This window comes from Balaenoptera borealis (genome assembly GCF_965194805.1).
Source record: "Balaenoptera borealis genome assembly, chromosome: 10".
Lineage (NCBI taxonomy): Eukaryota > Metazoa > Chordata > Mammalia > Artiodactyla > Balaenopteridae > Balaenoptera > Balaenoptera borealis.
Window position 1 is genome coordinate 70,847,400 of NC_138874.1, and position 288,358 is coordinate 71,135,757.

General features: G+C 46.8%; 2 protein-coding genes, 1 long non-coding RNA gene and 1 pseudogene across 13 annotated transcripts in view; 1 reads left to right on the plus strand and 3 right to left on the minus strand.

Annotated features, from left to right (window-relative positions):
• Positions 1 to 10,604: 10,604 nt before the first annotated feature.
• Positions 10,605 to 214,533, minus strand: ARHGAP22 (Rho GTPase activating protein 22). 10 transcript variants are annotated; one of them, XM_082407132.1, is made up of 10 exons: positions 205,793 to 207,285; positions 144,954 to 145,153; positions 115,738 to 115,825; positions 50,475 to 50,603; positions 26,810 to 27,017; positions 21,367 to 21,499; positions 20,404 to 20,477; positions 19,687 to 19,808; positions 16,872 to 17,775; positions 10,605 to 11,147 (listed from the first exon to the last, which is right to left on the minus strand). In XM_082407132.1, the coding sequence occupies exons 1-10, from the start codon at positions 205,842 to 205,844 to the stop codon at positions 10,919 to 10,921; spliced, it is 2,139 nt and encodes a 712-aa protein (XP_082263258.1). In that variant the 5' UTR covers positions 205,845 to 207,285; the 3' UTR covers positions 10,605 to 10,918. The 10 variants fall into 10 exon arrangements, 7 of the variants coding, with proteins under 7 accessions (XP_082263258.1, XP_082263256.1, XP_082263259.1 ...); XM_082407130.1 differs by lacking the exon at positions 205,793 to 207,285 and adding an exon at positions 167,642 to 168,054 and having other exon boundaries at positions 50,427 to 50,603; XM_082407133.1 differs by lacking the exon at positions 205,793 to 207,285 and adding an exon at positions 167,642 to 168,053.
• LOC309604743 (atlastin-2 pseudogene) lies at positions 188,462 to 196,788 on the minus strand (annotated as a pseudogene). The gene is made up of 3 exons: positions 196,770 to 196,788; positions 196,598 to 196,686; positions 188,462 to 193,726 (listed from the first exon to the last, which is right to left on the minus strand). The product of its transcript is annotated as an atlastin-2 pseudogene (transcript).
• A 35,178-nt stretch (positions 214,534 to 249,711) lies between the features above and the next one.
• The window catches only part of WDFY4 (WDFY family member 4), a 260,133-nt gene continuing 221,486 nt past the window's right edge, over positions 249,712 to 288,358 (plus strand). Inside the window, exons 1-11 of the mRNA XM_082407126.1 lie at positions 249,712 to 255,952; positions 265,106 to 265,220; positions 265,997 to 266,109; positions 268,227 to 268,361; positions 269,998 to 270,187; positions 272,545 to 272,734; positions 273,653 to 273,810; positions 275,417 to 275,869; positions 276,775 to 276,879; positions 278,313 to 278,503; positions 285,190 to 285,770. Of these exons, the coding sequence (XP_082263252.1) occupies positions 255,719 to 255,952; positions 265,106 to 265,220; positions 265,997 to 266,109; positions 268,227 to 268,361; positions 269,998 to 270,187; positions 272,545 to 272,734; positions 273,653 to 273,810; positions 275,417 to 275,869; positions 276,775 to 276,879; positions 278,313 to 278,503; positions 285,190 to 285,770 (2,465 nt within the window). The 5' untranslated portion in view covers positions 249,712 to 255,718. The remainder of the gene's footprint in view (positions 255,953 to 265,105; positions 265,221 to 265,996; positions 266,110 to 268,226; positions 268,362 to 269,997; positions 270,188 to 272,544; positions 272,735 to 273,652; positions 273,811 to 275,416; positions 275,870 to 276,774; positions 276,880 to 278,312; positions 278,504 to 285,189; positions 285,771 to 288,358) is intronic.
• On the minus strand, positions 268,223 to 285,197 carry LOC309635651. Its single transcript, XR_014248944.1, has 3 exons — positions 285,036 to 285,197; positions 273,771 to 273,892; positions 268,223 to 268,304 (listed from the first exon to the last, which is right to left on the minus strand). It is a non-coding gene; the product is annotated as an uncharacterized lncRNA (long non-coding RNA).

A 288,358-nucleotide genomic window follows, 5' to 3' on the forward strand; every position in this document is an offset into this window, starting at 1 on the left:
AGTTTGTCTTTGATGGTTTAAAGTGATGATTTCTAGCCTCTTGAAGTTGGCAGCCTTTTTATTAATCCCTTTTCTACTGATATGACAGGGTGCATTAATTAGGCAAATTAAAGTTTTAAGACTATAACACCTCTTGAATTGTAGAAACAGGATTGGATTTACAGTTTCAGAAGAAATTTGAGCATGAGTGTGTTCCTAGTTTTTATTAGTTTGACAGTTAACTAGCTTTATTTCTATAGGATAGATTATTTCACTATTGCACTTTAACAACTGACATGCTCTCAGAAGATTCCCTTATTTTCTGTTTCCTCGCTGATAAGCCATCTCTTGATACAGATTTTGGTTAAGCAAGGAAAACCAAGTGTTGTTACAGTATTGTTTGTTGTAAATGCCAGCTCCCACTTGCCAACCAGCATGTTTCAGTTGATCAGAGAAAATCAACTCTTACTAGTCATGTAGACTAAAATACTTGTTATATCCTGAAAACAAAGTCTAAGTGTTGCATGTCCTGGGTTTTTTAAAATGCAATAGCTAAATACAACCTTCCCTCTTCTCTTGACTGTATTAAATTAAAAATGTGCTAGTTCTTTTTATTTTACTTTTGAACCTTTAAAACATCTTAAACTTTTTTTTTTTAAGAAATTACAAATAAGATTTCTGTCAAGCAGTACTTATGTAAAGCCACTTTGCTTATCTTATAACTTTGTTTTTTCAACTTTGTATACTTAATATACCCATGGTCTTACTGTCAGAAAATTACTTTGACCAAGATATATTATTTAACTTTATAGGTTAGGAAAGAGACAGTAATTCTTTCTACATATTTCTTCCTGGTTACTGTTTACCCTCTAATATAAATTGACCATTTGTTAAATGATTGTGTTGTTGGGATTGCTTAATTATAATAGACATAAACAGAGCATCTCAACTCTTTCATACTGTTTGCTGAACAGTTCTCATTTTGTTACACACCCTCGGCTGCTGATTGTTTCTGGTATGCACTCTTCCAGGTTGGTAAAGGTACAGTGCATTCACACCAGACTTCCTAAGAGAAATGCCAGCCTCTTAAGTGAAAGGCTACCATACAAACCCCTTAACAATATCAAGAAGCTTGATTATATGTAAAGCAGCAGACTTTCCCGTAAGCCCTTTCATTATTTTGTTCCATGCTAATCCTGCTGTGTTGTCTAAAAAGGTAAAGGTGAAGAGGACATGGATGATCTGATAGTGAAATCAGCAGCAGGCAAGTGAAGCCGTTTGGGGTTACAGATAAGACTTGGTATACACTATCGGCCAGTATGTGCTACACTATGAAGATGTAACTACTCATTGTTGCCTAGGCACAAGCCTGTACAACATTTTGAGGTAAAAACATAGTCTATTTTCAAAAATACTGTTGTAGTTTGTTTGTGAGTGTTGTTCATTAGTCACACATTAGCTGTAGAGTGAATGCATGACGCCCCATGACCCCAGTAAACTCTTACCGGTAGAAAAACCAAACACTACTGTTCTGTCATTAGCAGCCCTCTTAAATGTTGCCTCCGGATCCTTTACATTTTAGTATACATTGTGTTTCTACTGATCTCTCTTAGGTTTTTCCCGAATCAGAGGAAACTAATTTTTCCCTAATAGCAAGAAAGATGAAGATGTATAAGGGCATTGAAGCCGAAGTGTGTAGTTTGGGGTACAATTAGAAAACTGGTAAGGAAAACAAAAGTCCTAATTAATTTCAAACTAACTGCTCTTAGTTAAGTGCTCTTAAGGAGAGTCTAGTAAGAGTAACATATTCTGGCCATTTCTAATTTAGATTCTCTTTGTTACTGAAACTTCTGAGAAATACTACCTGTGGATTAGTTTTGCACAATGTTCTTTTCTCACAATAACTTACAAATTAAACTAGGTTTTTATTGAACTACCTCACACTAATTTTCTATGCTTTCCCAAGTAAGCGGTTGCCCTTACTGTTAGATCTTCACTGAGTGAATTATAAATGTGTGTTAAATACTTTATAGCCAGTGTCGACACAATACCAGTAAGTATGTAAAATATATACCTTGCATCGGTAAGAGAGACTCACCTGTAAAATCTTTCACTGTGTATCTTGGAGTATGGTGTTAGATGTGCTCGTTGGACATAATTACTGTCTGTTTTTGTAAGTAGAAACCTGCTCGTGATATCAGTCCATTCTTTACATTTTACAAAAGGAATAAATCTTAGTAAATTTTACGAAGAAATAAATTACTTTTGTAGGCCCGATATTTGGTATATTTTTGAGAAGCTCTTAATCTTTTAGCCGAATGATGAAGTTAAACTGAACTAGCTGTCTACCTGGACTGTGACATCTGTTTTCTCATTATAGTTTATCCTGTTCAACAGGTTTTGAAACCTGAAACCCAAATATGATAATTGACATTTGCTTTTCTCCCTGTATGATGCCATTCCTTCTTCATTTCCTCTCCCTTCCCTGTGTTCCATTCCCTCCCCTCTCCCCTCCTCTAGACAAAACAAATGGGGCACTTTGTAGGGAATGCTGAGATAATTATTGTGGTTTTTAATCATTCATGCCCTAGTCATTAAACATGCACCATTGGAATGTAAACAATGTTATCTAGTATGTTAATTGGTTATAATATTTTAAATAAAAAAGAAAAAAGTGATATGAAAATTATGAAATTAAGAGTTTTTCATTGAAAAAATATAAATTTTTGATAAAAAGTTTTTCTGGGCAATTTGAAGATTTCCTATGGATTGGGATCAAAGGGGTACTAGGGCAGGTCTCTTAGATTTGGATTTTATACAAACTGTGAAGAGGCTAAACTATCACCCTGGTTTTCTCGTTTACCTACTCTTGCTTTTCTGGTGTTTGAACTTGCTAGAGAAACATTACTTTAAAAAGGGAATTTGCTTCAATGCCCTTAACCTAGTTCTTGGTAACCATGTGAGAGAGCAGCCATCATGGCCACTTGGCAAGAATAAGTATTTTAAAAGGATCTGTTTCAAAACAAACCAGGGATTTCAGCTCTGAGTGCATTTCCAGCTTTGCCATGCAGGTGTTCTCTTTGCCTACACTGGGCAGGCTGCTATGTGGGTGCCAGGGTCTCTCGCTGCATATGCCCAGTCTCTATATGGTGACACTCCTCCATCTTGCTCAACTCTTGCTGCAGATAACGCTCATATCCATGAGGGTCACACCCCCCTCGCCTGCATTCACGCTTCCCTGCTCTGAGGAAAGGATGGCCTGGGCCAAGTTTCTACCTGACCACTGCTGCTCCAGCTGATGTGATTGCCAACCTGGTGCTCTCTGCCTCATCACAGTCAAGGAAGAGGCCTCCAGTGATAGACTGGGTGGCAAGAGCAGACATCCGTGTTGAGTTAATTTAATTTCCACCCAGCCATAATACCCTAGTGACACCAAATAAAATGGAGTAAGTAATGCATTCTTGTTAATTGAGGTACTACATTTATTTTACTATTGCTTCTCAAAAGGTCCATTGACTTTATGTGAATGAAAATTGATTTGTACTGATTTTGTGGTTTGAAATTTTTTTTTTACCTTTTATAGCTAATACACCAATATGTCTTGGGACTTCATTTGAAACTAAAAGATACTTCAAATATGCTCTGTAAAGTTAGACTTCTAACATATTTCATTTACAACATCCTGTTGTCTCTTTCCCTGCTTTGGTAGTTAGTAATATATTTCATTTAATTCCGTCAATTAATGTGTGCATATATGTCTAAGACCCTATGTTAGAAGCTGGAAGTGAGGAGTGATCTAAAATGGATGACAGAGTCTAGTCAGCCTGATTGAAGTAAGTATCGTGTGAGGAGCGAAGACCATGCTGAAGGGACACAGGGAAGGACTGATTAGAGGAAATGAGGATTTCGCAGAGGAGGCATATTTTTAAAGGCATTTTTGGAGAGGAAGGGTATTCCCAGGTAAAGGGAAAGGCAAGGAGTGAGGAATGGCCTGGCGGGGTGTGAATGTAAAGAGAGAATGTGATGGGAGATAAGACTGAAAAGTTGAAGATCAGAATTGAAACGTTTTGAAGGAATTGTCATTTTAAAGGCAGTAGGAACTACTAGTTTGTGAGAAAGAGGAGTTCATATGATCAGACCTTTGTTTTACGAGGGTCACTGACAGTGGAAGCAGGTCTGGTTCGACGAGGCATGGAGATTGGTGACTGGGAAGCCAAAGATACTTTGTGCATATTGAGAATGGAAAACTGGGGACTCAGATTGCCACAACATAAGTGAAGTTGCCAAGATTAGCATTTGGGGACAGTTGGTCAGCACACAAGAGGTTGTGCAGGGAAAATATATTCAGTGTATTTTACAGTTTGTACATCACAGTTCATGACAGAACACACTTCAGGTATGGCATCAGCTTGCCACTTAGTATTTCAGGAGTGGAAGGAAAGGAAAGATTGCTCCCTAACTGCCTGTAGACCTCTCCAGTCTTGTAGTCCCTTCCCTTGTGAGGTCTGCGTCATCCCCTTGTGTGGTCTGTGCACCATTTTCACTAGTGTCAATTTTGTGGACAGAGGGAAAACATAGGGGATTCCTGTTGGATGTAACGTAAGTAAGACTGTTAGAGTTACCCGGACAGGTGGGGGCATAGTTGTGATTGCTAAGGATTGAGTGAGTAGTGAAGCAATAGTAAAAAATGTACTTTGAAAAAGTTGGCAGGAAATATAAAGAATCATGACAATGTCTTGAGAGAACAGGGTTAGGGGTAGACTGAGGGGTCAGAACACGTTAAAAGGGAGAATTTAAAAGCACATGTGCCTTGATGAGACAAGGTCCTGGAGAGGGTGGGAACTACTGAATCCTATGGATCCAGACTAGCCTGAGTTCCAGATGGGGAGGGTGGGTAACCTTGGACAAGTTTCAGCTTTGCTGAGCCTGGTGCTGCTTCATCTGTCTCAGGATGGGAGAGAGTCTGTCACAGGGCTGCTGAAATGATTGACTTCGTGTACTTTTATCAACATAATTAGTGTAAAGCAAATATAATTGTTGACTTTAGCCTTGGAAAGGAATAGAAATGGTTTAAGATAATGGAGAAATGTTGCAGAGAAAGGGAGGAGTTTTGTGTGGTCCCCCATCTGAGAACTTATATACATGCTGACCCTCAAGTCATCCTGTTCATCCCTAGTAGTCCCAGTTTTCATGTGGTTGGTAAGAATAATTCTCACTTGAGAGACATGCCTCAAAATCAGTATTGAGGGTTGTTGCTGTTGTTTTTTCTGAGAAGTAGAATTAAACATTGTTTTGATTCTTTTTCATATATCATTCCCGCCATTCAGCTCATTCCAGCTGAAACTCCTCCATGGCATATACTTTACATCTTTGTGCACATTACTCCCGCCATTTGCCCATTTGAAATCCTCATTGCTGAAGGCCCACGTTTGATAATTTCTCCTCTGATAAACTTTCTCTGCAAGGACTTTTTCTTTCATGTCCCCATTTCATGTTTCCTTTAATTTATTCGTTCATGCACTCCCCGTTTTGTTCCACAGAGAATGCAAGACAACAACGTGCTGTATGTCTTTTCCTGTTGTTCTGTGAGGGCATCCTGTGTGCTAATCTTCTACTGATGCTTCGCCTTGGAATCCCTTGGATGGAAGAGCCTGTCTTACTCCTAGATCACGATGACTGGGAAGTAGGCATTCAATCAATATTGGTCTGGGTAAGCTAATGACTAGGACCAACTTCTATACTGTTTCTGTCCTCTGAAATCCAGTATTCACTGCCTTCAAAATCTGGCATAAGGAAACTGCATACAGCACTATGAAATTACTGTGGTAATGTGAGCATGTGCTCTGACACCAGATACCTAAAGTAGAATCCTGGCTTCACACTAGTTGCCTCACCTACAGCAAGTTGCCTAAACTCTTTATGGCTCTGTTCTCTCAGAAGGCGTTAGAGGGAGAAGGTGATTCTGATATAGAAATAGAACTATGAGGGGGATGGTTGTTGTACAGGCTTCCCAAGATGATTCTTATCTGGCCTGTCCATTCGTTACCAGCTGCCTTGGAGAACTAAATACCAAATCCTCCACCAGGAGCAGTGACGAATGGGAGACGGTGCAGCAAAGAATGAGGTAGGTCATGCTCCAGGGTGTCATTAAGAAGGGAACTGGGAAGGTACCAGGAGACTGCTGATGGAGCCCAGAAAGGGATGAGGAAGTGGAAGAGGGGCAGACCATGCTGCCAAAGTGGTTATCATGCCCCCGCCCTCCCTAAAACCCTTCAAGGACTCAATACCTAGCAGTGATGCCCCAAGTTTGTTGCACTGAACACTAGTTCTGTATTGAATTAGTAGCAGTATTCTTGGAGAGCTTACTCTATGCCAGGCACTTAAGTGCTTTGACTGTATGAGCTCACAGAGTTTTTACAACAACTTTATGAGGTAAGAACTGTTACTCTCCCCTCCTGTTATATGATCAAACTGAGGCACAGAGATGCTGAGTAACTTGCTCAGGGCTACACAGCCAACAATGCAGTGGGGCTGGGATCTGAATCTGGGTAGTCTGCCTCCATTTTCACTCTAACCACTGTGCTCTACTGCCTGAGAAATCTTATGTGAATAAAGCGTTTTGTGTTCAAATAAATTTGGGGCTGCTACCTAAAGGTAAGCATGTTCATCATTTTTCAGGACTTCTCAAAGAGTTTGATATGCATTCCCATAAACCTACCTCAACTGTGTCCCCGTCCTCCATCTTCCTATCTCTCTCCGAAGCCAACCCCTCCACTTTCATTGTCTTTTTTCAGACTTGCCTCTCCTCGTTATTGCCTTCTTTTCTTCCTCACCAGTCTCTCCCTCTCTGCTGGATCATTCTTGGCAGCATACAACCATGCTCTAGTAATCCCCTTCTTTAAAAGCTCTCCCTTGCCCCCTCCACTTTACCACCCTATTTTTCTGCTCCCATTCACATCTGCACTTCTGGGAAGACTGATCTGGGCACAGTGTCTTCCCTTCACCTCTCATTCAGTCTTCAGTCCATTACTGTCTAGCTTCTGGCCTGTCACGCTACTCCACTTGGCCTGGACCACACCAGTAGTTCCCTGACTAAATTCCCTGCTGCTACTCCCTCCCGCCCCCAAATTCATCCACTGTCCACCAGGGGCCAAAGGAGTCTTGTTGAATGCAAGCCAATTCATGTCTGTTTATTTAAAGCACTTGAATGCTTTCCTATATCCCTTCAAATAAAAATAACTCTACCATGGGAGTCAGGGCCCTACACGGTCTGGCCCCTGCCTGATTGTAGCCCCGTCCATCTCCCACCATGCCAGCAAGGATGTTGGCACTCATGTAACTTTTATAGCTCTTCCCCTTCTGCCTGCGGCTGTCTGGTTGCATGACTGCCCCTTCCTGTCCTTCAGTCTCAGTTCTGTCACAAAGGGACAGTGTCTCATATGTGAGACGGCTCCCAGCTAAGTAGATAGATGACAGTTACTCCACCACTGCTGCTGCCACGTCTTGCTGTCCCTTTGTGATGGAACTACGTAGGATACTGGGAGAACTCTCCAGGGGGCTGGGGCCCTGCATCAAAAGAGGGGGATATTGTCACTGACTCCATTTATTGCCCACAGATCGCGGAGCCTGGTTACATGGACTCCATTCTGAAGCCCATGTACTGTGTGGAGTGAACACGGTTCATGCCTGGTCTGTTATTCCACCAGCCAGGTAAAACAAAGAATCTCTCTCCCTCTGTTTTTCTGTCTCTGCCTCTGTCTCTTTCATACACACACATCCCTAAAACTGTATTCTAACTTCTTAAAAAAGGGACATTTGCCAGTCTTTTAAAATAAGCCAACTCCCTTTTTTTCAGTATGAGACTTAAAATTTGCAGTTTTTCTTTAGAGTCAAACACAAATTTTAAAACACTTTTGAAGTAATTTGGGAGCAGAATCCTAGATTTTCAGTTTTCCACTATTGCATGGTTGATTCATCCATAATTTGACAATTTTTTTTAGTAAGTTGCCTTTACTGAGAGCATTCATGTAGGTTTTCAAAAAATTGATTCCGTCTTTTCATATTTATAATTCATTGGTTTACTTATTATTTTCAAATTTAAGGATTTATTGTTATTAACCCCTTAATCTCTAAACTCTGATTACAGAATTTAGTGACAGGCTTCAAGAGGTCTTTGAAAGCTGAATTTTTAGTATATGTGGTTATTTTTCTTCTTCAGAGGGTCCATAGGCTTCGTCAGATTCTCAAATGTATTTTTTTAATTGAAGTACAATGTTATTTTAATTACTGCTGTACAGCAAAGTGAGTCAGTTGTGTGTGTGTATATATATATATATATATATATATATATATATATACATACACATTCTTTTTTTATATTCTTTCCCATTATGGTTTATCATAGGATATTGAATATAGTTCCCTGTGCTATACAGTAGGACCTTGTTGTTTATCTATCCTATATATAAAAGCTTACATCTGCTAACCCCAACCTCCCACTCCATCCCTCCCCCAACCCCCTCCCCCTTGGCAACCACCAGTCTGTTCTCTATGTCCGTGATTCTGTTTCTGTTTCATAGATAGGTTCATTCATGTCATATTTTAGATTCCACATGTGATATCATATAGTTGTCTCTTTCTGACTTACTTCACTTAGTATGATAATCTCTAGTTGCATCGGCTTACTAAATATTAAATGATGTCATTACAATAGGTACAACTTGAATCCACAGGTTTGGGAACAGGTTCTGTAAATGCAACTCAGCTGGAGAGAATGAAGCGGATGAGGACAGGGTACTGGGCTAGAGCCCCTCAGTCTCAGTGCTCAGCGTGCTTTACAGGCAGAAGTCAGTACGTTTTACAGATAGAATGGAGGGTGCTGGTTAAATGGAAATTGGAGGGCAGAACATCTACTGAATATTGCCAGCTAATTTTCAGAGAAAAATCACATTTGCAGGTCTTAGTTTTGCCAGCAGGTGGCAGATGCGGCTCATGAGCTGGTTTTGGGCAAGGACTTGGCCAGAAGCTGAGCCTTTGCCACTATTAATGGCTAAGAGAAGACAGCCTCCCTTTCATCATGTGAAACCCCTTTGGTCTTTTCTGCTCTTTTGATAGCCTGGCAGCATTTTCTCTCTAGGTCAAAGTCAGCAGAATTTCAGGGCTCTGGTGAGGGAACTCAGGACCATAACATACACTGGTGTTCCCACCAATCATCTCCTAACCTCAGTTTCTCCTCTGAATGGGAAGCATGCAGCTAATTCCTTTGTTACTGAGTTGTTGTGAGGAATCAGTCACTTCGTATTATTTTCCTTCTCCTTGAACAGAGGAAGGCAATATTTCACCTTCTGGGAAAGCTAGTCACCCAGACTGACTGCTGTGATGGCACTGGTCCTGGGAGCAGATGCAGGTAGTGCTCTCCACTCATCCCACCCCTCAGAGCTCTGCAAGAGAACTCTGACTGCTGATGATGCTGAGGGCCCTCGGCAGCCACTTGTCCTCTTGGCTGGTGAGGCCACAAGTGACCCAGCAGCAGACCAGTCATGGGCCTGCCTCACCACTGTGAGAGTTACCAGTTGGCCGGGGCCTGTAGGCTTGCACCTTATAGTGTAGAGCCAGCACTTCTGGGAGCACTGAGACCCTGGCATTTAGAGCACTGCTATCACATGATAGTTTATACCTGACTCCAGGTAGATGGGTGGTTGGGCCTGAATGACTTCTCCAGAGACGATAGTCAGAAATTGGGGCACTTTGTTGACCCCACTCCCCTCAAAACCACTGCAGTTTATGCTGGGGGTAGTGAGAGGTGATAGGTAAGGATACCATGAGCAGGAGCAAGTAATGCTGGCGCCAGCACTGCCTGTGCCCCGGAGGCCAGTCCCCTCTGCTCAGAGGTGGCTTCTTTGGTGCCCCTGAAGGCCCATCCTGTGGATCTCTGGCCCAGGCCTGGGCTGTGTGTGGTGGCAGCCACGGAAAGGCTTTCTTGAAGGATTTACCCCCGTGGAGCCTTGAAGTCTGAGGATGAACTGGAGGACGAAGGTAAGCAGGCAGGGAAGGGAGAGGGATTAGCACCAGCTCGAGGGGAATTTGCAAGGGAGATGGGCATAGTCTGAGGCGTCTGCACCTGGAGGACAGAGAACAGGCACTACCCACCACCTTGGCTCACCTTTCCTTTAGAGGCACACCTTGTCACCCTGCACACTCCCGGGGTGCAGAAGCAGGGAAGTGCAGCACCCTTGCTGAGCTCTGACTCACAGGCTCTGGCTTTGGAGCAGAGCTAGAGTCAAGGGAAGGAAAGCAGGTTACAGGGGAAGGCCTGAGAGGAATTCCAGGACAGACACAAGCTGCAGAGGCCCAGGTGGCTCAGAGAGGGAGCAAGCAGTGAGGAAAGCCATCCTGCCCAGAGCACAGAAGATGGAGCTGAGAGCACAGAGATGTGCCTAAGTCCAGCTTCAATGACCATGGCAACACTGGGTGCTCCTCTGGGACCTTTGCACCCCACTTCTGAAGGCCCCATGCCATTCCACCCATGGGACACCTTGAGGACTCCCAACCCTGCGAGAAACAGGAGAGGTCACTTGGTACCCTCACTTTGCATGCCCATAAAGGAGTCAGGCATCCAGGCATCATGCTTTCAGGGCAAATTTAATAAAGAATGCAAAAAGGTCCCGGTGAGCTACTCAGATCCCAGGTGCCACCTGTTTGGGCAGCCACGGGACTGTCCCCTCTGACGCCTGCCACACCCTACTCAGAGCAGCATCCAGATCCAGAGCAGGGCTCGGGCTCCCGACAAGGGGTGTGAGGACTGCTCTCTCCAGCTGGCACCAGATCTCCTGGCACCACTGAGGCACAGGTCCAAGCTGCAGAGGCTCTGCTTCCTCCCGAGGCTGCAGGAGGTTAGGGAGGGCAAGCTGAGCAGCAGCAGCGAACTCCCCCCATTCCTTTACTTCGGTGCTCTGGCACCTTTTGCCCCAGCAGTCAGGCTTCCCAGGGTTGAAAAAAACTCCTCCATCTCCTTCTGCAGCAGCTGGTTCCTCTTCTCTGCATCCTCCCGTGCCCGCTCCGAGTTCCTCAGCTTTATTTCCAGCATTGTGTACTTTTTCTTTTCCTGGTCTAGTTCTTCTTCTAGCCGTGACATTCGTTTCCTCAGGTCAGCACTACCTTCTTCGAGTCTTAAAATTCAAGAAGAAAGACATCATTTTAGACTTGGGCCTGCTGGGTTTGCCAAGAAAACTCCATTGTCATCAGACTCTTGATGGGGCGAAGGAGCTGGTCGGGCCTGGGACCAGGGGAAGGACGTGTGCGGGCTCAGACCCAGTGCTGGGTGAGGCTGCACGGACTGCATCTCTTCACAAGACCCTGGGGCTTTCCCCCAAGCCAGCGGGGCCTCATCCCCGAGACCCTCCCCTCAGCCTTTGGCACTAGAGGCCAGGGGCCTCCCTGAGTCCTCACTCAAATACGAAGACCACTAACCCTCCCCGCCCAGCCAACTGTCCTGCTGAGGAGGGATGGACTGCCAGCTGGCAGAGAACAGGACTGAGCCCTGCACCGAGAGGGGAGCAGGAAACTGTCCTCACATTTGCTCTTCTACGAGACCCCTTGAGCTTCAGGCAGAGACAGCAACTCACAGGAAACCCCACTCGGGTTGTCACTTCATCTTCCGTTCCCTCTCAGCCTTCACACCCGAGCCCAAATGTCTCAGCCTCTGGGAAGCCTTCACACCCGAGCCCAAATGTCTCAGCCTCTGGGAAGCTTCTCTTGATCCTCCCCAGCATGTCACCCACATTACTGCTCCTTTTTGCTACCACAGAGCTACACTTCAGGCCTCTGTAGAGGTTAGCACATCTATCTTTTCAACCAGATGACCCACTCCTGTGAGGCATGAGGGACTTGCTGCGCCTGGCTCCCAGGAACCGACCTGACTACAAGACACATGACTGTGGGCAGGGCTCAAACTGCACTGAGCCTTGGTGTCTCACCCTGAAAATGCAGGGGACGGCCTTCCACCTACACACTATAGCTACGATGGACCGAGGAGACCACGTGTGCACAGCACGCCACCTGGCACATGGTGTACATGAAGCAAATATCCATTCCCTGCCCCATCCAGGATGAGGCCTGGGCCTTCACCCTCAACCACTGAACACAGAGCATGGAGAAGGGCTAAAGTCTGGAAGAGGAGGATGCCTACTTTCACTACTTCGATATAGTACTGCAAGTCCTAGACACAGCAATCAGACAAGGAAAAGAAATAAAAGGTATTCAAATTGGTAGGGAGGAGGTAAAGTTGTTATTATTTGCAGATGACATGATACTATATATAGAAAACCCTAAAGAGTCCACACAAAAACTATTAGAACTGATAAACGAATTCAGCAAGGTAGCAGGATACAAGATTAACATATAGAAATTGGTTGCATTTCTTTATACTAACAAACAATGAAACAAACAATCCCCTTTAAAATTGCATCCAAAAAAACAAAAAAAAAACCTTACGAGTAAATCTCACCAAGGTGGTGAAAGACTTATATGCTGAGAACTACGAAACATTAATAAAGGAAATTGAAGGTGATTCAAAGAAATGGAAAGATATCCCATGCTCTTGGATTGGAAGAATTAATATTGTTAAAATGGTCATACTACCCAAAGCAATCTACAGATTTGATGCAATCCCTGTCAAATTACCCATGACATTTTTCACAGAACTAGAACAAATAATCCTAAAATTTATATGGAACTGTGAAAGGCCCAGAATTGCCAAAGCAGTCCTGAGGAAAAAGAACAAAGCAGGAGGCATAACACTCCCAGACTTAAGGCAATATTACAAAGCTAGAGTAATCAAAATAGCATGGTATTGGCACAAAAACAGACATATGAATCAATGGAACATAATAAAGAGCCCAGAAGTAAACCCACACACTATGGCCAAATAATCCACGACAGAGGAGGCAAGAATATACGATGGGGAAAGGACAGTTTCTTTAGCAAGTGGTGTTGGGAAAGTTGGACAGCCTCATGCAAATCAGTGAAGTTAGAACACACCCTCACACTACACACAAAAATAAACTCAAAATGGCTTAAAGACCTAAGACATGACACCATAAAACTCCTAGAAAAGAACATAGGCAAAACGTTCTCTGACATAAGTCATGACAACGTTTTCTTAGGTCAGTCTCCCAAGGCAACAGAAATAAAAGCAAAAATAAACAAATGCAACCTAATCAAACTTATAAGCTTTTGCACAGCAAAGGGAACCACAAACAAAATGGAAAGACAACCTATGGAATGGGAGAAAATACTTGCAAATGATGTGACCGACAAGGGCTTAATTTCTAAAACATACAAACAGCTCATACAATTCAGTAACAAAAAAGCAAACAACCCAATTGAAAAATGGGCAGAAGACCTAAATAGACATTTCTCCAAAGAAGACATACAGGTGGCCAGAAGGCACATGAAAAGATACTCATCATCACTAATTCTTAGAGAAATGCAAATCAGAACTACAATGAGGTACCACCTCACACTGGTCAGAATGGCCATCACTAAAAGGTCTAAAAATAACATGTTGAAGAGGGTGTGGAGAAAAGGGAACCCTCTAACACTGTTGGTGGGAATGTTAAGTTGGTGCAGCCAACTATGGAGAACAGTATGGAGGTTCCTCAAAAAACTAGAGTTGCCATATGATCCAGCAATCCCACTCCTGGGCATATACCCAGACAAAACTCTAATTCAAAAATATACATGCATTCCTATGTTCATAGCAGCACTATTTACAATAGCCAAGACATGGAAACAATCTAAATGTCCATCGACAGATGAATGGATAAAGAAGATGTGGTATATATATATACAATGGAATATTACTCAGCCATAAAAAATGAAATCATGCCATTTGCAGCAACATGGATGGACCTAGAGATTATCATACTAAGCGAAGTGAATCAGAGAAAGACAAATATCATATCACTTATATGTGGAATCTAAAATATGACATAAATGAACTTATCTATGAAACAGACTCATAGACATAGAGAAAGGACTTGTGGTTGCCAAGGGGGAGGGGTGATGGTGGGGAGAGGGATGGATTCGGAGTTCAGGATTAGCAGATGCAAACTAATATATATATAGGATGGGTAAACAACAAGGTCCTATTGTATAGCACAGGGAACTATATTCAATATCCTGGGATAAACCATAATGGAAAATAATATGAAAAAGAATATATGTATATGTATAACAATCACTTTGCTGTACAGAAGAAATTAACACAATGTTGTAAAACAACTATACTTCAATTAAAAAAAAAAAGCATGGAGAAGGGAGAAAGCCTCCCTTCACCCCAGCCTCCCATCTGGGGAGCACGGGGCATAATGTCAGAAGACCCACCCCCCACCAAGGCAGAGGCAGCAGGCCCCCATCAGCCCTCTCACTGCTTCTCCTCCTGTCCAGGCCCCTCCTTTGTCAGGTCCTCCCTGCCCCCTGGTGCTCCTGAGCACAGCCTCCATGCCACTCCTTGAGGGACCTTGTCCAGCCTCAGACTTGAAGCACTTAAAGCACTCAATGTGCTGACAACCCTCAATCTTTATCTCCCTCAAGTCCACTCAGAAACGTAATAATAAGTATCTCCAACTTAACAGACCCACAGCTGAGCTCCTGCCCTCCTTCCCCAAGTCACCCTCCTATAGCCCCAGTCTCCCCAGCTCAGTGACCACCTTCTTCCAGTTGCTCGGCCAAAACAAAAATGGTGTCTCTCAAGTCGTTCTTTTTCTCACCACCACACCCGATCAACTGGAAAAACGCAAACATATTCAGAATCTGGCTGCTTCTTCCACCTTGACTGCTGCCCTGTAGGTCCATGCCAGCCACAGGTCTGACCTAGATGGCCATGGCCTCCTAACTGGTCTTTGTCTGCCTCATCAAGCGCTCCTGAGCACAGCAGTCAGTGCACCTCATCAAAGTGATCAAAGTCCTCCAGGTCTTCCAGCAGCTTCACATCTCACTGGCAATAAAATCAAAGCATCACTCCTGCTAAACGCCTTGCCGCCTGCCCCACCCCGACTCCACCACGCTTTCAGAGCTTGCCCAGACACTCCGCCAGTACACAGTGGGGCAGGGACTCGAACCCATAGCCTGCCAGGCAGCAATACTGCATTTCCCCTGAGAACCCCAGCCTCCAAGAAGGTGAAAGATCTAGAAGCTCAAGTCAGCTCCACAAACAGCCAAGAAAGTGAGATGTTGATTCTGACCCCCTCTAAGGCTGCCCTCAGACAGTGTCCGCTGAGTAACACTTCCTGTACACTCTGAGCTCATCTTCAGCAGTAAACACCTTCCAGTGAATCTGCAGATAGCTCCTGCTATTACCTCTGCCTGGTAAATTCCAACCCAGTGCTTACATTGTGGGTTTTCTCCACAATTTTAAACCCCGGGGTTTTACTCATACTGTGTCCTTTCTCCTCCTTGCTCAGCTCAGTCCTGTCGGTCCTTCAAGTCCTGGCTCTGATATTGCCTGCTGTGACCCCCGCCCCCCGACTTCCCCCATGGCAGGGGCTGCTGCCCTCATAGCCCCTTTCCTGCCATCTTCCTGCCGTGAACACAGACTGCACACACCTGACACTCCCCAGGTGCCCAGGAGACAGCTGCCAGCAGAACAAAAGGGTCAAATGCTACCATTCCAGCTCCTTGTGGGAATCCCAGGCTCAGAAATAGAAGCATGAATCCCTTCCACCTCCACTGTCTGATGGAAAAAGGAAGCACTCAGAACGCGCTGAAGCCCCCTGCTAGTGGGTGGGACATGGGTTCATAGGTCTGATGCATAGGCTGATGCAAGGCCTGGGGCAAAAGGAGCTAAGGGGGTCTAAGATGCTGATGGAAGCACTGCTCACTGTCCAGTGTAGGCTCTGCTGGTGATTGTAATTGGGGAACTTGGCCTCTCAGAGCTGGAAAATGCCCTCTGCACAGGGAGGCTGGGAGGATGGATCCAGGGCCCATCAGTGAACAAGCCTGCAAGCCTTAAAGGGTGGCACGAGGGACTTCCCTGGTGGCACAGTGATTAAGAATCCACCTGCCAATGCAGGGGACACAGGTTCGAGCCCTCGTCCGGGAAGATCCCACATGCCACGGAACAACTAAGCCCATGTGCCACAACTACTGGGCCTGCGCTCTAGAGCTGGCGAGCCACAACTACTGAGCCTCTGCGCCTAGAGCCTGTGCTCCGCAACAAGAGAAGCCACCGCAATGAGAAGCCCACGCACCGCAATGAAGAATAGCTCCTGCTCACGGCAACTAGAGAAAGCCCGTGGGCAGCAACGAAGACCCAACGCAGCCAAAAATATATAAATAAATAAATTTATATATTAAAAAAAAAGGTGGCACGAGGCGTCCTCTGTGACCCAGCAGAAGGGAGGGCTTGGCTCCCTCCTCAGAGAAAATCGGATTTCGATCCAGAAGTCCTCATTCTACATCAGGTCCAACCACGGTCAGTCAAACAGGCTGGCCTGGGGCCTGCAGTGCACGCGTGCCCTGCCCCAGTCCCAGTTCCTGGGCTATAGGACATACCTTGGGGGCCTGCCTCCTCCCTGACTGAGGGCCCCAGAGGGACCCCCACTCTGAGCCTCTCCATCAAAGGTCTCTGACAGCATGCCAGCCCCTCAGCTCCTGAGCTTTCCCAGACATAGGATCCCCAGCCCTCCACTCCCAGCCCTGTCCTGCGGGCATTGGCCCAGAAAGGCGGCTCCTGGGCACCGGCTGCTCTGAGCCCTGCCAACAGGAGGCTTTCTTTCAGAGCCAGAGGCCAACTGCCCAGACTGGTGCCCAGTGAGCTGGGTGGCTGCGAGGGCCCTGCCTGGCCCGGGGAGCGCCCGCCTCGCACTCGCCCAGCAGCTGCAGCCCTTTACCTTTTCACACTCATCTCGTACTCAGTCCTCTGCCGGCACAGCTCTGACCTGAGCTCCGTGACCAGGCCCTGGAGAGCCTCAGTACGGTGGGCGAGGTCCTGGGTGGGGCTGCCTGGGTCACTGGGCTCACTGCTGCTGATGCAGGCGCCCACCCTGTCCAGGCCGTGGTCCGGGTCTGGGGATCTGCACTCCTCGCTGCTGCTGGGGACAGGGGAGGGCTCGAGGGCCCCCTCAGTGTGGAGGGAGCTGCAGGCAGAGGAGTCACTGGCCCTGCACGCTGTGCAGCTGCTGACCGAGCCCCTGGCTGAGGCCTCGCCGGAGGAGGCCCCAGACCATGGCATGCTGGCCACGCTGGGTGTGCTGGGAAAGGGGCTGGGCAGAGGCACGTTGTCATAGGTGGAGAGTCTCTGCTCGGAGCCTGAGTCCTTGAACCGGTCTCCCGATGAGGCCCGGCGGTGGCCTCGCAGGGAGGATAGCCCGTTCATGAGCCAGTTCCCTCCGGAGGAGATGATGGGCACCTCCAGGGATGAGGTGCCCACCTTCGGGCTCCCCGACCGGGACCCTGACTGCCTGAAGGATGACCTCCAGTTGGGCAGAGTCTGCACCTTCTTCCCAGGGCTGGTGGCAGCAGGGCTGCTTCGGCTACCCAGGCCCGTGGAAGAGGTTCTAGAGAATGCCGCCACGGCAGCCCCATCCAGAGAAGAGGTCCTGTGCGAGGGCAGGCCGGGGGCGCCGGGGCTGCCAGGCTCTGCCCGGCTGTCCCTGGTGACCTCCTCGGAGCCCCATCCCACGGTGCATGGTGGGCTCCCGCGTGGGGAGGCTGGCCCTTCCGTGGTCCTCGAAGTGAAGAGCTGGCTGTGTTTGCGGATCAGGACGGTCATCAGGTGCTGCACCAGAGAAGTGCCTGCCAGGAAGAAGGAACGAGAAAAGCCGGGCTCTGAATGCCTCCAGTCCAGGCTCTCCAGACCAGTCAGGGGAAGCTGCAGCTCGAACCCAGGGTGCCCAGCCCTGATAGTAGCCCCAAACCAGCCTACTTCTCAAGTGAGGACTCAACAAGAGCTGGCCATGTGCCGCCCCAAAGGAAAGGATGGCCACCACCCCCTCAAGTCCAGGCAGGGACAGAAGGACCATACCCAAGAATCTCCGTCCTCCAGTGTGGGCCCTGGAGCACAGAGCGGCACTGTGCCTTCGCACCCACTCCACCCAGCTGGCGGGGGGAGGAGCAGGCACAATGCCTGTTACGGCTGCGGGCGGAGCCAAGGGCAGGCTGGGACTGGAGACCAGGACCTGGACGGCGGGGCCCTCGGCTGCCCCATATGCTGCCCACAGTGGCCGTGCCTGACCGTCCATCCTCTGGGGGGCACAGGGCTCTGGGACACAGAGTAGAGATGTCTTACAGGTACATGTAGGCACACATACACAACCCATACACACAGAGTCATATACACACAACCCCGTGCACAGACAGATGCACACGGCTGCCCCCCAACGTGAACAGCCCCCCACACATGCACACAATCCCTCTTCTCCAGGCCACAGCCCCTGAGATGCAGCCTGTGGCATCTGTGGGTACTCGGTTCCTGAGGCTGTGGGGTGGGGGGAGCGGTCAGTGACAAAGGGAGGCGGTGCAGAGGGACCATGGTATCGATCCTCCTGCCTCGTTCCCTCCTGTTGTCCTCAACCAAGTACCAGAGACTGGGGAGGCTTCTGCGTGATGAGGAGGGTGAAGTACTTGGGTGGACCCTCCCACTAGAAGTAACTGAGAATCGTGGGGAAAACTAAGTAAACAATCTTTAGTCCAGAAAAGTAGGTGAGGCAGGAACTCAGCCAGTCAGTGGGGTGAGCATCTGCCCTCAGACATTTGTGCAACCTGGCAGGCGGGAGCGCTGGGGAGACCTGCCAGTCAGGCCAAGGGCGTGCCAAGCGAGAGCACCACCCCCAACGGTCACACCCTCGGCTGGGGGCGGCAAGGGACAGCTCCACAGCCCACCCCGCCCCTCCCCTAGGTCACGCGCAACAGGAATGGCCACTCTGCCCTCAGCCTGCCTGGCGCTAGGGGCAGCGGGCTCCAGCTGGCGTCGGGTGGGTCCTGTGTGAGTCCCCGCCGGTGGCTGTGCTCAGCCGGGACTGGCTGCGGGTTTCCTGCCTGTGAGCGGCTAGGCTCTCACACTAACCCCGCCGGGACAGTCTTCCATGGGGTCTCCAAGCAGGGCTCTCATTTCCATGCCAGCCTGCACCTGTGCCCTTTGAAAAGTCGGGCTGACAGAGTCACCTTGCCTCTCCTGGCCTGTCTCATCAGTAAAATGGGGGCAGTAACCACAGCGCGGGCTGCTTGTGAAGATTAAAATGCAGTGGCAGAAGTAAAGTACTTAGCGGAGGCCGGGGCATGTTAAAAGCAGCTGCTGTTGCTGCTATTTTTTTAAATCATTATTAGTCTTCATTATAGAACGGAATATCCCTAGCGTTTGCAAAAGCTCTGACATCCAGAAGAAGCCTGTGACAATTACTTAATTGAAAATTACTTTAGTAAAGCAAAAACATCTCTGTGTATTCAAGGGCAAGGGCGCTGACCTTTTCCACACCCGCCCCCCAGCCTCTCCCACCATTCTAACTGCACCTTAAGACCCATCCACAGGGCAAAGCTCCTTTTCCTCTTGTAGCTGCCCCATGGGGGAGGAGGAGCTGGAGGAGGCGGGGTCCAGAGAGGCTGCTGCCAAGTCCCCAGCGCCCTTCCTGCTGGCCTGGCGTTGAGGATGCTGAGGACTTGCCCAGGATCAAGGCGAGCCCAGAGCACCACGCACACCCCCACCATTACCTTCCATGATGGTCACTGGGTCTTCTATCTGTGGCCGAAGTATATTAGGTCCAAAAACAGTTGCCAGGTTCTGGACGCTCATCTTGTTGACATCTGAGTGGGACTGAACTTCATCCAGAAACCTGCAAAGTAAGGAAGAGACAGTTGGCAGAGAAGCAAATCCTGATGCCAGATCTACTGGGAACTGCCTGGCCCCCATGCTCAGCTGCACCCACATTTCCACAGCTGCTAAGCACAGCCAGCTGCCCCTGCCAGGCTTGGAAGAAGGCAGAGCTTCCCCTAAGATCTGAGAGGGCCGTCAGAAGCAAAGGCCACTGGGACAAGGGCCTGTCATGGAAGGGGACACAATTCTCCCACCTGCAGTGGGAGTAGATGCCCAGGAAGGCCCAGATCCCCCCAGACACGGGGCTAGGTGAAGGCCACCCTGCATGTCCTCTCCTGGCACCCTAAGCCTAGGTTGTGGTCAGGAGGCAGACCCATGGGGAGGGGATGGTGAGAGGCACCCAGAGGAGGCAGAAGGAACAAAGGCTGTATCCTTTTCCTTCAGGAATGATGTGCTCAGGACTGTAAGCTCTATGAGCGCAGTGACTGTGTTCTTCTATATTCCCATATTGGCTTGACAGACATGTGAGTGGAAGCATGACCCAGGCCCCCGACCCCCTTGAAGGGCAAGGAGCCAGAGCACAGGGGAGGGAAGCCCCACCCCTAGTCACTTACTTGCAGATATATCTGAGCAGGTTGTAATTGACCAGGGGAAGGCTGCTCACTTGTTTAGCCAACTCCAGAGTTCCCTTGGGATTGAGAGAGAAAAACAGCATTTCAAAGACCAGCAAGGAGGCCCCGGTCCTCTTACTAGAGGGAGTAGGGGGTGAGAATCCGAGTCCAGACCTCCATCCACAGCCCATGGGCCTGGCCCCAGGTGACCAGAGGGCACCACCACTTCCATCTCCCTGGCTTGTGACCTCCGGGGGGAAGCAGATTTACTTTCGAGAAGCCGTTGTGAGGGATGTGCCTCTGCAGGGCCACAGAGGAATGTCAGGGCCAGCTCACTGATTGAGGTACAAATATTTGCCAGATAAAGACCCCTCATCTCCCACACAGTCAGAGGGAGGGCAAACAGTCCTTCCCCAGCCAGAGCCCACCAGGGCTGCAGGCGGCCTCTGCAGGGGTCGGGTGGGAGGCCCTGTCCTGGGAGCAGTCTCGAATTCTTTTGGGAGGTGGCGGGATAGAAACAGATGCAAGGTCTGGTTGTTTCTGAACCCCACAGCCGGCCTGGGTAGCCTGAGTTGGTTGTGGGAGCAGGTGATGGAGCAGGAGTGCCTACTGGGTAGTGGCCCAGCCTGAGCTCCCTGTGCTCAGGGGCACGGCTGGAACACGGCCTGCTTTAGGAAGTACCTGTCCCTCTGAGAGACAGAGGGCCGCACACGGAGGGGATGCTCCAGGCACCTCGCCCCAGGGTGCCCTCGCACACACAGTGGGATGTTCCAGCCCTCCCCAGATTAGGAGCTTCTAGGCCTGTCCCCCACAGAGCAGGCTGCTCCAGGGCACCACCCCCCTGACACACACAGAGCAGGAGGCAGGATCTGTGTGCCATGAAGAGTCACAGAAAGTCCTGTCTCCACATACCCGCCACCAACTAGCAGGCCCACCCCCCAGGATGGGTCCCCATGAGCCACTAACCTCCCCCTCGTCCTTGGTGAGCAGCTGGGCGCAGCTAAGGAAGTCCTCATACCTGGCGAAGGGGACCACAGGCTCGGGGAGCTCCCGCAGGTAGAGCTTCAGCAGGGAGGCCACCGTGTGCACGTCTGTTGTGCTGCAGGCAGAGGGACGAGTGTGAGGCCTGGGCGCCAGGGAACCGCAGGAGTGACCAGTACCCCGCCCCACCCCCACCAGGGGCAGCCTCTGCTCTCACGTCCGTGTGTGCGTGCGTGCGTGTGTGTGTGTGTGTGTGTGTGTGTGTGTGTGAGCGCGCCCGGGCGCGCGCACGCGCTGTGACGACTGGCTGGTGAACAGGTGAGCGTGAAGGGCCCCCTTCCACTGCCCTGCTGCCTGCCCCAGGGTACTGTGGAGGGTGACGTGCAGCTGCTCCACACCGGGGAGGCGGGCAGCCAGGGGCACAGCTGTCCTTCGACCCAAGCCTGAGCTTGCTTCTCTGCCCAGGCTCACCCTCCAACGGAAGCAGGAGGGCTGTGGCAAAGGCGCCCACCACGCAGGGCTGCTGAGCCCCTTGAAAAAGGGCAGCTGTCCCTGGGCACCTGCCACCAGGGGCTGGGCAGGTCAGAGGTCAGGCCCTTTCCCCAGCTTCTGGGCTTCTATTCACACTATGGATGCCCCATTTCCAGTGCCCCAGAGCCCCGTCTATGCACTCCCAGGCATCAGTCTCCTGCTCATAGCTGGGAGCTGCCCAGGCTGAAGTGGGCCCTGTGGAGGGCGGCAGCCCTGGGCCTGTTTGGACTCTGGGTTCAGGTCCTGGACTGCAGTCTTGGCACCTCCTCCAAGTTTGCCTTCCAGGCTGGGCTAGGCCCCAGGTATTTCATCTGCTTTTCTAGGGCCCTGGATTTAAACGCTGGAACCGCATTTCCCTCATGGGAGGTGCTCAGGAAAGATGGGCCTAGGACCAAAAGAACATGGCTGTGCCATTAAGGTGCCACCTGGCCCTGGCTGTCCAAGGCTGGTAGCACTGAGGTAAGCCCTGGGGTCCCTTCCGCCCTGGCATTTGGAATTCTGGGGTTCCACAGGGCTACATGCACCTCAAACTCACGCACCCAGAGCCCCTCCCTGCCTCAGGACTGGAGGCTCTTGGTGGCTCTCGGTCTGGCCAGTGGAGCGGCCCCCATCCCTGCCGCCACCTCCCCTCTCCAGCCAGGCGTGCTGCCGCCCACACCCCGCAGTGCCTTCTCTCAGCCACCTCCTCTGCTGACACATCCATTTCCTGGGCGCTTAGGTCCCCAGTGGGTACCCAGCCTTGAGCCCAATGTCCCCTCTCCCACCTGGGGACCCCATGAGTTCACTGCCAGCCACTGTGTGAGCAGGAGCCCCAGGAGGACGCGGGGAGGGACGGGAAGCCAGGAGGATCAGCTGCTGGCCTTCGGACAAGGGCCAGCCATTATGTCTCCCCCGACGGAGGAGGTGGAAGCATTTCTGATCTGGGCAAGTAGACGCAGAGCGGCCCCTCCATGCTGCAGACCTTGCCTCCGCGTCCCTGCCCAGAGCCCCATCCTGGCAGCTGCTGGCTGCCCGCGGGTTACAGTGCTCCCGCGTCTGGGAGCTTGGCTCAGCCCTGACTGCCTCACCTTCTTTCTCCCTCCCTAGAAATTCACTTCCTCCCTCTCTCCCCACTCCCCACAGTTGACCCAAGGCTTCTTCTGGTCACTTTCTCCCTAAACTCCCCTCAGACCCTCCCCTCCCACACACACCTGCCTGAATCCAGCCCCCAGCTCCAGCACTCAAGGAGAATGTTCGCAGCCCAGAGCACAACGGGTGCCCACCAGCCTGTGAGCCCTTCTGGGGCAGGTGTTGTCACCTGTCCGGCTCCCTCTCCCAGGAGCAGGCGCACAGTGTGCAGTGGAGGGGGGCTGGGCGCACGGGCAAGGAGGGCAACAGCTGGAGACAAGGGCTCGCCCTGGGGTCCACATCAGCTTCTGCCCTCGCTGTTGCACAGCAGGTAACCCGCCGTGAGGCAGATAACCCCCAGCCTCAGTTTCTCCATCTGCAGGATGGATCTGGAAATGCCGCCATTCCCCTGCATCTCTTCATTCCCAAAGACCCCCTCACCCCTGCCGACACCAATGTCCATCCAGAACACAGCTGTGGTCTCCTGCCCCCCACACCTCGCTCCCCTGCAGTCCGCTCTCCAGGCGGCGGCCTGGCCCATCTTTCCCATCCCAGCCCAGTCACCAAGCACTACCTCCCTGGGGGCCGGGCTGCCTGCTCTGTGCTGTGGGCCAGGCCAAGGGGAGCTTGGTGATGGGAACCCGGGCTGGTTCCCTGAGTGCATTTATTTGTCATCTGTCCTGGCCACGTGAGGGCAGGGCCTTGTCTGCTGTCTGTCGTGTTCACGGCCACTCCCCCACACCTACCAAGCGCTCTCCCTCAATGGATGGGTGCAAAGTGATGTAAGAAGAGTTGTTGCGAGAGTCACCAGAGCCACCAAGGTGGGGCATGGGGGAGACCGTCCTCGAGATGCTCGGCAACAGCACGGACAGGGCTGGGAGAGCTGCTATGGGCCAGGGACTAGAGACCAGGGTGGCAGGAAGGGACAGGTGTGGTGACTGCGGCTTCCAGGCCAGGTGGGGCTCTGTATGGAGGAGCGAGTCCAGGACTGGAGGCCGGAGTTCACAGTGCAGAGTGTGTCTACGCGCATGGAGCGAGCCAGCTCAGTCCCGGATGGCCCCTGCCAGCATGTGGGTGAGGGGAGCAGCCCTGGGACAATCCTGTCAGGAAGTGGAGAAGAGGAGCCTTGGGATGCCTGCGTTGGGGGTGGGCACAATGCAGGGCCAGAGGAGATACCAGGAAGTGGGAGAGAATGGGGTCAGATACCCCAGGAGAAGCTTCCAGAAGGGAGAGGCACTCAGAGCCCGGGCCAGCTGTGGCAGTGCAGGGAACACTGTGGAGAAGGGTCCTGGAAAGGTGGGTGGAGGAGCCCTGGTGTTCAGGGGGCTGAGGACGGGCAAGGGTGGGTACGGGAGAGGAGACCCTAGGTGAGAGGCTGTCGGATGACAGGAGGGAGAAACAGGATAGTTCTGGAAGGGTGAGCAGGCTGAGAGAGGAACTTTCCTGGAGGGAGGATGTAGGTGGAGGGCAAGGGGCTCTGGGAAAGAGGCCAGGATCCAGCTGGGCAGAGCCCACCTCTGGGCATCTTGGGTGAGTTACATGGGGTCTCCCAGCCTTGGGTTCTAATCCATAAAATGGACATATGACCATTGAAGAAAAGTCTGTAAACGCACTGAGGGCAGGGCTAGTGTGGGATGCTCCAGATGGAAGCAGGGGGTCAGGTAGGGAGAGGGAGGGTGGGGGAAGAGAGGCTGAGGAGAGGTTGAGGTTGGAAGGTGCAAAGGGGGGCCTGCCCTGCCCCGTCATGCCCCTCACCCTTGCTTCTGCCCCCACCTGGCGCGGGGTTCCCCCTTGGCCACTGGCCCCTAAATCTGGTTGCTGAGCAGAGTCACTGGGGGCTTTTATACATGCAGATTCCCACTCCTCATTCGTGTGTCTGATTCCACAGGAGTGGGGAGGGCGGGGCCTGGAACCTGGACTTTTGGTAGCTCCTGGGGATCCAGATATACTGTCTTACCGCCTGATGCCAACTCGGAAGATATCTGCAAACACGAAATGAGATCTGGCCGCCGCCCTACTCAAACTGTGCCTGGCCTCCTGGGCCTCAGGACCAAACCCAGCTCCCTGGAGTGCCTTCCTCGGCTTTGCCCCTGCTGCACACATGCTCTGTGCAAGCTGCGGTTCCTGAAGGCCTCAGCCTGGATCCTCTCCCCTTCTGGCCCACCTGTTGAACACCCACTGGAGAGGCAGAGCCCCTCAGACACCCCCGCCTTGCAGCCCTGACTCCCGACCTCTCAGCAGTGTGGGGCAGGCCTTCCCTGGGCTCCTGTGTCTCTCTCTGGACACTTCTACTCCTCTTCCTGGGATCACCTCCAACCCATCCTCCAAGATGGGGCTTCTCAGGTTGTCCCCTTTCCTCTCTTCTCCCTCATGCCCTCCCAGGTGCACTCACCTGCTCTCACACCCTATTGTTGCCCTGTTGAAACAGAGGACACCCAACCCCACACCTGCCCCCAGAATCCTCTCCTTGGTTCTGGAACCGAGGGTCCCTCTGGCTACTGATCGCATCACTTCCTTCAGATTTCCCACCAGCACACCACACTCAGCTCCTCAGCACCTTCCCAGTGATGGGGGGAGCAGAGAAAGGAGAGGCCGTGGTCATCCACAGCCAGGGGCGTGCTCAGGGTGTGGGGTCAGTGGCAACCAGGGCCGTGGTCCCTTCTCTAAAAAACCTCAATGTCCAGAGCAAGTTTCCAGGAACCACAGAGAAGCATTATTTGAAGCAATCTCCAACCTTAACCCACAGCCACACAGGCACAGGATGGAAGAGGCTTGGCTGGCAGAGGTTCAGAGTGGACCACAAGCTCACTGAGATAATAAATAATGAACCACAAGCTCAGAGTATCAGATGGAAATTCACGAGGCTCCAGATGAAGGAACCCCTGTGCTCTCCTGGGTAGACCCCCTCTGGGGAGTGGTGATCAGTCCCAGGCTCCACATGTGAAAAAGGAATTGACAGACTCTCCTGGCTGTGGTGATGGGTCTGGGCAGATGCTGGAGGGGCTGGAAGTGTTCTGCCCCGAGAGGAAAAGATCTGAAAACGCCAGGGCTGCCAGCAGAAACCTGTGGACCTATCCTGCAACAGAGGGGCCCTCGTCTGTGAAGGCAGATCTGAGAAGAATGGGCAGAAGCTCCATGGGGGCCAGGGCTGGCTTGATACAGAAAGAATTTCCTATGAAAAACTGCCCCATGATGGAGATACCATCAGAGAGAAGAGGCCCCCAAACAGCTACCTGTCCCCCATTCTTAGCTCCTGGGCTCTAAGTGAGGCTGACTATCCCGGGGTGGAGCCCAGGACTCAGTAAGCCCCAGTGATGGGGTAGGATGGGCACTGGCCCAGGACAGGTGGAGGAGACTTGCTCCTCCACCCCCAAAACCTGTGAGAATGTGGGGATGGAGCCACGCCTCCATCTTGGTACCAAAGGAGGCTGGGGGGCAAGTCATCCCAAGAAAGCAGAGCCAAGAAACAGACCATGCAGAAGGCCTGGAGTCCTGGATGGTGCCAGCAGAGGCCTTTCCCTGCTCCTGCTGGGGTGGGCTGACGGGCATCCACAGTGGATACAGCCCACGTGGAGGTGGCAGGATCCACCCCTAAGGGAGATGCAGGGCTGCTGCAGTGATTCTGTGCCCCGCACTCCACCCATTGGGAGGGCTGGCTGGGCACATGTGCCAGTGTAGGGCGCCATCCCATCCTCCATCCTGCACCCATGCCTCTCAGCTGGCATCCTGAGAGGAGGCTATGCAGGGGAATGGACAGGTGGCCCTATCTGCACCCCTCCCAGGAGCTCACCTGTCAAACAGTGGCTTCTCCCCACAGTCGAAGGAATCCTGCAGGTCCCTCACCAGGTTGGCCTGGCCAGGCATGCGGAAGAGGCCCTCCTCGGTGAGCCCGCGCTCCCGGATGAAGTCCACACACTGCTCCACCAGCAGGGGTGCCAGGCGCGGGCCATACTTCCGCTCATGGTGGACTGTGTCCTCCAGGCGCTGCCCAAAGACCCCTGGGCACAGAGAGGAGCTGGTCACACCCTCAGCTAGCCGGCGCGGCGGTGGGGGAGGGCGCTGGGGACAACAGAGGGCAGGGGGTGCTGTCAGGGCCAAGGGTGGCTCCCCCGTGAGGGAGCAGGTTAGAAACCGGGAGGGCAGGCACCAGGCGGCTGGGACAGGGCAGGAGGGCATAGCGGGCAGGGGCCTGGCCTGGCCTGTGGAGCTTGTTCAAGCCTGAGGACCCTCAGGGAGGGCCCTCAGGGACCATGCATTATGCATTTTATTGATTGGCTTATTTATGCAACACTAACCTCCAAATGGAAGTGGCTTGCATTTAAAAACCCAACACTATGTCCACTGAAAGACGAACTCTAGAATGTTCTTAGTGGCACTCCTTTGCAATCCCTCCAAATGGGAAACTACCTAATGCCCATGAGCGGCAGAATGAGCGGGATTGTCATGGTCTACTCATACCGTGGAGCATGGGACAGCAATGACAACAGCTGGGGCACAGCTCAGGCAAAAAGACAGATGATAGATGATGTGAGAGCAGAATCACAACTCAGCATCACTGATCATGAGCGAAATGCAAATCAAAACCACCTCACACCCATGAGGATGGTTACTATCCAAAAAACAGAAAACGTGTTGGTGAGGATGTCAAGAAATTGGAACCCTTGTGCCCTGTTCATGGGAATGTAAAATGGTGCAGCCGCTGTGGAAAACAGTATGGAGGCACCTCAAAAAATTTAAAACAGAGTTACCATATGATCCAGCAATTCTATATACCCAAAAGAAGTGAAAGCAGAGACTTGAGCAGATATATGTACACCCATGTTCACAGTAGTATTATTCACAACATCCAAATGGCGGAAGCAACCCAAGTGTCCATCAATGGATAGATGGATAAACAAAATGTGATACATACATACAACAGAATATTATTCAGCCATAAGAAGGAAATTCTGACACATGCTATAACATGGACAAACCTTGAGGACATTTTGCCGAGTGAAATAAGCCAGTCCACTAAAACAAGTAAAATACTGTATGATTCCACTTATAGGAGGTACTTAGAATAATCAAATTCATAGAGACGGAAGGTAGAATGGTGGTTGCCAGGGATTGGAGGACAATGGAATGGACAGTTATTGTTTAATGGGTACAGAGTCTGTTTTACAAGATAAAAAGAGTTCTGGAGATGAATGATGGTGATGATTGCACATGACGAATATACTTAATGCCACTGAATTGTACACTTAAAAATGGTTAAAATTTTATGTCAGACCTATTTTTACCAAAATTTTTTAAAATGAAAAAAAAACCCCATAATTGCTAGCAGAAGCCAGACCCAGAGTGTACACTGCATGACTCCATTTATGTAAAGCGCAAAAGCAGGTCAGAACACGGTTCCCTTGGTGGGTCAGTGACTGGAAGGAGCCTGAGGGGATCTGGGGGTGCTGGTAATACTCGGATTCTGGACCTGGGCACTGCTGACCCAGCTTTGTTCACTTTGAGAAAAATCATTAAACTACACACTTGTGACACCTGTGATCTGTTCACCTTTCTGTTTGCTATATTTCAATAACATTTGCAAAAAAAAAAAATTAGGAAGCAAAATATCCAAAACATTTAATACAGGACAAGAAAGCAAATGAGGGACAGAGGCAGAGAGCAAGAAGGTAAAGGAACTTTTGACCCAGAAAACCTGTGACAACTAAATACACAACTGGGCAAAGAGGTTCCTGGCAGCCCAGGCAAAGAGTGGAAGGAGTGGAGATCCATGAAGCTCCCTAACTCACAGTGATAGTGAAGGAGAAACAGACTTCTCCCAGCCCTAAGCTCTACAAGGCCTCTGGAAGGCCCGCCATCTGCCATCTCCCTATCTCTGACTCAGAGACCATCCCCGCAGGGCAGTTGTGGGGTGGGCCAGAGCATGACATCAAAGCTCCATTCTGTCCAGGCAGTTCTGTCCTCCCTGAGGGATGCAGCCCAGGCAGGTGGCCTCCCGAGACCTGAGTGCTGAGCCAACCAGGTGAGAGGGTGGCAGGACGGATGGCTGCCTACTGTAGCTTCCCACACACAATGGCTGTTTTGAAATAAGATACATCAGTCCCTAAGACAGTGCCTGACATAGAGCAGGACTCAGTCAATGTTCCTTCTCATGCTGCTCGACCTAAAGACAAAGTATATAGAACCTGGGGGATGAGATTTCTCCCTTCTAGAAAACATGCCCACAAGGAAGGCACCCAGTGATGCCATCAATGCTTTGGGGAGAAGTGTGTGGATGCATGTATGTGTGAATGTTCATGCATACACATGCATGTGGACTTGTGTGTGCATATGTGTGTGTGTGCATGCATACATATGTGCACAAGGAAAGTGTGCTGAACTGGCCGAGACATGGCACTCATGGTGCCAGGTGATGTTCTAAGCACTTTACATGTATCAACATATTTGATCCTCAGACAGCTGGATAACTTAGGGAATATTACCATTATTGTTATCATCATCACCATCACCATCATTCCCAACTTCCAGATGAACAAACTGAGAGGCAGCGGGCTTCAGAATGTGCCCAAGTTCACTCAGTATGTGGCAGGGTCAAGGTTCAAACCCAGGCAGTCTACATGGAACATTCTCCTGGATAGACCACATCTTGGGCCACAAATCAGTGAATTTAAGAATACTGAAATCACATCAAGCGTCTTTTCTGACCACAATGCTATGAGACTAGAAATCAATTATAGGATAAAAACTGTAAAAAACACAAACACATAGAGGCTAAACAATATGTTACTGAACAACCAAGGGATCACTGAAGAAATCAAAGAAGAAATATAAAAATGCCTAGAGACAAATGACAATGAAAACATGATGGTCCAAAACTCATGGGATGCAGCAAAAGCAGTTCAAAGAGGCAAGTTTATAACAATACAATCTTACCTTGGGAAACAAGAAAAACCTCAAATAACCTAACCTTACACCTAAAGCAACTAGAGAAAGAAGAACAAACAAAACCCAAAGTTAGTAGAAGGAAAGAAATCATAAAGATCAGAGCAGAAATAAGTAGAGACAAAGAAAACAATAGCAAAGATCAATGAAACTAAAAGCTCGTTCTTTGAGAAGATAAACAAAATTGATAAACCTTTAGCCAGACTCATCAAGAAAAAAAGGGAGAGGACTCAAATCAATAAAATTAGAAATGAAAAGGGAGAAATTACAACTGACACCACAGAAATACAAAGGATCATAAGAGACTACTACAAGCAAATATATGCCAATAAAATGGACAACCTAGAAGAAATGGACAAATTCTTAGAAAGGTACAATCTCCCAAGACTGAACCAGGAAGAAATAGAAAATATGAACGGACCAATCACAAGTAATGAAATTGAAACAGTGATTAAAATACTTCCAACAAAAGTCCAGGACCGGGCTTCCCTGGTGGCGCAGTGGTTGAGAATCTGCCTGCCAATGCAGGGGACGTGGGTTCGAGCCCTGGTCTGGGAAGATCCCACATGCCGCGGAGCAACTGGGCCCGTGAGCCACAACTACTGAGCCTGCGCGTCTGGAGCCTGTGCTCCACAACAAGAGAGGCCGCGATAGTGAAGAGGCCCGCGCACCTCGATGAAGAGTGGCCCCCACTTGCCGCAACTAGAGAAAGCCCTTGCACAGAAATGAAGACCCAACACAGCCATAAATAAATAAATAAATTTAAAAAAAAAAAAAAAAAAAAAAAAGTCCAGGACCAGATGGCTTCACAGGCGATTTCTATCAAACATTTCGAGAAAAGTTAACACCTATCCTTCTCAAACTCTTCCAAAAAACTGCAGGGGAAGGAACACTCCCCCAAGTTCTTTATATGAGGCCACCATCACCCTGATACCAAAACCAGACAAAGATACCACAAAAAGAAAATAACAGGCCAGTATCACTGATGAACATAGATGCAAAAATATTCAATAGAATAGTAGCAAACCAAATCCAAAAATATATTAAAAGGATCATACACCATGATCAAGTGGGATTTATCCCAGGAAATGCAAGGATTCTTCAATATCTGCAAATCAATCAGTGTGATACACCACGTTAACAAAGTGAAGAATAAAAACCATATGATCATCTCAATAGATGCAGAAAAGGCTTTTAACAAGATTCAACACGCATTTATGATAAAAGCTCTCCAGAAAGTGTGAACAGAGGGAACTTACCTCAACATAATAAAGGCCATATATGACAAACCCACAGCTAACATCATTCTCAATGGTGAAAAGCTGAAAGCATTCCCTCTAAGATCAGGAACAAGGCAAGAATGTCCACTGTCACAACTTTTGTTCAACATAGTTTTGGAAGTCCAAGAAATAGAAGGAATCCAAATTGGAAAAGAAGAAGTAAAATCATCACTGTTTGCAGATGACACGATATACATAGAAAATCCTAAAGATGCTACCAGAAAACTACTAGAGCTCATCAATAAATTCGGTAAAGTTGCAGGATACAAAATTAACACACAGAAATCTCTTGCATTCATATACACTAAAATGAAATATCACAAAGAGAAATTAAGGAAACAATCCCATTTACCATTGCATCAAAAATAATAAAATACCTAGGAATAAACCTACCTAAGGAGACAAAAGCCTCTACTCTGAAAACTATAATACTCTGATGAAAGAAATTGGAGATGACACAAACAGATGGAAGGATATACCATGTTCTTGGATCAGAGAATCAATATTGTCAAAATGACTATACTACCCAAGGCAATCTACAGATTCAATGCAATCCTTATCAAATTACCACTGGCATTTTTCACAGAACTAGAACAAAAAATCTTAAAATTTATGTGGAAATACAAAAGACCCTGAATAGCCAAAGCAATCCTGAGAAAGAAAAACAGAGCTCGAGGAATCAAACTCCCTGACTTCAGACTATACTACAAAGCTACAGTAATCAAAACAGTATGGTACTGGCACAAAAACAGAAGTATAGATCAATGGAACAGGAGAGAAAGCCCAAAAATAAACTCACGCACCTATGGTCAATTAATCTATGACAACAGAGGCAAGACTGTACAATGGAGAAAAGACAGGCTCTTCAATAAGTGGTGTTGGTCATGCCAGGTAATTTTAGAGTTACACTAATGTTTACTAGAAAATCTAAAATGCCTGAGCACTTCATGCCTGAAACACAGGACTGTAGCTGAGTAAGTCCTTGACCCAAAAATAATGGATTTTCCCTCCAACCTTAGAAAATACTAAGTATCAATACTATGTAATTAGTACATACATAATACATAGTACATACACAATACATATATAATTAGTAAGTACCTAATACTATGTAATTAGTATTAGAATATTTCTATTTTCATTTTCACAATTAGTAAAAAAAAAAATTAAAAGGTAGAGAGAGTATACTCCTGGCATCATTATAAGCTTAATATATGAATTTTGATAACCATTTTTAAAATCCATGTTCTAAGAAAATTAACTGTTTTTAAATATTTAGAAGACCAACTTCAATATCTTGAAGGCAGTGAATTCATTGTCATGTCTAATTATAAGTAAAAACAAAATCTTGAATGTAATTTTGAAGTTTTGGCTGATATCTATTATTGGATGCTCTTCATGCTATCCTGTGCTCGGATGCTGAGCATGCATTTAGGGTAGAAAATAATAGCTTATTGTCACAGTGAATCTTTTATCCATAATATGCATTTTGCCTTACCAAAAAAGCTTACAAAATTGTGCTTATTCCTTATGATTTAGTTGGTGATTTGTTAATGTCTTATTTTAAAGAAAGTGCTGTAAATATTGATCTCTGAAATGGGTTTTTAAATATTGCCTGTCAATATAGCCAATTTTTTTCTTTTAAATGTAAATAAAATAATGCTCTTCCAATAAATTTGCTTTCATTATTTTTAAATCAATAAAATAATGCAAATATCATGCTCAAAAAAAAAAAAAGTGCTGGCAAAACAGGAAAGCTACATGTAAAACAATGAAATTAGAACATTCTCTAACACCATACACAAAAATAAACTCGAAATGGATCAAAGACCTAAATGTAAGGCCGGACACTATAAAACTCTTAGAGGAAAACATGGAACACTCTTTGACATAAATCGCAGCAATATCTTTTATGATCCACCTCCTAGAGTAATGAAAATAAAAACGGAAATAAACAAATTGGACGTAATTAAACTTAAAGGCTTCTGCACAGCAAAGGAGACCATAAACGAAACAAAAAGACAACCCACAGAATGGGAGAAAATATTTGCAAATGAAGCGACTGACAAGGGATTAATCTCCAAAATATATAAACAGTTCACACAGCTCTATGTCAAAAAAAAATAAACAACCCAATCAAAAAATGGGCAGAAGATCTAAATAGACATTTCTCAAAGAAGACATACAGATGGCCAAAAAAGCACATGAAAGATGCTCAATGTCACTAATTACCAGAGAAATGCAAATCAAAACTACAATGCGGTATCGCCGCACACAAGTCAGAATGGCCATCGTCAAAAAGTCTACAAACAGAGCTTCCCTGGTGGCACGGTGGATAAGAATCTGCCTGTCAATGCAGGGGACTCAGGTTCGGTCCCTGGTCCAGGAAGATCCCACATGCCGCAGAGCAACTAAGCCCATGCGCCACAACTACTGAGGCCCACATGCCTAGAGCCCGTGCTCCGCAACAAGAGAAGCCACCGTAATGAGAAGCCTGCGCACCACAACGAAGAGTAGCCCCCACTCGCCGCAATTAGAGAAAGCCCACGCACAGCAACAAAGACCCAATGCAGCCATAAACAAATTAATTAATTAATTAAACTATTATAACAATTTGTGGACTAAACTAGCAGCAAAATTTGTAAAAAAAAAAAAACAAAAAAAAAACTACAAACAATAAATGCTGGAGAGGGTGTGGAGAAAAGGGAACCCTCCTACACTGTTGGTGGGAATGTAAATTGGTACAACCACTATGGAAAACAGTATGAAGCTTCCTTAAAAAGCAAAAAACAGAGCTACCATATGATCCAGCAATCCCACTACTTGGCATATATCTGCAGAAAACCATAATCCAAAAGGATACATACACCCCAATGTTCACTGCTGCACTATTTACAATAGCCAAGACACGGAAGCAACCTAAATGTCCATCATCAGAGGAATGGATAAAGAAGATACCATATATATATATATATATATATATACAATGGAATATTACTCAGTGAAAAAAAGAACAAAATAATGCCATTTGCAGCAACATGGATGGACCTAGAGATTATCATACTAAGTGAAGTGAGACAGAGAAAGACAAATATCAAATGATATCACTCATATGTGGAATCTAATAAAAAAAGATACAAATGAACTTATTTACAAAACAGAAACAGACTTACAGATATCGAGAACAAACTTATGGTTACCAAAGGGGAAACGTGGGGGGTCGATGAACACACACACACAACTACATATAAGATAGATAACCAACAAGGACCTAATGTATAGCACAGGGACCTCTACTCAGTATTCTGTGACAATCTATATGAGAAAAGAATCTAAAAAAGAATGAGTATATGTATAACTGAATCACTTTGCTGTACACCTGAAACTAACACAGCATTGTAAGTCAACTATACTCCAATAAAATAAAAATTAAAAAAACAAAAACAAACAAACAAACAAAACCCAGGCAGTCTGGCACCAGGTCCAGAGAATGTTCTAGGCCACACTGCTGCTCTCCACCCATGCTGGAGCATGGATACCTGTGTGATGCTATCCACGCACCAGCCTCGCTTCCTGTGTTTCTCCTGTCTTTCTTCACCAGTAGCTCCCAAGGATGTGGTCATTTGGGCAACAGGCAGAGGTAAGCAGAGGATAGAATACTGACAAGAAAGGAAAAACTGTCTGCCCTCTGGGATTTGGTGGGAGAGCCAAGCTGCCCTTGCCCACAGAGGTGGGGCCCGATGGGCCAGTCAACGGCCCTGAGCACAGCATCCTGGCCTCTCTGCCCAGCCTGAGAGTGGCCTGGGTTGGTCCAGGGACACAGAGCCACTGTTCCCTCTCACCTCACTTATGCCCAGCAATGAACCACATGGGTCCACATGCTCTTGTTGAGCTAGTAAGATGTTTGAAACATTTTTAAATTATTTAAAATCCAGAGATTTCATATAAAAATCTGGATTCCCAGCTTCTCTTAAAAGAATCCACAGATCTCGTGGCACCTGGCGGAATTCCCAAATGGTTACACTGACGGAGTTCAGTGGCACTTGTGCCCTTTTGATAGCCCATGTATTTGCTAATTCTCCACAGACCCCCCCCCCCACCATTCCCTATTGCCTCACATCCCGTCCACACTTCACTCATGTGGCTTTGCCAGGTACTCACCTCTTTTGCTTCAACCTCCATGACACAGACTTCCCCCCAGGGCCAGGATGAAGTAGGAGACTGGCCCTGACCCACAGAAGGTAGAAATGGGAAACCAGGCCTATCGTGACCAGAGGCATCTGCTAGGACCTCAAATGAGCAGGCAGAGAACATACAGGGGGAACTGCCCATAAGCAGAGGGTCCTCAAGAGGGGAAGGAGCCAGCCTGGCACTGCATCCTTGGTGCCTGCCTCCTGCCTTCCTCCCCACTCAGGCCCCTGCCCTGTCCCTTTCACTTCCGCTTTACCCACTATGCGAGCATCTCGAATACATCTGCTTTCCTGCTGCCTGGCCTGTGCACAGGAGGACTCTTCCCTGTTCAGTCTGTGTAAAATTCCTATTAGCCCTTGGGAACAGCTCAGGTGTCCCCTCCTACGTGAGCTGTCCCAGATACTCCCTTCAGCACAACCACAGTGCTCTTGGGCTCTCTCCCTGGCCCTCTACCACAGACCATGTGAAGACACTCGCCTCTGCCGGGATCCTCACTGGGAACCACCCCCTCTCCCCAGTCCTGAGCCAATGCTGGGCTTGGAACAGAGGTCAAGGAGCACTGAGCGAAGGAGGGTGGACACACAGTCCAGGACAGTCTGTGGTCCCAAATTCATGCACTCAGCTCCCCACCCTCGGCTCACAGTGACTGAAGGCCATAGTCAGGGAAGAGAGACACTGAGGAAAGGAATTCTAAAATTCTCTCTAGAGATTCACAAAGCTTGGGTAATTCCATCCAGCCTCCTCTTGGCCCCAGCCCTTCCTACTCTCCCATTTCCTGTCCCCAGGGCATCTGCTGTCTACCTGTCCATTCGTCCATCCATCCATCCATCCACACTTCCATCACTCTTGCGTTTGTGCCCCACCCTGTTCTAGGTCCTAGAAGGTCTCAGAGCTGCCCAGAGGGCTAGAAACATGTAAATCCTACCACGGGCTCCTCTGCTGAAAACCCCTTGCTGCCTCCCTCCTTCCCCACCCAGGATAAAATCCAAACTTGTTAGGCAGAGAGGCAAGGGCCTGCCGCCCTCCCTCCACCAGCTTCTGGGGCACAGTCTGGGCCAGGCAGAGGGCAGCTGCTGCACGGCCAGCCCTGCTGTTCATGCGGTGCCTGTAGTCAGGCGGCTCCCACATCTCTGAAGCCCTCTCCCAACCTCAGCTCAACCACTGCTTCCCCCTGTGAAGCCTTCCAGACCACTCTTCCAGCCCCCTGAACAGGGCTGTGAGAGCCAGGAAATGGAAGTCCACAGGATCCCGGGTGCTTCCAAACAGAGGCGATTTAGAGGAGGAGGGAACATCAGAACTGGGGTCTAAGAATGAGCAGGAGATAGCCAGGCAGACAGGTGGGGTGCGGGGTGCTGGGGGCGTGCATGAGCAGAGACCCCAAGGCAGACCTGAGCAGGGGGCCGGGGGAGGAGGTCTGACAAGGGCCCCAGGGGTTGGAGGGTGGGTGTGAGAGAGCCTGAATGAAGAGGCTGGGAGCATGGCATCCCCCTGTCCTGACATGCACCATGAGCCCTGGTGAGCACTGACCCCATACATGGCTCAGGGACTCTGGGAAATGATGAGACTCCCCCAGAGGCCCTCCAAGCGCTGAGCCTGGCGAGAGCGCTAAGCTAGGGGTGGGGAATGGGAACACAGGTGGCAGGTGATGGTCAAGGCTGAAGGCCACAGAGACAAAGATTCTGAGCCTGCACCTGCACTGGTCTGGGTGCACATCCTGACTAAGCCACTGAGGAGCAGAGTGGCCTCCTTTCCTAGGTCTCAGTTTCTCCATCTATAAAATGGGGATGATCACACTTGTCTTTAGAGGCTGCCCCGAGGCCCTGCTCCCAGCCACCACCAGGCCCAGGACTGACCCCACATTCCCAGCAAGGCGGCGTGGAGCCTTGCATCCGACCTTGTACAGCCTTCAGGTGTGAGCTGACCCCTCACCACCCTTGGTGGGGAGATGCTCCCGGAGCCCCATGAGAAAGACTCATTCCAGCTCAGCCTCCCAGGGCTCTGCTCCCAGCTTCCTCCTGCTGGAGGCGCCCTGTGCTCAGGCTACAGGTCTGGCCTCCTTCAGCCAGGGGCCTTGCCCACCACTCCCCTCGTCAGGGTCTCTCAGCCAGAGCCTGGCAGGGCCTGGAACGGCTGTGCTGAACTTCCTCAGCCCTCCTGGCACGTCTCAGAGGGGGAGCCTTGCCAAGAACCAGATTCAGTAGGTCTGTCGGATCCCTGGAAACCCAGCCAGTGTGCAGGTTCCTCGAGGGCCCAGCCCACACTCTTCTCCAGTGGCACAGCCGGCGCTTTGTGAGGAAGCTGGCAGAGGCTGCCTTTCCTCTGGATGAACCTGCGGATGGGCTCAGAGCTGGGCCAGGCCTCCTCCCCTGCCAGCTGCTCCCTGGCAAAGCCCGGCCCTCGCTCCCCTCTCCCCAGAATCCCAAGCAGGGGCAGGAAGGGACAGGCCCAGCACTCAGCTGACTCAGATCCCTGTCCTGGGTGACCTTGGGCACCGTCCTCAACCTCTCTGAGCCTTGGTCTCTGCCACTTCATGGGGCCGTCGGCAGCCACGGGAGAGCCTATGGCACCAGGTGCTTGATAAATGTGGCCTTCTCCTGACCCAGGAGGGCCAGCCCAGGATAGGGTGGGCTCTGCCTGCCCCCGGGACCCAGCAGGGAAGGGAGGCAGCTGAGATTCCCTCTGGAGCTGATCCCCGAGGGGAGACCTCAGTCTCCTAGTATGGCTCTGGCCATACTAGGGCTCTCTCCAGTTGGGGGGAGAGGCACAGAGAGAAGAGACACAATGAAGACAATAATTCTTAAATTCTCTCCAGAGATTCACAAACTTCGGGTAAACCCTTCCTGTTCTCTACTCCCCTCCCCAGGACATTTGCCGTCCTCCATGCACGCACCCCACGGTTTGTAAATCCACTTTACATCACTCCCACACTTGTGCCTAAGGGCACTGCCCTCCACTAGGTGCTACAGAGCCTCAGCTCTACTCGCAACAGCTGTAACCAATTGGCTGGGCTGTAGCCAAGTTTCAACAACCAAGAGGCTGAAATCAGCCCAGGGGAGAGAAATACAGCGAGACGCAACGTCTTGGGGGGGGTGTCCTGCCCGAGGCAAGCTGGTCCCCAAGGCAGAAGTGACCCCTACCCTCTGGTGTTAGCCAGTCCCACGCCCAGACACGGGTGCCTTCCTGAGGCCTGGAGAGGCAAACGTGGGCTGACCACTGAACTTGGAGTCGGTAGCCCAGAGCTGGCATCCTGCCTGGTCCCCTCAGTAGTGGTGGTGGTGGTGGGGTGATCCTTTGCAAGTTCCCGTGCCCCGGAAGACTAGGCTCTTCATCCCTGCACGCGGGATGCCCACCACCAGGGCGGGAGGTAGGAGGAGGCGTCCCAGCTCTGCCTCTTCCCCCTACACGCGCGTGCCCGCTCCCCCAGCCCGGCGACCGGTCCCGCTGCTGCCCCCAACCCCTCCCCCCTCCCTCCCCCTTCCCTCCCCCTTCCCTCCCCCTCTCCCCCTGGGCGCCCCGCGACCCGCCGGCGCAGCGCTGTCCTCACCCGCGCGTGGGGCCGGGGCCGAACGCGCTGTCGGCCAGGGACGCCGCTTACGCTCGGCTTCGCGGGGCGCCCGCACCCCCCTCCCGCGGTACCTGGGGCGGCGGCGGTAGCGCAACAGGCTGGCAGGCGGCAGGGCGACCGCGGGCAGGCGCGGCACCCGGAGGAGGCCCGCGCGGCCGGCATCAGGCCCATGGCGCGCCCGGGCGCGGCGGCGCGGCGGCGGCGGCAGGAATGCCCGGCACGCGCGCAGGTAGCGTCTTGCCCGCCGCCCGCCCCAGGCCCGGACCCTGGAGCGAGGGAGGGAGGGCCTGGGCCCGCCGAGTGCCTGAAACGCTGCTCCTGGAGTCGGCCCCCGTGGCGCTCCCCGCTCAGACCTCTGACCCGCTTCTTCCTAACGCTCGGTGTTACAGGCACCGTAGGAATACTAGCAACTCCCAATGACCCGCCCCTTCTTCCTGGTCAAGGGCTCGCTTTAGGAAATTCCTCTCCCCGCAGAATGGGAGGCAGGTGTTCCAGGTGGAGCCCAGGTGATTTCGGTTTGGGTCAAGCAGCGGGGTGAGTGCCGAGCCCAGTCTACAGCTGGGCTGCTGTCTGTGGAACTGGCATTCAGGGCTCCAACCCTCTGCCTTGCCGAGGGGCCAGCGCCCCAGTGCCACGGAGAGTGCTTAGGACTTAACACAAGCGTCTTGTGCAGCTCTGAGCGGTATGAGTATTAATGTCCCGTTTTACAGATGAGGCAGCTGAAGCTCAGAGAGGTTTTGTAATTTTCCCAAGGTCACCCAACTAGTAAGTGACAGATCTTCAGTTCAAACCTATATTATCTTTCTGCAAAGCCTGAGTTCTTCCCAGAGTAGGATTCTATCCCAGAGAAAAAAACCCACAATCCCACACTTCCAGAGGGTGCAAAGGGTGAGGACCGAGATGGGTGCACAGCTTCAGGCATTCACCAGGAGGGCAGGTGGACAGAGAAGCAAAGCTGGGGCCCTGCAACACCAGAAGAAGGGGTGGAGGTCCCCAGGGGTCTGTGGGCAGAATTCTGTAAGGGAAGGGCTTAGGGGAGCCCTGGGGCTGGAAGGGGTGGGAGCTCATCTGAAATCCAGTGTGTAGGGTAGGGTCACTTTTCTTGCTCTTACTAAGCAGGGCCTAGACTAGAATGAGGCAAGTGAATTTTGCACTTCAGGTGCAAGGTTAAAGGGGGTGCCAAAAATTTCAGTAATCAAGAGAAATATTTTTGCGATATTTAAAAAAATACAAATTAATGCCAAAAAAATCCATGATGAACAAAATATCAAAATTTTAAATAAAGACAGGATCTGACCCTGTACTTGCACAGACTTTGAGAGTGAGTGCCTCATTTGCCTCACCCTAATCCCACCCACAGATCCTGTCTTTATTTAAAATTTTGATAGTCTGTTTATCATGGATGTGGTAGGCTAAACAATGCTCCCCTCAAGACGTCCATGTCCTAATCCCTAGAACCTGTGACGTTGCTACTTTACCTAGCAAAAGGGATGTTGTAGATAGGATTGAGGACAAGAGGTTATACTAGATTATCTCAGTGGGCCTTAAAAAATGGAGGTAGAGGGAAATTTGACTACAGAAGAGGAGGCAACATTAGGAGGGAAGCAGAAACCCAAGAACGTGAGCAGCTTCTAGGAAGTGGAAGAGGCAAAGATCCATTCTCCCCTGGAGCTCTCAGAAGGAACCAGCCCTGCCAACACCATGATTTCAGTATCTTCAATATCATAAAAATTCAGTTCTTCCGACTGCCGACTTTTAGAAAGGTGAGCAAATAAATCTGTGTTATTTTAAACTGCTGAATTTGTGACAATTTGTTAAAGCAGCAATCGGGAACTAACACAATGGATTTTTTTGCATTAATTTTCATTCTAAAAAATTAAATAAAATATTCATCCTGATCACTGAGTTTTTTGGTGCTCCCTTAAATTTTGTGCCCCAGGCCAGGGAGGCCCCCTAGTCCTGGTCCTGATGCTAGTGTGCGGGGTGGGGGCTGAAGTCCTCCCGAGTGCTGGGAACGTGGGGAGGGGCTCAGTGCTCTCCCCTCCCAGAGTTCAGGTACACGTGAAGGTGGGAGGGGTGGTTCATGGGGCCAGGGGGCCGTAAGTCAAGGAGTATCTTGCCCTAAACCTGCCGGAAAAGCCTGGAGCCCCCATGGCCCACAGTCCCCAAGGTCTGATCAGCTCTGCCCATGTTAAAGAGAAGGGTCCAAGGGCTCAGGGGAGGCACCTACTCCGGGGGAGGGGGGTCCTCCCAGGTAGGCAGAGAGCTCTGGCAACTGACTTGCTTTCTCTTTTCTGAGCCACGGTTTCCCCACCTGTATGGTCAGAGAGTTAGACTGGCCAATCTCTAGGGAATCCCTCCACCCAACCTCCCGCCCAGATTCCCCGCATGGATGGAGGTCTGCAGCTGCCCCCCATTTAGAAGGCTCTGGACTCTGATGCACACTGCCACAATGAACTCTAGGTTAAACCCTGGCCAGGTCACCACCCACGTCACCTTGTGGAGGTCTTTTTAATCCATGGGGCCTGAGATGGGGGATGGGTATGCAAAGATAGTCATGAAACTTTCCTCTTGGGGTGGGCCAGGGAGCTGAGAGGCTGGGGATCTGTCCTCTCACACTAGCGCCTGGTGACAGGTGATCTCTTGAGCTGGGGTGGCTCTCGTTTCTGGGCTGGGTCCAGGACCTCGGGGACTACCTCTGTCCTCAGTCTTGCCTCCCTTTCCCTGTCCCCACACCACTCTTAAGACAACGCAGATCCAGAGACTATGGTGCCTGGCAACAGAGCATCCTTGGATGGGCTCACCCTGGAGGCAGGCTGCCCCTGCTCCCAACCCTGCTGTGTGCTGTTAGGCAAGTTGCTGAACCTCTCTGGGCCTCTCTGTCCCTCTCTACAATATAATTTTGATACAATGAACCACTGTCAAGAGTAGCAAATGGCAAGCATGAGACCCCTGCCTCTTTCCTCAGACTGATGTGGAGGACCAAGGCTGTCTGGGAAGACACTGAGAGCCAGCGAACCCGACCACAAGGCACCCCGAGGGCTCCCCGCATCCTGCTCTCCGGACCCGGCATCCAGCCCCAGGGCTCTGAGCTCCCGCAGACCTGGGTTAGAATGCTGGCTTCCTGCTTACTTCTTTGGGACCTGGACAGATTACCTGAGCCTCTCTGCTGCTCAGTCTCCTTACCTGTAAAAGGGGCTACAGCAGGACTGATTTCAAAGGGCTATTGTGAGGGTCAACTGGGGTGCAGAGCCCGGCACCGGGACACGCTGAATAAACATTAGCTGCTCTGGAGAGTGGCTACCTCAACCCAACTTCTCCCCTTGTGGTGGGGAGTTACCAGGACATCATGCAGTGTTGCTGGCACACACCCTCCACTGGCCTCATCTTAGCAATGACCATGACAAACTCTTTTCCAGCCCTGGGATCTGAGCTCTTCTTAGCACACACGGAAAGCCAGGCAGGCCCAGTTGCAGGGGCATTTCCACCACATCTGCTGGGAGGGAAGGCAGACAGCGAGCCAGCAAGGTGGGTAAGAGGCAGTTAGTTGAGCAGTTAGCATCCTGAGTTTCACAGGAAGCAGTGGTGAGCAGCCCCCTATAAATCACCCTTGCTGGCTTGCCAGGCTCTCCCAAGATAAGGCAGCTGCTCCTCCACCCTGCTCTCCTGGTAAACGGCCCCGGGCTCCCTGGCCGCCTGTCAGTGGGGTCTGTGGCTGGGGGCTATTTCCCCTGTCCTGGGGATCTAAGCTCGAAGGCTCCTGGATAACTTCAGGGGAGAAGCCTTGAGGGCTGCAGGGGAAGGAGGCCCAAGGGTGCTGTGTACTGACCCATATACTCAGAAGAGGACAGATCTGGCCTCTGTGAGCTTGGGGCTGGATGGGGTCCAAGGCCTGTGGCGGCAATTTCTCCTCCACGTGGCATGTGGTCCCTCAGGGCCCACCAGAATGGGCCCAGGGTACCAGAATCAGACTCAAGTGCCCCTTCTGCTGGCTCAGTGACTGAAGCCCAGCCCAGGTCAGCAACAGTCCTATCTTTCCCCTTTTGGAAAGGCAGCCAGGAAAGACCCAGGCCCACTGGCCTGGTGGGTTAACGTCCAGGGGAAATAGAAATAAGACTTTCTCTTCTTGAATCTCCCAGAAGCGCTGGGATCTGGAGTAAGTAGTGCTGGGGAGAAGTGGTCCACTTAAGATCTCAGGCTCCACCACTGCCAGCCTGGGCTGGGGTCAGTGACCTTTCATCCTGAATGTGACTGTGCCTTGAGGGCTTCCGTTTGGAGATGTCATTCCAGCAAATAATGACCACAACCAGCTGGACTAACAAGGTTGCTTTGTGTACTTCCAAGTTGTCCTGAGGCTGGATTTTCTCCAGGTCAAGTGTCCTGCCCTGTGGCTTCTGGGAGCCGCATTCGTCCCCCTCCTTCCCCCATGATTTCTGAGGAACCTAGGACAGGACTGTCAGCTCTGGGGGGGTCAGGGGAAAGTCTCCAGAGGCCTGTGAGAGCCACACACACATCAGGATGGGGCCTGGCATGGGCAGCGAAGCTCTGATGGCCACTGCAAGGCTGCCGCCTGGCCCCTCGTGCCCCTCCCCGGCGAGAAGCTGTCACTCTGGGCAAGGACACCGTTCCCATACCAGGCTCCTGGCCCCAGGACTGTCACTCTGTGTTGCTGCCTGTAAGGTTGGGACAGTTGCTGGGCTTTGCTCATCAGTGCCACTGGGTAGGGGGGATAGTTACCATGCTACTAGTTACTGAGCGCTAACCCCGACCCCCAGACTCCTGCATCCCACTGCCCACTCAGGATGCCCACTGGTTTAATGACTAACAGGCATCTCAAACTCATACATGCCCAAATGGAGCTGTGGTCTTGCTGCATTGTCCCAAACCTGCTCTAGGCTGTGTCTTCCTCACTCACTTAATGACAGTTCTTTCTGTCTGCTCGATCAGACCCCTGGGCGTCCACCTTCACTGCTCCCTTTCTCTTAAACCCACATCCAAGAGATCTTGTAGGTCCTACTTTCAAAACAGATTTGGAATCTGCTCACTTTCACCACCACCCACCATAGTGTAAGCACCCTTGTCTCTCACCTGAATTACTGCAAACAGGTCCCCCGGCTTCCCCTTTTCCCGCTCTGGTCAGCAGTCAGAGCAGCCCTTTTAACTATCTATCAGATTATGTCCTTCCTCTGCCATCAGGCTCCTTTGCATCTGGCCCCGTCCCTCACTCCCTCATCCCACCTGCCTCCAAGCTGGTCCAAGACCACATCAGATGCTCTCTGTTTTTGCCCAAGCTGTTGCCTGGGTCTGGCACACTTCCACCCGACATCCTCCTGGCTCACTTTCTCACTTCTTCAAGACTTTGGGTGTCACTCTATCATTAGGCCCACACTCACCACTGTATTTTAACTGGCTCTATTTTTTTTTTTTTTTCTTTCAGTAGCACTCACCACCTTCTAACACAGCAGTTCTCGAAATGTGGGTCCCAGACCAGCAGCATCAGTATCACTTGGGAACTTGTTAGAAACACAAATCCTAGTGAGTTGGAAACTCTGGGGGAGGATAAAACAGTCTCCCTTTTCTTCTGGGTGGTTCTGATGAGAACAATTGCTCTGTGCCATGCGATGTACTTTCCTGTTACTCTCTGTCTTGGGGAGTAGAATGGAAGCTCCATCTGATCCCTGCTGTGTGCCCCACCTGCACGTGGCAGACTTCTGTGTTGAATGAATAGAACTACTTAGTTCTGAGAGTGCTGAGCACTTTGCATCCATTTTCTCTCTTAATTCTCATGACAATTCTGCAAAGAAGATATTCTTATTCCAATTTTACAAACAAGGACACAGAGAGGGTAAGTGGCATGCCCAGGGTCGCACAGCAAGCAAGGGGCAGAGCCAGATCACACACAGACCGTAGCCTGATGCCAAAAACCTGTGCTCACTCTGACTCCTCTAATACTTCAACGCAACCGGCTTTGCTAATAAGCACCTTCCTATGCACATAAGACGCACCTTCGAGGGCTTGCTGGCTCTCTCCAGATAACCAGGCAAGGCAAGGACTCACCCATGAGCACCCATCAGATGCCAGGCAGCCCTGGTATCGTGTGACTCCTTTCTCTCCCCTTTCACAGAGAGCTGGCTAGGAGGTGCTGCCCAACAGGGCCTCCCCAGAGGCCGTGTTCCTAGAGTGGGGCATGGAAGTCCAGAGATCCACTGGGCAGTGGAGCTCTCTTCACAATATCAAATCTTCTGATCCATGAACATGGGATGTCTTTCCATTTATTTAGGTCTTTAATTTCAAGAATGTATTGTCATTTTTAGAGTATTAAGTTTTGTACTTCTTTTGTTAAATATATTGGTAAGTATTTTGTTCTTTTGGATGCTATTATAAATGAAGTTTTCTTAATTTCATTTTCAGTTTTCCCAGTGCTACTGTATAGAAATACAATTGATTTGTGTATATTGACCTTGTATCTTGCAATCGTGCTGAATTTTTTTATTAGATCTAATAGATTTCTAGTAGATTTCTTAACACTTTCTAGACACGAAATCATGTCATCTGCAAATAGATTACTTGTTTCTTCCTTTCCAATCTGGATGCATTTTATTTCATTTTCTTGCCTAATCGTTCTGGTTAGAATTGTTCTGGTCTAGTACAATGTTGAATAGAAGTGGTGAAAGCGAGAATCCTTGTCTTGTTCCTGAAAAGCATTCAGTCTTTTTCCATTAAGCATGATGTTATCTGTGGGGTTTTTTGTAGATGCCCTTTAGCAGGTTTAGAAAATTCCTTTCTATCTCTAGACTGTTGAATGTTTTTATCATGAAATGGTGCTGGATTTCGTCAAATGTCTTTTCTGAGTTGATTGAGATGATCATGTGGTTTTTGTCCTTTATTCTATTGATGTATCACATTAATTAATTTTCAGATGTTAAACCACCCTTGCATTCCTGGGATAAATCTCATTTGGTCATGGTTATAATCCTTTTATATATCGCTGGATTCAATTTCTTTGTAGTCTGTTGAGGAATTTCCCATCTATATCCACAAGAGATACTGGTGCTCCAGCAATTCTTTTCTCCCTCACCTGTACCATCATTGCTGTTTTGTCTCCCAACTTAAAAAAATAAACAAACTCCCTCCTCCAGCTACTGGAGGACTGAGCTACTGTCCCATTTCTCTTTTTCCCTTTACAGCAAACTTTTTGAAAGAATTGGCTATGATCACACTCCAATTCCCCTCCTCTTATCCTTTTTCATACCCACTATTATCAGGCTTTACTCCCAGGACTCCACCAAAACCACCCTTGACAAGTCAACCATGGACTGTGCTCACCATCTGTTCTCTCCTGGTTGATCTATTGGCAGTGCACAGATACTTCTTTCTTAGATGCTCTCTTCACTCAGCTCAGGGACCCCACTTGCTCCTGGCTCTCCTCATCCCCTGTGCTGGTTTCTCCTCTGCTCCCTGACTTCCTACCTGGAAGCAGCTCAGGGCTCAGCCCTGATCCTCTGCTGTCCCTCCACTAGCTCCATGGTGTCTCATCCAGCCTCATGGCTTCAAACCCCATCTATGTGTCAATGGCCCCCACATTCTCTCTCCAACCCAGTCTTCTCTCCTGGTCTCTAGACATAAATGTCAAATTGCCTACTTGATACGTTAAACTTGAGCCTCTAACATGTATCCCAGACTAAACCCCAAAGTGAACTCTCCATCTTCCTTCCAAACAACTGCACTTCCTGTGTTCTTTCTCATCTCAGTTAACAGCTAATCCATCCTTCCAGTTGGCTTAGATCAAAACACCTTGGAATTACCCTTGACTTCTCTCATTCTCTTACACCTTTCACCCATTCCAGGAGGGGAAATACTACTGGTTCTACCTTCAAAATATATCAATAACTCAATTATTCCTCATCACCCATGCCATCCTGAGCCAAGCCGCCATCACCTCTCACCTGCACGATTGTGTAACGAGCTCCTAACTGGTCTCCCTGTTTCTGTCCTTGCTTCTTTCATCCATTCTCAACACAGCAGCCAGAGGGATCCTGTTGGAACCTGAGTTAGGCTTGGCCACTGCTCTGTTCAAGACCTGCCAATGACACCACCTCGCTCAGAGGAAAAGCCAGAGTCATCACCGTGACAAAGCCCTACTGATTTACCAGCCCTTACCTCCTCTCTCCCCCTTCACAGACTCTGCTCCAGCCACACTGGCCTCCTTGCTGCTCTTCCAACCCCCACGTCTGCCTCCAAAACGCTCTGCCCAGATATATGTGTAACTCACCCCTTCGTCTCCTTTACTCAAATGTCACTAAACTCCAAACCCCCGTCACTCCCGCTTGCCCTCCCCACCTCATCTGCCTCCACTGCGCTCTCTACCATCTAACCTACACCAGGCTTACTTGCTTGCTGTCTGTCTCCTTTCTTAGAATGTACACCCCATGAGGGCAGGGACCTTGTCTGTCCTACTCACTGCTGTGTCACCAGCCCCCAGAACACATCCTCGAGTGAATGACTAACTGGTTGAATGAATGCCCAGACAAGAGGCCCTCCATCAGGGCCACCCCTGGGCAGGCCATCGGCAGTGACCGGCTCCCCTGCCCTGCTGGCCGGCGTTTTCTCTGTGGGGTGCCCGGGCTCTCCCCTGACTGCAGCAGGCACGCTGCCCATTGGTGCCTGTCAGAGGTGGCCGCTCTCTGCCAGAACAAATATGCTTGAAAGGGCTCACGGGCTCTGTTATTAAACAGTGAAAGAAGGGCTGATCCTCTAAGCCTCCTTTCCAGGGGAACCCAGGCTAATAACAGCTTTGCCAGGAAACCTGCAGAGGCGGATGGAGACCCCCTTCAAGTGCCAAACTTGCCCGGACATGTCTGCCACCGCTAACCCCTGGGATTTCTGCCTTTCCTCTATATTTCTGGTAGAAAGGAGATAAGCGCCTTTGATGGTGGTTCCTGTTTTAATTTTTGTGACTTCTTCGGCACACAGCGCACAGCCTGAGAAGTCTGATAAACGCTGGGGAAAGAGGGCTGGGGGAGGGGCAAATCTGGTTTCTATGTGGGATTCTGCAAATGGTCCCCATTTAGCAAGTACAGAGAGAGACAGACAGAGAGACAGAGAAAAACAGGCAGACAGGCACGTGTGTGGGTCAGGGAGCCAGCACACTGAGTACAGGTAGACCACATGTGACGTGACAGTGCCCTGGATGGGCTGGAACAAAGCACAGCCTTTGGGGTCAGAACATCTGCCTCTGTTTCTCAGCTCTGCTCCTGACTAGCTGTGTCATCTTGGGCAAATTACTTAGCCTCTTTGACCTTTAGTTTCTCTCCTTTCTTTGTTTTATTTAGTTTTTGATTTTTTATGAGTGAAATATGCAGACATTCAAAAAGTATTTAAAGCACATATGCACAGAGATGCAGAGTATTATAAAATGAGCACCTGTGTAAGTAGGCCTGCTATCCTGACTTTTACAGCTTTCATTTCTTTGCTTTTCTTTTTATTTTTGCTGCCTAATTATTTACCCATAAATAACATGGTTTCCTTCTGCCCTATTTTCAACTTTATGTAAATAGAATCACAGCATGTTCTTGGGCTGCCCTAGTCTCACAGTATGTTTTTAGGATTCATGCATGCTGTTGGGTAGAGCTGTAGTTCATTCATTCTCACTGCTGTAGAGTTTTCTGTTGTAAGAATGAATTGTGTTTATTTCTCCATTGTATTGTTGCTAAATACTTGGTGCTTTTTGTAACTCATTTAAAGAGTCTCTTGCTAGCCAAGATCATGGCAATGTTCTCCTTTCCCTGGTGCTCAGGGGTGCTACCTGTCATAAATCCAAGTCCAGAGGCATGGGCGTCTGGGCTCTATTCTGTGCCATTGGGTCACTTTCAACCACCTTGCACCAAAGGAAGCCCGTGGAGGCTGCAGAAGTTCCTGGGTGGGCTTGGGTTTTCCCAGGCCATTAAATTGGGGCTGTGGGTCAAAGGTGCCGTGATCACCAGGGGGCAGGGAGGCCATGGCTAACAGTGTGGAGCCATTTAGGAAGCCCCCAAAGGTGAGCTTCTGCCCCTGCCTGGATGGTGCATCAATCAAACGCTGTGAAACATGGAGAGAGAGGATGTCCATGGTTCATGTGGTCAGAACACAGCTGGCCCAAAGGCCCCTGTCTCCACACTTAGCTGTGGGTTGCTGGCCCCAGCCCAGCTGACATGGTGATCCTTTCTAAAAGCCCTTTTCATGATGACTGCGCAGAGACACCGACCTACAGAGACAGCACCTGCACAGCTGGGCGGCGGCGTTCCTTTCTCCTGCGCCCCGTGTCCAGACCATCAGCAAACCCTGCAGCCCCACCTTCAGAACACGTCTCAGCTGACCGCTCTCCACGGTCTCCTCCACTCCCACATGCGCCCAGGCCCCGCACCCGGGTCCAACAACTGTCCCAGCCTGCTTCGGCCGCTCTTGTCTCTATGACCCACCCCTCACACGGCAGCCAGATGACTCTTCTTATAAATATAAATCAAGTTGTGTCTGTCTCCTGCTCAGAGCCCTCCCTGGTGCCCCATCAATTTAGAACAAGATCTGGAAGCCCCACTATGTCCCCAAGGCCTCAGGTCCTCCATCCTCCTGTCCTCACTCCCGCAGACCCTCTGGCCTTCCGGAAGGTCCTCGTGTTTCCATGGCCCTTTCCCAACCCAGGGCGTTTGCACTCGCTGGTCCCTCTGCCTGCATGCTCTTCCCCCGCATCCCCTGGATCTCCTGGTGACTTCATTAAGTTGGCTTCATGAACAACACCTGACACAGTGCCCCCTCCATCCTCCACTTGGCTCTACTTTGCTCCCTGCGTTTCCCCCTACTAGACATCACGAGTCACCTTCACTTGCCTATCGTTTGTCTCCCCCAGGACAATGGAGGGAGAGGGTAGGGCAGAAGCATCCTCTATTTGGTTTCCCACTGAATTCTTAGCACCTGGAATACCACTCCATACATTTTAGGCACCCAGTAAAAGTGCAGAATAAAGGAGCAGGTGAGTAAATGGCAACCTTTGTTTTCAGGTCAGGGACAGAGAGCAGGTTTGCGGGCCATGCAGGGGCCACAAGCCGCAACAGAGGGAAGGACACGGTACCTCGCCATCCAATATGACCCTGAGTGTCCACTTCTGGCCTAAGTGTAGACCACCCCATACACACCCAGCATTCAGCAGGGATCTGGACACAGGGAGGCAAGTACACACAAGCCACAGGACCATCCAGTCGGCGGAGGGCATGTTTTTGAAAAGTGGCCCAAATCTCCCCTGCAAGGACCTGCTTAGTCCACCGAGGGGTGACCCCTGAGGGCCAGCAGCAGAAGAGGACGACCCTGCCTGTCTGCAGTAGGAAGCGTGGGACTCAGCCAGCACAACCTGAGTGAGAGGGATCTTGCAGGCTCAGAGCAGGGCGGAGGGGCGTGATTACCTGGAGGCAAGGGTTCTAGGGGGTGAGCATGCGTGCTACGGGCCGTACCTCCGCCAAACGGGGCCCAGATGACCCGGCGGATGGCCTGCACCCAGTCCTCCATGTCCCGCTGGGAGCTGGCCATGAGCAGGAGCGCCTCGGGGTTGGCCGGCACCTTCTCCCGCTCCCCGGCACCACCTGCAAGACAGGGAGAACAGGCTTACTGCAGGGACCCCAGTGGACACGGGCTTCCTCCCCGACAGGGCTCTCTCCAGTCCCGACCACAGCTGGCTTTCATTCCCTGGGGTGTGAGAAGGTCGTCTCTCCAAAAACCACTCGGCAACAGCTGTGCTTTTTGGTTCTATATTGTCAGGCCATCCCCTTCCCACATCCCACATCCCACATCTGGCTTTGGGGCCCTCTTGGGTTTCTTTTTCTCCCTTAGTCTTCTTTGTTGTTCTCCACAGCAGTAAAATCATCCTGGGGTACTAGTAGGAAAAAGCATGCAGATTTGACACCAGCTCAGAGAAGTTCAGATGCCAGAGGAGCTTCGCTACGTATTTTATTTAAATCAACTTCACACATCTTAAATGCACAGCTGAATGTCACTATGCGCTATACGTCATTTATGTCACTATAAGCTAACCGGGCTTATCTGCTGGTGGGGTGAGTCGCAGAGATCCGTGTTCCCAAGGGGGTGGGATGACAGTTAGGAGAACTGAGACCCAGGCTGATCCTTGCTGGGGCCCGCAGCCCAGTGACAGAGACCAGACAGGAGTTAAGTGCTTACTGAGCGCTTGGTACCTGCCTTCCAGTGAACTAGAGCGGTGCCTGATTCTTCTAGTTAACAAAGCTGACAGACTCACCTGCCCTCCTAGGATTCTTTCATCTTCACAATGCCTCTGAGCGAGGTACTATTACTATCTGCATTTGACAGACAAGGAAACTGAAGCACAGAGTGACTAAGGAACTTGTCTGAATTCACAGAGCTAATACGTGGCAGAGCCAGGGATTCAAGGTCCCCAGCTCTGGGCTGGGACTGGGAACCCCCCCTGCTCCCACCATTCCCCATGAACGAGGCGACCTGCTGGGGTCAGGCTGACAGTGGTCACAGCAAGGCCGCTGAGGACTGGGGAAACCAAGGGGACGGCTGTGAGGGCTGGAGCACGGGATGAGATGCACCCTTGCTGGGGGAGTGCCACAAGTGAGGCCTGGAAGCTGGGTGGTGGGAAAGCAGGCTGGAGGGGCCCACGGGGCCCAAAGCTCAGGAGAGTGGTGCGCCAGGGCCCTAGGATGCCTTCTGAGCCCCGCAATATACACACACTAGCCCGGCTCCTTTGGGCCCAGGCAGCAACTGGGCAGCAGCGCTGCAGCGGTGGAGAGGTGGAGAGGAAGGGAGCTTGAGACAGCAGAGCCTGAAGCCCAAGAGACAGCAGTGCAGGCCGATGGAAAACAAAGATTGTACCCACAGCTGGGGCAGCTGCGTGGCCATTCACGGGGCAAGGGCACCGCCACTGAGAAGGGGACAGCGGCTCTGCATCTTTAGGGTCCCACTCAACGTGGACTATGAGGGCTGGGGTGGCCGAGTGTTCCACGGGAAGGGAAGCCAGGTGTTGCCAGGAAGCTTTTCCATGTATGCTTTTCTGGAAAAACATCTCCAGATGACTCAGAAGAAAGGGACCTGGAGATGGATGGCTCTAAGAATTTGTTGTGGTTACTTGTTTGTCCTAAATGAATACTCAGGTTTGTATCTAACTGGAATTTCTCATTTTTTTCAATTCTTTTTCCTAAAGAGGGCCACCCACGTCATATAAGCTTCATTTACAAAACCCAGATCCACCTTGCCCAGAGGTTGACAGATGCTCTCATGTCCAGCTGTGCCCCCGCCCAGGGTCCTGCTCTAAGCCTGTGTGTGTTTAGCTTTTCAAGTACTTTTCAGGTATGTATGTTTATTTATGTATATTTGTATATATGTGTATTTAACTTTTTAAGAAACTGCCACACTGTTCTCCAAAGTGACTGCACCACTTAACGTTGCCACCAGCAGAGTGTATGAGGGCTCCAGTTCTTCCAGCTCCTCACCAACACTTGGTGTGGCCGGTCTCTTTACTTTTAGCCATTCTAATGGGTGTGTAGGGGTAGAGCCCTGTGTTTGAATTTGCATTTTCCAAATGACTAATGATGTTGCGCAGCTTTTTATGTATTTAATTGCCATCCATGTGCCTTCTTTGGTGAAATATCTGTTGAAATCTTTTGTCCATTTTTAAAAGAGGTTGCTCATTTTTCATTATTGAGTTTTGAGAGTTCTTTACATCTTCTGGATACAAGTTCTTTATCAGATATATGCTGTGCAAATATCTCTCCCAGTCTGTGTCTTTTCTTTTCATTCTGTGAACAGTGTGTTTCCAAGAGCAGAAGTTTTTAATTTGGATGAAGCTCAACTTATCAATGTTTTCTGGTTTTGTATCTAAACAATCTTTGCTTAACCCAGGTCATAAGTTTTCGCCCAGATTTTCTTCTAGAAGTTTCATGGTTTTAGGGTTTACATTTAGGTCTACGAGTTAGTTTTTGTATATGGTGCAAGGTATGGACTGGAGTTCATCCTTTTATACATGGACATCCAGTTGTTCCAGCACCATTTGTTGAACAGACGATCCTTTCCCCACTGACTTGCCAGCGCACCTACACAGGTGATCGTGCTATCTGCGAATAAAGACAGTTTTACTTCTTCCTTTCCAATCTGGGTGCCTTTTATTTCTGATTCTTGTCAAATCGCGCGACTAGAGCCTCAAATACGATGTTGAATAGAAGTGGTGAGAGTGGACATCCTTATCTTGTTCTTGATCTTATAGCAAAAGCATTCAACTTTTCACCATTAAGTATATCTATTGTAGGTTTTTTGTTGATGTCCTTTCTCAGGTTGAGGAAGTTCTCTTCTATTTCCAGTTTGCTGAGAGTTTTTTTTTTTAATCAGAAATGGATATTGGGGTTTTGTCAAATGCTTTTTTCTGTATCTATTGAAAGATCACATTTTTTTTTTTTAGTTTGCTATTATGATGAATTACACTGACAGATTTTCAAATGTTAAACTAGCTTTTCATTCCTGAAATTCCAATTGGTCATGATGTATTGTCCTTTTTATTATTGTTGGGTTCAATTTACTAAAATTTTGTTTAGAATTTTTCATCTATATTCATGAAGGATATTGGTATGCCATTTTCTTTTCTTATGTCTTTGTCTGATTTTGGTATCAGGGTAATGCTGGCCTCACAGAATAAGCTGGTAAGTAAGTATTCCCTCTTTTTCAATATTTTTGGAAGAGTTTGTGTAGAGTTACTTTTTTAAAAAAAAAATATTTGATAGAATTCACCAATGAAGCCACCTAGACCTGCACTTTTCCTTGTGGGATGGTTTTTTAATAAATTAAATTTCTATAACATATACACCTATTTCTTCTTGAGTGAGCTTTGTAGTTTGTGTCTTGCAAGGAATTTGTCTGTTTCATCTAAGTTGTTGTATCTATTGACATAAAGTTGTTCATAATATTTCCCTTATTAATACCTTTTAGTATTTGGTAGTGTTGTCACCTCTCTCATTTATATTATTGGTGATTTGTGTCTTTTCTTTTTTCCGCTGATCAGTCCTGCTCGAGGCTTACTGATTTTATTAATCTCAAAAAAGAGCTTTTTGTTTTACTGAATTTATGTCTTTTTCTTTGCTTTTCTGATTAGCAAACTTTTAAAGGGCTAGATAGTAAATATGTTAGGTTTTCGGGCCATATGGTCTCTGCCAAAACTACCTACTCTGCTGTTGCAGCTAGAAAGCAGCCATAGATAATACGTAAGTGAAAGAGCCGGGCTGTGTCTGTGCAAAAATTTGTTTACAAACAGAGCGAGCCAGCCCACAGGTTGTAGTTTGCCAACTTGTATCTCATTAATTTACACTCTGATCTTTATTATTTCTCTTCATCTGTTTACTCTGAGTTTAATTTGGTCTTATTTTTCTAGTTTCCTACAGTGTTTAGTGCTATAGTTGCCCCCCTAGGTACTGCTTTAGAGGCATGTACAACATTTGTATATTGTTTTTTCGTTTTTATTCAGCTCAAAATGTCTTACCCTTTGGATTTCGTCTTTGACCTATGGGTTATTTAGAAATGTGTTATTTCCAAGTTTGGGGGATTTTCCAGAAATCTTTCTGTTATTGATTTCTAATTCAATTCCATTGTTTTCAGAGAAGATATGTTGTATGATTTGAATCCTTTTAAATTTATTAAGACTTGTTTTGGGATGAGAATACGGTCTATCTTGCTAAGCATTCTGTTTGCACTGAGAAAAATTACTCTGCTGTGGTTGGGTGGAGTGTTCTATAAATTAGGTCTAGTTGTTGACAGTTTTTTTTTTTTTTAATTTTCCGTATTCTTACTGACTTCCTGTCTACTTGTTCTTACAGGTTTTGTTTCTAAGATTTATTTGGTGGGTCCAGAGTTCTGAGTATCGAGCTAATGACTCCTCACTGCTGAGAGAAAACCCTTCTGTGTACGCTATGCAATGCCCCAGGAGCCCAGTGGAAATAGGCACCATTTCCTGCCCTTTGTCAGAGTGGTCAGTGTTGCCTCTAACCCTTTCCAGTGGTTCTTTCCTCAGCCTCAGGTAATGTCCTCACGTGCGTGTGGTGATGAGCTCCCAAGGGGGTTTTCTCTTTGAGCAGCACTTTCCTCCTTGGTATTCTATCCGGAAAACTCGAAATGCTTTGGTCTCCCCAGCTGTCTCTTTAACTCGGTGGAGTCCACTGGGCTCCACCTGGGTTTCCCCTTCCTACATCACAGCCTGAAAACTTTCTCAAGCCAGTAAGCTAGGGCACGTGTAGGGCTTTCCCATCTCTTGCTGGGGGGGTGGGGGGGGTGGGTGTCACAGTCCTTCACTGCCTAATGTCTAGTACCTTGAAAAACATTGTTTCATATTATTTGTCCTTTTTTGGGGGGTTGTTTTAGGTGGGATAGTAAATCGATCCACCGATCTTATCCAGAAGTGAAAGTCCTGCAACCACTTCTAAGGGCCCACTATATGTAAACCACTGTGCAAGACAGTTAACACGCACAGTCACATTTAATCCTCATAAACACTGTGGGAAGGAGTGCTACTGACTCCATTTTACAGATGAAGAAACTGAGGCTCAGAGAAGTTAAACATTTAGCTCACAAACAAACAAATGGAGGGGCCAGGATTTAAACCCAGGTTTTTTCAACTATAAACTCATTCTTTTTGCAATAGAAAACCTCCTCTATGTTAGTGGAGGGGAATGCAAGGAAGATAAAATAAATAGGTCATCAAAGCCAACATTGGGATTTTCTATAGCATTCAATTGTGTACGCTAACCTTGTCCTCTGTTACTTAGGAAAGATTAGTATTAGCTTTAGTTAAGGAAAAAAAAATTCTAACAGCAAACATTTCAGGAAGAAATGCATCATGAAGGATGAGGGTCTCTTGATACTGTTTCTGGTTTTTCCCTTTTCTTGCATTTCTACCTATCCTGCCATATACCCCTTTGTTTGAGGCCCTCCTGAACAGTGCTGAGAGCCAGACCTGGGTGAATGCTCAGATCCACCAGGTGGGGCGCAGGGACTTAACTTCCCCCAAATGTCAGGCACACACCTGTAAGGTGAAGAAAATGGGGGTGCCTACCTTTTTGGGAGAATGAAATGAGCTATTCCCTTAGCTTAGCACCTGGCAACTAACAAGCACTCTCTAAATGTTCACATTTATTATCACACTCAATTAAATCCAGTATGGAGCAGAGTTTCTCCACCTCAGCACTAATGACATTTGGGGCCAGATAATTCTACACGAGGGTGGCAGCGGCTGACTTGTGCATAGCAGGGTGTTTAGCGGCATCCCTGGCCTCTACCCACTGGATGCCGGTAGCAGCCTCTCCCTCCCTCCCAGGTTTGACAATCAAAAATGTCTCCACATGTTGCCAAATGTTCCTTGGGGGGCAAAGCTGCCCCCAGTTGAGAAGCACTGATAAAGAGCAATGAGATCTATACTTCCTATGAGTCCAAATGACTTTATGATTCTACCGGTGTGGGACATCCCACAGGCACAACATGGCTTGTCTGCAAATCATCACTACCTCACCCATCACACCAGCTTCCTCTTGTGCTCCTATCTTAGTGCTGGGCAACCAGGTGCCCAAAGCAGAAAGTTGGGAGTCACTAGGCCTTTTCCCTCCCCTTGTCCCCATACTGACTCATACTGTGCCCTGGTGAGCTCATCCAGTCTGAGAGCTTTAACTGCCGTCCCTGTGCAGATGACTTCCAGGTTTGCTGCTCCCTGCCCTCCAGATGCCTCTGTGCCCTCACCCAACAGCTCCACTGAGATGTCTCCAGCCATCTCCCACGTACCAACTACAAAATCCATCTCCAGATCTGCCACCCCTTCCCTTCTCGAGTGAGGGCAACTCCACCTTCTAGTTACTCAAGTGGAAACCAGACACATCCTCAGCTCCACTCTGTCTCATATCCATTCCTAGCAGCAAATTCTACTGGCTCTTCCTTCAAAACATATTCAAAATCTGACCATGTTTCACTGGCCCACCTGGTCCGAGCCACCTTCATTTCTCCTCTGGCTTATTGGCATGGTCCCTAGGCTCCCTACCTTGCCCCTGGCTGCCTGTTCTCAATATGGCAGCACAGTGACCCAGTTAAGCCCCAAACTAGCTCACGTACCTCTGCTCAAAATCCCACAGTGGCCCCCCTCTCAGCAAAGTCCGTGCGGTAATCTTCCAGGCCTCTTGACCTCTTGCCGGCTACTCCTCTAGCCTCACTGTTGCTCTCTGCCTTGCTCTTTGTCATTCCGCAGACAGCTGGGCATGCCTCTGCCCCAGGGTCTTTGCACTTGCTTTCCCTTTGCCCTTGTTCTTGCTTGGAAAGCCATTCTTCCAGACACTGCCATGACTTGCTCCCTCACCTCCTTCAGGTCTTACCTCAAGTGTCACCTTCTTGGGGAATCCTTCCTGACCACCCTTATTGAAACCTCAATCCACATCACCCACTGCAACCTGGGCCCCTTCCTGGCCTTAATCTTTCCATAGCACTTATCACAATCCAGTACACATATTTTATGTGTTTATATGACATGATTATTTACACTGTTTATTTTCAGCCTGCCGCCATTCTGTCTGTTTTATAAGCAACGCCAGCACACTGAGCAGTGCCTGGCATGGGGAGGGTGTGTACGGAATCTGTGATGAATGGAAGAATAGCAATAGCAGAACCAAGGTGACTGGCACACACAGAGCACCCACTCTGAGGCAGTCATGATGTTAACAAGCTGATGGGAAGTGCTGTCATTATTCCCATTTAAAGGAAAGGAAACTGAAGTCCAGAGATGTTTAGAAACATGTCCAAGCAGTAAAAGCAGTGAACTAGGACTCCAGGCAGCCTGATTCCTAACCTTGACCCCACTCTGTGCTCACTACTTCAGCCTGTGGCTTGTTTAAGGGGACCAGCCCCTACATGACCCAGCCAGGACCCAGCCCAGCTTTTCTTGTCCCCAGCTGGGCTTTATTCCCCTCTGGGCTCCTGGATTTAAGAACTTTCTTTTGAGTTTCTCTTTCCACCAACACAAGGGATTTGGGGGAGAGGAGGTGACTCCAAAATGCAGCAGATCCTGGCAGGGGTTCCAGGACAAAAACTCCTATCTTTCAACTTTTCTGTATAAGAATTTTCATAATAAAAAGAAAAAAGAATAAATGATATCTGTGAAACCATTTTGTAAACCACTATAGCCCATGGAACTTCTTCTATGACATTCAGGTCAAAAAGTTGTCATTCTGATGTAATTAATCAAATGATACCTAATAAGCCCAGGATTTACGGAAAATGTTTAAAAATCAAAAGAAATCACTGTTTAAAGGTGACAGCAGCTGCAATGTATGATGTGTCACAGGGCCCATCATCATTCTACAGGCTGCCCAGGGGAGCAGGGAGCTCCAGGGAGGCCTCCAACACCTGGATTTCCAGGGGTGAAGGCCAAGCATGGGGATGCAGCTGTCCAGAGCAGCGTAATCCAATGAAAATATAATGCAAGCCACATGGATAATTTCAAATGTTTTAGTAGCTACATTAAAAAAGTAAAAAGAAGCAGGTGAACTTATTTTAAATGATATATTTTGTTTATCACAGTACATCCAAAACAGTATCATTCATTTCAACACATAGTCAGAAACTATTGAGATATTATATTTATATACCTTTTGTACTAAGTCTTCAAAATCTAAGGCGTAGTTTGTACTAAGAATATGTCTGGACTAGCCACATTTCAAGCACTCAGTTGCCATATGTAGCTGGTGGCTGCAGGACTGGACAGCTTTCAGACAGCCTAGACTAGGGCTGGAGGGGAAGGGGAGAGCCCACTATCCCTAGACTTCCTGAGACTGTGTGTGTGTGTGTGTGTGTGTGTGTGTGTGTGTGTGTGTGTGGCCAGCTCTGGGCAATGCCTAGTTGCCAGCTGGGCTTTTCTGCAGTGTCTCCAAGGTTGGCCTTCCCCACCCATGCCTGCCAGGCTGCACCGGGCTGAACCTGAGCAGAGGTCCAAGCTTCCCACGTATCCCTGTTGACTCATCTTCACTCAACTTCTTTTGCTTGGAGCCACCAAATGCCACTTGCCCTTTGAGGGTTAGTCATCCCCCAGTCTGGTGTCCCTACAGCCTGCTCTTGACCCTGGCTGTTCACTTACCCCTGGGCAGCTGCCTGCTCCTCTTCAGATGCCTGGCAGGGCAGAAAGGCATGGTGCAAGAACTGGCGGGGCTGTGGTGGCAGCAGCGGCAGCCAAGCTCACCCAGGCCAGACACAGATGCCGGGCAAATGAGGTGCTGGCAGCTCCAGGTTGCAGCCGCCTCCTGGCTGCCTGTGCGCTCTGCCCGTGGGCTGGGGACCAGACACTTTTTGTCTCTCTGGGGGAACTTTGTCTCTCCGGGGGAACTTCTGTACTTCTCAGTGCCCCAAAGCCGGGACTGACCCGGGCGGGGCGGGGCGAGGCGAGGAGGAACAATGGGTTCCTGCGGGGCCCTCCGGCTGGTGCTGGGGCTGGTGCATGGCCTGCCTGGGTTTCCTACAGTGGAAATCCCAAGGCAGGTCCCAAGCGCCTGCCACCTTGCACACTCCCTCCCCTATATTCTAGGACTGAGAGCACGGGGCTGGACTCCCAGCGCCACCAGCTTTGTGCCTCTGGGTCCTCCTCTCCAAGTGGAGCCTACCTCACCTGGTTGGTGGAGATTAAATGAATACATGGGAGAAGGTTGATAAAATGTAAGGGCTTACTGGCCACATAATGTTTCTACACTTCCATTTCTTCATCAGCAAAATAACTGGACCTAACTTGTGAGATTCTGGTGAGGACTGAATGAGACAAGGAAGCCAGGAGCTGGGCAGGACGCCTGCACATGCTTCCTAAGTGCTGTCATACCCTCTGTAACCATCACCATGCCTGTGTTACGACAGGGCAGCTGGAGCTCCCAGTGGCCCAGGGCCACCCGGCCGGGAAATGGCACAGCAGGATTTGGATTTAGCAGTTTGGGATTCTTTTCATTAAATCAGCTCCACCCTTACGGTGTATCCCTGATCCCAGAGACAAAGAGCCTGAGACAGCCCCCTTGCCCAGCCTGGTTGCTTCTCCTACATCACTCAGTCCTCCCAGGGCACAGTGTCAGGAGCCTGGACCACAGGCAGCCCTGAAGATACCATCCTAAAGGGCTGGGGCAGGCAGCAGGCACCAAACTCTGGTGAGAGAGCACAGGGAGGGAGGCTGCGCTGGTGTTGATGCCACCTGTTTATCTGCCCATCCCTCCCATACATCTATCCATCGGTCCATCGGTCCACCCATCCCTTCAACAAAGAAAAGCAGTCAACTCAGAGCAAAGCACATCTGCTTAAAACTCCTTGGAGGGCCTAATGTTCCTGGAATAAAAATCCAACTCTGATGTGACCCTGGGCGTCCAGGTCCCCTGATCACATCTCCTCCTACTTACCCACCCTTAATGCCATCAGCCATCCTGGGTCCCTTTCTCTTCCTCAAGCTCACCCTCTTCCAACTAGAATCTCTGCACTTTCAGGTTCTTGGAATGTTGTTCCTCCAGCTCCTTGCAGAGTTGGCCCCCTCTCACCTTCAGACCTTACCTCAAACATCACTTAGAGAAAACTTCCCTGGGTGAGAACATTTGTCAAGTAACTGCCCCTCCTGCCCAATGACTCTCCCACTCTGTTCTCTATAGAATATAGCACAGCGGAAAATTAGCTTATTTATTTGTATACTTGTTTATTGTGTCTCTGCTAAAGGCATGTAAGTTTCATGAAAGCAGACCTTGCCTCCCTTGGCCTCCTGGAATCCCCAGGGACTAGTCCAGTGCCTGGAGAGGGACAGGAGTTCAGTGATTGGCAGTGGTCACTGTGGGGACACATGGAGGGCTCTGTGCAAGTGACAGGCAATCTCTCTTAATAAAACACTCAAGTTTTATTGGGTGTTTACCACATGCTTGGTACCGTTTTAAGGGCTTTGCATATCTCAGCTCCATATCCTCAGGACAACCCTATAAGTTGATACGATTACGACACCCATTTTACAGATGCGAAAACAGAGGCTGGGGGAGGCTGAGTAATTTGGCTGAAGTCACACGACTAATTAGAGTGGCACTTCCCAACTGGTCAGCAAGGGGAAATTACTTGCCAACTGGTCTCCAAAAGTGCTGGCCACTGACAACCTGTCTTGGACCTGAACCCAGGCAGTCTGGCTGCAGTCTGTCCTCCTGGCTCCATCCCTCTGCTGGGCAGCCTCCAAGGTGGCCCCCAGTGAACCCTGCTTCCTGGTACTGTATTCACACTCTTGGACAATCACTCCCTTGCACGTGGTCTGGACCTAGTATCTTATTAGAATAGAACAAGGCAAAAAGGGACAGGATGTCATCTGTGTGCCCTCCACTGCCACAGCCCTCAGCCGGGGGTGTGAGGAGGCTGACAACCCACCTCTGCATTTCTGGATGGCTTTTTTTATTGTCATAAATGCAGAGAGAAAAAGGAGAGAAGGGAAGGCGGAGGGGAGAGAGTAAAGAGGCCGCTGGGCAGTCACCTGACACAGGGACTCTAAGAAAGTATGGGAAGGCTTGTCTTGTGGCCTAAATGTCTGCCACAAAATACCTCTGAGCACGTAGGGAAAGAAGGCACCCCAGGGAAAAATGGATATGGAAGAGGACTGCTGGAAACACAGGCACGAAGCCCAGGTCGTCCGGCATCTGCAGTCCACCTGCCCTGCCTGTCAGATGCTCCTGCCAAGGGAACTAAAATCACGGTGCATTTCTGTTGTCATGGCGACTGCAGGGTCCAGAGTCTCATAAATGCTCACCCTCCCCACCCTGCTCCATCCCCAGCACAGCACTGCAGTGGGTGCCCCAGCTCTGTCACTGTCTGTCACTGGGGAGGAGAGATGGCCCGGGAGCTGGGAGACCTGGAGGGCAGAATGTCAGGAGGGGAAGCGACGGGCTGAGAGAAACAGAGACTTCAGGTCCCTATGGTTCCTTTAGCGCTCTCTGGAGTCTGTCCCTTAGGGTTGCTGTACTCTGCCTGGAGGAAAAAGGATGTAAACCCCAGGGCAGGTCCTCAACCTGCGCAAAGCTTCGTGCACATAATACCTACCTGGGCCCCCGGGGCTCTGTTTTCTGAGAAGGAAGACAGGATCTGGTGAAGAAGGGAGAAAGCTCACTCAAGCAGGACCGGACAAGCAGAGACCCCTGTCCCGGCACAGACTGCACCCCACGTCACTACACTGGGGCACGCGAAAACCTTATGGTGGCCTCTCTCTCCCTGGGGCTGAGCTGGCTGAAAAGACTTCTTTTGTCTCAAATAGTGAAACTCCTGAACAGTGTCCTGGGTGCCCGGCTGTCTGCAGGGCCCCTAGATATTCCACATTAAGAGTCTCACTGGCCCCCTCCCCCAGGGCCAGAGCCATCAGGGAAATTGCTGACACCTTGAAAAAGTACACCCAACTCCCCCAGTCTCGGACAGAGAGTTAGAGCCCTCACCCCCAAGCAGTCAGCACGCGGTGGACTCTCTGTAGTCTCCCCATGGCCCCCGCCCTCTCATTTGCAGGGTTCTGGGAACCGACTCTGAGCTTTCAACCACACCTCTTGATGAGCTGGAACCAGAAGTGAAATTCTAATTGGGCCGAGAAAGGCACTGGCCACAGCTGCACCCGGAGTGTTTGGGAGCTCAAAACGCCCCAATGGGCAGGCAACAGCTGAACCCAGTACAACGTCAGAAGCCACGTAATGGCCAAAACAGGGGAATGGCTTAGGAGAGTGCGCACATAAACCAGATGGAATCATATGTAGCCACTAGGAAATGAGCACTTATGAGACATTAAGGAGATTTTTAAAGAAATGAAAAACAGTTATACTTTACAGGCTAAGACCGGAAGATGCAGCCTCTGAGACACAGGGGAGGTCCCTGGAGGGTCTTCTGAGAAAGGCTTCATGACTTCTAAGAAGGACCCCACAAACAGACCCTGCTTCATCAAGGCGGCATATCGTGCCTGTCTCTGGGAATTTTGGTAGTCATCTTGTGACCATGCTGACCAGCCAGCAAAGCTAACAGGCCAAGGAGGGCAGGGGAGGAGGGGGGCCCACGCCCTTGCTAACTTGACTGAGACCCTGAATCGCTGACCCAGGAGCTGCCTACCTCAGGGCTTCTCGGTCTGTGAGAATAACACATCTCCTTTGATTTAAACCTGTTAGGTGGGCTTTTCTGCTTCCTGCTGCGGAAAGCATCCCAGTCCAGAGATGAGAGCCCCCAGGCAGCTGAGAGCTGCACCGGCTCCCCCAGGAGCTGCCAGGGAGGGGCAGGTCTGGGGCTAGCTGAGGTACACTGGTGGACCTGCAGCCCGGGTCCAAGAGAAACCTTGGAAGGCGTGTGACAACATTCAACATCCATTTTGAAATTCTACATTAAGTAGGGATAGATGGATCCTTCCTCAACACGGATGTAGCCGAAGCCAACATTGTGTTTAAATTTTTTTTTTAATTTTTTTTAAATTTATTTTTTATTATTATTATTTTGGGGGCTGCATTGGGTCTTGGTTGCGGCACGCAGGCTTTCTCTAACTATGGCGAGTGGGGGCCACTCTTCGCTGTGGTGCGTGGTTCTCATTGAGGTGGCTTCTCTTGTTGCAGAGCACAGGCTCTAGGTGTGTGGGCCTCAGTAGCTGCAGCATGCGGGCTCAGCAGTTGTGGCTCGTGGGCTCTGGAGCGCAGGATGAGTAGTTGTGGCGCACAGGCCTAGTTGCTCCACGGTATGTGGGATCTTCCCAGACCAGGGCTCGAACCCATGTCCCCTGCATTGGCAGGCGGATTCCCAACCACTGTGCCACCAGGGAAGTCCCAACACTGTGTTTAGTGGAGAGATGCTAGCGGCATTCTCATCAAAACCAATGACAAAACAAGCATGTCCACCATCACCAGTGTTATTTAACATTTTCCTGGAAGTATCTGCCAGTGCGATTAGATTAGAGAGACAACATAAAACTATAAAAGTAGGAGGGGAGGGTGTGGTGGTATTATTATCGCTGTTATTATTTATATGTGTGGAAAACCTAAGTCGACCAACTGAAAAACCATTACAAGCAATAAGACAATTCAGTAAGGTACCAGACGCAAAATTAATATACAGAAATCACAATCTATTTATAAATTAGAAGTAATAGAAATGCGTACCATCCATAGAAGTAGGAAAACTCAGAGATGCAAATTCCCCCTAATTTAGTCCGTAAATTTAACACAATAAAGTATGAATAGCATTTCTTTTTAAATTAGACAAGTTGATTCAAAAGTCATAAGCAAAAATAGCAAATGTATTTTTGTAAAAAAAAAATAAGGAAGTCAGACCAGCCCTACTAATTATTAAAACAGAGTAAATTATACAGCTATAATAATTAAAACAGCATGGTACTGCATAATGTGAACAGATAAGACTCAAAACACATTTGAGAGTCTAAAACAGAATTAAGGAGTTATTTCAAATGGGCAAGTACAAGATGAATTATTAAATAAATGGAATAGGGACAATTGGATAGCCACCTGGAGAAAAATTATCAAGTTGGATCCTTACAGCACATCTTACAACAAAATAAAAAATCATGATGGGGCTTCCCTGGTGGCGCAGTGGTTGAGAGTCTGCCTGCCAATGCAGGGGACACGGGTTCGAGCCCTGGTCTGGGAAGATCCCACATGCCGCAGAGCAGCTAGGCCCGTGAGCCACAATTACTGAGCCTGCACGTCTGGAGCCTGTGCTCCGCAACAAGAGAGGCCGCGATAGTGAGAGGCCCATGCACCGCGATGAAGAGTGGCCCCCGCTCGCCGCAGCTAGAGAAAGCCCTCGCACAGAAACGAAGACCCAACACAGCCATAAATAAATAAATAAATAAATAAATAAATAAATAAATAAATAAAATTTAAAAAAAAAAAAATCATGATGTATCAGTGATTTTAAAGATTAAAAAATGAAACCACAAAAGTACCAGGATCAGTTGTGGGAGAAATTTTGTGTAATCTCAAAGTGGGAAAGGCCTTTTTAATATGACTCCCAAACCAGAGCCCACGAAAGAAAATTTCACTTCAGGAAAGTTAAAAATATTTTCAAGGCAGGATGAATTGGGAGATTGGAATTGACATATATACACCAATATGTATAAAATAGATAACTAAAAAGAACCTGCTGTATAAAAAATAAAATAAAATGCAAAAAAAAAACTTTTCACGGCAAAGAAAAGTGAAAAGACAAATGACAAGGAGAGGAGAGGGATAGACATTCATCAGATGTGATGATCTGCAGATATTAAAAAAAATGAGGATGCACTTTACACCCAGAATGTTCTCTGCTAGATACTGTTAAGTGAAAAAAGTAAAGGGAAGAATAACACGCTATCATTTTTGCAAAGGAAGGGAAGGAGGGAGGAAGGAAGAACAGAAATATACTTGTTTGTGCAAAATATCTCTGGAAGGAGACAAAGACATTGGAGCAGCAGTTCTGGGAGGAAAGGGGATGGCTACAGGAAAAGGGTGTAGGGAGACGGGCACTGGCCTTTAGCTATTTGAACCATGTTACCTATTTTAAAAACTAGATGAAAATAGAATTTAATATAAAGTGGCAAGTGAAAGAAACCTCACATCACATGTGGGCGGTGGGTTGCAGGCTGCGCACAGTGGAAAACGGGGGTGGAGGGCACGCTGGCACCTGAGAGTCGTTCAGAGCCGGGCAACCAGCTCACCAAGGGGCGTGGGGCTCACAGCCGGAGGCACCAGCCCAGGGCGGACGATGAAGCAAGCGGACAGCCCTAGCACGTTGGTAATATAGATTTTCCCACAACCCCTTCGCGCTGCATAATCTGACAACAGAGTAGCGCCCCTCCCCCCATATCCACGAGAGATTTGTGCCAAGCCCCTAGCGGATGCCTGAAACCGCGGGCAGTGCCCAACCCTATAGGGACAATGTTTCTCTATACATACATACCTGCGATAAAGCGTAATTTATAAATGAGGCCCAGTAAGAGATTAACAACAATTAATAATAAAATAGAACAATTATAACAATATACTGTAACAAAAGTTACGTGAATGCGATACCTCGACAGTCTGATAACCGAGTGAGTTGCTAAGTATACGTAGATGCGGGTAGCTGGGTATATGTATATACGGATCCCCTGGACAAAAAGATTAACCTCCCGGTGGGACAGAGCAGGACAGCACAAGATTTCAGCCTGCTGCTCAGAGCGGTGTGCAATCTAAAACTTTTGTATTGTTTATTTCTGGAATTTTCCATTTAATGTATTTTCATACTGCAGTTGACCGCGGGTAACTAAAACCACAGAGAAGGAAACCACGGAAAGCAAAACCACGGATCGGGGGCCACTACCATATCTTGTGGAGCCCCACATCAAGGACACCCTACATCAAGGACACAGGACAAAAACTCCGGAATTAACGGAGCCCCCATAGCAACTGCTGCCATGGGCTCTCCTAATCTAAACGGGACAGCCCCCGACTCCATAGTAGACAAAATAATCACCATGTAGCAACCTTGTAGCACCCTGACCAATCACCTAATGCCATCCTGCCAGCAGGAATTTTCTTTGTCTTGAGGCTATAAATGTTGGCTACTAGCCCACAAAGGGGGTCAGCTCTCCCTGGTCTATCAGGAAGTCGGCCCGCTGTAATTGCAGCGCCCCTCACTAACTCTACTCCTTGTTCTCAATAAACTCACTCTTGTCTAAAATACTTTGTGTCTGGAAATTCTTTTTCCAACCCACGCGTGGACCACGACATATCTATCAAAATTTTAAATGACTCAGCAATCCATTCCTAGGGGATTTATCCTTCAGATAAATTTGCACATGTGCATAAGGAGACAGTGAGAATAACAGGGAACAGCCTAACTGTCCATCAAGTTAAATAAATAATGTGTTGGTTAAATAAACGACGTACATCCAAAAAAAAGAAGGTGGTGGAACTATGTGATATGAGATGATACATTATTATGTGGCAAAAGCAAAATACAGTGTGAAGCACATGCTGCCATTTGTGTGAGAGTGATGTGGACACACGGGGGCAGGTGGTCGGGCCCATTTCTGGAAGGACAAGCAGGACCCAGGGACCCAGGCAAGGGGCCTTCAGGAGAGGAGGCAAGGGGCTCAGGAATATGAGGCTTACCTCCCGCTATAGGCTCTCTGAAGTGCTTGCCTGTTTGTTATTGCCTGTGTGTTCTCTCAGGCACAGATTACTTTCTTGAATAAAGACTGCTGCTTTTCATTGTTAAGAGAAGTGATAGCTCCTGGTTTGGCCCTGGAGCAGTCAGACCTGCCCTGTACTTTGAGTACTTTTAATTTAGGAAAATGTCCCAAATGTCCTCCAATCGGTTGGCACTCCAAGTTCTGCTTTTGCCAGCCCATCCCCACAGAGGAGTTTCATTTCTCAAAACCGGCATCTCCCTGGGAAATCTTCTTTTGTGGTTCCAGGGATGTTTGGGTTTTTAGGGAATCTGTGTTGACCTTGCCTGGGGCAGCACCCTGTGGGAAAACTGGGGCTGTGATTTTTCTCACAGGGACAATTGCAGAAGTGAAGGAAGAGCTGGGGCCAGCTGGGGAATGCTTGGGCCTGGCCAGAGGGTCTGCTCTGAAATACGAGGCAGGTCTCTCCCTTGCCTGGTAAAAATTCCACACCACAGCCTCTCTCCTCTGCCTCCAGGTAATGTCCCCGCTCACTGCTTCCCACTGGGGCTCCTCCGTGATCAGCTGAGGGGACCTCTCCAGCCCAGCCAGCTACTCCCCACCTCACTGGACCCACCAGGCACTCCGTCCTACTTATAGTTCCCGGGATACACCATGTACTTCACGCCTCTCTGTCTTTGCACATGCTGTTCCCACTTCTTGGGATGCCTTTTCATTTTGTCCACCCAGTAAACTCCTACTCATTCATCAAGACCCAGCTCAAATAACCCCACTTCTTCACTTTCCCTAACTCTTCCCCCCTCACCCACTCCCAGTCTTCCTTATCCCATTCCCCCTTCCACAAAATGTGTATTAAAGGTCTACCACGTGCCAGGCACTGTGCCATGTGCTAGAGACACAGCAGTGACAAAACCAAGAGTCCCAGACTGGTTGGGGAGACGGGCTTCAACCATTATCACAAATGCGAACCTGCAACTTCAGCACAGGAGGGATTCCAGAGGGGAGGTCGGGGGTGGGGTGTGGGGTGGCTAGACCGCACTTTGAGAACTGTATCCCCAGGGCCACCTCCCAGGGCCACCAATAGCTCAGCTCGCCTGGCTCTGGGCCTGGCCTGACTTGGCCCCCTCTTGTCTCTGGACCTTCCAGGGAAGCTGAAACAGGACTGGAAAACACCACTGATTGTAAGGGCAATCCATCCCCCCACCCGCGCCCATTTAAAAATAAACTTCTGTGTATAAAAAAAAATAAGCTAAAAATAGCAACATATGAAAATGGAATATGCCAACTGTCAGATGAAGAGCAGGTCCTGAACTGTTCCAGGGTGGGGGGTTATGGGGGAGGAGGGGTGGGCCTGGCACTTTGAGCTGGGGGGAAAAAATGTGATTTATGCTCAGTGACCATTAGCTTAACTCATTATTCTAAGGCAGGAAAAGGGAACTAACATTTATGAAGCACCTGCTCAGCGCTCGCTTCCTTATACACAGTCAGATTCAACGTCTTCCATGAGTGTGTGTTGGGGGGTTAATTTCTACAATGTCACAAACAACATCAGCTGCAGAGACACAACAAGGACGCGCCCCTGCAGCTTTACTAGTACCGCCATCCCCACACTGCTACTACTCGTAAAGAGGGGCACCCCTCCAAGGGACTCTAGGAAGTCAATGTTCTGATCACATTACCACCCCTACTACGTGCAGGAGAAGCTGAGGCCAAGCCCTAGGATCTAGTAAATGATGGACCCTTGATTTGCATCCAAGACTCTCCTCAGTATCCTCCCAGCGCCAGGTTCCCACCCGCCTGGGTCTCCCCTTCAAGCTTTCTTGAGGTCTGCGAGGCACCCCTGCACCTCTCCTAACACCTAACAGAGAACTCTGTCCAGGTAGGCGTGTGGACATTTGTTAAATGAATGACTGCAGCACTGTGGGCTAACAGGAGCTGTCATTAACCACAGGAAACTTCTGTCTTTTGTTACTTCACGTTGCTTCTGAGAATGTTTTCCCCTCACACTGCATGTCTTAGCCTGGGTTCCCCAAAACCAAAGCCAGAGACTAAGGGTTGTGTGCGGGCAGTGGGCTTGGGAAGCAGGGCAGGAAATAAAATGAGGAAGGAGGGACAGCCCACAGGGCTGTGAGATGGTGCTGGCCACCGTCTGGGGACCTGGGGCCTCCATCCTGCTGGCACCGTTAGTGCAGCCTCCTGAAGTGTGGACCAGAGTTGCCAGCCCAGGGACAAAAGGGGAGTAGGGACCCATGCTCCAGTCACCATTGGTCACATGTGGTACCAGGGGCTTTAACATCCCTCTTCCATGCCCCCCTCCCCATACCCCATCTTCTCTGTGGGGCTTGACTGGTGCAGGAGACCTCAGGCAGGCTGGGCCTGGCTTAGCCAGCATGTGTAAAGAGGCCCTTTCTTTCAATGAGGCAACAGATACTCCTCAAGGCCCTACTGTGTGCCTGGCACAGGGGTGGGGTGGAGGGGGCACACAGGTGAAGGGGAGGGCAAGGCACTGCCCTCCTGGAGCTTACTCTCAGGGGGGAGCCAGACAAAGGATGAGAGAGCAAACCAAGGAGGGAGGGAGCACAGACGGGGTGACTGCCGCAAAGATAAGGTGGGCTTGCTACTTAAACAGGGGGTCAGGAAAGGCCCATCGCAAGGGGTCCCTGAGCTGAGAATTAAGTGTACTAGAAGGGCTGGGCCAGGCATAGAGGGTAGGGTGGTGGGCAGCAAGTGCAAAGGCCCCGAGGTGGGAAAAGTCCTGAGGTCCTTTGTGTATCTCAGTGCACCCAGGAGGGCATGAGTGGGTCCAGAGGTGGAAAGGACCTGTTCCCCAGTTCTGGCAGGTGTCCAGGGGGGAGAAGCGGTGACGTGGGTGAAGGGGGGGTGACGAGCACCTGGGTTCAGGATCTGTTTTGGTCTTGGTGGTGATCCAGAGGAAGTTCAAGAACAAGGCTTAGCTTCTGGGGCTCCAAGCCGCCCTACCCCCGGGGGCATAAGTAGAGCCTAGGCAGGTACTGGACCCCTTGCTGGTGGCAGGAGGGGGTGTCCCAAGTCCCATCACACCCTGCTCACTGTCTCCAGAAACTGCACATTTAGACTAAATAAAAATCACTTTGTAATTGTAAGCATCAGTTTTTTTAAATGCCGGTGGCAACCCCTCTCACCCCCCTCCCAATTGATCCCCACCTCGGGCTGAAGCCCAGCTGCTTGAAAAGCACAGACCCAGGATATCTGCCAAGAATCCCTTTTCCTGGTTGTTAGCTCCCTGTGCCCAGGCTCCCCAGCCTGGCATCACGGGGGAAGGCCTGGGGCATGAGGCAGGGGCTGACCTTCATCCAAGGACCGGACTAGATTCTTACCATTGACACCAGGAGGTGGCAGCCAGCCCGTGCCTACATCTCCACTTCTCCCACCACCAGTAGGAAGTTCTTGTTTGTCCCCAGGTGCCCCTCTGGACAGGTGCTTGAGAACCGCTGCCCTGAAGGACATTCTCGGATCCTATCCTGCACAACCTTCCAGATGCCATGCTAGGAACTGGGGACACAAAGATGAAGCCCTGGTCCTCAGGGAGTCAAGGGCAGGCGGGTCAGCCACAGACTGGGAAGCAACCCAAGAAGCCAAATTAGCAACAAGGACATCTGCTCTTTCCTTCAGAGTCTGGGAGGATGTACCGCCTCTCTGCTCTTTATCATGAAGATGCTCGTAAGCCCCTTCCCCAGTTCTGCATCACAAAACCTCCCGGTCACAGGAACTCTTCCTGGTGGGGGAGAAACCTGGCTGGCAGCCTGGGTTACCTCCAGCAGCTTGGAGGAGTGGGGGAGGGGGCATTCCTACAATTTCTGCCTCCCCCAGGGGGGGTTCAACTCCCTCCCTGAGGCCAGGGTGGAGGCTTGAAGGAGTGCCTCGGGCTGAATGAGGAGACTGGGGCTGGGGAAAGTGACATGCCAAATGGCAGTGAAGTGCCTGGGGCCTATGGGACTCCAGGCCCATTACCCACCCAGGATGTTACACTTAGTACAACCTTCCCAGTTCCTTTCTGCCTCTGCTAGCCGGTAATGTGGACGTTTGTTGAGCCACAATATCTATGCTGGGCACACGAGAAATCCCTTACTTTGATATGGACACCATGGATCTCTGTCTGGTGCTCTTTTCCTCTTTGCATGGGTTCCCCAGAATGTAGGCCCACCTCCAGCAGGTGTGTGAGACCTCAGGGCTTTAGCTAATGTTCTCCCCATGCTCTTCTTCAACCAAATTCTTCAGATTCCTTAAAAAACAACATACTATTTTGTAAACTGCCTCCTTCCTGGAGGCCAGTTATAAACAACCAGACAAGCAAGAAGTCATGCTCGTGCCAGGATGGAGGTTTAATAAGTTCCCTGTTAACTGTAGCACCACTCCCCAGCACAACTCCAGGAGGTAGCCATTCACATGGTAGTCTAAGTGCCTGGAACCCTCTGGAGGCAGCCATTCACCTTAGAGTTTGAATGAATGGCACCCCTGGAGGCCAACACTCACACTGTAGTCTAAGTGCTTGCCTACTCCCTTCCCCCAGACAGCCATTCTCATAGTAGTCCAGCAGTCCCCAACCTTTTTGGCACCAGGGACTGGTTTCGTGGAAGACAATTTTTCCACGGACTGGGGATGGGGGATGGTTTGGGGGATGATTCAAGCTCATTACATTTATTGTGCACTTTATTTCTATTATTATTACATTGTAATATATAATGAAATAATTACACAACTCACCATAATGCAGAATCAGTGGGAGCCCTGAGCTTGTTTTCACTTGCTACTCGCTGATAGGGTTTTGATATGAGTCTGCAAGCAATTGATTTATTATGGTCTCTGTGCAGTCAAACCTCTCTGCTGATGATAATCTGTACTTACAGCTGCTCTCCATTGCTAGCAGCACCGCCTCAGCTCCACCTCAGGTTATCAGGCATTAGATTCTCATAAGGAGCACGCAACCTAGATCCCTCGCATGCGCAGTTCACAGTAGGGTTCGTGCTCCTATGAGAATCTAACGCTGCCGCTGATCTGACAGGAGGCGGAGCTCAGGTAGTAATGCAAGTGATGGGGAGCGGCTGTAAATACAGATGAACCTTTGCTCCATTGACTGCCGCTCCCCTCCTGCTGTGTGGCCCGGTTCCTAACAGGCCATGGACCAGTACCAGTCTGTGGCCTGGGGATTGGGGACCCCTGTTGTAGTCTAAATAAATGGCGCCCTCTGGAGGGCCCGTTCACACTGCAGCTTTTGTGAATCCCCCCTCTGCTGGAGTTATGCAACATGGTGGCCTCTATGTTCTCACATTTAAGCCTCAAGACAACCTTGAGAAAGGTTTTACCTTTCCACATTCTACCGAAGAAAACTGCCCCAAACTCCCAGCCAGACAGCCAGAGCAGAGATTTTATGCCTCACCTATCTGTTGTCCAGTGCTTTTCCCTTCAGCAGAGCTGGCAGGCCTGGGGAGCAAAACCTCAGCTCCCCCATCCTCTCAGGGCCTCCTGCCTACCACAGTCCCACAGCAACCCCCAAACTAGGCCTTATGAATCCCACTTCCCTGATGGGGAAACTGAGGCATGGAGATGTGTGTCTCTTGCCTGGAGTCCTGCAGCCAGTGAGTGTCATGGGTCTGCTCGTCTCAGAGAGGGCCCGCTTCCCAGGGCTGCCGTGCCTTCCACCAGGATGGTAGAATCCAGTTCAACTGCCAGGGCTCAAATGCTGGGGTGGCCATCATCTACACTGAGGCAGATGTTGTTCTTTACATGGTGGTGCTTTGAGAACCTCCAAACCATCCCTGAGGTGTCAGTCTCTCACCTGACCCTCATCCCAAACAGATTTACCCTGCCAGGCAGGGCCCTTGTCAAGGGTCACACGCTATGCTAGGTTGTGTGTAATGACCCCACCACTGGTCAGGGGGTGGCCCAGTGTCCTTTGTGAACAGTTATTAACAGGGACTCATAGGAGGCCTGCAGAGGACATTTAAAAACCCACCATGAGGGGCTTCCCTGGTGGTGCAGTGGTTGAGAGTCTGCCTGCCAATGCAGGGGACACGGGTTCGAGCCCTGGTCTGGGAAGATCCCACATGCCACGGAGCAACTGGGCCCGTGAGCCACAACTACTGAGCCTGCGCGTCTGGAGCCTGTGCTCCGCAACAAGAGAGGCCGCGATAGTGAGAGGCCCACGCACCGCGATGAAGAGTGGCCCCCGCTCGCCGCAACTAGAGAAAGCCCTCGCACAGAAACGAAGACCCAACACAGCCAAAAATAAATAAATAAATAAATTAATTAATTAAAAAAACAAAAAAACAAAAAACCCACCATGAGGGCTTGACATCAGTCTGAGCTGGACATCAGTAATGGCTGGCATAGCTGCTCAGAGAGGTAGCTGCCAGTCTGGCTGCCAAGCCTTAACGTGCAGCAAGGGGTCCCTCCAGACACACAGCAAGGCCCACTGCAGGCTCTTAGCCTCAGGCACAGGCTAGGAGAGCTAAGCTGCCTCCTTTTGGAGGACTGTCTGATTTTCTACGCGATACATGGTTAGGTACCAATGGGGGGGAAAAACAAAAACTGGAAAGTCATTAAAACTTTTGAACAGATGGGCACCCCACCTGTGGCTCCAGCCATACCCACATCCTGGAAGGGCCACAGGAAGGTATGGCTAGAACATCACTGCCCAGCCGGCAGCTGTGTGAGGAAGGGCCTGCAAGTTAAGTAGAGGGGACCCGGTGCACGGTCCTTTGGCATGGTGACGGCTCCAAGAGGTCCAAGTGCAAAGAAAATGCTCAACTCTGCTCAGCTCTTCCCAGGTACCACAAAACGCATCGCTAATGGAGACACCTGTTAAGATACGGAGACATCCCGAGAGCAAGTGTTCCTGAGAAGGCGCTGAGGGTACTGCTGAGGTGGGGGAAGAGAAACACAGTTGATGAGACACTGCTGTGACCATCTCATGATGAAACTGAGTACGTACACATAGGGAGCAGAGATGCCAGAGCCTTTGACTCTGGACGCAAAAGGCTACATCTTTATGGGTCTCTCCCTGATGACCCTTTACTGATCTTTGTTCCTGTCCATCCACACAACTGTCCTCGAGCAAGCCCGGGTGCAGCCTAATGACGGGGCGGATTAGACCTGACCTCCCCGGGGAAAGGCCAGGGCAGGATCTCATTTACGGAGGGCCGGATGCCATCCTGTACTCCCTCTGCCGGCCATCCTGGTCCAGGATGCGCTCCAGGCCAGCGTGGGGGACCAGAGTCCATGCCGGGCCCCACGGGGCCTCGCTCGGGAGCACTCAGGACAGGGAGAGCCCCAGCATCCCCGCCCATCACTGGGGCGGCGGGGTGCCCTCCGGCTGAGGCCTGAACGGGATTCCGAGCACAGCAGAGCTTTGTTCCAGCCTCCGCCATCGATCGCCGTGCAGACGCTCCGTGAATGGCACTGTTGTGGTATTTTAAGAAGATTCTACAAATAGCACTAACTCAGAATCGGCCTCAGAGCCAGCTGATGAATTCTGCCTCAGCGAGGGCGGGCCAGCCTGGGAGCTCGAGCCAGGACAATGGGGCCTCACAGGGAAGGCAGAGCAGGATGTTGGGTGACCCGGGCCTTTTCCGGGGCTCCGTGGCCTCATTTCCCCCAGACTCACCCGGCGGCACCACCCCTCCTCTGTCGCCCAGTCCTGGTTGGTGGCCTCCTGGGAGTTTATTGGGAAGGAGTGACTCCCCAGCCTCTCTGAATAAAGGAAGGGGGACCCCGACATCCTTTTGGCGCCTGCATCTCCCGGATTTCCAGGGATTTCCAAGCTCTGCTGATGTCTTGCGGGTCATGGAGGAGGGGGGCACGGGAAGGAAGGATGTCCTTAGGTTTTCATCAGAAATAACTTTATTAGGTAGCCAGAGAAACCTCAAAGACCCACAGTCCTAGCGGCCAAAGACTATTAATTGGAATCTTTCCAGAAGAGTCCATTCTTGAGACTTGAAAGACAGCTTAGGGAAAAGAGAAACAGCCTGGATTTGGGGTCATTCAGAGCTGAGTTTAGACTTAACTTGACCAGCGACACATGGGTGGCCTGGGGCAAATTATTTACTTCTCAGAGTCAGTATGTCTTCATCTCTAAAACCCACAGTATCGGATGCCCCTCGCGGGGAAGGTTGAGAAATCAGAGGCAGAGCATGCGCTGTGCTTGGGACCGTCAGTGGTCAGCAAATGTTGGCCTCTCTTCCCTCTCAGATGAAAGACCGTTTATCTAACGCATGTGCACATTCCATGCATAAAGTGTTTCTGAACTGTAGCGGAGAAACCTGGCAGGCATTAAGGGAACCCCTCTTGACCCTGTGAATCCACAAATACATCCGAGCTGTGGTGTTGATGCAAACGAGCAAAGCAGGACAGTAGAGAGGCCCGCGGCCTGCAGCAAAGTAGAGGCTTAAGCCTAAGCCCGTCTGGTACTTGGAAAACGTTGAGACAATGGAGGAAGGGTCACTTCTGACGGAGCTGCCCTGACCGCCCCCCCACCCCGCCTCAGCACATTCTGAGCAGGGGCTATGGCCAAGGGGCTGGCTGTGGCCATCCAGCTGTCAGAGGTGGTCTGCAGGGGGGCTCCCCACACCCATCAGCTCCCTTTCCCCAGCCCTCACCCTTGCCTTGAATGACTTTTGCATGTTTGGCCCCTTCCCTCTATTACTCCATTTGCAGTAATGAAGGTGTGACACCCGCCCTGTAAGTGGCCTAGCACAGAACTTGCCCTCAATTCATAGGGACTAAACTAGAACGAACTTAGGCAGCCTTATTCAGAACCAAGAGCAGTCTGGGGCCCCCAGACTCAAGGATGAGGTCCCTACTGGGCCACTGACATGGTGGGTGGCCTTAAGTAAGTCATTTTTTCTTTTGGGGGCTTTTAAAACAACTCACCTAGAAAACAAGGTCAGGCTAGGTGGATCTCTGAGGACCTCTCAAGCCTGCCCCCTCTGAGCCCCTACATTACATCTCTAAGTCCCCATGTTTTGATCATTAGCAAGATGAAACTCAGTGTAGACTCTCTCCCTAACCCTCCCCAGGAGGCCTTCACTGGCAAAGAGCTTGCTTGTTCTCCACACCGGATTGGGGCGAGGGAGCTAGTGGTCCATTTGTAGGCAGGTGGCCCTGGACATGGCCTCTGGGGCCGTGCTGAGTCAGAGGTGCAGGTGTCTCCCAGAGGAGCCCAGAGCCTGCTGTCCTGGGGAAGACAGCATTTGGTGCTGGGGGGCACCAGCCCTTTCCCGCCACGCCCTCCAGTGACAGCCCGGTGAGGCGGTGCTCTCCCAGCCAGGTGACACCGAGGCCCCGAGCCCAGGGCGCACAGCCAGAGGCACCACAGGTCAAGGTGGGTGAGTCAGGACTTGGGCCTAGAGCAGCCTGACTCCAAGGCCGTCCATGCTGTCCCCCTGCTCTGCACCCCCTTGGAGGTGACACAGGCTCTCTCAGTCAGCTGTCCTCAACAGTAAACTGAGGAAGTAGAAACTACCTAAGCTCAAAGATCTCTCCTTGCTCCCAAGTTCAGGGCTCTCTGCCTCCAGAAGTGGTTGACGCAGACTGGGTGATATTCAGAATCCTCAAAAATGGCTCTGCAGGGACCAGGATCAACCACAACAAAAGTGGGCCATAAGCCACGTCTGGTCCTAGGTAGCTGGGTCCTAGAGAGCGGGGAGGCTGGGGGCAGTGACGATTCACTAACTGGTTTGGGAACGTTTCAGCAGTTTATAAACCTCCTAGCTGTTCTGGTGAGCTCCCTCTGAATGCCTGTCATGGTTGCAGACCTCCTGGACAGGAAGGTATCTGGGAGCCTGTGGGTGAGGGCCCTCCTGTGGGGAGCGGGTGCAGAGGGCCCGGTGCCAGCTCCTGATACACTTGCACAGACAGTCACACGGCAGGTGGGGCCACTGTGACCTCACTGATTGTGATAGTGGCTGTTATAAAAGACGCACTGAAGCCCTGGGGTGCCCGCATCTTCATGGCCCTAGTGTGTCAAGGTGAGTGCCAAGTTATTAACCATCCCTCCCGCTGATGGTGCTGCCAGCTCCTGGGCATCCGTGTGGAGAGCTGACGGGGGTGGGAGTGAGGGACTGAAGCCAGCAGCGTCTCCCCCGCCAACGAGCCCTCAGTCCATGTGAGAGTCCGAGCAGGCTCAGGGAATGGCTGTGCTCGGGGCAGTGGCCAGCTCCAGGGACGGGCTGCAATCCCCGGCCCAAGAGGAACTCCAATGGCGGGGAAGGTCCTGTGTGTGCCTGATCTCAGAGAGGAACCTGGCCAGGCTCTGTGGCCCAGCTGAAGCCACAAAGCGGAAGTTGCTCGGTTGAGCCTGCCCTTTGACTTTTTCCAAAGTGAATGTGACTCGGGAGTATTCAGTCCTTTTGTTCCAAGTTTCATTAGTAAAGGGCAAATGCTGCTTTTCATTTTACTCTCACTTGAGTGTTCTCCACTGCCAGTCGTCCAAGTGAACACCTGGCTTGGAGGTGTGTGGTATTAAAACCAAACAGTGCAGTTGAGGACTGCAGACTCTGGTGCCAGACAGCCTGGGTCAGAATCCCAGTTCTAAGGGGCCTGGGGGAGGAACTTCTATGCCTCAATTTCCTCATCTCTAAATGAGACTCATAATAGAATCCACTTGAGGTTCATGGTGAGGACTAAATGAATTCCCATGTACAAAGTGCTTAGGACAAGGCTTGGCACATAGTGAGTGTTACATGGGCTATAATTGCTTTTATTTCAACAAAACACCAGCCTCATCATTTTTTAGAGTCTTATCCTACGCCTCAAGACAAATAATAATCATTTCCATGATAGAGCATTTTTCCGTGCGCCAGCAGCCTCATATACAGAGACTAATTTAAATTTTCTCTTGACATAAACTGGTGAGGTTGTGGTAACCCACTTTACAAACAAAGGTATCCCTCTTTGGCTCAGAGAAGCAACTTGTCCCCAAGGTTGCAAAGGAAGAGCCAGAATTCAGCACCAAGTCTGCCCAACTCCCAGCTGCAGGAGCTTACAACATTTCACACTACCCACTTGAGACCAAGCCCTCAGGCACCTTATTCACCTCCAAGTCACCACTTAGCATCTAGGTAAAGGTGAGGTAAGAAGGACAAGGCCTGGGCCAGAGAAGAGCTAAGTACCTACTCACATACCTTGGCATTAATTAGCATCTTAGAAAGTCCCATCCTGGGACACAGTCACAATTTGACCTGTTATGCAGCTCCCTGAAAAAGCCCTATTTACAGAGCATTATCATTATTTGATCTGACTCACTCTGTGGAAAAGACCTATCTCCAGGGCATTTGTCAAAAAAAATCAGTGGTAATTCTTTAATATTACAGCTGCCTAAAACTGTGATACTAATTGGGGCAAATAAGCTCTGGCCAAAAGGAAGTTATGGGGAAGGAGAAATCTACTGGGGACTTTGAAGAGGTCTGACCTATTTCTGGATATCTACACGGCCATGTACATGTATAGAGCCTTGTCAATGAGCAGGAAAGACTTGAGAGGTCTCCAATCTCTGACCTCTGGCTGACTTTGGGTCCTTGCACAAGCAGGAAGTGAAGATTAAGTCACAGTCATAAACTACCTAAGCATTGAAGGTGTGCCCCAACACACACACACACACACACACACACACACACACACACACATTCAGCACAAAGTAGAAGACTTATTGGTTAAAGGCATTTAGTATAACTCTGACAAATCATTAGCTGACCACTAAACGAATCAATGAGAGACTTCAATGGCTATATGCTACAGATTTTATAAATTTTGTCCAGGAAAGTCACTAAACAGCTAAAACAATAACAACAACAAAAGCAGGGAGGTAAGGGAATCTCATTTGCAGAGTTTCCACATTATATTATTTACAGTGTCCACTTTTCAACAAAAGATTATAAGATACATAAAGAAAGAAGTATGGTCCATACACAAGGGAAAAAAAGCAGTCAATAGAAACTATCCTTGACCCAGATATTAGACTCACTAGACAAATATTTCAAATTGGCTATTATAAATATGTTCAAAGAAACCATGTCTAAAGAATTAAAGGTAGGTATGACAATGATGTGTCACCAAATAGAGAATATCAATAAACGGATGGAAATTACAAAAAGAGTCACATAGAAATTCTGGAGTTTAAAAGAATAATGACTAACATGAAAAATTTACTATAGGGATTCAATAGCAGATTTGAGCTGGCAGAAGAAACAATCAGTAAACTCAAAGGTCAACTGAGATTATGCAATATGAGGAGCAAAAAGAAAAAAAAAGGATGAAGAAAAATGAACAGAGCCTCAGAGACCAGTGAGACATCATCAATGTACAAGATACACACAATGGGAGTCTTAGAAGGAAAGGAAAGAAAGGGTTAGACTGAATATTTGAAGGAGTAATGGTTGAAAGCGTCCCAAATCTGTTGAAAAACATTATAAATCCAAGAATCTCAATGAATTCCAAGTATGATAAACTCAAAGAGATTCATACTGAGACATATCATAGTCAACCTGTCTAAAGAGAGAGAATCGTGAAAGAAGCAAAATGATTCATCACATACAAGGGATTCTCAGTAACAGTTAATGTCTTATCAAAAACCACGGAAACCAGAAGGCAGTGGGATGACAATTTCCAAATGCTGAAAGAAAAAAGACTGTCAACCAAGAATTCTATACCCAGCAAAACCATCTTCAAAATGAAGGAGAAATTAAGACATTCCGAGATAAACAAAAACTGAGAGGATTCAGTTCTCTGTCCTAGCAGATCAATACTACAAGTAATTCTAAAGGTGAAATGAAAGGACATTAGATAATCACTTGGATCTACATGAAGAAATAAAGAACACCAATAAAAGGTAACTATTGTTAAATGTAAAAGACAGTATAAATGTATTTTTTGTAGCACTTTTCTTCTATCTGATTCAAGAGATAACTGCATAAAGTAATACTTACAAAACTGTGTTGATGGACTTATAATGCATAAAGATGTAGTAAGTATGACAATAATGACACAATGGAGGGAGAAGGAACAGAGCAATATTGGAGCAAAATTTCCATACACTATTGAAGTTAAGGTAGTACTACTCTGTACTAAATTGTCTTAAATTAAAAGGCTAATTGTAATCCCCAGAACAAACACTAAGAAAATAACTTTTAAAATACTATAAACAATAAAGAAATTAAAGCAGTACATAGAAAATATCTATTTTATGCAAAAAGGAGGCAGTAATGAAGGAATAGAAGAACAAAAAAAGACATGTCACATAAAAATAAATAGCAAAATGGCTGGCATTAATCTACGTTATCAGTAATTACATTAAGTGTAAATGTATTAAATACTCCAACAAAAAGGTAAAGACTGACAGAATGGATTTTAAAAACAAACTATATACTGTCTATAGGAAACACATTTAGATTTTAAAACACAAGTAAATAGAAAGTGAAATGATGGGAAAAGATATACCATACAAGCAATATCCAAAGAGAGCTAAAATGGCTACACAAATATTGAACAAAATAGACTTTAAGACAAAAATGTTACTGGAGAAAAACAAGAAGATTTTATGATGAAAAAAGGGTTGATCCAGCATGAAGATATCATAATTATTAAAAAAAAATGCCCTAACAACAGAGCTCCATAATTCATGAAGTAAAAATAGACAGAATTGAAATGAGATTCAACAATAATAGTTGCAGACTTCAGTACTCCATTTTCAATAATGGATAGAACAACTAGGCAGAAAATCAATAAGGACACTGAATACTGGAACAGCACAAGGAGCCAAGTAGGCCTAACTTATAGGACACTCCACCCAACAAGCACAGAATACACATTCTTCTCAAGTGCACATGTAATGTTTTCTAGGATAGACCATATGCTAGATCATAACGCAAGCCTTAAACACTTAAAAGGGTTGAATGAGACAAAATATGAAAGTATACTCACTGACTATAGAGGAATGATATTATAAATCAATAAAAAAAGGAAATTTAGAGAATTCATAAATATGTGGAAATTAAACAACTCACTCCTAAATAACTAAAGAAGAAATCACCATGGAAATTTAAAAAACATTTTGAGATGAATGGAAATGAAAACACAACATGTCAAAACTTATGGGATGCAGTGTGCTTAGAGAGAAATTTACAGCTATAAATGCTTTCTTATAAAATAAGAAAGTTGTTAAATCAAAAACCTAACCTTACACTTTAATAAACTAGAAAAAGAACAAACTAAACCCAAATCAAACAGGTAGAAGGAAATGATGAAGATTAGAGTGGAAATAAGTAAAACAAAGACTGGAAAAACAACAGAGAAAATCAATAAAAACAAAAGTGTGGTTCTTTGAAAAGATTACCATATATGACAAAATTTAACTAGACTGACCAAGAAAAAAGAGGATAAGACTTAAATTACTAAAATCAGGGATGAAAGAGGGGACATCACTGCCAACCTTACAGAGATAAAAAGGATTATAAGGGAATAATATGAACAACATTATGCCAACAAATTAGATGACTTAGATGTAAAAGAAAAATTCCTAGAAAGACATAAAGTACCAAAACCGAATCAAGAAGAAAGAAAACCTAAATAAACCTTTAACATGAGACTAAGTTAATAATTTAAACATTCCCCCAAATGTTTCACTAATGACTTCTACTAATCATTTAAAGAATTAATATCAGATAGTTTCACTGGTGAATTCTACCAAACATTTAAAATATTAATACCAATTATTCACAAACCCTTCCAAAAAAGTAGAAGAGGAGGGAATGGTTCCCAACTCCTGTGCAGCCAGTATTCCTCTGATAACAAAAACAAAAACACTGCAAAAAAACTACAGACCAACATTCCTTATGAATACAGACACAAAAATCCTCAACAAAATACTAGCCAAATATGATTCAAATGGTCATCATTTGAGGAGTGTATAAACAAAATGTGGCATAATCATACTATGCACTATACACAGCCATAAAAAGGAATGAAGTAGTGATAACATGCTACACCGTGGATGAACCTTGAAAACATTATGCTAAGTTAAAGAAGCCAATTACAAAAGGCCATATATTGTACAAAAGTATGCAGTTTAGTGGTTGCCTGGGGCTGCAGGACAAGGAGGGAGGGTTGTCTCAGGAATGGGAAGTGACTATTAATGGGCATGGGATTTCTTTTGGGGGTAATAAAAATGTTCTAAAATTAGATTATGGTGATGGTTGCATAACTCTAAATATACTAAAAATTACCAAGCTTTACAATCTAAATGAATGGATTCTGTGATATTTGAAATATATCTCAAAAAAGCTGTTTAAAAGAGTCTGGTGATGGGTGTTTAGGGGAAGAGCCCAGCAAAAGATGTAATTCAGGCAGGATATGCATCAGCTACATAGCTGAGTTGGGGCATGTAGGATAAGGAGAACTATTTAGGGGTTCACTTCACTTGGATGCTCCCCATTTGTGGCCCAGGATTCCTGAAGGAGCATCCCTTATGGTGAAAGGACCCACAGACCAAGAAGATGAGAAAACACACATCAGGCGTTTCCTTACCCTCTCCCTCCAGGAGTTCAGGACTCTTGAGCTCTCTGGGAGGCTTGTTGCCTTAATGGCCAAGGTCAGGGACTTCAGGCTCCTCCAGGACTGGCTCCTCTTTGGGGCCATAAGTCCACCCCCCAACCCCAGGGCCATCAGTGTTGACCGTGGCTGTGTGCTGGTTAAACAGACCTGCTCATAAACTCTGTCCACTGACCTATCCTTGCTGTCTCACACCGCCCCCCAGATAAGTGCTGGCTGAGCCCTCTCTGAGCGGGTGGCAAGAGGCATTTGACCTTCTGATGCCCTCCTGCTAGGAGCATAGAGCAATTCTGAGTTTCCTCAAATAATCATCTAAGGTTCAAGCTGACAGGGACATTGGAGATCATCCAGTCTTGCCTGTTTCCCTCTTTACAGATGAGGAAACTGAGGCTCTGAGTGGTAACTCAGCTAGAGAGGGGCGGTACTAGGACTGTTATCTGGCCTTCTGACAACCTGGTGGTTGGCATGCCTGTCCCCATTCATAGATGTGGATGCAGAGGCTCAGAGAGGTAAGAGGTGGCCTGGGGTGCCCTGGCTAGGAAATGGAACCAAATCCTCTGCCTGAGGCTGCTTCCCTTATTGAAAAACCCACAGGACTGCTGCCCCAGGACATTTGAATGGGGAAGAGGTAACAAAGAGGGACACTTCTTGGAAAACAACTGTGACCCCTGCAAGGCCTGAGCTACAGACAAGAGGCCTCTGGGCTCTGGGCCATGAACACAATCTCTGGAGCAGGAGGCTTGAACATTCTGACATATCCTTCCCACCTCACATGTCCTTAAGGCCGAGTCAGACATAAGTGCTCTCACGCCTGGCTTCTGCCAGCCTTCCCAGTGGAGAGAAAAGACAGAGCCTGCCCTGCCTTCAGGGAGCTTCTGGCTCACATGGCGAGGGGACAGGTTTTGCAAACTGACACACATATATGTATTCATTGTGATAGGTGTTTTAAAGCAGGGGTCCTCAACCCCTGGGCCGTGGACCGGTACCCGTCGGCGGCCTGTTAGGAACTGGGCCGCACAGCAGGAGAGTGAGCAGCGGGCAAGCAAGCGGAGCTTCGTCTGCCGCTCCCCATCGTTCGCGTTACTGCCCGAACCATATCTCCCCACCCCCCACCCCGTCCGTGGAAAAATGGTCTTCCACGAAACCGGTCCCTGATGCCAAAAAGGTTGGGGACCGCTGTTTTAAAGGAAAAGTATGGGATGGCACGTGAGCAAATAACAGGGGTCAGGGAAGGCCTCTCAGGAAAGACTGATGTTGAGAGTTCACTGTGGGCACCACTGGAGTCCCTGAGCATTTCTGAGCAAGGAGCAGTGGGCCCCGGGGGCCACTGGAACAGTCACTGGCTACAGCTGGAGGACGGACTGGAGTGGGGGAGGGTCCAAGCAGGAAGACCCGCCGGGAGGCCACCGCAGTGGACGGGAGGCAGGCCGGCGGCTGGACCCGGGGAGCTGGCGCGGATGGAGACAAGCAGAGGGATTCAGGCGCACTTGGGAAATGGAACTGGCAGGACCTGGCAATGGCAAATTGGAGGAGGAGGATGGAATTGAGAGTTCAGGTTTAGCCTGATTAGCTTCGGCCATTCTCTAGACCAGGAGACACCCAATGGAGGCGTCAAGTGGCTCTGGTGCTCAGAGCGAGGCCCGGGCTGGGAAGATCACTGTGGCTCCGAAGAGGCTGCCAGCAAGAGGGCCGAGTGGGTGCGGGCAGAAGTGAGCCCACGGAGGATCTGCTCGTGCAGGACCCCGGGAGCAGCGGCAGAGAAGGGGCGGCTGGGGAGCTGCAGCTCAGGGGAAGCCTCGACCCTGACCGACCTCCGCAGGCCTGGAAAGCCCTTCCCTACTGTCTCTGTTGGGCTGGCTGCTCATCCTATGAGAGCCAGCTCGGGCATCAGCTGGTCTGGGCATCCTCTGAACCAGCCCTTGCAGAGCACCCAGGCTTGCTGTTCTCCCCACATTTCTTCTCGGCCTGCAGCGTCACCATCTGCTTCCTGGGTCTCTGCTCAGCCAGGCTATGAGCACACTGGGGGCGGACGCTGTACCCTCCCCAACTCTTTATCCTCATGCGGGGCACGAGACCTGGAGTAGAGCGGGTGTCCCACAAATGACTGTTAAATGAACCGCCCAAGATTGCTTATTAGCTATCTTGGAAGATTTTGTGAAAAATGGAACCTTCTCAAGAAAGCGGGCTCAGAGGCTATACAAGCGTTTACACAGGAGAACCAGGTCTATCACCCCCACCCCGGGACGGCCACGCCTCCCTCCACGGCAGCGAGGGGCGCCTCTGTCTGCCCAGCTTGCACTGTGCCCAGCAGCAGCGCTCCTGCCTGGCCCACTGGCCTCTGCACCCTGGCCACCAGGCACCCTGACAAGCCTGCTGACCTCAGGAAAGGGACAAGGAGTCCATGTCGACACCTCACTCTATCACTTGGAGCGCTACAACAAGTGAGGCTGGACTCTCCCAAGCGGACTGCCACTGGGACCCCTGGGCATCAGGAGACAGAACAGGTGCAGGTGAGCACAACTGTCTCCCCGTCTCTGCTCCACCCACTGCCTTCCTGCCAGCTTCTCTGTTGAGTACAGTGTCAGATCACAGAGGTGACAAGACGACTGCCACCTGGGGGGGACAGACCCACACCAACCAGGCACTGGAGAGAATGAAATGAACTGGGCCCCCGGGGCCAGGGTTTCAGAGATGGCTCCAGGTGCAGGCCACCTTCCCGGGTCTTGACCCCTCTCAGTCCCGACTGAAGGCACCGTGAGAGGGCGTGGTGTGTGCAGGGGCCAAAGAGGTCCAGGCAGTGTGGTGGGGGGAGGTTGGGAGGGGGCTGGAGAGGGGTGACAGGCAACATCAGCAAGGCTAAGAAGCTGGGCTGTCTTTTGTAGGCACTATGGGGCCAAGATGCAGCTTGAGGAGGGACATAAGGTGACAGGAGCCGTGCATGAGATGCTGGCTTGGGCAGCCGACTAGCAGAGGCAAGGATGAACTTGGGATGACCAGTCGGGAAAGCCAGCGCAGTGGAGATGATGAGGGTCTGCACAGAAACTGCAGTGGCCTTGGGGGCAGGGATGGGGACACGGCCCTGGGCAGGATCTTGGGAGCTGTCAGCCTTTGGTCATGGGAAATGAAGCAGGGGGCAGGCTCTCAGGAAATGAGAGCCAGGAAACTGGGAGAAGGGGCTCCAGCTGGAGTTCTGGATCTGCAGGCTGGAGGTGGGCACTGCGGAGGTGGGGGCAGAGGATTTGGGGGCTTTTTCCTTAGAGGTGCTCACAATCATTGGGGCCCGGGGTGAGATGCCTGGGAGAGACTTATAGACAGAGCTCAGAGGGTGAAACAAAGAGAATTCACAGCCAAACTCGGTGAATGGGTCAGGGAAGAACAGCTGGCCAGGGGAGGCAGGAAGGGCCGGGCAGGTGCAGTCCGGGAGGGGGGGCATGGGGCGGGTTCCCAGGTGCTCAGAACAGCGGGACTGTTCAACAGGTCCAGCACGAGCACGGGGTCAGGGCTAAGTGCAGGAGGAGCATCGGGGGAGGCTGGGACCAGCAGACGGTTACTGGGGGCTCGTGATGGAGGGAAGGAGAGATGGGCTGGGCTTGTGAGGCACATAAGGGCAAGAGACTGCTTTTTTTTTTTTTCAATGTTCTAATGAGAGACTGAAGCAGGTTCGTGGGCTGATAGAAGGAGCCAGTGGAAGGTGCTGGGGACAGAGGACATGACAGGGGGCAAGATCCCGGAAGACAGGAGGGCTCCCAATGCTGAGACCAGCAGGAAACATGAGGGGCAAAGTGGAGCAACAGGGGGCCAGCGGACCTCAAGGGTCTCAGGGGCCCCCGGTCTGCCCTTGACCCTCCCTGGCCTTGAACAAAAGCTGCCTCAGTGCTGCACTCCTGTACCACTTCTTCCTCCAAGTCTTGGCCTTGGGTCACCATGCAAACTTGAAGAGAATGAAATCTGCCACTGAACAGCCCCACCACAGAGCTCTACATAGCAGAAGCATCTGGAAACATTGTCCAGAAACAGTGAAATCAGACAGTGTCCTCAGAGTTCAGAGCAAGCCTGCTCGCCTCTGCTTTTAGGAGGGTGTAATTCTTCTCTGCACGTCAGATCCTGCTCACTGACATTTTGGCTTCTGCAGAAGAACCCGGGACCCAGCACTGCTCCACTGTAACCATCTGTCCTGTGTATGATAGTAAATGTGATTTATATCGCAGCATATCACGCCCCGAAAAGCACCTGCAGCAATCCCTCCTCAGGTCCAGGCTGCCCACCTGCAGCTCCACCACCAACAGGAGAGCAGGTGTCCCCTGGAGAGAGTGCCAGGCTTTGGATTTTAAAGACATCAAGCCTAGATCCACTATGGTGACCCTGGCATGTGATGTATTTTTGCTGCTCTCTTTATGGGATTTATTATTTGAGCTTGCCTGCTTTATCAAGTACACTTTTACACAGGGACATGGTCAAATATCCTGTTGTAAAAGTTTTGATTGAGAAATACCCAAGAATGAAATCGATAACAACAGCTGTTGTCTTGGGGAAATTTATACCAATGACCAATGGATTCTCTTTTGATCTTAAATAAAAAAACACACACTTTTCTAATCTGGAAAGTCAGAAAGCTTCTTCACAGGTAGCTTGTAACAGCTAAACACACACAACATGCACGTGGACACACACACACCCCCCTTGGAAACAGATGTACTGTGGCACTGCTATGACAACTCAATCACAGTCCAAAGCAGCACTTCTTAAAGAGTGTTCAAAGATATGGATGCCATGAGATGCTCTATGAAAGGCAGGTTCCCTGGGCAGAAGTTCGAAGACTGTATCTACCATCCACCTGAATTGGAGATGCACAATTGCACCGATGTGTTGAAAGTTCTGAGAAGTCTTGCAGTGAAAAACCTTCCAACCTTTAATAACTCATGACTTCTAAGGTTATGGCCAAGGGAAACCTGCCCCCCTGTTTATAGCAGAACTCATTTGGAACAATGGTCCAAACTGTCTCCTGCCTAGCCGGACTGGCCACATGGGTTCAAATTTGTTAAATAAGGCAACAACATTTAAATATTTGGAGATTTTACATTAAAAGACCAAATGTCTGCCCTCTTTGACCATCCTTCCTGCCTGCCAGTGGCTGGCTGCCTGCTCTGGACAGGGCAGGTACACTCTGGCACCCCAGTGCTGCCTAGCCCTTCTCGCTCCAGGCTTGGCCAGCTCTGCTACTTTAAATGGGCTTTGGGACTTTGTGGGCCCTTCAGACTGGGTCCCTGCTCCCGGGCTGCTGTGGCCAGCTGTGCCTTAGGGTGGGTTGGGAGGATGGGGGCAAACTGGGTAACACTCCTACAGCAGGCCTGTTCCTCACATGGACAGTGTAGCCTGGGGTCCATAGTCCCCAGAAGACAACCCTAGCAGGAGATGTCCCTGGCTCCCTTCTGGGGCTGCTAGTTGAGTAAGTACCTTCCCTAACCAAGGCCTTGCAAATCCACCCTTGCTTGTGGGACTCAGGCTCCACCTCCCTGCAGGGTTTACTGAGAAACTGTCAGGAAAGACTAAAGCTGCTCCAGCCGTGCCAGGCCCCAGTGAAATCCTTCCTGCTCTGCTCTGGGCTCTGGCCTGACCTCAGCCAGCATGCAGCCAGACCCTGCCCTCTGAATCCTATGGAGGCCCTGGCTACTGCAACAGCCAAGACTTGCTCACCCTCAGTCTCTTCCCTCCAAACGTGAAGACGCACGTGCAAAATTCTTTTTTCTTTTTAAAATCAAAGTTAGGAAAACTGTTGCTCTGGAGCAATGAGAACCATGAAAGTGTTCATATTTCACTTGGGCTGCAAAAAAGCTCAACCACAGATACTATCTTATGGCCAGATTAACTGGGCTCTTCTCTTTGCTCTGTATGACCTGTTCAAATGTAGGGTCCAATTTAGTTTTGCTATATTTAATACTCATGTTATAAGCTACCTCAAACCCTTTGTGAAACAAACCAATACATTTGTGCCATTCTTATCATCACCTGGACAAGAGTCCTTCAAGCTGCTTGACACATTCAAACCTTTCTTTATCAGGATCCAGAATATACTTTTCAAGGAACTGGGACCTGGCGCCCATCCTGGTAAAGCCTCCGCTGACCTTACAGTTTAAAGGAGGCTTCCCAGACTCACCTTGTCTTAACAGTCACTTAGGGAAGTCCTTAAACACACAGCTTCTCAGGCTCTTCCCCAGAACCTATGCAGAAAGAAGGTCAGGATGGGGCCCGGAAATCTGCATGTTTAATAAGCGAGGGACAGGTGGGTTTTAGGTTCCGGCGAGCTTGGGAAGCGCTGCAGTAAAGGGTTGCATCACTACGTTTCTGACAATCAACAGGGATCGTTTCAGTCAGTCAAGGGTTAAGTTAGAAGGGCCACTGCCCAAAGGAGGCCGGACCTCATTAGCAGACAACGTCCTCGGCGAGTTTCTCGGCTTGGAGCCCTCCCCAAGCCCGCTGCATTCCACAAGCAGCTCCCCTCGAGGTTCCGCCGCGACTTTTGGAAAACTCTGAGTCAGGGCCCCTGGGTACAAGTCTGTGACAGAGGCAGGCGAGGAGAATGAATGGCCCTGCTCCGGGGCGGTTAAGCCGCAGAGGCGGCACAGGGCGCAAGCCAGGCTCCCTCTGCAGAGGACCTGCGGGCGGGGCCGGGAGCCAGGGGTTCCGCCGCCCCAGCCCTGGACTTGCAGGACCCGCAGCCGGCGCTCACCGTCCGCTCCGGACCCCACAGAGCGGGCGCTCCCTTCCGCTCGGCTCCCCTCCTAACCCGGGGACGGACCCTAACCCCCAGCCGGGTTCCAGGAGGAGCCCCCGTACGCGCCCTCCAAAGTTCGGAGACTCTGGGGGAGTTACAGCCACCTCTGAGCCCTTTCCAAGGCGGAGGAGGCAGGTGTCGGGTGGCCCAGGGGGATCCCGCGGACAAATCCCCGAGGCGGGACTGGCGGCTCCCAGCGGCGGCTGGAGGGAACCGGCGGCGCGCGGCGCACGTGCGCGCCCGAGAGTTACCTTTGGGCGCTCGCAGGTGTCCCCTCCAGTCTTTGCAGCAGCACAGCCCCATGGCAGCCGCCCGCGCCCGCCGCTCGGCTCCGCTGCCTGGCGCGCCGCCTGCTGCCCGCACCCCCGGGGCGGCTCGACCGACGTCCGGCCGGCGGGCAGTGTCCAGCCCGGCGCGGGGCCACCGGCCGGGCAGCTGCCTCGCCCTCACGCTCCGTACCGGTCCCGCTCCGCGGGTCTCCCGGCCTCCGGGCAGACCCTGCTAATCAATAGGAGAACGCGCAGATCGCGCCGGCCGCGCCGGCCGCCCGCTTTTATCTCCGCGCGCCCGCTCCCTGCCCTCGCAGGCGCCCTCCCCGCAGCCCGTTACTCTCCCGGGGCGCCGAGCTGCGCGCTCGCGAGGGGCCACCAGGGAGCGCTGTGCGAGCCGCCGCGGTCTGTAGCTCCCTCCTCTATCAGTTGGGAGCCGGCTAAGGGTGGGGGTCGATGCTGGCCGACCGCAGACCGGAAGGAAAGGTCCCCTCGCTGTGCAAGGGCGGCGCCGCCCTTCCCCCAGCATCCTCTAAGTAGTCATCTCATGGTGACTTGGGGGGCGTCTACCAGGGCCACCCTGCTCTCAGTTTTCCAGCTCACCTGCACTCCACAACTGTGCAGTTGCCCAGATTACCCCCCAGACCTGTCTGGGTTACCTATGGACTAGTGACGTTGGGTAAGTCACTTCCCCTCTGAGACTGTTCTGAAAAGTGAAGGAAACGACACCGTTTCAGATGTCATTTAGCACAAATGAAAGGTTTGATGGTATCAAGTTACGCAAACACTTTGTACTCAGTTTTCTCATCTATCAGATGGAAAGAATAATAGAACTGCTTCATTGGATCTTTGTGAAGATTAAATGAATATTATTCATTTAATCATTAAAATGTTTTAGGACACAGCCGGCATGTTGCTAAGTGCTTTGTAAGTGTGAACTATCATCATCATCAAGTATTGGTGAGGATTTGGGCAAATGGGTACTTTTGCCAGGAGGGTTTGCTTTGGTGCAATCTCTCTGGAAGGTAACACTCAAGCTGCTTATTAAAACTAAAAATGCTAAGACCCTGGGGCCAAGCAATTGCATTTCTCAGCATGCATTCAGCCCACACCCCCAGGAAAACCCGTACCAGGCTCCTCATTGCAGCCCTGTTTGTAACTGCAAAAAATTGCAACCAAAAAGATGTTCATCAGTAAAGGAATTATCAAACACACTGGTATTTTCATAAAATGAAATACTATCAAAGGAGGGAGATGCAGCTGAATGTTCAAGATCTATGGATTCATAACACTTATGTAAAACACACACCCTCAGAATATGACTCCCCTGTATAGTGCCCACTCTATGCTGGGCACCGCTCTAGGCACTTGGGCCTGGAAAAATACTTGGGAAGAAAACAAAAAATCAAGAGTGGTTCCCTCTAGGGAGAGGGCAAGTGATAAGAATGAATCGAAAGTGGGTGTCAAGGGAATTTAGCCTTCTTATAGTGGTCTAATTTCTTAAAAGGAAGGCATATTTATTTACATATTATTGTGTAATTAAACAAGTAAGAGAAATTATTCCAACTGTCCGGCACAGAGTAGGGTTCTTAATATTAGGTTCTCTCTCACCCATCCAGTTCCTAGGATCTGTTCGTGCCCCTGAAACGGGCTGTGGTCAACCTCTGATGGCCTTGGCTTGACTGGGATTTTCTCCTTCCCTCCCCACCTCCATCCTGCCTTGAGAAAACAGACATGGTCTGGAGGAAAGCAGTGGCAAGGCCAGGCCAGAGGCAGAGGCTGCCTGTGGCATGGAGCAGAAGAGTTAATTGTTGAGGGGGAGGCTGGGGAAGGGAGGAAAGAATGACTTGGAACTGGGAAGAGGTTTTTCCAGGAGTTAAGTCTCATTCAAAGGAGAGATTAACAACAGTGGGACAGATTTCTGCTTCCCTCTCTAACTCTCCAGAAAGACCAGGGTGAGGCTTCTTCAGGGAGAGAGGAGGGTTGCCCCGCACTAGATCCGTAAAGAAAGATGTTTTCATTTCATGACATGAAGGCGGGGGTTACAGAGAGGGAGTAACTGAGAAAAAACAGAGAGACCTGACTTCTGGTTGCTGCCAAGTCATTTTAAACAGTTTTAGCACCAGGCAAGATCACTTAGTCACAGCGGGCTTAATGAGGCCCCAGGAATTCCAAGCTAGAGCTCCCTGCATTCAGGGAGAGCATGTGCGGGGAGTGAGCCCCCGGGTGATTGTCCAACGGCCAAGTCCTACATTTGGAAAGCAAGATTTAAAAGAAAACATCACAGCGGCCATTGTGGGCTGCTTGTTTATCTTTCTAAGAGGAAGTAGCAAAGCAGGATCATTTCAAATGAACCTATTATAGAGGGTCAGCATCCCCATTGAACCGTTCAAATATATTTGGGGATACTCAACTTTTCAAAGTGACTTTAAATATCAACTCCCAGGGCAGTTTACGGGACAGAACGCAAGGCAAGAGCTTATAATATTATTTCCTTGGGTTTCACACACTTTAAGTCCTGATTATATCGATATATTGTCTTTTTATAGTTTTCTAGTTGTGCATCTATTTCTCAAGCGGGGAGGAAAATAACGTTCACTATGTTTCCCACCATGTGCCAGGCAACTCACAAGTGCGATTATCTCAATTAACCACAGGACAACCCCATGAGGCACCATTAGATTAAATTTACAGAGGAAGAAACTAAAGTTCAGGGAGGTGAAGAGGCTTGCCCAAGATCAATGAAATGGTAAGTATCAGAATCAGGATGGATGGATGGATGGGTGGATGGACAGGTGAGTGGGTTGAGTAGGTGAATGAGTGGGTGGATGGGTGGGTGGGTAGATGGATGGGTGGGTGGGTGGGTGGACAGATAGATAGGTGGATGGATGGCATTTACCCCATCACGTGTAGAATCATGGGCTGCAATTGCAAAAGCATAGACTGAGCAAGGAATTCACCTGAAAAATTAAAATCCCTGAACATAGACCCCTGAATTGATCATGACCCCAAACCATCTTGAACTGAGCCAAAACGTCAGGATCACTCACCGCTCCAAGGCCTCAGCTGAGCTCAAGCCACTCTACTCCAGAAAACTGACCAGGGAGGTGGGGGCCCCTGAGACATCTTCCTGAGCTAGAAGGCCAACATCCTACACATCATGGGAAAGCAGAGCCAGAACCAGGGGGCGGGTATCCAGTGAGTACAATGAGCTCTGGGAGGAGGATCGGATGCCAGCTTTGGAGGACAAAGGCTCTGCGGGGCTGGGGCTACACCCACCCATCCAGAGCTCCACCTCCTGCTGCTTTAGTCCATTTCTCTGGGAGACTCAAAGTTTGGTGGTGAGGATATGGGGTTGTCTCTAAGGAGGCTGCTGCTGCTGGGATCTTAGCCCTCTGCAGCCTGAGCCCCTGGTTCCAGACATGCTCCAGGCCATTCAGGGATTTGCTTAGGAGTCTCAGGACCCGGCCTTTATACCCCTCTGCAGGAGTCTGGTTGCTCCTCCCGGCTCATACCCAAGGTACCCCTAGGGTGCCATCTCAAGGTGTGAGCTCAGCCCTAGGCAGCTCAGGGAAGAGTAGAAATGGGGACATGGCATCTTAGTCACAGGTGTAGCTTTGGGGGGCTGTGATGATCATTCATTCATTCTTTCATTCATTTATTCATCCATGTACCAAACGATGACTGAACACAACTGAATACCTGAGAAGAACAGCCCAGGGCTGAGCTCTGGGGAGGCCAGGAGGGCACCTGGGAGCTCTGGGGGGACAATGCCCCAGTCTGCTGAGGGTGGTCAGGAGAGGCTCTCTAGAGGAGAGGTCTCTGAGGTGAGAGCTGAGTGAGACATGAGGAGTCCAGCACCATAGGCGTGGGAATGGTCCTCCAAGGAGCATTGTTGGTATCATGTGAAGGAGCATGGTTCCAGGGTAGGGGGCAACATAGCAGGGCATTTAGAGTATGATGCAGCCTGTGATTCTGACTGATCAGCCTGGTGCTGGAGCGAAGGAGGGACTGGAAGGGGGCAACCGGGAGAAGGGAGGAAGCCTAGAAGGAAAAGGCATAAGGCAGGTGAGAGATGCAGGGCAGAGGAGACGGAGATCGGGCGGGACTGTGTACTAGTGAGGTGGCCCCCAGCGACCCACACCACCCAGGGCCCACGCCCTGTGTGCTCCTATCCCCTTGAATCTGGGCCACCCTGTGACTTGCTTTAACCAACAGAAGGTGACAGAAGTGAAGTGACTCTGGGCCAGCCCTGGGCCTAAATCCTAAGATGGCTTGGTAGCTTCTGCTGTTGTCTTCCAGGGAGAGCCACCCCCTTGTCAGCAGTGGGACTCAGTCCTGAGACCGCCATGCTCCGGGAAGCCCGAGCCAGCCATGCGGAGAACTGAGGTCAAGGCCAGCCACGTGACTGAGGCCGCCCTGGAGGCGGTCCAGCTGATACGTGTAAAGCAGTGACGAGCTATCCCTGCTGAGCCCTGCCCTCATTGCAGAACGAGAGCAAATAAACGTTTCAGTCACTTAGCTTTGGGGTAGTTTGTTATGCACTAACACAACTGAAACATGGGGGGCAGGGGTAATACATCCTCCTAATAGCCAGCACTGCCAGGCTAAGAGTGTGACATTCCATTCGAATTCAGAGCAATCCTACGTGTCCGGTATCCTCATCACTTCCACTTTAAAGAGGACACTGAGGCACAGAGAGGTGAAGTAATTTGCACAGGTAATTCACACAGCCAATTAGTGGCCTAGCTTGGATTAGAACCCAGCCTGCCTTGTTAAGGAGCCTCCACTCTTAACTCTGTGGTAGATAGTTGGAGGGAGAGGGAACAAACTTGGCAATGGATTCATGCTGCATAGGTCTAAGGCATGTCCGTAGGTGAGGCTCGTGGTAAAAAAAGACAGCCCCTGGGAAGTGCTGGACGGGGTCTGGCAGGAAGGCCATGTGAGGCTCACTGCTCACTTAGCTTTTCAGAGTAATGCCTGTTCCCTGGCAGCCCTGACACCTGGTTAGAGGGGGCTGCTTGAAGGTAAAAGCACTTTGTAGACCGCTTATTACAAACCTACCCCATACTGGCACTGGTATCTCACATTTAATTTTCACAGCAGCCTCATGATGGTGACATGTCATAATGCTCATTTTACAGGTGAGAATATGGACATCTGCCCAGGTTATGTGAGCTCTCAAAGTCACAGAGCTGGTAGGTGGGAGAGCCTGTCCTTGAATGTGGGCAGTCTGACCACCACGGGACACCTTCTTAATGATCAGCTCCCTGCCTCCTGCTTCTTAGGCCTGAGTCACCCTCTCTCATCTTCTCCTCCCATCACAGTTCTGATCTGTGTTAGGAGTTTGGCCAAAATTCAGTGTGCATATTATACTGCACGTACAACACTCACAGATATTCTGGAATTGGAAAGGACTTTACATTTTAATACGGCCTTCTCATTTTTCATGGGAAATGCGAAGTCCAGAGAGGCTAGATCCACTCCACATCAGGCATTTCTTGAGGGCCTACTATGTGCCAGGCACTAAAGTTGAGTTGGTGACAAGTTGGGGCTATCTTCAGTCAACTGCAGTTTTTGCTTTGAAACAAATAGATGTAGAGAAATGATAAGCAGAAAAGAGGCCTCACCCACCGTCTCTCAAAATAAGTTTTGTGCACTTTTACCACAGTGCATGGAAGCCAACTGATTTGGATTTAACTATCTGGCTAAACATATTAACTAGCTCCCTCCCATGCCCCCATTATCCCTCATCAACAGCATTGCTATTATTCACTTTACAGACTCATTGCTCTGGGTTCTTTTTTCTAAAATGAAGTATGTCACTTTGGGGAAGGTGGAGTCTATATGAAGCAAGCACACACTGCTTTGTGCTAGAGGAGGCTGTGGATCCCATAAGGAGTGGTATGCTTTTTCCTTTCTTTTAATGAGACATAAGTCTCATTTTCTCTTTTTCCTTTGGCTGCCAGGAAGCTCAGGGAAATTTTAAAGTTTGGCTTTGGCAAGTATGAAGGCACCAAAGTAGGCTTTCACATTTACGTTTTGTTTCCTGATTTTGCGTTTCTACTTTTATTTGCATTTTCTTGGGTCCTTCATTTTTATAATTATTACCATTGTGTTACCTTCATTTTAAGTGTTCTCATTAGAAGCCATTTCAAACCCTCTGTGGAATAACATAGGAGTATAAGTCGGTAAGTGGATGTAATACCTCCTGTTTTAAACGAGGAGTTGGTAAACTTTTTCTGAGGGGCAGATCATAAACATATTTAAGCTTTGCCATATGGTCTCCATAGCAACTACTCAACTCTGCCCTGGTAGCATGAAATCAACCATAGACAATACAGAAATGAATGGGTGTGGCTGTGTTTCAATAAAACTTTATTTACAAAAGCAGGTGGTAAGCCAGATTTGTCCTGTGGGCTTTATGTAGTTTGCAATCCCCTGTCTAGAAGACTTTTAGACCATTAGGAAACTGTTTCCTCTTAAGTTGGGAAGTACTTGGCTTAGAAAAAAAGTGAATTCCCATCTCTAAGAGGTGGGGATTCTGTCCAAGATGTCTAGTTTCCATTTCTGGGTGACAGATTAGGAAAAAGCAACTGCACAAACTGTCTGGACAGTTGGCTCTCGGGAGAGATCCACAGTGCCCGGGAGGGGTCAGTCTCTGATACAGTGGGCTCTGAAGTCTGCCAGCCAGAGCCTATTCTCCTGCACATTTGCTGTGCCCAGTCCTCAGGGAGGGGGGTAATGGGGGCAGGGCCCTAAGGTGCATGGCCAGCGGCTTCCCCAGCTCTGGCCAATGGGCCTTCAGCTGCTGCGGATGTTGTTTGTGGAAGGAATGTGTCTGCAGCTCCAAATTCCCACAGAGAAAGACAAGGGGAATCGTTGGGGAGAAATTCCTGGGCCACATTTTTCTTGCTGTTCATGTGGCCTGAAGCCATTGAACTTGGCCAGACTGCCCAGAGAGGGATTTTACAAAGCCCATTGTCCTTCCTGAAGCCTCACCCACAGCCCTGCTCCCACCTGCTCTTTCTGCCTTTCTTTCTTTCCTCCCCCAGCCCCAGCAGAAATGCAGCATGGGAAAGAGCGGGGGGCCAGGGCCATGGCCCTGAGGGCTTTTGCTCCCTGTCCAGGACTGACCGGCTGCAGCAGCAGCTCCTCGAAGGTAGGCAGGGCACTTCCTGGTGGCTGTGATGGCACCAGAACTTTCCATGCACTACAGGGGCATGGTCTCATCTGCTTGAGCAGGAGTCACCAAGTGGTACACTTGCTTCAGTAATAAGAGCAACACATATTGAGCATCTGCTGTGTGCCAAGCACTGAGCATTCTACATATATTTACTCAAACTCCACAAGAACACTATTACAACCCCCATTTTACTGATGGGGAAACTGAGGCACAGGGCTGCTAAGTGATTTACCTGGGGTCCCACAGCTAGTAAGAGACAGGATTTGAACTGAGGAGCCTGGCTCCAGTGTAGCTCTTACCTCTCCCTTTCAGTACGTGCGATCCCGTCAGCTCAGCATTCCATTACAGATACTGCCCTAATGGCGAGTCTCCACAGTATTAGAAAAATCCAGGTGACAAAGCGTTTGCATAGATAAGACCTGTGCACCTTTGAAGGTTCCCAGCATCCCCACGTGCTACAGAAGATAAGACCCTCTACCATGAGCTAGGCCCATCTGTTGTCTGGTCCGCTTGGCTGAGGGCACAGCACTGTGACCTGGGGGTTAATTAGTCCTCCTTGCGGTTGTCACCATTGCTGCTGCAGCTGCTGACAGTGGAAGGGAGTGACCTCAGTTACCGGGTGAGTCTCTGAGTCTTTGCAATGCACCAGCCTCCAGGATTGGCAATTTGCATACATTATATGTCTTAAGCACAACCACCCTGAGACCGAATGTAGAAAACCCCATGTCACAGATAAGGAAACCGGCACGTTAATCAGGTAATTAATGCCGGTTGCCATAACAAAATAACTGCAAATCTTAGAGCCTTAACCCTATAAACATTCTTTCGTGCTCAGGTCACCATCTCAAGTAGGTCAGCGCGAAAGGGGGGAGGGAGGAAGCTCTGCTCCAGGCGGTCACTCAGGGACTCAGGCTCCTTCTAGGACCTCAGCGTCCTCCCCTGGATCCTTTCCATCAGAGGAGGGAAGAGGGAGCAGGGAGATCTCAGGGAATTTTAGGGGCTGAGAGCAGCCTGCAGTCACACTGCCACCCACATTCCACTGTCCAGCGTTCAGTCATGTGACCCATCTTGCTGCGGGCGAGGCTGGAAAACTGTCTGCATGGACATAGGAAAGGGAAACGGGTTTGGCTGCCACCCTGGGGTTCAGAGAGGTCAGGTGCTGTGAGCGGCAGGTGGGCCATTAGATGCCCAAGCCTGTCTTTGGCCTCTGTACTGCCTTGACTGAAACTGAGTTGAATTCCAACTTCCACAATCTTGAAAGATCTTCTGTCTTTCAGTGGGGCAATGGATGGGGCCGAAGGTGCTGAAGGGCTGTGAGGATTAACTGGGACACTAAGAGAAGTAAGTGCCCAACAGCCTTCCTTTTCATAGTAGAGCTGCAGCCAGAGGTGCTGGGCAGGTGGAGGGGCGGCACTGGGAGAATCTCAGCCCAGAGGAGAGAGGTGGGGATGGCAGAGTCCAGAGAGAGGGGTTCAAGTACCTGTGCTTGCTGCTGCCACCTAGCTGTAGAAGGAGAAAGCACAGGACAAGCCGGCTTCGCGATTCTGGTTCTGGTGGGCAAGTGTCCAGGCCACTTCCATCCCATCCTGATGTCCATTAGGTTTCTTAGCAGAAGCTGGCCTTGGCCATGTGTCTAAAGCACAGATGCTGGGATGGGTGAAGTCCCCGTTCCCCAAGGTTTTGCTGTGGAAGCAGCAACTCTTCCAGGATGTTCTGCTCAGGCCTCAGCATTCCCCTCAGTCTGGAGGACTCCTAGCCTGATAAGGCAGGACCTCTGGGGTATGACTGTGGATGCCCTTGCTGACCACTCCCACAGGGCTGCCCCAGGATGGTGGGCATGGGGTGGGCATGGGGTGGGCCCCTCCCAAGCTGGCCTTGGTGTGTCAATGAAATTACAGGTGTGTGGGAACGGGCTGCTGGGCACCACAGAAATACCCCCGTGGGGAGGGAGAGGGCCACCAGGTCTCTCCAGGGACACACAGCACCTCTGGCACATGACATCTTGCTTGGGGAGAGGGTCCACAAGCTTCTAGTGCTCCACTCTGTCAAATCACACCCAGACACACACAATTTCCAGGGGCGAGTTGGCCTCAGATGACCAGGTCAGATCCAGTTCTAGCATTTGATAACTCCCAAGGACCACCGTTTCTCTTCTCCCTACTCAGTCCTAGGTGGAGCTCACTAACCCATGGCCACAGCACCCTTCCCACAGCCAGGCCTTGGTCCACCCAACAGGTGTCCTGAACACCAAATCCCAAGAAGAGTTTTTCAGACTATGGACTCCAACCCAATAGGGGGGTCATGAAATCAACTCAGTAGGTCTTGGCCAGTCTTTTAAAAAATGAGATAGAATCACAGAGAGTGAAAAATGCCAGTGGGCACTGCATATAGGAACAGTACTGTTCTGTGAAACCCTTGCTTCAGTCTGTGCCTGAGCCCTCAGGTGGGATGTAATGTTTATTTCTTGTCAAAAAAGTGTGAATGGGGCTTCCTTGGTGGCACAGTGGTTGAGAATCTGCCTGCTAATGCAGGGGACACGGGTTCGAGCCCTGGTCTGGGAAGATCCCACATGCCGCGGAGCAGCTGGCCCCGTGAGCCACAGTTACTGGGCCTGCGCGTCTGGAGCCTGTGCTCCGCAACAAGAGAAGCCGTGATAGTGAGAGGTACGCGCACCGCGATGAAGAGTGGCCCCCGCTTGCCACAACTAGAGAAAGCCCTCGCACAGAAACGAAGACCCAACACAGCCATAAATAAATTAAATAAATAAATAAAGCATGACACAAATTAAGCAATGTGAATACCATCAAGCTTTAAAAAAAAAAAAAAAGAGGGGATATATGTATATGTATAGCTAATTCACCTTGCTGTATAGCAGAAAGTAACACAATATTGTAAAGCAACTGTACTCCAATTAAAAATAATAATAATTAAAAAAAAAAAGTGTGAAAACACGGTGGTGATATAGCCATCTCATTCCTTCCAGAAAACTTGGACTCTTTGTGCAAATTAGTCCGCACATTTCTCTTCTTCCCCAATTCTCCCCACAGATCCCCCTCTGCTGCATGCCAAAGGAGGGCACGATCTTTGCCAAGCCACTCAAAAATACAAAATAGAACCCACCACTACCGGCCACAAAAGGTCTCCTTAAGCACAGATCCCAGGATGCTGGGTGCTTACTCGTCTGGGATTTGCATCTCTAAGAGGGCCACTTAAGTGACCCTTCACAGAACAAAGAAGATCAGCTTCTCTCAATTTAAAAGAAAAGAAAAGAAAAGCTTCCGCGCTGCACATCTTTTCAGTGGAGGCTCCAGCGCGGTGGGCTGGTCTGGCAGCACTTTGTTCTGACACATCTGGTGAGTTGTTGTTCCCTCTCCAGCATCATTCCTAAGACAGTTATTTGTGGAGTGCCACTCAGTGCCAGACACGGGAAACCACAGACCAGAGCCCCCTGCCCGACGGCCCTTCTCAGCCCGGCGTGTGTGTGTGTGTGTGTGTGTGTGTGTGTGTTTGTGTGTGTGTGTGTGTGTGTGTGTGTGATGAGGACGGCTGCTCCTCTGCCAGCTCCAGGCCTTTCCTCTCAGAGGAAGGCTCCGCCCATGGCAGGTGTGCAGGTGTGTTCTGGGCCCCACCTGCTCCAGCTCTGCCCCAGAGCCGGTCAGGAAAGGCCTGGCTCTCTAGGATGCTGGGATTCTCGTCATTCCTGCCTGTGGGTGGGAGAGGCCCCTCACATGTCTGAGTGGCTATGATGTACCAGGCACCGCTGCATCCCACATCCCTGCCAAGGCCCATCAGGGTCATTACTGTCACCATCCAATGAGGCTCAGGAGATGAGGTGACTTTCTAAGGCATGCACACAGCCAGGAAGAAGCCAGTTCTTCCCGGGATCTCGGACTCCTGCGGCTCTGTTCTTCCCACTCGACCACAGGCAGCATTTGGAAGTGACCAGGTGGTGGTGCAGGTGGCGCAAATGACGGGCCATAGCTGGGGTAGCAGGCTGCTCAGAGGAAGGGGCTGTGTAAGAGGATGGGGGACCTTCCAGGGAGGAGGGGAGGAAGGTGAGCCAGGTCTTTGAGGTTTGGGGCCTTAAGAGTGTGAGCTGGATTCTCCAGGCCAGTGAAAGTCGGTCCTGCTGCCAGAGGCCCGTTGCTCTGGCCGCTTCACTACTAACTTCATGGCTGTACCAGTTTGCTAGGGCTGCTGTAACCAATCACCACAAACTGGCTGGCTTACAGCAACAGAAATGTGTTCTCTCAGAGTTCTGGAGGCTAGAAGTCTGAAATGGAGGTGCTGGCAGGGCCGTGCTCCTTCTGAAGGCTCTAGGGAAGGCTGTCCATGCCTCTTTACTAGTTCTGGCGTTGCGGGGAATCCTCGGCCTTCCTTGGCTTGTAGCTGCATCACTCCAATCTCTGCCTCCATCCTCACATGACCTCTCCCTTGAGTGTCTGTGTGTCCAAATTTCTTCTCATAAGGACACCAGTCATTAATTTAGGGCCCACCCTATTCCAGATGTCATCTTAACTAATTTTATCGGCAAAGACCCTATTTCCAAATAAGGTTACATTCTGAGACTGCCGGTGGTCGTGAATTTCGGGGGGACAATAACAACCTCCGTCCTTTCCCAGCCACAGCCTCCCCGGCTCTGTTTCCTCCAATGCAAGTCTGCAGAAAAGCATCAGGGACAGCTGTGCCCTCAGAACCCAGGAAAGTATCACTGACCTTGAGGAAATCTTCCAAATCTGGTGTTTTTTTGTTTTTTTTTTAGTGATTGTAGCCCCAGTTTTTAACATTCCGGTATTCCAGAATAATGTGCTTTTAAAACACAACAAACTACAGGTATCTTTGTGATATATTTTTTAAAAATTGGCATCATTTACACCTGGGGATATGCTTCAATAGACGTTTGGATCCGGTAAGGAAAAGTTGTTTAGAAAGTGATATTCTACTCCTCCATAATCCACAGTGGGGAAGTGAACCAAGGTGCCTCTATTGCAACATAAATCCTTATTCTGGTTCCAAGACTTTCCGAACCAGTGGCCTTCAAACACAACTGCTCCTAGCAACCCATCACCAGACCCGTGGGATCACCTACCCAGGAGGATGCTGCAGAAGATGAGACAAACTGGAAATGCTTTTTTTGAGATAAAACTAGAGCTCATGATTCATTAAAAGATGTAGCCCCTGCTAACCACAAAAAAGGAGTTAAAAAAGACCTCTAGCATATTGAATAAGAAAGAAGATTATTTGAAGGTAAAGCACTCAAAGGATAATATTAGATTGAAATTTAGTTTGGAACAATATCCTCAAAAATTTTATAGCAGCTAGAAAAAAGGGGCACCAAAATATGCTCGTGATTCAAAAATAACATCAAATAGTGTGATTTCAAGTGTTCATTATTATTAAAATTTTCTTTGTTTTATGGGGCTTGGTTTGTTATTGTTGAATAATATTTTATTAATTTCATCTGCTAATAATTTTTATTAGGAGGGTAATATTTTCAATGTTTATATTTCATAGGTTTATGTTTTCACTTAATGCTTTTCATATGTATGCAATTTCTATTTGAAATGTGTAAAATATTTAGCTTCACTGAATTTAACAATTTTATGTATTCTGTAGCCTTTTGGTGGAAAATATTGATAATTAATGCTGATATTTTAGAAATGCAGGGAATAAATACCTGCATTCATGTGTGTTATTTTGCTCTGGCAACTGCAATTACTAACATCTTACTTATCAGCTTCTGCTAACTATGTTCCAGGCCTGGGGATTAATGCTCCACATGGAGATGCTCTTATTGAGTCCATTTTACAGATGAAGAGACTGAAGTTTAAAGGGTAATGTGACTCGCTCAGGACCCCAGACCTGGGCAGAGACTGAGCCACAACTGAATCTCAGACAGTGTGACTCAACACCTCGCCCTTAACCACAGCCGCACAAGACAAATAAATGGGGGTGTCAAATGACTCGGCCAATACACAATAACTATCATTTTTCTAGCCATCTTTGATTTTGAGTTTTTAATTGCCTACACTAGAGCTCCCGGACTCAAACCCTTATAGAGAGATGAGACAGGTAAGTTGAACTGAGAAAGCAGGTGTCAGGGGCAGGAGGGGGCCTGGGATGGGGGCAATAGGGAGAGGTGGGGATTCTGGCCAACTGGAGGACACTCAAGCTCTGTCCAAAAGGGGCAGCTGTTACTGAGATCCTGTTAATTGTTTATATGGAGAAAGCAGGCCCAAATTCACCCTTATAGAAATCTACATTATCAATGGGTAAAGCCTTTTGCTTTTAAAAATATTTCATGAGCCAAACAAAATATGTCTTGCGGGCCAGAATCAGCCCATGGGCAATCAGCCCTGGTTTGCAGCTTGGCTTGCAGCCTGAGAACTAGACTCAATTTCTTGTCACTGTTTGCCTCTCTCTACCACCACTTTCAGCTCCCTTCCTGCTTTTGAGTTGCTGCTCTTTCATCGGTTTAATTTATCAAGCATCTTGAAGAGCACGGCACCAGTTTCTGCGCACACAGATGCAAGACCCTCCTCAGAAGCTCATAGTCCAGGGTTGGGTAGCACTGACATTGTTTCGCTTGGGAGCATGGCTTTGCATTCAACATGTACACAAATCGCTCAGGACTTATTGCTATAACCCAGATTCTGTTTCAGTAGTTCTGAGTGGTGCCTGAGAATCTGCATTTCCAACAAGCTCCCAGGTGATGCTGATGCAGCTGGTCCATGGACCACACCTGTGTACGAAGGACCTAGACTAAAGAACAGCCTTGTGTCTAAGTTCCTAAGCTGAAGGCTCCCCGCTGTACCTGGGCTTGGCTTCCCAGAGGTGACCTGGGTCATTCAACCCCCCACCCACTAATCCCCTGCCACATTCCTCCCCACATCCTAATTTATCTAGAGATTTAGTCTAGCTGAGATCACTCGTAAAGAATTTTATCTACATCTTTGTTCTGAGCTGGCACTGAGCATACCTCCTCCTGCACATCACCCTTTCCCATCCGGTATGCATATCTCTAGCTGAGGAATTTCTGTCTGCGCCCCTCTGTGTCTCAGAGCTGTGGTGCCCAGCACCCGCCTCGGCTCCTGTTGGCAGCCTAAGATGGGACCCTGGACGGGGACTCACCTGGATGGACCCCGATCTCCATCTGGTACTAGTCATGTGACTTTGGACAAGTTACCCCTCTGCGCCTCAGTTTCCAAATCTCTACAACAGGAGTGTAAGGTCCCATCACCTGGGAAGACTGAACCAATACACTGTAGGGTGCCCTTCCCACTTCTCTTTCTAAAAAGAAACTCAGCAGATGACTTTAAGAATCTCGTGTTGCTTGTGTCCTGTGGAAAATGTTAACATAGGGAATTTATTCCTATTGCTGTCCCAGGAACATGACCAGTTGCTCTTGAAGGAATCTAGCAGGTTTCCCCTGTGAGTGGTCTTTCATTCCATCAGTCAGCAAACATGTTCCTGTACCTGATCTGGGTCAGGGCGTGTGAGAGGCAGCCATACAGAAGGTGGGCAGACACGTGCACAGTCGCCATAGCTGCAGGAGTGCCACACACAGGTGTCTGCAAAGTCAGGAAATGTCAAGCTGTTAAACAGGGCATTTGCCAATTTTCAAATAATATTCTCAATGTTTTTTCATGTGAAACACCCCTAAGAAACAAGGGGCCCAGTGGTCAATCAATCAATAGACCACAGAATGGCCAGAAAGTCACAAAATTCTGAGAAAGTACTGTATTTGTTATACTTTTTAATATAAATAACTTGACCCATTGCCTTAAGTTTAGAGGCATTTTATCTGAAAAGGTATTTGGAGGTTGAAGAAAAACATATTGAGTATATTATTTGAAAAGGTTACTAACTACTCTTTAAAGATACATTGATCCTTTGTTTCTAGGTTTTGCAGACACCTTACTGTAATACTTTCTAAACTGTATAGAATACTTAACACAGACCAATATTGTCCTAAGATATAGGTGAATCATACCACAAAAACACTATGGGGTATGTACTTAAAAAAAAAGTTTTCTTTTGAAATAATTCTAGATTCACAGGAAGTTGCAAAGAATTGTACAGAGAGGCCCCATACACTCTTCACCCAGCCTCCCCCAATATTAGCATTTTATATAACTACAGCACAACATCAAAACCAGGAAACTGACCTTGTACGATCAATCCACAAAGCTGATTCAGATTCTGCCAGTTATACATGGACTGGGGTGTGTGTGTGTGTGTGTGTGTGTGTGCGTGTGTGCGTGTGTGTGTGTGTAATGAGGCAGGGGAGGGGTCTATGCAGTTTTATCACATGTGTAGCTACATGAAGCTATCACCACCATTAAGTTACTTAACTATATCATCAGAATAAGGCTCCCTCTGCTCCCCCTTTAGAGTCACATCCAACCCCTTCACCCCCATCCCTAACCCAAGATATAGATATACCCAAGGTATAGGTATACTTTAATTATTCTCATTTTATATATGAGGAAACTGAGGCACAGTGAAGTTAGCAATTGACCAAGGTCACGTAGCTAGTAAGTTCTGGGTCTGGTTTTTGAACTCTATCATTAAAAAGACTCATCGTAGGGAGGGGTTTGTGGGGAGCATGTGGGAGCGGAGTCTGGAAGGGCTTCCTAGATCACTGATCTTTGTCTTGAATAGAGAAAGAGCATCACGTTCAATGGGGGAGGGCTGGAACATCGGACCCCGTGGGAGTGGAACTGAGGGCTTGACAAGCCCTGCTCCCTGCAAAACTGAATCCAGGTTGTCACAGCTGCTAGCCTGGGCTTCCGTGACCCTGCAATGACCCAGTCATCTTCATCCCCAAACTTCTTCTCCCTGTCTGTCCTTTTTTATTTGCCCAGCAGCCTGGCAGTCATTTTGGACTCCACCTCCAGCACCCTGTCCCTCACCGGGTCTGGCCTTTCTGCCTCCCAGCCCTCCCCCATCCTCCCAGCCACTGCTTGGTTCCAACTTGTCAGTACCCAGTGCCTGTTGCTCTATTAAAGCAGCCCGCCCAACTGGTTTCGGGTCTCCCTTGTTACCGCCCACCCCAGTCCGGTCTTCTCATTGTTGCTAAATACGATCATAACTTTCCCCTGTTTAAGAACCTTCAGTGGCTCCTCATTGTCTATAAGACTGTCCAAATGCCAAGGCTCTTTGGGATCTAACTCACGGCGAATGGCTCAGAGTTAGCCAAGCTCCCTCATGCCCCAGGATACTGGCACAACTGTGCGTGTCTCCTCCCGTGCTCCTCATCTGGGCCAGACACTGAGCACCGGGCTGAAGCTGCAGGTGTGAATCAGACATGGACCCTGCCCCTGAGGAGACCTAAGTCTGATGAGAGAAACGTAACTGCCCCCAAAAGAGAAGAAGGTCAAAAACCAAGAGGTACTTTCAGTCATGCACGAAAGGTGCACAGAAGCAGGTGCGGCTCTGAATGAGGAGCCCTGGGGTGGGAGAAGGTGGGTCACCTGGCTGGGACGAGGATGACAGTGGCAAACCTGGAGTCTGGATCCACGCGCCTCCCCAAGCCAGGGCAGGACACTTCCTGGAGTCCCCGCAGGCCATGCAGGTGGCCCTCACTGTGCTGATCAGAAGGCCGTGGGTCAGGGGGTCAGGCAGAGTGTCACACTTGCCAAGGTGAGGCTGAGCCAGCGCACTGGGGTAAGGGCCGTGTTACGCACTCAGGAAGCCAGGCTGCCCTGGTGGTGGGCAGCCCTGGGTGGGCCGCTAAAGGCAATTTCTGATTGGCCGCTAAAGGCAATTTCTCATTCAAGAGAGGTGTCTTCAGTTTAATTACCTAACGGACCACAGCCTTGATTTGCAAGGATGCAGGCGCTGCCTCTCAGGGCAACATTCCCTGATGCCCTCTGGGGTGCCGGTAGTTCCATTTAAAGGCCCCTCTGCCTTAGCAGATTAGGATGTGGGAGAAGCGGAGACCTCAGCAAATGCAGGAGCATCTCTATTAACAGGCCCAAAGGGAGAAGACAGGGCAGCAGTGGCTTCGGGCCCAGGGCAAGGGATGGACGGGAAGAACACAGGGCTGGGCTACGATGGGTGGGGCACGCTCAGCCCCTGGAGAAGCCACATCCCTTCTGGGTGCCAAGTTTATGAATGGGATAAAGACACTGATAAGATGTGGACTGAATTCATTTATGACTGGAGGCTCTGAGGGCTAGTGAATTTGCAAGAAGAGATCAACAGGGGTGTTAGGCTGAGTTCACAGGCTGGAGTCTAGCGCAAGAGAACAGAAAGTCAGGTCCTGCGTTTACGTCCAGAAGCCCACAGTCAGGGCTGAAGGGCCTGCGACCAGGGCAGGTGCACAGGGCCCCTGCTCAGAAGGACCCTGCGTTAGGAATTCACTGCTCTCTGGTGGCTGTCTTGAGGTTGTCAACAATTTTGCCTTTAAATTTGTGTTTTGTAAGCGAACTCTGATGGGCCAGGGGAGCGTGTGCAAGGCCTTGGAACCTCAATTCTCCGGTGGTCCTGCCGCTGGCAGCCTCCTGCTTCCAGGGATGCTGAGCCACCCGCTGTCTCCTGGTGCCCCAGGCCAACGGCCCCCCTCCCCCCTCCCCCCAGTGACTGCTGCCACCCCCTTCCCCTAGTCTGGCAGAGGGCTGGGGTCAGGGCCACCAACCCAGCACAGTCTCAGGGTGGAGCACGGTGGTGACAGTCCCGGCCCTGGTTGACAGCACCAGTGCACAGGGTGGGGCATCGGGCTGCGGGAAAGGGAGATGCCTGGCTGGACTTCCTCGCCCAGGACGGGGCACAGCGCCGTGGTCCAGTGGCTGCCGAGAGGGAGACCGCAGCTGGTGGGCATGTGCGCTGCACCTCAGGGGACCCTGGGTGCCTGTGAGTGGTCTCCTCTCATCCCACGAGTATCTCTTCCACCCAAGGGATTGAGCCATATAAACAGCAAATAGAAAACCCCGTGCCTGGTCTGTCCCTAGGCTCCCACAAAGAATAGCTACACCTGTTCCCGTGTCACAGTGCTTCATGAGGCCGTCAAGCCCCTTGGTGCCCTCTTCCCACCACAGTGGAGCAGCTCAGCCTCGTTCGCATAAGGCCCTCGTAGCACAGTGCCGGGATCATCACCTCCTTTATTCCAGACTCATGTCTCCATGAACACAGCCTCTGGGCTCCTTGCTCCTGTAGCTGCCCCTCCACTGTACTCAGGACCAAGTACCTAATTTGTGGGGCCCAGTGCAAAATAAAAACGCAGCACTCCGTCTTCAAAAAGCAGGGGAAAAGCACCATCAAAGCCATCAGATATAAAATTTCCCCTTTCTTCCGTGAGCTCCCTTTCAATCTGTCCAAGTGTGGTCCCAGGCCAGCAGCGCAGCGTCACCTGGGAGCGCATGAGAAATGCAGGTCCTCTGGCCCCATCCCAGACCCTGGAATCCGTAACTTTGGGGATGAGCCCAGCATTCTAGGTTTTGACAAGTGCTCCAGGGGATTCTGATACACAGGAAAACTTGAGAACAACTGCTGGAGAGCTGGGATTTGTTTGTTTTGAAAGCCATAAACTAAAGAAATTTGAAATCTTATTTGAAGTTTGCTTGTATACGGTAGATTAAAGAGGAGTTGAAAGAAAGGGAGAGAGGGAGGGAGAGAGAGGAAGAGGAGAGAAGGAGGGAGGGAGAGAGAGAGGAGAGAGGAAGGAGGGAGGGAGGGAGGAAGGGGAGAGAGAGAATGGGCTGGTGGAGAGCAGAGGAGTGCTCTCTGCACGTCCACATATCTTATAGTTCACTTGATGTTCACAGCCTTCTTGCCAAGTAGGTAGTTTTATTTCTATTATCAGATGATGAAAATGAGACTCAGAGAATGTAAGTTATTGGCCCAAGTTCTTGCCATTGGTGAGTGGTGGAACTAAAATGTGAATCTTGGTGTCTGACTTCAAAACCTAGGCTTTTCCCCCAGTTGCTCCTCCTCCTTCCTCCCTCCCCTTCATTTTAGGAGCACCTGTTGAGCACCTATTCTGTGTCAGGCATTGCACCCAGTCGCCTCCTCATCCGCGCCTGCGCTGTGCAGTACGGCTCCACCACACGCATGTGGCTGCTGAGAACTTGAAATGCAGCTGGTGTAACTGGGCAAGGGGATTGTCAATTTCATTACAAGCGCGGCTCACTTTATATTTCTATTGAACAGGGCGGCTCTAGAACATGATTTTGGCCAAAGGAATGAACTGCAACCTCCTCTTCAAGGGCATCTACTTCCAGAGACATCAGTGGGAGTTTCCTGTACCTGGTCCTGTGTTTTGTTAAGAAAAGTGAGGTTAAGACGGTAGGGCCAGACCACAAAGCAGGGAAGTTCCAGAAACCACTCCTGTATTTGCTGATTCTCCCACCCTCAGGGGTGGGGAGCGCTTGTGAACTGCTCATCTAATTTCATTTCTAGTCATTACCCATCGTCTGGCGCTCTGCAGGCAAACTCAGCAGGGCCACCCGGGGTCAGGCTGATAGGCTGGCTGGCTGGTACCAGGTGCCGAGATAGGCTGAGATCGGCATCCTGCTCAGGAGGCGGCTAATGAGATGAGCGATGCGCTGGGGATGTCAGGAGCACCGTATCAGTCTACTTCCACAGAGTAATCTGTGTGTGCTGGCTTCGCTTCAAGGTCAGGCCTCACAGATAGCAGGCAGCAGTTCTCCTATCTGCTTCAAGCTGCAGGCAGATAAGGACAGGCAGCTGTAAGCTCAATGCCCGAGAGAGGCTTCAAAGATCCAGTGTAGCCATAAGAAACTGCTGGAACCCGTTCTCGCAGGGGAAGCTTGGTTATGGAAGGCCATTCTACTAGAGCAGGTGGACACCTCGGAGGCCCTCTTATCCTGCAGTTGGAGAAACCAAGGAAATCTGATCTGGTTTCCCCAGCAAGTTAGAGATTGAGCTGGGTCTGGGACCCACTTAGACCCCAAAAGCATATGCATGATCAGGGCCCCCTTGCCAAAAACTTGGTGCATGAGCTTGGAACTGCACAGGAGGAATCAGAGCTCCGCTTTAAGTGGCCTGGCTTCTGAGTTGCCTCCCCGACGGTGAGCGCTTTGGCAGGGCAGGGTGGTCTCCTCTGTGGACGTTGGCTGGGGCGAGGGTCAGGGCAGAGCATGGCCAGTGGTAACGAGGAGTGGCAGCTTACCTCCTCATCTCCTGCCGGGTCCTTGCAATCCCCCCATCATTACATTAGTGGTTTTCCTAACACACAGTTCTGGTTTTAACCATCCCTCCTGCCTGCTGAAGAAGTGCAGTGGCTAAAGTCCAAGCCTCTTTGTCCAGCACCCAAGGCCCTTCGTGACCTGGCCCCCGCCCACCTTTCCTCCTTGGTCCTCTACACCACGAGTCTCCCCCACAGAATCCTTCTCCAGGCCTCTGTGCCTTTGTGTACTCTATCCCCCCATCATTTGGGGATGACCTTCTCTTGTTTGCTCAGCTGGGTCATTTTCACTTCCCTGTCAAGGTTTAGCTTGGGTGAACTCTTCCCTAACCACCCAGGCGAGCCATCCTCACCCTCTGCTCTGGGCTCTCAGCCCAGGGGACACCCCTTTTGGGGCACTCATCACACAGTATGAGGACTGATAACTTACAGGTGATAGCTAAGCGGGAACTGTGTTGCTGTTATTAATAATAATGATAAACAGACAGACTGCAGAGAGGAGGGAAGAATAGAAAAATATTGGCATCTACACTGAGCCAGGCACTAGGCTCCCCCTGCAACCTCACCAAACCCAAGGCACTTGGCTTTATTATCTCCAAATTAGAAGTGATGAGACAGAGGCACGGGGACATTGAGTGACTTGTCCAAAGCCAAGCAGGCCCTGGGTGGCAGGGTTGGGCTCTTGTCCAGTCCTCCCTGACTTTGGAGAGGACAGTCTGGAACACTGGTCAGAGCTAGCTGCTGCACGGTCACACGTGCCCTGCTGGAAGAGGGCAGAAAACAGGCGCAAACAGGGACATGGCACGTGCGCTCAGCCTCCCCACTCTCTCCCCTGGAACCTTCCTTTCTGCGTGCAGATGTCTGCCCCTAGGGAACAGCGGCATCGCTGGCAAGCCTGGGTACACTCCACTGTCTCCCCAACTTCCATGGAGTGCCATTGCTCGCTTTGCTCGTACCAATGCCTGGCTGGAGCTGAAAACCCAAGGCCTCAAAGCCATCCCTGCCCAGGCCTATTGCCCGCAAGATGCCCACCTGGTGTCTGGGGAGTGGGTGGGGATCCCAAGCAACACGGTAGAAGGAGGCAGCAGGGGGCTCTGTGGGAGAGCAGGGCACCTGCCAGACCTTCTAAACTGGGCAGTTTCCCCACCAGAGCCTCCAGCACTTTATCTTGAGAAACGTGGTCTGCGGGGCCCAAAGCAGACAGGCGCTCTGCGATGGGAACTGGGTCCAGATGTCAGAGCCTCCGTGATACCCTCCGTGTCCTCCTCCTGCTCCAGAAGACAGCACTTTCCCGCTCTGAGATTCCGGGCGGCCATTCGTGTTTCACCCAGGTTATCCTCAGCCCCACACGCTGGGGCCCTCGCACTCCAGGAGGAAATGCTACCGGGAAAGGCACTCGGACCTGGGACTCCGGTGTGGATTTGCAGAAAGAGCCACGGTCAGTGTGGACACTTGGTCCCTAAAGAAACAGCCATGGACTGTGTCTGATGCAGGGCACCTCCTCTCCCTTCCCTGGAAGCACCTGAGTTCCTCTGGGGGGTCCTTGTGCCTACTATGTGAACCTTTGTGGGCGGGCCTGTCCAGGCACTGGAGTGGACAGGCCTTTCCTCACCACCCCAGTGTCACCAGTGGCGGGCACATGGCTCAAACACAGCCACCTCAGACCCTGAGCCATCGACGCAGCCGGGACTGAAGAGCCTGTGGGATTCGGCCTTCCCCGCACAGAGCACCTACCACTCTCTCTGTTCCTGGCTCGGGGTCCCTGAGCAGCCCCGCCGCCTGCCCCTTCCACACGCATCTCTCCAGCTTCCCATGGGCTGATTCTGTGTGGCCCCATAGCCTCTGGTCATTTCCCCCTTTGTCTGCATTTGCCAGAGCTGGCTTCTGCCACCTGCAATCGGGGACTCTGGAAAGACATGCCCAGCAATGGAGAAGCCGTGATGGACCAGCCGTCACTCGCCAGCACGACTTAGGGCTCCCGTCTGAATGCCTGTAGTCAGTGGACCTGCCTCCCTGTGGTAGCATCATGGCAATACTAGAATAAGGATGTTAGCAAAATGACTTATATGGATCACCTAACTTGACCCACCAAATATAAGCACAAGTTGTGGGTTTAGCAACTTTTTGTCCAGGGCGCCAAAGCAGGCCTCTCCACCCCTTACCCCATCCTTGTAGATTCGGAGGAAGGCCTAAGCTTGCCTGTGCCCAGATGCCTGCAGTGCCAAGCAGTGATGGTCTGGGAGGCCAAGAGGATCAAGTCTGCAAGGGGCAGACAGCTTTCAAAGGGCCGGGAGGGGCGGGGTTTGTCAGGCAACTGCCAGGCTAGAGAAGAGGCCCAAGTGGGAAGGAGACCGAGGGTCCTCGAATCCCAGCCCCTTCTGGGGCCTGGCTCCTTCCGGCCTGACCCAGGAACCAGCCTCAGACTATTGGTGGATGCGGGGCTCTGAGGCTAGAACTGGCTCAAGCCGCAGCCCCACTATTTAGTGACCATTGGAGCCCATCAAGAATCAGAGGTATAGGGCTTTCCTGGTGGCACAGTGGTTGAGAATCTGCCTGCCAATGCAGGGGACACGGGTTCGAGCCCTGGTCTGGGAAGATCCCACATGCTGCGGAGCAACTGGGCCTGTGAGCCACAATTACTGAGCCTGCGCGTCTGGAGCCTGTGCTCCGCAACAAGAGAGGCCGCGATAGTGAGAGGCCCACGCACCGCAATGAAGAGTGGCCCCCGCTTGCCACAACTACAGAAAGCCCTCGCACAGAAACAAAGACCCAACACAGCCATAAATAAATAAATAAATAAATTTTAAAATGCTCCACATCAAAAAAAAAAAAATCTTAAAAAAAATAAAGAATCAGAGGTATGGCCGGGCTGAGATGGTTGCGGGCTGGCTGGAGGACACGCGTGGCCTGTCATGGAATTGGCATATCTCTCCACTAGATGGCACTCACAGTATAATTTTCCTCATATTTTAAATTCTATCTTGATGAAAAATTGTGATTTTTTTTATACTGTTGAAGAGCACGAATAGAACTATAACTTAAAATTCATGTAACTGATCTCATGCATTATCATTCTTGGGTTTCTATCACATGTCCAAGAGTTGTCAAGTTTCCCTCCCTCTGAGGTATTGGGTGTGGCAGACATGCACTGCAGCTTGGCTTTCCTGGGCCAGAAAGATGCATCCAATGGAGGCGATTGAGTCCTTCCTTTCAGCACTTCCTAAAGGCTGCCTGGGGCTCCGCACCGCCTACCACCTGACCTGCTTTCCCTGAGTGGTCTCACAGCTCCCCTCCACCCCCGCCCCCGGCATTCAGGAGCAGCTGCACATTCAAAGGCAAGAGGGCGGCGCTTGGAACCTGCATACATTTGGTGCTTCGACACTGCTGTGCTTGGGAAAAAGGGGTGTGAGGAGCCTTTCCTTCTATAACTGTGTCCTGAGACCTCTCGGGCCCATGTAAGAAAAATGCCCAAAAAAAAAAAAAAAAAAAAAAAATGCCAGACCTGTACCAGGTGCCTGTGTTGAAGGGCAGCATAAGTGTGTGGCTTTGGAAGTCAGACTGCCCAGGTACAAGCCCTGACCCTACTGCCATTCAGCTGTGTGTCCTTGGGCAAGTCACCAATCCTTTCTAACCCCCAGTGTCCTTTTTTATAAAATAGGCATGGAAGTACCCCTTACCTTAGAGGGATGTTTTGAGTACTGTGGTAGCAGAATAATGGCCCCACAAAGATGTCCACGTCCTAAGCCCTGGAACCTGTGAATATGTTACCTTATGTGGCAAATCGGTCTTCCCCACAGTCAAAGAAATTCCTGTAAATAGCTCTGACCCAGATAAAGAGCACGCGCACTGGTGATCATTCCCATCCGATCCCTGGGGGCACATGTCCTGTGCCTTTCGGACTTCATGGTGGTGCGTGCTGACCTCCACCTTTTGGCTCTGGCCTCACCTCGCTCCTCCCCAACTCCCAGGCCCAGGTCCCCGGTCCCTCCCCCAGCCTTCCTTCCATGTGTCCAGCTCCCCCTCCCCTACATGGCAGGGCCCTGCCTACCTCACTCCCCTCCTTCATTTCTTCTCTACCTTCTTGGCAGAAACCTTTACTCCTGTTCCATAATCAACCAAGCCTCTATTTTCCACTCCATACCCTGGGATCCCTCTGTTGCCACCTTCTAATGTGTCCTTTCAGCATCAAGATTCTTGCAGTAGATGAAATACCCAAATGAAACCACGGTACTTGAATTCTGCATATGCGGCAGGCAGTTGGGAGGGTCTCCCTGCACTTCACCTGCAGCCTGTACCTCCTGGAGTTCCCAGTATGGACAGAGCAAAGATGAACACACCCTGCCCCAGGCTTGGATTCGCTCACTCCTGCTCCCAGTGGGCCATAGCTTGCTGGCCTGAGCCTGGGCTGATGCGTCCCATGGTGTACAGCCCATAGCCAGGTCACTTCGTCAGAGGGGTTGGGTGGCTCTGCCGCTCTGAGACTGTAAACTTACTGGCTCACAGACCCCACTGAGGCCCTAGCACACTCGGTCCACAGCCACCACTTCCCAGAAGGAAGTCTAAATTCGGAAGGCACATGATAGGGTGTGATGACTAGCTGCCTGTAGCCTCTGCTCTTGGTGCCCTTCCCAGACCCCTGGGCACTCACCGTTCCCATCCACACTGGCAGCCTCTTTCCTCAAGCACCTGCGACTCTGCCTGAAGGCCTTCTCTGAAGGTAGGGAGCTTGGCCAAGCGCAGGGCAGGCCAGAAATGCCACAGTCAGTCTCCCAGGGAGCAGCTCTCAGTTAATGGCCGGTGGGAGTTGGTGGGTAAACACCCAGCCCCCTCACTCCTTGGGTGAGACACTTCTGAGTCGGTTCATTGGAACTGAGCCCCGGGTACCCACAGTGGCACCAGCTTATCCTGCTGGCTCTCCTCCCTTCCTGCTCCCTTCCTCGTGCTTTTTGGGGATCACCTCAGGATAAACTGCTCAGATCCTTGCCTGAGGCTCTGCATCAAGGGGAGTTCAAGCTTAGTAAAATACCACCTCACCAGCCAGCCCTTCTGTAAACAGACTGACTCATTTGCAAGACACATTTACTTAGTTCAATAAGAATCACATTTTAAAACTGGGAACTTTAAAAACCTGTTTTGTAACTGCTAACATGATGGCGGTTCTTTGAGTTAAATTATTTCCCTTCCTCCCACCACATTGCAATGCTTTGTTCTGGGATTCATGATAGAGTTTATTTTAATGCTCTGAACCTGTGCTAGTGGTTTTCCCTGGACTTATTTGCATGTGACCCAGATACTGTGTTTGGACCTTCACTCTAAGGTGTCCCCATGGATTGGTTACCTCCCTTGTTTTATTTTGAATTTAAAAATCCACACTTTCCTCTCACCAGAAGCTAATTACCTAGATAATTGATTGGATTTTCTAAATTCCCCCCAAATGTGCAATATCCTCTAGATTTGGCCCAAATTTCTGAATTGTGCTTGGAGACAGTGCTGGCGTTCCCACAGAGAGGAGTGTTGCAAAGGTGGCCCTTCCCAGGCCAGAGGTGCAGTGACACCGCCAGCGGGGCCACCAGGGCCAGCGCCAGCACAGAGCTGAAGGGTGCTCAGGCCTACCTGGGCTGATCTCAAAGAGGTGCTTTCCCGGGTCCTCAGGGCCAGGAAGAAGTTCAGTCACCTGGGTCCCTTGTAGAGAAATAAAGCCCTAAATAGAGAGACAAACACAAACACGAGAGCATGAGATGGCTGGGAAAGGGCTTCTGTGGTCAGGGCTCTGGGAAGCAGAAGGTGGAGCCGCGGGTCAGAGTCCCAGCCCTCCAGGACCTGGATGTGCAGGCTGGGTGCCGGGAGGAGCGCAGGCCTCCTCTCCATGGCAGGGACTGAGCACAGATGAGGCCTTGCGTGGGGTCCCCGCTCCAGTGGGGCGACACTACCTTCTGACACCTTTGGAGGAGCTCTGCCCACAGAGGACTGCCCAGGGTTGTCATTCTCCTGGTTAAGGCACGGTAAGCCCAAGTCAGGAGCAGGGAGGAAGGCTCCATTATGTGGCGGGGGTTGGGGGGAATGTGCCCATCTGCAGGCTTTCTGGGGCAGGAGAGTCAGGGAGAGGAAGGTTTCTTGTACGTAACTGTCCAGGCGGTGACATGGGGGAAAGGATGCACAGATCTGTGTGAGCCCAGTTTTGCCCCCTCCTGGCTGGGTGGGATTTCATCTCTTTACCTGTTACGTGGGAGTCAGCTACCACGAAGAAGGTAGCATACCTACGGTCTAACTGCCTGGGTTCAAATCCTGGCTCACCTACTTACTGCCTGTGTGACCTCAGGCAAAGTATTTAACCTCTCTGTGCAACTTCCCAATTTCCTTATCTGTGAAATAGGAATAATAATAGTCCTTTGTGGGGCTGTTGTGAGCATTAAGTGAATTAGTACTTGGGAAGCCCTCAGAGCAGTACCTGGCATAGTGAAAGCTGTTTATTTGCTAAATAAACCCCAGCTATTACTGTATGTCAGGGCTCCACACTGGGTGGGGGAACAGCATCCCTGCGTCTGCACTTGCCCAGGTGACTGGCGCGGTCACCTGCTGTATCCACATGGTAGCCTCCAGTTCCCACCCCCATGTGTACTCATGGAGCGCTATTCTTTCCACTCCCATCTTTTCCAGGCAATTCCTGGCTTTCAAGGGGACTGGAGGCTCCACGTGGCTGCTGGAGCCTTGTGCTGCACGGACACATGGAGATGCCTTTTCTCATTTAAGCACCGTAAAGGCAGAACGGTGTCTTTACCTACGGATGCTTGCTTTAGAGAAATTATAGCAATAAACCAGAGAACCAGATGGTAATCGGTGTAACTGAACTAACGGTTTCTTTCTAGGGAACCTAGGGCTAGCGGGAATCAATCAGGGCTGCAACCCCAGGATGGGGAAACGTGTTCGTTACGGGATGTGGATGAGATCCATCACCGGCTAACGGGAAGGGTCTCTGGTGTTTGCTGTTTCAGTAACTGTCTCTGAGTACTTCTGAGCACTTTGGGTTTTTTTTCCCTCTATGCCTCAATATCTGTCATCCATAAAATGGGAGTAACAATATTGACACTGACATTACTTTCTACTCCAGCTAAATGGAAGAGCAGTAATAACCCTTATTTACAGAACTTGTACTATATTCCTGGCTCTTTGTCTAAACTATTGGATCTAATCTTTCTAGAGGCCCCACAGGGGCGAGTACTACTATTCCTATCGTCTTGGACAAGCAGATGAAGGTCAGAGAGGTGAAGCAACCAGCCTCCTTGCCCCACTGCTGGCAAGGGCAAGCTGGGATGTGCACTACGGGGGTGTCTGATGATGGAGCACTTTCCCTCCTATATTTGTGACAGAAGCTGCCGGCTGACTTTGTGTGCAAGAAGCTGCCCTGGAGAGCCAGGCTGTGCCTTTGGGACCCACTGCTCATCACTCACTCAGAAGAATCCCAGTGTGGCCCCCATTACTGCAAGGGGCCCTCAGAACTGGCTTTTGGTCGCCCAGATCCCTCCTGCTTCCCAAGGGTTAAGAGCACGGCTTTGATCCCAGCATTTTGCTCAGGCACTTGGGGGTGGAGGGCTGGGAGCGGGGAAGAAAAGGGGAGGGGAGAGGAAGGGGCAGGAGAGCAGAGGGAGTCTGCTTTCCCATTTCCGGTATGTCATTTGTTAAGGCTGTGATGAAAGACACGTAGGAGTCAGTATGAAGCCTCCAGCTGAAACCCTCGGGCTAGGTCTCAACCTTGAGAGGGCATGAGAGTCACCCCAGGGCTTGTTAAAACAGGGTACCGTGGATGGAGTTAGAGTCTGTCATACAGAGTGAAGTAAGTCAGAAAGAGAAAAACAAATACCATATGCTAACACATATATATGGAATCTAAGGAAAAAAAAAAAAGGTCATGAAGAACCTAGTGGCAAGACGGGAATAAAGACACAGACCTACTAGAGAATGGACTTGAGGATACGGGGAGGGGGAGGGGTGAGATGTGACAGGGTGAGAGAGTGGCATGGACATATATACACTACCAAATGTAAAATAGATAGCTAGTGGGAAGCAGCCACATAGCACAGGGAGATCAGCTTGGTGCTTTGTGACCACCTAGAGGGGTGGGATAGGGAGGGTGGGAGGGAGGGAGATGCAAGAGGGAAGAGATATGGGAACATATGTATATGTATAACTGATTCACTTTGTTATAAAGCAGAAACTAACACACCATTGTAAAGCAATTATACTCCAATGAAGATGTTTTAAAAAAAAAAAAAAAACAACACAGAGTACCAAGTTTGGTGGTCTTGCAGTAAATGTTTAACAACAGGCTCTCCAAAAAAAATAAGGCAAGCTGATTTGTAGTGTTTGCCAACTTCTGTGATATAAATACCCTCCATGGCTGATTTCATGTCATCATTGAATGTGGCACTGGGAAGAAATGCACCGCAGTGTTCCTGCCACATGGATACCATAGGGGTCAACAGGCTCTAGAACATAGATAGTAGTAAATGAAATCAAACAATTAGGGGGTGATACATTTTGAGGACTGATTATCTTTATTTTTTTTTAATGTATTTTATTGAAGTATAGTTGATTTACAATATTGTGTTAGTTTCAGGTGTTCAGCAAAGTGATTCAGTTATATATATGTGTGTGTGTTTATATACATATTCTTTTTCGTATTATTTTCCATTATGGTTTATGACAAGATATTGAATATAGTTCCCTGTGCTATACAGTAGGACCTTGTTTATCCATTAATTACCTTTGTTTTTAATATAATTTATTTAATTGTAGGTCTGTATGATTTAATTTCTAATAATGGAAATGTTTAGCAACTGGCTGGTAAGCATAGCACTAATAGAACTACCCCTGGGGTTTCTGACTCAGTAAGTCTGGAGAAAGAAGAAGAATCTGGGGATTTCTCTGCCGGTCCAATGGTTAGGACTCGGCACTTTCACTGCCGTGGCCCGGGTTCAATCCCTGGTTGGGGAACTAAGATCCCACAAGCCGAGCAATGTGGCCGAAAAAAAAAAAAGGAGAAACAAAAAAGGAGAATCTGCATTTCTAACCAGCTTTCTGATGCTGCTGGCCCCCAGGGATACACTTTGACAACCATTCTCTAAGGGCACTTAGAGTAAGTAGCCAAAGGAAGGTGCCTTTTCCATAAGCTTACTCAGCACATGTTTCCTCAAGTGTAAAATAAGGATAATAACAGTATCTACCTCATGAGGCTGTTGTGAGGGTTAAAATGATCCGATATTTTCCTGCTGGCCTTGGAGAGCCAGGTTTTGGTTGAGCTGCTGTGCCTTGGACACATGCAGTTCCGAAGGACAAGGAGTACCTCCAGCCACTCAGATAGTGCCCTGGACTAGAGGGGTCCGGGATTTCCCTGAGGAGCCCAAAGTGAGTGTTAGCGCTTTGGAGGGGGCGGCTGGTCTCCTTCCTGCAGGGCCTGGGAAGGGATCAGACACACCATTTGCACCTACAACTGCACAGATGGGCAGCTGGGTGCAGAAAGAGATCGTGCAAACTCCAGTCACACGACAGCTTCCCACAAAGTTTAGTCCCCTCTCCCCCTCCCACTGTGTCTGAGCTTATGTGCTCTGTTTTGCTATTTACTCAGGCTGCATATCCAGGTTTGTCCTGAGAGGCTGCCAATGACTTCATTCATCTCTAGCTTCACACCAGTGCAAGTCCACTGGTGTAAGGGAGTAATGGTCAAAGGATGTGCTATTCTGTCCGTGTGTAACCGGGCTCCACTCCAGGCCTGCTGCTGGCTCACCATAGCTCCCTCTCCAACCCTTGTGAATGTACCAGCTTGAGAGGGTCTGTAGGTAGCCAGTGGAGGCCCCAGACAAAAACTCCAGAAACTCCTTCTCTCAGAGAGCAACCTCTGGGAAAAGGATAAGGCACATGCAACAGAAGGGCCTTTGGGAGAGAGTATATTTCTTATATTAGTGTCAGCTTAGATGGTTTATTCAAAATCCATCATTTCTACAGCATAATAAATACAAACTCCAGGAACACTGCAGGTGGAGGGGAAGCAGCCCGGTGATTAGCCTTGCTCCCTCTCATTTGTCTAAACCCAGCAATGGGGCACCTAGGATGTGGTACAACCTTCAGGGACTGGTGAAGATGCTCAGAATTCAGAAAGCTTCCCATGTCAGATTCTGAATGTCTTAGTTATCTATTGCGACATAAAAAATTACCCTAAAACTTGGTAGCTAAAAACAACAATAAACCTTTATTCTCTTACACTGTTTCTGTAGACCAGGAAATTTGGAGTGGCTTAGCTGGGTGTTTCTAGCTTGGGGTCTTTTATGAAATGACAGTCAAGGTGTTGGGTGGAACTATAGACATCTGAAAATCTGACTGAGGCCAGAGGATATGGTGACTCCCTCAATGGCGGATGTAAAAAAAAAGTCTCAAATCTACATTCTAGAGATGAAAAGTACAATGTGCAAATAAAAAATACAATGAATGGGATTAACAGCAGATTCAATGTTGCAGATGAAAAGACTAGAGAACTTGAAAATATAGTCATAGAAACTACTCAAAATGAAACAAAGAGAAAAGAGAAGTAAAAAGAATGAACAGAGCATCAGTGAGATGTGGGATAACTTCAAGCAGTGTAATTTACATGTAATTCGAGTCTCTGGAAAAGGAAGGGGGAACTGAAAAATATTTGTGAAGAAATTATAGCTGAAACTTTTCCAAATTTATGAACAGTATAAACTCACAGATCCAAGAAGTGCAATGAGCCCCAAGCATAAGAAATATAAAGAAAAGTAAGTATATGAAGGCATAATCAAATGGCTCAAACCCAGTCATGAAAAGAAACTCTTAAAAGCAGCCAGAGGTAAATGATACAATATGTACAGAGGCGCAAACGTGAGGACGACAGCAAATTCTTATCAGAAACAATGTAAGTTAAGAAATCAGTGGAACAACATCTTTAAAGGTATTGAAAGGAAAATCTGTCAACCTCTTATTCTGAATCCAGTGAAAGTATTCCTCAAAAATAAAGGCTAAGTAAAGACCTTTTAAGATACACAAAACAAATAGGAAATAATGCATCATTAGCAGACTCATACTACAAGAATTGTTAAAGACAATTAGGCAGAAAGAAAATGATATTAGACAGAAAAAAGGAAAGGAATGAAGATTAATGGAGCAATAGAAAGTAGATGATTATAGTAAAAAAAAGTTCATTATCTATTTATCAATAATTGAGAAAACAAGTAGACAAAAAAATCAGTAAGGATATAAATGACCTGAAAAAACACTATCAACCAATTTGACCTAATTGCTGCCTTCCTCAACAGTAGAATATACATCTTTTCAAATGTCCATGAAACTTTTACTAAGATGGCCATAAACGTCTTAAAAAAATGGAAAAAAATTCAAATACAACATATGTTCTCTGACCACAATGGAATTAAGTTAGAAATCAATAACAGAAAAATTTCTGGAAAAATTTCTGGAAAATCCCCAAATATTTGGAAACCAATTAATGCATTTCTAAATAACCCATACATCAAAGAAAAAAATCAAAAAGGAAAATTAGAAAGTGCTTTGAACTGGATAAAAATGAAAACACAACATATAAAATACAGAGGAGTAGTTAGGGGGTAAATTATAGCACTAAATGTTGATATCAGAAAAGAAGAAAGGTTTCAATCAATGACCTCAGCTTCTACCTTAAGAAATGACACAAAGAAGAGCAAATTAAACCCAATGTAAAAGAATGAAAAAATAAAGATCAGAGTGGCTATAAATAAAATGAAAAATAAAAAAAATAATAAAGCCAATGAAACTAAAAGCTAGTTCTTTGAGAAGATCAATAAAATTGATAAGTCTCTAGCAAGATTAATCAGGATAAAGAGAGAAGATAAATTGTCAATATCTGGAATGAGAGAGGTGACCTCACTACAGATTCTTCAGATATTAAAAAGATAATAAGGTAATGTTAAGAAAAATATTATGTTAATAAATTTGGAAATTTAGATGATATGGATAAAAGAAGACAAACTACTGAAGCTCAGTCAAGAAGAAATAGTTAAATAGCCCTATATCTAGTAAAGAAATGGAATTTGTAGCTAAAAACCTTCCTACAAGGAAAACTCCAAACTCAGATGATTTCACTGGTGAATTTTACCAAATATTTAAGGAAGAAATAACACCAATACTACACAAACTCTTTTTGAAAACTGAAAAAAAGGCATGGTTTCCAGTGCATTTTATGAGGCCAACATTACTGTGATATAGAACAGCCAAAGACATTATAAGAAAAGGACACTGTAAACCAATATTGCTCAGGAACAAAAATTCTCAGCAAAATTTTAGCAAATCAAATTCAACAGTATATAGAAAGGAAAATAATGACCAACTAGGGTTTATCCCAAGTATGCAAAGTTGGTTTAACAAACCAAAATCAATCAATGTAATTCACCATATTTATAAACTAGAAAAGAGAAAAGATCATCTCGATAAATGCAAAAAAAAAGCATTTGACAAAATTCAACATCCATTCCTGATAAAAGTTCTCAACAAACTAGAATAAAAGAGAACTTCCTCAACCTGATAAAGGGTATCTCTGAAAAACGAAAAGCTAATATCATACTAAAAGCTTTTCCCCTAAGACCAAGATAAAGACAATGATGTTTATTCTTATTATTTCTATTAAATATTGTACAAGAGTCCTAGCTGTGGTTATAAGGTGAGAAAAAGAAATAAAATTTGTCCAAATTGGAAAGGAAGAAGTGAAAGTGTTTCCACAAACAACATAATTGTCTATGTAGAAAATCTGATGAAACTTTACAAAAAAAAAAAAGCTACTAGAATTAATAAATGAGTTTGGCAAGGTTTCAGGATATAAGACAAATACACAAAATTAAATAGTATCTCTCTCTATTAGCAATGAACAATTGGAAATTGAAAATCAAAACCATTTTACTTGCACCCCAAAATATGAAATACTTGGGGACAAATATGATGAAAGATCTTCAAGATCTGTGCACTGAGAACTATAAATCATTGCTGGGAGAATTGAAAGAAGATATAACTAACTGGAGAGATATACTGTGTTCACTGGCCAGAGGACTTACTATTGTTAAGATGTCAATTCTCCCCAAATTGGCCTAAAGATGCAAAGCAATCCCAATCAGAATCCCAGTAGTGTTTTATAGAATGTGACCAGCTGATTCTAAAATTCATATAGAAATATAAAGGACCTACAACAGTCAGACAACTTTGAAACAGAATAACAAAGTTGGAGATCTGATACTTCTGGATTTCAGGACTTATTATAAAGCTATAGTAATCAAAACATTGTAATACTGGCATTAAGATAGACAAAGAATTTAATAAAACAGAATAGAAGGTTCAGTAACAAACAAACAAACAAACAAATGGATTTTTGACAAAGGTTCAAAGGCAATTCAGTGGAGTATGGATAGCAGGATGGTATTTTCAGTAAATGGTGGTGGAACAATTTTATATTCTTGTGTAAAAAAATGAACTTTGATCCATGTCCAACATCACATATAAAAATATACTCAAAATAAATCATATACCTAAAAGTAAAATCATAAGATGATAAAACTTCTGGTAGAAAACCTTTATGACTTTGGTTAGGCAAAGATTTCTTAAATACAACATCAGAAGCACAATTAATTAATAATTTGACCTATTTAAATTAAAAAACCCTGCTCTTTGAAAGATATGATTAAGAGAAAATATGAGTTATACACTAGAAGAAAATATCTGAAAATCATATATCTGGTAAAGGACTTGTACCCCAAATATACAAAGCACTCTCAAAATATAATAATAAGGAAACAAACAACCCAATTTAAAAAATAGGCAAAAGATTTGAACAGATACTTTATTATATCTGTAATATAGACAGTTGTAGGAATGGCAAATAAGCTCATGGAAAGATCCTCCACATCATCAGTCATTAGGGGAATGCAAATTAAAACCACAGTGTGGGGCTTCCCAGGTGGTGCAGTGGTTGAGAATCTGCCTGCCAATGCAGGGGACACAGGTTCGAGCCCTGGTCTGGGAAGATCCCACATGCCGCGGAGCAACTAGACCCGTGAGCCACAACTACTGAGCCTGCGCGTCTGGAGCCTGTGCTCTGCAACAAGAGAAGCCGCAATAGTGAGAGGCCCGCGCGTCGCGATGAGGAGTGGCCCCCACTTGCCGCAACTAGAGAAAGCCCTCGCACAGAAACGAAGACCCAACACAGCCAAAAATAAATAATTAATAAATAAATTAAAAAAAAAAAAAACCACAGTGTGGCATCACTACATATCTACTAGAATAGATAAGATTTAAGATTGACCATAGCAAGTGTTGGTGTGAGTATGGAGGACCTAGAACTCCCATACACTCCTGGTAGGAATGTAAAATGGTACAAACAATTTAGAAAACAGTTTAGCAGTCTCTAAAACTGTTAAAATATACCTAGGATTTGACCCAGCCATTCCTTTTCTAGGTATTTACCTAAGAGAAATGAAAGCATATGTGCATACAGAGATTTGGACTTCATTTTTAATATCCCCAAACTGGACGCAACCCAAATGGCCATCAACAAGCGAACGGATAAACAAACTGTGGCACAGCCATACAGTGGGATACTACTCAGCAATAAGAATGAATACAAATACATGCTACAACATGGGTGAATCTCTAAATCATTATACTAAGTGAAAGAAACCAGAGTATATTCTGTATTACTCTGTTTACATAGAATTCCAGAAAATGCATACTAAACACACTGGTGATTGCCTGGGGTCAGGGGTTAGGAGGGGCAGAAGATGGAGGAGGGATTACAAAAGGATACAAGGGAACTTCTGGGGGTAATAGATACATCTTGACTGTGGTTATGGTTGCACAGGTGTACACATGTATTTATCAAATTGTACATGTTAAATATGTGGAGTTTATTGATGATAATTATACCTCAATAAAGCTGTTATGAAACACTGACACTTGATTCAGTTATTGGAAAAGTTTTTAGTACATGTATTAGTTTCCTAACAGAGCACCACAAATTTAGTGGCTTAAAACAACAAAAACTTATTTTTTTTACAGTTCTGGAGGTCAGAAGTCTGAAATGGGCCTTACCAGGCTACAACCCTCTGGAGGCTCCAGGGGAGGATCTGTTTCCCTGCTTTTTGCAGCTTCTAGGGGGTGCCTGCATTCTTTGGCTCTTGGCCCCTTCCTCCATCTTCCCAGCAGCAATGCATCTTGAAATTGCTCTCAGACTCTGACCTCCTCTCCTGTCTCCTTTTCCACTATAAAAGACCCTTGTGATTACCCTGGACCCACATGGGTAATCCAGGATAAATTTTTATGTTAAGGTCAGCTGATTAGCAGCCTTGATCCCATCTTCAACCTTAATTCCTCCTTGCCACATAACATTCACATCTTTGGGGAGACATTCTGCCTACCACAGGATATTTGGAACAATGTGGGTATGTGACTCTACTTCTTCAAATGTAAATTTCATGAAATCTCAATATAGACCAAGTATTTCTGATGAAAGCTTAGTGTCCAAATTGAGATATGCTCTAAGTGGATTCCAAAGACATCATGTAAAAAAAGAATGTAAAATACCCCATTAATAATTTTATGTTGCTTACATATTGAAATGATAATTTTTGGATATGTTGGTTAAGTAAAATGTATTAGGAAAATAAAAGACAAAGAACCCAGTACAAAAATGGGTAAAGGGTATTAACAAGAAATTAATAGAAGAAATACAAATGGTCAATAAACGTCATAAGATTCTTAATTTAAAATGACTACTGGGGAGGAGGGACAAACTAAGAGTATGGGATTAACAGATACACACTACTATACATAAAATAGATAAGCAACAAGGATTTATTGTTTAGCACAGGGAATTATATTCAGTATCTGGTAATAATCTATAATGGAATATAATCTATAAAAAAAAAACTGAATCACTTGCTGTACACCTGAAACTAATTCAATATATTATAAATCAACTATATGTCAATAAAAAGTAATAAAATAAAATGACTGCTAATATCTAATATTGGGGAAAACAAGAGAAATGGGCATTCTCAGACATTTTTGATGGGATAGTAATTTGATAAAGTCTTTTTGAAAGCAACTTTGTAATGTCTGAGATAATTTGAAAATGAAATATCCTTTAACCTAGTATTGAATTTTGAGAATTTGTTCCAAAGAAAGACAAACACACAAGGATGTATGTATAATGATGCTCACTGTAGCATTTTCCCTACCACAAAAAGTGGAAACAACTTACTTGTCCATCAATGGGGGAGTGGTTAAATAATTTCTGGTACAGCCATATCAGAATGAGGTAAATAAAAAAGGCTTCTAAGTGAAATTGTTAAATTTAAAAAAAAGAAGTGCTAGAAAAATAATTTAGTATTTTCCCATCTCAATTTCTGTTTCTGCCCTCTCTCAAGAACCCACGAGTAACATGTAAATATACAGAAGTGGCACAGAAAACTTACACTTTGGGAGGGAGTGCTGGGAATGGTGAGGCAGCTTTTATGTTTCGCCCTGTAATGTTTGCATCAAAATAAGAAAATTTAATGTAAAAGTACAGAAGAAAAAATAAAAGAGTAGTCAGATAATTCATGGGGTGCAGTCCATGCCTGAGTAATGGGCTGTTGTCATCTTTCCACTGTCACTCCCTGGGTGAATGCTCCCCCATGTAATGTGTCAAGGGCCAGGCCAGCCTGCCCAGCTTCTCTGCAGCCTGGAACGTCCATCTATTATTCCCAGGCAAAGGACAGTGATTTCCCCTCTCTCTCCTTTCTGCAAACATCTGGAGTGGCAGGCCTCTCAACTTCCCTTGGACTAAAATCTAGTGACAATTCCTCTCCAAGTCCTCTAACCAGAGCACACAAGCCCCTGCCCACCCCAGGAGGCTGCCATAGCTTGTTTGGCAAAGAATGATCTCTCTTGGGAACAGTTCCCAGGGCACCGGATTGTCTGGGGACCTCAGCTCGGTCCAGGGGAACGAATGACAGTAACAACAGCAACAATGACAAAGATTTCTTTTCACCTGTCTCTATTCAGTTGTCTCATGCCCAGAGCTTACCCTAGTCATGAAAAGATAAACATCAATTACACTTTAAATCTGAGATGATGTGGGACAGTTATGGACACCTTACAGGTGTTAGCTTCAGACAGATCTGGTTTCATCCTGACACTACTGCTTATTGACAGTAAGTGCTTGGATGGGTTCACTTCTCCTAGCGTCAGTTTCCCTCTCTGTTCAATGGGGTTCTCTGGGAACCAAACGGGATAGTGAGCAGAGGGCCTGGAATGGAGCTGGGCTGTAGCAGGCACCGAAGAAGGCAGCATGGTGGAGGCGTCACTAGTGAAAGCTTACAACTACGGCTCAGAATGGGCCTCCAATGCCTGTGCGACAAGGCAAGCTTCAATTTCCTCCTCTATAATGTGATGTGTTTTGAGGCTTTCGTGATCCAATGCCTCCACAGCACCGGGTTGGGTGCCTGGCGAGAGTAGTGCTATTGTTGTGATTTGTGAGTTATTACATAGCCAAGGAATAGAGTCTGCTTATAACCATTTTACAGGAGTTGGAACACATATAAACATTTAAAAATAATTATAGGGGTTTGTAATTATTGTGACATTGACACTTAATGTGGGACTCAAGCAGGTCTGGGGCTGATGCCTGGTTTTATTACCTGTACAATGAGGACATTAACCTCTGTCCTTTTTTCCTCACTGGGCTGCCTGAGCTGGTGCTTTGTAAAGCGCTAAAGGCTGAATGAATATGAGTACTTGTCATAATTATTATTTTAAAACCATTTTCGCCGCTATACCTGTTCATTTGGTTTGTCTCTGGGAACAATCCCTCCCCCAATAACACCATCACTTGTGCCACAAAATAAGGTATGGTGTAGATTCAGGAGTCCCAGGATGGTAAAGGACTGGCTTCCTCCTTCATAGTTTGCGGTGACAATTCTGGTGGGACCTCCTGCAGGGGCCGGGGTGTCTGCACTTCTACCACTGGTCTGGGTTTTGGGCTTGCTGATTGTTCTGTGAACTTCACACTCTAATCCAGCTCTTTCTCCTACCTGATCAAATCTGGCTCTCTGGGAAGTCTTCATTTTTCATCTTGTCTAGAGGGAGACTGTCTGAAGAACCAACTTCTGAAACGCTTCTTAACAAGTGGCATGATAAGATTTTCCACTGGCAGCATCTTGGAAAATTGCACACATTTTAAAAAGCAATCACTCAGGGTTCTTTATCTCCTATTATTCTGATTGTGGCCTCAGATCAATCTTAAAAAGCTTTAGCCTCTGACACCCAACCAAGAACTGAATCACTCCAAATTTTAAATAACGCAGATCAGAATGAAGTTCAGTGCCAAGCTGGGAACCATCCTCCTCCTTCCTTATCATACAAGCCTTTAGCCATGGTCCATTACTGTCCAAAATGTAGATATTTTAAAAGGCAACCTAAAAGTTGGAGACAAATTGCTTCTTGGCTGGGGCACCTTCCCTCCCTAAGGAGTTGAGATGAGTCACTTCTCTGGCCTCACTCTTTGCTCAGGACTTCATCCTGAAGATTCTCCCAACCGATTCCAGCCTGGGGCTGCCTCCTGTGCACTCCAAATGCACCTGGTGTGCTCCACGTGTCTCCGCGCCCCGCTTCACCACCATGTCGGGGCTACACCTGGTCTCCCGATAGAATCTGTCAGCCCGTGAGGGGTGCCCCTCGGGGCAGAGTGTTGGAGGGACAGCACTGTGCTTGGCAGAAAGCAGGGGCATTGGGGTCTGAGCACCAGCTCCCTGCACCTTCCTGAACCACCCCAGATGGCCACAGGCCCTGAAGCCCTCACCGGGAAGGCCACCCAGCCTGGGGCCTGAGCCCACACAAAGTCTAGCTGGGATCAAGGGTGAGCCTGGGACCCAGGGCCTGGGGCAGACTTGCGGCACTAAGCCTGGGGTCTGGGGAGAGCCCTCAGCAACACTCCAGCCCCAGCATTACCAGTCTCTCCCAACCTTAGAGGGAATGTCCTCTCCAGGGTGGGTGGGTCTCCCTCCAGTGGTCCTGGTTTTCCCTGCAGTTAGTTCTGTGCCACTCCAGGACTCTGATCTAGGCTCTGGCCCAAATCATGAACGCTTGACTCTCCCTGAGTGATTCCTGAGCCTCCCAGAGGCTATAGGATTGAGGCTGTGCCCATGGTCCCAGCACTGTGAAACCTCGGGCTCCACCCAGGCAAGGGGTCCCAATACAATCACCTCCCAGGCCCTTGTCATTAATGCCTGTGATCATGTTCATGAGAAAAAGATGCATGCCATGTTGCAAAGTGTCTGTGTGAAGCCAGCGCTCACTAGATTTAGTGTCCTAGCCTCTCTGTGTCACTGTGATGGGCCCAGTGCTGGGGTGCCAAGTAGCTTTCTAGGGACACGGTGGAACGAAAGCTTGTGGCCAGTGGACCAGAATGCTTACAAGGGGGGCTTCCTGAACCCTCTAGTGGTGACAGGGCTCTGGCCACTGGGACTAGGCGGTATGACTTCATCTACTTCTGGGCCTGGTCCTTTAGAAATGTAACCTCCATCCTTCTCTCTTCCCTCCCTCACTGTGTCTACCTTAGAGGGCACAGAAACAGATGAAGCTGCCACCTTATCCACAGCAGACTTGCCATAGCAAGAGGTAAACTGTTACTTTGTTTAGGTGCTGGGATTTCAGGAATATTTAGCATTGTTTATTTTAACTAATTAGATGTTATTTTATTTTTTTAATAAATTTATTTATTTTTATTTATTTATTTTTGGCTGTGTTGGGTCTTTGCTGCTGTGCATGGGCTTTCTCTAGTTGCGGCAAGCAGGGGCTACTCTTCATTGCGGTGCGTGGGCTTCTCATTGTGGTGGCTTCTCTTGTTGCGAAGCACAGGCTCTAGGCACGCGGGCTTCAGTAGTTGTGGTGTGTGGGCTCAGTAGTTGTGGCGCACGGGCCCAGTTGCTCCGCGGCATGTGGGATCTTCCCGGACCAGGGCTTGAACCCGTGTCCCCTGCATTGGCAGGCAGATTCTTAACCACTGCGCCACCAGGGAAGCCCTAGATGTTATTTTGAGTAAACACATTTCAGATAATTTTGTCCCAGACTGCTCACCTGGCCCAATAAAAAAGTTTTTAAATCGTAGTACTGGGACTTCCCTGGTGGCACAGTGGTTAAGTGCCAATGCAGGGGACACAGGTTCAGGCCCTGGTCCAGGAAGATCCCACATGCCGCGGAGCAACTAAGCCCATGAGCCACAACTACTGAGCCTGCGCTCTAGAGCCCTCAAGCCACAACTACTGAAGTCTGAGAGCCTAGAGCCCATGCTCCACAACAAGAGAAGCCACTGCAATGAGAAGTCCCTGCACCGCAATGAAGAGTAGACCCCGCTTGCTGCAACTAGAGAAAGCCCGCACGCAGTAACGAAGACCTAACGCACCAAAAATAAATAAATAAATGAATTTATTTTTAAAAATAAATAAAATCATAGTACTATTGAAACACTGTATTTCTATGCAAAGCCATTTAACTAATGATTAGTCTCTTGCTCCTCTGACTGGATGTTGGGAAGGAAAAGCAATGAGAGGGCAGGCCCATCTACTTGTGATACAGCCTTGTGGGGCACAGGCTGATGGGATCTGCCTAGCTCTCATGGTCAGAGCTCTGAGCAGGGCATGGCAGAAGGTCTGGGTTCTGGCCTCCAGCTACGATGGCTGTGGAGAACCCCCTTCCTGCCTGACCCTTTGGACTGGAGCACAAGAAACCCAGCAAGGATACAGGTCACTGTCCAAGAGGGGTCATGGCTCCCACTGTCCCTGGCCAAATGCCCAGTCTGTAAAGGATCTCCGCTGGGCAGTGGGAGGTCCTGGGAGTGTGAAAATGCCCCCCTTCCTCCTTGGCTCAATGGACCTAATGGTAGGTCTCTTTGCCTCCTTAAAATACCTGGTGTTCTAGCTGGAGGAGTTCAGGGAGAACTAAGCCTACTCCCTCTGGTGCCCATTTGGTGGCTGCATCGGTTAACTGCAATCGAGGGCTGATGCATTAAGAAGGGAACCAGCCATCAGAGGCCACGTGCTCTGAGCTTCCTATAGGGGAGTGGGTCTTCACTGGTCAGCCACTTCTATCCAGTACGTTCTCTGACCCAAGACTCAGGCAGATGTTGGCGTCAATTTCTGCCCCACCTAGGTGCTGACTCTGCCCTTGGCTCTTTGGAGCCCACGTGGCGGGTGTGGAAAAGCCTCTGCTTCAGAACTGGGAGCCCTTGGTAGGCAGCGCTGCCTGGCCTCCACCCCATGCTGTGAGGAGTCCGGGGGACACTGCCTCTCCACAGCCCAGGGTCTGCAGCACTGAGCCACAGGGCTATTCTTCCACGCGGCTGTCTCTGCCGTGTTTCTGGGGCTGCACAGCTTCCAGCCTTCTCCCCCCATGATGAACAGTCTGCCCCAGAGGCTGCCCCTGCCACTCAGCTGGCCTGGGCCTTGGAGCACACTCCCCGGGAAGTGTGTTTCTGCTCAGAATATGCACTGTGGGGACATGTTGATGCCGGGCCTGGGGGCTTGCCTTGGATGGTCTTGACTGGAAGTGGTTTGGTCTGTCTTACTGCTCTCCAGGCCCTGCAACTAGTGCTATGCTCTGGGGTATGTGGTGATTTGGGAGAGGACTGCTATGCTGTTTAGTGGAGAGCAAGTTAGTCTGAGAAACGTGGTATAGATTCTTTTGCTTTGATCTGTGCCAGGCTGACCTGCTGAGCTGACTGCCGCCGAGGGGCACGTGCGGCTTTCTGCTGAGGAAGGCACACCCCATCCCGATCCTCTGCAAAGGATCATTCAGGAAGCCTACCCATCACCCTCAGCAGACCAGGCGAGGCAGCAATCCCACAGCAGTACCCCCAGATCACCTCCATTTTGCTGATAAACAGTAACTCAGTACTCGAATCTTGTCCCTGAGTGTTTAGGCAGTATGAATGAGCTAGAATGTCCCAAATGTAATTAAAAGTAAGTTATGCTCATCAAACAATGAATAAGATATGTTTCCCATGCTGCCTCAATGTCATTCGATTCCGTTTTTTGCCTAGTAATTGACAAAATGAGTCATCTACCAACCAGGCTTCCAGCTATTACTGTAAATTAACTGGGTTCAATTGAAAGCCAAAGGATTGATCTATTTTAAGTGGAGGACATTTAAATACTGTAAATGAATATCCGTGGCTGACTTAAATTAGCAGAGCCTGAGAGAAGGTTATTACATTTCCATGAACAGGCAGCCACATTGAAGGAAACATAGAAGCCATTTTTAGAAGATGAAGATCCATTCTGTAGGCAGAGACACTCTGAGTACGAAATAATTCAGGGGCAACCAAGACACTTGGCACTTGTGATTTACATACTCCCAAGCGTGTCATCAGGCTTCTTAGTGACTGGGTTTTCTTTCCCCACGACAGTGGCAAAATCTTGTCATATTATGAGTTGTAGGTACTCATAAGGTATTGTGATGTTGTTATTCCAGCGGTCGCTTTCAGAACCACTGGTATATGGTGCAAGATAAGCTTGAAAACTCATATTTTTGGATGATTACTTCCATCTTATGTTTTTCCTTGACATGTCAGATGCAGGAAAAAATTGCTTTAACTAAATAGTTTAAAAATTGTTTAAAAACGAGTTGGCTGCTGCCGCCAATTTTGAATTTACTAAATACATTTCTGTTTCATTTTAAATAACTATTTGACGAGAATTTTCATTTTGATCTGTTAGTAGAGGGGAGTTACATTTCTCAAATAGCTACAAAAATATAAAGTATCCCTTAAGAAAAAGCCACGCATTCTGACATTTGAACCTAAATAAATGATGACTCTTTTTCTTTTAATAAGACTCCAGTGAGTATTTCTTCACAAAAGCAGCATTTGAAGTCATCCCCAAGGACATTTAAAACAAGAAAACATTTACTGTTTAATTTTTCTTCTGTGGCGCTAATGGCAACGTTAATATCAGTTCCCAGTCAGCTCATGGTTATTTCTACCGCCCTGTGGAGGACGTTTGCTCAATAGCTACTGAGCTATCCTGAGGCGGCGAGCAGGGCTTGTGTGATGCTTCAGTGTCCTTCCCTCTCACCCACGCATGCTCCTCTGAGCACAGCTTGATCAACTGGAATTTGCTGTGCCAAGATCTATGGGAGCAGCTAGGGAGGTAACCAAGCCCTTGTTCTTCTGTGCACATAGATGTGCAGGTGGAAAGTATGAAGAGGGAAGTGAAATCAGGCTCTTCTGGACCTCTCAGGGAGTCAGGGGCAAGTTCACGAGGCTAGATGTGACTGGTGGAGACGCCAGCTGCAAAGGCCCCACTGCACCAAGGTCTGTAGCCATCAGCTCTCTTGCCGCCAATTGTGTCTCTGCAAGATCTTTGCCAGGAGCCACCATTAAGCTTGGCACTAAATGGCCACTAATGACCAGGAGTGGCATCAGCCGCAGGAATTCTGGGAAATCCCCCTGCTCTGGCCAGACCCCCACAGCTTGCCTGCTTCTCTTCCTTACTCATCCAGGATGGAACTTCTGAAAACCTCTATGGTTTGGCTGACTCTAGGCATTGTCCCTCCATTCCTCCTTGCCTTATAAGGTCTCCACTGACCTCCTGGCTTTGAGAGTTGAAAGGGCACTTGGAGATCATCTGTGGCCACCTTCCTACCCAGCGACAGACTCTCCTCCAAGCTGCTTGGTCAAGTGATGGTCTGGCCTCGGCTTGCCCAGCACCAGGGACTGGAGCTCACCCCTGCCCAGTAGACCACTCCACGGGAACAAAGTATCTTTCCTATATGGAGGGCACAGAGACCTCCATGCAATTCTGTTTGTCCGGGCTATAGCTTCTGGAGGTTCACAGAATAAATATAGTCTTGTTCGCATAAGGATGCAGTGCCTGATCTAGCGCCCTTTCCAAGATTTCTCTTCTCCAAATTTCTTATTCAGTTTGTCCCTCATATGGGCAGGAGTTCAGACCCCTCATCCTGGCTGCTGGTGGTTGGAAGGTCCAAGGATGCCCTACTTGTCTGTCTGGGCCATGTGGTCCATCTCCTCATAATTCTGCAGTCCACTCAAGCATCCTTACAGCATGGCAGTGGCTTCCCAGAGCAAAAGCAGAAACGGCTTGGTGTCTCAAGGACCGAGCCTAGAACTTGCATGGCATCACTTCTGCCTCATTCTATTGGTCAAGTAATCACTAGGGCAGCTCAGGTGCAGAAGAGAGGAAGGAGACTCCACTTCTTGTTGGGAGGAGGGGTGTGTGCATAGGCAGGGGAGGGACAGGGACAGCTATCCTTGGAGACTATCTACCACGTGCCTTGTAGAGTTGCTGTGAGAATTAAGTCAATACATGCCAAGCACTTAGGATCGTGCTTGGTTCGTATGCATGTAAGTGTTAGCTTTTATTTAGATTTAAACCCATGAAGTAAGGCAGAGCCAAGATCAGGGCCATGCTGCATGCCACGGGACTTGTCTTGCTTGACTGAGCTGGATGACTGCTAACCCTTTACTGTGTACAGTTCCACCGAGGAGAGAAGGTCAACACTAGGCTGTTTCCAATACGTTTAATCTTACTCTCACAGCAGCCCTATACAGTAGGTGTGGTTATTCCCATCTCACAAAGAGAAATCTGAGGCTCAGAGAGGGAAATACCTTCTCTGGTAACTAGCTAGTAAGCAGTGAAGCCAAAATTCGGAAATCTGTCATTCTCTGTCATGCAGGATTCAGTAAAATGACTTGCTAAGGTCCAGCCTGGACTCTTAATTGGAAAAGGCAACATAGGGTTGCTCTCAGGGAGTCTCATGGGTTCAGGTGATCCCCGCTTCCAGGCTCTGTCACCTGCTTTTCACATGTCATTTTAGAAGCCTTCTTGGAGGACTTCTACCTTAGATCCCATTCTAAGAATTACAGGAATCTTGTCCCTGAGTGTTTAGGCAGCATTGACGCCACCACTGCCGCCAGCTGCCATTTGTCCAACTCTCAGGGCAGCCTCAGAACAACACACCAAATGTGGGAGCAAGAGGGGCTTCAATGATCTACCTAAACCTACAACCTGTAGGTGGTATAAGTGGGATTTGAACCCAGGTTCTGTGATTCCAAATATTATTTTCTTTCCATAGTATGCAAGCTTCCATTCCACCCTTCTGAGCTTCATTTTCCCCACCTATACAATGGAAATGAATTGTATCTGCCCTGTTAAGGTTGCTGTGAGGCTCAATGGAAATTATGAATGTTTATTTAAAAAGGATTTATTGAGCTTCTACTAGGTGTCAGGCACTGTTCTGGACAATCAGGATACAGGGTAAACAAAACAAACAAAATCCCGACCTTGATGAGCTTACATACTAATAAGGGAAGGCAGTCCAATGAGCTCGTTGTCACTTTTCAAGCACTTTACAAAAACAATGAAATATTTTCCCACCAAGGATCTAACACAGGCTGGATCAGTGTTCACTCATTCCGTCAATTTACTCATTTCTTCATTCATTCACTCATTCATTCATTCAATTATTCATGTAAGTATCAATTATTACTGCATATCAGTTATGTGTCAGGCACTGTGCTGGGTGGTGGGAAAAGATAAGTAATAAGATAGACTGAGGCCCTGCCTGAATGAAGTGTACAGACTAGAAGGGAGAAGACATACAACTAAGGAAGTGTTGTAAATTAACAGTAGCAATGTCAACAACAGCAACAATGGTAACAACAACAGTAACAATAATGACCTCTAGGCTGGTTTGAGTAACAGTTTACAACGGAGGAAGGATGCTCAGTTAGTGTTTGCTGAATCAACTCCAGCTGAGTCGAATTTACAAGGTCTCAATGTGAAAGAGCGTCTGACACATGGGCTGCTCTGTGACTTGCTGTGAGCATGGACTGGCTCAGACCAGCCTGACAGCATCTTAATTATGCCCCCAGATAGAGCTGAGATAAGGGCCCTGGTGGGTAGAGTCTTACTAGCCAAAGCTGTGAGGTTCCATGGGCAGACATTAAGCAAAGACTTCAGGCGCTATGGTAACACACCCACTAACCTAGGCCTGATGCCAGCCCTCAAATTCCCTCATCCGGAACATGGAGACAACCCAGGCACCTTCCTCAGGAACCAGGACCCAAGGAGCCAGCTCATGACAGCACCGTTTTTGTCTTCGACATTCACTTGGTAAACAAAGGAAGGAGGAAAGGGGTGATTGGCGGCCTGCTGGAACATTCCCTGTGACCTTCAAGTTCTGGAGTCAGATGTCCTCTCTTTCCTACCCTGAGGTTTCCTCTTTCTTAAAGACTGCTGGTTTCTGACTGCCCCATATTAATGTTCTCTCCTAGAAGTGCATCTGCTTTCCCATCCATCTTGTCTCTCCTCCTCCCAATTCCAACCTTTTACTCTAAATTAAATCAAATTTTAAATCAATCTTCTCTCCCACTCCCATTACTTACGCTCCTGGAAAACAAAACAAAACAAAACCCAGCCTGCTCTCAAAGTGATTTTTAAATCGCCTCTGCTAGAACCTACAGCTGCATCGGCCATATGGGCGTAGATTTGAGACTCTGCCACCCAGGGATGCAGGCGTCAGCTCCCACACTTTGTCCCCTGCTGCTGTCAAGGCACCCCAGCCCCTTGTTCCAGCACCTGGCGGTCTTCTAGGCCACACCGGCTGTCAGGACAACAGCCCCATTTGGATGGTCTTTCTGCCTCCAGCCTGGCACCCTGACATTCCCTGCCTGTGCTGCCGTGGATGACTTTCCTCTCGGAGTGCAGAAGGCTAAGTCTGAGCTCCCAAACCTCACAGCGCCCCCAGTGCTGCCAGGACCCAGCTTCTGAGTGTGGCACCCGAGCTGTCCACATCCAGCTTCTGGTACCACGTGTGCAGTCTGGGTTCCTGACAACACGATGACCCTCACACTTCTGCTTCAGAGGCCCTGAGCTCCGCCCTGGGCATGAGCTGCCTGAAATCGCCCACCTCCACACACGAAGTTACACAATTTCTGAGCACCTCCAGCGTACCAAGGCCAGCTCTGCAGAGACCAGCTGGGCTTGGCGGCTCTGTCTGGAAGAGGGAGCCCTTTGTCTGCTCCCCTTTCTGGTTACCTGAAGAGAACTCTAGGGCTGTGTCCCTGTTGCCTTCCTTTTCTGCTTTTAGTTTTTCTTTCCTTGTTTAACTTAAGATATTTTAAAATATGGACATAAATAAATATAGTCTCATTGTGAGAAATGAAAAGACAATCACCCCTCAGTACTGGCGGGGAAGGGCTCCTATATTGCTCCCCCATGAAGTTACCCAAAACCTCGGATTCCCAAGTCCCTTATATAAAATGCTTGTAATTGCATATAACCTAAGCATATCTTCCCATATACTTTAAAGCATCTCTAGATTACTTATAATACCTAATACAATGTCAATGCTATGTAAAATAGTTGCCGGTGTACAGCAAATTCAAGTATGGCTTTTTGGAACTTTCTGGAAATTTTTTTTTTTTTCTGAATAGTTTTAAGCCCAGTTGAATTCATGGCTGTGGAGCCCACAGATATGAAGGGCCAACTGTAATACAGATAAATCTCAAGTTTTTTGATCATCACCTCATTCTCCATTTTCTCCCCAAAGCCTTACCCTATAGCTTTGATTTGTAGTAGCTATATTCTGAAAATCCCAAAATTAAACTATTTTAGCTTTATTTCACTTTTTTTTTTAGTGAAAGTTATATCTAAACACAGTTTAGAGAATCAAATAGCTCTACAAGGCTTGTTATAAGGCAGCAATTTCTTCCTCTTCTACCATTGCCCAAATCTTAGTCACCACTTTCAGCTCTTTTAGGTGAGGGTTTTTTTTCTTTTCTTATGTTTATTTCTAAATAAGATGCTTACATTACCATGTCTTGATTTAAAATTTTAGGCATTATCTATGGAACTCCCAGCATGGCAGTTTGAGATTTTGCTTTATTTAACTGCCCTCCCCGCCGCTCCTCCCTATGTGACTTCCTGAACCTCCACAGTAACTTTGGTTATATCAGTCAGCATTCACTGTTTATACTCCCATCCTAGCAAATTTAATTTAACTGAATATTTTTTCTAAGGATGACTTTCATCTCTCTTTCTAGAACTTCTTCTCAGACGCTGAGTTGTCTCTCCTCTTTTCCTCTCTGTTGTTCCTCTTTCCGGGAGATTAAGTTCTTCATCCAACCCTTCATTTGAGTTTTTTTTTTTTTATAAATTTATTTATGTATTTGTTTATTTATTTTTGGCTGTGTTGGGTATTCACTGCTGCACGCGGGTTTTCTCTAGTTGCAGCGAGCAGGGGCTACTCTTTGTTGCAGTGAGCGGGCTTCTCATTGCAGTGACTTGTCTTTGTTGTGGAGCACAGGCTCTAGGCGCCCAGGCTTCAGTAGTTGTAGCACGCAGGCTCAGTAGTTGTGGCTCACGGGCTCTAGAGCGCAGGCTCAGTAGTTGTGGTGCATGGACTTAGTTGCTCCGCGGCATGTGGGATCTTCCTGGACCAGGGCTTGTACCTGCGTCCCCTGCATTGGCAGGCGGATTCTTAACCACTGCACCACCAGGGAAGCCCCATTTGAGTTTTTGTTTCTGGTATTTTATTTCTGAATTCTGGGAGCCGGTTTGTGCTCTGACTGTCCATTTTATAGTCTCTCTCTGAGGATGTTAAAGACAGTTTTATATAAAAGCTTTCCCCCCCTGCAGTTTTTATTGCCTCCAAGTTGTTTTTTCCCTCCTTTCCTGTGTTTGTCTGGCCTTCATATACAATTCTTTCCTTAAGTGAAAGAATTCACTTTGGGTGAATTCTTCTAGTCACCTTCTAGTGACCTTCTAGTGACCTTCTAGTCACCTTCCAGTCACCTTCCAGTCACCTTCTAGTGACCTTCTAGTCACCTTCTTAGCCACCTTCTAGCGACCTTCTAGCCACCTTCTAGTCACCTTCCAGTCACCTTCTAGTCACCTTCCAGTCACCTTCCAGTCACCTTCCAGTCACCTTCTAGTCACCTTCTAGTGACCTTCTAGTCACCTTCCAGTCACCTTCTAGTCACCTTCTAGTCACCTTCTAGTCACCTTCTAGTGACCCACAGTTCTTTACTCCCACTAGTTACAGTTCTCTAAGCAGCTGATTGGAAATTGTATGGGGGCGGGCGGTGAATGTTTACAGAGAGAGAGATCTGCCTGGCCTGTTTCATCGGGGACCCCTCCTGTCAGTATATTTTGTGTTTGTCTTCTTGGCCTGTCAGATTCTCCAGTGAAAATTCTTCATTTCCTTCCTGAGGGCTATTCCTGACCACTGGGATCTGGCGGCCAAGTGTGGGATAAAGACTGGGAGGGCTAAGTAACTGATATGCATGCCCACCTCCCTCTAAGCCTCCTGTTCTAGTGTGGTACCCCCCACCCCCCCGCCAATGAGGGAGCCAGCATCCTCAGCTTCCTTCCAAGTGTTATGCCCTAATGAGGGAGGGCAGTCACAGCTTTGCACAAGGTGGTTCGGGAGATCTGGGACCTAACTGCTTTTTTTTTTAATAGATCTTTATTGGAGTATAATTGCTTCATAGTACTGTGTTAGTTTCTGTTGCACAACAAAGTGAATCAGCCAAATGCATACACATGTCCCCATACACCCTCCCTCTTGAGCCTCCCTCCCATCCTCCCAATCCCACTCCTCTAGGTCACCGCAAAGCACGAAGCTGATCTCCCTGTGCTATGCTGCTGCTTCCCACCAGCCAACTATTTTACATTCAGTAGTGTATATATGTCGATGTTACTCTCACTTTGCCGCAGCTTCGCCCTCCCACCCCATGTCCTCAAGTCCATTTTCTATGTCTACCTCTTTATTCCTGCCCTGCAACTATGTACATCAGTACCATTTTTTTTTTTTTTTAGATTCCATATATATGCGTTAGCATAAGGGACTTAATTAAACTTAAAAGCTTTTGCACAGCAAAGGAAACCATAAACAAGAGAAAAAGACAACCCTTAGAATGGGAGAAAATATCTGCAAATGACACAACAGACAAAGGATTAATCTCCAAAATATACAAACAACTCATGGAGCTCAGTATCAAAAAACAAACAATCCAGTTAAAAAATGGGTGGACCACTTAAATAGACATTTCACCAAGGAAGACATACAGATGGCCAAGAGGCACATGAAAAGATGCTCAGCATCACCAATTATTAGAGAAATGCAAATCAAAACTACAATGAGGTATCATCTCACGTCAGTCAGAATGGCCATTATCAAAAAATCTACAAACAATAAATGCTGGAAAGGGTGTGGTGAAAAGGGAACCCTCTTAACTGCTTTTTACACTGACTTTCAATCAGAACTCCTGTCTGAAGCTCTTCTTTTGCCCTCATTTCCAGAGATAACTGGTCCTGCTAATGTCTGAGTCTTTGCTGGGCGGTGAGGGGATTTGCAAACCCGACAGATTTTTGTGCTCTCTGTGGTGCTGGCTTGGAATTTAGCTCTCTGGGGTCGGCTGATCAGCTACCTCCCACCCACCTGCTGTCCAGCATCCAGAATGCGGCTGTCTCGCTCCTGCCCTCTCCATCTAGGTGTGTCCAGACCTTCACAAGCACACCTTTAGTGCTCTTTATTGGAATTTTGGGGTTTTTAACTCTGTCATCCTTGACTAGAAGTTTGAATTTAAGTTTTGATTTTCTTATTAACTTAGGAGGTGTTATGAAGTACGTGTGTGTTTTATTTCCACGTGTATAGATTTCTCTCTCTCTTGCATATATGCCCTCACTCACTGTCATTTTGTTCTTAAACTCTAAGTCTTTTTTTTCTTTTGCACTATTGTCAGTGAATGTGTCTCTATAATTTCATTTTTTAAAAAATGGAGAACAATGAGAATTCTTTTTCTTTGTTTAAGTATCCTTCAAAGCTATGTCATTAAGAACATAAAAGTTCACAGCTGCTCTATTTTCTCAGTAGGTTGTTATTTATATTATAATGAAATGTTTCTCTTTGTTCCCTTTTGTTCCTATCACCTTGAATTCTATTCTATTTGATTTTGATATTCCTAAATCTGTTTTCTTTTTGCTTGCATTTGCTGGCTTCCGTTTTTCCCATTGTTTTGTTTTTCAACCTTTTTCTTTATTACTTTCTCTTTTTTAAGCCAGACTTCCACTTTCTGTCTTTTAAGAGACAGATGAATCTGACCTATTCACATTTATTATGACAACTGAAAGGTTTCTTCCTATTCCTTGCTATCTTATTTATTTACTTTTTTGTTTTCTATTTACCTTTTACTTTTGTTTTTTCCTCCCCTCCATTTTCTGCCCATTTGTTGAAATGATCACATTTAATTTGTTACATTCTTTCCATCTCATGTTTTGGAAGTTGTACTTTCCATTTCTATTCTATTCCATTTCTATTCAAAGCCAAGAAACCCACAGTGAAGGAGTGGGATAACTAGACTTAAAGTGAATCCTCAAACAGTGGAAACAGACCAGGCTGATCAAGAAAGAATGTGGCAGGAGTTTTCATGGTGCAAGAAACATTTCGCAGAAGCTAAAACTATTTAAGAGGAAAAAACCTGGAATCTTTTATTAATAAAACTGTAGGATCTGTCTGCTGGAAACTATTAGGGACATGTGTTGGGAAAAGCTGGAGGGACAGGGCCACACTTTCAGGTTCTGTTTTAAAGCACCTTTGCCTAGTCTTTCTATCTGAGTTTCCATCTGAGCCAATTCTTCCGCCATCTTGAATTTTCCCCATCTCTGTGCTCTATGTCCTCTGCTGACCTTCCTGCCAGTGAGAAGGGGAGAAAGGAAGAGCTAGGGCTTTGGAGAGAGAACAAGAATGTGGCCTGGGAGTGATCCTTATCACGTGTATGTGCTCTGGGCAGCATCAAGGGTAGCTGGACATCCCTCCTCTCCACAATTACATCTGCTGGACAGATGACAGGCCATCTGTTAGGAGGGAGCTCACTGCCTGGGCGCTTCTATCACTGTAAACAGTGAGCAGGGCCTATTTTTCCAGGAACCAGATATTGAGAATTAGTCCATTACATGTAGTTCATGCAATTAAATGGAAATCTGAGGGTTATTCTGCCAGCAGGCATGTAGGTTTGAGATCATACTATAAAGATAAATGAGTCAAATTTGACCAAGAGTCTCCTTGAGATTGGGAACCTGAGCAACAGGGCTGTAAGAGCAGTCAGGCTTTGTTGGGGAGGGGGGATTATGGAAAAAAGAATAATCCCCCATGAGGATCTGGCAGGGTCAGTGAGACCCAGAGAGGCCAAAAGAGGAGCCCTGGGGCATGATGCTGGCATCTGTTGGAGATGCTGGCTCCTTTCAGGGATCCAATGGCTCCCTGGTGACAACTGCGCTGGTTTAGCTTGGGTCGGGCCCCAGGGCTCCTCCTTTGTCCAGGCTGGTGACTGGGGATGTCATTACTTCCATTCAATTAGCTATTTCCACCAGAAGCCATTGAAGTCTGGAGAAGGTGGCAGGTGAGGGAGAAGAATGTCCAGTCTGGGAAATCTGGGGGATGGAGGTTCCTTCTGGAGCTGCAGTGACAGGTGAGGGCCACCTGAGGCTCACCGTGAAGAAGATGTGGGGAAGCCTGGGGCAGGGGTCCACACGTAGCCTGGTGACCTCAGTGTGTTACTTTAGACCACTGGGTTCACCCAACATCATAATGCATTTCTCCCAGGAGATGGTGCTGTGGCCTGGGCCAGAAGAGGGATGACAGTAGGGGCCATAGGCAGGGCTCTGAGGTGCTAGGGACTCCGGCAACTTTGGTCACCATCATCAGAGTGACATGTCACCAATAGGACAGCCAGGAAAGCCAAGATGCCACTGAAGGGCCAAGGCTGGTCTTCAACACAAAACGCAGAAGCCAGAAGGAAAATGGCGGTGGGCAAGCCAGAGGTGTGGTTCCTGATCTGGGGAGCAAGCTGAGGGGCAGGGCTGGGGAGACAGGGAGCAAGGCAAAGGCAGGGCTGAGGGAGCATGAGGGTACCCAGACTTAAGTATCCCAGGTGCTAGGATTTGTACTCCGTTGCATATATGTTCTACAATCTAATTCTTAGGGCATCTCTGTGAGGTAGGTAATAATGTCTCCATTTTAGCAATGATGAAACTGAAAGTAAAAAAAAAAAATTAAGTGACTTATACCAAGTTATTCAGCTAGCATGACTGACCTAATTCAGATCAAATTCAAAGTTCTTGTTTGTTCCACTCCACCTCTCTGGGAGTTCTTTTCCTTCCTTATAAAGCCTGGGAGGCTGGACAAGATCAGAGTTCCCTAAACTTTAGCTTAGATCCACCTTCATGATTTTTGTCATCCTCACCTCTCATCTCTACTGTTATTGGTGTAAAACTTTTCATTAAGCAGTCTCACTTGTTTGTGTGTGTGTTAAAATGTACATAACATGTAATTTACCATTTTAATGATTTTTAAGTGTACAGTTCAGTAGCATTAAGTACACTCACACTGCTGTGCAACACTTTTTGTTTTTAACTTAGATATATTTTAGAAAGGAAAACATGCTATGACTCTCGCGAATGGAAACCAGTATGGCTTTCCGTAAACAAAAGTTAACCACTAGAATAAATACAGTGAAGACAGAAAGTTATTAAGTTGCAGCTGGTGACTAGTGCCACTGAGGTCTCTGAGATGAGGCCTGCTCCTTCCCACCCCCAGAGTCCCATGTCTTTAAGGGAGGGTCCCAAGTATTGGAGAAGTGTTAAAGATAGGACAATTCCTTCTTCATACTCAGAAAATTTGGGAGAGGAGTGACAGGGTCATTTTCTCGCTGTGTTGACGACGTGATACCATGCTGTGCCCAGGTACCTCCTTCCACCTTGCCCATCACAGAGCCCCCTCCCCGCCCCCAGGCCCCTGAGCACACCGTGGAACTGCTGGATGTGCACAGGCTACGGCCCTGCAAAGCTCTGTGACCCTTGACCCCGAACAAGGGGCTCTCTCTTTTCTTTCCAACTTGGATGAATGACTAGGAGCCACCTTCGGAAGAAGTCCTGCAGGTTCCCTTCCCATTTTCCCCAAGAGAAGCGAGGGCAGCTCCCAGACATCTTCTCTCTGTCTGAATCCCATAACAAGGGTTAGCTTGCCCAAGCTCCGCAAGCCCAGCCACCCTGGCCGGCAGCATGCAGAGCACTCGGTTACGATGTCTGCACAGGGCAGCTGTGACCAGGCCGCACCATGGCGCATGAGGCCACCGACTGCTCTGAGTGAGTGAACTTAGTGGAACTGGGTAGAAAGGCAGACGTGTTAAGCGCCTGAGGTGGAGCTTACAGGGCTGGTGGAAAACAGAAGCCTCCCCTGACAGGCAGAGGCCTCTGACACAGGGGTTTCACCACGAGCCAGAATTCAGTATGACATTAGATGTGTCTGGGTGCCCGTTTCCCTGCATAATGGAAGCAATGAAGTGTGTGCACCTGTGTCCTCCTTGGAAGCACTATGAGGCTGAAAAGGACATGAGGAAGAGTTGTTTTTTTTAAGCCATGGAGGGATGTTCTCTATCAACATTATAAGGAAACATTTCCATTACTGAAGCTGTGGATGTGTCACAGTAAAACAAGGTGTGATACCGGGAACGTGGTGGCAGGGGATAAAGCTCACTTTGGAGATCCCAGTGAAATGTCATGCTGAGTGGAGTCAGGGGCTTGGCGCTTGAGGGGTGGAGGTGCTGATGGGAGGGTCACTCTCTGCTTTCTCCCCTCTCCTGGACGTAGTTAAACACGCCCTCCCCCGCCTCCCCCGCCTGGAGCCCCGTTGTGATGCCCGCTGGACACAGGACGCACACTCCTCACCTGGGGCTTGCTCTCATCTTTGTCCTTGTAGTAGAAGAGCTGATCCCCACGCAGCACGAACCAGCGTTGCTGCCAGTTCTTCATGATGCTCCTCTGCTTCTTCAGCCAGCCCGCCTTCAGGACGGGGCCCAGCCTGCGGGGGCAGGGTGTCTGCCCAGGGCTCCGGCTCTGCTCCCCCATCACCAGGCTTTTGGAGCGGGCTGGAAGCCAAGCACACACACAGTGAGCACGAAAGATGGCAGGCCAGCGGTCAGTCCTTGCCCCACCCTGGCATCCCAGCTGCCCGGTGACCAGAGTATGGGAGCTTCGGCCAGCAGGGCATGATCATGCTTGGCCTATCTCCCCCTTGGGTTCAAAGGGGCATGGGTTGGAACCCCTCAACACCACAGCCCAAGGTCATCCACCTGGGGGAGTGCACAGCCTGCCTGATTAGTTTCTGCTATGTCTCTGGGATCCAAGATTCTGCCTTTCCCCAGGGTTGTTCATCCATCCATGCCTCCATGCACCCATCCATCCATCCAGCTTTCCATTTGTTCAATGACTCATTCATTCATTCAGCAACTATTTATTAGTACCTACTATGTGCCAATCACTGTTATAGGTGCTGGGGAAAAAGCAGTAAAATAAGAAACATAAACATCTGGATCCTGCTAGAGCTCACATTCTAGCAGGGTTCCTGTCACTCAGGCCCCAAGGGAGCTGGCCCCAGCAGACTCCGTCCCTGGTACCTGCGTGGCACCTCTCCCCTGGCGGCATCAGATCTCAGCACCATTGCCCAGAAGCCTCATCCCACCTGGCAAACCACCTTGCTACTTCCCTGGGATCATCCTGGCAGCTGGGCCTGCACCACAGGGCCTCTGCTGCAGGTGCTTGCTGTGACTTGCTGACGGCTCCCCGGCAGGGTGAAGGGGCCGCCCCTCCGACCTACAGCCACCGAGTGCCTTGAGCACTCCTGCCCCGCAGAGACCACTGAGCAGCGCTCTGCCAGGGTTGGTACTGCCCTTCACGGTGACTGAGTTCTTGCCCCTCCCATGCCTCCCCTACCCCTTCCCCTCGCTCTCCCCTCTGTCCTGGGGAAAACTTCTCTCCTCTCTCTGGCCAGTATCAAGGATACTGCTGCAGTGGTCACTAGGAGGGGCCATCCTGGACTTTGGAGGAACAACTCTGAGTCCAAACGTAATCACACTTACAATTCTTAGACCACGGATCCTAACTTATGATCGGAACGCATGGTCCCTGCAAGCCACAGTTGTTTCTTCCATCCCTTTCCTACTCGATCCCTGGCTTGGCTGCATGGTGAGCTCCTATTTATCCTTCAAGATCCAACTCCACAGCACCTTCCTTCTGATCTCTTCTAGATAGTCATTCCCTCCTCCACCAGGACATGTGGTCCATGGCTGGTATTTATTAATCTGCGTGGTTGCCTTTCTGCCCCTCTAGACTGAGGGGTAGGGATGGGAGGACATGATGTCTTATCTAGTTCTGCACTTGTGGCTCTCATCACCACACCAGGCAGGTAATGGATGTAAGACATGGTTGTCAAACATCACGGGCTACTTTGGCTTACTCTTTTATTTTAAATTGAAGTATATTTGATTTACAGAATCACCTGTCCTTGGCAGAAGCAGGGCTCCAGTGGAGGAGAGGAGAGGCCAGCCCCTGCTCCCCTCAGCTCACCAGGGAGGCGCTTCCTGCAGATGCCACTTAGGCTGCCCGGCCAGCCCGGGTTGTCCCCCAGCCGATCAATCACACAGATATTACTTATAAGGCCCATAGAGCATCTTGAAAGGAAAATCGTTGTTGTTATGATTTATTAATAACCACTGTTCCTGTCTTCAGCATTTCCTTGAATCAAGCCATGTAAATATTCCAGTTCTGTAAACATTTAAGCCAAGATTTCAACTCAAACAGCTCTGACCTTCTAAGGCTCCAGAACTAAGGGGAGTTTCTGGAGTTTCTGGCCCAGGAGCAGGCCTGCGACCTGGGGAGGAGGAGGGTGCTTTTTGCCCTCCTCAAAGTCAAGTTCTTTGGCTCACAAGCACAATCATTCATTCACTCATTCATTCATCCATGCCTTCCAAGTCTGCGGAGCTCCTCCAGGTATGGGGCAGAACCCCGAGTGGTTGGTGTTCCCCCAGAGCCCCAGGGCTGGCAGGAGAAATAACATAAAGAAGAGCCACACAGAGATGGAAGAGTCACAGGCCACGTGGACAGGCAAAGGCTGCAGACACTTAAATGAAGGTGCACCTTTCCGCTGTAGACATTTGCAGAGCCACCCAGAGGAGCGCCTAGGCTGAGCCTTGAAGGATGACCAGAATTTGGGCCCACCTCAGGGGAGGGGGCACTCCGATTTGCAAGGAAGGAACAGGAGTTGCATTTGCTACCTCTTGGCTCAGATCAACGAGTGTGCCGGCTTGATGCGGTCACCTATTCGCACTGACAAGCATCTCTTGAGAGGATGGACCACACACCCAGTCTCTCCTTCCTCACCCCCCAGTGACTGTCAACCCCAGTCGCTGCCAACCCCTTGCATTTGGAGATTTTGTCCTCTCCTGGAAACTGCTCTGATGAAATCCGACAGTCTGGTTCTGATTCTCAGCCTCTGAGACCCTTTGGTGCTCAGGCACATTGATTACCCTCTTCCTGAAGCTCTTCCTTCCTCCCCCGCTGCAGAGCCCAACTGCCTGGTACACCCACATCTCTTACCACCTGCCCAGCCCGTTCTGGCCTCAGTTCCTCCTGTTCTCCCCGAAAGTCCTGCTGTTGCCCAAGGCTGCCCCACCTGCCTTCCATTCCATCATGAGTCCAAGTCTTTATTTCTGCCCAGATCTTTCTCTGAAACTTCAGGCTCACGTTAAACCATCTCCATGGGGGACATCTCCATAGGGATGGTTCATGATCGCCTGTGCTCATGTTCAAATTCAATGCCTGCTGCCTACTCACATCTCCCAAACCTGCTCCCCATCCCCCTCCTCACCAAGGGCTCGTGACTGGGACCGGCCAATCTTGACAGCTTGGAGTTGTTTTGACAAACCCCTCCCCATCAAGTCCCAATTAGTGTCAAATTCTGGCCAAGTAGCATTGGCCAATTAGTGTCCAAATTCTGAAGATTCTCTCTTTGCACTCTTCTTTCTTTTCATTTCTGTTTTACTGAATCAATTCGAATTCTTATCATCCCTCGCCTGGACGCCTTCCTCTTACTCCCTGCCCTCTGCAGGAGTCTCCAAAAGAGATACGCAGCTGCCGAGGAAATCTTTCTAAACGCAGATATAATCAGCTTTTACTCCTTTTCTCCACAGTAGTTAGGGTATTTATCAATTACGTGCAGAGTAAAATCCAACCCCCAGCCTGGCAGTCACGATCGGTTCATGGGACAGCGCCACCCCAGCTTAACGATGCACCTCCCCATCCGCCCAGGGCTAACGGCTGCCGAAGGTGCCTGCATATTACGCCTACCTGGGACCTTAGGAAATCTGGTCTCCAGGTTTGTTGAAACACAACTTCCAGGGGAAGGACCTGGAATCTGGATTTTGAAGCAGCCCAGGTGATTCCAATAATCGCTGCCCTGGGGTCTAGTCACACTGGACAATTCCCCAGTGTAATGCCCTTTTGCTCATCTTCACTGTCAAAGTCGTACTTTCCACTCAACATTTGGGTCCCGTTGCACCTCCTCCATGTAGCTCTCCAAGAGTCACTCCACTAAAATTAGTCTCTTTCTTTTCACTTCAATTTCACCTTTAGAATAGTATGAATAACAGTCTGGTGTATAGTAGTGTTGTTTGTGCAGTGCATGTATCTACCTCTCCCCAAAACTGAGGGCCATGGAGAGCTAGGGGGCCCAACTCCCTCCTGGGAAAGTCTGTGTGCATGAGTGTGTGTTTTTTTCTAGTATGTAAGTACGTATGTGCATGAGTGTGTAAGAGAATGTGCATGTGTGAGTGTGCATGTGCATGTGTGTGTTTGCAAGCATATGTGCTTATGAATGTGTGTGTGTGTGCATGCTGCAGTGTGCAAGAGTGTGTGCACACATGTGTGTGCCATTGTGAGTGTACAATGAGGGTATGTTTGTAAGTATGTCTGAGAGTGTGGGTGCATGCATATGTGTGAGTGTGTTTGCAAGCTTCTGAGGTGTGTGAGCGCATACCTGTTTGGAGCAATCCTAAATTCGGAATCTGGGGTCTCGGTCCAGGCAGTCAGTTCTGAGCGAGCAGACCCTGAGCCCAGGGCCCGCAGACTCATCCAGGAGCCCTGGAGGCCTGAGATCCTTACTTGGAAGCCAGGCTGTTGGGAAACTGGGAAAGCTGACAGCACAAGCCAGGGGAGGAGAGACAGAGGGTACAGGGTGGGGTGAGTCTCTGGGAGGGTAGAGAGGAGGGGCCACCCTGAGAGACATTTAGGAGGCAGGGCTGATGACTGACGGCATGGAGAGGGGGACAGGCCAGCAGTCAAGGAGGGGCAGCAAGATGGTGCACATGTTAGATTTTGCAGTCTCTCTGACATCCAAGAGGATGTGTCCGGGGAAAATGGGACGCGGGGGAGGGAGCCAGCTCAGGAGAGAGGTGCTGCAGATCAGTGCCCAGCACATAGGAAGCACTCAGTCAGGATCTGCTGAATGACACTGCACTAAAAACCTTCATGAATTGCTCATTTAACCCTTCCAACAAGTGTTCTTCAGCCACCGGGGTTGCACCGTGCATAAGTGGCACAGCCTGTCTGTGAATCCAAATTCTCCCTCCTTCAGGGCCTGCTCGGGTGGTGATGAGGGGTTAGCTTGGAACAGCCGCTGGGTGTTGGTAGACTCGGCCCTCATTGCATTAGCACTGGGCTGGCCTTCCTAGAAATGCTGGCCCAGGAGGGGTGAAAATGGGAGAAAGAAGGAACTCGATGGGTGGACAGGGTGAGGGTAGGGTGGGTGGCAATGGAAGGGACGGACATGCTTAAGTGCCTGCAAGGGCCAGAGTCGGGGGTGGAAGCCCAGCAGCTGACATGAGTAATTTCACTTATTCCTCAGAATAATCCTGAGTTCTCAGATGTTCTGAACTGAGACTCAGAGGAAGAAAGCTGAAGGTTACACTCAAGGTTACACAGCAATGTTGTCATGTGGCGAAGCCAGGATTCAAAGCCCCGTCAGTGCTGATCACCGAGGATGCTACAATCCTTCCCCAGCAAAACCGAGACTGACCGGGGCCCTAAGTGCTTCAGCTCAGAGATGCCAGGAAGGGAGGAGAAAAGCAGCCTGCACAGGAGTGTGCCCAAGTGTCCGCAAGGTGACAGAGGCTGCCAGGGATGACAGCACCAGTCACTCCAACTCAAGAGGTCAGAACCCTGGGTGGAGGAAATGGAATGCAAGGACCCAAAGGTTCATTCATTATCATAGAAGGACAAAGGGCTATGCAGGCAGCATCAAGGTGCAGGGCCAGCCATGATTTTTTTTTTTTTTTGGCCTCATTGTGTGGCTTGCAGGATCTTAGTTCCCCAACCAGGGATTGAACCCAGGCCACAACAGTGAGAGGGCCCAGTCCTAACCACTGGACTGCCAGGGAACTCCCATGCCCTTTTCCTATCAAGGAAGTGTAAAAAAAATTTTTTTAACATCTTTGTTGGAGTATAATTGCTTTACAGTGTTGTGTTAGTTTCTGCTGTATAACAAAGTGAATCAGCTATATGCATACGTATATCCCCATATCCCCTCCCTCTTGTGTCTCCCTCCCACCCTCCTTATCTCACCCCTCTAGGTGGTCACAAAGCACGGAGCTGATCTCCTTGTGCTACGCAGCTGCTTCCCACTAGCTATCTAGTTTACATTCGGTAGTGTATATATGTCAATGCTACTCTCTCACTTCATCCCAGCTTACCCTTCCCCCCTGCCGTGTCCTCAAGTCCATCCTCTACGTCTGCATCTCTATTCCTGTCCTGCCCCTAGGTTCTTCAGAACCATTTTTTTTTTAGATTCCATATATATGTGTTAGCATACAGTATTTGTTTTTCTCTTTCTGACTTACTTCACTCTGTATGACAGACTCTAGGTCCATCCACCTCACTACAAATGACTCAATTGTGTTTCTTTTGCTTTTTTTTGCTTTTCTAATTATAATTGTGCTTCTTTTTATGGCTGAGTAATATTCCATTGTATATATGTGCCACATCTTCTTTATCCATTCATCTGTCGATGGACACTTAGGTTGCTTCCATGTCCTGGCTATTGTAAATAGTGCTGCAATGAACATTGTGGTACATGACTCTTTTTGAATTATGGTTTTCTCAGGGTATATGCCCAGTGGTGGGATTGCTGGGTCGTATGGTAGTTCTATTTTTAGTTTTTTAAGGAACCTCCATACAGTTCTCCATGGTGACTGTATCAATTTACATTCCCACCAACAGTGCAAGAGGGTACCCTTTTCTCTACACCCTCTCCAACATTTATTGTTTGTAGATTTTTTGATGATGGCCATTCTGACCAGTGTGAGGTGATACCTCATTGTAGTTTTGATTTGCATTTCTCTAATGATTAGTGATGTTGAGCATCCTTTCATGTGTTTGTTGGCAATCTGTATATCTTCTTTGGAGAAATGTCTGTTTAGGTCTTCTGCCCATTTTTTTGATTGGGTTGTTTGTTTGTTTTTTTGATATTGAGCTGCATGAGCTGCTTGTATATTTTGGAGATTAATCCTTTGTCAGTTGCTTTGTTTGCAAATATTTTCTCCCATTCTGAGGGTTGCCTTTTCGTCTTTTTTATGGTTTCGTTTGCTGTGCAAAAGCTTTTAAGTTTCATTAGGTCCCATTTGTTTATTTTTGTTTTTATTTCCATTTCTCTAGGAGGTGGGTCAAAAAGGATCTTGCTGTGAGTTATGTCATAGAGTGTTCTGCCTATGTTTTCCTCTAAGAGTTTTATAGTGTCTGGCCTTACATTTAGGTCTTTAATCCATTTTGAGTTTATTTTTGTGTATCGTGTTAGGAAGTGTTCTAATTTCATTCTTTTACATGTAGCTGTCCAGTGTTCCTAGCACCACTTATTGAAAAGGCTGTCTTTTCTCCATTGTATGCTCTTGCCTCCTTTATCAAAATTAAAGTGACCATATGTGTGTAGGTTTATCTCTGGGCTTTCTATCCTTCTCCATTGATCTATATTTCTGTTTTTGTGCCAGTACCATATTGTCTTGATTACTGTAGCTTTGTAGTATAGTCTGAAGTCCGGGAGCCTGATTCCTCCAGCTCTGTTTTTCTTTCTCAAGATTGCTTTGGATATTCGGGGTCCTTTGTGTTTCTATACAAATTGTGAAATTTTTTTGTTCTAGTTCTGTGAAAAATGCCATTGGTAGTTTGTTAGGGATTGCATTGAATCTGTAGATTGCTTTGGGTAGTAGAGTCATTTTCACAATGTTGATTCTTCCAATCCAAGAACATAGTATATCTCTCCACCTGTTTTTATCATCTTTAATTTCTTTCATCAGTGTCATAGTTTTCTGCATACAGGTCTTTTGTCTCCTTAGGTAGGTTTATTCCTAGCTATTTTATTCTTTTTGTTGCAATGGTAAATGGGAGTGTTTCCTTAATTTCTCTTTCAGATTTTTCATCATTAGTATATAGGAATGCAAGAGATTTCTGTGCATTAATTTTGTATCCTGCTACTCTACCAAATTCATTGATTAGCTCTAGTAGTTTTCTGATAGAATCTTTAGGATTCTTTATGTGTAGTATCATGTCATCTGCAAACAGTGACAGTTTTACTTCTTCTTTTCCGATTTAGATTCCTTTTATTTCTTTTTCTTCTCTGATTGGGAAGTGTAAATCTTTTGTTTGTCAGAGTTGAAGAAATTAAAGAAGTGAATGTACAGAAGAGGAAATACAAACAGCCAATAAAGATGTGTAGTGATGCTGGATTTCAGTAGTAATCAGGGGGAAGTACAAATGATAGCTATTATATGATGCAGCACTGTGTACCCTTTAGGCAGGTAAATTTTTAAAATTCAGTAACATCATGTGTTGTGAGTTATTGTAAGCTACTTTATAGAAGGCAATTGGGCTGTGTTTATTAAAATTGAAAACATGCTCACTCTATAACCCAGCAAATTCCGTTTCTTACCTCTTTCCTGCAGAAAGAAACACAAGTGCCTAGGTAGTCACACACAAGGATGCCCTTGGAGCACTCTGAGTGATCCCTAAAAATGGAAAAACCCAAATGCCCAACAATAGGAAAATAGCCAAATAAACTGTGCTGTATTCAAATTATAGGATGCACGGCAGAAGTTAAAAAGAATGAGATGAATGTATATGAGCGAACACGGTTAGCTCCCCTCTTCAACAAACACCTCAGAAGAGGTGTATTCACTCTTTCCAATTCCTCTCCTATTCTCTTTTTTAATTGTAGTAAAATACACTTAACGTAAAGTTGACCATTTTAACCATTTTTAAGTGTACAGTTCACTGTGGCTTTAAGTACATTCACATTGCTATGTAACCATCACCACCATTCATCTCCAGAATTTTTTCATCATCCCTAACTGCTTCCTGTTCTCTTTTGATCCCACCCAGTTAGCCTTCCCCTACCTCTGTACCACCAAAACTGCTCTTATCAAGGCCACCAATGACCCTCATGTTGCTTAATCCAAGGTCAAGTCAGCCCATCCATTCCTTCCCCTTACACCACTTGACCTCAGTTGGTCCTTCCTGCCTCCGTGACCATTTCTACCCTTGGTTTCCAAGACCACTCTCTCCTGCCTCTCCCCTTCTTCACTGGCTACCACTCTCAGTCTCCTCATCATCCCCACCTCTTAAAGTCCAGCACTGGGGGCTAGTCCTTGGACTCCATTTCTGTCCACACTCACTGTCTCAGTGATCTCCTTCCATCTCATGGATTAAAACACCATCGATGTGTGGAAGGCACCTGTGCAGAGCTCAGCCCTGAACCCCAGACCCAGGCGTCCATCACACCATCCACCTCCAGCATCTCATGGCAAAGTTCAACTCCTGGTCTTTCCCCACCCCCAAACCTACTCCTCTCATGGTTTCCCCCATCTCAGTCAATGGAAACACTATCAGACATGCCTATTCCCAGCCGCCATCATTTCTCACTTGAGTTACTGCTACAGCGTCTTCTCCAGTCTGCCATCTGCCATCCCCCCACTGCAGTTTCTTAACAGGGCAGCCAGAGACAGTTTTTAAAGATGGGAGTTAGATCATGTTACTTCCCTATGAAAACCCTGCAGGACTCCCCCTCTCACTCAGAGTAAAAGTAGGAGTCATCACTACAGCCTACAGGGGTCCTTGGGACCTGGTCATGTGGCCTCTCGGACCTCCTTGCACTTCCCTGCTCTTGGCCACACTGGCCTCTGCTGTTCCTCAAACAGGCCAGCCATGCACCGGCCTCCCGACTCTGCACCTGCCATCCCTGGCCCCATAGGGCTTCCTCTCAGCCCCTTTGTTCTTTATTCAAATGCCATTTTCTCAGTGAGGACTTCCTGACCACCCTTAAGAAGATGTATCCCCAACCTTTCCAGCTCCCCTTTTCTGCTTTAATATTTACTTAAGTTCTATTATAGCGGTGGAAGAGAGCAAATAGCAGAAAAATACACAAATTATAAAACTATATAAAAAGGGAAGAAAAACACAACCCCTTAAACAAAAGGTATATTCACAAGGTATATTCAGTGGGTACATGCATTTGCATAGAAGGGACATGTCACACCTGTAACGGTGATTTTGGTCATGAAGGGGAGGACGGGGCTGTAGTATTGCGGTTTTATACAGGAAGGAATGCATGCATAGCTTACATAAATTAAAATAAAAACTTTAAAAGAGAGAGCTCTTTTGGAATGGAGCTAAATCCCCTCAGGAGATCTAAAATAGCAATTAAAATATCACAAGTTTGATAAATGTTTATGCAGATTTATCTGCAACAAGCACTGCGCTGGGCTGTGGACCACAACACAAAGAGATGCCTAGCCTCTGCCTACTCGGAGCTTCCAGGCTGAACAGATGACGCTTCATGCAAGCATGGCCCAGGCCCACCTGTGGACCTTCTATGGGATCAGGTCGGGGGCCCCCTCTCTGTAGGTGAGCCCCTCCACTGGGCCTGGGTCTACTCCAGCCTGTCTGCTCCACCCCATCTCGCATAAGGAGGGGCTCAGCAAGGGTGAGCAGGTCATTCACTCCCCCAGTGTTTCAACGAGAATACCTGGCAGCTGCTGCATCTTGGAAATGGCTGAGAACACATTAAAGATACCTTACACAGTGGAACATGCCAAAGCTCTGCCCAAATTCCCTTGATTCCTTTTTCCTGTCTTTATGCCCCCTTACTTCCAACAGCTTACCCCGGGTGGTTTTTCAGGGCTGCTGGCCCGTTTTGAAGTCTGTCCTTGGGTTATTGGAGCCATTCTGAGCAGGCACTGGGAGAACTGGAAGTGCCCAGGAATTTACATCCCTCCCTCGCCCCACAGCCCTTGGCCAAAGACTCCTGCATATGGGAGCCTGAAAGCCCCTGCAGCCTTGTTTCTAGTTGGACACCACTTGGAGGGATAAAGAGGTGCAATTCACATTCAAAGTTCCCCTGGGGCTCAGGCTGACACCCCTCCTTTATTCGCTTTGCACCCCAGCTTGGCTCTCCCCTTCCTGGTGCTGCTACCCCCCTGCCGCCCCTCACTGGTGTCCCTTGGGAGCACCTGCTTATGAAATTACCACATACACTACTCATCTCAGGGTCTAGTTAGGAGATCCACACATAGCACACCTGATCGTCTTCAGGGCCTTATGACCAGGCTGTGGCAGCATTGGCCTTGGCAGCTGCTGGGGCATCAGCACCCTGTTTTTCCATCTGTAGCTCTGTTAGTGCAGCCCGAGAGCGTGGAGGAGTGGCTGCACTTGAACTAAAACACAATTGATTTATAAAAGTCAATGGGATTTTAAAGCCGGGCTGGGGAAAGAGCAAGATGGCTCTCAGAGCTGAATTGATTTAAAGGGTAAGTATTGAGGCAGAGAGATTAATGGAGAAGAGAGAGGTGAGGTAATGGAAGGGGCACTCTGGAGGGGGCCGGACGAGACGGTTTCATGAAGTTAATGCAATTTGCAGCTAAGGGCAAGGGGGCCTCGCCAGGTTCCTGTGCTGTCCTGGGAGCACTGCATGAGCCTCAGATGATTTATTACAGGATGGTTCCTGAGTGCCCCTTACCTTTAAAAATTTTGTTTTGTTACTTAGCTTCTTTCTGGGCTCCACTTGGTCATCTGTTCTTTGCTAAGTCCCCCATCTGAGGGGTCTAGAGAATCAGCCAGGCCCTCCTAATGGATCTCACTTAGGGGCCTGAAAGGTGAAGGACAAAGGGAAAACCTACCACCCCCCTTAAGTAAAAAGTATTAATTTTAATATAACTCTGAGGGGTTCTAGAAAGTTTGGATTTTTTCCATAATGATTATTTTAATGCTTTCAAAACATCAACATAAAAGATCACTTTCTTTACCATTATTTTTATTGGCTCTTCCTGGGTCTGTTTCCTGACTCAGCTGGTGCTGGTCTTCACCGAGGGGGTGCAGGAGGCAGGGCAACCCCCAAACTGCTTGACCTGCACTTCCATGCAGTGTGAACCCCCAGGTTCAACTGGATCCAGTGTTCTTTTATCCATTCATGGGGCTTATGGGGCCTCCTGGGTGTCCACCCTGTGCAAGCCACTGGGGTATGGAAATGAAAGGCACGTGCCTGCCGTGGTACAAGTAAAGGGAGAACAGAGACATCCAAATACAAGAGTCTGTCATCTCGGCACATATAAAGGGAAATGAGAGTGTGAAGGCAGCAGCAAGGAAGTCAGGCTGGGAGGTTGGGAGTCCAGAAGTGAGGCTGAAGCTGGATGAAAGAATGGAGTAAGCTGTTAAAAGGGATCAGGTTATGCCACCCCCAAATATGCCACTTTGGCATATTGATTATTTTGAGCTGAAGGCAACTGAGAAACAGCACACAGGAAGAGCTCTTTTCCTGCCCCCTTTCTGCTCAAAAGCAGGGCATAAATTTCCCTTTGTAAAGGTGCCTTGCAAGTCCTGTACCAGGAAAAGGAGAATGAGATTCTTATCATCAGGAGACGACTTGAGTCTGCATAATGAACCTTACTAAACAACCCTTATCTACCATACTTTTCCTCATCACCTTCCCACAGTTTACTGACCCTGGGTTTAACTGCCTCTTTTGTATAAAGCACCTGCCCATACACTTAAAACTATCAATAAAATTTATACGTCTTTTCTCCTGTTAATCTTTTAGCAATTTAATTAGCAGGCCTCAGGGACAGAACTTAAGAGGGTAGAGGAAAAGTTTTTCCTCCCCTACACTATGGAAGGCGGGGAGGGAGAAAGGGTGTGCCCAGCAGATGGAACAGGAAGACATGCAGGATGAGAGAGCATGGGGTTAAACCCAGAAAGTCTGGCTCTCAGGCTCTTAACCCTGACTCTCACAGGACCCATGTCCCTGCCCTAGAACAGACCAAACCCTAACCCCTTCCTACCAAGACTAATGAAAAACCCCTTTCTTTGAGAAAGACAAGCCTGATGGACGTCATCTAACCTCTATCCACAGGCTGGACCTCTTGCTGGAACTCCTTTAAAGAGGCTATGCTTTAGCCATTATCGACATGGGTATGAAGTCGGGAAGATGAGAAGGCCTCTGTGAGCCTGTGTGCAGTCAGGTCTCCAGCTTCACTTCCCACTCATACCACACACCCCACTCTTTCCAGATCAACGACTGGTCCCCACAAAGGCCATTTTGTGCCAGACAACTGCACCTCTGTGCTTGCCCGCCTGATGAGCCCTGACACTCTTGAAGTGTTGGTGCAGCCGTTTCCTACTATGTGAAGACTCCTCTAGCAGGTTCCCAAAGCAGGGGCTTGACTGCCATCCATTATGCCACCCCATAGATGGCACACACTTCTGGCCGGACACATGCCTCTCAAATCTCTGTGTTGATTTGTGAGCTTCTCATGGCCAGAGAGGGTGCCCTCCTCATGCTTGATTCCTGGAATGTAGCAGAGAGCCTCTCAAATGCTTGCTGAATGAATGAGTGGACATAAGACAGGAATCCTCAAGTTCAAAGAAGATGGGAAAGATCAAATCCAAGAGACCTTGTGCCTCTACAGATGATCCTCCTGGGCTGGAAGAAATCTGTCAGCAGGATTTCTCCTACCCATGGCCTGTTTCCACATGATGAAAGGTTTAAGGGCACAAGATCACTGATTCTACTCCTGTAATCAGAGGAACGCAAGTAGGAGCAGGAAACAGGGAATGTAGTTTTCCTACTTTTCCTAGTTTGGTGGTGGGAGTGGAGAGGCCAACTGAGGTCATGGAAAGGGCACAGGATTTGTAGGCTCTTTAGCCTCTTGGAGCCCCAGGTTTCCACATAAAATGAGAGCAAAATACAAATCTTATCCACTTCCTAGACCATGGTGAGGAAGAAATGAATGACACTTTGAAAGTGCTTTGTAAACAGAGAAGCGCTGAAAGGATGAACGGTGGTGAGTACTGTTTCTCTTTGCTGCAGGCTGAGGCCTTGGGAGGCCTCTGTTCCCTCTATTGGACCTCGTCTGGGAGCAGCTGGCCCTAGGTTTGCTGCCTCTGCTCCTGTTCAGATTAGCAAGCCATTCACCAGGAGCCAGGGATCAGTGGAGTCGATGTAATTCAATATTGATTATAAATTTCATTTCTGCCTGCCTACCGGCCATTAGCTTAGATCAATACATTCTCCACCCTTGGTTAAGTAATCATGGAGGCTGTTGATGATTTCAGCAGTCAGGCAGGTCCCTGGCTGCCTTGGTTGGGGGAGCCCAAGGCAGCTCACCCAGTCTAGGTCTAACCCAGCTCAGGTCTGTCTTGCAAATAAATCATTTATTCTTGTCTGCAAACGTGAAGGTCACGGACAAGTCTTCAGTTCTCTGGGGCCAAAAGTCCAGCCTGGAGTTCCTGGAGCCCAGCATCTGGAAGTGCCTTATATCCTGAGTGTCTAAGAGTGCTGGGTTATGGACTCTGGGTATCTCCCACGGAAGAACTCAGTTTTCCCATCAGCTGGTATCTGGGAGGAGAGGCAGGAGGAGGGAGGAGGCCTGGGTTCACAGGACACAAACTGCCACCTTCATCTCCTAGTACAAGAGCCTCGGTGGCAGCAGAAGGACTGGTGGTCTGGGGCTGGGGTGTGTCCAGAAGCAGGGGAACCTGCCTGGCAGTGGCTGAATGCTCTCAGTAGATGTGCTCTGACAACGGTCCTGCTGTCCCCTCACGCCCTCTGCAGATGGCAGATAGGAAACACCATCAATCCCACAGCATTTACTGAACATCTATCTCTTTTCTCCCTGCCCTCAGGGTCACTCTCTGGAGACCCACTGCCCACAGTGCAGCCAGCACCATTGTCTAACGCTCTGTCCAGACACATCACTCCCCTGTTGAGAGCCCTACCTGGATGTGGGATGGGTCTGTTCTCCCTGCCGCATCACCTGATCCCTTCACTGCCTTCCTGCGTAGCAGGCTCACGGTTGGCCAAGTGCATGTGCCTCTGGGTCTAAATTCTTCAGAGAATTTAGATTCTCTCTGCATCTCAGGCAAAGCAGATGCCATATCACCTAATTAGGTTACTGGCCCTTTGCTGTCCCACGCTCAGGGCCCTAGCGGTGGTCTGTTTTAGGGAGCCCTCAGAGCACCTGACAAGCCTGGGCGGGGGCAGCATGGGATGACCATGGGCATATTCGGGAAGGCCACACTATTCAGAACCAAGCAATCAGAGGAGGCCTATGAATCCCATGGTCACCCCTTAAGAGCAGAAACTTCCCTCTGAACAATCTTCCAGTGTGAACTGGTATGAGGTCAGGCGACCTCCAGTCTATCACTTCTTGACCACACCTCACATAGCCCTGCAAGCTTTAGGGTGAGACCTGGCAGGTTCCTGCTCTCCCACCCCCTCCCTTCCCCAGCCCCCAGAGGCAGCCACTTCAGTTGGCTCCTTTGGTATTTACCTCTACATTTCTTTTTTTTTTTTTTTATTGCGGTGGCTTCTCTTGTTGCGGAGCATGGGCTCTAGGTGCACGGGCTTCAGTAGTTGCAGCACGGGGGCTTAGTAGTTGTGACACGTGGGCTCTAGAGTGCTCGGGCTTTAGTAGTTGTGGCACACGGGCATGGTTGCCCCGCAGCATGTGGGATCTTCCCGGACCAGGGCTCAAACCCGTGTCCCCTGCACTGGCAGGTGGATTCTTAACCACTGGACCACCAGGGAAGTCCCTACCTCCACATTTCCAAATAGTGTTTATTTATCGCTATTTCTTTCTTTCACTTTTTCTTCATTACCCTCATCTAGTTAATTAACACATGCATCAACTCACATATTTATCTTTTTTGTGTGTGCGAGAACATTTAAGTTCTACTCTCTTAGCACATTTCAATGATACAATACAAGGTTATCAACTATAGTTACCATGTTATACATTAGATCCTCAGATCTTATTCATCTTATAACTGAAAGTTTGTACGCTTTTACCAATTTCTCCCTATTTCTGCCACCTCCCAGCCCCGGCAACCACTTTCTACTTTTTGTTTCTATGTTTGCTTTTTCTGTTTTTGTTATTAGATTCTACATATAAGTAATACTATGCAGTATTTGTCTTTCTTTGTGTGGCTTATTTCACTTAGCATAATGTCCTCAAGGTCCATCCATGTTGTCACAAGTGGCAGGATTTCCTTCTTCCTCATGGCTGGAAACTATTCATATATATATATGTTTTTATATATAACATTTTCTTTATCCATTCATCAGTTGATTGACACTTAGGTTGTTTCCATGTCTTGGCTATTATGGATAATGCTGCAATAAACAAGAGAGTACAGATATCTCTTGAGATCCTGTTTTCATTTCTTTTAGATATATACCCAGAAGTGGAATTGCTGGGTCATATGGCAATTCTATTTTTAATTTTTTGAGGAACCGCCATACTGTTTTTCATAGTGACTGCACGAATTTACAGTGTACAAGAGCTCCCTTTTCTCCACATCCTTGCCAATATTTGTTATCTATTGTCTTTTCGATAGTAGCCATTCCAACAGTTATGATGTGATATCTCGATCTGGTTTTTGATTTGCATTTCCCTGATGATTAGTGACACATTTTCATGTACCTCTTGGATATTTGTGTATCTTCTTTTGCAAAAATGTCTATTCAGTTCTTCTGCCTATTTTTTAATCTGTTTCTTTTTTGCTATTGAGTTGTATGAGTTCTTTGTATATTTTGGATATTAACCCCTTATCGGATATATGATTTGGAGATATTTTCTCCCATTCTGTTTCTTTTCATTTTGTTGGTGGCTCCCTTTGCTATGCAGAAGCTTTTTAGTTTGAGGTAGTCCCACTTGTTTATTTTTGTTTTCCTTTCCTTTGCTTTTTGTGTCTAATCCAAAAAATGATTGCCACCACTGATGTCAGAGACAACCCCATACGTTTTCTTCTAGGAGTTTTGTGGTTTCAGGTCTTATGTTCAAGTCTTTCATCCATTTTGAGTTGATTTTTGTGTATGGTGAAAGATAGGGGTCCAGTTTCATTCTTTTGCTTGTGACTGTCCAGCTTTCCCAACACCATTTATTGAAGAGACTGTCCTTTCCATATACTGTCCGTTGTATATTGCTGGCTCCTTTGTTGTAAATTAATTGACTACATATACATGGGTTTATTTCTGGGCTCTCTATTTTGCTCCATTAATTTATGGTCTGTTTTTATGCTGAATCACTTCTTGATTTTTTCCATTTTAAATGTTATCTATTGATCTCTATGGAAGATGAGGATTTTATTTATTTCACTCTCCTGTCCCCATCACACATAAGCACCCACTCCATCCTCCCAGTGTATTTTTAGTTGGATCAATATGCAGAATTTGCATTATTAGTACTACGTAATTGCTAGTCCCAGCTGAGCTATGTAGTATACTGTAATATTTTGTGCACCACTTTTTGTTTTCCCTGGAGTTCATAACTGGCTTGCCTTTTAATTTGCTTAGTGTTCTACTATGTATCAATAATTCAACCTTAAATATTCCAACAATTGTTCAAATCTAATTTTCATGTATTCACAGGCAGTGGGCATCTTCTTAAAAATCACACTGCATTTTATTACTCAAAGAATTTATAGCTCTCCTGGAGACATGCAGGGCCACCTGCAGTGGTGTTTGGATAGTGTGAATCCCTGTGCTGGGTTAGGGAGAGGGCATAGGCCTCAGCACTGGATAGACATGAATATGAATTCCACCACTTGGTGGCAGGGTACCCACAATTCTCCTTCCACATCTGTTGAAATGGGAATAATGATGCCTCATCATAGTGTAGTCATGAGAATTAAATAAGTACAATGGAAATGTCTGGAGCACGGAGGGCACACAATAAATGTTGGTTTGCTTACTTGTGGGAAAATCAAGAAAAATAAGGCCAGTGAAAGTACTTCATCTCACTCATAGAGCTTTCTCTCTGTATCCCTAGAGTATTGACCAGGCTCTGCACATTCATCAGGGCTTCTAAGACATTGATACTCCTATGAAGGAAAATAGCTCAAGCTACTGGAGCTTTGCTCATCAGGCTAATGATCTCCTTTAAAAGAAGGAGCCTCCTTAATCACAACATCAATTTTATTTTGAAATATTCTAAACAAAGGCAGAAACTCTAAAAGAAAATATTGATAGGTTGATGACATAAAAATTAAAAACTTATATACATCTGGGGGAAAAAAGCCCTTGATATAAAAGTAAAGGGGGCTTCTCTGGTGGCGCAGTGGTTGAGAATCTGCCTGCTAATGCAGGGGACACAGGTTCGAGCCCTGGTCTGGGAAGATCCCACATGCCCCAGAGCAACTAGGCCCGTGAGCCACAACTACTGAGCCCGCGCGTCTGGAGCCTGTGCTCCGCAACAAGAGAGGCCGCGATGGTGAGAGGCCCGCGCACCGCGATGAGGAGTGGCCTCCGCTTGCCGCAACTAGAGAAAGCCCTCGTACAGAAACGAAGACCCAACACAGACAAAAATTTTTTTAAAAATTAATTAATTAAAAAAAAAAAAAAGTAAAGGGCAAGCAACAAATTGGGAAAATATTTGCAACATATAAATCAATCAAGGGAGGGCTGACTTTCCTAAGGACCTGGACCAGTTAGGTCCAGAGACAGTGCTTCAGCGTTCCAGGCTAATGCTTTCTCTGCTATTAAGCCACTCAGTCACTCATTCATTCATTCAACATAAATGTATTGAGTACCTACCAGATGTCTGGCTTTGGGGTATAATGATATTCAAAACCAGAAATGGCCCCTGCTCTCCTGGAGCACACAGTCTAGCGGAGTGACAGTTATTCACCAAATAGTCACACTCAGGAGTGTACAACTACAACCCAAGGTAAGTGCTACAAAGGAAAGGAGAGCACGGAGCAGAGGACCCAGTTTAGACTGGGGTGTGTGGGAGCACTTCCTTGGCTGGCGACACTTGAGCTGAGAACTGGAGGGTGAATAGGAGTTAAGAAGTGTGTGTGTGTGTGAGAGAGAGAGAGACAGACAGACAGACAGACAGACAGAAGGAGGCATTCCAGCTGGGGAATCAGGGTGCCAAAGCCCTGTGGTAGGAGGCCCATGGAACAGTTGAGGAATGGGAAGAAGGCCAGTGTGGCTGGAGCTTGGAGAGTGAGAGGAGGCTGGAGGTTTGGCCAGTGGCTAGACTGTAAGAGGGGCCTTACGGGCCATGGTAAGGACTTAGGATTTTAACCCAAAGAGCGATGGGGAAGCCAACCAAAGGATTCCAAGCTGGGGCTGGAGGAGGAGGCCGGAGGTGGGTACAGGCTGGATTTACGTTTGAAAAGATGGCTCTGGCTTTGGAATGGAGAATGGATGGGAGCGGGTGGGGTGAGGCAGAGTGTTATTGCCACAGGCTAGAAATGATGATGGCTGGGATGATAACATGAGATTGAGTGAGACAGGCAGAGTCAAGAGCTCTTTGGGAGGTAAAACACTTATCCTTGTGGAACAGGGCAAGACCAGATCAATAAACCTTTATTTTGGGCAGTGCTAACGGGCACAGAGGAGGCCTCAATCAAGATTGGGGGAATACACAAATCTTTGAAGAAGCAGACCCTGGGTCAGTGGATTTCAGGAAAGGGAGCAATCCCAGCAGGCTGCGGTAGCATCAGGGTCAAGTATTTTGGGCCTTTGTTCTGACTATGGCCTGGACAGATGGGGATGAACCCGGTTCCCCTCACAGAATCTGGTGATGGGCATGAGCTTATGGCTTGGGGCTCCGCTGCCCTTCCTCACCCTGGATAACTACCCACGTTGCTCCCAGGACAGAGGGTGCCAATCTTATGTTTTTATTTTCTATCTTAAAAAATAAATTGCAATTTTTACAGTGTCACAGAACATGTGCACTTGTGACTTGCTCCACTGTGTGATAAATTCATGGAGTTTTAGTAAATTTATCTTATTTTTCTCCTGGGAAAACTGGCAGGGGTGGGGTGACCTGTCTCTTGCATTCCCACTCTGGAAATATATCAACAATTCTCAGTAGAGTTAGAGTTTGCCAGGCGTGGCATCAGCAAAGGCTCCCTGGACGGGACCCTGGGAGTCAGGCAGGAGCTGAGTGGGGCAGAGCCAACCACACCTGGGTCCAAATGGCCTGGTCTGGCTTCCACAGGCCATGACGAGCTAGGGTGAGTCTGAACTGGTCCTAAGCAGGCAATAGCAAGCTAGAATCACAGTATTAATGGCCAGTGTGAGCTGGTATGAACCAATCTGGACCACTTTCCCAAATCAGTCTAAATTGTGTGATGCACGTAAAAGCAAGCACACTGTTTGAATTTACTGGCCTGTTTTGAGACATTTCCAGCTGGTTTGGGTGCCTCCCTACTTTTTTGAATTATTATTGTCCTCTGCTGTGTGTGTGTGTGTGTGTGTGTGTGTGTGTGTGTACAACACCTGCCTCATCTGCCTCTAACTACTTCTTGGAAGTTGAGCTCAGATTGACCAAACTTAGTTTTATTTGCAGGTAAGCGACAGTAGGGTTTCTCCTGGAAGGTTCTCAATCTTGACATCTCCCCCTCCATGGGACAGCTTTAGGATGATGGTAGGCTTTGCCGGCTCTCTCAGGGCTGGCCTGGATGGGGACCTTCCAGGAAATTAACAGCTAACATGACCCTGGGGAAGAGTCCTTGGGAAACCCCTATCTGCAGAGCAGCAAAGGCTTCTGAGCCAGCTGACAGGGGCTGGTTTTATTAACTATTCCAGAAAGTGACCCCAGGTCTTTTTCACTCAACCCATTGTACCCAGGTGGTGGTGTAGTCTGGAAGTATGTCTGCAATACGTATCGTCTGGAGCAGTCTGGACAAGGCAGTGTGTGGATACCAGGGCCTGTGATCTGTATCCTATAGACAGGCTGGGTTTATGACATGTAGCTTGCCCAACTCCTGAAAGGTGCAGAGGGTGATGAATTTTGAGGAAAGGTCTTCCTTCTACCAGAGCCCAATTTCTTAGAGGCATTCACATATAATTTTGGCCTGTATTCCTCCAGAAATGTCCCTGCGTGATCTGACTCCTGACCTGGTGTCCAGCCCCAGCCTCCTGGCCCTGTGTGCCCCTCCCCTCCCACAGCATCTGCACGTGCCGATCGCTGCCTGAAACGTGGCCTCCTCCCTCCACCACCCTTTGCCTAGGTAGCCCCACCATTCTTCAGCTCACAGCTCAAGCACCACTTGCTTCCTCTGGAAGCTTCATTTGTAGTATACGTTCTTATGCTCTTAGAATACTCCTTGTCATGGTTTATGATCATGTATTTTTATGGGTAAATGATTATCTTATAAATATCTGATATATAGCACCATAAACTTTATCTTTTAACATATCCTACAAGATAATATCATCTACTAGAGGGGTTCTCAACCTTAGCGCTATTGACATTTGGAGCGGGAGAATTCTTTGCTGTGGGAACTGTCCTCTGCATTGCAGGATGTTTAGCAGCAGCCCAGCCTATATCCGCTAGATGCCAGTAGCACTCCTTCGCTGGAACAACCAAAATGTCTCCAGACATCCACAAATGTCCCCCAAGGGGCAAAATAGCTCCCGGTTGAAAACCACTGACCCAGAACAAATGTTTTTAAGAAGTTTGAGATTTCAAAGGCAGGCTTCCTGAGACCCCGTTGCAAAGCACTGGTTTCTTTCTAGACCAGCCCCATCCAACAGAAAGATAATGTGAGCCACGTATGTAATAGTAAATGTTCTAGTAGCTGCATTAGAAGCAAGTAAAAGAAAAAACAGGTGAAATGAATTCTAATCCATATTTTATTTAACCCAATATATCCAAAGTATTGTCACTTCAGCAGGTGACCAATGTAAAATAATCATTGAGATATTTTACGTTCTTTTTTTCCAAGTCATCAAAATCTAGTGTGTATTTTTCTCAGTTTGGATTAATCACACGTCGCGTGCTCAATAGCCAAGTGTGGCCAGCATTTTAGACAGGAGTGGGAGAGGGGACCCAAGCTCTCTTAGAGAGCCTGGCCCAGCCCACCCCTTGCACCGTCACCAGGCGGTACTACTACCCCTGAGCAGAGCCATGCACAGTCCTCCTTTGCCCACTGGGGCCCACAGGTGACAGCCCATTCCGAGCACCCCATGGAGGGGCTCTGACTACACTCTAGAGGGCCAGCCTGCCCAGGAAAGTCATCCAAATGCCTGCAGCGTGCTAATGAGATGGGTGTGTGCCCGTGAGCTCACAAGAGCCTGGAGGGTTCCTGCCTCAAATACACAAACACTTGGGTGAGGCAAGCACTGTTTCCAAGCTCCCCAGGCAGAAGCTCCACCCACCTCCAAACCACCCTCCTCGTGCTCCTTGCTCACAAGGGAGGCTCAGCCCTCCACAAACACTGGCCACATGGAAGGACACATTCTATTTTCTTAAAACAGAGATGCTCTCATCTAAAATGACACTTGCACTGGCCAAGAAGTTACTGTCCAGGGAGATGCTGTCCCTAGCCCCAAGACTTGTCCTGAGGCCCCAGGCCGTTCTGCAGGGCCGCAGCCTGGTTGGGGCGCCAGCCCAGGGCTGCAGGATCACCCCTGCAAGGCTCTCCCGACTCGCATCTCTTACTTATCTCTAGACACCCCCAACACCCACGACTCCAGGCCCTTCTGCTTCCTGGGAGTTCTCCCGGAGAGAGCCCCTGCCTGCCTGAGGGGTTGCTTCCTGCAGCCCAGCTGTGGCAGCTCCTGCAGGCTCTGCAGAGCGGCCTCCCGGTAGCCAGAATGAAGACCTTCACTGGGACCTGGCTGTCTGGAGAAGCCAGGGCATTGCCCTTCCTAGTGAGGGCTACTTTTGTCTTGGCGGCTAGGGCAAATCTTGAGCATTCAGCATTTCCCTTTTAGTAGAAAACTAAACTTTTACCAGAGTTGTCACCCGGTCACTTTGGGCAAGCCAGGGACTCTGTAAAACATGGAATGTGGGGTGAAGCCTGCACACCCACTGGGGCAATAAGCTGGCCATCGCCCTTTGGCAGTCTCAGGTGTGACCCCCCACAGACCCCAGGAGCGTCACTAGAGAGGGCTGTCAGTCATCAAGATGCCTCCAGAACGCCTGCCCCATCTGACCCCAGCGTGGCAGCCAGCTGAGTATCCACGCCCATCGGCCAACAGACGCACGCACACTGTGTCCAGATCCGCCTCAGGAAGTTGGACTTACCCCTCCTGGCTTGCCTCATCTTTGGGCTCAGCATGTTCCTGCCGCCTCCTGGACGGAATCGCTGGGCCGATCATGCTGTCATCCACTTCCCTTTTCTCTTCCTCTGGCCCAGTTGCCCCTCATGCCCCGCTCGGGCCCCCATGGCCGCTGGCGTCACCAGCGAGGCTCCCTCGGCTGCCTTTCCTGGCTCTGGACCGACGGCTTGCCTTGGACTATGTAAACCTCAGTGCATTATTTATCCATCTCAGAATTAATTCCCACCCAAGCGAACCATTAAGAGGCTCAGTAACTGCTGCTGATCAATCACCGGGCCAGGGCGGGAAGGCCTGACTGTCCCTCCGCCTGGCCGGGGCGCACGCGGCACAGCCCATCCCAGAGCGGAGCTGGCCGGCGGGTCGGGGCGGAGGCGAGAGGAGGGCGGGGAGGGAGGAGCCGGGCGGAGCGCGCGGTCCCAGCTGGTCCGATGGTCCCAGAGGGCGGGCGGGCTCCGAGCTCGGATCCGCCCTCTGCACGGGGAGGGCCTGTCGGGGGTGCACGCCACTGGCTGGAGCCACCAAGAGGCTGCAGGAAATGCACGGCCTCTGGCCGCCCGGGGTCCCGCACGCCCTGCCAAGGCCCGGCGGTTGGGCAGCGGGTGGCCGAGGCCCGGGCGGGCCAAGGATCCCTCCAGGGTCCGTCCACTGGGGACCTGCTCTGCCGGATGTTTCCTGCCAGGAGGGCCCAGGAGGCCGTCTATGACAGTTCCAACTGTGGAAAGACAGGTGTGTCTTAGAAGGAGCGTGCAGCTTTGGCATATTCAGAGCCTCAGGGGACTGGTCCAGCAAAGCCGGTTAGGGATGTTCATTTTTTGCCACCTTAATAAGGTGAAAGGAATAAGAATGCGGTGAAGCACTTAGTTCAGGGCTTGCACATAGTAAGTAGGATCTCAAAAACTGTTCACTGGGTAGTGAAATCTCTGCTAACTGCCATGTTTCTGTTTAATACTAGTACAGTTCTAAAGAGTGTACGGTGGGGAATTTTGGGAGGTTCAGACTCAAGATCCTAAAAATTGCCCAAGAAATGCAATCACAGTAACCGTTCTCATTTATTAGGGGCCTACTATGTGCCCTTGAGGTTGGTGCTTTATATTCAGTATCTCATTTAATTTTCAAATTCCCTAAGGCAGGGAAGCCTTTATCATGGCTTTTCAGATGAAGAAAATAAGGCACAGAAATGTTAAATATCTTGCCCAGAGTCACACAATCCTGTCAGGGCTGGGACCTGAACCCAGGCTGTCTCTACATCTTATGCTTCTCTGTGATGCCAGTCTAAGTACCCTGATTCCAACCACTTCCTGCGAACGTTCCCGGCTTGAGAGCCCTCAGTGAACTTGTTAGATGGTGAGGACCAGACTTTGTGCCCCTGAAATCACCCCATGTGCCCTGTCAGGCATTTGTGCCTGGCGCTGGGTTCTTTGGGCCTGGGTACTGTGTGATCCTCTTAATAGGTGGAAGATGAGGGATTTGAACAGGGACCTCTCTGCTTTGAACGGCCATGCTCCCACCCTAATCTTCATAGTGCCGCTATGTCCGCTGGTCCCCAAATGGCGGACTGATGTGTAATCAACTCTAGTAGCTGGAAAGGAAGAGGGTCCAGAGGCTGAGGGGTCCACTGCAGCTGTCCGTGCTGGGAAGGACAGGATCTGGACTATGGAGAGGAGGGGAGGATGGGAGAGGTTAAGGACTTACCAGGATGTGGTAGGTCAAATCGCCAGGGTAAAGGGAGAGAGCAGAATCCCTGGAGACAAAACTGTCTTACTTAGCATCCAGTCACTTACTCTGGCCCTCAGCTACTCCTCAGAAGGGATGAATAAGCATAAGTAAGTTTGCTATAACATTCAAGGCCTTTTATGGTACTGGCCATGGTTTCCTCTGTGACCTCTCTTGCTAATGCTACACACAACCGTATGCATGCACAGCCCCTGCTCCTGTGTGCTCCCAGTTCCTTCTCTCTGGAGTGTGTGTTTCAGCCGCAGAAGTCTGATCATTCTAAGCAAGTCTCCCATGAAACTGTCCTGATTCTACCTCCAGAAGGAGAGCCAGTAAGCACTTCCTCAGGGCTCTTATCTGTGTCCCTCAGACTGCCCAATGCCCCTTCTGCACGCCCAGCCCTGAGCCTCAGGTTGGACTCAGGCCAGGAACCCCACGAGGAATATTGGCTTGATGGGCAGATTCGAGAAACACCACTGAAATGACAGAATCGCCCTCCTGTTTTTTTGGGCCTAGGTAAAGGTCAGATCAGGCTGGAACAGAGGCCATCTAGCAGGAGAGGAGAGATACAGAGCTGGAAAACCTCAAGTCACCTCAGGGTCACAGAGGGAGGTCCCATGGCCACTGACAACATCTTGAGCAATCACGAAGGCCTGTGAGTAATGCAGCCTGGACCACTTCCAAGCCAGAGGCAGGAAAAATACCCTGAAGACTTAGTTTGGGTCCACTCACACTTGTTTTGGTTAAGAAACCACTCCCGGGAGCTTTTTCTGTGCAGCTGTTCCCCTGGATGATATTTAGCTGCTGAGCTTACCCATCTGCTTTTCCGGGGATCAGCATTGGAAATGGGCAAAACCACATTGGCTCTAAGCTCAAGCCCAGAGTGAAGCTGGGAAAAGGGCAGGAGCTAATCTGAACTCTGCACCAGAGAATGGTGGGGGGCATGGGACGGGGGCAAGCTAGCTCTTTCCTTCTCTATGCCCTCAGACCACGTTCCCAGTACTTCTTCGGATGAAGGGATCCATGGGTTCCAGCTGGAAGGGACATTAGCACCCCCTCCTTCCTGAAGTTTACAAACCCTGCACCACAGCACTCTGTTACTTCCAGCTCCCTCTGAGGCCACCAGGAGGGAGGGTGGGGTGAGGACAAGAGCAGAGCAAGGGAATCTGCTGAATATGGTGGCCTCCTGAGTAAGCTTTTATTTGAAGGAACTGCCCCACTCCTCTTACACAGGCAGGAATCCGAAGCCAAGGAGGGGAAATACGGGCCTCAATTAGGAGTAGAGACAGAGAGATGGCCCCCTTTCCCACTGCCCTTACAGCACTCTACCTCCCGGCCGTGGTCCTGGGTCTCCCTTTGCCGGTTCCCTGCCCTGCATAATTTCTGCATTTTCTAAGGGCTCCTCTGGGCCAGGCACCTCTGGGCACTGAAAGACAAGTGGAGAGGATTGGGAGGGCAGAACTGTCCAGAAGGCATTTGCAGAAATGCACACCTCTTGGTGGGATGGTCACCCACCAACATCATTGGCTCAGAGCCAGGATGGCTTCAGATCAGTGGTTCTCAACCTTGGCTGCAAACTAGGGAGCTCTGAAAGCTAACTTCTGTTTCACCCCTGTCAGCTCCAATTTAACTCGTCTGGACATTGGTCCTTGGGAGGTGTAAAAGCTCCTCCAGTGATCCAACGTGCGGCCAGGGTTGAGAACCACTACTTTATTAGATAATTGCATATCCTTGAGCCTGGAGCCACCAGAAGCAGTCTTTGCCTGCTCTTGCCTCGAGGGAGGCTTCTTCTGAGGGAGGTACACGTTTGCCAATCGGTCTCCCAAATAGAAAGTGGAAAGGGGCCTATATCTCAAGGCTCAACATGAAACAGCTCCATGAGAGCTACAGGTACTGTTGTATAGGTTGTGCACTGCACAAAGGCATCCAGTAGGAGGGGGAATAGGGCTGGGTTTGGGCTCTGCTGGCAAAGCCATGTGTTCTAGCATGGTGAGAGGGATCTGCCACCAGAAGGGCAAGCCTTTCTCTAATTTATACAAAGATGTCATACAGATAGCAGAGCCCTGAGTCTGAGACGCCTGCTCAGTGGTCACCAGCACCAATGTCCCCTGACTCCCTGCTTACGGCACTCTCAGTCTCTGTTGCCAGGCAGCTGAAGCTCTAGCTCCCTAGCACACCACTTTTGTCCATCCCACTGGTGTGCTGGACCAGCCAGCTGGTCCCAATAGCCGAGAGCTGATTGTTAAATTTTTAGGAATCTTGTAATTTTAACACAGACATCATTAGAAATTAAATTATGTAAACTTACAATTAAATAAACTATATTAGAAACAAAGGCAATACATACTCAACAGACATGACTTTCTAATTACTTACTACATTTTCCTATTGTCTACATTTTTAGGATTATTTCTCTCTATCCTATCTGTATGGTGCAAATACTATTATGATTGTTGATTTTTATGTCATCTTGACTGGGCCACAGGGTGCCCAGACATTTGGTCAAGTATTATTCTGGGTGTGTCTGTGAGGGTGTTCCTGGACAAAACTAACATTTGAATCAGTAGATGGAATAAAGCACATTGCCCTTCCTGAGGTGGCTCATCCAGTCAGCTGGGGGCCTGATTAGAACAGAAAGGCTGACCCTCCCATGAGTAGAAGGGAACTCCTCCTCCTGAATGCCTTGAGCTGGGACACTGGTTTTTTTCCTGCCTTCGAACTAGAACTACATCGGCTCTCCTGGGTCTCCAGCTTGCTAACTACAGATCTTGGGACTTCTCAGCCTCCCAATTGGCTCACGTATAATTACATGAGCCAATTCCTTGTTATAAATCTCTTGATATATACAGACAGTTCCTGACTTATGATGGTTCAACTTAGGATTTTTTGACTTTATGATAGTGTGAAAGTAATACACTTTCAGTAGAAACTGTACTTCAAATTTTTGAACTTTTATCTTTTCCTGGGCTAGCCACATGCCAGATGATACTCTCTCATGATGTTGGGCAGTGGCAGTGAGCCACAGCTCCCAGTCAGCCAGGCGATCGTGGCCAGGAACTTACAACAGATACACTTACAACCATTCTAGACCCATATAACCATTCTGTTTTTTCACTTTCAGTACAGTGTTCAATAAATTACATGAGATGTTCAACACTTTGTTATAAAAGAGAATTTGTGTCAGACGATTTTTGCCCAACTAATGTACATGTTCTGAGCATGTTTAAGGTAGGCTAGGCTAAGCCAAGATGTTCGGTAGATTAGGTATATTAAATGCATTTTTGACTTAACGATGGGTTTATTGGGACATAACTCCATTGTAAGTTGAGGAAGATCACTGTATATACATATAATCAAGCGATTTATATATCCTTGAGGTACATATATATATATCCTTGATTGGTTCTGTTTCTCTGAAGAACCCTAATTCAACTATATACTGGGCTGCTACTATACATCTCTTCCCAGCTCCTTGTTCACTGATCATGCTGCTATGCTGGTAGTTTGAAGCTGATGGTGGTGGGAATATTTATAATATACCAAGAAAATCAGCAAATGCTATCAATTGTGAAAAGAAAATAAAAAGTGGAGTTGGTATTGCTATGAGAGGTCTCTAAAATGAAGCCTGGAGGCCGTTGAGGAAGTGCGGCTTACGCATGTCTCAGCCCAGATGGAATCTGATCTTTTAACTACATATTGTCCTAACGAAGACATCCAGAACACCTGCTAGAAACTCGAGATACTTATCAGACCCTTACCCTAGAATAATTCATGACAGCCTATTCCTTAAGGACAAATATTTCTTTTCCTGTGTCAGAGTATAGCCTTGTGGCTTTTGCCTTTATAAGCCCCTGACTCTTTCTCTTCCCCAGAACACTCTTTGGAATCTGTCTCCCAAATTGCAATTCATAAGACCCCCAAATAAAGCTCTTTGTTCTTTGCAGCCTCGATATTGATTACAGTTTGACATAACCAGGACTTCAATTTTGTTTCCTTCCAGAAAGCCAGTTGTTAGGCATTTGCCAGCATGCCTCCGGTCATCCCCTATGAGGTTTGCTCTGTGTGCTCCAGTCACTGTCGACTCCCTGCTGTGGGCAGAGGATGTTTGCTCTCCACCCAAATCTGTTCTCCCCGTCCTCCTGGGCACACCTAGATGCTCCACATTTCCTAGCCCCCTTGCAGTTTGGTGTGGCTGGGCCCCGGCATTGTTCATCAGCAGACATGTTGTGGCCACTTCTAGGCATGGCCCACAAAACTCCTCCCCTCAACAATCCTCCATGTTTGCCTCCCTTTCCTGGGGCCACCTTGGAAGCCCCGTGTAAAAGAGGGCAGAGGCCCCGCAGTCTGGGTCCCTGAATGACTGAGTGAGCCCAGGCCCTACTGTCAACCAGAAACATCTCAGATGGTTGCGAGAAGAAGAGCTGTTACCTAGTTGGTCCTCTTTGTTACTACAGCCGACCTTCCCACCAGATATACTCACTGCCTGCCTTTCTTCGCCTCCTTGGATACATCCTTTTGGACCCTGTTTCAGTGTCACCTCCCTGCTCGGAGCCCTAGAGTTAGAGTTTAGCACCTTTAATGTCTCCCTCATCACCCATGCCTGAGGACACACGAACCTTCTAAAAGCCCTCCTGCTAGACCCTAAGACCTTACCCATAACTTAGATATATAAAATTTAAATTACCCATATTTATTACCTATAATTTAAAAATTAACCCATATTTTAAATATTATAGCCTATAATTGAAATATAAACTATAAACAAAACTTATAGTATGCTGACTTTAAAATATTCTTTCTAGATTTTGTTTTTTAAACTTTTTATTTTATATTGGAGTATAGTTGATTAACAATGTTGTGTTAGTTTCAGGTGTACAACAAAGTGATTCAGTTATACATATATACATGTATCTATTCTTTAATTGCAAAATTGTGTCAGATTATCAAAGGTGAACTTTTCTCCCACTTTGGTGGCCTTGCCTTGCTGGTACTCTGAGCATAGCCTTGGTTTCACCTCTGGGCACTTGGGTCCTGCAAGCTGCTGTGTCCCTGAGGGAAGAGGGCAGGGCCTCAGTTCTGTTGCCTTTGGCCTGAAGTCTGTCTCTGTCCTTTGGCTCAATGCCCCCTCCAGATGTGGAGCTTGGCTTTTAATTTCAGTCTTGTCCACACACTGCAGTCTATGGTACACCCTCTTACACATAGCCCAGGCCCCCAGAAGGGGTCTAGAGCCCTGGACTCTTACTTTTCTGGGTCTTTGGTGTCCTGGGATCCTGGGCAGAGAGTCAGAAGGACAAAGATGCAGAACCCAGGGTTGGGCACTGGAAAACCACCAGACACACTGGGCCAGCAAGAGCGTTCAGACCAGAATTCGGAGGCTTTGCTTGGAAAGCCCCATACTTGTGACCTGTAGCCTCAGGCATGTATCCTTGAGTCCTGCAGCCCTGGCCTAGGGGGAGAGGTGGCTTAGGGGTAACTAGGTGAGCTGCTTCAGACACCATAACCTTTGGTTTGAACCTCCACTATACCACTTGTCACCCATCACCTTTCACTTTGCAACAGCTAATGTCCAGACAGCTGATGTCCAGGGGGGCTTAGTGTTGAGTTGATGGATGAGTGGTGTACCGGCTGGGTTCTCCAGTGGCTGATGCGGAGATGAGAGTTTTAGGAGAGATGAACACTTGTTCAGGAAAGGGGAGGATGCAGGAGTGGGGAGGGAGGGGAGTGTCTGAGCCATAAGCAAACCTGACAGTGTCTCTGCCAGCCCACCTGGGAGCTCCGAGGCAGATGGCCCAGAAGAGGGTCTGGCTTTGGGCGGAGGTGGTTAGGTCCACGTACTACCGTCATTGGCTGGGGGCCTTCTCGGAGAGGAGCATGACCTTGGCTACCACTGCCTTGTGTAGTCATTGGCTGGGAGCCACCTAAGAAGAGCATAAAGTTGGCGCAAAAGCTGAGGCTGACCCTAAAAGAGCTAACAGCTGGCGGTGTCAGCTGACCCCACTCCTTGCAGCTGCGCAGCAAGTCCTTTCCTGAAAGGGACGCTGAGCAGCTCAGCTGTGTGTACCTGACAGGTCCTGTGAACCTCGCAGGCCTCATTTTCAGGCCTCTGTAAATCCTGGGTTCAGACTAACTCTACTCACCTAAGACTCTTTGCTCCACCTGGGCAGCTGTCTGGGCTCCCCATTTAATTGGGCAGCTTTCAGATAAAATTTTATTCAGCTGCAAAGTCTCACTGTGGTTTCCTCAGAAGGGAAGCTTCCATTAGAGGGTTGTGTAGAGCCAACAATGGGACAGACCCTGCCCCCCTTTCGCCTGCAGTGGGACAACATGTTCAAAGGGCTCCATGAAAAACTGTCAACCTCAGGGCACTGTGGGAAGTGGCAGGTGGGACCCCAGCCCACCAGGCCTGACACCCTGGGCCAGGCAAGGGTCCCCTGCTAGGTTCCTGCTTCTGGCAGTCAGAGGCTGAGAGGAAAGATGGAAATGATACTTCACTAGTGGGTTTTGGGTCCTGGGAACATGAGGTTCTGAGGTTTCAAGGAGCTGTCACCCTTCCCCTGTGGCAGGAGGTGGGGGACCCAGAGGTGGGGTTACCGCCAGCGTCAGCCTGCCCAGGCTCCAGTGGCAGCCCCTGTCCTCACTCAGGTCCAAGGAGGAAGCAGGTTTGAAATGATTTCCCCCCCCACAACAAGTCGGTTTTTAGAAAATGATGAATCACCACTTTGGTCAGTTTTCATTATTGAAAAACAAGTCTTCTCCCTCGTGAAAACACCTGCTTGTTGTGGAAAGGCAGGGATTGGAACAGATGGAAAGAATGGAAATTTCCCAGTCGCCTTCTCTCCCAACTCACACCTCTCCCCTAAGTCAAGATTCCTCCTCCTCCGCTTGACCAGCCCCTCCCCTCTGGGCACACAACCTTCATCGGCTCTTCCAATCATTTCCCCTCCTTTTGCATCTTTAATCCTGCCCTCCCTCACTGGTTCTCTTCTCCAAGCTGACAAACACACTCAGGTCTCTCTTCTCTCAAAATCACACCTCCCTTTACATCATTTATTATAATGGAATGGGACTCGTTTGGGGGCTGTACAACATCTGGCCCCTTCCTGTTCTGGAGCGACCCCCCGCCACCTCCCTTTTTGGTCTGCTCTGTCCCTGCAGGCAGTTGGTTGTGGCCATGTGATGTACACTCAGGCCATCAGATGCCCCTGCCTGGGTTTGATCTAATCTTGAGCATGTCATGAAAAGACTGAGAGATGGTGAGATGGACTTCCCAGCACCGGCAGCAGTGATGATGTCCTGTTGTGACCTTGATGCCTTCTAACACAGTGGAGGTGTCCTGCAGAGATGTCCTGACCATGCCATTCCTGCAAGAAGATGATCCTGTGATTCTTGCTTTTAGGCCCCCTGAAGCCACCATCATTCTTGGCTGTTTTCCAAGCCTGGTTCTCCAGCTCCCAAAGGATTTTGTAACTCTCTGATATATTTCGAATAAATTCCCTTTTCTGGCTTTAGCTGGCTTGGGTTGCCTTTCTGTGACTTGCAACCCACAGAATTCTAACTGATGCCCATATCATGCCTCTCAGCCCCTGTTTTCACATTCCTCTCCTCTCTCACTTCCTAATTTTCCTAACTCAGCACAGATGGCACTGTCTCCCAGTTGTCTGTTCTCCCACAGATGACATTTCCTTCCTTATTTCCCCAATTATGCCACCAAGCTAATCATTGCATGTCTCAGACTGGAAACCACAGGCCATCCTTCCAGACCATGGCTCTAGTTTTCTACAGCCTATTGTCATATTTCCATGACCGACGGTACTCACAGCTCATCCAGAAGGTGCTGCTGGAGGAGGCCCTCCCACCCTGGCAAACACTTCTTTCCTCCCAACCTTTACTTCATTCTCATCTGTTTCAAATCCAGCTCCTGTCTGGGTGTACACGTCTGACCCTGGTGAGGGTCTGGTGCACACATGCTGCCTTGCTTTCGCCTGCAGTGAGACAACATGCTCAAAGGGTTCCATGAAAAACTGTCAACCCCAAATCAACATCTGGCAAAATTATTCTTCAGGATGAAGGAGCAATTAACAGATTCTCAGATAAACAAAAACTGAGACAGTTAATTGCTAGCAGATGTGCCCTACAAGAAATGTTAAAGGGAGTCTTTCAGGCTGAAATGAAAGGACACTAGACAGTTAACTCAAACCCACATGAAGAAATAAAGAACACCAGTAAAAGTAATGGTATAGGTAAATATTTAAGATGGCATTGATGCATTTTTCTTGTAACTTCTCTTTTTCCTTATCTGATTTAAAAGGTAACTGTAAAAAACTGATAAATCTATGTTGACGAGCACACAATATTTAAAGATATAATGAGTGATGATGAAAATATATAAAAGTTTTTGTTCAGCAGATAAATGGATAAAGAAGATGTGATGTATATATACAATGGAATACTCAGCCATAAAAAGAATAAAATTTTGCCATTTGCAACATGGATGGACTTGGAAGGTATTATGCTAAGTGAAGTAAGTCAGAGAAAAACAAATACTGTATATCACTTATATGTGGAATCTAAAAACTACAACAGACTAGTGAATATGACAAAAAAAGAAGCAGACTCACAGATGTAGAAAACAAACTTGTGGTTACCAATGAGGAGAGGGGGGTGGGGCAGTGGGAGATACAAATTATTGGGTGTAAGATAGGCTCAAAGATGTATTGTGGGACCTCCCTGGTGGCGCAGTGGTTAGGAATCCACCTGCCAATGCAGGGGACACAGGTTCGAGCCCTGGTCCAGGAAGATCCCACATGCTGCGGAGCAACTAAGCCTGTGTGCCACAACTACCAAGCTTGTGCTCTAGAGTCCGTGAGCCACAACTGCTGAGCCTGAGTGCCACAACTACTGAAGCCTGCACACCTAGAGCCCGTGCTCTGTAACAACAGAAACCACCGCAATGAGAAGCCCGCTCACCACAACAAAGAGTAGCCCCCGCTCGCTGCAACTAGAGAAAGCCTGCATGCAGCAACGAAGACCCAATGCAGCCACAAATAAATAAATAAATATAACCTTTAAAATTGTGAATCACTATATATTGCACACCTGTAACTTATATACTATTGTACATCAACTATACTTCAATTAAAAAATAAAATAAAATAAAAAGTTTCTGTATACTGTATTTATTAATCCAAACTAGATTGACACAGATTAAGGTGTAATCCCCAAGGCAACCACTAGGAAAAAAACCCCAAAACTATACAAAGAAACAACAAGGTGATTAAAAGGTTATAACAGACAGTATCCATTTAATACAAAAGAATTCAGTAATTGAGGATGTGAGGAACAAAAAAGATATGACACATAGGAAAAAAATAGCAAAATAGTAGGAGGAAGTCCTTTCTTATCAGTAATTACATTACATGTAAATGAATTGAACTCTCCAAATAAAAGGAAGGTGTAGGTAGAATTGACTTTTAAAAAATTCAGCAATGTACTCTTTAAAAAGTGTTATTTTAGATTCAAAGACACAAATATGTTGAAAGTGAAAGAATTTAAAAAGATATTCCATACGAACAGTAACCAAAAGAGAGCTGGAGTGGCTATACTAAAATCATACAAAATGGACTTCAAGACAAAAATTACTGCAAGAGAGAAAGAAGGATAATATATATTAATAAAAGAGTCAATACATCAAGATATAACAATTATAAACATATATTTGCCTAACAATAGAGCACCAAAGTCCATGAAGCAAAAATAGATAGACTTGAGGAAGAAATGGAGAATGCAACAATCATAATTGGAAACCTCAATATCCCACTTTCAATAATGTATAGAAAAGCAACAAAGAAACCACCTAGACCTAACAGACATCTATAGAACACTCCACCCAAAAACAACAGAATACACATTCATCTAAACTGCACAGGGAACACATCCTTGGATAGACCAAATGTTAGGCCACAAAACAGGTCTCAGCAGATTTAAAAGGATACCTTGTCTTACTAGTCAACATTGTACTGGAAGCTGTAGCCAAGGCAATTAGGCAAGAAAAACTAATAAAGGCAGGACCTGTCACATTTCTGAGCCCATGCCCAGGACTGGGTTTGAGAGAGAGCAGAGAACAAGGGACTATTCAGTGTCCTGTTCTGTCCCTGGGTAAGGCAATACGTGGCAGCTCTGACCTGTACCCGTGGCATCTTGCTCTCTTTCCAAATTTTTTATTTTGAATTTAAGTCTCCACTGATATCCCAAGGGATTTATGAAGATCCCAGAGGTCACTGTCATGCCTGCATTGCAGTCCAACTTCTCCCTATGCTCAGCCCTGCTTCCTGACTCCCCACACCTGTCACTCTTCTATAAACTTACTCCATGCTGACTTCCATCTCAGAGTCAGCTTCCCAGGGGACCTAGTCTTCAATGGAGCTAAAGGCCGATCTCTGGGGTATTTTGAAATGACTAGTGTACAGTCATAAAGTGGACATTGTACAGCTTCAAGAGCTGATTGTTAAACTGTATGCATGTTACAATTCCACTTGTGTCCTTATCAAAAGGAAAGATGCATATATGTGTCAAAACTTTTTGGAGATAACAGTAGTTATTTCTGCAGAGTAGGGAAGGAAGTTTGGAGTCATTTGTTTTCTGCTTTACACTTTTCTATGCTGTTTGAATTCCTTCCCTGAGCATGCGATGATTTCTATAGTGATAATTCTAAGAAAGGATGGATCCAGTAGTTGAAGGGTTGGGGTGCAGTGAAATGTACATAAGCTCAGAGAGAGGAATCTGGGCAGTGGTTGGTCAAGCCCTACTCAGCTGTAGGGTGATCAAAATCCTAGTTTGCTCCAGATTATCCTGGTTTTAGCATTGAAAGTCCTGCATCCTGAGGGACACTTCAGTACTAGAATAGAATCAAGAGTTCAGAAATAAACACTCATATTTATGGTCAACTGATTTTTAACAAGGGTGTGAAGACAATTCAATGGGGAAAAGAATAGTCCTTTCAACAAATGATGCTGGGACAACTTGATATCCCCATGCAAAAGAGTCAAGTTGGACCCCTCCCTCATACCATACACCAAAATTAATTCGAAAATGTATCAAAGACCTAAATATAAGAGCTAAAACTATAAACTCATAGAAGAAAACTAAATAAGAAAAAAAATAGATAAACTGGATGTAATCAAAATGAAAAATTTTGTGCTTCAAAGGACACCATGAAGAAAGTGAAAAGATAATCTGCTGAATAGGAGAAAATTTGTGCATATCTTACATCTATTAAGTCACTTGTATCTAGAATATATTTTTTAAAACTCATACAACTCAAAAAAAAAGTATTTTGCAAATATTTTCCCCCAGTCCATGGCTTCATTCTCTTCAGAGTGACTTTCTCAGAACAGAAGTTTTGAATTTTAATAGTTTTATTTTAATGGAGCACCGTTTTGGTGTTGTATCTAAAAACTCAGTGCTAACCTAAGGTTACCCAGATTTTCTCCTATGTTTTCTTCTATAAATTTTGTATCTTGTGTTTCACATTTAGGTCTATTGTCATTTTGAGTTAATTTTTGCTAAAGGTATAATGTCTGTATCAAGGCTCATGTTTTGTTTTGGTTTTTTTGGTCTGTGGACATACAGCTGTTCCAGCAACAGCTGTTAAAAGTACTATCCTTTCTCCATTAAATTGCTTTTGCTTCTTTGCCAAAGATCAGTTGACTATATTTGCATGGGTCTATTTTTCGGCTTTCTATGTGATTCCATTCATCTATATGTCTATCCTTTTGCCAATACCACACAGTACCTTGGTTACTGTAACTTTAATATAATTAAATTGAATTTGGGTAGTGTGATTCCTCCAACTATGTCATTCTTCTTCAGTTCTGTGTTGGTGGCTTTGGGTCATTTGCCATTCTATGTAAACTTTAGAATCAGTGTGCTGATACCTATAAAATAGCTTGCCAGGATTTTTATTGAGATTGTGTTACATCTATAGATCAAGTTGAGAAGAACTGACACCTGAACTCTTTATTTATTTAGATCCTCTTTGATTTCTTTCATCAGAATCTTGTAGTTTTCTGCATGTAGATTCTCTACATATTTTGTTAGATCTTTATGTATGTATTTAATTTTTCATGCTAATGCAAATGGCATTGTGCTTTTATTTTCAAATTCCACTGCTTCATTTTAAACAAGTATAAAGGAAAGAAACTGAATTTTGTATTTTAACCTTGTGTCCTAACCTTTCTATAATTGCTTTTTAGTTCTAGGAGGTTTTTTGTTTTGGGATTTTTTTTTTGTAGATGCTTTGTGATTTTCTGCATAGATAACTTTATCATCTATGAAGGAAGCCAGTTAAAACTTCCTCCCCAATCTGTATAATTTTTATTTCCTTTTCTTGTCTTATTGCACTAGCTAGAGCTTCCAGTACAATTTTGAATAGGAGTGCTTAAAGGGAACATCCTTCTCTTGTTACCAAAATAGGGAGAAAACATCCAGTTTCTCATCATTATCACGTTAGCTGTAGTTTTTTTGAGATGTTCTTTATCAAGTTGAGGAGATCCTCCTCATTTCACAGTTTGCTGAGAGTTTTTATCATGAATAGGTGTTGGATTTGTCAAATATTTTTCTGTATCAATTCATTTGATCACATGATTTTTCTTCTTTAGCCTATTGATGTGGTGGATTAAATTGATATTTTTTTTGAATGTTCAACCAGTTTTGCACATCTGCAATAAACCCCACTTGGTTGCGTTATATAATTTTTTTTATACATTGTTGGGTTCATTTTCTTTTTCTTTTTTTTAATAAATATTTTTATTTATTTAAAAAAATTTTTGAAGACGTGGACCATTTTTAAAGTCTTTATTGAATTTGCTTCTGTTTTTTGTTTTGGTTTTTTGGCCGCAAGGCATGTGGGATCTTAGCTTCCTGACCAGGGATTGAACCTGCACCCCCTGCATTGGAAGGCAAAGTCTTAACCACTGGACAACCAGGGAAGTCACTGTTGGGTTCATTTTGTTAATATTTTGTTGAGGAATTTTGCACCGATATTCACAGGAGATATTTGTCTGTAGCTTTCCTTTCTTGTCTTTATCTGGTTTGGGTATTAGGGTAATACTGGCTTCATAGAATGAATTAGGAAGTGTTCCTTCTACTTCTATTTTCTGGAAGAGATTGTAGAGAATTTGTATCATTTCTTCCTTAAATGTTTGGTAAAACACACCAGTGAAACCATTTCAGCCTGGTGTTTTCTTTTTTTGGAAATTTATTACTTACTGATTCAATTTCTTTAGTAGTGGTAGGCATATTCCAATTATTTCTTTTTGGCATATTGATTATACTTATTTAAAAAATTTTTGTGGTTGCCCTAGAGTCTGCAATATATATTTACAGCTAATCTAAGTCCACTCTCAAATAACACTGTACTACTGCTTCACAAATAGTGCAGGTTCCTTACACAGAGTATTCCTAATTCCTCCCTTCTGTTCCTTATGACATTGCTGTTACTAGTCTAGCTATCTGTATACCATAATCATGCAAAACACTGTTACAATTGTTACTTTGTGCAGTTATCTATTAGATCAATTAAGAATAAGAAAAAGAAAAGATTTTGTTTTACCTTCATTTATTCCTTCTCTGGATACTCTTTCTTTATGTATATCTCAGTTTCTGACCTATATCATTTTCCTTCTCCCTGAAGAACTTCTTTTAACATTTTGTGCAGAACAGTCTACTAGTGATGAATACACTCAATTTTTGTTTGTCTGATAACGTCTTTATTTAGCCTTCACTTTTTTTTTTTTAAACATCTTTATTGGAGTATAATTGCTTTACAATGGTGTGTTAGTTTCTACTTTATAACAAAGTGAATCAGTTATACATATACATATGTTCCCATATCTCTTCCCTCTTGCATCTCCCTCCCTCCCACCCTCCCTATCCCACCCCTCTAGGTGGTCACAAAGCACCGAGCTGATCTCCCTGTGCTATGCGGCTGCTTCCCACTAGCTATCTATTTTACATTTGGTAGCATATATATGTCTATGCCACTCTCTCACCCTGTCACATCTTACCCCTCCCCCTCCCCATATCCTCAAGTCCATTCTCTAGTAGGTCTGTGTCTTTATTCCCATCTTGCCACTAGGTTCTTCATGACCTTTATTTTCCCTTAGATTCCATATATATGTGTTAGCATACTGTATTTGTTTTTCTCTTTCTGACTTACTTCACTCTGTATGACAGACTCTAACTCCATCCATCTCACTACAAATACCTCCATTTCATTTCTTTTTATGGCTGAGTAATATTCCATTGTATATATGTGCCACATCTTCTTTATCCATTCATCTGATGATGGACACTTAGGTTGCTTCCATGTCCTGGCTATTGTAAATAGAGCTGCAATGAACATTGTGGTACATGACTCCTTTTGAATTATGGTTTTCTCAGGGTATATGCCCAGTAGTGGGATTGCTGGGTCGTATGGTAGTTCTATTTGTAGTTTTTTAAGGAACCTCCATACTGTTCTCCATAGTGGCTGTATCAATTTACATTCCCACCAACAGTGCAAGAGTGTTCCCTTTTCTCCACACCCTCTCCAGCATTTATTGTTTCTAGGTTTTTTGATGATGGCCATTCTGACCGGTGTGAGATGATATCTCATTGTAGTTTTGATTTGCATTTCTCTAATGATTAATGATGTTGAGCATTCTTTCATGTGTCTGTAGGCCATCTGTATATCTTCTTTGGAGAAATGTCTATTTAGGTCTTCTATCCATTTTTGGATTGGGTTGTTTGTTTTTTTTTGTTATTGAGCTGCATGAGCTGCTTGTAAATCTTGGAGATTAATCCTTTGTTAGTTGCTTCATTTGCAAATATTTTCTTCCATTCTGAGGGTTGTCTTTTGGTCTTGTTTATGGTTTCCTTTGCTGTGCAAAAGCTTTTAAGTTTCATTAGGTCCCATTTGTTTATTTGTGTTTTTATTTCCATTTCTCTAGGAGCTGGGTCAAAAAGGATCTTGCTGTGATTTATGTCATAGAGTGTTCTGCCTATGTTTTCCTCTAAGAGTTTGATAGTGTCTGGCCTTACACTTAGGTCTTTAATCCATTTTGAGTTTATTTTTGTGCATGGTGTCAGGGAGTGTTCTAATTTCATACTTTTACATGTACCTGTCCAATTTTCCCAGCACCACTTATTGAAGAGGCTGTCTTTTCTCCACTGTATATGCTTGCCTCCTTTATCAAAGATAAGGTGACCATAGGTGTGTGGGTTTATCTCTGGGCTTTCTATCCTGTTCCATTGATCTATATTTCTGTTTTTGTGCCAGTACCAAACTGTCTTGATTACTGTAGCTTTGTAATATAATCTGAAGTCAGGGAGCCTGATTCCTCCAGCTCCATTTTTCGTTCTCAAGATTGCTTTGGCTATTCGGGGTCTTTTGTGTTTCCATACAAATTGTGAAATTTTTTGTTCTAGTTCTGTGAAAAATGCCAGTGGTAGTTTGATAGGGATTGCATTGAATCTGTAGATTGCTTTGGGTAGTAGAGTCATTTTCACAATGTTGATTCTTCCAATCCAAGAACATGGTATATCTCTCCATCTATTTGTATCATCTTTAATTTCTTTCATCAGTGTCCTATAATTTTCTGCATACAGGTCTTTTGTCTCCTTAGGTAGGTTTATTCCTAGATATTTTATTCTTTTTGTTGCAATGGTAAACGGGAGTGTTTTCTTAATTTCACTTTCAGATTTTTCGTCATTAGTGTATAGAAATGCAAGAGATTTCTGTGCATTAATTTTGTATCCTGCTACTTTACCAAATTCATTGATTAGCTCTAGTAGTTTTCTGGTAGCATCTTTAGGATTCTCTACGTATAGTATCATGTCATCTGCAAACAGTGACAGCTTTACTTCTTCTTTTCCGATTTGGATTCCTTTTATTTCTTTTTCTTCTCTGATTGCTGTGGCTAACACTTCCAAAACTATGTTGAATAATAGTGGTGAGAGTGGGCAACCTTGTCTTGTTCCTGATCTTAGTGGAAATGGTTTCAGTTTTTCATCATTGAGGACAATGTTGGCTGTGGGTTTGTCATATATGGCCTTTATTTTGTTGAGGAAAGTTCCCTCTATGCCTACTTTCTGCAGGGCTTTTATCATAAATGGGTGTTGAATTTTGTCAAAAGCTTTCTCTGCATCTATTGAGATGATCATATGGTTTTTCTCCTTCAATTTGTTAATATGATGTATCACGTTGATTGATTTGCATATATTGAAGAATCCTTGCATTCCTGGAATAGACCCCACTTGATCATGGTGTATGATCCTTTTAATGCGCTGTTGGATTCTGTTTGCTAGTATTTTGTTGAGGATTTTTGCATCTATGTTCATCAGTGATATTGGCCTGTAGTTTTCTTTCTTTGTGACATCTTTGTCTGGTTTTGGTATCAGGGTGATGGTGGCCTCGTAGAATGAGTTTGGGAGTGTTCCTCCGTCTGCAGTATTTTGGAAGAGTTTGAGGATGATAGGTGTTAGCTCTTCTCTAAATGTTTGATAGAATTTGCCTGTGAAGCCATCTGGTCCTGGGCTTTTGTTTGTTGGAAGGTTTTTAATCACAGTTTCAATTTCAGTGCTTGTGATTGGTCTGTTCATATTTTCTATTTCTTCCTGGTTCAGTCTCGGCAGGTTGTGCATTTCTAAGAATCTGTCCATTTCTTCCAGGTTGTCCATTTTATTGGCATAGAGTTGCTTGTAGTAATCTCTCATGATCGTTTGTATTTCTGCAGTGTCAGTGGTTACTTATCCTTTTTCATTTCTAATTCTACTGATTTGAGTCTTCTCCCTTTTTCTCTTGATGAGTCTGGCTAATGGTTTATCAATTTTGTTTATCTTCTCAAAGAACCAGCTTTTAGTTTAATTGATCTTTGCTATTGTCTCTTTCATTTCTTTTTCATTTATTTCTGATCTGATCTTTATGATTTCTTTCCTTCTGCTAGCTTTGGGGTTTTTTTGTTCTTCTTTCTCTAGTTGCTTTAGGTGCAAGGTTAGGTTGTTTATTCGAGATGTTTCCTGTTTCTTGAGGTAGGCTTGTATTGCTATAAACTTCCCTCTTAGCACAGCTTTTGCTGCATCCCATAGGTTTTGGGTCGTCGTGTCTCCATTGTCATTTGTTTCTAGGTATTTTTTGATTTCCTCTTTGATTTCTTCAGTAATCACTTTGTTATTAAGTAGTGTATTGTGTAGCCTCCATGTGTTTGTATTTTTTACAGATCTTTTCCTGTAATTGATATCTAGTCTCACAGCGTTGTGGTCGGAAAAGATACTTGATACGATTTCAATTTTCTTAAATTTACCAAGGCTTGATTTAGCCTTCACTTTTGAAGAATAATTTCAATAGATATAGAATCTTATATTGGTTGGGATTTTTTTTCTACACTTTAAATATTTCACTCCACTCTCTTCTTGCTTGTATGTTTCTGATGAGACGTCTGATGTAATTTTTATCCTTGTTACTCAAAGGGAAGGTGGTTCCCCCTTCTCCCAGCTTCTTTCAAGATTTTCTTTGTCTTTTGTTTTCTGCAATTGCATATGATATGCCTAATATGCACATAATTTTATCCTACTTGGTGTTCTCTGAACTTCCTGGATCTGTGGTTTGTTGACTGTCACTGCCTGGAGTTGGCCAAGGCACAAAGTTTAGAGTCAGCTATCAAGTTTGAGGGCACACAGTTCTCCATAAGGCCAACCTCACTCCTAACATCAACTGCAAGTTTGGGGGTGTTCCCCCAAACCACCCTCCGTTCAGTAATTTGCTAGAAGAACTCATAGAACTCACTGAAAGCTATTATACTCATAGCTGTGGTTTATTACAGGGAAAGAACACAAATTAAAATCAACCAAGGAAATGATGAATAGGGCAGAGTCTGAGAAGGTTCCGAATGCACAGCTTCCATTGTTCTCTCTCATGGAGTCAGGACATATTGCTCAGCCAGCATCAATGTGTGACAATACAGAGTAATGTCAACAGAGAAGCTTGCCAGAGCCTCAGTTTTCAGAGTTTTTATTTGGGCTCTATTGCACAGGCATGATTGATTGTCCACCTGGTTGATCTCAGCCTCAGGGTTGACCGATACCACTTGACCCAAAGCTCCCACCTTAAATCACATGATTGGTCTTTCTAGAATGAGCAGCTTCTACTATCAGGTGTGGTTAGCAATACTCTAAGATCTGGTGTAGCCAACCCTTGCCCTAAATGAAGACATTCCTATCAGGTACAACCAAGGTTACCTCCCAGAAGCCAAGGACAAAGGCTAGCCCTCTTTTTGGGCAAGAATTCTCTACTACACAGTCATTAATTTTGGAAAATTCTTGGCCATTATTACTTTAAATATTTCTTCTGTTCCTTTTTCTCTTCTCCTATTGGCATTCCAACTATGTGCTTATTACACATTTTGAAATTATCTCACCATTCTTGGATATTCTGTCTGATTTTTTGTTCTCTTTTTCCTTTGTATTCAGTTTGAATTTTTTATTGACATATTTTCAAGCTCACTGATTATTTCCTTAGCTGTGTCCAGTCTACTGATGAGCCCATCAAAGGCATTCTTCATTTCTGTTGCACTGTTTTTTATTTCTAGCATTTCTTTTTTATTCTTTCTTAGGGTTTCCATCTCTCTGCTTACATTAACCATCTGTTCCTTTTTTTTTTTTCTTTTCTTTTTTTAATTAATTTTTATTGGAGTATGGTTGCTTTACAATGTTGTGTTAGCCTCCACTGCACAACAAAATGAATCAGCTATACGCATACAGATATCCCCTCCCTTTTGGACTTCCGTCCCGTTTAGGTTACCACAGTGCATTAGGTAGAGTTCCCTCCCAATTTCTCTCTCCCCACCCCTTTCCCCCTTGGTATCCATACATTTGTTCTTTACATCTCTGTCTATATTTCTGCTTTGCAAATAAGATCATCTATACCATTTTTCTAGATTCCACATATAAGCGTTATTATACGATATTTGCTTTTCTCTTTCTGACTTACTTCACTCTGTATGACAGGTTTTTTTTTTAAAGCCTTAGCTAGTCTTTTTTTTTTTTTTAATTTTATTTATTTATTTATTTATGGCTGTGTTGGGTCTTCGTTTCTGTGCGAGGGCTTTCTCTAGTTGCGGCAAGTGGGGTCCACTCTTCACTGCGGTGCACGGGCCTCTCACTATCGCGGCCTCTCTTGTTGCAGAGCACAGGCTCCAGACGCGCAAGCTCAGTAATTGTGGCTCACAGGCCTAGTTGCTCCGTGGCATGTGGGATCCTCCCAGACCAGGGCTCGAACCCGTGTCCCCTGCAGTGGCAGGCAGATTCTCAACCACTGTGCCACCAGGGACGCCCCTGTTGTAGATTTTTTGATGATGGCCATTCTGACCGGTGTGGGGTGATACCTCATTATAGTTTTGATTTGCATGTCTCTAATAATTAGTGATGCCAAGTATCTTTTCATGTGTTTGTTGGTCATCTGTATGTCTTCTTTGGAGAAATGTCTATTTAGGTCTTCTGCCCATTTTTTGATTGGGTTGTTTGTTTTTTTGATATTGAGCTGTATGAGCTGCTTGTATATTTTGGAAATTAATCCTTTGTCAGCCATCTGTTCTTGCACGTTGTCTACTTTGTCTATTAGTGTCCTTAACATACTAGTCATAGTTATTTTAAATTATCTATCTGATAATTCCAAAATCTCTGCCATATCTTGGCTGTTATTTTCTGAATTTCCCTATGTCTCTAGATTTGGGTTAGTGGTTTGCTCTGTGACCTCAATTCTCTGCTGGGTCAAAGAAGTCACTGATTTTAAGTTCGTTTAGTTTTTTCCTTATAGTAAGGGTTGGAGTGATAATTTCTAAGCTTTTTACACACCAAAGATAAAACCAGAAGCCTGGGTCTTTAAATTTTAATAGCTGTTGCATAATGACTATTCTTTTTCAAACAACTCCTACTGCACCTCCCACCTCCCCATTCCTAGAAGATTCCAGAGGCCTGTGACCCACATGGAAGACTTCAGAGAACAACTTCCTTTAGATCCCTCCATTAGATTAATACAAGTAATGAATGTAAGCTCCAGGAAGCAGGGATTTTTATCTGTTTTGTTACCTACTGTATTCCCAGTACCTAGAACAGTTCCGGGCACAACAATGTGTACTGAGTGACTAATTATAAACTTTTCATTAGGGAACCACTGAGTCCACCTTTAATAGCCCCAGCTAGCTCTCAGCTCTATGATGATCTGCCTTCCTCTGGGACACTCAGTTGACTGGTCTTGGATTTGCATTCCTTGAACACTGCAGAAGTAAGGCTGGGGGCCTGGCTCCAAATATAGGGTCCCTGTGTCTGCACACAGAGTCCCAATCAAGTAAAATCCCATTATTCTACTTTCTTCTAAAAAAATTCCCAAAGGCAACAGTTCACAACCTGAGATTAACAGTAGGATCCAATGATTTAACTGAAAGGGAATTTCTATTCATTCAGGAATTACCATGTGCCCTTCCTTGAACTCTCTGTTTTTTATTAGCTATGCAATCCTTATAACAGTTCTGTGAGATATGGCCTATCATGATCTCCCTTTTATAGTGAGGAACCCAAGTGGAGAGATTATATCACTGGAATGAGACCAGAGAGTAAGTAATTGGTGGAACTAAGATCTACACCTAGGCCTGGCTTTCTTTAAGGACTGTTCTTTTCAGAACTGGCAAAACGATGCCAGTGTCAGGGTGGGAGGGTTGACTTTCCCTGTTCACTGGGAAGTTAACAAGGACTGGATCATGACATAGGGCTAAGAAGAGGAGGGAGCAGAGGTCTGGGGAGGGGAGAGAAAACAGTTTCTTTTTGGGGTTGGGGAGGAATAGAATGCTTTTTTTTTTCTGTTTAAGAACAGATGAGTTGGTAGCAGTTTAATACAGATGGAAACAAATACAATCCATATAAAAACAGGGTTTGAAGCAGGAGGGGGATAGATCAACCAAAGCAAATTTAGAGCTTTCAGCCATGCAACTCAACATCTGAGTTCTCTTCACTTATAAGCCAAACTAGATGCTTTAATAGGTGTTCGTAGAGAAGGCTACAAAAGTATTGCAAAATGTTAGCCTTACATACACCACAAAAAAGAGAGAAACAAAATTAATACACCCCCTAGGCTAATCACAACAAGTTTTCCCTAACAGAGACAGACACAGAAAAATAACTTTTTACAAGCTTAGCTTCGAGGTATGAGGTACGATACCTTACAGCTCTCACTTGGGTGTTTCCCACTCATGCTCTTTTCAGTATAAACAAATAGGTTTATGTAATGGAATACATATTTGAAGAATTCCTTAAAAAAAATCACAAGTTCCATTTTATATATACAAATATTTAATTATGTACTGAAAATAAATTACAGGAAAGAACTTTAAAATGCAACAGAGGACAAAGTCACGATAAACATTCCCACTGAATTTCCTTGGCTGGGGGTGTGGTGAGACTGCAGTGCTCAAGAAGATAAATATCACAAATATAACAAAAACTTCAAATTGTCTATGCACTCACACACTGACATGAGCCACAAACATTCCTTCACAGGGACTGTACTCATTAGCCTACCACAGAACCAGATTTTGTCATAAACTACAAAACTTTTAATACAAAATCATATTTATATATTTATAATTCATATACTTGCCCTATCTGTGATTTTAGAAAATAAAAGCTACACACTGTATAGATACTCTTAACTCATAGCTGTAGGCAACATTTTTGGATGGAATTTCTCCCCCAATAAAATTAATGGCATATTTTATGTACATGAAGGCTAAACTGCATCAATACAGTTCAGTTTCCCAGATATGCATCTCCTTTTAGGGCAGGTTTATAAATTTAAAAAGGCAAGACAAATGTACACCTCAGAATCACTTTCTTAGCTACAAGAGTTGTCATATAATTTCTGTGATGTTTCTGATACATGCATTTATGTAATACTGGTATTGAAGGCAGTAAAGCAATATATACTTTTAATGTCGTGGCTCAATAAAGGCTTCATTGTCATTCCAATCTGATTCTTGATAGTGATTCATAACTTCTCTAAAAATTAAAATTTCAATGGGACACTGTGTTAAAGAGACTCTAAATAGATTTCTTAAAATATTTCCCTGAAATATCCTTTACATAAGACAAATTTCACTAACATTAGATTAAGTAAAAAGGGGAAAAAAAGCATTAAACATGGCACAAGTGTGCATGAAAACTAATGCTCCTCAGCCAATCTTCATGTCTTAGGAGCCATGAACAGAATGCTTAAAACCAACAAACAATTTCACACTCTGTGGCAGCCATCTGTGAAGCCAGTTATACTAAACTAATTCTACAGTTGACTGTAAACTTTGGTTTATTTTTGAGTTCTCACTGTACAGCAAGAATGAAAAAAAGATAGAGTGGAGTCCATGAGGAGATGAACTGTCAGTCTGTCCTTAATCTGGCATGATGAGACACCTGGTCAGTCAGGTCTGCTTTGATAGAGTTTGTTACAGACTGCCTTATGTTTTCCTCCATGAAATTATCACCCAGTGGCTTCAATACCTGTCCCCATAGTGTTTAAGCAATCTGATCAATCATTGTTCCAATTTCTCTGAACTCCTCAGAGTATTTAACTCTGCCCAAGTACAAAGAGACGTTCAGGGCTTCCCTGGTGGCGCAGTGGTTGAGAATCTGCCTGCCAATGCAGGGAACACGGGTTCGAGCCTTGGTCTGGGAAGATCCCATATGCCACAGAGCAACTAGGCCCGTGAGCCACAATTACTGAGCCTGCGCGTCTGGAGCCTGTGCTCTGCAACAAGAGAGGCCGCGATAGTGAGAGGCCCGCGCACCGTGATGAAGAGTGGCCCCGCTTGCCGCAACTAGAGAAAGCCCTCGCACAGAAACGAAGACCCAACACAGCCCCAAAAAATTAATAAATAAATAAAAATTAAAAAGGAAAAAAGAGACGTCAGTGCTAACCCCATGACAAGGTTACACAAGACGGCTATAGAGTTTAGGCCAATGAAGCCAGTCAGTCCTGAGATTATATACATAGCAAACATGACTGCAAACAGTGTGGCAGGGGTACGAGCAACATAGAAGATGTTTTTGCCATAATTGTGCTTTATAAAATTTGCATAGGTTTCTTCTATTTCAGCCTCAAACTGGTCCTGATAACGAGGGCAGAATTCATCTCCACCCATTTTTTTTTTACTGAACAAAACTGTTTAATTGCCACTTCCTTGAGATCCAGGTGTTTTTACTCCAGATCTGAAGGTGCAATGTAAGGGTTGTCCCCACTGCCTACCTGCTCCATACTTTTGCAATAGATCTCTCTTGCTCCTGCTACTGCAGCAAGATTGTTAGCTTCAGCTGTTGCCTGAAGCATGGACTTTGGATGTGGAAGTTCCTCTCCTTGATACATTTTAAGGTAAGCCTTAAACTATTCTACAAGATCTCTACAAGTGACTTTAGATCCACTTATCTCTTTTTCTACCAAATTTTCTGGGGCAAGTAGCAATGGAACCAGATTTCGAAGCTCTCATTTAAACTCTTCATCAGTATCTTTCAATCTCCCATCAAAACTAGGATTAGTTGCAACTTTAAGACCAGGATGTGGCAAAAGGAAGCAACCAAGATTTGAGAAACAGTTGTGAATGTGTTTCCTTACATTCTGTAGCTCTTCATGTTGACTTTGTTTTACCTGCAATCTCTTTTCAAGGAATTGTTTTCCACCTTCCAAACCATATGAATGTTCATAAGGATAACTCCAGTCTTGAATCAAAAACATTAATGTCTGAAATGGTTTCTGGTATATTTCTTCCATTGCAAGTCTGCTGTATTCTGTAAATAATTGCAAGTGTTGAAGATCATCTTCTTGAATATTTTGAGACAAATTATATACCTGGACAGAGCTAGTCATAGTGCTCAGAGCAAACACTGTTACACAATCTTTGATAGTTGACTGGCTATCAAAGGCACCCTGGGTATCCCTCAGCAGCACAGCCACTTTTGTTCCATTAGGTCTCTCGATCACAAACACTTCATTCCAGACTTGTATGCCTGTTGTTTCTCTTTTGCAACCAACTCGCCATGTAAAGCCAGTCAATGGTTCATTGTTTCCACCAATCCAACTTTAAGAACCCTTGCTATACATATATCTAAGCATGAAGTCCAGTAGAAATGATTTCCCTTTAGGAAAAGCTCCTGCCACGGATACCACTACTATGTTAAGGTCTCGTATGTGCTCCTGTAGCAATATCTGCTCCAAAGCTTCTTCATCAAGCTCAAAGTTATGGTCATCTTCACGTGCACGAACAATCTATACTTGACATGGTTTCTTCGTAACCTCATCAGAGTTTACTAGGTCATCATCTTCATAATTCTCACCTAGGAGGGTCCTGGACAAGATGTGGTTAACCCCGGTGTTTGGGTCGCTGGTTCGCCTCCGGCACTGCAGCCCCTCGTGTGGCTGCCGCCTCCGCGCTGCCTCGTCCCCCTCCGCATCTTGGATAGATTTAAAATTAACTCCCCCTAGAATGCTATTTTATTTTTTTAAATTTAAGTATAGTTGATTTACAATGTTGTGTTAGTTTCTGGTGTACTAGTTACAATAGCCAGGCATGGAAGCAACCTAAATGTCCATCGACAGATGAATGGATAAAAAAGACACGGTATATACATATATACACACACATGCACACGCACACACGCACACACACACACACACACACACACACACAATGGAATATTACTCAGCCATAAAAAAGAGTGAAAACAGTTTCTCAACTGAACACTGGGCTGAGCTGGTCTTCAGGATGCACTGAGTCTTAGATGGCATTTAGGGCAGGTTTCTGAAAGTCCATGCTATGAGCATCTTTGTCCCCATGTTAATCCTCACTTTCCACCCAGGCCACCAGGATGTTGCTTCTTCCCACCACTGTTGCTATGGTAACTGGCTGGCAGTCTTACATACCAGCCGTCAAACATGCTGAGAGAAGCCCGTTCGTACCACTAACCCAGTCATACTGTGGAAAGCCGGATGGATACACATTCCAGTTGTGGTGGGGGACTTGATGGCTATGGCCAAGGGGTGCAGCCAATGTCCCTGAAGGCAGAGGTGCGGCTGCAAATGAGCAGTAGGGATGGGTCAGCTCAGATCTGGGTTGAGCCTTGCTTCTGCTGCTCAGTAGCAGTGTGCCCTTGGGAGTCAATGAATTTCCTGAATCTCATCTTCCTTATCTGGCCAACAGGGAGAACTGTTCTGCCCCCACAGAGCTGGGGCAGCAGTAAATGAGACCGCAGGGGAGTGCAGAAGAATTGTGAGCCCTCACTGTGGTTTGCCGTTTCGCAACCACTCTCAGGGTCGAGTCATTTCTCCCAGATGTGCAGGAACAGAAATCAGCGTAAGAAACTGGTTCCCTAAGGAAAGCCCCTGACTCAGCCCCTATCTGGTTCAGTTGCTGAGGGTGGGTAAGTGTGGGCTTCCGCTGGCTTCCAGAGGGCAGTGTGTCTGGCAGAGTTTCTGTCTAGACACTGGCTGAGTGCTCTGCCCAGCCTCCCCCTAGCCTCCTTGTTCCTGGGGCACAGATGCCTTACTATTCCTCAGGGCCAACAGCTCAGGATCCAGGAAAGCAAGAGGGCTCTTCCCTGCTGTCATGGGCTGAACTGTGCCCACTCCGCATTCATATGTTGAAGTCCTAACCCCCAGTACCTCAGGATGTGACTGTATTTGGACATGAGGTCTTTAAAGGGGTGATTAAGTTATAATAAGTCATTAACATGGGTCCTAATCCAATATCACTGGTGTCTTTAGAAGAAGAGATTAGGACACAGACATGCACAGAGAAAAGACCATGTGAAAACACAGGGAGAAGATGGCCATCTACAAGCCAAGGAGAGAGGCCTCAGAAGAAACCAAACCTGCTGACACCTTGATCTTAGAACTTAACCTTCCAGAATTATGAGAAAATCAATTGTTGTTGTTTAAGCCACCCAGCCTGTGACACTTTGTTATGGTAGCCTGAGCAGACTAACATGCCTGCCTTTCCTCCTCACTGTAAGTAAGAGAATTCCAGCTCCCATGAGGACCCTTGGAGACAGGGACCCTTCTGGAACCACCATGAAGTGGGACTCTTCATCTTGTTTCCGGTTGCTCTGTCTCTCACTGCTCCCTGGCCCCATCTCTGCACCTCTGCACTGGGGTTCCCAGGACCTCAACTCCATGTCTCCCCAAGTCTGTCCAGCTCACATATTGCCCCAGCTTGGAGAGAGGGACACATTAGGCTGCAGCTTGTAACACAGCTCTGGGTGCCACAAGTCCCATCTCTGTGACCAGTTCTGATTTCAGTCCCAGGTGTGATAAAGAGTCCTTGTGCACTGGTGGTTCCCACTCCAGGCTCTCAGCTGCTGGGGACTTCTCTGAAGCCAAAGGGAACCTACAGACCCTGTGCAAATGAACGAAGGCCAGAAGTGCTGGGCATCCGCATCTCCAGGGGCAGCCTTCAGGTGAGGGAGAAAGGGAGCAGGGTAATTCTCCTGCCTCTGTCCTTCCTGGACCATCTGAGAGGCACTCCATACTCTTCTCAGGGTTCTGCGGAAGTCAGTCTGTTGCTGACAACGCGACCTTGATAATGCCCTTTACACAGGCCTGCCTTCCATGTCTCACTCTCCCCACCCCCTCATTCCCGCTTCCTGGCATCATCTCCCAAATAAACCACCTGCACCCCAGCCCTTGGGCTCTGCTTTTGGGGAAGGCAGATATGGGCATCGCTTTACCACTTTCCAGCTAGGGAGCAGTATGGAAAGATTTCACTTTCCTTATTTGTAAAATGGGGACATGACTATCTCACAGGCTGGTTACAGGAGTTAAATGAGATCACCATGCCGAAGTGAGTTGTAAACTGTGCAAGATGATCTCAAAGCTAATATTTGTTATTATTTTTAGTTTGGTGGTAGCATAGGTCCTTCCTTCACTGTTCTTTCCTTAAAAAAGAAGAAGAAAACCCCACCTCCATCTCATTCCCTAGGGCCCCTGTGCTGCCAGGTACAGGTGAACATCCTTGAGGAGGAATGGGTGCTAAGGGGTTGACACTGCCCCTCCCCTCCCCCTCCTTCCCCAAACAGCATCAGTGTTTATCAGTGGGCTTCTATAAAGACAGCTGGCAGAGAGGACACTGAGTGGAGGAGACACCGGGGTGGCAGGTCTTTCCAGCCCAGCCGGCGTCAGTGCTGTCTGGGTGTCTGGGTGCCACAGGCTGGGCTTGGGGCTTGTGCAGGAGCCTGGGGAGGAGCACGATGGAGGCCTCAGATTGCCTGACACAGCCCTGGCCCTCTTCCAGGAATGCCTGCTGCGGGCTACCTACCTGGCTGCTTCTTGCCCATGCTCCAAAGGCCGACGTGGCTGTTCCCTGCTCTGGGACCCTGCACCAACCCGGGAGCAGCACTGAGACCCTCCTCCTGGTTCCCGCTCTTCTTGCACACCGTCCACCAGACCCCTGTGCTTCTGCAGACCAAGAGCTCCTTGAGAGGAGAGCTGCATATGTGTTCAAGCATCTAGAACAATGACTGTTGGCTAACAGTACAGGCTCGACAAACATTTGTAGACCTACGGCTAAGTTATGCCTGGGGGGACAGTGGGAGGCAAGCAGCGAGTCTTCACTCAAGGTAACTTCCAAGAAGCCAGAAGAGTAGGCAGGCACAGCCAAACTTTGGCTGGCACACAAAGTCCAGTATGCCAGGAGGCAAGTCAGGATGGGTAGGATAAGGGGTGAGGGGACAGAGCTGCTCACAGAGCAGAGACGTGAAGGCAAAAGGCAATGTGCAGGATGGAGTGTGGTTGGGCTGGGGTCTGAGGGGTTTCCTCAGGTTGGCTGGAGCTTTAGCTTAATTCTGAGAGTTCTTCCAGTGTGAAGGGCCAGAGTGGGTAGGTGGGACAGTCAGAGAAGGTGCCCTCCATATACACTTTGCCACCATCCCTACCAGATCAGTCCCCAAGAAGCTGATCCCCCCCAGAAGCCAACCAGATCTCTGGTTGAATGCTGCTGAGTCCCCTGCAGATACAGACAGGCCCCAATGCAGTGTCTATGGTGTTGGGTGCTGGGCAGGGGCAGATGCCATGGATCACTGCTTGTGTGAAGCTGGGCAGTGGGTGTCTCTCTTCACTCACAGAGCTGTTGCCCAGAGCACCCCACAGGGAATGCATGATGGATGGTTGGATGGATGGATGGACGAATGGTGTTGGAGTTGATGAGATGTGATAGTAAGAGAACAGAGAATGCTGGAAGGGTCGGTCAGGAATGGCACCAAGCAGTCCTCCCCACACCTGTCCCTCCTTCTGTGCCACCTCCCAACAATGGCACCTCCTCCCTCCCTCCTTTCCACATGAGCCAGACACCCAGCTCTGTGCATTACATATTCTTAGACTGTTCTGTCTCTACCACCACTATATAGGTCCAACTTCTCATCAGTCCTTCCCTGAACTGTTGAAATGTCTCCCTGCCCTGGCCTCTTCCCCCCTGCCCACCAGCTTCCCCTCCCAGAGCCATCCTGCTGGAATCTTAGAATGGCCTCACATCTTCCATTGGCTTCCCATATCCAAAACCAGAGCATAAGAACCCGTGATGGCTTTCTAATACAACTTGGCAAGGCTGAAGGACACGTCCCAGGCTTCCCTTTCTTGTATGTTTCCCACAGGCTACAGGGAGATTCTTGGGAGATTTGAGAGGCTGAAGGGAAGCAGCAACCATTTTGCAGCACATGGGCATTATTGCTGATAAGCTGATTCATCTCATTGGCATGAAGCAGCAGCTAGACCTGCCATTGTCCTTCCTTCCCACGGAGCCTCTTCAGCTTCTCTGACTCCTGGGCCATGTACGTGTGTCTTTAGCTCTGTGACAAAGGTCTGGAATTCTGCAGAAATACTTTGCAACACCAAAACCAGCTGCGTAGACATCCTCAGTGCCTTCCCTGTCCGGCACTGCCAAGCATTGTCCATCTTTTTTCTCCACCATCTCTTGAACCCACTGTCCCCTTTATATTCTTACTGACTCGGATCCTCAGGAAGGCTACCTGACCTCCATTAGTCTTCTCTCCATGCTATTTGTTCAGTTATTCAACAGTCATTAAGCATATACTGCAGGTCAGACATCATTCTAGGCACTGTGAAAACAGCTCTAACCTTAACTTTCACCCTTCCCTCCTTATTCTAAGTGGTGCTTGAATAGTGACCAAAGGGGTAGTGGCAATAAAGCCTGCAGAATAGAGCCTGTATCTTAGTAGGAGAGGGGAGACAGATAGTAGATGAAATAGGTAAGTAGGAGGCAGGACTTCTAGCTATGTCTGAGTGATGAGGTCAGCAAAACCTCTTCGCCAAATGCAACTATAAATCTGGACAAAACTGACAAAAACAACCATTTCCATACTCTGAAATTGACCAAAGGCATGCAACAATCACTTATGCTTGAAAAACTGCTATACTTTAGTTAAGAACAGTGAGAGTCTGTGGTGTTCTTGCCAAGGGGTGCTTCTATCCCACTTTCCCCATCTCAGTCCTCACAGAGTTTCTGCCAGGGTGGGGCACATCATGGGGACCAGCAACTTTGCTGACGAAGTCAAAAGTGACTTATTCAATTTTGAGCAGTGGGTGATGCCTACACCCAGAGGCATTGTCAGTGGAATAGACAATCTTGGCAGCAAGTGAATGGGGAGAACTAATGCTGTGTCTGAGTTTGTAGTCATTGTTGGGGCAAACATGTTCCTGGCTTAGGGTGCATGCACATGCTGTGGAGACCAGAGAGGGCTCAGGGTACCCATACACTCCTGCCAATCCTAAGACTGTGGGCAAGTGCAGAGGTAATGTGAAGAGTCCAGCAGAAAGTAAAAGCCAGGGCAAACTTGAAGAACTTGAAAACAATCTGAACTTTGACTGCATTTCCCTACCTCACGCAGATCTACTGGCAGAGAATGGAAGTTCTACTAGCTCAAGGTTTGCATGCAACATCTGTCCAATCATTGGCTGATCACTGAATTACACAGAAACAGAGGTGACCCCTAGGAAGCCAGGTTTAAAAATAAAAGGAAGAATAAACAACAAATATAACCAGAGATATTAGTGACTGCATATTGTAGAGGAGACAGATTTAACAGATTTATCCCAGGCAAGTTACCAAACAATTCAACAACAACATTGTTTAGGTGAGTAAATTAGAATTCAGAGTTCCTACAATACATTATCTAAAATACCCAGTTTTTAATTAAAAAATTATAAGTGTACAAAGGAAGAGGAAAGTGTGACCCATACTTAGGAAAAAGGCCAATAGAAACTCTCTGAATATTCCCAGATTTTTGTATTTAGCAGACAAATACTTTTAAAAAACCCTATGTAAATACATTTAAAGAACTAAAGGGAACATGTTTAAAGAATTAAAGGGATGCATGATAATAATGAATCAACACATAGGGAATCTCAATGAGATAGAAAATATAAAAAAACAAATGGAAATTCTTGAGTTGAAAGTCCAATAATTGAAATGAAAAATTCACTAAAGGGGCTCAACAGAAGATCTGAGATGGCAGAAGAAAGAATACGTGAACTTTAGGACAGAGCTATAGAAATAACCCAATCTGAAGAATATAGAGAAACACAGAACAAAACAATTGAAGGAAAAAGAACAGACTTTCAGAGATCTTTGAAGCAACAATAAGTATGCCAACATATGTGTAATGCAAGTCCTAGAAGGAGACAAAAGAGAGTAACAGAAAAATTATTTCAAAAAATATAGTGGCTGAAAACTTCCCAAATTTGATGAAAAATATGTTTCACATGTAACCAACTTTAAAAATCCCAAGCAGTTTTAAAATACAAAGATATTTATAGTTCAACACTTTAGAGTCCAACTTTTGAAAGATAAAGAGGAAATCCTGACAGTGGCAAGAGAAAAACTTGTCCCCCTCATCACATGACTTCTCATCTGAAACAACGGAGGCTAGAAGTGGAAGGCCATATTCAAAGGGTTGAAAGAAAAATAAAAACCATTAACCAGGAATTTTGTATCCAAATAGCTGTCCTACAAAAATGAAGGCAAAATTAACACATTCCCAGATAAAAAACAACTAACAGAATTCCTTGCTGGCAGACCTGCCTCATAAGAAGCACTAAAGGAAGTTCTTCAGGCTGAAAGGAAATGACACCAGGCGGCGACCAGCATCCACAGGAAGAGATGAAGCACACAGGAAATCATAAGTACATGGGTTAATATGAAAGACTCTATAAATATATTTTTTCTCTTTTCTTCTCTTAACATCTTTTAAAGACTTAACTGTGTATAAAGCAATAATTATAATAGTGTCCTTTGGGGCTTATAAGACATAGATGTAATACACATATGACAATACTAAAACAAAGGAGAAGAGAGGAAATGGAACTACCTTGGAGCAAAGTTTTTATGTTTCACTGGAATTAAATATTAATCTGAAGTAGATTAAGATAAAATGCATATTGTAATCCCTAGAGCAAGCACTAAGAAAATGACACAAAAATATAGTAAAAAAAAATCAATAAAAAATTAAAGTGGTATACTAGAAAACATCTAATACAAAGATGATGGTAAAGGAGGAACAGAGGAATAAAAATAGAGGAGACATATAGAAAACAAGTTACAAAATGGAAAATGTAAACCCAATCATATCAATATTTTCATTAAATGTGAGTGGTCTAAATATCCCCATTCAAAGGGCAAAGACTGTCTTCATGAAATAGCAAGATCTAATTATATGCTATCTATAAGAGACACACTGTAGATTCAGTGATACAAACTGGTTGAAAGGAAAAGGATGGAAAAAGGTATGCCATGCAACAGGAACCATAAGACAGCTGGAACTGGCTATGTTAATATAAGATAAAATAGACTTTAAGAAAAGAAACATTACAACAAAGAGGAACATTTTACAATGATAAAAGGGTGAATACATCAGGACGCTATAACAATTATAAACATACACAGACTTAACAAAAGATCCTCAAAATACATGAAGTAAAAAGTGACAGTAGACAGTTGAATAATAAGAGTTGGAGATTTCCCTACACCAATCTCAATAAATGACAGAACAACTAGACAGAATATCAGTAACAATATAGAAGGCTTAGACAACACTATTAATCAATTTGACCTAAGTGATATATATAGGACACTCCTTACAATGACAGCAGAATATACATTATTTTCACGTACATATGGAACATTCTTCAGGATATGCCCTAAAATAATAAATCAACTGGTGAGTGTATAAACAAAATGCACATCCATATATTATTCAGCTAAAAAGGAACAACTACTGATACACATAAGAACATGAATGAACCTCAGAAACTTTATGCTAAATGAAAGAAGCTTGATGCAAAAGACCACATAGTATATGATTCTGCTTACATAAAATGTCCAGAAAGGGCAAATTTATAGAGACAGAAGGCACATCAATGGTTTCTCAGGCTGTGGGGCAGGAGTGGGGATTAATTGCAGATAGTCAGGAGGGAATTTTTCTGGGTGATAGAAATGTCTAAAAACTGGATTATGGTGATGGTTGGATAACTCTATAAATTTACCAAAAATTATTTAATTGTACACTTAGAATGGGTGAATTTTATTCTGTGTAACTACATCTCCATAAACTGTTAAAATATAGAAATATATGAGATAATAACAAATGCTATGAAGAAAAATAAAGCAGAGGATAGGAATGTCAGGGCGGGATTCAACTTGTGCAGTCATTGGTGTGGTTTGCCAACCCTAACCCTAACTCTCCCTTCCAGGCATGTGGTCGGACTGTACTTCCTGGACCCCTCGTGGGTAGTTGGGGCAATGAGCTGTGAGTGGAGTGTGACATGTGACTTCCAGGCTGAGGATTTCACTGCTGCCATGAGACCCTTCTGGAGCTCAATCTCTCCCTTTGCCATCTGGCCTGGCCACCAGCAGCACTTGAGATAATGGTTGTTCCATTAGCCTGGGTCTTTGAGTCACTATGATGGGCAGGTGGCCCGTGACCCAGTTACTGTGTAACTTATCCCATTGTGACACAGACAGGCAGTCAGTGAAAGCCTCAAGAGAAGGTGACATTTGGGCAAAAATCTGAAAGAGGTGAGTTTGTGAGCCATATGGATATCTGAGGGTTAGGGTGCTCTGGAGAGAGGGGAGAGCACATGCAAAGACCTGGCATGTCTGAGGAACAGCAAGGAGGCTGGTGTTGCTGGTGCCAAGCAAGCAGGGTATGTAGGAGATGATGTGATGGGTAATGTTGGGCTGGGTGGAAGCGTGACATGGGGATCCACTGGGGTGTGTTGAGTGAATGACAGATCTAATCTGATTTAGGTTTTTTTTTTTGTTTTGTTTTGTTTTTTTCTGATTTAGGTTTACGAGCCTGTTCCAGTTGCAATATTGAGAAGAGATGAAAAGGCCATGAGTAGAATCAGGAAGACCAGTGAGGAGGCCTTTGTAAGAATCCAGGTGAGAGCTGACTTCATACCCAGCTGCCATGACATTCTTCCTATAAACAGTTCTGATCAGTCCTATTCTTACAACTTTCAATAGCTCCCTATTGCCCATAAGAAAGAGTCCAAGTTTCTCAAAGTGACATCAACCTACCTTTCCTCTTGCATCACCCACCACTCCCCTTCCTATATCTTCAGTTCTCCTCTCTCTGAATCTCCTGTTCTCCCAGGACATACTCGTGCCTGCCTACCTGGGATCACAGCAGGGAGGGGTGAGGGTATGCTCTGGAAGAAGGAAAAGTAAGCAAAGCCACAGAATTGGGAAGGCCTGGAGAAGGGGTGTGATGGAGGTTGCCCATTCCAAGCTGCCCCCTGGCCTTGGTCCTGAAGGTCAGCTTGTGGGCCAGGCAACTGGGGACCTGTAGGAATGGCTTCAGAGCTACCTTCTTCTCTGTGGACTCTCTGGCCGGGTATGGGCAGGAGCCACCATTTTGCTTCCCACTATGAATCTGACGTCCAGTGGCTATTCATGAGGGTCAGCTAACAGGGAGAAGCCACCAGTCCTTGGCAGAGAACCAGGCGGCTCAGTGAGCAGAAGTTTGGGAAGCTGGGAGCAAAGAGACTGCACCTGGTCTGACCAGGCAAGATAGTGGCACAGGAAAACTCACAAGAGGTGGAGCCAAGGGTGGTGCCCATGGCTGGGTAAGAGTTTTAGCACAGCGCCCCTCAGTGAGAGGCCAAGACCTGTAGAAGTTGGCCTCTGACTTCCTGCTACATGGCAGGTCCTCAACTTGGCAAAATTATAGGCAAAGTGGTTAAGTGAAGTACAGAAGCTCAATTTAACTCCAAAGAATCTTCTGTTTGCCCCAATTCCCTGAGAATTTCCGTTAAAAGCAAGCTCAAGTTCCCCAATAATCTCCTCTAGAATATTTGGGGGGAGAGAGAGAGAAGGGAGGGTCAGAGAAAGAGAGACAGACAGACAGATAGACAGAGACAGAGAGAGGGAGAAGAGACAGGGCTGAATTAGAGAGACCAGAGATGGGGCAGAGAACACTTCCCCTGTGTTGGCTGACTCGCCTGTCCTTTCTGAAGCCTTCCGTAGAATGGCATTGCTGCTCCTTTTTTACAAAGCTGCCAAGCTGTTTGTGGGCAGATAATAATTTAAAAATGAATTCAGTCTAAAGGAATAAAGTTCCAATACATGCTATAATGTGGATGAACCTCAAAAACATTACTCCAAGTCAAAGAAGCCAGACACAAAAGGACACACACTGTATGATTCGATTTATAAGAAATATCCAGAATAGGTAAGCCCAGAGAGAGAGAAAGCAGATTAGTGGCTGCCAGGGCTGGGGGAGGTGGGAAGCAACTGCTTCATGGGGATGCGGTTTTTTGGGGGGTGATAAAAATGTTTTGGAACTAAAGAGAGTTGGTGGTTGTGGGACACCTTGAAATTGCCACTGAATTAATTATTCACTTTAAAATGGTTAATTTTATGTGAATTTCACCACAACAAAAATTTAACTCAATCAAATTCTTTAAATTCAGGTATCTCATGCAATAGCTCATTTGTCGTTTTCTCAAACGATTAGCATCTGTACTCTGAAGCCGGGGACATCTGCTACACCATGGAAATCTGGTGGCTGGAACCTTCCACAAAAGTAAGTGACTGTGACTTTTCCTTTCAACTCAGATGATGCCATAAACCCAGATGAGAGAAAAATACTGGATATTTTACATACCACCCCCCACCCGAATGCATTAGGACTGAACAGAGGTAAAGGCTAATCTCAGCTGCTCTCCACCTCCTATTGTAGAAAGGAGGCTCCAGAGAGGTTAAACATGCAAGAAGGGTCCCACAACACGTGTGCAGCCCAGAGTGGGATTCTGGCGACCTGGCTTTGTGGACATAGAGCTTGACTCAGCATCCCTGCGGATACCTGTGCAGACCATAGCAAAGGCTGCTGTGTGGTCTGGGGGCTCTGGGCTCTGTCTGGTGGCTCTTGGGCCTGGCTGCACACTAGGTTCACCTGGGAACCGCTGATGTCCACCCCACACCAATTAAGCCTGATCTCCAGTATTCAAAAATGCCTGGGGAGGGAATTCTCTGGCGATCCAGTGGTTAGGACTCCACGCTTCCACTGCAGGGTGCACGGGTATGATCCCCGGTCGGGGAACTAAGATCCCTCATGCCACGTGGCACGGCCAAAAATAAAAAAATGTCTGGGGATTTTTAAAAGCTCCTGCATGATTCTAACATAAAGCCAGGTTGAGCACCACTGACTGTGTTTCTCCCACTAGTATCTGGGATTTCAATCATCACCTGAAGGCACCCAGGTCCAGAGAACGTGAGATGTCACTGCACAAACACTCAGCCAGCACCTATTTGACTCACCCAGCTAGTCAGCACTTGTATGACCACACAGCGGTTTGTCCCACTTTGTCTAAGTTACCTCCTGGACACTTTACTGAGGACTACTGAACCATCCTCATTGTTTCTGAATTAACTGCTTAGCTGGATTGTTTCCAAGCAAGATACAGGGCAGCCTCAGAATGCACAGCCTTCCCTGTGATGGCCTTTTGCACCCATGGTCTGTGGGCACAGTGATTCTTACAGACTCTGAATGTCATCAGAGCCCTGAGCCACTGGAGCCAGGGTCCCTGACAATCGTGGTCATTATGAAGGCTCTGTTTTTCAGGCAGACATGAACCAGCTCCCGAGTTCAGGGGTGAGGGCTGAGCCATCAATCAGTGCCTGGGCCCTGACCACAGATGCCCCTAGGTGCTCTCAGATTACAAGACCAAGACAGCTTCTTTGGGTGGCCACAAATGACCCCATCCCTCAAGCAAGAAGCCAAGAACCAAGGTAATCATACACCACATAGAATAAAATAAACTTCTTACCGAAATATCTGGTTGCAAACGTTCTTCTTTTGCTGGAAGCTGTCGGCAACATAACGAAGCTGGCAGTCTATGTGCAAATTTATTGTATATCCTTTTTATAAAGAGCCAACCACATCCTCAAGCAGACACGCTAATTCCTGTTTTCCAGTAATAGGAGATCAGCATCTATAGAAGAGAAATATATTTAGAATGCCCTTTATCTGGTGTTTTCTTGGGTTTCCAACAAGAAGCCTCGCTGTGAGGAATTAGTCCCTTTAATGCAAGTGTACCAGGGATCTTGGGATGGCCTTGGGCAAGTCACAGACCTCTGGGTATCAGTTCCTCAAATCTGTAAAATGGGAACAATAATGAACCACCCCTCAGAGTGAACGACGGGTCAACGAGATGGTGGGTATAAAACGGCAAAACCCTCCACACGTCAGATGCTACGTTTGATCTTTCCAATCAGATGGCCTGGATTTAAAAGGAGCTGTGTTTTCCAGAGAGCTTCAAAAACAGCTACAAACAATAACCTGCAAATGTGCAATGTGACTTCCAGGACCCTCACCTGATGTGCACGGCAGTCCTGTTAGTGGAGAGACGGAGGACACGGACCCCACCCCTAGATGGAGAAACAAAGCCCCAGCAGCACCCGTGGCAGACCCTCACCGTGGTACACCGCTGCTAACAGCATGGCTTCTCATTCTATTTCTGGAAATTTAGCATCATTATTGCATAATTTACAGTTGTGGAAAGTGGAAAAGAAAAATCCCGATTAGGAAACAGCCAAGTGACAATTATGAAGCCCTCAACATCATTGACATCGTGGTCTTGGCAATCTAAGGGACAGGCAGCTCCAAGGGGGGGGGTCAGTGTTATCGTGTTTAAATACACATGGAGTTTATATAGTCTGAGAAGCAACTCTTGGGTGGGGACACCCAACAGAATGTTCTCCCAACTACCCTTCTTATCTCCTTTGCTTCCCTGCCTCTGCTGTGTTGAGCTTGTTTCGTGTTTGTGATTACAGAACCAATCACTGTTATGCAGATAAAACAAGCATAGCCAATACTCATTGTTGGCGTGTCCCCTCCACCCTGGGGCTGTGGGCTGCTGGAGAGCACTCAGCAGGCTGTGCTGGGGCAGTGTCACCTTGCTCCATGCCTTGGTGACCAGGCACAGCTCCTGCTGCTGGTGTTCTGAGGGGAGCATTGGGACAATCCAGCGGAGGGGCCAAGCTGTGCTCTGGGGAGTGACCTGGGGCAGCTGGGAGCAGAAGCTGGTGGGTGAGAGCAAAACTGCTTGAAGAGAACAACAAAGCCCCAACCAGAGATGCCGGTGTGCCCTTGGGCCCAAGTGAACGGCGGTTTGGCTTGCAAAGGGAAGCCGGGGTAAAGAGCAGAGTGAGAAGAGTGATGAAGCCCAAAGTACAGAGGCAGCCACAGAGCAGAGCCAAGGAACTAGAGGAGCATCAAGCCTGAGAACCTTGGAATTGGGACAGACCTTAGAGGCCCTTGGGGACAGAGTGACATCTCTCTATATCCTCTAAGCATGCAAGGGTGGGAGGGTGATGGGGGGGGAGTGAGAGGAAGAAGCCCATCCCATGACCCTATTACCTAGTGTAGTAAGGGCTTTAGAATTAAAAAATCTGGGTCCGTGTCCAGGTCTAGGTTGGTTTTTTCTTTTTTCCCCCTAGTAGTGTGAATCTGGATGTGTAGCTGAAATAGGGTTACCAGATTTAGCAATTAAAAATACAGAACGTCAAGTTATATTTTTAGTATGAGTGTGTTACAAATATTTCATGGGACATAACACCTACTATAAAGGTATTCCTGGTTGATATTCATTGTTGATAACTGATCTGAAATTCTGATTTAACTGGGTGCCCTATATTTTAGCTGGCAACCTATATTTTAGCTGGATACTCAGCCTTCTGAGTATCCATTTTAGCTTTGGTCAAAAGATGATGATCAGGTAAGAATCTTTCAGTTGCTGGAAACAAAAAGACAATTAAAATTGGCTTAAAAGATAAGGGGGTATATTTTGGCTTCTTTAGTGTGAAAGTTCTCTTGATATGGACTTCAGGTATGGTTAGATCCAGCAGCTTGACAATGTCAACCAAGTCAGGTTTTTTGGGTTTTTTTTCCCTCCAGTTCTCTTGTTTGCTTCCTGAGGTGTCTGCTTCATCTTCATCAAGGTTGCCTTATTATTAAAAAAAATGCTGGGGGTGGAGATCAAGGTGGTGGAATAGAAGGACCTAGAACTCACCTCCTCCCACAGATACATCAAAAATACATCTACATGTGGGACAATTTTCACAGAATACCCACTGAACACTGGCAGAAGATCTCATATAACCAAAGCTGCAAGAAAGATCACCACATAATTGGGTAGGAAGAAAGAAAAAAAAGGAATTGGGACAGGACCTGTGCCCCTGGAAGGGAGCTGTGGAAGAGGAAATGTTCCCTCACCCTGGGAATGCCCTTCACTGGCTGGGAGATCAGCCAGGACAGATAGGGAGCTTTAGAGGCTCAGAGAAGAATGCAGCAGCCAGCTTGTGGCAGGCAAGGCAGAGAGAGACCAGCACAGATAGTCCTGGCCACCTTGCTGCACGCCCCCCCAGCCTGAGTCATGCACCTGCTGGTGTGCACAGTGGCTGGATGTGGAAACTCGAGCTTCAGTGGACAGACCAGGGGAGAGGACTTGATTTGGCTGCATGGAGACAGCCCAAAGGGCCTGGAGTGTGGCCAGGCTGCAACTGGGGGTGTGTGCAGGACAGAGGCCAGGTCTGCCATAGGAGCCCCATTGTCAGTGCATGTGAAGGGGGAGTGGTTGGTCCCACCACAGCAGCCTCAGCATGCTCAGAGCAGGCGAGGCTCCACCACCAGGAGCTCTGAAAGCACGCAAGCTCTGGCAGTTTGCCCACATGTGGAGGTGGGGCTGAAATCGGAGCCAATTCCCCATGGGTGCACAACTTGGAAAGCGGGGCTGAAATCTGAGCTGATTCCCTGCAGCTGCAAGATTTAGGTGGAGACATGTGAGTGCAGCACCTGCAGGACATCCAAGAGGATTACTGGTGCTCCCCTGGCTGGGCTGGGTCTGACATCAGCAGTGGTGGGTTTTCTGGGTACACACACTCAGAGGCTGACTCCCAGCACTCCCATGGAGGGTCTGGGTGCATGACTACGGTGGGTGCTGGTGGATCTGTGCCAACGGCTTTGTCAGCACAGCGCCTGAGGGACATCCGGGCTGATTGCCTGTGTTCTCACGGCTGAAGTGAGGCTGAGGGCAGTGCCAACAGCAGTGTACTTTGTGAGCACACACAATGGGTGACAGGTGACATCACAGAGCATATGTCACAGTGGACATCTCCTGTGGAGGAATACTCAGTGGCTCTGCCCCCAGCAGGAGCGCTCCAGTCCCACCTACCTCACACTGAAGCTTAGAACCAGATCTGGGGGCTTCTACTCCAACAACTGGGGAGCAGACCCTGCCCCAACAGGGCTGTGACAACCACAGAGCAAAGAGGAGGCCCTGCTCAACATCCAGTTCAGGCTCTGGTCACCACAACACCAATCACATCCCCTATCAAGGGGATAATGGCCAGCACACCCTAAGGAAAGACATGGCAGGCATCCATACCAAAAAGCCCTCGCACCAAAAACATTAGACTCACGCAGGCTATGCAGGGACACTCCCACATAAAAACAACCCTTCAAGACCACAGTAGATAACTGTTTCTCCTAAATTCAGAGTCAGAGAAATAGAAGTAAAATGAAGAAGCAGAGGAACCGCTCCCAATTAAAAGAATAAGAGAATTCTCCTGAAAAAGACAAACAATGAAACAGACCTCTCCAGTCTGCTAGACCCTGAGTTCAAAAAGGAGGTAATAAAAATATTGAAGGGATTAAGAAAGGCTATCAATAGAAATGCAGATCACTGTAACAAGGAACTAGGAGCTATAAAGAGGAGCCAGTCAAAATTAGAAAACTCAATTGCCAAGATGAAAACCAAGCTAAAGGCAATAAATAGTAAACTAAATAATGCAGAAGAATGAATGAGTGATCTAGAAGACAGAATAATGGAATCACCCAATCAGAACAGCAGACAGAAAGACAAATTTTAAAAAATGAAAGCAATATATGAAACCTATGGGATAATATAAAGCATGCCAATCTATGCATAATAGGGATCCCAGAAGGAGAAGAAAGAGAAAAGGGGATCAAAAATGTATTTGAAGAAATTATAGCTGAAAAATTCCCAAACCTAAATAAGGAAACAGATATCCAGGTACAGGAAGCACAGAGGGTCCCAAACAAGATGACCCCAAACAGACCTATACCAAGACATATTATAATTAAAATGGCAAAAGTTAAAGATAAAGAGAGGATTCTAAAAGCAGCAAGAGAAAAACAAAGAGTTAGTTACAAGGGAACCCTGATAAGGCTATAAACTGATTGCTCTACAGAAACATTGCAAGCCAGAAGGGAGTGACAAGATATATTCAAAGTCCTGAAAGAGAAAAACCTGCAATGTAGGATACTCTACCCAGCAAGATTATCATTTAGAATAGAAGAAGAAATTATTTCTCAGACAAGTAAAAACTAAAAGAATACAGCAATACTAAACCTGTTCTAAAAGAAATATTGAAAGGTCTTCTTTAAATAGAAAAGAAATAAGAATCTATAGGAAAGAGAAAATCACAATAGGAAAAGCAAATATATAAAAGGATTGTAGATCACTTAAGTAAACAAGTACACAGATTTTAAAAAGTCAAAAAATTTTGTGAAAGCAATTATAACTATAATGAACAGCAAAAGGATAACACGAAGATGTAAAACAGGACTTCAAAATCATAAAATGTGGGGGAGGGGAGTAAGAAAATGTAGGATTTTTGTAGAAAGTGTTTGAGCTTATATAAACACCAGTGTAAACCAAGTAGCTATAGTAATGGCTTAACATACTTGAAAACCAGGGTCACCACAACTCAGAAACATACAACTGATTCACAAAAACCAAAAAGAAGAGAAAAGCATGATACAAAAGAAAACCATCAAACCACAAAAGGAAAAACAAAAAGATAAAGAAACAAAGAAACAAAGGAATCAACTGGCAAACAAGGTTCAAAATGGCAATAAATACATACCTATCAATAATTACCTTAAATGTTGATGGACTAAATGCTCCAATCAAAAGACACAGAGTAGCAGATTGGATAATAACACAAGTGCCTACAATATGCTGCCTACAAGAGACCTACCTTAGGGCAAAGGACACACATACATTGAAAGTGAGGGGATGGAAAAAGATATTTCATGCAAATGGAAATGACAAGAAAGCAGGGGTAGTAATACTCATACCAGACAAAACAGACTTTAAAACAAAGGCCATAAAGAAACACAAAGAAGGACACTATATAATGATAAAAGGATCAATACAAGAAGAGGATATTATACTCATTAACATATATGTACCCAATAGGAGTACCCAAATACATAAAACAAATACTAACAGAAATAAATGGAGAAACTGATAGGAATACAATAATAGTAGGAGACTTTAACACCCCACTGACATCAATGGACAGATCTTCCAGAAAGAAAATCAATAAGGCAACAGAGATCCTAAATGACACAATAGAATAGTTAGACTTAATTGATATTTTTGGGACATTACATCCAAAAAAAGCAGAATATACTTTCAAGTGCACATGGAACATTCTCTAGGATGGACCACATACTAGGACACAAAACAAGCCTTAACAAATTTAAGAGGATAGAAATTATTTCAAGCATCTTTTCTGACCATAATGGCATGAAACTAGAAATCAACCACATAAAGAGAAAGGAGAAAAAAAACAATTACCTGGAGACAAAACAACATGCTACCAAAAAACCAATGGTAACTGATGAAATCAAAGAGGAAATTAAAAAATACCTTGAGAAAAATGACAATGAAAACACAAACATACAAAATCCATGGGATGCAGCAAAAACAGTACTAAGAGGAAAGTTTATAGTGATACAGGCCTTCCTCAAAAAATAAGAAAAATCTCAAATAAACAACCTAACCTATCACCTAAAAGAATTAGAGAAAAAGAACAAACAAAACCTAAAGTCAGCAGAAGAAGGAAATAATAAAGGTCAGAGAGGAAATAAATAAAACAGAGATTAAAAAAAAAAATAGAAAAAAAATCAATAAAACCAAGAACCATTTTTTTGAAAGGATAAACAAAATAGACAAACCTCTAGGCAAGCTCACCAAGAAGAGGAGAGGACCCAAACAAATAAAATAAGAAATTAAAGAGGAGAAAGAGCAACCAATACTGCAGGAAAAAAAGAGAATATTATGAACAATAATATGCCAACAAATTGGACAACCTAGAAGAAATGTACAAGTTTCTAGAAATATACAGCCCACCAAAACTGAATCAAGAAGAAACAGATGATTTGAACAGACTGATCACTAGAGGTGAAATAGAATCTGTAACAAAAAAACTCCCTGCAAATAAAAGTCCAGAACTGGATGGCTTCACCGGGGAATTCCACCAAAGATACAAAGAGGAACTTATACTGATCCTTTTCAAACTATTCCAAAAGACGGAAGAGGAGGGAACACTCCCAAAATCATTCCATGAAGCCACCATCACCCTGATACCAAAACCAGACAAAGATGCTACAAAAACAGAAAACTACAGGCCAATATCTTTGATGAATCTAGATGCAAGAAATCCTCAACAAAATATTAGTAAACCACATCTAAAAACTCATAAAAAGGATCATACATCATGATCAAGTTGGATTCAACCTAGGGTCACAAGGATGATTCAACATATGCAAATCAATCAATGTGATACACCACATCAACAAAAGAAAAGACAAAAACCACATGATCATCTCAATAGATGCAGAAAAAGCATTTGATAAAATTCAACATCCATTAATGATAAAAATACTCTCACCAAAGAGGGTATAGAGGGAACATATCTCAACATAATAAAAGCTATTTATGACAAACACACAGCCAACATAATACTCAACAGTGAAAAGCTGAAAGCCTTCCTGCTAAAATCTGGAACAAGACAAGGATGCCCACTCTCACCACTTCTATTCAACATAGTATTGGAAGTCCTAGCCACAGCAATCAAACAAGAAAAAGAAACAAAAGGTATCCAAATTGGAAGAGAAGAGGTAAAATTGTCATTATACGCAGATGACATGATATGATATATAGAAAACCCTAAAGACTCCCCACAAAAACAACTAGAATTGATAAATAAATTTAGCAGGATCAAGATTAACATACAGAAATCTTTTGCATTTCTTTACACTAACAATGAAATACAGAAAGAGAAAGTTAAAAAAAAAAATCCCTTTTAAAATTGCATAAAAAAATACTTAGGAATAAACCTGACCAAGGAGATGAAACACTTATATGCCGAGAACTATAAAACATAGATAAAAGAAACTGAAGAGGATTCAAAGAAATGGAAAGATATTCCATTCTCTTGGACTGGAAGAATTAATATTGTTAAAATGGCCATACTACTCATAGCAATCTACAGATTTAATGCAATCCCTATCAAATTATCCGTGACACTTTTCACAGAACTAGAACAAATAATCCTAAAATTTATATGGAACCACAAAATACCCAGAACTGCCAAAGCAATTCTGAGGAAAAAGAACAGAGTTGGAAGCGTAACCCTCCTGGACTTCAGACAATATTACAAAGCTACAGTAATCAAAACAGCATGGTATTGGCACAAAAACAGACATATGGATCAATGGAACAGAATAGAGAGCCCAGAAATAATCCCACACACCTACAGTCAATTAATCTTTGACAAAGGAGGCAAGAATATACAGTGGAGAGAAGAGAGTCTCTTCAATAAGTGATGCTGGGAAAACTAGATCGCTACATGTAAAAGAACGAAATTAGAACATTCTTTAACACCATAAACAAAAATAAACTCAAAATGGATTAAAGACCTAAATGTAAGTGCAGATACTATAAAACTCTTAGAGGAAAACATAGAACAATCTTTGACATAAATTGAGCAATATTTTTTTGGATCCATCTCCTAGAGTAATGGAAATAAAAGTAAAAATAAACAGTTGGGACCTAATGAAACTTAAAAGCTTTTGCACAGCAAAGGAAACAATAAACAAAACAAAAAGACAACCTACAGACTGGGGGAAGATATTTGCAAATGATGTGACCGACAAAGGATTAATTTCCAAAATATACAAACAGCTCATATGGCTCAATATCAAAAAAACAAACAACCCAATCAAAATATGGGCAGAGGACCTAAATAGACATTTCTCCAAAGAAGACATACAGATGGCTAAGAGGCACGTGAAAAGGTGCTCAACATCGCTGATTATTAGAGAAATGCAAATCAGAACTACAGTGAGGTATCACCTTACACTGGTCAGAATTATCAAGAAGTCTATAAATAATAAATGCTGGAGAGGGTATGGAGAAAAGGGAACCCTCCTACACTGTTGTTGGGAATGTAAACAGTCACTATGGAGAACAGTATGGAGGTTCCTTAAAAAACTAAAAATAGAGTAGCATATGATCCAGCAATCCCACTCCTGGGCATGTTTTCTGGAGAAAGCCATGGTTTGAAAGGGTATATGCACCCCAATGGTCACTGTAGCATGGTTTACAATAGCCTAGACATGAGAGCAATGTAAATGTCCATCGACAGATCAATGGATAAAGAAGACGTGGCATATATATATATATATATATATATATATATACATACACATTATATGTGTGTCTGTGTGTGTATATATATATATATATATATATATATATATGATGGACTATTACTCAGTCATAAAAAGAATGAAATAATGCCATTTGTAGCAACATGGATGGACCTAGAGATTATCATACTAAGTGAAGTCTGACAGAGAAAGACAAATATATGATCTCACTTATATGTGGAATCTAAAAAAATGATACAAATGAACTTACATACAAAACAGAAACAGACTCACAGACATAGAAAACAAACTTATGGTTACCAAAGGGGAAAGGGTGAGGGGAGGGATAGATTAGGAATTTGGGATTAACAGATTCACACTACTATATATAAAATAGATAAACAACAAGGTCCTACTGTATAACACAGGGAACTATATTCAATATCTTGTATTAACCTATAATGGAAAAGAATCTGAAGATATATATATATATTAACACAACATTGTAAATCAACTATACTTCAATTAAAAAAAAAAAGGTGTCAAGGTAATTCAGTGGGGAAAGGATAGTCTTTTCCATAAATGACGTTGTAACAAAGAGACACAAGGAAAAGAATGAACACCATGCACAAAGACTAACATGAAATGAAGCATAGACCTAAACATAAGAGCTAAAATTATTAAGCTTCTAAAACAGTGCTACTCAATAGAAGTATAATCTGAACCACAAATCTGAGCCATAGATATAATTTAAAATTTTTTAGTAGCCACATTAAAAAACATAAAAAGTAATGGGTGAAAATAATTTGGATATTTTATTTAAGCTAAAACATTCAAAATACTATAATTTCAGCATGTAAGCAATAAAAAGATTATTGATGAGGGAAAAAAATGCTGAACACCAACTTCAGGAGGTAATACTTCCTCCTGCATGTCTAGAGGTAAGAAAAAACATATCTCCCAGAGTCTCTCTCAGAAGCGCTGGGAAGCTTTCCCTCTCTATTTCTCCAAACAGCTCTTCCCTCACGGCCTTGATTGGGCAAACAATCCACCCCTGAAACAATCCTGATGGTTGGGGAATAAGATGCGTTGATTGCCTAAAGCAACCTGGTCTTATCCCAGGAGCTGGGTGGAGTTGGCTTCCACAAAGCACCTGTGCTGGTACAGGATAGATGTAGATGCTAAAAATAGATGTCAGGGTACTGTGATCAAGGGGAGGGGGGAGGGGCTCGAAAAATACAATGCCCACTGCAGGTTGCCCTAAGGGTAAGATAAATGACACTGACCCCCAGGTGTGTGTGTGTGTGAGTAACAATGTTAGTTCTTCCCCTTGGATGTGTTGATTGCCCTTCCTTTCCTCCCCAACCCCTACCCTTCTCCTGGCTACCCAATCTCAGCTCTGCCATCACACAATAGAGGCCTCCCTGGGAGACAGTGAGTGGGGCCTCTGTCCTGTCTGTGCCACATGTCCTGGGCAAGTCCCTGCCCCTCACTGCCCACCTGCATCATGGGGGGAGTATATATGTGTATGAGTGTGAGTGTGGGAGGCATGATTATACCGGCAGGGCTCTGGTTGGAGGATTGACCTTCACTGACCTCAGCCTGCAGCAGGATGACAAGGCCCTGGGGCGTGGGCATCTGCTTTGGGGAAAACATGGGTGGAAGGGCAGGTACGGTGGGTTCTGCTCTCCAGCTGGGGGAGAGTGACCTCAGGGCAGAGGGGGAGGAGAACCGCTCTCCAATCACCTACCCCAGCCCTTGCCTGCCCCTCACCTACCTTTCTCAGCAGCTGTGCTCCAGTGCAGGCCACAGCCCAGCTTAGCTCAGCACAGTAGGGGCACAGCTCCCAGGCCTGTCAGGCAGTACCGTGAAGGGCAGTCTTGGAGAGCAAGCTGGGGGATGACTCAGCCAGGAGCAGCTCTGGTTGGTACCGGCCACACAGCAAACGGGCTCACCATGGGGGTGGGTGCGGGGAACACCAGGTCTTCCTGAACTCAGGCCAGTGTGCCCTGTACCTGGGCATCACCCCACCCACAGGCATTATTACTGATGACAGCTAGCACTTAGTAGGCACTGACTGTAGACCAAGCACATTAACCTGACAGCACCCAGAGGTGAATATTTCAGTGGAATTGTGAGTCATCCCAAGTCACACAGTTTAACATGGTGAAGATGGGGGGTGTGATTCAAGCCCAGATTGCTCTGGCAGTCACTGCCACCGCATTCTTCACACTTAGACGGACCCTGTTGTCCTGGACCGGCCTAGGTGTTCACCCTATGCTTCCTCATTCACCTCCTACAGGGTGCCCCGCTGCCAGCGTGTGTGAGCACGGGGTAAAGAGCACCCCATCACCGAGTGGGCATCTGGGCCCGGCAGGCAGGGGGAGGCCCAGGCTTCCAGGAAAGCTGCCTGCGTGTTGCCCGGCCAGGGGTCTGCTCACCTGGTACGGGGGAGCCGGACACCTCCGTTTCCGCTGCCCAGAGCCTGCCCGGGGCTCCCTCTTCAAGACACTGCCTGGAGGAAGCGCCCGGGCTCCCTGCCCCCTCTTCTCACCCCGGAGGCCCTGCCATGGCCTTGGCCCTGCCCCCGGCCCCCATGTGACCAGCGGGAGAGGGAGGAGGGCAGGACAAGGAGGAAGCTGCCCAGGCCGAACATCATCAGTCAGATCCAGGCTCCCTGGCTCCTCGGGGCCTCTGGGGATGGTGCGTTTGATGGCCGTCCCTGGTCTGCTAAGAGGCTGCAGCAATCTCGCCTCAGGAAATGTTCCACGGGTGAGGCTGACCTCCGCCAGGAAGGGCTGTGACAGGGCGGCTCTCGGTCTCTGGCCTGGGGTTTGACTTGGTACACAGCGCCCCCTGGTGGGCACCAGCGGCACTGCCTCCCACGCCCCTGGACCCCTCCCTCGCAACCCCATCTCTGCATCCTTCCCTGCCTCTGGACCCGCAAACGTCAACTCGCCCCACCCTCATCTGTAGCCTCACCTTTCTTGGGGCCATGCGCGGCTCTCGCAGGTTGTACGGGATTCCTGGGGCTTCCTATACGGTCTTCCTCCGAGCAGCTGAATTCTGCGCAGCTGATGCAGTCCTGTCCGGAGTACGAGGAGGAAGTTGGGGCTGGAGAAGTCATTAGCAGGGGAGGAGCCCTCAGGTTGTAGAGGGAGGAGCTGAGCCACTTCCCAAAGTTACGGCATCACCCAAATCTCCCCACTCTGGGGACTGGGAAGCAGGTCAGAAAGGTTCAGTCCACTTCCCAAGGTGACAGATTACATCGCTGAGATTTGAAACCAAGGCCAGCTGATTCAAAAGGTTTTGAAAGACAAGGCCAAGGAGGGAAGCAGGCAGATGGCCCTCAGTAACCTGCCTCCCAGTTGGGCTCTGGCGGGCAAAGAGCCCCCTTCTCCAGAGTGCACCGGCCTCCCCCTCACCTGGACTCAGAGTGGCTCCTCACTGTGGTCCTCCCTGACCAAGGCAGGTGGGGAGCTGGCCATGGACAGGTAGCCACGGAAGCCTGATTCGGCATCTGGGCAGAGTGGGGCCTGGGGTGGAGGCTCGGCCAGTTCAGCCTCGGGAAGGTGACGATGGCAGAGGCGGGTGATCACCCATCCTAAGCACTGTGATAACCTCTCGCCAGTCCTTGGAGACTGCTGAGAGTGGGGCAGGGTGGGCCATGGTGGAGAGGAGTTGCTGGCACAGGTAAGGAGGTATACATCCTGCTGCAAGGCCAGAGCTCAGGGGTCCTGAGGAGCAAAGTGTAATGTCCTGCTCTTGGACCTTCCTATCAGGGACTCAGTTGGAAAGCAGCAGACTAGGCCTTCTCTGTGCTTGCACCGCGGAGGGCTAACTCTCTGTTCAGCCCTGCTGGGGGAGGCAGTGGAGCTGGTGTGGAAAGAACGAGCGTGCTGGAGTCAAGCAAAGTTGAATTTGAGTCCTGGCATGGACACTTCTTAGCTGGGTCACTGAGTAAGTTACACTGTTTCTCTCTGCACCCCATTCCCAATCTGTAAAATAAGGATAATAATACAGCTGACCCCAGGGTCTGTTGTGAGGATTAAGGGAAGTAAGTCATGCAAAGAACTCTGCTAAGTGCTTCCCGCTGGTCCTCACAGCCACGATGCACCAGCACTTAACAGGGATCCAGGAAGGGCTCATTTCCTGCATATTCCTCCATCAGCGGCGGCAGCATTAATTAGGGCAGGGTTCGGTTCTTAAAATGGGTTTCCCGCACAGTTTAATAAATTCTGCATTTTAATTTAACACAATAAATTAAAAAGTAAGCCCTTTTTAGAAGGTGGGATTACAACCTGATAATCAAACACTCCCAGGTGATTTTAATGCCTGAGTTTGCACTTGTATTAAAATCAAATTGGCAGCAAGTGACAGAGAACGTGTCTGTCTCTTTAATGTTTAGCACGTTGGGCCCTGGTGAAGTGGGTCCCTGGGGGAGCCAGCAGCCAGACTGTGGCTGCCTCTTGGGAGAGTTTTCTGGGGCCTCCCAGGTGTCTGGGTGGGGACCCACAACCCTCACCAGGAATCAGTCACCATCATTGAGCTAAATGGCTTCCATGAAATTAGGGTTCTGTATAGGGGCTCTGAGGGCTTGGAAGCCCCCAGAAATCAGGGTGGCCACACAAAAACCTCTGGAGGCCTCTGTTCAGTGAGCCATTGAACCCCAGCAGTCACAAATTCAGCCAGAACCACACTGTAAATCACATTTAATTAAGAGTTCCTAGGGGATATTTTGTTTTTACCTAGCAAATTTGTTTTGTTTTTCTAGTTGTTATAAGTTATAAGCATAGGAAGGCTACATATTGTTTTATGAATGTATTGAAGTTGATGCTGGAGCCCAGGGGTTGTTTCGGCCTTCTTTTGAAAAGGCTTCCCATTATTGAGTAGAAGAAGCACAGAACTAATTATAAATGGGTACTGAGCAATCCTGACTGTAATTGGCAACTATGGCCACAAGATGGCGCTCTCAGCACACTGCTTCCGGCATTACTGGGTTTTCCAGCTGCGCATGGCCGCCAGTCTGAGGAGGCCCTTCCCCGGAGGACAGGAGGTATCTGCCTCAGGGGGCTCAGGGGAGTCACCTGCATAGCACACAAAGGAAACACATACTTCTGGGGGGCTCAGGGCTGGGACTAGGGTAAGGCAAGTGAGGCATCTAAGGTGCAAACTTTAAGGAGGCTGTGAGTGCCTCACCCTCGTCCAGGCCCTGGGTCTACTGAGCTGGGATGTGTATGTGAGTAGTGACATGGGCACTGGAGAATGGTCCCCAAGACCTTAGGAGAGAGGAAGGTGCTTTTGCCATAGCTCTGGTCAGGTGGGGCCCTCCTAGCTGGGGCATTAAGGTCCCTTGTCTCCCCAGGAGGGTATGGCCGGGAAAATCAGATGTACTTTCTGGGAGGGAATTAAGAGGAATGGACAAGATGCTCCCCATCCCAGACCCCACTCGAGTCAGAGGCAAGTGTGTGTGGCGAGCAGAGAGGCCAGCAGGGTGTGGCAGCAGAGCAGAGCGCTGGCCTGGAGGCCCCTATCCCGCATGCAGCTCAGGCTTGCCCCAGCCTTTCATGGCTCCCACCGGATAGAGGAGGAACAGCTGTGCTCCAACAGAGGCACGAGACCCTGGCACCTGTGGCAGGTGGGTCTCTGCCCAGGGTCTAGGTCCTCGGTATCACTGGTGACACTGAGAAAAACAATGCAGTGGGCAGTGTGGCCCCTGGAAGCTGGGTGAGGAGAGCTGATTTGTGAAGAAAGCATGGGATGCCAGGTATACAGGTGGATGAAGAAATCAGCAAACATGTTGGGAAGTCTAACTCATCATTACATATAAAAGAAACGAGCGTAATGAATTAAGGTGGGGTGTGAAGAACAGGGTGGAAGTAAAATCACATACGACACAATAGCCAATACTGAACACAGTAACATGCGCAACAAGAGTGGGGAGAATCAGAGCATTCCGACTCCTGGGTACTTGGGGCTTTAGCTCTGGATGAGCACTGTCCAATACAGATATACTGTCGGCCACACATGTAATTAAAACTTTTCTAGCAGCCGCCTTCAAGAAAGAAGCAGAAAGAAACTAAAAAATTAGTTTCATAATATATTTTATTTAATGCAATATATGCAAAGTTTTATAATTTCAACATGTAATCAATATAAATATTATTATTGCAAGATTTTATATTCTTTTTATACTAAGTCTTCCAAAATCTGGTGTGTAGTTTACATTTATAGTGCATCTCAATTTGGATGCTAAATTTCCATTGGAAATAGTTCATCTATATTTAGATTTCATAAAATTTAGAGTTGAAAGAGATGATTCACCTATCCAGATTGCTCCAAACATCTGTAAAAGCTTTTCAATAACTGTACTGTGTATCAATTTTTAAATTAAAATTTAAATTAATTAAAATAAAAATTTAATTGATTGGTTGATCCCATTTCAAGCGCTCAATAGCCACAGGAGGCTAGTAGCCCTACTGTATTGCACGATGCAGCACTAGACATTTTAAAGTCAAGTATGCATGCTAAAATTTTAAGAGTAACAAGTAAAGAACAGAGGTAGAATGTATAACTTCCAAACCAGTAGAGGGAGATAAAGACAAAAAAACAAAACAAAAACAAAACTATTTAATAAATTCAGCAGGAGGAAGAAAGGGAGAAAAAAAACTTAAAAGGAAAATCATGGCAAATGGAAACCCCAAAGAAGAAGGTAAAAAATATGTATAAATCTATCAGTAATCATAGTAAATGTAAACAGATTAAGCTTACATATTAAAAGGTAGAGATACTTGTTTGATTTTAAAAAGATTATAGCGGTATGCCGAGATATACCTAAAACACAAGAACAGAGAAATATTGAAAATAAATGAATTGAAAATGATATACCAGCCAAAGAATAGCTAAAAGAAAACTTTGTAGTAATATTAATATAAGACATTGATACATTAAGGAAAAGGGTTTATTGAGGATAAAGATTGTCAATATAAGATGATAAAAGGAACAAGTCACAGAGATGCGAAGGTCTTGAATCTATAAACACCTAACAATAAAGCTTGAAAGTTAGAAAACAAGCAAACACAAACCTATGACATAATGAGGAGAATTTGACAAATTCACAACCTTAGTGGAAAACCTAGAGGTCATTCTGACCCACTCCATGAGTAAGCCTTACAATTACTTCTACTTCCAAGGTACATGCAAATCCATCCTTTTCTCTCCAACCCCACCATTATCCCCCTAGGCAGGCCACCACCATTTCTTTTTTTCTTTTTTCTTTTTTTTGGTTGCGCCGTGTGGCATGTGGGATCTTAGTTTCCAGACCAGGGATCGAACCCACGCCCCGTGCAGTGGCAGTGCAGAGTCTTAACCACTGGACAGCCAGGGAAGTCCCAGGCCACCACCATTTCTTGTTTGTCCTTATATAGGAATTTCCTCACTGGCTTCCACACATGCCCTGTTATCCCCAGGCTGTTCTTCACACAGCAGTAAAAAGTAAATTGGCAAAATATTTTACCATTAACATGCTTCCCATCATGCAAGTCTCAAGTCCAAACTCCCCTCCAGATCTTAGAAGGGCCCCCCAGAGGGGTCCTTGCCTGTTTCTTCCACTTGTCCCCACACCCTCCACTCCCCACACACCTTGCCAGCATTATGCTCTGGGTGTACTGGCCACTAAACTCCTTTTCTGCCCCAAGCCCTTTGCATCTGCTTCTCCCCCTTTTTGAAATTCTCCACACATAGTCTCTCAATAAACACTTTCAGTTTGTTGAATGAACAAATACATACTAACCTGTTAACATAGGGATTTTAAAAGTCCTTATTTAATAGCTGAGGCCCAGAAGGACTGAGTGTATTTATCAATATAGCATATTTGGCTATAGGGATATAAACCTAGTGGTTCCAGCAAATCACCAGAGATGAGCTCTGGCTGGACCATTGTGGGCTACACGCACGGTCCTGCATGCATCACTGTGTCCAGGGCAGAGAATAATTTTATCTAATGGGCCTTGGTCACATGTCCATCCACTGCCAAAAGGTAAGATCAGCTCCAACCAAACCCATGGAGTGAGAATGCATGAAGAGAGGCTCCCTAAACAGCTATATTTGTAATAGCCCCAAACAGAAAACATTCAAGGTAAACAGGCAAATAGTTAAACTGTGGTCCATGCATGCCATGGAATCCTACTCAGCAATAAAAAAGGAAGAACAACTGATACACACAACAACATAGAAGGATCTCAAGGGTATTATGCTGAGAGAAAAAAGCCAATCTCAAAAGGTCATATACTATATGATTCTATTTATATAACGTTCTCAAAATGACAAGATTGTGTACATGGAAAGCAGTTTAGTGGTTGCCAGGGGTTAGGGAAATCAAGAGGGCAGGAGGTGGGTGTGATGAAATAATTCTGTATCTTGGTGGTTACAGAAATCAACACATGTGATAAAACATCATAGAATGATATATCCATTGTACAAACATCAGTTTCCTGGTTTTGATACTACACTATATTTACTTGAGATGTAGTCATTGGGGGAAACTGGGGAAAGGGCATGTGGGACCTCTCTGGATCATTTTTGCAACTTCCTGCGAACCTATTATCATTTCAAAATAAAAAGTTTAAAACATAGAATACAAAATAGTGAATACTCACTAAGAGCAACTATACACATTCCTAATCTATTATGTATGCACATAGAAAGGTCTTCTTAGGATGTTAAAACTTTGCTAATATATATTATTTATCATACTTTTAAAGATTTCTCTAAAGATCGAAAGGCAAAACATATATGATAATTAGTGAATATAATTCCCCTTCTCCCATCAAGAGGTGGGACGTGATGCTGAGACGTTTCTGCACGTAGCCCCTAAGAAGCCTGTCAGCTTCACTTCCTCTCCCAGGAAGTCAGCTGCTCTGTTGTTAAAGGCACGTGTTAAAGTCCAACGAGTGATGAGAGGCCATGTGGGAAAAGAGAGGCTACCAGGAGCACTGAGACACCAGTCGTGTGAATAAAGCTTCTTGGATATTCCAGCCCCTCCCAGCCCCCAAGTGAATGCAGGTGGCGGCTCCCAGCCCACACTAAGTGGGACAGAAGAACTGCCCAGCTGAGCCCTGCCTGCTTCCTGTCCCACAGAATCGTGAGACACAATACACAGCTGTTATTTTAAGCCATTATATTTTGTTGTACACCAGTAGATATCTGAGACACTCTTCTATAAAACTTGGAGAAATTTGACAATTAAATGTTTGATTGAGCACCTACTGTTTGCCAGGTTCTGTGCTTGCGGCAGGGGCTACAGAATGAATAAGAAAGAGTCCCTGACTCAAGAGCTCACAGACTGGAAAAGCAAGGAGGCAACTCTAACAGTGATTTGCAGAACGGATGAGCAGGGGGGCAAGTGTAGGGCGTTGCAGGGGGCAGGGGAGGAGAAAGAATTCTATCCCAGAAAGGCAGGAACCGGGAAAAGATGTCTCTTCCTGTTGCTTCATCCAGCAATAACTACTAGGGGCACTTTGTGATGTTTCCCTCTAGTATCTTATGTGGGTGGATTTTGCCATCGATGCAATAACGATGCTGATTATAGATAATGTCAAAGACTTACCATGTGCCAGGTGCTGTGAATCCCCATTGTTGTCCTCACAACCACCCACGAAGAAGGGTATTGCTAGGGTCCCTTGTACCGGTGAGAAAGTTGAGGCTTAAAGAACTGAAGTGAAGTTAGTTGCCCAAGGCAGCTAACGAGGGACAGAGGCAGGACTCAAACCCAGTTGCTCTGATCCCAGAGCAGGTGCTCACAGCCATGATGCTGCTAATCTGTGTTTTAACTGAACATTATAAATCAAGCATTTCTTCATGGTGTTAAAAATAACATCTGAAATGGCATATTAATGACTGTATAATAGGTTATTTTAAAGTCTTCTGAAATTGAACATTTCACATTATTTCCAACATGCAGAGTGTGCATTTTCACACAAAGATTTGCTTTTGCATTTATGTCCCCCCATCATTCCATTATTTTAAAAAAGATTTGAGGCCAATATGAAACAAGCCTTTTCTGAATAGTGGGTCATTTCCTTAGGATAGATTCACAGAAGGGTAAATAAAATACTTTAAGTTTGGGGTTTTCTGAAAGGAATGTCTGGAAGGAAAGGGCAATCTCTGTGGGTCATAGTCACATCCACCCATGTTTGGAGCAATCATTCCCACATTTCACGTCTCTCTAGAAGCACAGAGAGGTGCTTCTGCAGAGGACCCAGCCGTAATGAGCTGTAATGAAACTGCCTGTCAGTGTTTCCTCAGAACTTGAAGTGAACCTGTGGCTGAGGTTTGAGAATTCAAATGTGCTCTCTGGGCTGGTACCTCAGTGGGTGTGAGCAGAAAGCAGAAGTGGCCTGCCTCTCCGCCTCTTCCCCATACTTCAGAATCAGGCCAGTCTCTGCAATGGCTCTGGTGCTGGCAGCTTCCCAGGGTCTCTGGGGGAGGCTGGCAGTGGGTGACCACGGGTTGTTTGGGCCACAGGTTCTATTGGTAATTGATGGTGGGGATGGGGACACCTGTCTTCAGGAGCAAGCACTGCCACTGTGCCTGCACATCCTCACAGATGCCCCAAGAGGCTGAGGGGCAGGGATGCCCCTTTTTAGAGATGTGTAGGTGAAGGCTCAGAGAGGCGTGACCTGCCCTGTTAGCACTGCTGTTTCCCAGCTTTTCCCCCTGTCCTCCATGAAGAGCCCTGGCTGTCCTTCTAATTAGTCCTATAGCCCCTGGGACCACACTGGCCCTGGAGCATGGGAGGAGGAGGCGTTTCTCTCCATTTCCTCCTAGTTTCTTTTTTTTTTTTTTTTTTAATTTTTTTTTTTAAGTATTTGTTTATTTTATTTATTTATGGCTGTGTTGGGTCTTCGTTTCTGTGCGAGGGCTTTCTCTAGTTGTGGCAAGCGGGGGCCACTCTTCATCGCGGTGCGCGGGCCTCTCACTATCGCGGCCTCTCCTATTGCGGAGCACAGGCTCCAGACGCGCAGGCTCAGTAATTGTGGCTCACGGGCCCAGCTGCTCCGCGGCATGTGGGATCTTCCCAGACCAGGGCTCGAACCCGTGTTCCCTGCATTAGCAGGCAGATTCTCAACCACTGCGCCACCAGGGAAGCCCCTAGTTTCTTATGTGATGTAATGGTAGGATCAGCAAGCCTCTGAGACAGTGGTGTGCTGGTAAATGCTTAACAGCCGGTTCTCAAAAAATGCATCCATCTATCCATCTGCCTAAGTTTATTATAAATTCTACTGATGTAAAGTATGTGTAGCACATAATTCACAAATAATAAGAAAAACATACAATTTTCTGTTGCAAATTCCATATAGCCAATTGATTCTTATATAATACTTTTATTAATTTTTGCCAAACTCTTGACTCTGTAGCCAACCTATATAGTCTCAATTTAGCCATGATTTGACAAATGGAGTTGCATCCTAATCCACAAGGCTTTACCCAATAATTTATAGTCATTAAATCTAATATGTAATCTACTGTTAAACTATTTCTCACCCTCATACAGATTCTATTCCTTAAACTGAAACAATTTTCAGCTTTAGCACTATGTATGTGAGAACTTTACTCCACTGTCAGTGTCCTGAGTGACTTTGCTGAATTGGATAATCATTTTCAGACACTGGAAAAATATTTCCTCAATTTTTTTGGTGCTATTCACAACGTGATGGGTATAGACCCAGCACAATTTAAATTTAATCTGCATTAATAACACTTCCTCCACTACTTAAGTCTAGTCAACAAAACAATAATTTAAGCACTTGTTTGTAGCATTTTCCAGTTTCCATAGTGTAAATTCTCCCACCATGGTCAATTTCAAAGTACTGGCATGACATCACTAAATGCAGAGTTGGGAGCTGTGCATCAGGGCACCATTATAGGGCTTGTCTACCACACAGATGCATTAAGTACTGGTGACCTCAACAGCACAAGAGCAAAATGTAACAAAATGAGTTGATGTTAAGTACTTACTACCTTTGTTTTAAATATGATTTGTTTATTGATAAGTTTATATAACATATAATTTAACTTGAAAGTTTAATGACACAGGAGTATTTTTCTTCTCTCTGAGTCAATCATGTTTCTTGGTTCTACAGTGAATATTATGATTGAAACCACCATATCATCAATGTTGTTTATTTGTTTTCTAGTTTTTAGAGCCAACATATTGACAAAGCAAGGAAGAGACTTTTAGTTAACTAACACAAACATTTTAAACCACAATGACAGGAAAACAATAATATAAGAAACAAAGATAGGTGGAGGAGAGAATAAGGAAGAATAAACTAAGCCAGTATCCTTGTCTTGCAGAGTAGCAAATACTGTCTTAATTTAGTACATAGAAAAGTAAATACACTGTTTAAAGTCAGAAAGGCAATTACTAGAAAGAATTATAAAAATACAATGAACAAAGCTGAGAAGGCAACATTTGGAGGAATAAAATAAAAATATATTTACAAATCAGGAAGGAGTCTGGGAGAGGAAGAAGAAAATAGAGTAAGCATGCTAATTTTCTTATTTTTCATGTCTGCAGGTCTAAAGGTACCATCTAAAATTAATCCTAAAGTAGAAGTCTTAAAGTTGTAATGGTAACCATCAGAAGATCTAAAAGCAATCGCTTTTAGTGATTATTTGGGCAGAGGGGAGAATGATCATGGGCAAAGGGAAACTACTTTTTATGTTCTTATAAACTGAATTTTATTTCCATGTGTAGGTATAATTTTATAAGTAAAAAAAGAAAACATAAGTACTGTTAAAAAAGCAACTTCTGCTTCCTCTGGTGTAGACCACATATACTTTGCAGTAATCCCTTTTACAGTATAGTTTGCTTTCAACCACATGTGCAAACATCCTGAAAGTCCTGCAGTCACATTTAATCCCTCTTTCCAGTTCCCATGGCCTCCACCTTTGCCCTCCAGCCAGGGGGATTTGCTAGTTACACAGGGGAGTGCCCACGTTTTGTGCTTGTCTACACCACACCTATTCATAATGTGCTAAACATTGCACTTGGCCATATGGTGCATTCTTTTTTTTTAATTTTTTTTTTATTCTTTTTTTTTTTTTATCAGTCATCAATTTTATACACATCACTTTATACATGTCAATCCCAATCGCCCAATTCAGCACACCACCATCCCCACACCATTGCAGTTTTCCCCCCTTGGTGTCCATACGTTTGTTCTCTACATCTGTGTCTCAACTTCTGCCCTGCAAACCAGTTCATCTGTACCATTTTTCTAGGTTCCACATACATGCGTTAATATAAGATATTTGTTTTTCTCTTTCTGACTTACTTCACTCTGTATGACAGTGTATGGTGCATTCTTACTATCTATTCCTCATTACCCTAAATTTGTGTGAATGGAAAGGAAGGCCCAAGGCAGTTAGATGCCTTAATCAGAGTCCTACAGTTTAGTGGCTTAATTTGGCAGGTTCCTGTTCTCCACAGCGAAGGATTAAGACAGTTAAGGTAAGATAATGTCATCCAGGGCATCATCCCTCCTCCCCTTCCAGGAAATGCAGTGCTTCCCCAAGTAAGAAGTCGATGCCTCAGCCTCCCACCTTAGAGAACCTCAGGGCTCACGGTCCCCTCAGCAGGGGGCAGCCTGCAGCCTGGAGAGGGGGGTTTTCTTCCCAGTAATTCAGGGGCAGGGCGGTGCAGGGAAGGAAACCCCCTCTCTTATCTGTCCCTTGAGGTCCTTCGAACTGTACTCTGCGGAGAGTAAAGGATGTGCCCCCAAGTAGGGCCCTGGTGGGAAGGGGAGGGTGGCCTGACCTGCCAGCTTTACACACGTATTCTATTTAATTCTCATTAACACACAATCGGTATGAAACAGCTGTAATTGTCTTTATTTTCAGATGAGGAAACAGCCTCAGTGCAGTTAAGGAATGTGCCCGAGATCACCTTTTCCCTCCTGCTCTCCCCCACCCGGCCCCCAGCAAGGTGTGGCCGGTCCTTGAGCTGTCCCTTCCTCTGTCAGGCCTCCTGACTGCTGGGAATGATGTGCCCGGGAGGGAGAGGACAGGGTCCACGTGAGCTCAGAGCCTCTGGTGGGAAATGTGGCCTCCCTGCTCCTGCTGACGTTCGGAGCTCACGTTGACCTCTTCCGCACCATCTTTTTCTGCAGGGCACGTCCGGGAGCTGCGCCTGAGCGGAGGCCCACAGGGGCCACAGGCCAGCTGGCAAGGTGGCTGCTGAAGTGTGGAGCCAGCCCCACCTGCAGTCCCCCCCGCCCACCTGCTTCCACTGTAACTGAAAGCTGCTGTCTGGAGGGGGGTGTGCCAGAGCAAAGGGGCCCCCAGGACGGCTGTGGAAGCGTTGGGCTCTGCACCCTGTTGCAGAGGACCCGGGACCCGAGGAACGGCCCTGGGACGTGGAAGAGGGTGCTTCCCTTCCTATGCATCATCTCATCTGTCTTGGCAGGAGCTCGGCAGGAGGGAGGCTCCTCCGCAGGGAGTCATCTGACCTTGACCAAGTTCTCACCTCCAAGAACGGAAGCTCGGCCACCCTGCTCTCTCTGCTCCACCACCTTGCCTCCCAGTGCTGTTCTCAGGGGAGCACTGCTAACCTCACCCAGCCCTTCTGAACCCACCAACCTCAGCCTCCCAGGCCTTGGGGTCCCTCTCCCCTCCTCCAGAGTCAAACGTGGTAGCATCTCACTCAGCATCTCCTCCAGCTCAAGAAGAGGACACGCCTAGCTGTCTGGCAGTGACTGGCTGCAGGGCGACCTCTTTGGGGCATGAGCGTCTGGCCGGGCTGGGGGCGGTAAGGATCACTGATGAGACAGCCTTCCCTAGCCAGCCCCCATGTGGTTGGTCCAAGTGTTCACTGATCCAAATGGAGATGGCGAGTAGAGAGCATCTCTGTCTGTGAGGCTGGACCTCACGCGAGGGAGGACACTCTGGAGCCGTGCGGGACCGTGTTCTGCCGTGAGTGCTGTGAGCCTGGGAGGGAGCTGGCCAGAGTCCGACATGTGGAAAGATGCAGAGCGCAGGCAGCAAGAGGACAGCACCTCCTGCTCACGTAGGCCAAGCCAGTCACTTGTTTTCTGTGCCTCCCACCAAAAACCTACCCAGTAAGGCATGTAGGAGAAGCACCAAGAGTCCAGCTAGCTGGGAGAGGGGAGATGGGGGTGTTGAGGACACATCTCCTGTCCAGACCCTTCCTGAGTCTTCACTAAGGACAGCAAAGAACAGGCCTGTGTCCAGAAACTGTCTTCATCCTCTGCCCCAGCCTCCCTCCAAGACGTCGAAGCCACGGTGCCCAGACATCAGTGACAGTGTGCGCTGTCCTCATGTAGCATTTGCTCAGGGAGTCAGTCCTAGTTCTCAGCCTGAGGGTGCATATCAGAGCCTTGGGTGCTACTGTCCCTATTTCATTCTCCTGGTCACCACCCGGGAGAGCTGAACACAGCTGCATCCAGCGCTGCCCATGAAACCTGCGCTGGGAACGCTGGCCTCCTGCACATTCCCGGTGGGCCTCCAGCACCCTTCCCTCAGGGTGTCTCCCCCTTCCTGCCCGTCTGCTTCTTGGCCCCCCTCCAGCGCCATGTCCCGGCACTCTCTGTCCTCTCTGTGATGGGGGAGGTGTTGCTGACTACTTCAAGGTGCTTAGTGCTCTACTCTCAGGTTGCCTAGATACTCTCCCATGTTTTCTCCTAGGAGCATTATAGTTTTAGCTTTTTCATTTCAATCTAAGAAACACCTTGATTTTGTGTGTGTGGTGTGAGGTAGGAATTGAGACTGATTTATTTTCATCATGGAGATCCATGTTGTTTCAGCACCATTCCTTGAAAAGGCTTTGTGTCTCATGAATCTTTTCAAAAAATCATTTCTTCACCTTTCCTTATCGCCAGAAGTTGCAATCCACTCCACTTCCAAGCCTGCTTCTCCCTGATATTCTCACTCTGGTCCCATGAGATCTCCCCCCACGTCAAAAATCTTTAGGGAGGATCTAATTTCTATCAGTGCCATGTCAATGGTGTGAAGGCATAAAGGCGCTCGGAATTAAAGTGAAGTTTCAGCTGTCTATTCCTACTTCCCCAAAGTAAAACCGTTTTGGCATGACAGATGTGTGGCTGTGCACGGTAGCTGAGATCTGCATGGGGGGTGTGTGATGTCTGTGACCTCCCCAAAGACAGACTGGATCTTACCACCCAAGGCATCTTGCACAGTATTAGTCATATGATAGTGCTGAGGAGATGGAAGTGGAATAAATGGAAGTGTCAATCGTGAGAGGCCTTAACCAATGTCTTACAGAAGCTCACATCCACAGTGATGCAATATCTTCTCATCCACCAAAGATAAGTAAGCTTACATTTGCAGCGACATGGATGCAACTAGAGATGATCATACTAAGTGAAGTAAGTCAGAAGGAGAAAGATAAATACCATATGATATCACTTATATGTGGAATCTAAAATATGACACAAATGAACCTACCTATGAAACAGAAACAGACTTACAGACACAGAGAACAGACTTGTGATTGCCAAGGGGGAGGGGAGTGGGGGTGGGATGGATTGGGAGTTTGGAATTGGCAAATGCAAACTATTATATATAGAATGGATAAACAAGATCCTACTGTATAGCACAGGGAACTATATTCAGTATCCTGTGATAAACCATAATGGAAAAGAATATTAAAAAAATGTATATATATACGTACAACTGAATCACTTTGCTGTACAGCAGAAATTAATACAACATTATATTGTTGTATTAATCAACTGTTCTTCAATGAAAAAATTTTTTTAAAAAAGAAAGATAAGTAAGCTTAGCCTAAAAGTTGTTGAAAGGTTTGAAAGCTCCTTGGGGAAGGCATTCTTACCTATTATTTGTGCCTGCAGAATCCAGCTTAGGACTTGGTCCTGGCAAATCATTATGCTGATTGAAGTGGGTTGAATAGCTTGTATTTAACTGAATGGTAGCTTATGATTCTTCTTTATCTTTTGATGGGCTCCTTTTGAGTTTTATGTCAGTACTACCAACTGGAGTTGTAGATTCCAACCTCCAGCTATTTTTGAAAATTAGGAAAGTATTTGCCCATTTGTAGTTTTCCAATCTTCTCTCCCTTCTCCAAGTCTCCTCTTGTCACCAGCCATAGCTAGCATTGTTCCTGTGGGCTCCAGGTGTCCTGTGGAAGGATTTTCCAGTTGCTCCAGGACTCATACCCTTCATCTCTGAGGAAATACAATTTGCTGGTTGGATTCCCTCTGTTTTTCTGGAGTTCATCATAATCCTCACAGGGAATGTGGAAATACAGCTAGTTCCAAGGAAGTTGCTTTCTCTCCAGGTTAAAAAAAAAAAAAAAAAATCCCCCTGCTATGTAAATAGTCTTCCTTCTTCTTGATCCCAAACTTGGTGTAAAAAATACATTGTAATGATGAAATAGGAGAGTGTTCAGGATGAATTAAGTGAAAAAAAAAAAAGAACAGGTTATGAAGTAGAATTTGTGGCATGATTTTAAATTTATTAAGAAAAAATTAAGATCAAAGAAATATACTTTGGTAAACATGGAAAAAAAGAATGTAATGCTGTTCTTAGCATGGCCATTGCTTAGCTGTTTAGGGTATTTAGAGTATTAATAATTTTTATTTTATTCTCTATTTCTTATACTTTTTTTATCTTGCATAAAATTAACATGAATTATTTTAAAAGTCAGAAAAATATCATTCAGTTTTTTTGTGCATTGTTTGGAGTATAGATTATGTCTCTGAAGAGAGTATGGCAGAGACTGGTAGCCTACCAAAATGCATTTTCCCTAATAATAGGTTAAGACTGACACATGACTGGACTGCATGTCTCAGCCTTTCTTGACATTAGATATGGCCATGCACTTAAAATGGAATGTGAGCCAAAGAGATACGTGCCACCTATAGAGTGGGCTTTTACGTGTGGAGATGTGCTTTGTCCTCTCCCTTTCTCCTTTTGTTGATTGGTTGCAGATGACAACAGCACTCTAAGGGACAAAGGAGTTTGTGTTCCTGAATCATTATATTGGGCGAATCACCTGCCTACTTGAACAATTGTTGTAGGAAGTCATCCTAACAGAAGTTTGCCTTATTCATCTCTGTTTCTCTAGGATCTAGCTGGGATCTGGCCCAGAATAGATGCTCAGTGTGAGTTTGTTAATTAGAACTGAACTCTGACTTTCCTGACATCTTCATCACAAAGCTATAAATAAAATACCACAATTTTGTTATTACTTAGAGTTAATAAAGTATTATTTCATATAAAGTGTGAAAAGCTTGCAATAGCATGTTTCCATTCACTCCTTCATCTTTTGTGCAATTGTTGTCATATATGTTTCATCTACAACGTGTATGAACTGGGGATGGTATCAACTCCAAAGTACAGTGTTACACTTTTTGCTTTAAGTAGTTATAGTCTTTTGAAGAAATTAAGATAAGAAAAAGTACATAGTTTGTTTATATTTGCTCACATATTAGCCATTAATAGTGTTCTTTCCTTTCTGTAGATTCATGTTACCATCTGGAGTCTTTAGCCTCAAAAACTTCCTTTAGAATTTCTTGTAGTGCAAGTCTTCTGGAGATGAATGATGTCAGCTGTCATTGATCTGCAAATAACTTTGTTTCATCCTCAGTATTTCAAGGATAATTGGGTTAACAATTTTTTTTCTTCTAGTATGCTAGAGATATCTTTCCATTGTCTTATGATTTCCATTGTTTCTGATAAAACATCTGCCTAATTTTGTTTTTGTTCCCCAATATGTAATTTCTTTTCTCTTACTGTTAAGATAATTTTTTATTTCTGATTTTCAGGAGCTTGACCATGATCTGCCTAAGTGTGGTTTTCTATCCATTTTGTTCTTCCTGGGGTTTACTAAGCTTATTTTATCTTCTGCAATTTGCTGTTTTTCAACAAACTTTGAAATTTTCAAATATTTTTCTTCAAATATTTTTTTTCTGTTCTCTTCTCTCTCTTCTTTCTCTCTGGGACTCCAGATACACATATATTATACCATTTGATATTGTCCCAAAGGCAACTGAGTGTGTGTTTGTTTTTCTTCAATCTTTTTTCTCCCTGTCCTTCAGATTGAATAATTTCTGTTCATCAATCTTCAAGTTCATTAACCTCTTTTTTTTTTAATTTGCACTCACTGATCTGCTGTTTGGCTATTAGTAAAATTTTCATTGCAGATATGCTTTTCACTTACAGAATTTACATCCAAATCTTCTTATGCTTTCCATTTACTTCCTGAAATTTCCCACCTTTCAATTATAATGGCTATCTCTTCTTTTAGGTCCTTGAATATATTTCCAATAGCTGCTTTACAGTCCTTGTGTGATAATTCCAACATCTGGTTCATCTTGGGATATATTCCTGTGGATAGTTATTTTTCTTCTTATGAGTCACATTTTTCTGTTCTTTCAGATTTCTACTAATTTTAGTTGTATGCTGGACAGTGTGGATGCCACATTGAAGGGATGTTGCATTATGTTTTCTTGCTTTAAAGGATGATGTGTTTTTTCCTGGTTGACAGTTAAATTACTGGAATATCCTTTTGGTTCTGCCAGGCTTTTATTCTTTGTAAGGGCTGTTTTGTTTCAGGTTCGAACTTGTCCTAGTTCATGGCTCCTACTCTAGGCTGTAGTTCTTATTTCTCAGGTTTGGCTTTTCTGGGATGTAAGATGAAATCCCAAGATGCTCAGGGAGGTCTCTCCACTCTGGATGGTATGGAACTCTAACACTGTGAACAGTGCCCAATCTCTATTACCTCAGTTCTCAGCCTTGGAGCAGGTGATCTCTGCTAGGTTTCTTGGGGTCTTACCCCATGCATGCATAGGCAACCCTCGGCCAAGGACACACACAATGAATTCCCACAAAACACACCCTTCTCAGGCCCCTGCCCTGAAAATTCTGGCCTCTTAAGAAACTTGGAACTCTCTGACTTACACCTTTTTAGTTCAAGGATATTACTGCCCCTGGGGCTCCACCTCCCTCTACCATGGCAGGAAAACACCTATAAGAAGAAAGCCAGGGCAGCTGTGGGGCTCACCTTGTGTGTTTTTTCTTATCTCAAGGATCAGTCTTATGCTGCCTGCTACTCAATGCCTGAAAACAATTGTCTCATATATTTGTCTTTTTTAGAGTTGCCTTCAGTGGGAGGTTATCTCCTGTCATAACTGGAAGCAGAAGTATCATTGCTATTTTTAGATATTTAAAAAAAATTACAGACTCTCACATTTCCCCTCAACAAAAATATATATTTACATGAGCAGTTCATAGTTGTCCTGGCAGCTTCAGTGTCTTAGCATGGTCAACTCTCTCAATAATAATAACTCACATTTGTACAGACATTCTTAGCATTTAAAAATCCTCTTGCAAATATTAATTTGTTCCTTACAACATTGCATTAGTCTCATTCTACAAATAAGAACCAGACTTAAAGATGTTAATTCCTTTTGGACAGTAATGAGAATTTCAACCCAGATTTTCCACCCAGGAGTGCAGACTCCACTAACCCATCATTTTAGTCAACAAATCAGGTACCTCCCTAGGAACAGTCTTGCACCAGATGCTGAGAAAATTAACATATTTCTCCATAATGGTACACACTATAGTACAATGGTTCTGGAATATAGTATAACCAGATCTTAATTTGTTGCTCTAAAAAAATTGGAGCCCATTCTGGCTTGACAAGGTGATACTTGCATACACCTCTTGCATGTCTCAAGGTGATCTGTGGTGCCCTCCTGTGCAGAACCCTTCCAGTTTCCATTCTAGCTTCTTTTCTACCCATGAACGGTGGAATGAGAAATGAGAATTTGATCAGGGATGCTGGTACCTCTGACTACTGTTGGGGAGTGGGCGTGGGGTCAACATGGGCATGTGATGAGGTCTTAAGCTGGACAGGTCTCCTAGGTTGACTGCTATCTACTGGCAAGTTTGCACTGGCAAGAGTTGAGACATTACTACAAATGTTTTCATCCTTTGAATCAGTCTCAGAGCCTTTTTGCCTTCCATAAAAGATGATGTTGCTTCTCACTTATAGTTACTCATAAACGGTCAGTTGATTGTGAGCTAGAAACAGGTGATGAGCTAGCTTTAAGGATCAGGCATTTGTGCTAACCACTGCTCTTGCTCATGTGGCACAGGGAGATATTGTGTTTGAATGGACATGCTGGCTGGTCCTACATGGATGACGCTATGGGGAGATGATATGAAATGATTCAACCTAATAAGCCCAAAGGAACAAGAATCTTGATGCTGAATTCCAGAGAACTTCATTCTATTACTTAAACTTTTCTTTCATCATCACTTTAATGTTACCCACTGATCTTAAGGGACTCCCTTCTCTTTTTTTTTTTTGTTATTGTTTTTTTTCCTTTTTTAAATTGAAGTATAGTTGATTTACAATATCGTGTTAGTTTCAGGTGTACAGCACAGCAATTCATTTATATATATATATATATATATACACACACACATATACATATATGTATACACATATATAGAGATATATATCTTCTTTTTCAGATTATTTTCCCTTATAGGTTATTACAAAATATCGAGTATAGTTCCCTGTGCTTTACCAGAGGCTCAGAGAGGAGAGGTGAGGCCAAGGAAAGGAGGAAAAGTCCAGCCAGATAGTCCAGGGCTGAGTGAACTCTGTGTCCAGTCTTACTAGTTTTCCCTCTTTGCCCTCAGCCCCACCCAGCACTGCTTGACCATACTGCGCTAAGCGGCTTTTCTACAGGGCCCAGGTCACCCACCAGAACTCAGGCAGCTCTGCTGATGGCTGGGAAGTGGGCAGAATCAGGCATCTGTCGACTCTCCACTTCTGCTTTCTCCAGGAAATGAGCAGAAACCCAGCTCAAGTGATTCATAGTGAAACATCGTTAAAGACTGAAGATTCTGGGCTCCGTCCTCTTCCCCTAAGCCTGAGGGGCTGTGGCTGGTCATGGGGGCGCCCATGCCATCTGACGTCTCTAGGCCCTGACGGACATACTCCAGGTAGGTCACCTTGCTCTTGGCCACGCTAGGTCAGCCCAGAGGTGGGCATGGGGGTCCTGTCTTCCAGGGCAGGCTGACTGGCCGCCTCCTGGAAAGCTGAGCATGGGAGCACATGTGACCACCAGTGCCTGATCTGGGTTTGTGGATGTGGGAGAGGAGGTAAGCTGAGGCGCAGGAAGTATGTGCAGGGCAGGTGGCACATGTGCTCAGGGCCACTCCGATGTCTGGGTCTGCTGGGGTATCCCACTGTCGGGGTGTCTCAGTGTTGGGGTGTTTGTCACTGCTGGGCTTTGCTGAGCCAGGCCAGGCTCCGGCACTGTTCCTCATCCTCCTACTTCAGGTCAAGCCCTTTCTCATGGTTCTGTTAAGGAAGGTGACCTGCCACACCTAGGAGAGGCTGGACACGGGCCCGTGTCTGCCAACTGTCCAGGGGTGGAGAGAGCGGCTGGCCGTGAGACTCCCCTGCCCACCCCCCACGTGGGCCTCTGAAGGGTCCCAAACAGAGGGGGCCACTTCAGACTGCTCACCAAGAGATCTGGCTCTTTCCTGGCCCTGTGGTCACTGCTGGGCGTCTGGTAAGTAGGTACCCCTTGGGGCCATCCTTTCCTCATCCAAATTACCATGTCAAACCTTAGCAACATCAATATTTTTGGATCAGCAGGCCCACTGGTTTCAAGAATTAGCTCTTTTCTCCCTGCCTAAAATTGCACCTTATAGAACACAGAACCAATCCTTCGTCCCGACCTCTCTGAAGCATGAGGAGCTAATCTGGTAACTAAGGAGTTCGTGTGTTACCTTTTCCATGGAAAGTTTCAATTTTAATATGATTTTCTGCATAGTCATTCATTTAATTGTTCAACAAACCTTTACTGAGAGCCACCTCCTGCCAGGCACTGCTAAAGACGGCCGGGTCAGTGGTCAGGGGAGGGTGGTGCCTAGTGCCGCAGGCTCCAGTGGGCTGGAGAGCAGAGGGTAGGGAGCGGGGGTCAGGAAGCCCGGGAAAGCACATGTCTTCTGAGTGGAGGCCTGAAGGAAGGGAGGGCCTGAGCCATGTGCGTTTCTGAGAAGCTTTCTTGGCAGGGGTAACTGAGAGGGTCAAGGTGCAGAGGAGGAGGCCTGGTGGAGACCAGGGTGGCAGAGAAGGCTGAGGAGTGTGCCAGGTGACCTGGCCAGGGAGGGCTGGGGTTGAGTCAGGTCAGGGAGGGCCTTCCTCTCCAGTGTGAGGACCTGGGCTGTAGTCTCCTAGACTTGGGAAGTTTTGAAATATTGAGTAGATAGAGAAGAAAATTTAGAAAAAGTGTATAGGGTATAAGGAATAAAAATTGCATAAGCCCTGTGTGCTGTCACCTTAGTGTTGTTTTAAAGATCATCAGCATCTTTGAAGTCATCGGTGTGCTTGTCCTTTTCTGTCTCTTCAGAGCTGTTGATATGAATTTTGGGTTTATTGTTCTTTTGCCTTTCCTTATAGTTCAACCTTGTATATTTAAATTGCTAAATATGTTATTTGGTTTTGCATGGTTTTGACCTTTGTAAATAGCAATTAAATGTTCTTTTAAGACTTGCTGAATTGCCTCAAAATTATGTTTCTGATATTCCTTCATATTGTTGCATGTGCCTCTAATTCATTCATGTTTATTGCTGGATAGTATTCTGTTATACATGAATATACCTCAGTATACTCTCCCAATACACTGCCAGTGGGCACTTGGGATATTTCTAGGTGTTTTTAAAAATTTTTTTCTATTATAAGCTGCTAGGTGCTGTTAGCACTTGTAAGTGCTGGTGGGACTCTCCTTGTACATATATCCTGGGGCGTGTGTGCAAGAATTCCCTAGGGTATATATATCCTAGAAGTAGAATTGGTAGGTAGTAGGGTATATAAATCTTCAGCCTTATTGGATGATATCAAAACTTTTTCCAAGCCAATCGTACCACGTTACCCACTCATCAGCAATATGTAAGTTTCCGTTGCTCTACATCTTCATCAACATTTGATCTTGTTAGAGTTTTATACCAATTCGGTGCAAATGAAAAGCCGTCTATGTTTTGAATTTGCAGTTTTTGAATTACTAAGGTTGGGCATCTGTTTATATGCTTATTGCTCACTCTAAATTCTTTTTCCTCTTCAAATCTTTTTCTCTATGGGGCATCTGTCTTTTATCCTATTGGTTTTCTGTAATTCAGTACATATTCAGATGTTAATTCTTTGTTATTTATGTATGTTATAAATACTTTTCTCTTATTTGTGCCTTGTCTCCTTATGTTATTTGTGATTTCTATTAATGATTGAATTTCTTAGTTTCAAACAAGCTTAATTTATCCATATGTTCTTTTATAATATACACTTGTGTACTGTTTAAGAGATTCTCCTCCACTATAAAGTCATAAAATTATTCTCTTACATTATTAAATTTTTAAAAATAATTTTGCCCTTCATATTTAGTCTTTAATCCTACTTAGTAATGATTTTCCTATATGGTGTGAGGTAGCGGGTAATGTTTTATTTTATTTTGTTCTTTCCATATGGATAACCAAGAGTCTTAGCTCCACAAATCAAAAAGGCCATTCTTTAGCCACTAATCTACAACTCTGTTGTAAATCTGTGTAGTGGGTCTGTTCCTTGGCTCTCTTCTGTCAATGTGTTTCTCCCTTTGCCAACACTAAATAATATTATGAACTAGAGGCTTAAATTTTGGTATCTGGAAAGAGTCTCCTCATTTGTTTCTTCTTCTTTCATTCTGTCTTGACATTCTTGGTTCCTTCTTACTTAATATGGATTTTAGAATCAGCTTATCAGGTCCAACAAAAAAGTTATGTTCAGATTTTATTAGAAATATAATCTGAAGAGAAGTGATATCTTTATGAACATGACTCTGCCAATTCATGAACATGGTTTGTTTCCTTATTTATTTAGGTGTTCATTAAAATATCTGAATAAAATTTTATAATTTTCTTTATAAAATTAGTGCACACTTTGCCTAGATTTATTCTTAAACGGTTTATTTTTATATCATTGCCACTGTCTTTAAAAGTATGTTTTTTTGACTCTTGCTGATATATGCTCCCATTTTAAAGAAAAATCACTTTCTATGGGTGTCAAAGGGAGAAGAAAGACTAGCAGTTAAGAGGCTGTTGTAATAATCCAGGCTGGAGGTAATGGTGGCTTGCCCCAAATTGATAGTAACAGAAATAATGAGAGGTGGTCAGAGTGGTGAGATTCTAGATATTTTTGAGAGGGATTTGACAGTGTTGCAAGCGTTGGGTGTGGGAGAGAGAAGTTAAAGATGATTCCAGAGCAACACAGAGAATGGAACTGTCATTTACTCAGCTGGGTCAAGGGTGGAAGGGACTTATTTGCAAGGTGGTGATTATTCCAGAATATCGATGCAGACATATGTAAAGGTGGAGATGCCTATTAGACATCAAGTGGAGGAATGAATTCTTGGCACGCGCCCCCCCCCCCCCCAGGTGGCCTTCATGGTAGAAAAGCAAGGCAGTGTGGCCACTTGGGGGAGGGGGTGTTGTTGCACAAAACAAACCGAAACATTGGAGTTTGGTGCAGAGAAAGGTTTGTTAATCGAGGAGGCGCCGACTCAGAAGATAGGAGGCCTAAGCTCGTCTCAAATCTATCTTGCTAGCTGGCTGGGGTACAAGGTTTTTAAAGGCGAAAACGGTAAAAGGGATAGGGTCGTAGCATATTTGATCGGCTCATGGACCTTCTTCTGATCAGTTGGTGGTGCGGTAACGGTGATGTTTCGGGAATTTCAATCATCAACCTTCTGGTTCCAACCAGTCTGGGGTCTGCGTGCTTGTGCCCAGAATGTAGTCACCATCCTCTACCTGGGTGGGGGTCTTAGTTTCTACAGAACAACTCAAAGATATGCATCAGATGGTTATCTATTTCCCTTCAGGAGGAACTAGGAGTCCTGTGACTCTCCTGTCCTAATCATTAACTGCTTGAGTCTGCTCTTTGGAACACGGAGAAGGCTTAGGAGACTAAAGCTTTTTTTTCCCCCTATAAATAAGAAATGGGGGGCATGGAGGGTCTTTTTCACCCAGGAGGGCCCCGTAGGGTCCTGCTCGGTTTCAATTCCCCCTTTCATTTGTTACTCTTCAATCCTGAGGGGAACAGGTGCTGGACAAGATCTTTCTTATTCTCTTTTGAATGAAGTTTTGGATAGGGGGGTTAAAATTCGGCAGAGGAACTCGATTTTACTGGGACTCGGTTTCAGGAGTGGAGATATTTTGTGCAGAAGGGGAAGCAGGAGGATGAGCTCCTCAGAGGTCCTTGAGCCACACTGTAGAGCTCACACCCATTTTATTTACAGCTAGGGCCTTGCTTTGGTTGTCTCCCTCCAAGGGCTTCAAACCATCAAAATGCACCTGCATTTTGCATGGGAAATGATGTCTCCAGGCAACATTTCTAAGCCCTCCGCACACCTGTTGAACACTTAAGTCTCAAAGTCCAGATCTGCATTACCCAATACAATAGCTTATAGCCATCCCTGAAAAGTGGCCAGTCTGAACTGAGATGTGCTGTAAGTTGTAAAATGCACCTTGGATTTCAAAGATATTACAAGCAAACAACAAAAGAAATATAAACTATCTTATCTCATTAATACTTGAAACTATTGATTACATATTAAAATAATATTTTGGATATATTGGCTTAAATAAAATATATTTTTAAATATATTTAAACAGATAGATTTACCTAATTTAACCTATTTATTCTTACTTTCTAAATGTGGCTGCCCCCAAATTTTAAATTACACATATGGCTTGAATTTGTGGCTGGTTTTACATTTCTGCCGGGAAGCACCCTTCAGAGAAATGCTGCTTCTTGTTCCATGGCTAAGGCTTTTGTGAGGAACATGGTTCAAGAAGGATGGGAAGTTAGAGGAGTGAAAAGTCACTCGTCCTAAATAATTCCAAGAAGAAAGAAAGGATGGAGGATAAGAAGAACGAATATGGGCTTCCCTGGTGGCGCAGTGGTTGGGAGTCTACCTGCCAATGCCGGGGACATGGGTTCGAGCCCTGGTCTGGGAAGATCCCACATGCCGCGGAGCAACTAGGCCCGTGAGCCACAATTACTGAGCCTGCGTGTCTGGAGCCTGTGCTCCGCAACAAGAGAGGCTGCGATAATGAGAGGCCCGTGCACCGCAATGAAGAGTGGCCCCTACTTGCTGCAACTAGAGAAAGCCCTCGCACAGAAACGAAGACCCAACACAGCCATAAATTAAATAAATAAATAAATAAATTAATTAATTAATTAAAAAAAAAAAAGAAGAACGGATATAGTGCTTACAATAAGCTGTACACTAGATAGGGCACTGGTATTTGCAATCTCATTTGATCCCCACAGTGAGATCAGTTTCATTACTCCCACTTTACAGATGAGAAAACGGAGGCTCAGAGAGGTAAGGTCCTTTGCCCTCAGACAGTAAGTGCTTTGTCTGGGATTCGAGCTTAGTTCCACCTGATAAGTCTGCATGCTTTGCATTAGGAACACTACCACTAAAAAGCTGACGGAACACTTCTGGAGAGATGTAGTCAACATTTGGCAGGAGTGTGAAAACTGCTCTTCCCTTTTGGCCAATGGTTAATCCTTTTTTTGAGAATTCATCTTCATAGATAATTCACAGCAAACAAAAAGATTGCATGGGGATCCTTTCTCCCAGCATTGCCCATAACAGCAGTGGAGATGCCCAGAGCATCCCGTTAATAGGGAGTAAGAGAGTCAATTAAGGGGATTCGACCAAGAGGATGCTTCTTGGTCATTAAATCTGATAATTTAAGGAAAAGAGCAACATAGAATGCGTTTATGGTATGATGATGGATGATTAATGCATTAAAACTTTGTACATCAATTACAAGTAAAATATACTTGGATGTGAAAAGTAGCATGCAAAAAAAAAAAAGAGGGCAGGAAACACTTGTTGATTTTTGTATTTTCAATAAGAAAATTGCCAAGCAGCACTCCAATATCAGATTTTTAAAAGACATACACAAAATATAAAGAGTTATACAGTCAAAGATGAAAAAAGATATGCACACATGAAGAAATTGTGTTATAGAGTGGTCAGAGCATATCAGGAGTTAATGATGTGGAAACCTACAGTGAGCCCCCAGAGATTTCACTCCTCCCAGGAATTTGGAGGGTGAGGAATAGGATGGGGGAATCCAGCATCTGGAGACCTTCATACAGACACCTAGCCTCTGCCCACACTCTCCACCCTACTTCCACCCTGCATCCCTCACAGTGGCACAAAACCATCTGTGGTGCACCCTCACCTCTCTCGTCCCTTTGCATGCCCTTCTCCCTGGAGCAATTCTCTCTAGCCCGTCCACAATCTTGCTTCACCTCCCCTCAGGCTCCCTCTCCAAAATCCCTGCTTCTGTGAACCCTCTCTTACTATCTCCCACCCTCACTCCACCCCACCTCATCCCCAATAACCAGCTCCTTCCTTCTGCCCCCTTAGTGCTGGATTCCTGCTCCAAAGGTTGTATTTCAGGCACTGTATTACAGCATCCTTTTTCCTGCCTCCTGTCCCCTGCAGGCTGTGAGTACCTGAGAGCAGGGGCTGGGCCCTCTGGGCAGGCTCAGCATCTACCAGAGGGTCTCTGTATGCCATCTGTGACACTCCCTGCTGAGAGACCCACAGGGACTCCCAGGACACTGCATGGCACGAGGGCCATGTCCATTACTGGCATTCATGGTCCTTTCCCAACACACATCCTCACCCCATCCCTGCTCCCTGTGCTCCAGCCTTGAACCCCACCTTTGTCTCTGAACACACATGCTACCTGGAGTGTTTGTCTGCTTTGCTTTGGGGACACCTCCTCCTCATCCCCCAGTGCCCATCCTGGGTGCAGTTTTTTCTGAGAAGCCCTTCCAGACCACCACTCCCCTCTCTGGGCTGGGCCATGAGCCTTCTCTGTGCCCCACAGCCAGGCACCTCCATGCCCAGCACCTACCCCACTGTGTCTGTTTCCTCAAGTCCAGGGTGTGGACCAGGGGCAATTCTGCTCCTTACATGTTTAATAATCAAATGGCCACAACACAGAGAAAGCTGAGTAGCGCCGCAGCTCTGGTGGCTAGCCTGGAGGGTGAGTGATTAACGCTGGCGTGCTGCTGGTGCCAGCCCAGGAGTGACTGGCCAGCTAGTGCTCACCTTGTGCCGGGGCTAATGAACCCTGGACCCCGTGGCTCCCAGAGAACAGCTCTTTCCTGGGGGGATGGCGAAACCACAGGGTCCTGCTCTGGGCCTGCTTGCTTGCAATGTGAGGGGGCCAGGTGGCAGGCCTTGTGCTAAACCTCTCACAGCCAGGGGTCAGCAACAACTCTGCAAGACCAGCCAGGGAACCCCTGTAGAGCTGCTGGCAGTAAGAGTTTCCAGCTAGTACCTGAGGTGCCCCTGAGGTCTGTTTTTACCACTGTTGACCACTGTGTCAAGCCAGCTTGGAGTGGTAAAAGGGGGTGGGGGGCTTTGGAGTCAGAAAAGTCTGCATCTGACCTTGATTCTGACACTTATCAGCAGTTTGATTTCAGATAAGTTACCTATTTTCTCTGAATCTCAATTTCTCTGAGTCTTGCTTTTTCCGTCTGTATAATGGGCATAATAATACCTACATTACAAGTTTTCTAAGATTAGAGAACACCGATGGCCTGTTAGTGATGCTTATTCCATTATGGCCATTCTTACTTAGGAATCATTTCTTTACGTTCCAGTGGAGGCCAAGCCACGGATTAACTCCCTCGCTGGGAGGCTCCTGATTATGGGAGCTGGGCTGCTTGTTGCTGTCACCAGCCCATGTCTTTGTGTGACAGTGGTAGCTCAGTTACAGCTAAGCTTTGAGGGTCTGGCCGGGGGAACTGCTCCCTGGCCATTTTTGGCAATGTGGAAGTTGGTACACATACCGAGATATAAAACTGGGTCCCTTCCCCAGGACACTGTGAGTTCCTATATTTTGTTGCTGTTGCAAAAACCACAGAGGTGTGTGCCAGCCAGGAGTGCATGGACTGAAATCAGAAAAAGGAAGTGAAGAGGGCCGTGGGAGGTGTTGCCCCACCTGCCAGGTTCCTGCCAGTCAAGTCCCTATCTTAGTCTTCAGGGGAACTCCTGAACTTCTGGAAACAACCTGAGGTGCCTCCTTTTCCTCTTGAGTCATTTGAGGCAGGATGTAGGGCCCTGGCCTCTGCTGTTCTCTGCCTGCGGGCACTCTTAGCCCTTGGCTGATGTAAGAGGTGGTGTCACTTGCTAACTGGAGGGGCTTGGGGCTGCACCAAGGTGATCGCTGGTCCTGGCCCTAGAGCTGGGTGTCAAGGCTCTCAGGGTACCTCTGGCTCTGCTCACCCCTCCGCCCTCCCAGCCATTGTCTGCAGAGCTGCTATTTTCCCACCTGCCCCTCCTGCGGTGTCCCGCTGCACATGCCCTTGTTTTCGCCCTGGAGCCTCGCTCCTGGGGACAGCATTCCTGCTCCTGGTTTCTATTCTTTATATTTGAGATGACCAAATCCTCAATTCCAGTCCTGTCTCCATGCACTCCTGGGCCCACACCTCTTAAGGCCTCAATTTGGTCCACTCAGTGTCCTATTGTCCTTTCAAACCAGCTCCTTGTGAAAAAAACCGAGATTGGACAGACTCAGTGGACAGGCCAGCAGGGAGGTGATGCAAAAGAGAAGTCAAGGACTCCAGAACACATCCACAGAGGGCCTTGTAGGCTAACATTCCCTCAGGAAGTGCAGGCAGATTTCAAGAGCCTCGAGGCAGCAATATGCACAATGGGGTAGGGTGGGGTGGGGCATGTGTGGTGGCTGAAGGTGCCACTGTGAGGCCCTGGACATGGCCTCACATACATTGACGTGCTTAATTTTTCCCACCACCTTGCGAGGAAGATTTTGTTCCCATTTTACAGCTGCAGACACTGAGGCTCTGAGAGCCTAAGTCAGTAAGACTGCAGGTTAGAAAGAGAGCTAGGATTTGAATCAGATCTGTCTGATGCTGCTCTGGGTCAACCTGCCCTGGGTGGGGAGGGGTTGAGACAGGTCTAGCCAAGTAGTCTAGGCTCAGGGTTGTGGTGTTATCTTACTATGGAATCAAGGCCAGAGGCTGCCACACATCCTAGACTCATAGGGCCCATTTCCAGATGCGCTGAGCTGGCCTGCTGGTGAGCTTGGCACTCTTGGGATCTGCCCAGCTCACAGTTAACCCAGGGGCTGCTGTCTGGCCTTCAGACAACAGGGTTTCCTGGGAAGCAGGAGAGACCTAAAGTTAGTCCCTCACTCTCTCCCTAACCAGCACTGTGATGCTGGATGAGCCACCCACCTCTCTGGGCCTCAGTTCTCTAGGCCTTGCACACTCTGGGATTCTTTAGCAAGGCACACTTCCGGGGACTTCCAACATCCTCCCAGGCCCCCACCTCTCCTGGAGACACACAGGCATCACCTGGGACCTTGCAGAAAACACGCCTGCTTGGGGCCCACCCAGACCAATTAAGTGGTAATCTCTGGGGACCAAGGTGTGCAGCCAGGGCTGGTGATGATGGCTCTATTTCTAAACTCATCAAGTGGATTCTTCATCTCTTTGGATTATCTCAGAGGTCCCTTTGCCTCCTTGTTTCCAAGGTGAACCTTCTAACTGGAGCGCTCATCACCTACGTGTGGGGTGTGCGTCAGGCCCCTGGCTTGTCTTTCTTTATGTCTTTCCCTGTTCTAGGCCTGGCTTATGCCAGCCAGGAATAACCTTTCTAGATCTGTGCTTATGACACTGTTCTCCTTTTCCAGACTTTCAAGATCTCCCCATTATCTAGAGCCCCACGTCTAACTGTGTCAGCCTACATGACTCGGCTATAGTGTGATTTCTCATCATGCCTGCACTCAGCCCTCTCCTGTCTGGAGAGTCTGTCTGCTCTCACTGAGCTTGGTGCTGTTCAGGGTCCTCATCTAGCTCTTTAGTCTGGTTTGTGCAGATCAGGTTGGGATGTTAGTGAAACCCCCTTTGAGCAGCAGCCCCAGTAGAAGGAGCAGGGGAGGCAGGCGGATGCTTCACACCGGCATGTTACTGGTGACTTCTTTGTCTCGGGACCCATTGTCCACAGTTTCACGCCCACTTTTTCTTCAATTTATTCTCAGCTGCAGAGACAGATAGGAGGGTGCACCTTTTATCCACAACCCCAAGTACGGCTACTCCTGTGCCACGTGCTCCTAAGAAGGTGCAGGCTAACGTGTGCCTGCCGCACGGAGCCACTCAAGCAATGAGGGTGGAATTCAAAGTACGCGGGAAAGGCTGGCTGGTGGAGGGCTCTGCCGGGCTTTATCTAACACTGCCATGCTGCTAAGCTCAGAAGTGGGGCAGAGGTCTCTCCTGTGCATCGGCTGTTCAGGAGCGAGATGCAGACCCAGCGGGCACGCCCAGGCTGCAGAGAGCTCCTCCTGCGGTTCTGACACGAGCTCTGTTGTTTCTCCTCTTGCCCCTCCACAGACAGCAAGGGTCGTTTCCACCTTTTTGCTATTGTAAATAATCATGCTGATAAACATGGGTATACAAGTATTTTTTGACTCTTTTGTGAGGGGTATCCTTTTACTTTTTATAATTGAGCCATCTTGTCTATTATTTCAGCCAATTTGACAAAATGATCATTTAATAAATACAGTCGATGCTTGAAAAACATGGGTTTGAACTGTGTGGGTCCACTTATATGTGGATTTTTTCGGTGTAAATACTACACCATCCACGGTTAGTTGGACCCACGATGCTGAACCATGGATATGGAGGGCCGACGATAAGTTCCACGGGGATTTTCCCCACGTTATTCAAGGGTCAACTGTATAGTATTTTTAATTGGATGGAAAAGTGGATGGGAACTTGGGGTGCAGCCTCCACCCTTGACCAGCATGGAGACTGAGGCCTGGGAGGGCCTCCAAGTGAGCCCCTATCTGAGTGTGGCTTCTGTTCACAGGAGATTTGATCCTGTCCGCAACCAGTGACCTTCCGAGGAAGGAGGGAGTGAGCTTAAGGAGGAGCATGTTGGCTTTGCAGTCAGAGACACAGAACTTGCATCGTGGCCATCTAGGGAAGTGACTGACCCTCTCTGAGCCTAGCTTTCAGCACCTGTAAAATACTGCCCCTGTTTGTTTGCGCCCTCATGGGGTGTTGTGTGAAGATAAGGTGAGATGATACAGAGATCAGGATGCAGAGCCATAGTAAAGTAAGCTTTCAGCAAGTGGAGTTATTATACAATTAAACATGTGGGTGTAACCCTTTTTGTGCTGGGTAGAAACAGGTGAAGGGACTAAACCCTTAGCCTCTAGCTTCTCTATTGGTGCTCTTTCCACCTCAGTATGTTTGTTTTTTTTAATGTCAGGTTGATTGACATGTGATTTACAGACAGAATATTTTACCCTTCTTAGTGTGCCCTCTGGACACACGTACACAGTTGTGTGACCACCACCACGGTCAAGATATAGAACATTTCTACCACCCCTTTGCCCTTTGGAGCCACCCTCCTACCTGAAATCCCTGGCAACCACCAATCTATTTTCTGTCCCTATAATTTTGCCTTTTCCAGAGTATCATGTAAATGGGGTAAGGCAGTATGTAGCCTTTTGAGATTGGCTCCTGTCACTCGGCATAAGGGTTTCGAGACCCATCCGGGTTGCCGTGGGTCAGTAGTGTGTTCCTTTTTACTGCAGAGAAGCATCCCAGTGTATGGAGATACCTGTTTGTTTATTCATTCACCCCTTGACAAATATTTGGGTTGTTTCCAGGTTTTGGCAGCTATGGATAGACCTACTATAAACACTCATGTATAGGTTTTTATATGAACATTAAGTTTTTACTTCCCGAGGGTAAATACCCAGGAAGGTAATGGTTGGGTATATGTTTAACTTCCTCAGAAATTGCCAAACTGTCCTCCAAAGTGGCCGTACCACTTGCATTCACAGCAGCGAGAGTGACAGTTGTGGTTGCTATGCTATTCTTAGCACTTATGGATTTTGTTTGTTTTTAAAAGACATTCTAATAGGTGTGTCCTGGTATCTCAGTGTGGCTTTAATCTACATTTCTCTAATGCTAATGTTCTTGTCCACCTCAGTGCTTCTGATTAACTGCAGTAGGCTGTGGAGTGAACAGAGCATCCACATTATTGCATCTTCTGCCCACCCCTCCCCCTTTTCACTTGCTTTTTTTTAACTTTTAACTTGTAAGCTCTCTTGTTAATGTGTAATGGTGGGGAAGAAGGAAGCAAGGCTGAGCCCCACCTTGCACATGTTTTTGGAAAAAGACTGGCTTTGTTACTTTTTTTCTGAGAGAACTGACACAGGAGCAAGAGCGTTTGGATCTGCTGACATACAGTGAGGAACTGACTTTTGAATGGAAAGGAAAACAGGTCATTTACAGCCATACATGGGAAGTTGCTCTTCTGTTCTGTATCATCTGGTTTAGAGGCTCCCCCAGCTCCTGGGCCTGGGGACCATGCCTGTGATACGGATGGCAAATAGGTATGCCTCTGCACTGGGTGTGTACAATCTAGAAAGGGTGACAGTCATATACACAGACAAGAAAAGGGGGGGACTTCAATCTTGAATTTTATCATAGCAACTCTTTGGCACTAGGTCTGAGCTTCCCCACAGAAGGCACTGAGTCCCAGGTTTCCTCTGACCTGCCCCGTTGGAGGGTGGCTCCACACCACTTCTTGCTCCGTTTCCTCCAGAATAGCTTCCTTGCATCTTAGCCCCAAGGGCTGCTGAATCACATCTCATATCCTGAGACTTTTACCCGCTGGCAAATCACCCCACAGGAAGTCAGGGATGAGACAGTCAATCAAATGTGGGTTTAGCTCCCAAACATCAGTAACCCAGCTGATTCTTCAGGCTCCAGATGTTGCCCTCCAGTGCAGCAGCTGTGGGCAGGATGGCCTGGATGTTTTGCTTCTGAGATATCACAAAGCAGAGCTCGGACGATGCTACGGATCTGTGCAGGATAGGTGGGCTGGGAGAGAGGATGGGCAGTGACCCCCAACCCCGGGGGCCCGCATGGCCACTTCCAGCCCCGGTGCCCCAGAGGTCATAGGGAATCCCCCCTCTCAGGTCACTGCAGACTTGTCACCTGGCTCCCTGCGCACAGTGCACAGACAGGGGAGCACCTGGCCCGCGCCCCTCACCACACACAACCCACAGGCTCTCAGTCCACTCAGGCACCTCTCCAGCCACTCTGCACTGACTCACTGGCCTGCATCTCCTCTGTGGTCAGTGCGTAAAGCCCAGAGGGTGGAACTGAGATCACCAGGGCCATTTCAATGAGAAGAAGCTTAGACTCAGAGAGGGGAAGTAACTTGGTTAAGGCAGTACAGCAGCCAAGCTGGGACTGGACTCCAGTCCTGTGACTCCCATTCTGGCCTGCAGCGCCCCTCCGCCTGGGGGCTGAGTGAGTGGGCAGGTACCTGCACAGCTGCCTGTCTCTCGCTGCTGTGCCAGGCTGCAGAAAGGCAGGGCCTCTAGTCGGCCTGGTTGGGCATGCGGAGGAGCCATGACTAAACTGGGCTACGTGCCACATGCCCTGAGCCTGACCCAAACTGGGAAACAGCTTGCCGGCACAGAGCAGGGCCTTGTCTTTCCCTGGAGACCCCTGGGACCCCTAGCAGCCGCCAGACCTCTCATCCTGCCAAGGCCATCTTTCCCTTCACCCCTCCCCAAACTTCTACTTATCCAAAACACTTTTTAGTGTGGTACCTGGCTAAGCCCCTCCCTCCTCCCTGGGCCCCAAGCAAACCCTTCTTTGAGTTCAGCCTCCGGTGTGCAGTGCTGTCTACAGACCAAGGGTAGACTCTGCTTTGGCTACGGACTCACAGTGGGACACTGGGCAGGTCACTTCTCTGCTCCGAGCCTTAGTACCATCTGCAGACAAAGGCTGATAGATTTGACATTGCTGGATGGAAGGAAGATTAAGTGAAGGGATGCAGGTAAATGCCTGTACAAAGGAGGCTCCAATAAATGCCGTCCCAGAGCACTGACTTTATTCCCTGAGGGGTCCCATTATTAGCCCATTTCACAGATGAGGACACTGAGGCTGGGACAGGTTTTGTCACTTGGTCTAAGCCCATTGGATTCAAACCGGAACAGCCTGGCTCCAGAGTCTGTGCTGGTGCCTGCACCTGTTTACAGAGGTAAGAACACACTTTTGATAACAAGTGAATTAGAATGGTTTCTTCTTGCCATTCTTTATGCAGCCCTGAGAGGCTACTCCCCATGTCCTTCCTTTTACAAACAAAACCGAAGCAGGCCTACAGAAGGACAGGAGAGGGGACGGCCACAGCTTGACATCTGAGTCATACAACTTCTCCACAGGATTCACGGATCCCATTTTGTTAGAAATTCTTGTTTTTCAAAAATCTGTCTTTTCAAGGGAACATGATTCAAGCGTCTCACTTCAGTAAACATGGCTTCTTAACTTCAGAGGCGATCTGAGGGGCTCTGATATTTCCCCTGGGTGTCCAGCTGTGTTCCCCAGGAACACATTTTCGCGTCTTGTGACCCAACACTCACTTTGTCTTCTCACCTGCTTATCCTAGAAACGTGGTGTGTTAGCAGGCCCTCTTGGTATAGCCCCAAAATGACTTTCTTGTGATAGAAACAAGCTTAGCTTGGCTCCAGCCACCATCCTGTGTGTTGGGATGTCCGTGCTGGACTTGGGCTGGCTCTGTTGATGATGGGAATGTCGGTCTGATTGAGACATAATGACTTTCAGAGTCTGGGGGGAATCCAAGTAGAAAAAGAACTTATTTAGAAGAGGAGTCTGGGCTATATATAGTGAGAGATTTGGGTGTCATCAGCATATAGGTCCATTCATTCACTTATTCATGTATATGGTAACATTTTATTGAGCATCTACTCTGTGCCAACCCCTGATAAAGGTGCAGTGGTCTTCTTTCACAGAGCTAACATTTAGTGGATATGTGGCTCTCAGGGGTAATTAATGCCAGGGAAGAGCTGAGATCTTCTACAGTAAACTTTTGAAATGAGAACATGTGGCATCTATCTGAAACCAGAAAACTGTTGTGGGGAGTCCGGAAGGACACTGAGCAGCAGACAGACAGAAACACATCCAACAAAATACGTAGTGAGATGCAACAAAGATGCCATTGTTTTTTTCTAATTAAAATTTTTTTTAAATTATATAAGTTACAGGTGTACAGTAGAGTGATTCACAATTTTTAAAGGTCATACTCCATTTATAGTTCTTACAAAATATTGGCTATATTTCCCGTGTTGTACAATATATCCTTGTAGCTTATTTTATACCTAATAGTTTGTACCTCTTACTCCCCTACCCCTATATTGCCCTTCCCTCCTTCCTGTCCCCACTGGTAACCACTAGTTTGTTCTCTGTATCTATGAGTCTGCTTCTTTTTTTGTTATATTCACTAATTTGTTTTATTTTTTAGATTCTACATATAAGTGATACCATACAGGATTTGTCTTTTTCTGTCTGACTTATTTCACTTAGCACAATGCCCTCCAAGTCCATCCATGTTGCTGCAAATGCCAAAATTTCGTTCTTTATTTATGGCTGAGTAGTATTCCATTGTGTATATATGTATCTTCTTTACCCATTCATCTGTGGATGGACACTTAGGTTGCTTTCATATCTTGGCAACTGTAAATGATGCTGCTATGAACATTGGGGTGCATGTGTCTTTTTGAATTAGTGGGTTTTTTGTTTTTGTTTTTGGATATATACCCAGGAGTGGAATTGCTGGGTCATAAGGTAGTTCTATTTTTAGTTTTTTGAGAAACCTCCATACTGTTTTCCACAGTGGCTGCACCAATTTACATTTCCACCAACAGTCTACGAGGGTTCACTTTTCTCCACATCCAGGCCAACATTTGTTATTTGTGTTCTTTTTGATGATAGCCATTCTGACAGGTGTGAGGTGATATCTCATTTGTGGATTTGATTTGCATTTCCATGATGATTAGCGATGGTGAGCATCTTCTCATGTGCCTGTTAGATGCCATTGCTTTTTACCCATTAAATCAGCAAGAATTAAAAAATGGTAACTAAGGAAGTGTGGACTCAGGTACATGCTTGATAAGAAGACTGTACATTGATGAGGTGTTTTGGGAGAAGCTGTTTGGAAATACATGTCCAGAGCCTAACATTTTTACCACTCTTTAGACCAAGCTATTTCCTTTTAGGAATGTATTGCAATCTGGTATTTAATCATGAATATATGGAAAGTCTTGGACACGAGGCCTATCATCACAGTGTTGTTTATAGTAGTGAAGCATTGGAAATGACTTAAATGTCTAAATGTAGGGGATTAGTTAAATAAAGGATCAACATGGTTCTACAGCCACCACACACCATTAAAAATGAAGATGTAGAGGATCTTTAACAACATGGGAAGTATTCACAATACTTTTCTGTGACATAAAAAAAGTTATGAACTAATTTATGAGGAAAAAATGGATTGAGAGAAGATATTAGCGATTTTTAAAGGCAACAAGGGATCAGTTTCTAAAATATACTCTCTCAAAGCAACAGGAAAAAGATAGGCAAGGACAAATAAGCAAAGGTTATGAGTAATCATTTTTCAGAAGAGGAAATCCAAAAGGCTATGAATCATATAAAGAGATGCTCAGACTCATTAGTAAGTGAGAGAGAAGCAAATTAAAATGAGAGATTGGGACTTCCCTGGTGGCGCAGTGGTTAAGAATCCGCCTGCCAATGCAGGGGACACAGGTTTGAGCCCTGGTCCGGGAAAATCCCACATGCCGTGGAGCAACTAAGCTCGTGCGCCACAACTACTGAGCCTGCACTCTAGAGCCCGCGAGCCACACCTACTGAGCTCACGTGCCACAACTACTGAAGCCCACGTGCCTAGAGCCCACGCTCCACAACAAGAGAAGCCACTGCAATGAGAAGCCCACGCACCACAACGAAGAGTAGCCCCTGCTCACTGCAACTAGAGAAAGCCTGCACACAGCAACGAAGACCCAACGCAACCAAAAAAAAAAAAAAAAAATGAGGGATCACTTTACTTCAATCAGATCAGCAAACATTAGAAAGCAGGGTGATGTTAAGCAGGGGTATAGAGAAGATGTTAGAGGAGCCTGTGGGGGGAGTGTGGCCTGGTGCCAGCTTTCTGGAGGCATCTTAGTTGATGGTACTTGGTTGAACTGAGAGACATACACCCTTGACTCAGCACTCCCACTTTGGTGTTTATACCCAGAGCCAGTCACGTGCAGCCCCATGAGGGGAGTCTCGTGGGAATGTCCAGGACAGGATGGAGGGCAGTCTGAGAAGTCTCAGGCAATCTAACCATCTACTGCGGAGCAAACAAATCAAATAGGCACGTGATGCCCACTGTGTAACACGGAGCAGCGGTTAGAAGAAATGAGGTTTACAAATACAGAACCACGTGCTTGGGTCTGAGGTCATAATGTTGAGTGAGACAGTAAGCTGAGAAAAGATGCAGAAGGTCGTTTGGGGAGCTTAAAATGATGCATTCAGAAATCATGTTCTTGTGCCATGTTTTATAAGGACTCGTGCTATCAAGCAGGTGGGCTGGGTGAGGTGGGAAAGACGGGACTGGGGGATGAAGAGCCAAGGGAAGAATGAATAAACCACCAGTGCCAGAGAAGAACCTGGTCCTGGTCAGGAAAGAGACCATGCTGAGACTGAGAAGTGTGAGGCACCCCGCCACCTGTCCCTGAGAGTCAACCCCAAAACGGAAACAAATAAACCCGCACCAAGTCCCAGACAGCCAACCAAAAAAAGCAAAAGTACAGATAAAAATTTTGCTTCAACAATATCATTAAACAGTATATTCGTAGATAAAAGCCTGAATATCAACAGTCATTTTTCTGGATATAGGCCTTGATATTCTTCCTGATGTATTTTTTTTCTTCCCAATTTTCAATGCTGAACATACATGGCTTTTGTATAAGAAAATGACTTCTGCAAATGAAGCCTGAGAGCAATAAGCATGTGTGATAGAAAAAGGGCCAGGGACTCATGGAGTTTTGTACCCAAAGGGTGAGAATGTTCCAAAGAGGGATGACTCATCTGGCCACGTGACCCTTAGTTAACGCCCATTCTAGCCTGCAAGGGGTGTGTGTTTGGGCTAAAAATAAAGCATGACACACCTCCACAGCTGCTTAGCCCAGAGCAAAACACCGGGAGACCCACCTCCGTGTCCATCTGTCTGTTTGCTGTCCCTTGACTGGTGGCTGTCGGTTGCTGGCAGGATGCCGGGATGGACTCCTATGTGGTGACATCGTGGCCTGGGAAGGCTTCTTTCAGGGAACCTGGACACTCTGGTCCCTGCTGGGAGTTTCTTGCACTCCTGACAAAAAAACAACCGGCAAACCTTTGCTGTTCTGTGAGTCAGTCCTGACATGGCTACAGAGTATGACAATTGAAAAGTCAAGGACACAAATAAAGGTACCTTCTCAAGGTTACCTATCTGGTAAATCAGCCTTTGGCTAGTTTCATGGTGTACGTCCCTATCCTCACGCCTACTGACCCTGGGTCCCCGGCTTGTATACATTACTTTTGTGTGCACTAACAGAGAAGTTCTTTTAAGTTAACTTGGGGGTTTAAAGAGTCATTTTGAGGACAAATTCCTCTAAAAATATTGAGTGTGAAGCAAATGTTGCTGAGAATGAAGAATTTACATCCTTTTCATCTCATGTGGTAGAAGGAAGTTAAAATAGAAGATACAGAATTACATGCCTCTACAAATATTGGTGGGATATTTACACATCTATTCTATTTACTCAGCCTTTTTAAAGAGGAGCAGTGTCAGATAATCAAAAAACAGGCTTTGGTGTTAAAGGTTTGCATTTCAACTGGATGTCTCACTACCCTGGTGCCTTTTGGTTCAGTCAGTTTCCTTACTTACATAGAAAAAATAAGAATACCCATCTCTTTCGTGACAGAGTCTGTGTAAAGAGCCCAGGATGGTGCCTGGCAAACGTTAGATTGTCAATATGAGTCACATCTAAATTGGAATCTCTTTTTTCAGAAGTGTTCCTTATTTTAGTCAGTTTCAGATTCTTAGAGGAACCATCTGCAACAGGAACTGGACTGAATGAGGATGGTACCTTGTCCCACAATCAGTTTCATCAGAAAGTGTTGTGACAGGACTGTTTATTTTTCTTCTTCGTTCTGAATTCAGATCTGCTTTGCTGAGGCATGGAGGCGAAAGAGGTCTCAGAGGCTGAAGACAGAGCTGAGGATCCAGGTTCTGAAAATAAAGGCCAGCCTGATGTTGCTCAGCCTGATTTCCCACCGGGAGGGCAGACCCCTGGCCCCACTGCCCTCTGGGAGATGCTAGAAAGGAAGTTTCTGGAATACCAGCAGTTGGCTCCCAGGAGCTCAGCTGAACATCAGAAGAGCCTGTTGAATCTTCTCCCACTATTCCTAAAGGTTGGTGTTCTCATTTTTGAAACTGTAAAAAGATGATACAGCACTCTGGGGACACTTCTGGGATGACTGGAAGCTGGAGTCAGTAGTTTTAATATCATCACAAGTGGTCTCTGACTGGTTGCTTAGAGGAGAGTGTGTGCTATTTAATAAAGATAGCAAGCAAGGCTCATCTCCAGGGTGAGGATGGGCTTGGAAAGGATGGACAGTTGGCTCTTGAGTACCATTGTCTCTTTAGTTTAAAAAAATGAGATTGTTTAACAATGATATTTTCAGTCCCAGCTTGGGATCCAGAGGAGAAACCTGTACCTTCGGGAGCTAGAAAGGCATCTGTGTCCTGACATGTGAGTGGCAGGGTGGCTGGTAACCTCAAACACCAGTAATGCCAACACCAGGGCCTGGGAGAGCCGGAACATAAATTGTGCCAATAATGCAAACTGAGGTGTAATCCATGGGAGCAGCAAAGCAGTGCTCCCTCCCCTGGTTTCAGACACACAAGACAAGTCCAGCCTGTCCACTGGGCTGGCACTCTGACTAGTGGCAGCTGGTGACAGTTTGGGTACAAGGGATTTCCTTTATTGTCTTGGAATAAAGCTCCTGCCAGTGAGGTCTGCCTTATAGCTGAAAATATTGAAGTCTAACTGTAGAGTTGGAAATGCATTTTTTTATGAAGACTTAGTTTTTGCTTGACTATTGAGTTTGGGTTATTATTACAAAAACCATGTACCTACATTCAAAGTACGGAGAATATGAGATACTTTTCACATCTGAAAGTAAACTAGAACAGATGGAATCTTTGCAGGTTTTTATTGGGAAACCCCTTTGTTAATATGTTTCATCTCACTTATTAACCAGGAATACTTAAGGATTTCCAAAGATCACTCAGAATTTTCTTGGGATCATATTTATAGGATGCATGGAATACTTAAGCGTGCCTTTCTGTAAAAAATTGCCAAGTAACTTATTGTCCATGAATTCATTGTTTTTCTCCATGTTTCAGATTTGTATACTCCATCCAACTCACTTCACAGATTGGATAACTGGGGCATAGGGAACATACTGGAAAAGAGGAACTAGATAAGGAGAGAGGCCAGGTTTCTCCTTCCCAGCCATCCCTGCTCTAATGACCCCAGCTTCTGGGAGGTAGCTTTGTCTCACCCAGTTCTCAGATCAAATTTGCCTTATAAAAGGAAAAATGTGAGCATCGCCTGCCGCCCTCACCCCCAAATCACTGGGAAGGCATATGCGGTTCAGCCATTGCACTGTATCTTTTCCACCCCTCTGGGCAGCCCTAGCTCTGATGAAAGGACTCTGCATCTGAGAGCCAGGGCTTGATACTTCCTTGCCTCTCTCCAGATTGTTGATTTGAGAACTCATTCATTTGTTGTACAAATATTTATTGAGCTCCTATACTCTGTTCTAGGGCCTGGTGCTATGAAAGTAAGGAAGACAGATTGAGGTTTTACCTGCATCTGTCCAGAGCAGAGGATAACTGACTAGCACCCAGAATGTGTTCTGTTTGGCTTGTAGGGGTTAAAAATGAATTAGTGCCATTTTTTCAAAGTGGAAAGTTTTCAGGTGAGACTCAGATTTCAGATTTCTCTTGAAAATATTTTGTAGCTGTAATACCAATAATTGGATGGAGATGGTTAGGGGCACCTCTTTTAAACAGAAGATGGTCTTGGTCTCTCAGTTTACCCTAGTCCCCCACTCCCTAACATCTTTCACCCAACCCATATCACTCATTTATGTTATATGACCCTGTAGGCACTGACCTCATGGATAGCAAGCTGTTCCTATTATAACTGAACCTTGGTATTGGTCCATGTTTCCCAAACCATTTCCTGGTAACAGGAGGAACAATAGCCCTATTGTTGAATACATGGGCTTTCAAGTCAAACAGTAGGGCTCCAGTCCCAGCTCCATTGCTTATTAGCTGTGCATCCTTGAGCAAGCTACTAAATATTACTGAGCCTCAGTTTCCTCATCTGTAAAGTGGAATCAATACCAATTTGCTGGGAGACTGTGAGGGTGAGATCAGATGAGGATTGTAAAGCCCACAGCACATGGAAAGCAGACATGATCCCCATCACCTTTCCACCAACCTCCTGGAAACTGACTGCACATGTGCAGTTTGAGATCCTGTCACCACGATTCCCCAAACTGCTGACAAAATCTGCTATGTTTTGGATCCCTGGAGCCCACCTCTGATGAACCCTGTAGAGGCAGATTATTACAGGCTTTTTATCATTTTCTTAAAATCTATATCTTTTATTAAGGCCTATATGTCTACAAACCTGTTGTTCTTATTAAGTTCTGACTAAGTTCTGCTTGGGAAAGGCTATGTCCCTGGGTTGTGGGATCTTGCCTAACTTGCCCAGACTCTTTGTCAGTCAGACCCAACATGAAAGGGGTGGTCCATGTGTAGTTAGAGCTCTGGCGAAGGTTGGCAGCGGTGCATGCCCCACCTCAGGGGATGTCACCTGCCTTGACCTAGTGAGTCTTGAGATATAACAATAGGTACTGTCTTGTGAGGCAGACTCCCTCAGAGCTGCTTCTTTGGCATGTTCTTCCCAAAGAACTTCCCTTTAGCCTCTTTGGCTTTCTCTCACATATGATTCCTCCCAACACACAGCAGGGGATGAACTTCTCCCTTATCCTGCCATTGTTTATACATAAATCTGCATCAACTATGAGGCAAATACAAAGAGGGACTTGGTTGGTTCTATAGTAAATTCTAGCCCCACTGCCTCCCAAGTTGAAGAAACACTGCAGGGTTGTTAAGGAGTAAACCCACTCAACATTTTGGTGACTGTCTTGGTGATAAGGAGTCTCAGGGCACTGGAATCCCAGCAGGGAGCTGCCCTGAGGGGATGAGTCAGAAATGAAGTTCTCACTGGGATCTGCAGGCTCTCCTCCTCTACCAAGCTCCATCACTCCCCTTCCTAGGTCAAAGCCAGGGCAAGTGGTTACTTTCACTGATGATAGGTAGTAATATTCACCAAGCTCTAACTAACTAAGCAAGGCATTTTGTTCCATGCTTACAAGCCCTTATAATAAGCCTGTGAAGTAGGTGCTATTTTTATCCCAGCTTTATAAATGAGGAAAGGGAGGTTTAGAGATGTTGCATAACTTGGCCAAGATCAGCCAGCTGTTAGTGGGGAGCAAAACTTAACCTGGGCAGTCCACCCAGGCTCGTGTTGTTAACCATTGCATTCCCTCGGGCAGTGCTGAGGTTCATAGAACGGAGCACATCTGGTTTCTTTCCCTATCTCATGACTCACTGGACAATGGATTTGCCTGCCTCGTACCTATGTCCCCTTTCATACAAAAAGAATGCCACCCCCTGCACATGTGCTGTTTGGATAGCTGACTCCAGGATGTTGCAGACAAGGAGGAGGTTTTATTGCATCACACAGGAAGCAGCACAAAGCCAATGACTTCCCAGAGTGCACAGCAGTGCTTGCAGGAAGGATTCAATTGACTGCTACTCTTTCTCTGCCAAGAGCCTTGGGCTTTGGTCTTTCTAGAACCCTTCCTATCATAAGATCTTACACCAAGAGAAGAAGGCATTCTGCTAGCAAGCATGGGTAGGTCCTGTTGGCCTTCAGTTGGGTTTGCTTTGGGGGAAAGGGGACCACTTGGGTCCTCTCGTTGCATAGAGATATTGGGTAATAATAGATGGAGAAAGCTAGAGCTACAGATGTAGTTGTTGAAGATTGTTCTTAGAATATGTACTTTGAGAGAAAGCAGGCAGCGAGACAGGGAATCCTTAGAAATTAGTGTAAAATTCCTCACTGTCTGGGACAGACAACCTGGGAGGTGGGGCTACATGGGAAAAAAAGGGAATCTGTGGATGCGGTAGATTAGAGATACTGCGGATGGGTTCACACTGCTCCCTTCAAGAGGTGACATCTATGTCCCCTCCCCTTGAATCTGGATGGGTTTGTAATGGAATAGGGCAAAAATGACATTTCTGGGCTCAGGCCTCAAGATACTTGTAGCTTCTCTCTGTCACTTGAAATACTCACGCTTAGAACCCTGCTTCCATGTTGTGAGGAAGCCCAAGCAGCCCCGAGTAAAAGCCTACGTGGAGAGAAACCAAAGCCACTGACCTTGCAGCTGCACTTGCTGCTGAAAGCCAGCACAACTTGCCAGCCATGTGAGTGTGCCATCTTGCAAATGGATCTCTTAGCCCTTGTTCGCTGCCCCAGCTGAGTGAAGCAGAGAAAAGCTGTTCCTGCTGAGCCCTGCCCAAATTGCAGATCCATGAGAAAAATAAATGATTGCTGTTATTTTAAGCCACTCAATTTGGGTCCAGTTTGTTATACAGCAATGGATAATCAGAACAGTAGGTAACATGGACAGGAATCCATTTATTTCCTAGTATGGAGGGATTGGAATTAACACTAAATCAGTTGTACTTGGAGATGAGTGTATTTTTGTGTGTGTGTGTACATGTGCATGTACACAGGTGTGTATAGCTACTCTTAGGCTAACTGCCTGGCCAGTGGTACGGAGTTTATACCATTGGGTGTGGTCAATTATTCTCATACAAACCCAGCATGGACCCAACTGACTATGGAAGAGAGAGAAGTAACATTAAATATAATAACAAGGATGACCAACAGTTATTTCCAAGTGTGGTATCCAGAGGGGGTGGTGAGGGTAAATACCCCTTCTTGTCCATCCCTGACTCTAACCCACTTCAGAGTGGGGCCTGCAATATGGTTTATTCCCTTCTCAGGGGAACAATATTTGTGTTATGTTAGTAAAGTTTTGATACATCACTTTTTTTTTTTTTTTCTGTTTACAAAGGAGAGAATCAATTGTGTCACGTTATCAGGGGAAACTCATGTAAAATCTCTGAAATGTTTTGAGTTCACTTAAAGGCCAAACCACCAAACTCTGAGGCAATGAAGAAATAGTAATACTGCAGTCACACTTGAAAACTAATCAGATTCTCTGTCATTCAAAGCTGGGGTTTTCTCCCATCTCCTCTAGAGCTTCTGTCTTCCTTATGCTCTGGAGACCAGAGCACCATTTTCTTTCTCTTTCTTCCATGTGAGGGGACAGCCACGAGGCATGATGGTGCAGTTTAGAGGATATAAGTAAATAAAAGTTTTAAAAAAATATTGAGCAATATTCTCCCAGCATGAAAATCCCAGTTTGGGAAAAAAATTAGGTCCTTTCAAAAGCTGCCTTAACTCTTTGGGGTCTCCACGGTACCATTCAGTAAATGATTGCCTCTGTGCATCAAACAGCACCCCAGTGGCCTGAAAGAGTTAATGGGGCCTCCAGAAGTAGCCATCTTGGTCCCAGGAAGGAGTGTGAGCCTTGGGAGAATCCGGCTGAGCGTACAATTACTGTTCAACTCACAGTGGCCCGATTTGCTTTTTGCAGAGTGCCTACTGGAGCCCCACTGCTCAAAGATGATCTCGATGCCTCTGAGTCAACTGCCTGCAAATTGGTCTTTGAGGGGTTTGCCACTGCAGGGAGGAGGCACAGGAATTTGTTAGGAAGATATCATAGCAGATGTGATATCAGTCCTGGGGAGGGAAATAATGTCACCACTGAAATTCCCCGCCAGAAGGACTGACTTTATCTCTCCAGAGATTAGCCTTTCCAGGTGATAGCTGGTTTCCAGGTGGTAGCCATACATTTCTTTTTTTTTTTTTTTTTAATTCGATGTTTGCTTTATTTCCACTTGCAAAACAAAAATCAGTCCCCAAACTAAAAATGTATCAATTTCAAAGTATTCTTATACTATGACATTTGACTATGAAAATCATTTAATATGTCTTTTAAAATTATTTCATACAGGGCATCTATTAAAGCTCTGGATTGGGCTGCCTCACTGAGAGCAGTGCCATAGCTCAGAATTTTTAGAGGCATAGCAAAGGTACTTACTACATTTTAAAATTTATTTTATGCAGAACTTCTTTTAGAACAGTGACTATAGCTACCTAAGTCCTCCTTTTCTTTCTTTTTTTTTTTTTTTTTTAACATCTTTATTGAAGTATAATTGCCTTACAATGGTGTGTTCATACATTTCTTAGACATGCACATGCTACTTGGGTATGTGTGAGATAACTCAGCTCTTCACTCTGCTGCTTAACTGGTTCTCTAGGGTTACCCTATGGCTCAGCCTCTGTTTCTGTAAAGTGGGAATAATAATAATCCCAATCCCTATGCAGATTAGTGGAAACAATGCGTGTCAGTGCTTGGCCCAGCATTTGGCACAAAACCAGCACTCCACAACACATTCGGCCATCGTTCTGCACACTGTGGGTCTCATAATCATGTGTTTGCTTATCAAATATTTGGTGAAGGTCTACTATGTATAATAGCGTTTAACATTCACCTAGTATTTTTGTAGTTCTAGCAAAGTTCTGATGTACTGCTTTTTTATTTACAAAGGAAAGGTGCGACTATGTTCGTTTATAGGGCAGAAAATTTTTAAGTATTTCAGATACAAAGTTTTGTTCAAATCAGAATACCCAAGTACTCACCACCCATATAAAAGAAATGAAGCATTTCAGATAAACTAAAGCCACCTGTGTATGAATTCTAGAACTCATTCCCCTTCCACACTCCTCCAATGGTAACTCCCAACCTGCTGAATTATCATGCCCTGTGGGAAATGATATATAGAGAGACAGCAAGTTACAGAAGTATAGTACAGTATCATTCTAAAATACCTGTGAGACTATATGTAAATTATACAGTAATATGGGTGTATTTTTATAACCATAAGTAATATTATTGTATAATTTATGTATAGTCTCACAGGTTTTTGTAGACTCATACTGTAATATACTGTTGCAATTTGCTTTTTCCACAACATTCTATTTTGGGGATTTATCCATATTGATACAGCTCTATTTCTTTTCCTTTTTCAGTTCTATATGATATCCTTATATAGATATGTCACAAATTATTCATTCATTATCCTATTGATGAACATTGTTTTTCCCAATCAAAAATAATGCTGCATGAATATTTCTTGTTCACGTCTCCTTGTGCATGTGTGCCAGCATTTCTCTAGGGACTATACCAAGGATTGGAATTGGTGGGTTTTTGGATGTGTGCCCCTTTAACTTTATTGGATTACATTAAATGCTTCTTCAAAGAGGTTCTTCTAAGTGACACTCCATCATAGAGTATGGGGGTTTCATGTTTCCTCACCTTCACCCACATTTGATATTGTCAGATTTTTCATTTTTACTAACCAGAAAAGTATAAAATATCTCCTTGAAGTTATAGTTTGCATCTTCCTGATTATTAGTAATTTGCCATTTATCTTTCAATAAGTTACTTGTTGTTTCATTTGCCCATTTTAAAAAAAATCGGATTGTTTTCTTATTAATTTATAGGAGTCTAAATACCATTCCTTTGTCAGTTATATGCATTGCAGATACTTTCTCCCAATCTGTGGTTTGCCTCCTCATTTTGTATATGGTGTCTTTTCATATAGAGAAGAGTTTTAAAGGTTTTTACTTTTAAACAAATGTAGTATCTATTGCAAGGAAACATATTGAAAATGATTTCCCTTTGGAAATTTTATGTGTTTCTCACCCTTTCTAGAAGGAGGATCTCAGCTTAAAAAAACTTGGTCAGGCCTTTGGGCAGGAACATAATTTAATATGGCTGGTGAGTGGGAGCAGTAGACAGGAGTCCAGCAAAATTACATTTCATAGAGGCCGCTAATTGGCACAGCAGCTTACCTTCCTGGTGGGAACCTGGGATCAGGAATTGCCAGGAACTCAAGTCTGGGGCCGAGGACAGTCACTCCACTCTGTACTCAGCCTGTGACAAGAAGGGAGAACAAAGGGAAAAGGCTTGCATGAAAAGCAGATCTAGGGATAGGATTACTACGGAAACTGGGAGGAAATTTTGAAAAGAGTCTGGCATCCCAAGCAGAACTGTAAAAGACTTCTATTAAACAGTATCCTAAACAATAAGGGGAAAAAGTCTGAGGAAAAAGATGAGCAGATGGGATAGAGATTAAAGGGACAGATAAGAAAGGATTTTAAGGAAATTAAAAAGAAATAGGAGATTAAAAACAATGACAACAACTTGGACTGGGAAAGGATTTCCGAAGCTTGGAACTAAATCCAGAAAGCAAAGGAATGGACTGAGAAATTTCATTTCATAGGAATTTCAGATTTCTGTACAGCAAAACCAAACAATACCAGATTTAAAGATGAAATGACAAATTCGAAAAAATCGAGATAGTATTATAGACCAACGGTTAATGATTTTTATATATAAAGAGATTTTTAAAATAAATAAGAAAATAGTGAAAACTCCAATAGGATAATAGGTTAAGAGTAAAAACGGACAATTCAAGAGGCATGAAAAGCATTCATCCACTCTAGTTATCTAAAGATTGCAATTGAAATGAGATATTTTTTCTTCTATAAGTTTTCTCATTTAAGATGAAAAAGCACCACAGTGCTTGATGTTGGCATGGGTAGAGAGAAATCAGCCCTTTTCCATGGAGCCCTTGGAGGCTAATCTGGTAAATTGTTTCTGGAGAGTGAGTTAGTAGTTAGTAATAGGTACCAAATCACTAAAAAAAAAGGAAAGAAACCCACTCTTTTAATTGAAAATCCTACTTTTTTAATCCTACAATTCCACTTTTTAGAATTTATCTGAAGGAAATACTTGCATGACTAAAACTAAGATATCTGCATGAGGTTTGACAAGTGTGTAAGAGGAGAATCAGTGAGACACAGCAATCGATGGTGAGGAAGGGGAGGGACGCAGAATGTAGAGAATCACTCTTGGAATTTCCCACTAGGGCAGGTGGGTGCCTGGTAGGGCCATTCACTGAGGCAAGATGCAGCAGGTCTGGGGGAAAGGCAGTGGATTCAGTTATGTGTGTTTGATGTTTCAGGAGCACGAGTTCAGGGGAGACGTCCAGGGGCCAGCTGGAGGTGTTTGGAGCTCAGCAGGAAGTTGAAGAATTCCTAGGCACTAGTGTAGGGAGACAGTGGAAGCTGGAGGGTAGGTGATTCAGTGGTCTTCGGATGCACCTGGGAAAGCGAGCTGAGCCATTGGTTTGGGCTGGCAGGGAGGGAAGGAGGTGATTCTGATGCCTTGCTTTGTAGCTTTGACATCTCTGAGCGAATCCTGCATGTTGCACTTCAGGCCTGGGAACACTCCGTGGGGATCATCTGCTTTCCCAGTCTCCAAAGGCTGGCTGAAGATGTTTCCAACCAACTTGCCCAAGAAATACAGAAGGCACTGGTGGGAAAGCCTGCAGGTAAGAGAAGAGAGGTCCTGGAGAACTTCACAGTAAGCAAAACAGCTCTGTAGACCCCTCCCAGGCCTCCGGCTAAGCCCCTCTCTGCTTTCTAGAGGAGTTAGAGTAGTGACTTCGAAAGCAAACGGAAGGCCAGGTTCTGCCACTGAATACCCTGGAGAACAAAGGAAAAGGCTAGAAGAGGGAAGAGAAGAGGGAATTGGGAAACTCTGCTGCTCCTGGGAGGGACACAAACACACACACATACATACACACACAGACACACAGAAACCAAAGCCAAGCATGTTTCCTGCTGCAGATCTCCTGACTTGCATCCTTCCACTCAGGGAGCTGGACCCCAGAGGCTGGGCTGTGAGACTGAGGGCAGGAGGGAATTCCAGGGGGAAGGAATGGCTTGAGCATGGTGTAGATTGCAGGAATCCCTGTGACCAAAGGGGCTGTGTGATACAGGAAGTGAGGAAAAGACACTGGATTGTGGCAAGTCCAATTGCCGAGGAGCTTGTTATTATTATTTAGCAATAGGGAGCCATTGACGGTTGTTGAACAGGGAGGGTGGTATGATAAAGGCTATCCTCCAAGGAGATTCATGTGGCAGAGTGTGAAATGTTTGCTACAGATGCAGGTGTCATTGTTGGGAGGGCAAGAGGCAGAAGTTCCCTAAAGACGCTAAGGCACATCTCATGGAGAGAGGGGTCCTAGTGGAGGGAAGCTGGGTGACCAGGCCACCACGCTGCCCTGCTGGTGACCCTTTCTCCCCTCCCCCACACTCTTGCCAGAGCAAGCGCGGGTGGCAGCCGGGCAGTTGCTGCGGTGGAAGGGAGATGCGGATGCAGAGCAGGATGGCTACCTGCTCCTGAAGTCAGTGTATGTGCTCACGGGGACAGATTCGGTAAGTTCCAGGCCCCAGTGGCCCAGCCTGGGTGCCTCTCACCTGTGTACAGAGGGACGTCCCAGCTCAGGGCAGTGGCATGTCTCAGGGTGTCTTTATTCTCATGAAACTGATTTATCATTTTTCCTTCCCTACTTCCCCTCGGATATAGAACGTGGACTTCAGGGTCTGAAATTCATATTCACATCCTGCCTTTTCAGTTGACAAGCTGTGTGTAAGCTTGAGCAAATAATCTGACCTCTTTGCATCTCTGTTGTGTTGTTAATTCTAAAATTGGGGATAATAATGCCTCCATTCTAGGGTTAGTGTGAGGATCAACAATGACTGATGTGTATGGACTGTATTTCCTGTGTGTCAGGGTGAGGCTGGGTGCATCCCATGCATTGTACTAATTAATCCTCCCCAAACCCTACGAGTCAGATTACAGGGATGCTGCACTGGTGACGAGAAGTCAGGCTCACCCGTGATATGCAGCTGTCGTCTGTCTGACTCTGTGCTCTGAGCCACTGCCCTTTACTACCCCTGCTAAATTCAGACTAAAGGAGCAAGGCCCGTTGGCACCTGCCCCGTGCCTCCCCAGAGACGGAAGCGACCGCTCTGCCTTCCCTTCCCACCCAGGCCCCGTCCTGGCTGCGGGCACGGCCTCCCACCACGAAGCAGGGACCTTGAGTGGTTTGCCGATGACCGGTGTCCTCTCAGGCAGGACAGTCCCTGGGAGCTGTGGCCATCAGCAGCAGTGGCCGAGGCCCTGTGCAGGGCAGGCCCAGAGGCTCCTCCATCTCGCGAGGCTGCCCGCTGTGAGCGTCCTGGTGCCCAGACTAGGAACAGCAGGGAAGCAGGCTGGGGTGGTGGCTGGCCTCTGTCTAATGGTGAACAGAGGCATCAGACAGGCATTTGGAGACAGTCCCAGGAGGTGAGAGAGGAGCACAGCGAACAGTTGTTCACCGGCGGGAGGACCATCTGACTTTTCTTCCATGTAAACTGCCTGGACCACCATCAGGGACAGTGGCCTGGAGCACAGGGGGGGGCTTTTCAGCCCCTGGAGAAGGACTGTTTTCAGTCTGAGTAGTAAAAAGTAACCTAAAGCCTTGTTTTGTGCTGCGAGGAGTCTGCCCCCAAAGCAGTGAGACAGTAAGCAGGTGGCCTTCTGGGGAGGCAGTGCAGTTTGGAGGACAGGGAGAGTCACCCTGAGTGCAGTCATGCAGGGCCACGTGTCCGATATGAGGGCAGACACTACCTGCAGTGGAAGCTTTTAGGGACTAGTGGCCTGCATTACACTCCTGCTGCTGGCCCAGGCTGTACATTCTTCTTTTCTCTTTTCTAATTTACCCACCATGTCTGTGAGATTAGTCAGTCGGGTGGGAAATTGCATGGACGGTATAATTTTTAATAACCACGCATGTGCTCTCTCGTGGTCATGTATGGGTGCACACATGCATGTAGAGGCTACAGCCACAGTAATCCCGGTGCAGCTGCAGGCAGAGCCTGTGAAGAAAGGCCCTGGGAAGCTTCACACTCAGGCTGGTCCCTCTCTGCCAACTCCCTGTATCCTCTCTGTCTGGCAGCCCTGGGGCTGTTTAGCTGCGGTGTGGCTCTCTGGATTATTGGTCCTCACCTATAGGGCTGTTTTGGTCACGATGACGTCTTAAATCTGGACGAAGGGATGGAAAGGGCCCTGAGTACGTCCTTAATTCAGTTGCTTGTACTTGTTCTCAACCACCTCTTCCCTACTGAGTTTCCAGTTCCCTCATCAGGAGGAAACCCACCAAAATCAGAGGTGTGATTGCCAGGAAAGCCCTTGACTTCTGCTCTGCACCAGTCCCACCCTCCTGCCCTCCCTCCTTTCCTTCCTTCCTGTCATCTATCTATCGTGTAAAAGATATAATGTTTATCGAGCACATAATACACACTTTATATAAACCTAATCTTCACAGCCATCCCAGTGGGCCCTATGATTGCCTCCATTCTTAATTGAGAATGCGTCGCCCAGAGAGAGGAAGTGACTTACCCACGTTCGTGGCTAAAACAGCCGCACTGGCTGACCTCTCTGGTCTGGGTCTGGAGCCGTGCTCTGCCTGGCCCTGCGGCCCTGGGTCACGTCTGCTCTTCCCTTGCAGGAGACGCTGGGCAGAGTTGCTGAATCTGGGCTCCCAGCCCTGCTCCTCCAGTGTCTTTACCTCTTCTTTGTCTTTCCTCTGGAAAAGGATGAGCTTTTTGAGAGTGAAGTTCAAGTTCAGAGGATGTTTGTGCAGGTGAGTGGGAGGAGGGCTGGACTCCCCTGGGCCGAGACCGAGCTGTGCTTCTCCAACCTCCTTTCATCTCTCTCCCCCTAGTTCTGAAGCTCCTCTATTCTCCTGGAGGGCCCAGCTCACCCCCTTCCCCCAGGCTCTGAAAATGCCGGGGAACCCCACGCATTTGGAAGATGGAGTTTCTCTCCATCTCATTGTATCCTTGTATTGCCCTTGTTCTCTCCCAGAATGGTGTGCTCCTCCTCCTCCACTTGGCCACACCAGCTCCTTGTCCTCCAGTTTGTGTTCTAAGGTCCTGGCGACCCTCCCGGACATCTGGAACCTCCTGTCTCTGGCCCCTGCACCTCTGAGAACAAATATGCTAAGCCCCACTTGCGTAACTGTAGCCAACATTTTCTACGTACTTGCTATGTACCCATCCTTATGCCATAACCTCACATCTGTCACCACCCCGAGCCCTCTCTTCCACCACAGGATGTGTGTGGTTTTGTGATCTAAGGTATGGTGAGTAAACATGAGTCCAGGGTCACAGAGGTGGTGGGTCGGGGCTGGGATTGGAACCCTGGGAATCTGGCTCCTGAGTTTGCTCACAGAAAGGCATTTCACCACTCTGTGAGGTCACCTCCGTCTCTCCTCTCAGAGGCCATCTCAGGCCACTAAGCATCACATGTTATGTCCTCATGTCATTACCCATCTTTCCTATCCTCTCTGACCAGCAGTGACTTTTAACATAACTTCTCACCTCTCTCCCCTGCCCCCTTACTGACAAGTTCTGCTTTCTCAGCTTTTGGGATGCTGCATTCTCCAGAAAACTCCTCCTGCCTCTCTGGTGGGGGGGCTGTGTATCTTACTCTTCTTTGTGCCTTGGCCAGGGTCTCGCACAGAGCAGGTACTTAGGACCATTTGGGAATTGCCAGGGCAGCTGTCCATTGAACATGCACGTCCACATCTCCATCCATTTTAGACCAATCCTCAAGCCAGAATCATCTTTACCAGAGGGTATCTCATGAGTTCTGGCAGATTCCACTTATGGTGGGTTGTCCATAAGCTGCATTTGTTAGAAATTTAGGTGTCATTTGCCTACACATAAATCATATTTTAAGTGGTGACCAGGACACAGTACTGGGTACCTAAGTCTTTACTGTGTGGCTTCTATGTGCTCTGCAGGGAATTAGTGCAGCCCTGTCTTCCTGGTCCTCTCCATGTATGGACAGAATGTGAGCCACAGTGATACCACATCAGAGTTCCTCAGGGTTTCCTTATTTCATTCCACAAAATGTAGAGAACTCCTCTTGGGTTCGTCACTGTGCCGGACCCACGGTCTCTCACAGAGATGACAGAGAGATAGAGAAGTTAAATGGGGAGAGCAATCGCGTGAATAAATGATCAGTGTCCAATTTTTTAAGTGCTCTGATGGAAAAGTGAGAGATGTGCTGGGAAATAAGGACAAGGGGACCTGACTTATAGTAGAGTATAAATGGAGGCCCTTCTGAGGAAATGGCATTGAACCTCCCTGGTCTGGGGCAGAGGGTGACCACATATAACCCCATCCTTCCCGCTGAGACATGGAAAATTAGGGAACAAATTCATCACAGGAAGGAGGCTTCCTAACCAGAGTCTCTTTGGCTTTTTTTTCCAGATGTTGCTCAACATTTGCGGTGAGGCTCAGGGTCTGGAGGGACTTCTCTCTGGAAACGAGCTCCAGTCTCTCGTGATTGCCACGATGTGTCTTCGGGAGCACAGCTGCTCCTTTTGGAAGGAGCCCACCTTCTGTGTGCTGAAGGCAATCTCCAAGGCCCAAAACCTTAGCATCATCCAATACCTGCAGGGTATGACCCTGGGAGACCAGGGCTGGGCTGTGGGCACACTTTCTAGAATAAGACCTTGGGATGCCCTTGCAGCATCAGTATAGATTCCAGGGACCAAAATAGAGATGAACAAACAGGATTTTCACTGATGCCCAACTATGCCTAGTAGGTGACCCTACATTGCTTGGGTCCATTCATGAAAGTGTCTATATTGTTCATTTTGATGCTCTACTGGAGGAGAGAGGGAAAGGGGAACTCATTTACTACACACATGCTGTTGAACAGACACTGTGCTGGGCTCATTTGTATGTTACCTCATTTACTTCTTTGAGATACATATTGATAATTAATGCCATTTTCCAGCAGAGGAAACAGATTGAGTGATAGAAGAATTTGCCAAGGCTCCCCAGCTAGTGAAGAAGAGAATCAAATATTAAACCTGGAGATGCCTGATTCCAGTGCCTTAGGTTCTGCTCTGGGCAGCAATGTGTAAGGGTTAAGGACTTAGATTCTGGAACCAGATGGCCTGGGGTGTGCGCTCCAGCTCTGTCCTCCTAGCTGAGTGACCTTGGGCACTTACTGCCTGGGTGCTTCAGTTTTTTCATCTGTAAAATGGAGGTAATAATCCCATTGATCTCAATGGATTGCTGTGACGCTTCGATGAGTTGGCATATGTGAAGTGCTTAGATAGCACCTGGCACCCAGTGGCTGCCCCATAGGTGTCAGCATCACAGCATCATTACTTGGGTGTGATCAAAGGCAATACCCTGAGGGAATCAATTCCTTTAGCAGTCCCAGGGGCCTCCCTTAGCACCATCTGTCTCCTGAGGACCCAGGTAATGCTGGGAAGCACGGACACTACTGTGGCTTGCGGAATCCTGGGAAAATGTATTAGCCTTTTTTTCAGGTGCTGGCCCATCATGGGGCGGGAAGGGAAGCTCTGCAAGGCTAACTCCTAGGGGAAGGTTTTGACGAAAGTCTTCAGCTGACCTCTCCACCCACTGTGCACCATTTTTCAGCTCCACCAGCTGAAATGCCTCTTAGAAGCACAACCGTCTATCCCTTGGGTTAACTCTAAGGTGTGGGGTCTTTTTGGGAGAGGTGGGGGTCTGAGCCTGCCAATGTGACCTGCTTGTCCACAAACACTTGTCCTGTGACCTGTCTTCTTTCCGGGGCCTCCTGTAATAGACAGTGTCAGCTGGTGAGAGCTGGGAAAGTACAAGCCCACCCTCTTACTGTAATTGAGCCCTGGGACGAAACTTCATCTCCAGTTTCAAGACTGGAATTTCCCAGTGAAGCCAGGGCCCAGTGGTAACGGTGCAGGGCTGAGCTGGGCCTGAGGTGCTCAGCAGCCCAGGCACCCCTCACAGACTGGAGTCAGAGACCCCTGAGAAAAGGCTGCCTGCCTTGGTGGCGGGGGTCTCTCACTGCGGTCATTATTCTCAGCTGGAAAAGAAAAATGCCACCGCAGTGAGGAGCTGGCCACAAAAGCACTCTGCCATAGGGGAATGAGTAGCTTCCATGGGCGTATAGGCTGAGGAGAAGGTCAGGAAGTAAGGACTAGCCTGGTGTTTACCTGCCAAGACCACAGCTCTCAGTGCTGCCCTGCCTGGCTTGCAGAGTTTGGAACTTGCCCTTGGCCTCGCAGGTGAGGGACTGAGCACGCCTTATCTCAAATTCTGGTAGACACTTTTCCTGATCCACTGGTGTGGCTTTCCTGGCACTCAGAAGAGGCTTCCCCCAATGAAAGAGGCCTAAAAACAGTGATCCATCCAAATGCAAACCCAGTGACATCTCTCTGCTGACTCCATTCTTTCCCTGGCTTCTCACAGCTCTGGGGTAACCAGTGTGTTCCACAGCAGGCCACATACCAGTGGGGCCTGTCTTCCTCCCCCTCCCTTGTGGACCACACTTCCCGGCTCCAACCCTCTGGATTCTTTAGTAGCTGATACACACCACCTTTTTGCCCTTCATCTTCCCACGTGTTCATATATCCTTCCCTACACTTTTCATCAAGCTAATTTCTGCTCAGCATTGTTTCCTTAAGGTCTCCTGCGACACTCAGGTCTTGTGTCTTGCATCTTGTTATTTGATGGGCCTGGACTGTCCTGTGTGCTGCGAATTAAGAGCAGAGGGCTTAGAGGCTCCCTTCCACTTCCTGTTTCACCTGCTCTCCATCTGGGCCCTCGAGTGTGGCTCTCAGGATGACACTTCTCATGGAGGAGGCTTCTTCTTGATCCAAGAGCCAGTGGAAAAGTGTTTTGAATGAATTCTCATTCACATCTTGATATACAGTTTAAAGGCAGGTGGGGAGGGAATGACCACTGAAGAAAAGCTATTGCCTTTGAATTCAGCAGGGGTGTGTTTCCTTCCTGCAGCCATGGATTGCATCAAGATCTCCCTCCAGAACCTCTCCAGGCTTGCAGACACTCTCCCTGCTCCCGAGGTGAGCGAGGCAGTGAGCCTCGTCTTGGGCTTTGTGAAGGACTCCTACCCCGTCTCCTCTGCTCTGTTCCTGGAGTTTGAGAATGGGGAGGGCTACCCTCTGCTACTCAAAGTATTACTTCGGTAAGTGGCTGTGCTTGGTGGGGAAGAAACAGTGGAAGCCAAGGTCCTCACAATCATTTGCAGTGCTTTGGAGAAAGACAGATATTGGGGCTTCTCAGAATGTCTTCTGAAATACAAATCTCCATAGGGCATGGCCAGAGAGACTTTTATTGCAAAAGTAAATCAACGTGCAGCTGGGTTTGGAGCTACTTCTTTAGGAAACCCATGGGTGATTGCAATAATAGTTTTACCAAGTCCATTGGGTGGCATGTACCACCAAATGGCTGGTCTAACAGCCACCTGTCAGAATCTACATCCTGTGCTGGAGGGCTTTCTGGGATGGCTGTGACCGGCTCTGCCTATATGCTTGGGGGTTGGAAGTGCCCAAAGATCAACAACTCCAGGACCAGCCCTCTACCAATGACTGGTAGAAGCTGATGGATCCATACCCAGCGAATTTGCCCCTTGGGTGGGATAGCTCTACCCTGCCTTCCAGAGTCCCTGGGAGGATTAGAAACAAAAACAATACTCACTCTTGAAATAAGCATGAGGAAGTCTAATAAAGTCCAATTATTTCCCATGATGTCTGTATTGTTGCCATTCTGAAATATCAAATCTCTCATTTCGGGGGTGCTCCTGCCTGCTGGTGCCCTAAACTCATGACTTTTGGGGGGTCTGGCCACGGAAAGCAGCTGCTGTGGCTCTTCACAGGTTTCTCTTTATTCTAATTGCACGTCCTTAGATCAAGGGCTGAGGCTTGCAAACAGAGTGACTTTTATCCACTCCCTGTGTCTTTTGGTGCTGAACTGGTGGACACCTTTTGGGTCTTGCCCAGCACTGCGATTTCCATTGCCTCTGTATCCCTGCGGGGAGCACCATGAGCAAACCTGGATGCTCCGTCCAAGACGTCCAGGGAGCTGGCCTCGTCTGTCCCCACAGGTACGACGGGCTGACCCAGAGTGAAGTGGACCCCCACCTAGAGGAGCTCCTTGGGCTGGTGGTGTGGCTGACAACCTGTGGGAGGTCAGAGCTGAAGGTGTTCGACAGCATCACTTACCCACAGCTGGAAGGCTTCAAGTTCCATCACGAGGCTTCTGGTGGGTCACTGGGTGTCTCCGGGTGCCTGACAGCACTTGGCACTGTGCCCTGACGAGGCAATGCAGGTCATTCCCTGGTTCCCTGTGCAGAAACAAACATGTGGCACCTGTCAGGGATACGGTAGGGGCTGATTCTGTCATGCCTTTGGGGAGACTTAAAATCTCTCCTTTATAGATTTTACCAGATGACCTGGGTGGGACTGAGAGGAAATGATTGCTTTAAAAAGGCAAAGACTCTCTCAGATAATGGAGGGAGCCTGTGATCTCCATCCCCACCTCTGGTGTGACTTACTCGGTGACATCTGCTTATCTAACAGGGACTGATGGCCCTGAAACAGCCATCCAGGCTCAGAGTCAGTGCCTCCTTAGTTCTACAAGATACTGACTGATTGATTGATGAACTCAATCAACATGTACTGACAATTTCTGTCCAGCAGCCACTCCGCCCCATGCTGGGTACCACCGTGAAGAGGCCAGGTGTGTCTGCTCCTTAAAAATTCTCTATAGAGACCATCACACAAACCTTGAGCCATAATCTACTCAATAACTGGCTGATAAACAGGCACAGTGGTGACACCAGTGCAGAGGATTAGCTCTGCCTGGGTCAGTCAGGAAACCCTGCACAGAGGGTCCCATTCAAGAGAGGTTTCAAGGCAAAGGATGGGTCATCCAGGTAGAAAAGAGGGGGAAGAAATATAAAGACAGAAGGTACAGCCTGGGGAAAGAAATGGTGACCAGAAACATCTGGGTGAGTCTGGGGAGATGGGCAGAGAGACCTGCGCAGACCAGAGGGTGGAGACTGCAAAGCTGTGAGACCAGTTTAGGAAAAGCCACTGGATGTGACTCCAGCAGACACACAGAGGAGTGGCTGGATTACAGAGGAGTTTCAGAAACATCTCGAGTGTCTGAAGCATAGAGGGCTGGAGGCAGGGAGTTCTCTGAGGAAGTATCTCCTGGGTAAGAGAGAATGAGACTTAACCTTCTAGCTGAAGAGAAAGGAGGGAGTGGGTTTGGAAGGTGTCTTTATTTAACAGCTTGCCTAGAAATGAAACTGACTTTGCTTAGTAATCTTTAAAATCATTTGATTTTAATTAATTGAAACCAATCCTCCAGTCCTGTGCTGCCTGATGGAAATATAATGTGAGCCACATTATGTAATTTTAAATGTTCTAGCAGCAAAATTTTAAAAATTAAGAAGAAACAGGTTAAATTATTTTTAATAATATATTTTATTTAACCCAATATATCCAAAATATTACCATCAAAAAATGTGATCGTACAAATAATTGTTAATGACTTTTTTTTGCCTTCTTTTCTTTGTGCTACATCTTGAAAATCTGATGTATATTTTTACACTCGGGGCGCGCCTCAGTTCACAGTGGCCACATTTCAAATGCTTAATTACCCAGCACGTCTTGGACAATGCAACTCTAGCCTTATTCACATCCTGGGCATATGGCTTTTCTGGACTTCTGATAGACATTTACCCACAGGAGCTAGAAAATAGAAACTTTAAATGGTATTTCCTCATGATAATGCAACCATGTATTTCTAGGCATAGGCAGGAGAAATGATTTGCAGGATTATTTCTTTTTTGCATCTTCAGGGGTGACTGTGAAGAATCTTCAGGCCTTCCAAGTCCTGCAGAATGTTTTCCACAAAGCCAGTGACCCTGTCCTCTGCACAAAAGTCCTGTCATCCATCAGGACCATGTGGGCCTGGAACGCCCGCAACTTCTTCCTGCTGGAGTGGACCCTGCAGCCCATCTCGCAGTTCGTGGAGATTGTGCCCCTGAAGCCGACCCTGGTGCAGATGCACTTCTTCCAGCTGCTGGAGGTCCTGGTGTTTGAGCTGCATTACGTGCCCCATGAGATCCTGCGGAAGGTGCAGCGCCTGATCCAGGAGAGCCCAGAGCCGCTCGTCACCCTCGTGGCCTTGCAAACTGTCCTCAGGATCGCCGGCGGGGACCCGCTCTTCACTGACATCTTCCGGGACTCAGGGCTCCTGGGCCTGCTGCTAGCCCAGCTACGGAAGCAGGCCAAGATCCTGAGGAAGTCAGGTGCCTTCCAGGAGCTTTAGGAGGGGAAGGGGGGGATGGGTGGGGGCCAGTGTTAGCTGGGCCTGATCTGTGTGCCAGCCCCACCACCCATTAACATAACAGAGAAAGTGAGTGTGCCCATGTCACCTGGTGCCCTGAGAGTCAGAGAGGGTACCCCTGGGCTACATGGCTTCACAGCGCAGGCAGCCTCCCTGTTTTCTATAACTTGCCTGATCTTCCCCATGAAGAGGTGGGAGGGATGGGTGTAACTTGAAGCCGACTCATGGGACTAACTCAGGCCTGATGAGTTCTTAGTTTTCAGATACCTCCTGCAGTAGATATTGTCTGAGCATGTAGGTAGGGAAACAGCAGAAGGACAGGTCCTCAGCAATGCAAAGGGGAAAGGAGGCTCAGAGAGGCTTGAAAGTCCGGGATGGAAGGGTGTGCGGGACATGTCCGGGGTCAGCTGGGATACGGCCACCTTGCTCACATGGTGCTCTCGGGCCCAATGGCCTCCCACCTGGAGCAGAGGTCAGTCACCAGGGCCTTGCTGGCTGGCTTGCCCCTCTAAACCTTGGCCACACTGTTGCATGCCCTGCTGGGCTGTACACCCGTGGCTCCTTGGCAGCACTCCCTCACCCTGCCTCAGGAGCACGGGCCTGGGCTCTCCCTGCCTAACCATGCCCCATGTACATACCCTGGATTTTACAACAAGCCTTCCAGGGGATTTTGATGCACTCAAGTTGGAGAACCTCTGATGTAAGGGTTGTAGGGTCACATCTTACGAAATGGGATGCACACTCCTTTGTAATGGAAGCATGATATTCGTCTTTCTTTAAGAGGATAGGAAACTAATGGAATTGGAGATTTGGGGCCATATCACATGTACTTAAAAATGTTTCTTCATTGCTTCTTAAATATGGCAGGAAACAAAGAGTCCAATCCTGGAGTTCAGGATATAGAAAGAGAACTGACTTGTGTGATGCTGAGAACTGTGGTCACGCTTCTGAAAGGATCAGTTCGGAATGCAGGTAAGGATGGTATCAAATTCACCTTGTCACTGGTTGGGAAAACATTAACTATTTCCTGGTGATTTATGTCATTGTCCAAAAGCTATATCCAAGGAATAACCAACACTATCGCTGTGGCTGATGTCCATTCACTGGTTGATGTTCAGTGATCAACAGTAAATTGGTAGACACATCAGTTGACACTTTTTACTGTTTAGGTTGCTAAATAAGGTTGGGAATCAAAGAGTTATCTTAAATTTATGAGACTACAGAAACCCCATCTCCCTCAAGTAAAATCTTTTAATATCCTGCTGCACTGACTATAGATACTTAAAAAAGATTCAAATTGTAAAGTACAGGCAAAGAAAGCTCATCATTTTTAAGAGACATAATTTGATGTGCTTTCAGCCCATGATGGATTTAGTAGCTTCATCCATTCAATAAAGTTTAGCTTCCTAAGATCATGTCGTTCTCATGCTTAAAAATATGTGCATAAAATATAAATGCATGTATGTTATACTACGAAGCAGATGCATCAGCAAAGTGACATCAGTGGGTTTGGTGATTTGGTGCATCTTTATCTGAGGCCCTCACAGGTCAACTATACCAAATGTGAATGATTATTTCATTATGGTAGAGCATCTCTAATGTTAGACTATAAGAGATTCCCTGGAGGTTCTGGTTAATAGGGAGGTGCATATTCCTAAGCTCCCTCCCAGAGATCTAATTATCAGGTCAAGGCAGAGCCTAGTAATCTACTTGTAAACAGGCTTCCAAGGTGATTTCCATGTAAGGGGTACCTGGCCCATAATTGGGGAAATCCTGCCTTATGGAGTTGACCAGCTCAAATCCATGTCATACCATTTGAACGATTCAGTTACTTCCTAGTTCTTATTCTACATGTGATTACTTCAAAGATCAATCCTGGGGAAGAAATTCTTAGGATTACTTTTAAACAAAAACATACCATTAGCCAAATTTCTTAGATCCTGCGTGCCGCCCACCTTGCCACAAGAAACTACCTACGAGTTAAACATACTCTTAAATTCTGGTTTGCTTTCAATAAGAATTTGGGCAGAGATAAGAGAGAATTGCCATTGGCCCTGGATTAGGGGATTATGTGGAAATAAATGCCAGAGGTATAGCCAATTAAAGTTTGTATTACTTACGTCTCTAAAAACAGAAAAGGGGGAAATTTTTTTTCAAAAACAGAATTCTCACTGGAGAAGAAAGCAGTTTTTCTTTTTAATTCTCAGCTCCATAGTTTCTCTCTTCCTCTTCTTATTTTAACAGTAGGTACGGATTTTGAAAAAAAATTCCTAATGCGTGGAAAAAACACATACACATGTAGCCAAACAAACTTGGAAATTGTAAGGAAAAGCTTTCCTTGTAATTGAAGCTAAGGTGCCAAGGCCCCCATCGCTCTAGCCCCATACTCTCTGTCTGGTCCCCAGTTGTCCTGAAAGACCACGGCATGGTGCCCTTCATCAAGATCTTCCTGGACGGTGAGTGTTACCGGGCAGCCTCTCTCAGCATCTTGGAGCAGCTCTCGGTCATCAACGCCGAGGAGTACATGAGCATCATTGTGGGCGCTTTGTGCTCGTCCACTCAAGGGGAACTGCAGCTGAAACTGGATCTCCTGAAGGTGATGTCAAGTCCTCCTTTGTGATGGGTTTCCCATGGACATGCAGCAGGTGATCGGCATTTGCCCATGCATTCATTCATTTAGTTGGTCACTGTATCATACAGGTAGAGTACTACTGGCTGCTGTAACAAATAAATCCCCCATCCTCAATAGCATGGCACATTAGAGGTTTCTTTCTTACGTACCGTCCAATCAGTGATTGGGAGGAGTGTCATTCAGGGACAGCAGTCACCTGGGCATCTAATCCAGCCATCAGACAAAGGAAGGGAGAGCAGAGAAAACGGCACACATTCTTTTTCAGGCCTAAAACTGGTGCATGTTAACTTCTGTCCAAGTTTCTCTGGGCAGGACTCATCTGGATGCAAGACATGCCAGGAAATGTCGTCCCTAGTTGGGCAGCGACTTCCCAGCCACACTGTAAACCATGGAAGTGGAGCCCAAATTGGTGGTGGCCAAGCAGCAGCCTTGTTTACTTGCCCAGCATTTAGTGAGCATCTACCAGTTACCAGGTCTGATGCAGAGTGCTCGGGACACACAGTTGTATGAGATTCAGCCCTTGCCAACTGGTAGCTCGTAGACTAGGGCTAATATTAAGTAAGCAATCGTGGTGATGCAGCGTGGTAATGCCCCAGAGGTTGAAGGCAGGCTGCCATGGGAACAGAGAAGTAGGAGAGACCAATGCTGCCTTACATGTTTGAGGAAGGCTCGCAGAGGAGGGAACATCTGAACTGGGAAGAGGAAGCAAAAGGCAGTCAAAGGCACAGGAACAGTGGTTACAAAGGGAGACGTAAAACTAGGCTGTCACCTCTGGACAACAAAGAGAAGCATATATTTTTGTTTTTGTAGTATTGTTAATAATCATCAAGTTATCTTAAAACAGTTAAAGATGATAATAAACATCATCAGCCTTACAGCTCTCACAATTTTGTTGCTGTTCCTGCTTTTCCATTTCTTTTGTCTTTGCGGGCTTATGCCTTAAAAAAAAAAAAAAATCCCCTTTCTTTTGTTTATGCTGTTTAAGAGAAGAGCAGATGTAAATTCAAATATCCCCCAGGGAACTGACTTGGGGACCTGTCACATCTATGTGCAAAAGAACCCCCTATGCAATACACACTCATGTTTCATTATCATGCCACTCTGGATCACTGGTGAATTTTATACAATACGAAGTCGCTCTGACTTCCAAAATTAAACCCTCAACCTTATTTAGCCATGACTATCTCTGTACAAAACCATTTTACCAGTTAGAGAATGGCATTCAGTTTATTTTACCTACTTTATTTCTCAGCAGAGCCAGTGTCAGGCACTGATGCAACTGTATTCATGTCATCTCATGACCTAATCCTGTGGAGTTCGGCATGGCCAATGTGTCATGAGAATCCCATCCAGAAGTGGCATTATGACCATAGTTATCATGTATTTCCCAGATGACAGGAACCAAAACAGTGATTTAATCACAGGGTCAAAAAATCAGTGAAGGTGATGAAACAAAAAAGGAAAGTTAAAGGTCTTTTGAAAGACACTGGAGTCCCATGATTATGTGAAGTAACAGGATTGAGGGGAGCATGTAAAGGGGAGAGTAAGGGAGAGAGATATCAAGAATTAATGACAGTTTACAGCTGGAATGCACCTTAGCTTCATGTGGTCCTATCTTAATATTGGGCAGAGATAGGCCCTGAGAGATTCTAATACTGAATGGTGAAGTTGAGTTTGGATCTAAGACTAGTGATTTAAAATCTGGTGATTTTTCCTCTTCATCTTGCTGTTTGTTGCATTTTTTCTCATATGTCTGTGTTCAGCTTAATTCACATGAGCCTCATTCTAATAAGGAACAGGGAAGGCAGACAGCAAGGCAGTTAGGACTTTGGTTTTCTATTGGGTGAATAATTGGAAGCCCTATCTATTTCTGACATTTTCCTATTGAAAGTCAAACAGATTCATGGAGAGAAAAGTTTTGGAGAGCACAAGTGTTTTTGTGTCCATTACAGAAAAGCTCTCTGCTTTGCTCCTGGAAAGTTCATCTTGTTTACTCTATAGCCCAGAAGCACCTTATTGGAGTGTCAGCCCTTGGGTAATAGGACTGAATTTCTAGAATTAGCAATGTAAAGCCATTATGGTGTTTTACAGATTCAATATCATTTCAGAATCACACTATCAAGAGAGCACATCAGGGATGAACACTGTGTAAGCTTATTTAACAGAGCCATACCCCGCACTCAATGTGCTGTCTTCTCCCTGGGTACCAAGTCACTGCTGGGCAGTTGGGAGGGTGCCTAAAGCCGCCATTGTTCTTCCAGGACTAGGGTGAGAACACGTTGCAGCTCCCGTGGGTGGTGGGGAAGGATTGGGCCCCAGAGCCTGTTCCAGCCTTGCCCACCACTGAGTCGTGTGAGCAACTAGCCAACGTTTGCTGGAATCTGATGTGGGATCTGCCTTTGTTCTAAATCACTTTGGGAACCCCTTGGGAAACAAAGGTGTAAAATTAGTTCTTTCTGGCTAGATTTCCTTTTTTGGTAGTTGAGAGTGGACTCTGCCCAAAGCACTGTGCCTGCAAAGTGGGTCAGATGTAGGATGAGGTGAAAGTGATGGAGGGTGGGGACCTCAAAGGCAGGACTCCCTGCCCCACCACCCAATAAAGGTTTGTCATCTCTGAAGTGTATTCACATCACGGTGCCACCCTCATTTCCCTTCCCTGAGAATCAGCCAGCTGCTCTGGAGGAGAAAAATCCTCCAGAAACATGTGACTTAAGGCAGTTGCTTCCAAAATCCAGTGGTGCTTCCATACCAATACAGAGGCAAATGTGACTTCACCACCTAATTCTGGCAAATGATAACCGAGTTAAAGAATAATGTAAGCAAATGAATTTCCTCTCCATGGCCAGTGGGACCATGATTGGGTTATGCACAAATTCAGATTGATTTGCTAATATACATTTAGCTGTTCAACTCTGAGCTTAATTGCATTACCTCACCGGTCTTCCAGCATGACACATGGAAAATTATGAGCAATAACAAATAATAGAATGTGAAATAAATCCTGTTAGTCCTAACATAGTTAGCGCTTTGCAGCAGACATCCATTTTATAGATTCAAGCTTGAGGAATACTAACTCAGAGACGATGACATGGTAACTGAGTTAAGGAGGAGAAAATGTGCTTAACGCTGACCTTTCTTGAAATGTGTCAACCCTAGCCTGATTACTTTGACTTCAGCTGATTAAATTTACTCCCTTCCGTAGACTCTCAAGCCTAGGTGATGCATTATCATGCAAAGTTGAATGACAGTAATGGAGACCCTCCTCCCAAGTCCCCAGTTCCTGACAAATCGTTTCCCGAAGTAGTGCAGTATTTATTTTCCTTTATGATAGAAATGTTTCTCTTTAGTTGCTATGAAATTAAGCCTTTGTAATTGGATTTTGGGCTCTTTACTTTATGACTCTGCAAATATGAAATTAACCCCATCCCAAGAAATAATAGAGCAGTCTGAGTTCTAATGAGATTACCCCCATTTTAGATAATGACTCTGAATTTAATAAATCAAACAAAGCAACAATTAAGGTCAGCCATTTCTTTTTTCTCCATCCCTCCCAACAGGAGGAGAAAAGAGCCATCTAGGAATTACAGAGGATAGACGCTCTGAGAGACACAGATCATAAGGAGGACTATTATTGGTTTGCTTTCTTTTTAAAATATCTGCTCTCAACATTCCTTGAATGATGGAGACCTTCTGAGCAATATCTGGTGTCAACTTGGACAACTGGAAGATGGTTTCTTAAGGAAAGAGGGGGGGTTTTAGTGGTCATGCAGCACTTAGACAAGTGCTTGTAATCGGATTAGTTTTATTTTTTAATTACTCTCTCTTTTTGGTGTTTGTTTTGTCACGTGTCATGTGATAAACAGAAGCGCTCCATTCATTCCATTTGCCTTGAACAACCTCATAGTGGTTTTAGGAGCCATTGAAAGCACTCACATAAATCTAGACAGTTTACAGTTTAACAGCTTAAGATTTCCTGATGTCTCGGTGAGTTATTTATTTTCCATGGCACGAGTCACACTGAGACAGGTCGAGACAGACAATGCAATGCATGCTGTACCACACGTTAATGTTCAGCCTTTTGTGTGGATTATCAGTTGGCGGGAAGAAACTACCACCACCACATGCACTTCAAGGTTAGAGTTCATTTCCAACTTGATCAAAGAAATAATATTCTGTGCGGAGTGAGTTGCTCACACAAGGCAGGCACAGAGGACTGGCCCCAGTGTCCTGGGGTTGGGGGTGGGGTTTGGGGAAGGCAGCTGTGGGATGCAGTCTATAAAGAGAAAGGCCGTGCCTAGTCTAGAAAGCTCTGTGTTGCTAAACCATAAGGTTTTACATTCACCAAATGTCACTATTCTGGAGAATCTGCTCTAACAGTCTATATACAATCTTCTCTTTAAGGACCTGTCTACAAATGTCAAACTTTCCTGGGTTTTGAGCCAAATTCAGAAGTAGTTAGGTCATATCCTCACCCAGGAGGAGAAAGCAGTTGTCACTGCCTAGTCCTTAATGTTTCATTTTTGCTTCTAGCTTTCAGGCGGTCTGGAAAGCCCATTTCCCTGAAGTCTATCCCACCACTCTCATTTGATCCCCCGTTAGTGGGTGGCCCTGATGCTGCTTCTTTTAAAGAACAAAACGACAATTCAATTTCCCCACAGTCATCCCCCTGAGCTGTGGTGGGTAGTCTTTGATCTAACCACCATAAGTCATCCATTTTCTTCTCCTATAACTGGGAAAAGATCAACTGACCCACATTGGTAAGGATGAATCTTTCTACATCACTCTATATGATAATTTGTCCATTTTGAACATAATCGTGGCCTTTGGCCTTTTATAGATTCTCCTAGTCTCTACAATCTTTGTTTTGTTTTTAATTTCTTGAAATGTCATTGATGGGGCCGTGGGAGCACTTTAAGTAGCTCCTTGGTCATCATTTCTCTCCATCTTTGAAAGAGTCCTTGCCTGTGTACATTTACTTAGTCCTGGCTCATTTTGTGCTTCCCTACCCCAAGCTTGGGTTGACTGCCTGCCAAGCAGCTCAGGCTTCATGTAGCAGAATATAATATTAGATAACAGAATTTGGGTGTTATGGGTACACATTATATTATTTCAGATAAACTCTAGTGTTAGGTTAGGGTTACCAGCATTTTAGAGATAGAGCTGGAAAATTATCTTTGCCCCGCAAAGTGCATGACTTCATATTTCATAGCTACCTGTAACTTTACTGAATTTCTATTTGACTTTCTCTGTATGAGAATTAAAAAATCTAATCCCTTCCCTCCTTTTTTCTGACCCACCAGTTTTCTCTTTGTCAATGGACTTTCATGCATTATGCTATAGGCTGTCACCCTAAACCATGCACTTAAGACACAGCATCACCCCCTCTCTCTCAAATTGGGAATTTCTTTTTATTTTTTCTCTTTGAAACTTGTTTCAAGCATCCTGAAATTGACTTTAAGTTGTGCCTGCCCAGACAATCCTCACTGAACACTAAACATTTGAAAGGACAAAACAATTCAAATCTTCCTCCAGAGCAAAACTATAGGGACTGGCCATTCTCTGGGAAACATGCCTAAGAAGCCTGGGTCTTCGATGGAGTCCCATGCAATTTTCATGAATAGTAAATAACTAAATACCAAAAGTTAGAGGCTTTTGATATTTATCTAAAATCATCCATGCATTCTTCACTTTTAGGTGTGCAACTTTACCACAGAATGAGAACTTCTTAAATGTAGTCCTTCTTTCCTTCCGAAACATTTATTGAATACCTAGTGTATATCATGCACTGGGCTCAATGAATAGTACGTTGGAAGTGCTTAGTAAATATTTGATTTTAGAAGGAATTAAAAGTTTGGCTGTCCAGTAAAAATCTCAGCAATCTGGAGAAGGTAGATTGCATATGTGTGTTGTAATAGCCTAAACTCCACACACGGTCTATATTATATGCTATATCTATATGTTTCCTTCCATTAGGATTTCTCTTCTCCACGTTAATTTCCTCATATTTTCACACCAGGTTTTAAGTAGATTTGTTTGACTATCTTTCATTTATTAGAAGTACCTGTGCTTGCACAGAGAGGGAGGTAAATAGTAATAAGTTGCTTTACATAGATTTCACTGTGAGTTTCCTTTTGCAATACAGGAAATGGTTCATTCCATAAGTTTAGCAAATATTTATTAAGTAGGTGCTATGTTCCACAGCAGTGAACAAGCCCGATTTCATGGGGCTTCAATCCAGGGGAAGGCTGAGACAATTTTCAAGTAGCTTCAATACAGTGTGGTGAGAGTTTTGATTGGGGATTTAGAGGTGTGAGCACTCAGCCTGGGATGAGAACAAGCTAAGGGTCAGGGCAAGCTTTGTGGAGGGAGATGCATTTAAGTCAAGATACAGGACTGTAAGTCAACCCTATAAAGCAGCATAGCCTTTAAGAGCAGCCATTTGAATGAAGACACTGAGGCACAACCCAAAACTAAAAGTAAGAGGAATGGTACTGACCTCCCAATGTCTCAGAGTCGCGCATCGGTAGCTCGCTGTTCCCACGGAGTGGAGCGCAGAAGAGCACCCGGAACGCTTTGGCAGGGATGGGTGGGAGCTCAGCGTTAAAGATCTGCCTCCTCCATCTCACTCACTTGTATCTCATTGGTTTCAGTCTCTGCTCCGGATCCTGGAGACCCCCAAAGGCCGTGCTGCTTTCAGAGTCTCCAGTGGGTTCAATGGGCTGCTGTCCCTGCTCTCTGACCTGGAGGGGTCTCTCCGGGAGCCCCCACTGCAGACCTGGGGGGAAGTGTCCCCCAGCCAGACCCTGGACCTGGTCCTGCACACCCTCTGTGCTGTGTCTGCAGCACTGTACCTGGACCCCGTCAACAGTGACTTCTTTAGGAGGACGGGGCTGTTTGAGAAGCTGGCAGAGGACCTCTGCTTGCTGGGCTGTTTCGGGGCCCTGGAGGAAGAGGGCGCTCCTCCGCACTCCTGGGAGGACACAAAGGCCAGGCCATTTGCCGATTTGACGAGTGCGGCTTTTTCCTCTGCCAGCCCACTCCCACCCAAGATACAGAGCTGCCTCCAGATCCTCAGCTTCCTGGACAGCATGGCCCGAGGCACCCTCCACCTGTGCAAGGACCTGAAGGACTCCCCGAGGGCGAGGCAGGAGGCGGTTGTGGACGCTCAGAGTGCAGAAGCCGGCAGTGACCCCCAGGGAAACTTCAAGCAGTGGCCAGACCTGGAGGACAGGTAGAGCTTTGCTGCCTGCTTCCCCAATCTGTCATCAGTGTATCTCTGTCTCCCGAGTCCTCCGCAGACACCCCGCGCATGCGTAGTACAAACTGGGTGTGAAGCAGCGTCACATTGTTACTTATCCTCCAGAGTAGGTGCTTCCGCCCGGCGTTGTTGCAGCCAATAGAACGAGACGGAGTTGGATTCAGAAGCAAAGGAAAGCTTTCTTCTTTTATCAGAGAATGGAGAGGTGCCAGCTCACTTGCTCTCCTGACAGGCCAGGGGTGGGGCTGCCGTTTAGGGATCTATAGTGGAGGGGGAGGGGGCGGAGATCGCAGTGCCGGGTGGAGTGTCTCTGCCCACAGCTCACCGCCGCCATCTTGAATTGAGTATCGTGTGCAGCGCTTCTGCGCACGATCCACGGGCTGCTGTGTCCTGCGCAGCCGTTTCGCACTAGGAACTCCGGGCTGAGGTGCCTGGCGCGGGGCCTCTGTGTGCAGTACCCTATGAGCAAGTGAAACTAGACTAAGCACAGAAGAGGTGAGACCTTATTTTATCACCTAGATTCCATCTTGTTTTTCCTAGGGACCCCAGTGGGCTTGCTGGTGACAGCAGGACTGTCTTCTTTAAATCAAGTTAACTTTGTCTTCAAGCCCCTCTCCCCATCACCCACCCCCACCCTGAGAGCTGGCAGAAAACCAATCCAACTCAGTACAGGGCTGGGGGATGCTGTCGGGTCTCAGGAGAACCAGGGAAGCTTACCCGTTCTTGGAAACTGAGGGCAGGGCTCTGCTGCCCATAGGCTCACTTTCTTCTTTGGCGTCTTTGCTGCTCCTGGGAGCTTTGATGCCTGGGCCCAGCCTCCCTGGTATGCCCGGCGACCTTTGCCTTCCTAGGTCTTATCTCCCACCCCCCCCCCCCCACCCTGCCAGGGCACTGCCAGTGTGTGGGTGAGGTCCTTGACTTGTAAGACACAAACAACAGCATCCTTCCCAATCATGGGACTCTTCCTGTTCTTTCTTGCTGCTTCCATTTCCCCTAACAAGGACAATTTCTCTTACTTCTGCAGGCTCATCTCCTCAAGGACCCCATACTTTGATAAACAACCTTTTGCTTTCATCCCTGTAACAGAATTCCACTAAAGCAGGGGAGCACAAAGAACCCCCCACCCCCTTGGAGCGAGAGGGGAAAAACAAAAGAACAAGGCAACAAAATAGTTGGTGTCTTTTTTTCATTCCTCTGAAGCAGCAATGACAAAACACAAATTAATATTTCAGTAAACTATCCTGCCTGCCACCTCTCCAGGTCATCTTGCCTTTAACACCACAGGACGCTCTTCTGAAAGACATTGCACGTGTTTCTCCAAAGAGAGCCCCCTTTGGCCAGACGTTTAGGGGGTTGGTGGTGAGGGGGATGGATGTCAATTCTCCAACTACTGCAATAATCATATGATTGTTCCTGTTACATTGGTTAATCTGGTAAATCAATTAGTTTTCTAACCTTGCATTCCTTCACAATTTGTTCATGATATAATTATTGCTAGATTTGATTTGCTAATTTTTTTTTTTTTTAGAAATTCACGTTCTTTTATTTATTTATTTATTTATGACTGTGTTGAGTCTTCGTTTCTGTGCGAGGGCTTTCTCTAGTTGCGGCAAGTGGGGACCACTCTTCATCGCGGTGCGCGGGCCTCTCACTATCGTGGCCTCTCTTGTTGCGGAGCACAGGCTCCAGACGCGCAGGCTCAGTAATTGTGGCTCACGGGCCCAGTTGCTCCGTGGCACGTGGGATCTTCCCAGACCAGGGCTCGAACCCGTGTCCCCTGCACCGGCAGGCAGACTCCCAACCACTGCGCCACCAGGGAAGCCCCCTGATTTGCTAATTTTTGAAAAGAGTTTTTCTTCTTTAGAAAGTTAAGCCTTTCACACTCCTTTCTTGACTATTTTTACTATGAAATTTGTGTTAGCCTCATAAATTGGGCAGTGTTCCCTCTTCTATTCTCTAAAAGAGTTTATGGAAAGATTACTATTTCTATTCCTTTCTTTTAAAAATTAATTAATTAGCTGCATTGGGTCTTCGTTGCTTTCTCTAGTTGTGGCAAGCGGGGCTCCTCTTCCTTGTGGTGAGCAGGCTTCTCATTGCAGTGGCTTCTCTTATTGCAGAGCACGGGCTCTAGGCATGCGGGCTTAAGTAGTTGTAGCTTGCAGGCTCATAGTTGTGGCTTGCGGGCTCATAGTTGTGGCTTGCGGGCTCTAGGCGTGCGGGCTTCAGTAGTTGTGGCTTGCAGGCTCAGTAGTTGCAGCACACGGGCTTAGTTGCTCTGTGGCATGCGGGATCTTCCCGGACCAGGCTCGAACGTGTGTCCCCTGCATTGGCAGGTGGATTCTTAATCACTGTGCCATCAGGGAAGTCCTACTATTTCTATTCCTTAGCTATGTGGTAGAACTTGCCAGTAAAATCTCAGGAGCCTGACGTTTTCTTGAGAGAAGATTTATTCTTTTTTTTTTTTTATCTTTTGAAAAAACAGCTTTATTTTGACATAATTCACACACCATAAAATTCACCCATTTAAAATGTACAATAATTTTTTTTTATATATTCACAAA

What these genes read in the sequence shown, in the direction of transcription:
- ARHGAP22 (XM_082407130.1), bottom strand. Translation starts at nt 167,675, where the DNA reads ATGCTGAGCCCAAAGATGAGGCAAGCCAGGAGGG. An exon ending in CCTCTTTGAGATCAGCCCAG is followed by an intron (nt 50,604 to 115,737) that starts GTAGGCCTGAGC and finishes CCTGTCTTGCAG; the next exon opens with GTGGTGCCGGGGAGCGGGAG. An exon ending in CCCAGTGACCATCATGGAAG is followed by an intron (nt 17,776 to 19,686) that starts GTAATGGTGGGG and finishes TCTTCCTGGCAG; the next exon opens with GCACTTCTCTGGTGCAGCAC.